Source organism: Cervus elaphus, chromosome 25 (genome assembly GCF_910594005.1).
Source record: "Cervus elaphus chromosome 25, mCerEla1.1, whole genome shotgun sequence".
Taxonomy (NCBI): Eukaryota; Metazoa; Chordata; class Mammalia; order Artiodactyla; family Cervidae; genus Cervus; species Cervus elaphus.
In genome coordinates this window covers 31155882-31444239 of record NC_057839.1, presented here as the reverse complement: position 1 = coordinate 31444239, position 288358 = coordinate 31155882, and the positions used below count along the sequence as shown (strand labels likewise).

Genomic DNA, 288358 nt, shown 5'->3' with positions numbered 1-288358 from the left:
CAATAAGAAAGCAATTATTTCAGAATCTGTGGCTTACCTGTATCTAGACATACCATGCCCATCCTCTTCACCCATATACCCACAGCAACCCTGCCTTTATCACTCCGCTCTACCTCCGTTTCTTCTGTTTGTAACACACGTTGCTGATTTCCCTGGCGGTTGTTGTTCAGTCACTCAGTTGTGTCTGACCTTTAACCCCATGCACTGCAGCACGCCAGGCTTCCCTGTTTCTTCACCATCTCCTGGAGTTTGCTCAAACTCATGTCCACTGAACTGATGATGCCATCCAACCATCTCATCCTCTGTCACCCCCTTCTCCTCCTGGTTAACATTCTATTAATCCCTCCTGTCCTTTCTTCCTGCCTTTCCCCTTCCCTGTTTCTCTTTGCTCACTTATTTCTTATACTCATTTCATCTCACTCATTTCTTATACTCACTTATTACAATACTCATTTGGCTATAACTCAGAAGAGTTGCTAAGGTCCAAAATAATAACTGAAATATAGCTTCATGGGAACATGAGTATCTACATTTATGTGAATGAGTACTTGTGACTGACAAATTGTAGTTAATAAAATCCAGTGAAAAATTAGAATTTTGGGCCAATTAGTAGTTTCCTATAAGGCCTTCTCATTAAGTTCCTGAATTTATACATAAAATATGTCACATTTGACAAAGGGGATACTCTAGAGTAGTTCATACTCACTGACTAAGAGATAAGAAATATCTCAACAGTAAATTTGCATCAAGTCCCTGAACATTTTAATCCTCAAAGGGGTAATAGCAAGCCAATAAAATAGGAATTACCCTAAAGAAACTAAACTGTAGTATGTATGATATGATCTAACAATGACTGAGACAAAAAAATGTATTTAATTTTCAAAACAACTGTTAAGGAAATGCAAAAGTGAGGCAATAATTCTGAATATAGAAAAGGTTTCATTTCTAGATATCTGTAAAAATTTTCCCCACTTCTTTTTTCTTTAATTTTTCTTATAGAAAGGTTTATTGATGGTCTCTAGATGCATAGCTTTAGAGTATGGTAACCAGGCAGAAAGGGATAAAAATTAAGGAATATATTCCTTAGAAAGAATGTTAGCTGGATGGGTCAGTGTCTCAAATCTAGTCAACCTAAGAAAGTCTCCCAAATGTCAGGAATGAGCTAGCAAGGTGCTCAAGGTCTGAAAAGTATCCGTATGGGGAAATTTCCTGAGCGCCAGTAAACTGGAAAGGAACATCAGAGGGCCAGGAGCAAATGTTATTAATTAGTTTTTCCTTGTGTGGGTCAGAAACTTTCAACAGGAAAACAAGTGAACAAACAAAGCAATCATTCTTCTCTGTTGGTGGACTGTATTGAATTCAAATTTGAGAGCCTGGATAACCGGATTTTTTTTCTGGATCCTGTCCCAAAATTTTCTACTCTATCTGCAATTGTTCTTCTATATGACCCCATGCTCCAGTTTAACTGATGTTTCCATACTTCCCAGGGACAACGTGATGAACCTTTATCCTTGCTTTATGCATATTTGTACTCTTTCCCCAGACTTTTTTCTCTACACATCACTTGTCTACCTCTCTTTCAAGATCCCTCTCATTATACCTCTTTTCTTTCAGACTCTGCAGATCCATCAGGCTTCTTCCCTTCAAATTGTCTATAAGAGTGACCGTATCTATATCACATTTCACATAAAACTATAATTCTTTCTGTTTTAATTCTATTGAGCATAATTCCTGACAATATTTAATATTTAACCAATATTAGGCCCATTCTCCTTCTTCTCAAACTGTGTTGTATCATTTATTCATTAAGAAAATAAAATATTGATCAAGAACTCAGTTATTCCTCAATTTTCTCAAAACAACTGTTTTGTATGATATGATCTAACAATGACTGAGACAGAAAAATATATTTAATTTTAAAAACAACTGTTAAGGCATATCTCTGGCGGTTTTTTCTTTCTTTCTTTCTTTTTTTTTTTTTTTTGCTGAATTGGTTAATTCTTTTAAAAATGATGCTCATAAAGCAAGCCAAATAGCATATGCTGGATGATCTCAAACACGTATTTATAGCTACATGTTTAAGGAAAGAAGACAGCTGTTAGTGCATATTGGGTGGCTTTTCTTTTTCTCGTTTAACATTTTACCGTTTTGTTCATAGTTACAAAGAAGAATGTTTTGGTGAGTTTCATCACGGAGAAATAATGTGTGCAAAAGTAAACTTAGGCTATTTTCAGCATTGTTACTATTGTTACTAAGCAATGCTAAGTTCTAGGTATTGCTGCTCATTAATGCCTCTGGAAAACACACTGAAGAGAAGGTTTGCATTATGTTGCAGATATGTCACCTATTTTTGAAACAATACTTTAGCACTTATTGTATACTATGTTCCTAAGGCCAAGATAGACTATTTTCTCTGCCTTGTAACTCCTATTTTAAATCAAATATAATGGGCTATTTGTACCTTTCAGAATTTTAACAATAGAAACTTCAACATGGTGTGACTAACCTTAAACAAAACCACCAAGTCAAACATCAAGTATTGGAGCAAAGAGAAATAGGGTGGTAAAATGTCATATTAAAGTCATCAGTAAAGCACAGGTTAGCCATATAATCAATACAAGATAAAGGGCCATTGCCATATTATTGTTGTTTGGGTTTTTTTGTTTGTTTGTTTTTGGTTTGTTCTTTTGAAGTCACATTTTATGCATATAAAAATAATAGCTTGTGAAGGAAATCATATTATTCAGGGGCCAGAGCAGGTAATGTAGAAATGGTCCTTCTGAATGGTATTCATATGGAACAGAATGTTTAGTAATCTTTGTTTGAGGTTTGATGAAGAGAGAAATAGGTTTCAGCTTCTGAGGCTTTAAAATTGAAAAGAAAGGGAGGGTCAGGATGGGGAAAACATGTACACCCATTGGTGATTCATGTGAATGTATGGCAAAAACCACCACAATATTGTAAAGTAATTAGCCTCCAACTAAAATTTTAAAAATAAAAATAAATAAAAGAAAAAAATTGAAAAGAAATCACTGTAATAATTTATCAAATATATTTTACATTTTGTATTTTTAAGTGACTAAAAATCTCAAAGTTACATAAATTGTATAAAGTAGGTGAAACCCAATCAGTGTTGTAAAAGTGAAGAACAAGGAGAAATGCTTTGATAGTCACTGACATATTATCTGCTGGTTCATCTGGAAGCTAATATCTGTACTCTTAGGACAAGCATATCCTGGTAGGTAGCCAGGATCTTAAAGTGTTATCAGGATCATAAAATGTGATGTTGATGTAATCTAATCACCTGCATAATTCTGACTTCTCCAAATTCTCACTTATCATATTCAAAGTAATAATAAGCAGTCCTGTGAGAGCAAGTTTTCATCTTTTCACAACTAGGCTGTTCCCTGTCTTAAATTAAATTTTGTCATTACTTCAGATATTTTGCTTTCTCAATCTTCTTTCTCTGGGCTTTCTGAGGACAAGCAGAACACCATGATTCCCTGTGAGGCCTCAGATCTGTTCTTTCTTTTCCAAGTTGACCACCACTGCTCCACTACTGCTATAATTAATTAACTTCTTTGCAAGGACAAGCTATTTTCTGTTCCATGTATAACACAGCACTGATACCCATTCAGATGTTATCTGATTATCATGTTTATAGTAATAACAGCCGGATTCATCATTCATAGCAAAAAGATAAATATAATTTGGGGAAGTAAAGTAGTAAGAGAATGGTCTTGGCTTGCATATAGATTTTGGTATATGGCTTCTTGAAATCTACTTTGTGGGAGAAAAATCAGAGAAAACATTACGTTGCACAGACAGATACAGCATGTTAAGAGATGGAAAAGTTGAAGTTTCTTAAAAAACTATATATATTCTCTCTTTATTGGTCTTTAGATGCAAAATAATTTCAAAAAAAAATCAAAATGGATATTTGGGTAAATTTACAAGCTGATTCTTACTTTAATGCAAAAGAGCAAAGACATAAGTATGGTCAATATGCCTTGAGGAACAAAAATAAGGCAGGTGAAATTGCCGTACGATGTATCAAGACTTACTAGAATGCCACAGCAACTGAAAGAGGTGGTTGGGGGTCTCAGAAAGAGAAAATAACTTAAACTCAAGAGAAAAAAGAATACAAAATTCAAGATAGCAACAGACTAGGGCAAAACTAGCAGGAAGATGAAAGCAGTACATACAAGTAGCTTCTGTGGTACTCATAATCTTCAAATTTTTCAGATGTGAATTATTATGCTTCATAACTCACCTATAAATGTACTATTTTGTGTTACATATTTATGTTTCAAATAAAACATATTAAATACAGTAGCAAAATAATATATCATTATTTAAATAAATACAAAAAATAAAACTATACATTTAAGTGCATAAGAAAAAATGTGGCAAGATTCACACCAAACTTGTAACAGCTTTTAGTCTCTGGAAGTGAGAATGGACTCAGAAAGAACAGTCCGTTATCTTGGTGCACTAGCTTTTCACCATAAGAAGCCACTCATACTTTTGCTTCATTAATTTGAAAACATTAATAAAAAATGGGAACTTAGCCAAAAAACTTCTTAATATAAATCTTTACAAACCATTTGCATTACAAAATATTTTTAAAAAGTACCATCTTCCCAGTTTCACTTATGCCAAATAACATGAGTATCCATAACTTTTTTTAACACAGCAAGTTAGAATTGGACTGCAGATTACACTGGTCTATTCTGGAAAGAGAGCCCAAGTATTTCAGCTAATATGACCTCAGATGATAGACTAGCATAAAAAATTAATATATTATATAACTAATATAAACAGTATATTTATATAATTAAATTATGCATATTTATATATGATATATAAAATATATAATGAAGTGGAAAATTGAATGTCATATTTTTGGGGGTATGCTTAAATATCTAGAAATAGCTGCTATGATAGTCATTGTTACTTAAAATTCCTAGGGACTATATAAATGAATGTAATAACTTGAAATACTTCACCAATTTATAACAAATGCCTCTGCATCAAGGGGTAGAAATCACCTGAGGAGGCCCCCAAATAAATTAAACTCCTTTTTCCTTCTTAAATTTCAGTTGATCAGGCTGTTCCACTTTTTGTGAGCCCATCGACTGCAACACGCCAGGCTTCCCTCATCAGCAACTTCCGGACCTTACTCAAACTCATGTCCATCCAGTCGGTAATGCCATCCAACCATCTCATCCTCTGTTATCCCCTTCTCCTCCTGTCTTCAATCTTTCCCAGCATCAGGGTCTTTTCCAATGAGTCAGTTCTTCGCATGAGGTGGTGAAAGTATTGGAGTTTCAGCTTCAGCGTCAGTCCTTCCAATGAACATTCAGGACTGATTTTCTTTAGGATTGACCAGTTGAGTCTCCTTATAGCCCAAGGGACTCTCAAGAGTCTTCTCCAACACCACAGTTCAAAAACATCAATTCTTTGGTGCTCAGCTTTCCTTATAGTCCTACTCTCACATCCATATATTACTACTGGAAAAACCATAGCTTTGACTAGATGGACCTTTGTCAGCAAAGTAATGTCTCTGCTTTTTAATATGCTGCCTATGTTGATCATGGCTCTTCTTCCAAGGAGCAAGTGTCTTTTAATTTCATGGCTGCAGTCACCATCTGCAGTGATTTTGGAGTCCAAGAAAATAATGTCTCTCACTGTTTCCATTGCTTCCCTATTTGCCGTGAAGTGATGGGACTGGATGACATAATCTTCGTTTTCTGAAAGTTGAGTTTTAAACCAGCTTTTCCACTCTCCCTTTTCACTTTCATCAAGAGGCTCTTATTTCCTCTTTGTTTTCTGCCAAATGGGTGGTGTCATCTGCATATCTGAGGCTATTGATATTTCTCCTGGCAGTGTTGATCCAGTTTGTGCTTCATCCAGACCAGCATTTCACAAGGTGTACTCTGCAGGTAAGCAGGGTGACAATATACAGCCTTGACATACTCCTTTCCTGATTTGGAACCAGTCCATTGTTCCATGTCTGGTTCTAACTGTTGCTTCTTGACATGCATACAGATTTTTCAGGAGGCAGGTTAGGTGGTCTGGCATTCCCATCTCTTGAAGAATTTTCCACAGTTTGTTGTAATTCACTCAGTCAAGGGCTTTGGCATAATCTTAAGCACAAGTAGATGTTTTTCTGGTATTCTCTTGCTTTTTCTATAATCCAACGGATGATGGCAATTTGATCTCTGCTTCCTCTGCCTCTTGTAAATCCAGCTTGCACATCTGGAAGTTCTTGGTTCACGTACTGTTGAAGCCTGGCTTGGAGAATTTTGAGCATTACTTTGCTAGCGTGTGAGATGAGTGTAATTGTGCGCTAGCTGGAACATTCTTCGGCATTGCCTTTCTTTGGGATTGGAATGAAAACTGACCTTTTCCAGTCCTGTGGCCACTGCTGAGTTTTCCAAATAAGCTGGCATATTGAGTGCAGCACTTTCACAGCATCATCTTTTAAGATTTGAAATAGTTAAACTAGAATTCCATCACCTCCACTAGCTTTGTTCATAGTGATACTTCCTAAGGCCCATTTGACTTCGGGCTCCAGAATGTCTGACTCTAGGTGAGTGATCACACCATCATGGTTATCTGGATCATGAAGATATTTTTTCTATAGTTCTTCTGTGTATTCTTGCCACATTTTCTTAATATCTTCTGCTTCTCTTAGGTCCATACCATTTCTGTCCTTTATTTTGCCCATCTTTGCATGAAATGTTCTCTTGGTATCTCTAATTTTATTTTTTTTAATGAATTAAATTATTTATTTTAATTGAAGGCTAATTACTTTACAATATTGTAGTGGTTTTTGCCATACATCGATGTGAATCAGCCATCAGTGTACACGTGTCCCCAAACCTGAACCCCTTCCTACCTCCCTCCCCATCCCATCCCTCAGGGTCATCCCAGAGCACCCGCCCTGAGCACCCTGTCTCATGCATCAAACCTGGATGGGAAATCTATTTCATGTATGGTAATGTACATGTTTCAGTGCTGTTCTCTCAAATCATCCCACCCTCGCCTTCTCCCACAGAGTCCACAAGTCTGTTCTTTACATCTGTGTCTCTTTTGCTGTCTTGCATATAACAATAACAGGGTCATTGTTAACCATCTTTCTAAATTTCACACATATGCATCAATATACTATATTGGTGTTTTACTTTCTGACTTACTTCACTCTGTATAATAGGCTCCAGTTTCACCCACCTCATTAGAACTGATTCAAATGCATTCATTTTAATAGCTGAGTAATATTCCATTGTGTATATGTACCACAGTTTTCTTATCCATTAGTCTGCTGATGGACATCTAGGTTGCTTCCATGACCTAGGTATTTTAAGTAGTGAATTAGTAGTAGTAGCAGTAGCAGTGAAAGTCACTCAGTCACGTCCGACTCTTAAGACCCCGTGGACTGTAGCCTGCAAGGTTCCTCTGTCCGTGGGATTCTCCAGGCAAGAATACTGGAGTGGGTTGCCATTTCCTTGTCCAGGGGATCTTCCCGATCCAGGAATCGAACCCATGTCTCCTGCATTGCAGGCAGATTCTTTACTGACTGAGCTAGGAGGGAAGCCCAGGTATTGTAAACAGTGCTGCAATGAACATTGTGGTACACATATCTCTTTCAGTTCTGGTTTCCTCGGTGTTATGCCCAGCAGTGGGATTGCTGGGTCATATGGCAGTTCTGTTTCCAGTTTTTAAAGGAATCTCCACACTGTTCTCCATAGTGGCTGTACTAGTTTGCATTCCCATCAACAGTGTAAGAGGGTTCCCTTTTCATCTGCACCCTCTCTAGCATTTACTGTTTGTAGACTTTTTGAGAGCAGCCATTCTGACTGGCATGAGATGGTACCTCATTGTGGTTTTGATTTGCATTTCTCTGATAATGATTGATGATGAGCATCTTTTCATGCAGTTGTTAGCCATCTGTATGTCTTCTTTGGAGATATGTCTGTTCAGTTCTTTGGCCCATTTTTTGATTGGGTCGTTTATTTTTCTGGTATTGAGCTGCATGAGCTGCTTGTATATTTTTGAGATTAATTCTTTGTCAGTTGCTTCATTTGCTATTATTTTCTCCCATTCTGAAGACTTTTTTTCACCTTGCTTATAGTTTCCTTCATTGCGCAAAAGCTTTTAAGTTTAATTCAGTCCCATTTGTTGATTTTTGCTTTTATTTCTGTTACACTGGGAGGGGGGTCATAGAGAGTCAGAGAGTGTTTTGACTATGTTTTCCTCTAAGAGTTTTATAGTTTCTGGTCTTACATTTAGATCTTTAATCCATTTTGAGTTTATTTTTGTGTATGATGTTAGAAAGTGTTCTAATTTCATTCTTTTACAAGTGGTTGACCAGTTTTCCCAGCACCACTTGTTAAAGAGTTTGTCTTTTCTCCACTGTATATTCTTGCTTCCTTTGTCAAAGATAAGGTGTCCATAGATGCATGGTTTATCTCAGGGCTTTCTATTTTGTTCCATTGATCTATGTTTCTGTCTTTGTGCCAGTACCATACTGTCTTGATGATTATAGCTTTGTAGTATAATCTGAAGTCAGGCAGGTTGATTCCTCCAGTTCCATTCTTCTTTCTCAAGATTGCTTTGGCTATTTGAGGTCTTTTGTATTTCCATACAAATTGTGAGCTTAGTTGTTCTAGTTCTCTGAAAAATACTGTTGGTAGCTTGATAGGGATTGCACTGAATCTACAGATTGCTTCAGGCATTTTCATTTTCATATTTCATATTTCATTTTCACTATTGATTCTTCTGATCCATGAACAAGGTATATTTCTCCATTTATTTGTGTCATCTTTGATTTCTTACATCAGTGTTTTATAGTTTTCTGTATATAGGCCTTCTGTTTTTTAGGTAGATTTATTCCTAAGTATTTTACTCTTTTCATTGCAATGGTTAATGGAATTGTTCCCTTAATTTCTCCTTCTGTTTTCTCATTGCTAGTGTATAGAAATGCAAGGGATTTCTGTGTGTTAATTTTATATCCTGTAACTTTACTATGTTCATTGATTAGTTCTAGTAATTTTTTGGTCTCCTCGAGGTTTTATATGTAGAGGATCATGTCATTTGCAAACAGTGAGAGTTTTACTTCTTCTTTTCCAATCTGGATTCCTTTTACTTCTTTTTCTTCTCTGATTGCTCTGGCTAAAACTTCCAAAACTATGCTGAATAGTACAGGTGAGAGTGGGAACCCTGGTCTTATTCCTGACTTTAGGGGAAATGCTTTCAATTTTTCACCATTCAGGATAATGTTTGCTGTGGGTTTATCATATATGGCTTTATTATGTTGAGGTACATTTCTTGTATGCCTGCTTTCTGGAGGATTTTTATCATAAATGGATGTTGAATTTTGTCAAAGACTTTCTCTGCATCTATTGAGATAATCATATGATTTTTATCTTTCAGTTTGTTAATGTGGTGTATCACATTGATTGACTTGTGAATATTTAAGAATCCTTGCATCCCTGAGATAAAGCCTGCTTGGTCACTATGTATGATCTTTTTAATATGTTGTGGGATTCTGTTTGCTAGAATTTTGTTAAGGATTTTTGCATCTATGTTCATCAGTGATATTGGCCTGTAGTTTTCTTTTTTTGTGGCATCTTTGTCTGGTTTTGGTGTTAGGGTGATGGTGGCCTCATAGAATGAGTTTGGCAATTCATCTTCCTCTGCAATTTTCTGGAAGAGTGAGTAGGGTAGGTGTTAGCACTTCTCTAAATTTTGGGGAGAATTCACCTGTGAAGCCATCTGGTCCTGGGGTTTTGTTTGTTGGAAGATTTTTTATTACAGTTTTGATTTCTGTGCTTGCGGTGGGTCTGTTAAGATTTTCTATTTCTTCCTGGTTCAGTTATGGAAGGTTATACTTTTCTAAGAATTCATCCATTTCTTCCAAGTTGTCCATTTTATTGTCATACAGTTGCTGATAGTAGTCTCTTATGATCTTCTGTATTTCTGTGTTGTCTATTGTGATTTCTCTATTTTCATTTCTAATTTTGTAGATTTGATTCTTCTCCTTTTTTTTATTGATGAGTCTGGCTAATGGTTTGTCTATTTTATTTATCTTCTCAAAGAACCAGCTTTTAGTATTGTTGATTTTTGCTATAGTCTCCTTTCTTTCTTTTTCAATTATTTCTGCTCTAATTTTTATAATTGCTTTCCTGCTACTAACCCTGGGGTTCTTCATTTCTTCTTTTTCTAGTTGCTTTTGATGTAAAGTTAGGTTATTTATTTGATTTTTCTCTTGTTTCTTGAGGTAAGATTATAATGTTATGAACCTTCCACTTAGCACTGCTTTTACTGAATCCCATAGTTTTGGGGTTGTCATGTTTTCATTTTCATTTGCTTCTCTGCATATTTTTATTTATTCTGTGATTTGCTGGTTATTCAGAAGCATGTTGTTTAGCCTTCATATGTTTGTATTTTTAAAAGTTTTTTTTCCTGTAGTTGACTTCTAATCTTACCTCATTGTGATCAGAAAAGATGTTTGAAATGATTTCAATTTTTTTGAATTTACCAAAGCTAGATTGATGGCCCAGGATGTGATCTATCCTGGAGAAAGTTCCGTGTGCACTTGAGAAAAAGGTGAAATTCACTGTTTTGTTGTGAAATGTCCTATAGATATCAATTAGATCTAACTGGTCCATTTTATCATTTAACATTTGTGTTTCCTTGCTAATTGTCTGTTTAGTTGATCTGTCCATAGGTGTGAGGGGGTATTAAGGCTCCCACTATTACTGTGTTACTGTTAATTTCCCCTTTCATACTTGTTAGCATTTGCCTTACATATGTGGTGCTCCTATGCTGGGAGCATATATATTTATAATTGTTATATCTTCTTCTTGGATTGAGTCTTTGATCATTATGTAGTGTCCTTCTTTTTCTCTTTTCACGTCCTTTTTTTCAAACTTTATTTTATCTGTTATGAGTATTGCTACTCCTGCTTTCTTTTGGTCTCCATTTGTGTGAAATATCTTTTCCCAGCCCTTCACTTTCAGTCTGTATGTGTCCCTTGTTTTGAGGTGGGTCTCTTGCAGACAGCATATACAGAGGTCTTGTATTTGTATCCATTTGGCCAGTCTTTGTTTTTTAGGGCATTCAACCTATTTACATTTAAGTAATTACTGATAAGTATGATCCCATTGCTATTTACTTTATTGTTTTGGGTTTGAGTGTATAAACCTTTTCTGTGTTTCCTGTCTAGAGAAGATCCTTTAGCATTTGTTGAAGAGGTGATTTGGTAGTGCTGAATTCTCTCAGCTTTTGCTTGTCTGTAAAGCTTTTGATTTCTCCTTCATATCTGAATGAGATCCTTGCTGGGTACAGTAATCTAGGTTGTAGGTTTTTCTCTTTCATCACTTTAAGTATGTCCTGCCATTCCCTTCTGGCCTGAAGAGTTTCTATTGAAAGATCAGCTGTTATCCTTATGGGAATCCCCTTGTGTGTTATTTGCTGCTTTTCCTTTGCTGCTTTTAATATTTGCTCTTTGTGTTTGATCTTCATTAACTTGATCAATATGTGTCCTGGGGTGTTTTGCCTTGGGTTTATCCTGTTTGGGACTCAGGGTTTCTTGGAGTTTCTTGAAGGCTATTTCCTTCCCCATTTTATGGAAGTTTTCAATTATTATCAAGTATTCAAGTATTTTCTCATGGCCTTTCTTTTTGTCCTCTTCTTCTGGGACTCCTATGATTCGAATGTTGGGGAGTTTAACATTGTCCCAGAGGTCTCTGACGTTGTCCTCACTTCTTTTAATTCTTTTACCCCTTCTTCTTCATTTACTTCCACTATTCTATCTTCCACCTTCACTTATCCTATCTTTTGCCTCAGTTATTCTACTGTTGGTCCCCTTCAGAGTGCTTTTGATCTCAGTTATTGCATTATTCATTATTGATTGACTCTTTTTTATTTCTTCTAGGTCCTTGTTAAACATTTCTTGCATCTTCTCAATTCTTGTCTCTAGTCTATTTATCTGTAACTCTATTTTATTTTCAAGATTTTGGATCATCTTTACTATCATTATCCTGAATTCTTTTTCAGGTAGACTCCCAATCTCCTCCTCTTTTGTTTGGTTTGGTGGGCATTTATCATGTTTCTTTACCTGCTGAACATTTATCTGCGTTTTCATTTTGTTTAACTTGTTGTGTTTTTGGTGGCCTTTCTGTAGGCTGGAAGTTTGTGGTTCCTCTTTATTGCGGAGGTTGCTGCCTGTAGGTGGGGTTGGACGAGTGGCTTGTCAAGGTTTCCTGGTTAGGGAAGCTTGTGTCAGTGTTCTGCTGGGTGGAGCTGGATCTCTTCTCTCAGGAGTGCAATGAAGTGTCCAGTAGTGAGTTTTGAGGAGTCTATGAGTTTGGTGTGACTTTGGGCAGCCTGTATTTTAATGCTCAGGGCTGGGTTCCTGCGTTACTGTAGAATTAACGTGGTATGTCTTGTTCTGGAACTTGTTGGCTCTTGGGTGGAGCTTGGTTTCAGGGTAGGTATGGAGGCTTTTGGATCAGCTCTTGTCAATTAATGTTCCCTGGAGTCAGGAGTTTTCTGGTGTATTCAGGTTTTGGATTTAAGCCTCCTGCCTCTGGCTTTCAGTCTTATTCTTACAGTAGCCTCAAGACTTCTCCATCCATACAGCACAGATAATAAATCACATAGGTTAATGGTGAAAAAATTCTCCACAGTGAGGGACACCCAGGGAGGTTCACAGAGTTACATGGAGAAGAGAAAAGGGAGGAGGGAGATAGAGGTGACCAGGAGGAGAAGAGGGGAGTCAAAAGGGGAGAGAACAATCTAACCAGTAATCAGTTCCCTAAGTGTTCTCCACAGCCTGGAACACCCAGAGAGATTCACAGAGTTAAGTAAAGAAGAGAAGGGGGAGGGAAAGATAGAGGTGACCTGGGGAAGAAAAGGGAGAGTCAAAAGGGGAGAAAGCAATCAAGCCAGTAATCATACCCCTAAGTTAAAATGAATTCTGAAGATTAGATTCTTAAAGGTACAAAATTGATAACAAATACCAAAAAGCAAAGATTAAAAATCTAGAGTAGAGGTTAGACTCTCAAAAATACAATATTATAAACACAAAACAAAATCAATCACAAAATTATAAAAAATATATATATGAAATTTGCCTTAAAATAGGCTTTTTTTTGCAAGGTAATAGTAGGTTATAAAAATGAAAATTAAAGGAGTAATAAAGAACCTAAAATAAAAAAATTAAAATTAAAAATTAAAAAGTGATAATAGTAAAAATATATCTAGGAATTTCTCTCAAGCTGTTGAGGGCAGTGTGGGGTCAGTTCGGTTTTAGATAGTTCCTTGTTCCAGCTTATACTTCTTCTCAAGGTCTAGAGGCCCCTTCCAATGCTTTTCCAATGTTAACTACAGGGTTTTAATCTGTTGTACCTGTCACTTCGAGAGCGGTTCCCTCTTTGTTTATTTTGGCTTCTTCTGTTTGCAAGTCTCTTTGGTGTCTAATTTCCGCCCTGACACAAGGGGGTGAAGGTGGTCACTTATTTAGGCTCACTTGTTCGGTTGTGCTGTGCAGAGAGAGGAATACTGCAAACAAATATCACTGGCGTGTGTGGGGAGTGCTCGCAGTGTATGGACCACGCTGGGTTTGCCCCAGCTCAAGGCAGCGTGTGCTTTCCGGGTCTACACTGCTCTGGCTCCAGGGTGCTCTGCAAGGGGACTGTCCGAAGCGGGCCCTGCAGTTTTGTGCACTTCCCAGGTCTAAACCACTCAGGTTCAGGTTCTCAGGTACTCCATAAAGGCACAGACTCGGTCGGGTGTGCATTTTGTGCTCTTCACAGGTCCGAGCAACTCAGGCGACCCGGTGATTGGAGAGTGCACTGCCCCATGTGGACTGTGTGTCTTAATCCCCCCAGGGTCCCAGCCACTCGGTTTCCCAGGTGTGCCACGAGAGTGCTGTCCCAGCTGTCTCCTCTGGGGAGCTGATCTCTGGCTGCGACGCTCCTGGCAGATGTCAACCGTCCAGGATCCCCAAAGACTTGGTTAGCAACTGGGAGCCTGCTCACACTTTGGTGGAGGATACCATCTCTGGGGCTGAGATTGCCCCTTGCTTTCCTGCTCTGGCTGTCGCTTGCCTGCCTCTTTGCCTCAGGCGGGGAAGGGGGATGGGCCGGACCACAGCCAGCTAGCTCTCCTTTGGTATTCCCTCAATCCTTTGTTCTATGAATGGGCCAGGCTACACCTTAGGTTAGAGCTTTTCGCAGGAAAGTTCTCTCTCTGTCTCTCTCTCTCTTTTTTTTTTTTCTCTTTCTGGCTATCTCAGGGTTAGCTCCCTCAGATTGTCCTCAGGGCATTCAGACCCAGTCCTTACCAGAAGCATGCAACCTGCACCTCCCCGTCCAGCCACCAATCAGTGGTGGCAGCCACGAGCATCTGGGCTACTTCTCTGCTGGGAGTTGTGGTTAGGCACCTATTCTGTGGGAATTTTTTTTTTTTCCCTCCTGGTTATGTTGCCCTCTGAGATTCCAGAACTCCCCACAGACCCACCAGTGAGAGGGTGTGGAAACTTCTCCTCCTTCACGACTTCCTCCCTGGGACGGGTCTCTGTCCCTAACTCTTTTGCCTCTCTTTTTGTCTTTTATATTTTGTCCTACCTCCTTTCAAAGAGAATGAGATGCCTTTCTGGGTGCCTGGTGTCCTCTGCCAGCATTCAGAAGTTGTTTTGTGGAAGTTGCTCAGCATTCAAATGATCTTTTGATGAATATGTGGGGGAGAAAGTGGTCTCCCTGTACTATTCCTCCACCACCTTAGGACTGCCTCTTTAATTTTCTTGAAGAGATCTCTAGTCTTTCCTATTCTATTGTTTTCATCTATTTCTTTGCATTGATCGCTGAGGAAGACTTTCTTTTCTCTCCTTGGCTAGTCTTTGGAACTCTGCATCCAAATGGATATATCTTTCCTTTTCTCCTTTGCCTTTCCCTTCTCTTCTTTCCATAGCTATTTGAAAGGCCTCCTCAGACAACCATTTTGCCTTTTTGCATTTCTTTTTCTTGGCAATGGTCTTGATCATCACCTCTTGTACAATGTCATGAACCTCTGACTATGAACAATGACTATGAACCTCCATAGTCCTTCAGAAACTCTGTCTATCAGATCTAATCCCTTGAATCTATTTGTCACTTCTACTGTATAATCATGAAGGATTTGATTTAGGTCATACCTGAATGGTCTAGTGGTTTCCCTACTTTCTTCAATTTAAGTCTGAATTCAACAATAAGGAGTTCATGACCTCCCTACTTAATTCTGTTTTACTAAAAAGTAAAACAAAGTGTCAACATAGAGATTGAAGCATCATCCTTATTCCTAGGAGGTGAAGCAGGTGGCTGTGTTCTACTTCTTTTGGCCAATATGACTTGTTAATATGTGAAAAAGCTGATGTTCCCACTCAGTTCTGTCAGTGCTAGAAGTGGATCCACCCCAGAAGGGGCTGAGACCCTAAGCACTAGAATGGCCTCATGCTCCGCATCCCAGGAGTGCTAAGGGGAAAAGGCCTGCTAAACCAACTTCTCACAGTGACCTATTAAATAAATCACTCCACACCCAGGGGGTCTTAAGAGGTTAAAAAGAAAGAAACAAGGAATGTCACACAAACAGTTCTTTTTCTGTCCAGAAGGTGATATCTTTTCCTCTCCTCTTCACCAACACAGAACAATGCTCAGGCTTGTTTCTCGAGGCATCTGCAGGATCTGAGAGTGTGGTAGAAATGCTCTGGGCTCTTTCCCAAACATAAATCAGAGTCTCTGAAGGTAGGTTCCAGCAGTTTGAGTTTGAATAAGCTTCCAGTGATTTTAATGCACCTTAAGTTTGAAAAATGTTTTATCTTATTGCATTTCATTACATACATGAACTTAGATTTTTCTGCTTCAACATGAAGACAAATAAAATAAGACACTATATCTAAAATAATAGTGCAAATACTTTGATGAGATTTGATTAAATGAAAAGATCAATACACTGGGGGAAAAAAAGAGGCCAGTGTTGAAATACTTTTCCCATTTATTTCTCTCTTAAATTCTATCAAATACTCAGATTCATCTTTTATAACTACAACAATAAGATTGGACCAAATAACTTCTCTGGTTTCTTCAAACTCAATTTTTAAAATTCTTTTTGATCTCTGAAAGTGCAAAAATCATACTGAAACATGATCTTAAACATTTTTTTAACCATTTCCTTACCCCTGTTTTGTGGACTCTGGTCCTGTCAGTCACTCATGTAGTCAACATACATATATTGGATACTACAGTTCAGGCTTTGAGGAGTGGGGTGAGAAATACAAAGATGAATAAAACCCTAACAGAATACACACACCTATAAGACAGAGGTGTATTCCCAGTAGAAATAAGGGGAGGAAAGTGACATTGTGACTTAGAGAAGAGCTACTGTAGCCATTTAATTAAAAATCAGAATGTATTTATGATAATAAAAACAAAACTTACAACTTATTTGTTGGTTATTTCATTTTTAGTGATTTAGTGAATAAGAATTATTATTTGCACTAATTAGAATGTTAGGTTTTCTTAGAACTATTATTCTTTGTGCCAAATTATTATATAGAAAACAGACTTTAAAAAAAGGAAAAAAAAAGAAAACAGACTTTCTTTTATACATTCTTACAAAAAACAAGCCTATTTTCTCCTGCTGATGCATGCTCACCTGGAGAAAATGAGCTTCTGCTCTGCCATCTCTCTTATTTTGCTAAGACTAGATTTCAGTTGGGGTTTGCCATCAAAACAAAAACAAATCTTTTTCAGCTGTCCAGTTCTGTTCCCTGAAACACTAACAAAAAACTCTTCATCCAAGGGTCATTATTTGAGGTTACTCAACTGCAAACTTCTACCCTTAAAGTCTGAAAAACAACCCAAGTTCCTCTTAGCCTCAAGGTGACTATACTGATATTCTTAGTTGCCATAAAATTATTAATGTATTTTCATGAATTGAGTTCAACTTTTAATAAAACATGGGTTCAAGGAGCACAGTTTGCTTCTCTGAATTTACCTAGATTTTTATGGAGAAAGGTGGTTCAAGAAAAAAGTGGTTGTTCCAAACATTTTTTCAATATTTTTTTGACCTACGTGCTTAGATCTCAATTGCATTTGGACTTTGAGTATTATCATTAAGAGGAGTGGCAGATCCTCATTTAAAGTCACAAATTAAATTTACTTGGAATGAATTTTGCATTTATATTCATTCCCAGGACAATAATCAGCCAAGTCCTAAAGATAGCTCAAGACTGTGATTCTTCATCACTCACAACTTCAGTCTTCCTGTATGCTACCCAGTCTATAACTACTTTTACTCTGTCAAGAGTCTCAAGCAATCCACTCATGCATTCTTTAATTTATTCTTTAACGTATATTGCAAGGGGTTTTCCCAGGTGGTGCTAGTGGTGAAGAACCTGCCTGTCAATACAGGAGACATAAGAGACGAGGGTTCAATCTCTGGGTCCAGAAGATCACCTGGAGCAGGGCATGGGGGATGAACCCCACTTCAACATCTTTGCCTGGAGAATCCCATGAGCAGAGGAGTCTGGTGGGCTACAGTCCAGAGGATCTCACAGAGTCACAGAGGCAGACATAGCACAACACACATATGCAAATCTATTGTGTGCCACACACTCTACTGAATGCTCCAGCAAATACAGCATTGCTTAGACACTCAGTTCCCTAAGATCTTGCAATCTTAAGGGAAAGATGTTTGAATGCAAGTGGTTGAAATATATGTGGTGAGTCCCCTGTACAAACTTCATTACAAATCTACTTCAAAATAAAACATTAAACATATACTAAGAAGCCAAAATAAAAAGTTTGGAGCTTTCCAAAAATATCTTTTTGATTTATATCTTTATTGTAGATATAAGAATAATTCCTTATAAAAATTTGCTCCACAAAAAATAAATGGATTGCTTAGAACATTATAAAGAGTCCGAGTTTAGTTGAGGAGTCATAAGACCCTAGTCTTATTCTCAGACTGATGACTCTCCATGCATGTGACCTTGACAAAAATAACCCCTCTGAACTTCAGTTTCTTTATCTGTACAAAAAGAGATATTAATACCTGTTTGATTACCTTTCAGGTATAATATGGATGAAAAGTAGAAGTTAATTTTAACTTGTAAACACAGTAAGTGCATTTTTTATTTATGACTAATGAGCTAAAAGATAATGGACCAATTTATTTAACTATTGAACATCATCCTTAGTAAAGGATTTCTGAAGGATTTGTGAAGCATTGTTACCTATTTTCTCTGTCTTGTGCAGTGAGTCACATCCAAATGCATAGAGGATAAGAAAGTCTTACTTTTCAAAAAAAAAGAAAAAGAAAGTCTTACTTTTCCTCCTCTTCATTTCTGATTATTATTAACAAGTAAAAACATTGTCTATCTGAAGCTTCACCCCTTTTCCTTGCTCTTTCTCTCTCTCTAGGACAGGTGCTAATGAGGAACAAAATGAGGAAAAGCAAAACATCAGGAAAGCAAGGACTTTACATTTCACACAAAAGATAATCAAACTCTAAATAATTATAACTTGATATCAAAGGAGTGAGAATGTCTATGAGTTTCCATAATTGCTTTTTCTAAAATAGAAACAGCATTTCAACTTTTGTGATATTTAACATTTCAGGTTCAGATTCTTTTTAGGGAATATTTACTGGGTATTTCTAAACTGAAGGCTTATTCAAAGGGCATCTTTTTATATAAATCAATATCCAGACATGTTGAAAATAATTTAACCATTTTGAAACCAATTCTACTTCCTTTACTCAACTAATATCAGGGCATCATATTAATTTCAATAGAACATAGTATTAGATTAATTTACATTATAAATTATGGGTAAAATTTTGGTCTCAGTTTAGTCTGAAGGGCAACAGACTGTGACACCAACCCTGCCACAAAATGCGTGACCACAAGTCAAGTAAACTCTACAGGTCGCTATTATCTTGTATATTAAAAGAGAAATTAGTTCTAGTTGATCCTTATGTTTACATCTACATTTAACTTTCTGGTTTTTATTTCTTTCCTTCGTATAATTACTAGCTACATATGTACAAGAAAATTATTATCAAAGATTAATTTGTGGAACAATTTCTCTGAAGTTAACAGCCATATTTAGGAAAAGATCTTTCTCCAGGACCTCAGAAATACAACATTCTAAAGATTGAGACTTACGGACCATGTCATTGCAATACAAAAATCATATCAGGCGGCAGGCTTTCTCAGCTTTGGCCCTATTAATACTGTGAGCCTGATGACTGTGTCAAGGGAGAGGCTGACTTGTGCACTGTAGGATTTTAACTACATTCCTGACCTCTACCCTCTAAATGCCAGGAGCGCTCCCCCAAATCTCAAAAAATTTCCATATATGGCCCCAAATGTTCCCTTGGGGAAAGGAGACAAAACCACCCCTAGCTGAGAACCACTGAGCTATAAAAATGGTCAAATTCTTGGGTTATCAAGATTTGTTACTCCAAAATCACTATTTTTTTTACATAAGTATATTTTATGGTCCTCAAATACCGAAAATTTTCCTGAAATTCTTCAATTCTATAAGCAGCATTATCAACATAATGATTATGCAATATTTCTGAATATAACAATAATTTCCTTTAGAATTAGATAGTGAAAATATACATGGTATATTAATAGACTAAGATATTTTTACTTCTACAGTTATCTTATTAGACTGTTAATTTCCAAAAGAAAATCCTGGGGCAGCAAATTGCTATGGGATTTTATTTTTAATGAGTGAGCTAGAAAGAGATTGAACAAGAAAAGGTAGTTTCTTATGATGATAGTTCAATACGGAAGAAAACAGGCTTAAGTCTGGAAAATTAGACAACTGTAATGCCACTTCCTTTAAGAATAACCTCTAATAAAGCAAAATTTTTTCTGGTGTGGTTTGAGAAGGAAGAGTAGAAAGTGGTTCAAAGATGGGGCGAGTGTACATAAGTCACGTGTTGACATTTTAAAGATCATGCAGTTGTTTTGCATATAGGGTTGTCGTTACCATCTTTCTAAATTCCATATATATGTGTTAGTATGCTGTAATGTAAGCCACAGTGGTTACTCTTAAGTTATGAAGAATTTTCTAATAGTTCATGCCCTGTAGGTTTACTACTCATTCCAAACAGGTTTGCTTGAAACATGCTGTTCATTCAACACGATTTTTGATAGTTATTTATATTTTAGCAGACTGTTTTGCATAAGATATAGGTGCTTTTAAAAAGTAATGCCTGAGGACAAGGCATGACTCATATCTTGAAATAGAAACTTTTTAAAAGTACTGCACATTGCAGGTGCTGTGAAACTAAAGACTAGAGTGGCAAGTGTTTTTAAACACACAAGTATATGTAGGCCTACACTATTTAGTCTTCTTTCCCTGTTCATATATACATTCCATGAGAAGATATTCCCGAGATTTTTCTGGAGAAGTATGTCAGGGAAAAAAGTTTGATTGCCTTCACTTCCTTATGATTCTCTGCTAAAGTTAAATTTAGTTGAATTCTAGAGTTTGATGTAACTTTATAAATACAAAATTCAGATCTACAATGTCATTAGCATCAACTGGCCCATTAATGATTTCATTGTCTTGGTTTTACAAACAGGTAACATTTTCATTCAAAAAGTGAATTGGTATTATGTGATACTGGGGACTAAGATATGTATTCATGTATCATTTAATGAGCTCATTTCTTTATGTATCTACTTTTGATCATCTGTTCATTTGATAATCTTTTCAGCTTGCATGGCACATGGTTAAACTGTGCTCAAATTTAAGTATACAGAGGTTCAAATTTTATGTTAATAACAATGTCTTTGCAATAGCAATAATCTTGTTCAACTGATCTCATTCCATTCTCAGGTTTGGACCTTATACAGGTCTATTGATACGGTTTTTTTTTAATTATTTACACACTAGTTCACAAAGCTATTGTAAGCAGTCTCTCCAATAGATTCAGAAAACAGAAAAACATTTTAGGCAGTGAAGATACACTTCACAAAGACACATTTTCCTCTAACTGTAACGTAATTAACAATTAAAAGCCATTGAGTTGCTGCTTGGGAAAATGAGGTGTAACTATAAATTAATGACATTGATTTTGCTAATGTGTCTTTAGAACTCAAGCACATTAACTAAAACTCACACCACACATGTTAATCCTAAGATTAAAGACAACCAGATCTTGGAAGGTACATTACTCTAATTAATAACCCAAGTCAAGGTCTATCCATTTCAGTTCCTTGGTTTACTTTTCTAAACTCAAGTTCCACCTTGGAGGTGTTTTCTTAGCTTTTTAGGTTTCTGATAGATCCTTGTAAAACACTCCTGTTAAAGACAAAACTAGTAAAAAGGAAATGACTTGCCTTTCATATAGAACTTAGAAGTTTTTTTGGGAGAGATTGGCCTAATCTAGAAATATTGCTTTTGATACATAATGCCCACATCTTTACGCTAAGCATCATTTTAGGGAAAACATTTCAATCTTTCATATTTTGAGTTAAGTATCACTTCCTAAAAATAATACATTAATAACACTAAAGCACTAAGCCACTAACCCCTTAGACCCATATTTTTTTTACTACTAAAGATGCTATTAATATATAGCAAGGAGCTCCAAATTTTATGAACTAGCACTTTATGTATATTCAATAAATATGTTATTTCACACATACTTGAGCACATGAGGCTAAAAGACTTGTAAGCAGATAGATTTTAATTCCAATTCCCATATAACTTGGAATGTAATTTTAGACATTTGATCTTTTGAAATGAATTTTTGTAGGTTTAATAAATAATAAGGGCTTCCCAACTGGCACTAGTTGTAAAGAACTCGCCTGCCAATTCAGAAGACATGAGACATGGGATCCATCCCTGGGTCAGAAAGATCCCCTGGAGAACTGCATGGCAACCCACTCCAGTATTCATGCCTGGAGAATTAAGGAGTAGTCTCTGACACACAAAAATACACAGAAATTATGAAATTATTAAATATTATTTATTAATTTTTATTCAGTATAGATTCTACTTTGAAAATATTTTAAAATATTTATATTGAAGAAAATATATAAGTTTTTAATTATTCAATTTCACATATTTACAATCAATTTACACTGAAAATACAATTACTATCTTATGGAGCATGCATAAATTTTGACTATAGAAAGAGCTTCTCACTATAAAATTTTGAGTATAACTGCCATGGGAGAAAAGACTGTCTTAAGACCACACAGTATATCATACAAGTAATTAGAACAGGAATCAGAGGGTATGAGTTTGAGTCCTGAATCCACATTACCCAGGTGTGTGACCGTGGGCAAGTAATTTAAAATCATAATCCCAATCTCTTAAACGAAACAATGAGAATAGCACATTTTAACATTCTTAATTAACAGAAGAGACAAATTGAACTATGTGAAATCACTTTAAAATCTTAAGTACTAAAAATATAACTTTAAATAAAACTATTTCTATCTTGAACAGGAAAGGTAGTCATAAAATGAATGGATTCCAGACAGGTGGCAAAACTGTAAAGAAGGAAAAAAGATTGCCAAAATTAAACTCAGCCTATTTATGCTGACATGGAAATGAGAACCAACTTCTAGCCAGTAGAGCAAACTTCCAGCTTCACTGTTTCCTGGATTGAGGAATGTTTGCAAAGTTACTTAAATTTTCTATGATAATTTTCTCATATAAAATGAGGTGAGAGAACTATAAATTGGCTAGTAAGTATTCCCTCTTCCTTATTAATTAAATCCACATTTGTTTAGAATAGTTGGATATCCCCAGGCAAAGAGGAAAAAAACAAAAAACAACCTCACCATTCTTTCAGCTATGAGTTACCAATGAGAAATTGGTGGCCAAACAACAGCCAGTGATATCATAAGGGTGAATCAAAATGAAAGTTCTTTAGAAGGAAGAGACCAAGCTGAGTTGGACTATAAAGAAAGCTAAGTGCTGAAGAATTGATGCTTTTGATCTGTGGTGTTGGAGAAGACTCTTGAGAGTCCCTTGGACTGCAAGGAGATCCAACCAGTCCATCCTAAAGGAGATCAGTCCTGAATATTCATTGGAAGGACTGATGCTGAAGCTGAAACTCCAATACTTTGGCCACCTGATGCAAAGAGTTGACTCACTGGAAAAGACCCTGATGCTGGGAAAGGTTGAAGGCAGGAGGAGAAGGGGACAACAGAGTACAAGATGGCTGGATGGCATCACTGACTCAATGGACATGAGTTTGAGTAAGCTCCAGGAGTTGGTGATGGACAAGGAAGCCTGGCATGCTGCAGTCCATGGGGTCGCAAAGAGTTGGACATGACTGAGTGACTGAACTGAACTGAAGGATTTAAGAGACAAACTTGGGAAAATAAGAAACCCTTGGATTGATTGGGGACAGTTGTCTGCTATCAAAATTTTAGAAATTAGATATAGTTTTATTAATACCATTCAGTTACAGAAAGGTATTAAATCATGTTTTTCTTGGTGAAAAGATCCAGAAATATAGAAATATAAATGTATATAACAAAGGAGGTCTCAAATGGAAAGACAACTACACTCATCTTAAAGTTCCCCCATGCTTGGAGGACTGGTAGATTGAATACACAAGTGTCTCACTAGGATATGCTTGAGAGATGGTGGAAATAACACCATAGTTTTGGAATTGTTCAAAAGTTTTCCTATGAAAAGGATTTCCCACAAGCATCACCTAAAATCAAAGATAAGTAATATAAGATAGTCTCAAAGACTAAAATACAAGTGGGTGGTAACCAACAGCAATAGCTACAAGACCTGTCTGGTGTTAGTGGCTATGGAGAAGAAAGTAACAGGTTGTCTTATAAGTCTGAAAACTCGAAAATATATACAATACATTCTTATTGATAACTCAACAAAGCCACTGGAAGATATCAGTTAAAATTGGGAGGGTTTTCAGAATACGATAGGAGATGAGTAAAAGATGTCCATGTAAAAGTTAAAAGATGACTCCTATGAATTTTAAAAAACTAATTAGAAAAACCTAAGACAGGGGCATGTCACAAGAACAGAAGAGCTAATTTAAAGGGATTATCACTGGCTTGGACTTCCCTTGTGGCTCAGACGGTTAAGCGTCTGCCTACAACGCGGGAGACCCAGGTTCGATCCCTGGGTTGGGAAGATCCTTTGGAGAAGGAAATGGCAACCCACTCCAGTACTCTTGCCTGGAAAATCCCATGGACAGAGGAGCATGGTAGGCTACAATCCATGGAGTTGCAAAGACTCGAAGACGACTGAGCGACTTCACTTCACTTCAAAGATAAGATAAACTGAAAATAACTAAGGATATTGATAGCAGGAGAACAAAATACATTAAATACGCTTTGATCATTGAATTCATAATAACTTAAGAAACAAAACAACTAATTGGTCAACTTTGTAGAATCTTAGAAAACTATTTAGTTTGAGAATAAATAAGTTTGAGGTAAACAAAGTTTGAGGTAAATAAAGTTACAAATCAAACACTAGCCTTCCCCTTGTATTGTATTAACCAATACAAATCTGGTTTGTATTGTCTAGTCCTTCACAAGTCTCAGGAAACAGACATGACCTCAAGTCTAAGTGGTGGCCCAATGTAGATGGGATGACGGCCATGAGGAAAAAAGGAGACATCAAATGAAATCTATGAAGATGCACAAAGTTTGGTGCTATATAGATCCAAACTTCTGTCTCCTAAATGAATTAACATTTATGTCTTGACTAACTTACTTAACCAATTAATTAGTTGCAATTCTTATATCAGAATATTGTCTAGAGTGTCTCGCAAATTATGCTAAATAAATCAGTACAGGGGCATTGAAAAAAAAGTCAATAAATATATGATAAATCACTCAAAGTTTGTAAAGGGATTTTATAAAGGGAAAACACAAATAAACAGTAAGGAGCCAGGTAGGCTACAGTCCATGGGTGTCACAAAGAGTCCCACATGATTTAGTGACTGAACAACAACAACAAACAGTAATTGAATTGTAGTTCAAAAGTAAATGAAGGAGATTCTGGGAAGATAATAATAATAGTGTCATAGTCTCTGACACTGTCCAAATTGCAACACAAAATAAGTCTAATGACATAGCCAAAAGCCCAAGGACAGCATTTCTAATGAAACTTTGAATATCCATTAAAGTCAAAATAAAAAGAGACATTTGAGTGATATCAACAGTCATAAGAACTGCATGATTTCAGTGTTGGTGCAGGATCGAGTGGAGGAAAGAAATATGTCATCTAAAAATCTGAGAATAGAAAAAGCCTGGAAATAGTCAACATATATTCATTGGAAGGCACATAAGGTCAGGTAATGGGAGAACAACAGCTGACACTGGGAGAGATCTGGCTCACCACAATAGCAGATGAGTTCCAGTGGCCTACAGCATGACCACGGTGGGGGGTACAGTCCACCTCCTTATAGACTTGACACCTGGCAAGATGTCCTCCCTGCACACAGCCTCACACATGGGAAACAACACAGAGTAGAAGCAAACTTGAATACATAAGGTGAGACAGAGATGATTTACCGTCTGAGCCACCAGAAAAGCCCAAAGGAAAGAGGACGACCGCAGAAAAGTAGAGGCAGGTAGACATAGGCAGGCAATCTCAGAGCAAACTCTCTAATTTTAACACAATAGGAAAACCACAGAAACGGGAAGTGTGAACTTAGAAAGTCTACTCTGGACTACATCTAGGTGTGTGCATACTCAGTCATGTCTGACTCTTTGTGACCCCATGGACTGGGGTCAGGCTCCTCCTAAACCCAGCAGGCTCCTCTGTCCTTGGGATTCTTCAAGCAAGAATACTGGAGTGAGCTGCCATTTCCTTCTCCAGGGGATCTTCCCGACCCAGGGATCAAACCTGAGTCTCCTGCGTTGGCAGGCAGACTCTCTACCACTGTGCCACTTGGGAAGCTTAACTATAAGGAAAACTAATTTTATGTTAAAATGAGCAAGAGAAAACTATTGAGGTCAAATCCCATACAAAGAAAAAAGAGAAAAAGGAACAGAATAATATCTGTAAAATGCCTGCTAGACATCTTGTAGAAGAGATAAAAACAATAATATTCCTCTTTAAAACAAGCTAAAATACATTAATAAAATAATTAAAAACATGAAAAAATAAAATTAATTAGAAATAGAAATACTCAAAAAATAAGAACATAGAACTCAGGAAAGTAAAAAAAATAAAAGAAAAAATAATTATTTCAGGAAAAAACTAAACTAGAAGGTACACAAGAATGTAAAACAGATTATGTCTTAAGAAAAATAAAATACTAAATAAAAAAACAAGTTCAAAAGTAAAAGGAAATGACTCAAGAAAAAACTGAACATTAAGTAGACAAAGAATAGACAGGCTCTTATGTTTGACTCAGTTTAAGACAAGTGTTTAACTTAAACCAATCAATTGCAGGGGGGGGGGGGCGGGGAACAGCATCAAATTGCAATGTATAAAAACAGTTTTCTCTGATGTTTTCTAAACGCACAGATATTCCCTCAGGCCTCAACCACCAGCACAAATCCTAATAAATTGCATATACATTTTTTTTAAGTTTATAACTTGGCTCATCTCTTCTTCGGTATTAATCTATTATCACCTATCAGTATTACTCAGGATTTACGGGCTTCCCTGGTGGCTCAGTAGTAAAGAATCCACCTGCCAATGCAAGAGACGCAGGTTCAATCCCTGGGTGGGGAAGATTCCCTGGAGAAGAAAATGCAACCCACTCCAGTATTCTTGCCTGGGAAATCCCATGGCTAGAGGAGCCTGGCAGGCTACAGTCCCTGGGGTCACAAAAGAGTCGGACATAACAACTCAAGATTTATAGGCAATATTTAGAAATAGTTCAACATTATTGTTAATATATTCATGTACACAAAAGATCTTTTTTCCAATATCTGTTTTTGTTGCATATATCAGCTTTTGCTGATTGGAGAAAATATTGTTTTGAAACACTTCTGCTTAACAGTCCCTAATATATACAAAGACAGGATCCTCTATTAAGCCAAAAAAAGCTAGATTATACACACAATAATACCTTTATTATAATACTGCACACTCAGAAGAACGAACAGTTCAGGAAAAGGCAAAAGCAGAATGGTGTATCTCCCAAGAGCACTCCCCAATAACCATGTGTGGTCATCGGTCTCAAAGCCTGTTTCCAAGAAATTCAATCTAAGACAGCAGGATCCCATTCAAAAGCTACAAAAAAAAAAACACGTTTTTTTCCTCTACAAATGGAGATCTTCCACTCCAAGAAGCTCCTTCCTGCCTTCTTGTCTCTTTTCCTTCATTCCAAACTCCTCCATTCCCTAGTCCAATCCATTGTGAAATTTGTCTTTGAGATTGTCTTTCCTCCCTAGGTCAGATTTCTCAGACACTCTGAGATAAAGACTCACAAGAGAGTGATTTTTTAAGAGAAGTTCCTCAACATAGGAGTGTGGAAAACATTCTGGGCAGGCAAGGAATCCAAGGAAGGGAGAAATCTCAGTTAAAGTTTCATGGAGCATCACTTTGGCTCAATCCCACAGAGAAGCTCTGAAGGCAATGTCAGTCTGGGGTAAGAAAGTGGAAGTATTTCTAGGCTGCAGCATCACTGGTTAAAAGATAAGCAGGGAGGATGTCAATTCCCAGGGACTTCTGTCCTCCAGACACACAACAGTTTCCATCAGCCTGAGGGCAATCCTCCACAGAGCCCCAGGGGCTGACCTGAAAGCACAGTGGGAGTCCAGGAGCACAAAATGAAAAGGATCCAAGAGGATAAGAAAGGACTGAAAGTAGGCTACAAATCTAGCTGCTTCTATGCACCTGCAGATTACTGTCCTTTCCAAAGCAAGCAAATTCAGCTCTCCAGGCACTTCTCTGTTCATCTGTCTTCTATAAACCACTTCTGCCCCCAGATTGGGAATTGAACAAACAGATTCAGAGTTCTCCTTTGTAAAAGAGATTTCTCTTTTCTTTAGTGTTAGGAAAAGGATATGACTTTTAAAATCACATTTATACAAACTTCAATCTGTTTAATAAAGTTTCAGATTATAGAAAACAATAGATATCTAAGTGAAATGGAAATGCTGTTTTCTGGTCAATTCAGGGTAAAACCAAACATAAATAATTATGTTGGCCCTGATTAGCTGCTTGGAATAGGGTAGCACATTTTGATTTGGATTATCCAAATAATTATATAGAATTTCTATTTAAATACCTTTCTACGATTTAACCTTAGTGTATGAACTTAACTACTTCTAACCATAAATAATAATAATAAATAGTAGTAATGTAAAGTAAAGATTAGCAATGAAAAGTTTCAGAAAAAACTAATTACTTCAATTTAAAGTAAAAGTCCACTTCCACAATACTAGATGACATCATTCAATTTTGTAGTATGGCTTTTCTTCTGAAAAGAGGAGAAATATAACAAAATAATACCTAAGTTTAAAATCCTGAAGTGAAAGGAGCTAAAATAAAAACTGTTTTCCTTTAATGAGAACAGCATAGTTAAAACAGCTCCTCTTTTCTATTCACTTCTCCAAAATATTCTACTACATAAAACCTGGAATCTTACTTCTATTTAAAAGATAAAGTGAAAGCATTCTTTAACAATACACAGAAAAAGAAAGTGAGAGTGTAATTCTTAACGTGATATTTCCCAGTTTATTATTGAAAACATTTCCAGTCACATGGATTCGAGTCTTATTCCTGCCACTAACTAGCTCTGTGATCTTAGACAAATCTCTTGAACTTCTCTAAGCCTCAGTATTCTCAATAATATGTTGAGTCAGGCTTAACAGTATTAAAGATCATTTTCAGGTGAGGGTGGGATGTTCTGAGAGAATAGCATTGAAACAAGTATACTATCAAGGGTGAAACAGATCACCAGCCCAGGTTGGATGCATGAGACAAGTGCTCAGGGCTGGTGCACTGGGAAGACCCAGAGGGATGGGATGGGGAGGGAGGTGGGAGGGGGGATCGGGATGGGGAACACATGTAAATCCATGGCTGATTCATGTCAGTGTATGGCAAAAACCACTACAATATCGTAAAGTAATTAGCCTCCAACTAATAAAAATAAATGAAAAAATAATAATAAAGATCATTTTCAATACTTAGAGTATGAAATAGGATATATGGCTACAACATAATGGGTCTGATTTTTAACAAGCACTGAAGAATTTTAAAAATTAAAAAGTTTCTGTTCTTTAATATTGGTATGTGGAAAACTACACTTATTCTCACTTATTCTATTGATTTTGCAATTACACCAAACACTCGTTAATTTTGGGGGGTCTTGTACTATGAGAATTTTGGTTGCTATACAAAGAAATAAGGTTGACTAATTTAAGTACATATTTGCCTTTTAAAACAAATAAGATAGCATAGCCTACTAAACCACTGTTTTTATTAAATTAACTTGGAAGGAATTTTAATTATTTCAAAAAGTAACATCCACCCTAGTGGATTCAGTTCAGTTCAGTTCAGCCGCTCAGTCATTCTGACTCTTTGCGACCCCATGAATCGCAGCATGCCAGGCCTCCCTGTCCATCACAAACTCCCGGAGTTTACTCAAACTCATGCCCATCGAGTTGGTGATGCCATCCAGCCATCTCATCCTCTGTCACCACCTTCTCCTCCTGCCCCCAATCCCTCCCAGCAACAGGGTCTTTTCCAATGAGTCAACTCTTCACATGAGGTGGCCAAAGTATTGGAGTTTCAGCTTCAGCAACAGTCCTTCCAATGAACACCCAGGACTTATCTCCTTCAGGATGGACTGGTTGGATCTCCTTGCAGTCCAAGGAACTCTCAAGAGTCTTCTCCAACACCACAGTTCAAAAGCATCAATTTTTCAGTGCTCAGCTTTCTTCACAGTCCAACTCTCACATCCATACATGACCACTGGAAAAACCATAGCCTTGACTAAACGGACCTTTGTTGCAAAGTAATGTCTCTGCTTTTTAATATGCTATCTAGGTTGGTCATAACTTTCCTTCCAAGGAGTAAGCATCTTTTAATTTCATGGCTGCAGTCACCATCTGCAGTGATTTTGGAGCCCAAAAAAATAAAGTCTGACACCGTTTCCACTGTCTCCCCATCTATTTCCCATGAGATGATGGGACCAGATGCCATGATCTTAGTTTTCTGAATGTTAAGCTTTAAGCCAACTTTTTCACTCTCCTCTTTCACTTTCATCAAGAGGCTTTTTAGTTCCTCTTCACTTTCTGCCATAAGGGTGATGTCATCTGCATATCTGAGGTTATTGATATTTCTCCTGGCAATCTTGATTCCAGCTTGTGCTTCTTCCAGCCCAGCATTTCTCATGATGTACTCAGCATATAAGTTAAATAAGCAGGGTGACAATATACAGCCTTGACGTACTCCTTTTCCTATTTGGAACCAGCCTGTTGTTCCATGTCCAGTTCTAACTATTGCTTCCTGACCTGCATACAGGTTCCTTAAGAGGTATGTAAGGTATAGTCATTGAGAAAAATGGGTGAAAAGTATAAAGGAGTTCACTGAACTACCTTTTCAACTTTGCGTGTTTTTAATCAAAATAAGAGCATTCAAAGGTATATAACAGATTCAATATCCCATTTACAGTAATACCTGTACTAGCTAGGGTTCTCCAGAGAAATAAAACTGATATGATAAAACCAACTGTCACAGCAACCTAGCCAAATATTGAGGAATTAAAAGAGTAAGGTATAAGCATAAAGTAATGTATTTGATTTAATCCCCAGTTTGGCATTTTCTTCTTTTGACATAATAGTTTAGGCCAAGGGTATTGCCAATGTTTTTTTTTAATTCTGCTCTTGGAATTATCATTCATTAGTAGTTTTTTTTTTTGTTTTTTTTTTTTTACTATTCTGAGTATAGCAAAGTTAAAAACATTGGCAATATCCTTGGCCTAAACTATTATGTCAAAAGAAGAAAATGCCAAACTGGGGACTAAATCAAATACATTACTTTATGCTTATACCTTACTCTTTTAATTCCTCAATATTTGGCTAGGTTGCTGTGACAGTTGGTTTTATCATATCAGTTTTATTTCTCTGGAGAACCCTAGCTAGTACAGGTATTACTGTAAATGGGATATTGAATCCGTTATATACTTTTGAAAGCTCTTATTTTGATTAAAAACACGAAAAGTTGGAAAGGTAGTTCAGTGAACTCCTTTGTACTTTTCACCCGTTTTTCTCAATGACTATATCTTACATAATTATAGTACAATATCAAAACCAGGATTTCCACAATGCACAATGTGTGTATGTAATTCTAGGTCTTTTGTCACACGTGTAGATTCACATAACCACTACCATTATTAAGCTATAGTACTATCTCATCATGACAAAGATTTATCTTGTGCTAGCCCTTTATAATCACACCCACCCAGCTTCCTTTCAACTCTAGCCCCTGATAACAGCTAATCTGTTTTCCTTCTCTATAATATTACCATTTCTGTATATATGATGAAATTAAAGAATATATCCTTTTGAGATTGGCTTCTTTTACACAATATAGTACTTTTGAGATTTGTCCAAGTTGTACGTTTCAGATGTTTATTGCTTTCTACTGCTGAGTAGCATCCTTGGTGCAAATATACTACAGTTTAACAAGTCACCTACGAGGGACTTTTTTGTTGTTTCTGTTTTTTTTGTTTTTTTATACTACAGATAAAGCTGCTTTGAATAACTGTGTTCAGGTCTGTGTGTGGACATAAGTTTTCTTTTTTCTGGGGCAAATGACAAATAGTGCAATTGCTGGGTTGTATGGTAAGCACTTGTATGTTTCCTTTTAAGAAACTGCCAAACAATTTTCCAAAGTGACAGCAAAGTTTTATATATGAGTGATCCAGTTTCTCCACACACTCACTGGTTGTTGGTATTGCCACTATTTTTATTTTAATTTTTCTGATAGGTATATGGGCTTCCTTGGTGGCTCAGACAGTAAAGAAGCCACCTGCAATGCAAGAGACAGATTTGATCCCTGGATTGGGAAGATTCCCTGGAGAAGGGAAAGACTATCCACTCCAATATTCTTGCCTGAAGAAGCTCATGAACAGTGGAGCCTGGCGGGCTGTAGTCCAAGGGGTTGCAAAGAGTCAGACACAACTGAGTGACCAAGCACATAGCACAATAGGTATATTGTGGTGATATTTCACAGTGATTTACATTTATATATTTCCTAGTGGATACTGAGTTCAGACATCTTTTAACATCTTTATTTACCATCTGTATATTCCCTTCAGTTAAATGAAACTTCATGTTTTTTGTCTGTGTTAAAAATGTATTGTCTTCCCTTTTATAGCCGAGTTTTGAGACCTATGCATGTATTCTAGATATGAATGAATCCTTTGTCAGATATGTGGTATACAAATGTTTTTATCAAGGAGTAGTTTTATTTTTATCCTCTTAGATCTTTCAGAGAGCACAAATTTTTGACTTTTTTTGATAAGGTCCCATTTATCTTTTATTTTTAATAGAATATGTTTTTGGTAGCATGCTTAAAAACTCTTCCACATGCCTTGGGCCCAAAGATTTTCTCATGCTATCTTCTAAAAGTTTTATAATTTTACTTCTTGCACTTAATCTAGAAGCTATTCTTTGGTAAACGGTCTGAGGTTTGGATCAAGGTTTTTTGTTTTTGTTTTTTGCCCATAGACATGCAATTAATCTAATTCCATTTAATGAATATACTAGCTATCTTCCATTTAACTGCTTTTGCAACTTTGTCAAAAGTGTGTGGGAAATAGTTTTGTGGGGTCATCTCTGGGTTTTCTATTCAGTTCCATAGATCCATGGATCTGTTCCTCCACTAATATGACATAGTCTTCAGTACTGTATCTATATTATATCTTAAAATTTCATAGAACGATAACTCCAATTTTATCCTTTTTTGAAAATGTTTTTGTTATTTTTCTTTTCATATAAATTTTACAATAATCTTGTTAACATCTACAAAAATTCATATTGAGGTTTTGATAGGAATTATGTTAAATCTGTTTACTAATTTGGGAAGAACTTGAGATCTTTACAGTGTTAAGTATTCCAAACTATTAAACAGTATGTCTCTTCAATTATTCAGATCTTTGATTTCTTTTTTATCAGCATTTAGTAGTTTTCAGCACAAAAGTCATGTTCTTTGCAAATTTCTCTTTTTGAGTAATTTAAATGGTACTGTAATTTTTATTTCAGTTTTCACATTTTCATTGCTAGAAATAAAACTATAGTTGATTTTTCTGTATATATTTTATACCCTATGGCCTTAAACTGGCTTAGTGGGTAAGATTTTTTAATTCAATATTTTGGATTTCCTATATAGAAAATTGTCATCTATAAATAGGGACAGTTGCATTTTTTTGTCTTATCCATTTTCTCAAATATTTTGTCTTCATTTTCTTTGATTCCTGCTCTATATTTATTATTTTCTTTATTCTGCTTGCTTTCGTTTGCTCCCCTTTTCCTAACTTCTTGATATGGAAACTTAGACTACTGATTAAGGATTTTTTTTTCTAATTCAAATGTAAGCAATTAGATTTGTATGTTTCCCTCTCAACACTGTTTTAGGTGCTTTACACATGTTATAATGTATTTTTATTTTTGTTCAGTCCAATTTGCTTCCCTTGAGACTTCTTTGACCCATGGATTATTTAGAAGTGTACTGTTTAGTTTTCCAGTGTTTCAAGGATTTCCTGTATGATTTCAATTTTACACTGGCTGAAAGTTGTTTTATGATCCAGGCTATGGTTTATCTTAGTATATGCTCTGTGGGCAACTGATTTTAAAAAAAGTTATTTTCAGCTAGGGTTGTGAAAATTGTTCTATAAATGTTGGTAATATCCTTTTGTTTGATAATAGTGAGAGTTCTTCAATATTCATACTGATTTTCTATCTAGTTGTTCTATGAATTATTGAGGGGTATTGAATTGGTGGCTCAGATGGTAAAGCGTCTGCCTACAATGCAGGAGACTCCGGTTCAATCCCTGGGTCGGGAAGATCTCCTAGAGAAGAAAATGGCAACCCACTCCAGTATTCTTGCCTGGAAAATCCCATGGATGGAGGAGCCTGGTAGGCTACAGTCCATGGGGTTGTAAAGAGTCAGACATGACTGAACAACTTCACTTTATTGAAGTTTCCAATTATAAATACGTTTGATATTTGATTAGGCTGATATTGTAAACAGGATATTATGGTTCATAATATTTTAAAAGAGTTTATTCCTTATATTCAAAGATGTTACTCGATTTTTTACATTTGTCTTTTACCTGCATGCTAAGCCACTTTGGTCGTGTCTGACTCTTTACAACATCAAGGACTGTAGCCTGCCAGGCTCCTCTATCTATGGGATTCTCCAGGCAGTGGGTTGCCATGCCTTCCTCCAGGGGATCTTCCTGACCCAGGGATGGAACCTGCATCTCTTACATCTTCAGCATTGGCAGGCAGGATCTTACCACTAGTGCCACCTGGGAAGCCCCTAATATCCAGTCAATTTCTATGCATTCTTAAAAGTTCTGATAATTCAATTAGTGCTCTATATTCTAAGTAAATCATCATTTCATATGCAAAGAACAAACATATTCACTTTGTTTTCAATTCCTTTATGCCCTATTTCTTTTGTTATTTACATTGGCTAAAAATTCTGGAAAATATTAAGATGGTTGTCATCACTGTACCTCATATTTACATACTCATCTTTTCCAGTAGTTAAAAATGTTAATACTTAATATGTTCTACAGCGTGGAAAATATGTAACAACATAAAAATTCCATACTGAACTCACTTTTTAAAGTGAGGGTGCAGAAAGGAGAAGGGGAGAAACTTAGTGACTGAGACAATTCTCTTATGCACCTTCAGCAACATCTGAGGGAAACTGTGGAGGTCAGGCAAAAATATTCTCCTACTGAGTAGTATATGCTTCGGTCTCCTTACTAAACTCAATAGGATTAACTGATTTCTATTGCTCCAAGACCTACTCTTTTTTTTTAACATCCTCTCTGTATTTTCTAATTTATGTTTGTCATTTGTTATAATGAATATAGATAGATATATTTTTATCAGGATCGAATATTGTAAAAGGTAGTGATTCATGTATGTCATTAACAGAAAAGTAAATACTGAAGAGTACAAAATGTTCTGAGCTTGTATAATGGAATCTAAAAGATGTTCATATGTTTAAAAAATAAATTCATCTTCTATTTTCAAACTATTTTGCAACAAGCGCAGACTGTTTTAGAAGCTGTTTTCTCTTCTACCAATATAGGATGAGGTTACAATGACCAGAAAGTCAAAGGACAGAGATAATTTGATCATTATGGTGGTTTCTCATAAAATTTTGCATTTATAACAGAGAGTACAGATCCAGGTAAATTGGAGAAAGAGAAAGAGACAGACAAAAACAGAGCTAGATAAAGGAAGAGGGAGATAGACTCTGCAAGGAAAAACTTAATTTGTGTGAGTGGCTGGCCTACTGGTGTTATAAAAGTAAACCAGTCTATAATAAATTTAACTAAAATTTTTAACCATAACTATGGTTTAAAAAAAACTTTAGATAATTTTTGACACAATGTTGATAATTGGGTGCTCTATTGTCTATAATCATGCCATCCAAAAAACACTTTTATACAAACAGAATGAAATATTTATTTGAACAAAAAGTAGAGTATTAGGAATCTTAAAAAACAATAATAATACCGGTGTACCAACCCACTGGGCTTCCCTGGTGACTCATTGGTAAAGAATTCACTTGCCAATCCAGAAGATGCAGTAGACTCGGGTTCAATCCCTGGCTGGAGAAGAGCCCCTGGAAAAGGAAATGGCAACCCATTCCAGTATTCTTATCTAGGACATCTCATGGATAGAGGAGCCTGGTGGACAACAGTCCATGAGGTCATGAAAAGTCAGACGGGACTTAGCAACTAAGTATGTGCACACACATCAACTCCTTAGTTAATCTTCTTTCAATAATATTTTTCATAGAAGAAAGTTATTATGCATTTCCTGAAAGAATGAAAGTAAATTTAATTTAAATGACCTATGGGTATATATACTTTTAACTCACCATTTTTCACTGGAATAATTATAAGTATGTATATATAAATATATTTTAAAAGAGATCAATATTTTAAACAAAATAAAAATTCTACTTAAAAGTCTGTTTTACAGAAATAGTCACCCCTCAATGCAATTATCATGTGAAACTTAGAGGAAAAATAATCAGTCCCACCAGGCTCCTCTGACTATGGGATTCTCCAGGCAAGGAGTGGGTTGCCATGCCCTTCTCCAGGTGATCTTTCCAACCCAGGGATCAAACCCAGGTTTCCCACATTGCTAACTAATCTTAAATATACACCCAGGGAGAATATGAGAATGCAAATATGGGTAAACCAGGATTTGTAATGTATTTATTTTTTATTTAAACATTTGATAAGATTTTTTCAAAAAGAAATTATGTGACAGAAATATGTAAAAGAAATTATTTCCTGGCTTAGAGGGAGGAAGCAGGAAGAGGATAATTGAAAAGTCCTCCTAAGCCTGTGTAAACAACAGATTCCCTGAGGAATACACTTGGACCAGCTTTACATGGTATATTATAAAATCGCTACTTAAAAGTCTGTTTTACAGAAATAGTTGTCCCTCAATGCCATTGTCACGTGAAACACAGAGAAAAAATAAGCAGTCCTTAGTAATAAAACAGTACTTGTTCTGTCTTCAAAACAGGTTTTATAACAGTCAAGGTTCAATGTAGCTGAAGACGCTGATACATGTAAGTAAGAAAATCATTAAGCTCATATTGTATTCATTCAAGGGTGAAAAGAACTGAGAGGAAATGTGAATCCTGTTTTTCAAAACAACCCTGGCGTTAAAGATATGCAGAATGCTTGAATTAGCTCTACACATGCAAAATCATTTGAGGAAAATACTGAATAGGAATTCATCTCGTTTTGGGCAAATTGACCAACTCTGAGGTGAAATACCAAATAAGCCAACATAAATTGTTTGTGCTTGGTGAGGGCCAAGGACTGTGGGGAGACTCACGTCTAACTAATCTTGAAGTATTCACCCAGGAAGAAAATGAGAATGCAAATATGGGTAAACCAGGATTTGTATTTATTTTTTATTTAAACATATGATAAGATTTTTCAAAAAGAAATTATGTGACAGAAATATGTAAAAGGAATTACTTCCTGGCTTAGAGAGAGGAAGTAGGAAGAGGAAAGTGGAAAGTCCTCCTAAGCTTGTGTAAACAACAGATTCCCTGAGGATGACACTTGGACCAGCTTTACATGGTATTTTATAAAGATCTCCAATCTTCCAAATAATGTTAAAGTTTCCATGGACTCAAATGTCATTCTGATGGATAGAAAGCAGCCTTAATGTAGAAAAATATGAGTGGATAGAAAAATAGTAACTGATTTTTAACCTTCTATATATGATACGTTTGTCAAATTTATTCCCAAATCTACTTATAATGAATTAGATTCCAAAGAAAGAACTAAACCAAAGAGCTACATTTTTTTTTCATTTATTTTTATTAGTTGGAGACTAATTGCTTTACAATATTGTAGTGGTTTTTGCCGTACATTGACATGAATCAGCCATGGATTTACATGTGTTCCCCATCCCGATCTCCCCTCCCGCCTCCCTCCCCATCCCATCCCTCTGGGTCTTCCCAGTGCACCAGCCCTGAGCACTTGTCTCATGCATCCAACCTGGACTGGTGATCTCTTTCACCTTTGATAGTATACTTGTTTCAATGCTATTCTCTCAGAATATCCCACCCTCACCTTCTCCCACAGAGTCTAAAAGTCTGTTCTGTACATCTGTGTCTCTTTTTCTGTTTTGCATATAGGGTTATCATTATCATCTTTTTAAATTCCATATATATGCGTTAGTATACTGTATTGGTCTTTATCTTTCTGGTCTACTTCACTCTGTATAATGGGCTTCAGTTTCATCTATCTCATTAGAAATGATTCAAATGAATTCTTTTTAATGCCTGAGTAATATTCCATTGTGTATATGTACACAAGAACTACATTTTAAAAGTCAATGTAAATTTCCAACTGTTGACCAAAACCATCAGGGTGGAATGTTGACTAAATGATTGTAAGTGAAAAATAAGTAATGCTGGCCATCATAAAAACAATTTATTAGAAGAAAAACAAATTATTCATGTACCATTGTACAAAGACAACATTTGTTTGTGCTTGGGAATCTTTGTTTTGTTTTTTCCACTGATCCTCATAAAAGCTAAATTTTTTAAAATAATAGTCCTGTTCCTTATAACGCCCTGATGCTGCATCTATTTACACATGTTGTCCCTGAAGAGAGAATGCAGTATAGTTCAGAGCCAAAACCATCACTTTATGGATGACAGAAATTTAAGAAGTTAGTTCTACTTAGAGAAGAAAGTTAAAGCCACATAGGAATGCTGTTTGCTGTTGTTTTTTCTGTTGCTCTTATTGTTCATGGTGGTAGCGGTTTTTGGTGGGGTAACTATTATTATTATTCATCTTTTTCTGGAATCTACAACCCAAGCAGGTGACCTGATAAAACAATATTTGGGCTTCCCTGGTGGTTCAACTGATAAAGAATCTGCCTGCAATACGGGAGACCTGGGTTTGATCCCTGGTTGGGAAGATCCCCTGGAGAGGGGAATGGCTACCCACTCCAGGATTCTGCCCTGGAGAATTCCATGGACTGTATAGTCCATGGGGTCACAAAGAGTCAGACACAACAATATTTACCATAGGTCAAATAATTTTTAATTAAATTTTTGCTGATGAAGAATCTTCTACCCCATTAACTGACACACTCTGTGCTCATAAGAAGATATCAGTGACAGATTAGACCAGCTCTTCACTAGACCTCAGATAAAAATAATTTTCGTTTATTTTGGTATGCTATTATTTGGCTTCATTTCAACTTGGCTGTTCTGACTTGCCATCCAAAATGAAATTAGGGTTTGATTGTAAAGAAAAGAACTATAGAGCCCTGATTCCATATTTCAGATAACATTAAGACTTAGAATAAAGAGAGAAATTAGTTTACCACAGAGGTATGACATCATATCTCTAACTAGTAATTCAGTAATTTGCCTGGCTTTGTCTTTAACTCACATCTCTCCTCTGTAATACCGTAAGAAGCTAGTTGAGGATTCCAAGAATTAGGATTTCATCCATCTCAAATACAGTTTTATCTCCTTAGAAATAAGAGACAAGTGAAAAAAAATTTTCTGCTACAAAGGACATTCTAAGATTAAATGATAGAAGACTTTATATTGATTCTGATGTGGTAAATATAAGATGCTAAGGGGAAAAATTCAACCTCTAGGAGATTTTGAAGGCCAAAACAGTTTTAAACAATAACAAATGTCGTAACAATATTAGTCAATTTCATTCAATTCAAAGGCAAGATCTGAAGGAACTGCCATAGTGAGTCAGCATCTACCTAAAGAGAGCTGTTGCTGTTTGGTAACGGTGGTTCACTTCATTGTCAGTTTTGTGGCCTGTGGCCATTTGTGATTGCGTTCTTGATTGACAGTGGTTGGACTGAAAATCAGGTTGGAAATTAATGAACAGGAAATCCACTCTTGCTTTCAAAAATCACTTAATCAATCACAATCACTCCATATTCTCATCACTCATGACTTAATCCCTGGAAACTTCCTAAATACTGATGTAAAAATAAATAACTATTTTGGAGATACTGAATATTTCTTGATAATTCCTGAGTTCAAGAAGTTATAACTCAAACGAGGAGACAAGATTAACACATCTGATATAGTAACAAATAAAATGTACAAAATTATGCTCTGAGATAGAACAAATATAAGCTGACCGGAAAATGATGCTGTGAAGATTTTTCTAGACTGAAAGTAAAAGAATAAAAAAGGGGGGAAATGTAGATTTCTTCAACTCAACGTTGATTATGGGTTTCCTTGGTGTCTCAGATGATTAAGAATCTGCCTACAATGCAGGAGACCCAGGTTCGATCCTTGGGTCAGGAAGATTTCCCTGGAGGAGGGCATGGCAACCCTCTCCAGTATTCTTGCCTGAAGAATTCCATGGACAGAGGAGCCTGGTGGGCTACAGTCCACAGGGTCGCAAAGAGCCAGCCACGACTGGGTGACTAACACTTTCACTTTCATTAGTGAGAACTCTACAATTTTCTAGGTAAAGGGGATAATTAATCATAAGTATACTCAGGTATATTATGTATGAAAGTAAAGGTCAAGTGATCGAACCATCAGAACTGCAGAGAGAGCCCATTTAAGCCTTAGGAAAAATAGAAACAGAATCAATTTTCTTTTTTTTTTTTTTTTCGTGATTGAAATAATTAAGATCTAGTCACTTAGCAGGCTTGATGATTATAATGCAATATTATCTATTTCACTATACTGTGATTAGATCTCTGGGACTTATTTGCTACTAGTTTTAAATTTCTGCCTTTAACATAAGACAGGTACATTGAACTATCACTACAATGGCTATCATATGACAATATATAAACATATCAAATCAACATACTTAAATTTACATGATGCTATTGGTGGACTATAGTCCATGAAGTCTCAAAGAGTCAGACAACAATTTAGTGACTAAACAATAACAACATATGTCAAATATTTTTCAATAAAAAAAGAAAACAGAACTCAAATGCCACTAACAGTACGTTTGCTCTCTCTCTCGCTCTTTCTTGCTCTCTCTCTCTCTCCTCAATTCCAGGCAAAGTTAGAAAAAGAAATCTAGGATCAGACTGGCCTAACTTAAGTGAAGTGCCTATCTGATCTGGCAAATAAAATGACCCCCCGCCTCCCTGCCAGGGGGTAGAGGCAAGTAAAACATTATTCTATGAAGCAGGTTTCAAAAGAAAAATAGGGCATGCAAGAAGAAGTTAAGGATTCTCAGTAAATAAATAAATACAATTGTACAACTTTGGGGGATAACAAAATCTATCAAATTAAACATTCTAGTCAATTACAGAGCATATTTTAGATGGTATAAATATTAAAATGTCAAAAGCACATATATCTAAAGTTTTAAAAATACATCCACACCAAAGTTTCAGAAGCACTAAGAATATTCAAGGAAATAATGAGGAAAGAAGACCTGAACTCTAACTCATGAAAATAGTAAACTTTACTAGTTAACCTGAAAGAGTAGGTAAATGTACACACACACAAAAGCCAACCCAACAAACAGCAACAAATATAGAAAAAAGTATATTTTGTTCAAGAGGCATTGAAAAATTATTCAGAATTTGTTGCTCCTTTATTTTTTTTAAAAATAAGTAAAAATAAAGCATTCACACTCTGGATATGTGCTGTGCTTAGTCCGTCAGATATGTCTGATGCTTTGCGACCCCATAGACTATAGCCCGCCAAGCTCCTCTGTCCATGGGATTCTCCAGGCAAGAATATTGGAGTAGGTTGCCATTTCCTTCTTCAGGGGATCTTCCCAACCCAGGGGTCAAATCCAGGTCTTCTGCATTGCAGGGGGATTCTTTACCATCTGAGCCACCAGGACCTTGATAATATCCTTCATACTGTGCTTTGCTTAGTCATTCAGTCTTGTCCAACTCTTTGACACCCTGTGGACTGGCTCATCTATCCATGGGAATTCTCCAGGCAAGAATACTGGAGTGGGTTGCCATCCCATCCTCCAGGGGATCTTCCCAACCCAGGGATCGAACTCAGGTCTCCTGCATTGCCGGCAGATTTTCTTTATCATTTGAGCCACCAGGGAAGTCTGAGAATACTGGAGTGGGTAGCCTATCCCATCCCAGGAGATCTTCTGGACCCAGGAATCGAACCAGGGTCTCCTGCACTGCAGGTGGATTCCATACCTCCAAGCTACCAGGGAAGCCCAATATACTTCATAGCTAAGAGCCATTCCCAGCGGAAAATAGAGGCAGGATATTTGTAATTAAAAGGCGGTGCTCTATTTACTTGTTTTGTATAGTAATTTTCTTGGGTTGTCAAATTTGATTACTAAAAAAAAATCACCTATTATAGAAGTGAATTGAAATAAAATTGGCACAATTATTAAAATGGATGAAGTATTATTACTGAGAGAGAAAAAATTACTAAACAGAAAGATGTCATATATTAAGCTGCCTTTTTCTCTTAAACACTAGAAATTTTAAATCTCCTCAAATGTAGCACTTTCTTAGGTGAGAATTTTCCAAGAAATATTCTGTTTTTTAGTGTAAAATCTGTGCAGATGTCAAACATCTGATGGTGAAAAGGCAAGATTATATTTAGCTTTAACTCAGACTCTTTTGGAAAAGTGGATTTATGTTTACTTTACAAAGGCATATGTTCATTTTGAGTGTTAGTGTGTTGATGAGAAGAGAAGAGAAATATTTTAAGGTAACAATTATAAAGGCAAAAGGAATTAAAAATAAATAACATTTGTTGCTGAAATCTCAAAGATTACTTAATCCAAACAAGTTAATATGCATGAATCTATATTTTCTAATAGATATGACTCTAGAAAAATTGAAAGTGTCTAACATAGATGCTTATTAGAGTGTCTATGTTAGTGTCTACATAGTATGTTCCCATTCTAATATAATGTTTCCCATTTCTACCAAGAGTCTAATAAAAATATTATAAAATTAAGCATAATCAAGTTTAACTCAGAGTATATATTTCTGCACTGTATATGCAACTAGATCATTTAAGGGTTATTCACTCTGTTATAAAAATTTTTTTCATTTCTGTTTAGTTCCTAACCAGCCAATGAGTAAACTATATTAGCATGTCAAAAGCTGACATTTAAAACCTAATTTTATTATTATTAAGACTTAGATATGTGTGCTAAGTTTCTTTCATAGTGTCTGACTCTTTGCGACCCTATGGACTGTAGTCTTCCAGGCTCCTCTGTCCACGGGATTCTCCAGGCAAGGATACTGGAGTGGGTTTTCATTTCCTACTCCAGGGGATCTTTCCCACCCAGGTATGAACCCATGTCTCTTAGTGTCTCCTGAATTGGCAGGAGAGCTCTTTACCACTAGTGCCACTTGTGAAGCCCCTAACTCAGATATAGCTGGAAACAAAAGCTACTTTCTTGCAATTCCAAGATTGCTGGAAAGACTGCCACCAGCCTAAAACAATCTCTCCATGTTTGTTAGTACCTATACTTCCTGTATAGGAGTTTACAATTCTTCTCATGGTTTTGAATCCATTAAAATTAAAATCACATGGAAAGGGTAATACTTTGAGGAAATTATCTGTTAAATATCCTTCAGAACAAGGGAGATTCAGACTAGAATGGCTATTATCAAAAAGGCAAAGAATAACAAGTATTGGGAAAGACATGGGAAACGGGAATTCATTTACTATTGGTAGGAATGCAAATTGGTGCAGGCATTATAGAACAGTGTGGAGGTTTCTCAAAAACTTTAAAATAGAATTACCATATGATCCAGTAATCCTACTTCTGGGTATATATGCAAATAAGCAAAAGCAATCTATTGAAGAGATACCTGCACTCCAATTTAACTACCACTTACTCAAAATAACAAAGATAAAACAACATAAATGTCCATCAATGCATGAATAGATGAAGACATGAATGTGATATATACACATAATGAAATTTTATTCAACCTTTATAAAAAGGAAATCCTGCCACTTGCAACACCACGGATGAACCTCCAGGACGTTACGCCAATTGAAATAATTCAGACACAGAAAGATAAATATTGCATGATGTCACTTACATGTGGAACCTAAAATAGTGTAACTTATAGCAGAGAGTTGAATGATGGTTGCCAGGGGTGGAGGGGTAGAGTACTGGAATTAGGAGATGTTGGTCAAAAGGCACAAAGTTTCAGTGATGTAAGCTGAATGAGTTCTGGAAGCATATATCAAGGGGACTACAGTTAATAGTACTGAATTCTATACTTGGAGTCTGCTAAGAAGACAGATCTTAAGTTAGGTATTTTCAGTATACACACACAATGGTAACTTTATAATGGTGACAGATAAGTTATTTAGCTTGATTGTGGATCTTTTCACAATGTATAAATATATTGAAACATCAAGTGCACCATGTTAAATCTATACAATTTTTAAATGTCAAAGATTTCTCAATAAATTTATTTTTTGAAAAATAATATAATTTGAATAGGAAACAACATCATGATTCTGGGATGTAATATGGAAAGAAGAAAAACTTGGGTAGGAATGAGAAGTAATCTGGGGAAGGATAGGCTTCCCTGGTAGCTCAGCTGGTAAAGAATCCGCCTGTAATGCAGGAAACACCAGTTCCATTCCTGGGTTGAGAAGGTCCCCTGAAGAAGGGACCAGTATTCTTGGGCTTCCTTGGTGGCTCAGATGGTAACGAATCTGCCTGCAATGTGGGAGACCTGGGTTTGATCCCTGGGTTGGAAAGATACCCTGGAGTAAGAAATGGCAACCCACTCCAGTATTCTTGCCTGGAGAATCCCATGGACAGAGGAGCCTGGCGGGCTACAGTCCGTGGGTCGCTAAGAGTCAGACACGACTGAGCAACTAAGTGCACACAGCACAGCTGAGAGGCTTACTCAACACCCACACAGGACTTTGATGAATCAGGAAACAAGTTTAAGAAACTACAGCAAGTAGCTAAAGACTCCAGGATGTATTACAAGTCCTAAAGCACTCAAAACAATCATACCCAAATAATATATCATTTAGGGCTCTACATTTGTGATAAACTGTTTTTTTTTTTTTTAATAAAGGGAATAATAAAACAAAAATTAGATTTGTGGTTACCTGAGGGAAGCTGGCAGAGCACTTAGGTAGTGTCAATGCTATTGCCAAGGTAATTAATCTTAAATTGGAAGGTGGATTCTCAGGTGTTTATTTTAATTTCATGCTTCACAGTTTTCATATGCCCTTTGATATAACTCAAATATTATTAATTTTTGAATGAAGCACAGAAGAAAATAGTTACATTCATACAGTGCTGAAGACTGGCACTAGGTTAAACAAGGCTAAGTGTGTGCAGAAGTACTGGAAAGAGGTCTTGGATTTCCATATATATATATATATATATATTTTTTTTTTTGCATTAATGATTAGCTCCCAAGCTGCATGCATGAGGACTGGAGGTACTGCCACAAGGCCAGGAAAACTCTCTGGGAGGTGTGCATGATAAGAACTCTGACAGGTCTCTGGCCCTTTGAAGACAGAGGCAGACAAAGAAATTGAAACTGGACACATGAATCTGGCTGAAAGGCAAAACTCACCCTGGTGAGCAACGTCAGAGCAAGGCAGTAGCTAAGTCAAGAAATATTTCAAGTTGCTGTGCTGTGCTTAGTCACTCAGTCATGTCGCACTCTTTGCAACCCCATGGACTGTAGCTTACCAGGCTCCTCTATCTGTGGGGATTCTACAGGCAAGAAAACTGGAGTAGGTTGCCATCCCTCCTCAAGGGGATCTTCCCAACTCAGGGATCATACTCAGGTCTCTGCATTGCAGGCAGATCCTTTACCATCTGAGCCACCCTGGTGAACAATGTCAGAGCAAGGGAGTAGTTAATTCAAGAAATATTTCAAGTTGCAAGAAGACAGAAATAACATAGGAGGTATTTCAGAGTTTAAAAAAAAATTTATTAAAAAATAAAAGGATAAGACAAGACAAAGACAGGGACAAAATATTTACAGAAGACATATCTAATAAAGGACTGTTACCAAAATATACAAAAACTTTTAAAACATAGCAATAAGAAAATGAACAGTCCAATTAAAAGATGGGCAAAATACCTGAACAGATAACTCAGCACAGAAGATATAAAGATGTCAAATAAGCATATGGGAAGATGTTCAAAGTTACATGTCATTAAGGAACTGCAAATTAAAACAATAATGAGGTACCAATAAATATCTGCAAACAGTTAACTCATTGGTAAAATCCCTGATACTGGGAAAGATTGAGGGCAGAAGGAGATGAGGGCTTCAGAGGATGAGATGGCTGGATGGACAAAAATGTGGGCAAACTGCAGGAGATGATGAGGGACAGGGAGGCCTGTCCCTGCAGGCATGCTGCAGTCCATGGGGTCGCAGTCAGACATGACTGGGCAGCTGAACAACACCACCACTAAATAACCTATTGTGTATTAGTCGCTCAATCATGTCCAAGTCTTTGCAATGCCATGGACTGTAGCCTGCTAGGCTCCTCTATCCATGGAATTCTCCAGGCAAGAATACTGGAGTACCCACTTCTGCAGGAGATCTTTCCAACTTAGGGATCGAATCTGGATCTCCTGCATTGGAGGCAGATTCTTTACCATCTGAGTCACTATAGAAGGCCACCTATTAGAATGACAAAAATCCAAAACACTAATACCACCAAATGCTGGCAAAGCTATGAACCAAAAATTACTCTCATTCATTGCTAGTGGGAATTCAAAATACTTCAGCTATTTAAAGGACAGACTGGCAGTTATCTTTTATCCTAAGATCTAGTAATCATGCTCCTTGGTGTTTACACAAGTGAGTTAAAAAGTTAAGTCCTCACAGAAACTGTACACATATTTGGACAGCAGCTTTAATCATAACTGCATAATTTGGAAACAGCCAAGAAGTCTTTAAGTAGGAGAATGGATAGACCAACTTTGATATATCCAGCCCATGGAAAATTATTCAACACTAAAAACAAATGAGCTATCAAGCCATGAAAAGAAATGGAGGAAAATTAAATGCATATCACTAAGTCACAAAAGCAAATCTGAGAAAGCTAAATAATGTAGGATCCCAACTGTAAGACATTCCAGACAAGGCAAAACTAGAGAGAGTAAAAAGGTTAGTGATTCCCATGTGTTGGGGCAAGGAGAGAAGGAGGGATGAATAGACAGAGCGCAGACAATTTTTATGTTGGTGGCATTATTCTGTATGATTCTACAATGGTAAATGCACTTATTAAAACACACGGAATGTACAACATCACAAGTAAACCCTAATATAAACTGAGGACTCCAGGTGATAATGATGTGTCAATGTAGGTTCATTAGTTATAGCAAATGTACCACTCTGGTGGGAAATATTGACAGAAGGGAGGTCTTATCTGTGTAGGGTCTGAGAATAATTGGGAATTCTTTGTACTTTCTATTCAGTTTTGCTGTGAATCTAAAACTCCTCCATTTCAAAAAATCACCTTGAAATCACTGAAGACCAGGTATAATCAGAAAGTGGATAATGAGAGTATATTGGCATCAGGAACACAGATAAGCAATCTCCACAAAAGATTCAAATAAAAGTAAATTTTAATATTAAATCAACTTTCAATCCAGCAAGAAAACACATTTCAGTCTGTAAAGAATCAAAGTTTGGAGTATCAATATGAAAGTAGGTGAGCCATGTTTTTTTAAGAAAGGATAATTGACTGAAGTAAAAAATATGAGTGCATAAGTAAATTTAGATGTGGATCCAATAAGTATATTCCCTTTAAAAAGAAGTCAGGCTTAAAACAGTAGAATAGTGCTCAGAAATGCAAAGATTTGAATAATCAAAATCAACTATCCTGTTAATATTGCCATTATAATGTGCATTCAAGAAGCAGCTTCTACTAGGTTTGAGCAAGCTTGTCAGATGAGTAGAATAAATGTCAAGCTCCATCTAGGATAGGACAATTCTTATATCCTGTTCATCTCAGAGATCTTAATTTCATCAGGTTTGCTCTGAATAAGATTTAATCTTCCAATGTGAAATTTTAGATACACCATCAGAATAATAGAATAGATTTGCTACAGTAAGACCAACAGCAGAAACTATCAGAAAAGCTCTTTTTAAATGATGATCCAATTATAAAACTATGGGATTGTATTTCCAAAACCCAGATAAGGAAACATATCCAGGTATAGGAAGCATAGGGGGGTGGGTCCCAAACAAGATGACCCCAAAGAGATATACAACAGGACATATCATAATTAAAATGGCAAAAGTTAAAGAGAGGATTCTAAAGGAAGCAAGAGAAAAACAGAGTTAGTTACAAGGGAACCCCCATAAGGCTATCAGCTGGATTTCTCTGCAGAAATTGTTCAGGCCACAAGGGAGTAGCAAGATATATTCAAAATCCTGAAAGGTAAAAACCTGCAAACTAGAATACTCTACCCAGGTTATCATTTAGAATAGAAGGAGAGATAAAAAATTTCTCAGAAAAGCACAAATTAAAAGAATATAGCAATACTAAACTTACCCCAGAAATGTTGAAGGGTCTTCTCTAAATGGGAAAGAAGCAAGAATCTATAAGAAGGAAAAAAAGTCACAATAAGAAAGGCAAATATGTAAAATGATTGAAGATCAATTAAATAATCCAGCACACAGATGAAAGAATAATCAAAAAATTCAGCAAAAGGATGAACAAGAAGATGTAAAACAGGACATCAAAATCACAAAATGTGGGGGAGGGGAGTAAGAAAACGTTGGTATTTTAGAATAAATCTACACTTACATGACTTCCAGTCTGAAGCAAGTGGATATAGTTATGGATTAATGTGCTTGAAAATCAGGTTTATCACATATCAAAGACATATGACAGATTTAAAAACAAAATAAACACAAGCATAATACAAAAGAAAACCATTAAACTACAAAAGGAAAAATGAAAAAAAGAAAGGAACAGAGAATAAATTGCACAAAATCAACTGGGGAATAAAGTTTAAAATAGCAGTAAATATACACTTTTAAATCATAACTTTAAATATCAATGAACTAAATGTTATGACTAAAGGACTAGAATAGCAGATTGGTTAATAAAACAAGAACCTACAATATGCTGCCTATAAGAGACACACTTTAGGGCAAAAGATACACACATACTGAAAGTGAGGGAGTGGAAAAAGACACTTCATGCAAATGGAAATGATGAGAAAGTAGGAGTAGCAATACTCATACCAGACAAAATAGACTCTAAAACAAAGGCCATAAAGAAAAGAAGGATACCATATAATGGTATGAGTCAATATAAGAAGAGGATATAGAATCATCAGGCAGCATCACCCCTCAGCATTTTTCATTCTGTCTCATTTTTCCCTTCTTTAATTTCCTTCTCTCTGAGTTAACTGCAATATCATCCATGTAAGAAGGTATCATTTTCTAGATGCAATCCTTTCTACTACCAAGAACTTTTGCTTGAGGGAAAGCACTGAAAGATTTTTTTTTCTAATTCATAAAAATTCTTGTTATTATGCAAAACTAGAAACAATAGAAAATTTAAGCTTAAAAAAAATCTCAAATTGCAACTGTAACACTGAGAGAAAACAGTAACTATGTTGTATATGAATTTATAAAAATCTTACTTGGGCTACCTGAAGCTTTTGTTTGTTTGATTGTTTAAATCTGAAGCTTTGTACTCCCACTTTTAAAGTAGATTTTTAAAATATTTCATTAGCTTTCATATCAGCTGATTCATGAAACCGGGGCAAAACTTTATAGTCAAGAACTAAGCATAAATGAAGGCACTATTCTATTTAGAAGTCACTATTCCTTTGACCTGGATAAAAATATGTATGGCTATGTTAGAACTCAATCTGAGTTCAGATCACATAAAACAAGTATAATGATGAATTATACAAATTTCCTACAAAAGAGTTAATTTTTGTTGCCAAAACTGAATTTCTAAAAGCCGGAATACTTCTCATGCATCAGCTTTTTTAAAAAAATACTTCAACTGAATAAGAACAAAACTTACATGAAAGTGTTCTTAAGAGTTTGGAGAGTGAGAAGTAAAGGAGACAAGCAATAGAAAATAGAACTGAACCATTTCTTGAGTCTCTTTATGCAAGTTTTGCTGATTCTTTAGTGAGTCAGAAGATTAAAAAAAGAAAAATAGTTACAGATTCCATGTTACTCTTTTTTAAAATATGTGCCCAATACAAAACTTCTTTCCCCAAACACTTCTAACTTCTTACATTGGGAAGGGTCCAAATTTGGCACCTTCTATCTCAGAGCCAGGGCTGGGGCTGCGGCAGCCTGTGGCCGGTATGGGAACAAGGCGGGGCTCTAGGAATGTGAACTCTCTCAGGTCCAATCTTTGCTCATCCGTCCCTGTTCTTCCCGACTCCTTCCTCAGCAGAATGGTGAGATGAGTGACACACTTGGATATGTTTCCCTGCAACCACCAAATGTCTCTCAGTTAATAAATGAATCCATGGAGAAGACATATTTAGACAGAGATATCAAGCATTATGTCTGAATCACCTGTTAAGCCTGAACATAGAAGAGGAGTTTGTAAGTAATGAAAACAGTCTTCTAGAATTGTCAGCAACATGGTTAAAAAAATCTAAATTCACGCAGTTTTCGGTGGTAAAATGTATTATCTGTAAATAGCTAATGGGCTTCCCTGATAGCTCAGTTGGTAAAGAATCCACCTGCAATGCAGGAGACCCCAGCTCAATTCCTGGGTCAGGAAGATCCCCTGGAGAAGGGATAGGCTACTCACTCCAGTATTCTTGGGATTCCCTTGTGGTTCAGCTGGTAAAGAATCCACCTGCAATGCAGGAGACCCCAGTTCGATTTCTGGGTTGGGAAGATCCCCTGGAGAAGGAAAAGGCTACCCACTCCAGTATTCAAACTTAGAGAATTCCATGCACTGTATAGCCCACTAGGTCACAAAGAGTCAGACATGACTGAGTGACTTTCACTTCACTAAATAGCTAAATACAGCCAGTACTGAAATTTTGAAACTTTTAAGGAAAAAAAATCAAGTAAATTATTCAAAAAATACTAAATAGTCCATAAAATATTAAATACTAAAAAAATATTTCACAAAATAAAAATAGCAACTAAACTTTTATCATGTTCAAAGAAACTCTGGTCAAAATTAAGGTCAACTTTATTCCAATCATCTCATTTTTTCTTAGCATACTAGATTCCAAAAATTAGAATATTTTTATTTTTTAATTAAAAATTATTTCTAAGAGACATAACTAAATGTCTTGGTACTTACTAGAGTTTCCCAATCTACTCTAATCCATAAACTACCTACTAATATAATGACCTACCTCTCTCCCTACCTGATGCATCTATTGTACATTTTAATGTATATCATATTGTCTAAAATCTATTTCTCTTCTCTAGAGTGATAGTGGATATTCACGACACTGGTGCTAAGATTCCTTCTAAGTAACCCCAAAGAGAGAATATTACATTTTGACTAGTTCTGATGCCCTGTGTATTTTTATCAAATAGAAAATAATTGCATTGTTGTATATTTGTCATCTTCTTGTCAGTAGGAATTAAGATTGGCATTTCTTTTTAGCCTCACTATATCAATATTACCTCACTACTAGTCAATGCCCTTCGAACACACATGAATTGTGTGTCCAAACTGTTCATGAAAAGGAAGTTAATCTGTCCACAATGGTCACTTCTCTTCTAAGCATGTTGCATGGATGACATAGAAAGAATATCATAAACAGTCTGAAGACAGCCAGAACACACAAAATAATGACAACATGTCTTTACAACACCTTAAAGTATTCCAGAGAATGTATTATGATATATATTTCATTTATTTTAAATGAGCCTGACTCTTGCTACAGAATATTCAAATCAACATAAAACTGTGTAAGGTATAATAGTTTCTTATAGGATATGGGAAACTGAATTTGAAGAGGTCACTGTCCGAGACTGAAAAAACACTCTAAACTGAGAAACGAGCCATTCTCATCCTTAGAGATGATTTGTAAGTGTATTGCTGCTGGTTGAGATGAAGTCTTCCTCAGTCTCCATCAAGAGGATCAAATTATATTCACAAGATACTGTGAACATAACATTTTAAAGAAATTAGTCATTCAGTTAAAGTGTAACTTAACTGACTTAAAGATGATCCTTGTCTCTTTAGCCCAGAAGGGACACTGCCCATGCAAAGGAGAATTTTACTTCATTTTGCCAGGCAGAAGCTTACAAGGAAAAGGGAATAAGAAGCTAATATAATCAGATGAAACTGTTCACTAATATCATCCAGCTCTCTTTCCACTGGTTCTGTATAAACCAAGCTACCTTTTTGCATTTTCATGTAAATTTTTTTCTAAGTCAATTTTTTTCTAAGAGAGAATATGCTGACCAGCTGTATTTCCTTCCTCTTGGCAGATTTATTTCTAATTATGAATTACAGAACTAGCCTTCTGCTCATCATGGGTCTCTTACAAGTTTCATTAGCATGAGTCAGTTCCCCTGAGTCAGATCAAGTCTGTGTTTAATGGTGGGATTGAATTTCTGGGCTCACAAAGCTGAAAATCTAGTCTCTAAGGACCAGCAGACCCACAAAGGTATCACATGCCTAGGGACTATAGCTGAATTTCCAACTGAACTTTTAGCATGTCTCTTTAAGTGAAAAAAAAAAAAAAAAAAAGAAGTATTTGAAAAGCAGGCAATTCCCTTTCAAAAGTTCAGAAAAAGATAAGTTACCTAAGAGGTTAGGTAGGCATATCCCAAGGGAGAGGCCCTCTCAGCACTATTTCAGTTCTCACTTGGCCAGTCTGAAAGTGCAGAGTGAAGCACAAATGTAAGCATTTATTAGCTGAATCACATCAACTCAGATAATTATATCTCAGTCAAATCAGGCCACAAAACCTGCATGTCTGCAACTCAAAGAGGGTTAGGGTGGTCAATGCTTACTTTATCAGACAACTGCAACTGTCCATCTTATCTGCCTAGATAGATAAAAACTTGCTCCCTCTTAGGTAACTACAGGCAACTGTTTAAAAAGTACAAAATAAAATTTAGAAACTCATCATCTGTTCTTTCTAATTTAGGTTAATGTGGAGATTCTTCAGTTGTCCAAGGTGAGAAATTATATAAACCAATATTTAGAATATACAGAGTCACATTACAATTTTAAAGACAGTGCATTTTATAAATGTAATTCCAGTTGAGCTATTTTAAAATCCTAAAAGATGATGCTGTTAAAGTGCTGCACTCAATGTGTCAGTAAATTTGGAAAACTCAGTAGTGGCCTAGAAAAGACCAGTTTTCTTTCCAATCCCAAAGAAACACAATGCCAAAAAATGTTCACACTACCGTACAATTGTGCTCATTTCACATGGTAGGAAGGTAATGCTCAAAATCCTTCAAGATAGACTTCAGCAGTATGTGAAGCAAGAACTTCCAGGTATACAAACAGGATTTAGAAAAGGCAGAGGAACCAGAAATCAAACTGTCAACAAACTTTGGATCATAGAAAAAGCAAGGGAATTCCAGAAAAAAAACATCTCTCTCTGTTTCCTTGACTATGCTAAAGCGTTTGGCTGTGTGGGTCACAACAAACTGTAGAAAATTTTTAAAGAGATAGGAATACCAAACCACCTTACCTACCTCCTGAGAAATCGGTATGCAGGTCAAGATGCAACAGTTAGAACTAGACATGGAACAACAGACTGGTTCCAAATTGGGAAAATAGTACTTCAAGGCTGTATATTGTCAACCTGCATATTTAACTTCTATAAAGAGTACATCATGCGAAGTGCCAGGCTACATGAAGCACAAGCTAGAATCAAGATTGCTGGGGGAAATATCAACAACCTCAGATATGCAAATGATACCACTTTAATGGCAGAAAGTGAAGAGGAACTAAAGAGGCTCTTGAAGGTGAAAGAGGACAGTGAAAAAGCTGGCTTAAAACTCAACACTCAGAACACAAAGATCATGAGTCCCATAACTTCATGGCAAATAGATGGGGAAAAAGTGGAAACCATGACAGATTTTATTATCTTGAGCTCCAAAATCACTGCGGACAGTGATTGCAACCATGAAATTAAAAGACATTGGATCCTTGGAGGCAACACTATGACAAACCTAGACAGTGTATTAAAAAGCAGAGACATAACTTTGCAAACAAATGTCCATATAGTCAAAGCTATGGTTTTTCCAGTAATCATGTATGGATGTGAGAGTTGGACCACAAAGAAAGCTCAGCAGCAACAAATCAATGCTTTCAAATTGTGGTGCTGGAGAAGACTCTTGAGAGTCCCTTGGACTGGAAGGAGATCAAAGCAGTCAATCCCAGATGAAATCAACCCTGAATATTCACTGGAAGGACTGATGCTAAAGCTGAAGCTCCAATACTTTGGCCACCTGATGCAAAGAGCTAACTCATTGGTAAAGACCCTGATGCTGGGGAAGATTGAAGGCAAAAGAAGAAGGAGCTGTCAGAGGATGAGATGGTTATATAGCATCACCTACTCAACAGACATAAATTTGAGCAAATTCTGGGAGATAATGGAGGACAGAGGAGCCTGGCAGGCTACAGTCCATAGGGTCACAAAGAAATCAGATACAACTTAGTGACTGAACAACAACAACAATGGACACCATATTTCAGCACTAAGATAAGATATGCATTATGTTCTCATCAACCCAAGAGACATGGAAACCAATCACATATACTGCAAGTAGTCCTGACTCTTCTCTACATATCAAAGAAAACGTTGTTTCATTGGCTTACTAGAATATATTTTCTGAAATGCAACTGGAAAATATGTTAAATAACCATAACCACATGAAAAATAATGCTGATACTATTTTATTGGAAGCATTTATTTACAAAATATTTTGAATAAGCTGAAAGATACTATGGTGAAACATCTTTGAAAAAAGTATTTAGAATCCCCTTTTCTCTTAAGATTGCTTTAACTATTCAGGGTATTTTGTGATTCCAAGCAAATTTTAGGATTGTTTTTCTATTTTTGCAAAATGTCACTGGAATTTTGATAGAGATTGCATTGAATTTGTAGATCACTTTGGGTATTATGGACATTTTAACCCTTTCCATCTATGAACACAGGATATATTTCCATTTATCTATGTCTTCAATTTATTTCTTCAGTGTTTTATATTTTTCAGTGTACAGAACTTTCACCTTCTTGGTTAAATTCTTTTCTAAGTATTTCATTCTTTTTGATGCTTTTATAAATGGAATAGTTTACTTAATTTCTTTTTTGGATAGATCATTGTTAATATATGGAAGCACAACTGGTTTCTGTGTTGCTTGTATCTTGAAACTTTACTGAATTTGTTTGTCAGGTTTAATAGTTTTGGGGCGTGTCTTTGGGGTTTTCTATATAAAAGATCAAATCATCTAGAAAAAGAGACAGTTTTACTTCTTCCTTTCTGATTTGAATGCTTTTGTTACTTTTTCTTGCCTTATTACTTTAGCTAGAACTTCCAGTACTACATTGAATAGAAGTGGTGAGAGTAGGCATTCTGTTTTGCTCCTGATCTTAGAAGAAAAGCTTTTAGTTTTTCACCATTGAGTATGATCTTAGCTGTGGGCTTGCCATAGATAGCCTTTATTATGTTGAGTTACATTCTATCTAATCTAATTAGTTGGGTTTTTTCACTAAAGGATATTGAATTTTGTCAAATATTTTTTCTATATCTCTTTAGATGAGCATATGACTTTTATCATTTCTTTTGTTAATGTAATCTATTAAGTTTATTGAACAAGAGAACAAACCTGGAGTCATCACACTTCCTGATTTCAAACTCTATTAAAAAGTTGTAGTAATCAAAGCACTATGGTTATGTCATAAAAAGGCATATAGATCAATGAAACAGAATAAAGACGCAGAAATAAACCCATGAATATTTGGTCAAGGAATTTTCTACAAAGGTCCCAAGAATACACAATGAAGAAATGACAGTCTCTTTAATAATTGGAAAACTTAATAAATGAATAAATGGAGTTGGGAAAACTGGATAGCCACATGCAAAAAGATGAAACTAGACACCTATCTTACATACATACACAAATGTCAACTCAAAATAGATTAACGACTTAAATGTAGGGCTGAAACCGTAAAACTCCTGGAAGTAAACATAGGGGAAAAATTCCTTGACATTAGGTTTTTTGGCAATAATTTTTTTGGGTTTGACACCAAAACAAAGACAACAAAAGAAAAATAATTAAGTGGGACTAAACCAAATTTAAAAATTTCTGCCCAGCAAAAAGCAAACAAAAATCAAAAAAATTTTTAAAAAGTATACGAAATGGAGAAAATATTTGCAAGTCATCTATGTGAAAAGGCATTAATATCTAAAATACATTAAAAATTCATGAAGTCAACAGCAAAAAAAAAAAAAAGACAACCTAATTAAATAATAGCAAAGGCTCTGAATTTAACCTAGTTAAATTAAAACATGTCAGGTTCTGACATTTTCCAAAGAAGATCTACAAATGGCCAATTGGAATATGAAAAGGTGTTCAGCATTACTAAACATCTGGGAACCACAATCAAAACCACAATGAAATACCACCTCAAACCTGTTAGAATGCCTATTATCAAAAAGACAGAGATAATAGACATTGGAAAGAATGTAGAAAAAGAGAACCCTTGTATACTATTAGTGGGAATGTACATTGGTATATCAATTATGGAAAATTGTATGGAGTTTTCTCAAAAAAATTAAAAATAGAGCTGTCAGCAATCTCACTTCTGGGTATATATCTACAGGAAATGAAATCACCGCATTGAAGAAATAGCTGTATTCCCATGTTTGCTGCAACATTATTTTTTTTTTTTTGCAACATTATTTAAAACAGTCAAGATATGGAACAACCTAAGGGTCTGCTGACAGATGAATGGGAAAATGAGATACACACACAGACAATGGAACATTATTCATCCTTAAAAAAGAAGGCAATTCTATCATTTTAGCAAATAGGTGAACCTGGAGGACATTACGCTAAGTAAAATGAGACAGGAAAAAAGACATACAGGGACTTTGTTGATGGTATAGTGGTTAAGAATCTGCCTCCCAATGCAGGGGACCCAGCTTTGATCCCTGGTCAGAGAACTAAGATCCCACATGCCTTGGGGCAACTAAGCCCTTGTGCCACAACTAGGGAAGCGCACATGCCACATCAAAGAACCCACAGGCTGCAGTGAAGACCCAGCTCAGCCGAAAGTTTTTAAAAAGAAGACAAATACTCTATGTTTTCACTTATATGTAGAATCTTAAAAAAAAAAAAAAAAAAAAGTTGAGCCAGAAAGTATAATGGTGAGAGAGGTAGAAGAAATAGAGTGAGATTCATTAAATGTACAGACTTTCACTTACAAGGTGAGTAAGTTCTAAGCATCTCTTGTATAGTATGGTGACTCCGGGGAATGGTTGTGTTAACTAATTAATACCTTGACTGTAGGAATCACTTAAAAACAGATATATCAAATTATCACATTGTATAATATAAATGTTTTATAATTTTACTTGTCAATAACACCTCAGTAAAATTGGAAAAAAATTAAATCAAATAAAATTTCCTTTTCTGATTGTCATGGTACATTTTTCCAAGTCTTAGAATAGTTCATGCCAAATCCAAATCTCTTTTCTTCATGGGGATGATGCTGAATCAGGTCAAGTGGAATAAGAGGATTATAGATGTATTTCTGCTAATGGATTTAGCAATCTGGCCTCAATCATTTTGAATCATATAAGTCAAGATAAGAAATATTGGGTAAAGGTGTGGACATGATACTTGGAACAAAGAAAACTGTCTCACAGTGGTGTTATATGATTTATTAAATAACACATGCATATAGTTCTAATATGAGTGTAAGCTATACTAGGATCATGAAAATTAATCAGTAAAGATTTCAGTTCACTAACAGTTATAAATGCCACACCCACTGTGTGAAATATCGGATAATGATGAACTGTTACTTTAACGACAAAATCATTATACAGGTAATATAGGCAATAAGAAGAGATGTCTAGACAGGGAAAAAATTAACCATTCTTTAATTTCATAGGAAACCACTACCAAAATGAAGAGGAGTTGACTATTGCTGTTGTTGTGTAAAGTGTGTGAACTGACAGTCTCTCTAAAAGAAAGATGATGGCCAGGAGTTTCTATTCTAGTCAGTCTAGAGCACATTTTTTCAATGGCAAGAAGTCATTTCTTGAATTTGAATTGTAGATAGTGAAGATGCACTGCCCCCAGGTGTCTGCACTAGGATTTATTGGATTAAGAAAAGCATTATTTTTTGCTCAAGGCAAATTGGCCTTCAAGAAAAAGAAATTTGTATTTTTTATCATCGTATTTTGTGTTTTTATTAGAGCTTTGGTTCTTTCTTCAGTTGTATCACAAAAGATAAAAATGAAAATACTGAAGTAGCAAAATCTTCTTGAAGAGAACTGAAGAAACTGAAGAAACTATTATAATTGCAGGTATATTTCAATGGAAGTTCTTTATTTGAAATTCTTTATCACAGAAGTATAATAGGGCATTTATCAACATTGCAAGCTTTTATGGCATAGGTAAAAATGTTGAATTGTGTTGAGAAACCAACTATCTTAAATCATATGCCAGAGAAATAAACAATTTCTTTTAAACAAAATAACAAAATAAATAATTTCTTTTAAAAACCTAACCCTCCTAGGACTTTCTGTTCATGCATTAAATAATATATTTGAAGCTATATATATATATATATATATATATATATATATTCAAAGTTAGATCAAAAATAATGTGTACTGCCTTTTTAATGCATGTAATATATTTTTCTAAATGCTTTCATGTGCATTATAACACCTGATTTCATCTTGGAGTCTGGAATCAGTAATCCAGCAAAATGAGTCAGATATGTTCCAAAGATGGAGTAGTATTGCAGCATTTTAAGTATATATTCAAATGCTAATACCCAAGACTATTACTTCATAACACAGACCCTTAGAAAATGAAAAATTCCACCTACATTTTATTCTCCTGAAACAGTCACTAATGTTCCTATGTCTAAGGACATGCAAGTATAAGAATAATTGCAAAATTCTGCCAACCCACTTCACTTTTCTTAAAAGGCAGTACACATTATCTCTAAGAAGTTTGCAGAAATAAAATTAATGAAGTTTAATTCTGTAAAGTTGCAAATGTACCAAAAAGTTGTTAATCCTAGATACATACACAGGTACAATAAGAAAGACCAAATAGTCCTTGCTCATTTATCTATTTAAATTTGAAATAAAACAGACCTGAACTTCTACCCCTGTTGACTGAAGTGTAGTCTTTGACCATGGTCAGTATAAGTCAAAGGTTGTCCCCACTGGGTTTATCAACTAGTTTCATTCCAGAATTCTACTTCAGTCTCTCAGACTTCAATTTTCCCAGCACCTGACAATAAAGATTCTAAAAATTCTCGCTCAAGGGAATAAGAAACACAAGTTTGCTTCGTGTGTGTGCTTAGTCGCTCAGTCATGTCTGACTCTTTGGACCCCATGGACTGCAGCCCACCAGCCTCCTCTGTTCATGGGGATTCTCCAGGCAAGAATACTGGAGTGAGTTGCCATGCTTTCCTCCAGGGGATCTTCCCAACCCAGGGATCAAACCCAGGTTTCTTGCTTTGCAGGCAGATTCTCTACCCTCTGAGCCACCAGTTCAGTTCAGTTTAATCGCTCAGTCGTGTCCGACTCTGCGACCCCATGAACTGCAGCACGCCAGGCCTCCCTGTCCATCACCAACTCCTGGATCTTGCTCAAACTCACGTCCACTGAGTTGGTGATGCTATCCTACCATCTCATCCTCTGTCGTCCCCTTCTCCTCCTGCCTTAAATCTGTCCCAGCATCAGTGTCTTTTCAAATGAGTCAGTTCTTTGCATCAGGTGGCCAAAGTATTGGAGTTTCAGGTTCAGCATCAGTCCTTCCAATGAATATTCAGGACTGATTTCCTTTAGGATTGACTGGTTGGATCTCTTTGCAGTCCAGGGGACTCTCAAGAGTCTTCTCCAATGCCACAGTTCAAAAGCATCAATTCTTTGGTGCTCAGCTTTCTTTATAGTCCAACTCTCACATCCATAAATAACTACTGGGAAAACCAAAGCTTTGACTAGATGGGCCTTAGTTGGCAAAGTGTCTCTGCCTTTGAATACGCTGTCTAGGTTTGTCATAGTTTGTCTTCCAAGCAGACAGTGTCTTTTAATTCCATGGCTGCAGTCACAGTCCACATATGTAAATTATGAATGATAATAATTTCTCATTTATCTCATAAATTAATTTGTTAGAATGAAACTGGTAAAATGCCAGGTCCTATAAGAACAAGGTTATATTCAAATTAAAATTTTTATAGAGGACTTAATCTCTCCCTTTCTGTGGATATCTCTAAATGTAATTCATAAAGCCTAAGTGGAAAATGGTTGCAATATCTGACTATTTACAATTTAAAACTATTGTAAAATAAAATAGCATATAAAATAAATGACCCAATAGAAAATACATTATGATTGTGATAGATAAGCCACCAGGGAAACCCTCACAAAAATATCCTAATAGCCAAAATTGCAAGAAATTGGTGTTGAATAAATCAAGAAAATGCAAATTGAACTACATACATTTCTGTCTCTTCCACAGCATAAGGACACATATTAGAATACTGCATAAGAGCCTCTGCTTACAGCAGATCAGGAGCTAGTAAGGCTTTTTTTTTTTTTTGTCTTTGGAGAACAATTTGATAATATTTATTACAACAAATATGCATAACCTTTGATAGAGCAATTCCACAATCAGTAATATCTCCAAAAGTATAAAAAATGATGCTTAATGTAGCATTGTTTGTTGAAGTGAAAAAAGTTGGAAACAATCTAAATATTCATTAATAGAGGATATTCTATCTAATTAATACATTAGAACCTTCTACCAAGTGATTAATGTAAAGAAAATGCTCATATAATATTTAAATATCTCTGAGAAATACAGTAAATTAAAGATAATGAAAGAAAATTATGAGGAAAACATATTAATAAAACAGAAACAACCATGCACATATACATGCTATTGTGCTAGTACTGTGTATGTGCTAGATCAAAACAGAGAGAGAGAGAATATGCAAGCTAAACCATTATCCTGAAAGTGAAATTGTGAACTGTATGATGACAAAAAGAAAAATTCTCCAATTTTACATGCATACTTACAGTGCTTACATATTGTACCAAAAAAAAAAATACATATAGATATGCATCATTTGAGACAAACTAAACCAGACAGATGGGACTGAAAAAGGCACTGGGCTCTATTTTATTCATTCGGCCAACAAGGTTGTTATTAATTAAGATCAACTGTATGTGTTTTCCAGGGGGCACAGTGGTAAAGATTCTGCCTGCCAATGCAGGAGATGCAAGGGACATGGGTTCAATCCCTGGGTCAGGAAGATCCCCTGAAGGAGGGCATGACAACCTACTCCAGTATTCTTGCCTGGAGAATCCCCGTGAACAGAGGAGTCTGGAGGGCTACAGTCCATGGAGTCATAAAGAATCGGACATGACTGAGTGACTGAGCATGCATACATAAAAAGTATACATGGGATATCAAAAATCAGGATAAATGTCATAAAACATGTGCCTTAATGATTAAAAAAAGAGAGAATACAACAAAGATTAAGTATCAGGACTATAATAAATGCTTTTCTTCCCAGGAAGAATGAGTATTTTTGTTTATCTATATTTTATTTGTTTACCCATTTATTAATCATTTTTTAAATATGTCCTAAGTACCTGGTTTCCTGCATGCCTTTGGGCACAGCCAGATAGAATAATAGCTAGTCTTTAAGGTTCCACAAGTTAGTGAAAGGAAAAGCCATGAAACTTTGCCCCGAAAGATCAGAAGAAATTTGATTGAGCTTAAAGACAATTTTGAGTTCTTCAGGAGGATCACAATAGGAATGGACATCTATATATGAAAGCAAGAGGACATGAAATAGCATGACCTACTCTGCTTTAGCCCCATGCTTTTGTCTGGGGATCTGAAGATTAACAGAACACAGGGAAGAGATAAGTAGGTTGTGTGAGAGTGGAATGTTTGTGGCAGCTGTGGATATCAGAGTGGAAAAAGGGTCAAGTCATGTCAAGATATATTAACAAATGGTCTTAGAGAACAATGAGATATTGGCTATAAGAAGGAGGAATGATGCCAAGTTTTCTAAGATTTTTTTTTTTTTTAATTTTGACACCAAGAACTAAATGGGATAAGCAAGTAGAGAAACAAGTTTTGGAGAAACATGAGTTTTGTTTTCAATATAGTAAATCAAAGCTGTCTCTTCAGAGTGAATCTTTGTAAACAGGTGGACACAAGGAAATAAAACTAAATAAAAAAGTAGCACTGAGAGTTATCAGTAAGTAAGTGGAAATTTATGCCAGAGTAAAATGGTGAGCCAAGTTAAACAAAATACAGTAAAATGGGAAGGGAGAAAAGAGTGGAGTTCTGAGCAAAACCAAACAATACACAGAGGATACATTAGAAAATATCTACAAAGGAAACAAACTGGAATAGTCTTCAAAACAAATTTCCAAATAGCTATCAAAAAAAAAAACTGTAAGATTAATTAGGAAAAGGAAGTAAGGAGTAAAAGAGAGTAGTAACTAGTTGGGGAGGTCCCACAGACCCTAAACTACAGTATCTGATTCCTAGGAAAAGAAAGCAGACATGCAATCAAAATTAAAGGAATTGGATATACATTCACTAGGAATGCCAAGTCCTAGGATTCCTACAGAAAAGAGGTTTTCCTCATGTGAGATACTCATGTGCTTAGTAATACACATGTTTTAGGTGTACAGTTTTTATTAAGCTAAGAAGAAAATGCTTAGAATAAAAATATTTGAAGTTCCTTGATTTATTCCAACAGAGATTTGTCCTTGTGCTTTTTGATATTTTCCCATTTCTCAGTTTTCAGTTATATATAAAGTAGGCATAGGTATTCTCGAAATTGAAACATGAATAAAGCAGAGTCCAGAAATCAACATCTGATTTTTTATCAAAGGTGCAAATGCAATTGAATGAATGAAGTAAGCATGATCTCTTCAATAAATGATGCTGAAACAATCGATGTCCATATGCAAAAGTAAAAAAAGGGACCTAGATGGAGATCTCATATCTTACACACACACACACACACACACACACACACACACACACACCCCACTCAGAGTGGGTAACAGACCTAATGTAAAATGTAAAATTACAAAATTTTTAGAAGAAAATGTAGGAGAAAAATTATGTAAATTTGAGTTTTGAGATGAGTTTTTAGGTATAATATCAAAAGTATGACCCATGAAATAAAAAAGGTAAGCTAGACTTAATTAAAATTAAAACTTTCTGCTCTGCAAAAGTCATTCATAAGAGAATGAAATGACAAGACAAATTATGGACTAGAAGGCAATATTTGCAAAAGATATGTGACGAAGGACTTATCCAAAACATGCAAAGAACTCTTAAAACTCAGCAATAAGAAAAAGAACAACATGGTTAAAATTAAGCAAAAGATCTAAAGAGGTATCTCACCAAAGAAGATAAACAAATGGCAAATAAGCATATGAAAAGATTCTCCACAACTTTTCTCATTAAGGAAATTCAACTTAAAGCAACAATGAGATACTATCGCACACTTATTAAAATGGCTAAATTCCAAAACCAGACAAAGCCAACTGCTGGCAAAGATACGCAGCAACAGAAACTCACTTTCATTGCTTATGGGAACACAAATGGTACAACCACTCTGGATGGCAGTTTGGAAGTTTCTTACGAAACTAAAAGTGGTCTTATCACAGGATGACAAAATTCCATTCTTAGATATTTACTCAAATGACTTACCCATGTACATCCACATAGAAATCTACAGCAAATGTTTAGAGCAGTTTTATACATGATCATTAGTTAATGATAATGTGTTCATATTGGTTCATTAATTGTATGACAAATAGACAATACTAATGGAAGATATTAATAATAGAAGATACTGCATATGGGGTATACAGCAACTCTGTACTAACTGAATCTTTTATGTAAATCTAAAGCTTTCTAAATTTAAATGTTTACTTCAAAAATTAACTTTGACATGGGATAGAACCATTTTATAAAACACTGAAATTCAAATAATAGTTATTAGTGACTAATCTAATTCGGGTAACATGATTCTTTGGGACACTAGCCCACCATCTTCTAAGTCTGCTGCTTTCCAAATAAATTTGCCATTCCTTGACCCAACAACTTGTCTCTCGATTGATTGGCCTGTAGTGTGGTAATAAGAGCTTAGACTCAATAACAAATCTACTTGGAAATCTATAGGCAGCCCTGAGAAAAATGTTCTCTGTTTGGGGTAAAGGGTATTAGAGAAAGGAGAAAGACAAAGGAAAGATTCAGAGTAAACAGCCAAATAAAGCACAGATGAGGATAGAAAAGATGCAGGCCATGAAAAAAACTGAGACCGTCCCCCCCCCTTCAGATTGGAATATCTATGTTTAACAAAGAACGTGATGGAATCTTAGATAGAGTCATTGCTGTAGTAGTGATGTCACTGGCTCAAGTATAAGTGCGGTGAGATTAAAGAATGAAGTTGTTCACACCCAAGTTAAATGAGTCTTTCTAGTCTCATTTTATTTCAAACTTTTTTCAGATTTTAATAGTGAGAAGTGAAATTCTTTGCTGAGAAGTAATTAAAACCATACAGCTAATTAAATAAAAGCAGATTGGAAAATAAGCACATTTTTAGTATACTGAGCTTGTGAGTTTACTGCAAAATGTATGCACTGGGAAAACAGCTTTGCTATGAATTAATCCCCAATGGGCTTTTAAACTAAAATCATTTACAACCAAATTTAATTTTTAAGAAGTCATTAAGCTTCTCTTGAACAAGATGTTTATTTGAATATTGCTTCTATTAAGTATTCATAAAAAAAACCCTAAGCATTTAATCTGACATAGTACCTAATTGACATAGAGGCCAGATATCAAGGTTATAGTAATCACTGACACTAACTGACTTTGCAAACTTTGGTAAATCAATTACTAGTGTGAGTCAACCCCACTCATAGTACATATAAAAAGCTATTTCTGTCCCACCAATCACAGAATTGTATTAAGGTTCTAGAAAATCCAGTGTTTCAAATATACAACATGTAAGAGCATCTTGTAAAATTTAAAAATGGCTAAGTAATATAAATTGAAAAGAATAATCCAAAATAATAAAAGATATTTAAAATATAGTAACTATCCACTATTTACTAGACAGATAACTTTTAGGAGGAGTAGTTATATAAACTGAATTAAGTTTCTAAAAGGAAGCCTAAGGAAGTGAGTCATTAAAATATCTTAGCCATTAAAATTTCCTGGTAAATCCCATGTCCTGAGAACTAATCATGTCCATTTTAAATTTCAGGTATATGTTGAAAATTTCAACTTTATAATGATACAACAATTAATTTTATTTATTGAAGCTCTTTTAAAATACACAGGCACAATTTTTCAAATTTCATAAATATCATTTGATCTAGAGAAATTAAAATAAGAATCTATTTAAACTGAAAAGATAGTTTCAACACTGAATAAAAATAAAATACATACAGTAATATAAATGGACTATAAAGATTCCATGTTACTTTGACAGTATTATTTTATTTTAGCATAAAACTACAAAATGGAAAGGTCAAGAGATAGACAATCTACCAGACTGATAATCAATGAATTTACAAAATTTGTCTAGGCAGTACTAATAAATACTGTAGATACAATAAATTAACCAAAGGGCCAAGGAATGCCAAGAGCCCAAATTCCCACCAGAGATGTTCAATCATAAATGTGCTTGTAAGCAAGCCCAGACTAGGATTCTAAAATTAGATCAATTTCTAATTATTACATTATGTATATACCAACCGGTCTGATCCCCTGAAATAAATATGGACTCTTCTTTTTTCAGAAATCCATAGTAGTTGGCATTTCTTATTACATTCTATCTTTTTTTATAGCAATTGTTTCTTCAAATTATTTGATCACAAACCTGCCTGGGTTTTCTTTTTTTATGTTTTGCTTTTTTTTCCAAGTTATCATCTTAAATAAGATGTTCTTTGGAAAACATTTGGGAAGTGGTTGTTTGTAACCACTGCTGTATTCATCAAAAGATGACTTCAAGAACACACTTGAAAAATGTGCCATGCCTTATTCATAGATGTGTACAGTGCTGGATTTACAGTGTCATGTACACAACATATGACACTTATTGAAAAGCACTCACCAGTAAATTCTGCTTCTCATTTGAAGAATTTAGTAGGCACAGCATTTTGAAATATGATAATTTAATGTCCAGAAAGACTAAAAAAATCTAAAAGATACCATGTATTAATTTAAAGTATAGTGAAAGCATTTAAGGCAAACTTAAAGAACTTAAAAATTATTAATTATTTTAGAAATGATGTAGTCTTAATGCCACCATTTAGTAAAATACATATAATAAATAAAATATTTTTATTTAAAAAAATAAAAAATAAATAAAATATTTTTATTTTTAAACTTTTATTTACATATAAACAAACTAGTTGTGAAATAGTTCTCAAACTTTACAGTAAATTTTATGTTCATTTAAAGATACAGGTATAAATTACAGAGGTTTAAATATTATTTTAATTTAAAAATATTGGATGTGAAATAAATAATAAAGTGTTCAGCATTAAAAATTGTAACATATCAACATCTCACCAAAATGGCTAAAGTTTAAAAGACTGACAATACCAAGTGCTGATGAAAATTTGAGTAACTGAAATGTTTTGATAGCAGAAAGTAAAATGGTAAAAACACTTCAGAAAACTACTTAAATACTTTTAAAAAATCAACACATATATCTCAAAAACTCAATCATAAAGACACACATCCAATTGAAATAAATACATGTCCATCAAAAGATATGTACAAAAGCTGGAATAACCAAATATCTATCAAAAGTTAAATAAATGCATTGTTACTTATTATTTATTCAAGGCATTCTAAGAAACAAAGAAAAAGAATGAACTACTGCCATGCAGAGACAAGGAGAAACCTCACAAACATAATGTCGTGATGGAATAGAACTAATAACAAACTAAAACTATAGTGGATACAGATTTTCAGATATTGGGCAACAGGTAGCAAAGAGATAAAAAGTGAAGTGAGCCCACAATGTGGTCCATGACTAGGGGTACTCTACGCTCAGTGATGGACAATAGACTGATGGTCTCACTGAGCTTTGGAGACAGAAATTGGAATCTGGGGACTGAAGAGGAAGCTGGGAAGGGTACCAGAGAGAAAGCATCTCCAAAAGAGAGAACTAGGGAGTCTAATAATATTGATCATACAATTAATCATCTAAACTATTTTAGGGAACAAAAGACCATACTATTAATAATCATGACAGGACAACACATATAAATTTGACATGTCTTTAGCAAACAGGTATAATCAACCCACATCCATTTTCCTTGTTTCCACAAAGAATTTCTGTTGAAAGTTGGTCCTAAACTTTATTCTGAAACATATTGGTTGTCTCTGTTGGAGGCTCTTTTCCTGCCAGACCCAGTTGAGAGATTCTCTCCTGCAGTCCATGTTCATAGTGCATCTGGTTTATATGCATATATGCAGTCACTGTTAACTGAAACTCCATGATGGATTAGAGATTCTGGCTTGAACAAACTTAGAGCATCGCTCATATACTTTGCCAAACTCAGCTTCCATGGATCTTTTTAAGGGGCTGTCATGGTTCGCCAATCTTAAAAATATACTAAAAAATGTGAATTGTGCACTTTAAAAGGTTAAGTTTCAGTCAGTTCAGTTCAGTCACTCAGTCGTGTCCAACTCCTTGAAACCCATGGACTGCAGCACACCAGGCCTTCCTGTCCACCACAAACTCCACTTACCCAAACTCATGTCCATCGAGTCAGTGATGCCATCCAACCACCTCATCCTCTGCCATCCCCTTTTCCTCCTGCCTTAACTCTGTGCCAGCATCAGGGTCTTTTCCAAGGAGTCAGTTCATATCAGGTGGCCAGAGTACTGGAGTTTCAGCTTCAACATCAGTCCTTCCAATGAATATTTAGGACTGATATCCTTTAGGATGGACTGGTTGCATCTCCTTGCAGTCCAAGGGACTCTCAAGAGTCTTCTCCAACACCACAGTTCAAAAGCATCAATTCTTTGGTGCTCAGCTTTCTTTATAGTCCAACTCTCACATTCATACATGACTACTGGAAAAACCATTGCTTTGACTAGATGGACCTTTGTAGGCAAAGTAATATCTCTGCATTTTAATATGCTGTCTAAGATGGTCACAACTTTTCTTCCAAGGAGCAAGCATCTTTTAATTTCATGTCTGCAGTCATCATCTAGAGTGATTCTGGAGCCCTAAAATATAAAGTCTGTCACTGTTTCAATTGTTCCCCCAACTATTTGCCAGAAAGTGATGGGACCGGATGCCATGATCTTCGTTTTTGAACGTTGAATTTTAAGACAATTTTTGCACTCTCCTCTTTCACTTTCATCAAGAGGCTCTTTAGTTCTTCTTTGCTTTCTGCCATAAGGGTTGTATCATCTGCGTATCTGAGGTTATTGATATTTCTCTCAGCAATCTTGACCCCAGCTTGTACCTCATCCAGCCAGGCATTTCGCATGATGTACTCTGCATTTAAATTAAATAAGCAGGGTGACAATATACAGCCTTGACATACTCCTTTCCCAATCTGGAACCAGTCTATTGTTTCATGTCCAGTTCTAACTCTTGCTTCTTGATCTGAATACAGATTTCTCAGGAGGCAGGTCAGGTGGTCTGGTATTCCCATTTCTTGAAGAATTTTCCACAGTTGGTTGTTATCCATGCAGTCAAAGACTTTGGCGGAATCAATAAAGCAGAAGTAGATGTTTCTCTTATATTCTATTGCTTTTTCGATGATCCAACAGATGTTGGCAATTTGATCTCTGGTTCCTGTGCCTTTATGAAATCCAGCTTGAACATCTAGAAGTTCACAGTTCACGTACTGTTGAAGCCTGGGTTGGAGAATTTTGAGCATTACTTTGCTAGTGTGTGAGGTGAGTGCAGTTGTGCAGTAGTTTGAGCATTCTTTGGCATTGCCTTTCTTTGGGATTGGAATGAAAACTGACCTTTTCCAGTCCTGTGGCCACTGCTGAGTTTTCCAAATTTGCTGGCATATTGAGTGCAGCACTTTCACAGCATCATCTTTTAGGATTTGAAATAGCTCAACTGGAATTCCATCACCTCCACTAGCTTTGTTTGTAGTGATGCTTCCTAAGGCTCACTTGATTTCTCATTCCAGGATGTCTGACTCTAGGTGAGTGATCACACTTATCAGGGTTATCTGGGTCTTGAAGATCTTTTTTGTAAGTCCTTCTGTGTATTCTTGCCATCTCCTCTTAATCTCTTCTGCTTCTGTTAGGTCCATACCATTTCTGTCCTTTATTGTCCCCATCTTTGCACAAAATGTTCCCTTGGTATCTCTGATTTTTTTGAAGAGATCTCTAGTCTTTCCCATTCTATCCCATTTTAAGTTTCACAGAGTTGAAATAAATTTCTATGTCCAAGATGGAGCCACTCCATCTTGGCACATCTTTGGTGCCATGTCAGTACCAGAACTTACATAACTTTGCCATCCCTGTAAAGCCATTTGATTAGAAATGCAGTATATCCAGTCAGTCAATCCCAAACACCAAACCAACCCTTGGCTCTATACTTGCTTCCCTGTGCTTAATCCATTTTTTATTTTTCTTATCCTTGCTTCTTATTCTTTACCCTATAAAAAAGGTTCCTGCTTTCTGCCCTATGTTGCAGTTCTCTGGATTCTTGGGAATGAATACTGCCCCCTTCATGAAATATTAAACTACTGAAATGTTACAAAGAATTTTTTTTAACTTGTGTCGGGCATAAAACACTAGTCCAAACTTTCTATCAAGTGATTTTAGTTTGGGATCCTCATGAAATCTCCACTTCAGTCACGCTGTTCTAAATTTGCATCTCAGCCGACTTCCCTGATGATCCAGTGGTTGATAATCCACCTGCCAATGCAGGGGACATGGGTTCGATACCTGGTCTGGGAAGATTCTACATGTTGCTCAGCAACTAAGCCTGTGCACCACACTCTGGAGCCCACAAGCCACAACTACTGAAGTTCAAGCACCCTAAAGCCCATATTCGGCAACAAGAGGAGCCACTGCAGTGAGAAGCCCACCCACTGCAACTAGACAGTGGCCTCCTGCTCACTCCAACTAGGGAAAGACTGCACACAGCAACAGAGACTTCATGCAGCCAAAAATTATATAAATAATAAAAATGGTAGATATGCACCCAAAATAAAATCAATATATTTAGATTTCAGAAAGTACAAATGGTGAATCTCCAAATGTCTCTCCCATAAGGTTAGCTCTAGTTCTCTTAAGTAAATTGGCACACCAATCATTTCATTGTGCCTCCACTTTATCTCCTATGCCAAAATCTAGCACAAGTGATTTGAGCATCTAGTTGGGGAAAGGAGACAGGTTTTCTCTGTATAGCATGTCTCTTCAAAACAATTGATATTAGAAGGACAGTAAGGGGAGGATCAGAGCTAGCTAAAGAGTATTCTTCTATGTAGTAAATAAAAATTTTGAGAATTCCTCCTTGCAAGGACCTGATTTAAACCATCTTTATATAGCTCTCACTATAGTTCATGTTTTACATTTATCTATTTATCTGATCTTTCCCTTCAAACTATAAACTCCCTGAGGGCAGGGTCTGTGTCTTCTCTATCTTACAGTTTTTTCATACCACCTCTCCCAATTTTCTTCCTACAGAAGGCCCTTAACTGTGTTTTGAATTAATAACATTGGGTTGTATTCAGGTTTGGAGTTTAGAATGCTGCATAATGGTTCTCTTTCTGGAACTCATGCTGCTCATAGTGGAGAGCAGTAAGTAAACAATTCATTATAGGAATGAATAAACAATCCTGCATTCTGTGAAAGCATCCAAGGAAATGATACCTATGGACACAGGATAAAAATAAAAGCAATGTTGTGGGCCCTCTCTCCCAACAGCTTCAAATATGTGCTTTGATTTGAAACAGATGGATTTTCTTTGAGCACAATCCTCTGACAGCTAAAAATAAAACAAATGCCCTTTCTGATACTTTAGAATACCCAAGGCCCATGATTCAAGAAAATATATGGAGAAATGTTATCACTTATTTATCTCCTGTAAAGAGTTTCCAAAATAAAATTGCTGATGCTGCTTAGCTTGGTTCGTGTAAATATTTTTAAAGGAAAGAATCTAGATGCCTTTTTGTGCCTCAGCACTATGATAGATAAGATGTAAAAAGACTCTTAAGACCCTAGAAATAAATCAATAATATTTTTATATATATTAGAAGCTGTTTTAGTTCACAGAATACTCAGAGAGGCCTCATTTGATTTCTTTCTTGTAAGCATTTGGGAGATACAAGTGTTTTATTTCAATTTTATAGATGAGGAAACTGAAGGGTACAGAACTGAGGTGATTTTTCCAAAGTCATCACCCCAAGGTTAATGCGTCCACATCCTGAACTCTTTTATTTTTTAAATCATGCAGTTTTGCTACTGATCTTTTGGTACTATAGTGTTCTTATTCCCCTTTATTCTACCTTGGTGCCTGTGGAAAATATTGCTAATGAGGTACTTTCCTCTAGCAGGGTTACCATGTGATAGCAATTTCCACCTTGACTCAGAGCAGTAGGAAAGATAACAAAGGAAAAATCACAAAGAGCATCTGCTGATGATAGCAAAGGCTGTAGAGGGGCTAGAATGGAAAATTCTGGGAACAAGACTAAAGCTTCCCTTAAAAGCTACACAGCACTTTATGCATGGATCTCTCAACAATTTTTCTTCAGTCATCAGTAGATGACAATGATCTAGAATGTAGGACTGCAGTAAGCAATTTTAAGTGGGCTAACCATAGAAAATGACCTGAGAATTTGCATGTACTGCCACAATTTATATACAACCAAGAAATTTTATGGTACAGCATTAAATAAGAATGACAGCTAGTTAATGTCTATAAGTGATGACCTTCCACTTCCCTCATGTCTTTGCAATAGCAGCGGATGCCTTATACCAGTATTGATTCCTGCCATTCTAAAGCTGCTTTCAAAGGCTTTTCTACTGCTGCAATAAGTGCCAATGCAGCTATATTGCTCCGCTTTAACTAAGCTCTTTCCATTATAATCTAAATCCTACATGCTTCATGCCAATTACCATAACTATCGGCTTTAATCTGACATTTCAAAAAACAGAATTTCAAATATCAAATACACATTGCATATTTCTCTTCCTACAAAAACATTCAAACTGTGCCAGTACATGGTTTCAGGATTCATTCATCTGATCAAAAATTAAGTAATAAACTGGTTGAAGAAAAACTCTCAAGTCAATTTTGGAAGAATTGAGGAAAATTTTATTATGGACTGGATGTTAAATGATATTAAGAAATTATGTTCTTTTATTAGGTGTAATATGATATTATGCTTTTTAGGGGGAAGACTATTTTTAGGAAATTACCAATTGAAGTATTTGTAGGTAAAGTGTAATGATATCTGCAACTTACTTGTTGAATTTAATCCAAAAGTAAATATACATATGTACACACAGAGAAAGTTATAGATGATAATATAGATTAAACATATGAAGCATATATAAAAATTACTGAATAGTTTGTGGATACATTTGCTAACAGAGGAACTGAGGTAAAACAAATAAAACAAAGTTCCTGACTTCATAGTCCAGTAGTCTAATTAAAGGTATGCAAATATAATAACTATTGCAATTTGTAATGAATATAGTACTAGCAGTGGAGGAGGTAATGGCAACCCACTCCAGTATTCTTGCCTGGAAAATCCCATGGACAGAGGAGACTGGCGGGCTACAGTCTACAGGGTCGCAAAGAGTCAGATATAACTAAGCACGCAAGCACACATAGTACTAGCAGTAGGTTGCAAGATACTCAAAAGCATAAAAGGGGAAGAAAATAATTCTACCTACAGATGTGAAGTAAAGATTTCCAAAGGGAGTGATGCTTATAGAGGGACTTAAAAATATATAAATGAAAAGGGAAGACATTGGCAGAGGCAAGGGATGGGCATCACCGTAGAAGCCTGAAATAGCATAAAAGGGTTAGGAAACAGCACACTCTAGGTGACTAGGCCACTGAGCATGAGCTGGAAAGAGTGAGAGATGAGTCTGGAAAGTCATGCAAACTGGGGATCTGATAAGAAGAGTACATTCTATTAAAGAGTTGCAGCATTTTCCTAGAGGCAGTATGAATCTTTAAAAAAATTTAAAATTGTTGTTAACTTGACTTATTGTGGTGATCACCCCACCATATATACAAATATGGAATCATTATTGCATATATCTGAAACTAACAATGTTACATGTCAATTATATCACAATTTTTAAAGAGATGTTAAGAAAAGGATGGGCTTCCCAGGAGGCTCAGTGGTAAAAATTCCACCTGAAAATTCAGGAGATACCCGGGGTTGGGAAGATCCCCTGGAGGAGGAAATGGCAATCCACTCCAGTATTCTTGCCTGGAAAATCCCATGGAGAGAGAAGCCTGGTGGGCTACAGTACATAGGATCACAAAGAGTTGAACACAACTGAGCAATTACACATGCACATATGCAAGAAAGGGTATGGCATGCTCATTAATCCGTGACTTATCAACTGAGTAGTTATTTGAACTCAGATCAAAACAACTTCTTGGTCAGCATCTTACAGAAATAATCCTAAATATCCCAACAATTTGAAGAAAATAATGACAATTTTTCTGATTAAGTGAGCCAAGTCTAACCAATTAGGCCCAGAGAAAGTATACCAATGGAGATTAAATACTAGAAGCTGTTAACTAAATAACACATAAATAAATATGTGCCAATTAAGAAAATATGACATGCACTTATAAGGACTAAAAACTAAACCAAAGAAAAGATAATTTAAGGAAAATGGTTCACAAATATTAGAAGATTAACTTTTAAAGGAAACCAACCCTGATGTTGGATAGCATCACCAGTTCAGTGGACATGAACTTGAGCAAACTCCAGGAGATAGTGAGGGACAGGGAGGCCTGGCATGCTGCAGTCCATGGGGTCACAAAGAGTCAGACACAACTTAGCAACTGAACAACTCTGAATATTCATTGGAAGGGCTGATGCTGAAGCTGAAGCTTCAATACCTTGGCCACCTGATGCGAAGAGCTGGCTCATTGGGAAAGACCCTGATGCTGGGAAAGATTGAGGGCAGGGGGAGAAGGGGATGACAGAGGATGAGCTGGTTGGATGACATCACTGACTCAATGGACATGAGCTTGAGCAAATTCAGAGAGACAGTGAAGGACAGGGAGGCCTGCTGTGCTGCCATTCATGGGTAAAGGGTCAGACACAAGTTAGTGACTGAATAACAACTTTGAAGAACTTTTCACCAGTGTGTTAATCCACCCATGAACACTGAATTTTTTTCATCAAAGATAATTGGCTATTCATTCAAGCCTATGAACAAACAACCCTCCTAAATTTTTAGGAGTCACTTGATACTGGATAACAAATGGCAAATGAAGATAAGGTCTCAGTGAAATGATTATCCAAAACGGAAACTATGTTTTTTTTTTTTAAGCCTATATTTACCTTTTTTTTTAAGCCTATATTTACCTTTTAAAATTTGGTTTGTTTTTTTTTAAGCCTATATTTTTTTTAAGCCTATATTTACCTTTTAAAATTTGGGTTTTTTTAAGCCTATATTTACCTTTTAAATTTTGATTTTTTTTAAGCCTATATTTACCTTTAAAAAATTTTTTTAAGCCTATATTTACCTTTTAAAATTTGGTCAGTGTAAGATTAGCTTGGTTGCATCCTCAGACTCAATTTCCCTATTTTTTTTAATTTTAACTTTTTCTTCACAAATCATATATACTGAATACTGTAAGAAAGTATATTTTAAGTAATTTTTCATTTTAGTTCTGTCAGATGCTGTGTGTATGCTGGTAATGCTGTATATTATCACCCTACATATTTAACTACTATGCAGAGTACATCATGAAAAATGCCAGGCTGAATGAAGCACAAGCTAGACTCAAGACTTCTGGGAGAAATATCAACAACTTCAGATATGCAAATGATACCACTTTGATGGCAGAAAGTGAAGAGGAACTAAAGAGCCTCTTTTTTTATTTATTTTTTTTAATTGAAGGATAATTGCTTTACAGAATTTTGTTTTCTGTCAAACCTCAACCTGAATCAGCCATAGGTATACATGGGAGCCTCCCTCCCATCTTCCTCCCCATCCCACCCTTCTAGATTGACACAGAGCCCCTGTTTGAGTTTCTTAGCCATACAGTAATTCCCGTTGGCTATCTATTTTACATATGGCAATGTAAGTTTCCATGTTACTCTTTTCATACATCTCGCGCTCTTCTCTCTCTCCCCATGTCCACAAGGCTATTCTTTATGTCTGTTCTTCCACTGCTGCCCTGTAAGTGAATTCTTCAGTACCATTTTTCTAGATTCCGTATATATGCATTAGAATATGGTACTTATCTTTCTCTTTCTGGCTTACTTCACTCTGTGTAATAGGTTCTGGGTTCATCCACCTCATTAGAACTGACTCCAAGGCATTCCTTTTTATGGCTGAGTAATATGCTATTGTGTATATGTACCACAACTTCTTTATCCATTCATCTGTCAATGGACTTCTAGGTTGCTTCCATGTTCTAGCTATTGTAAACAGTGCTGCAATGAACAATGCGATACATATGTCTTTTCAATTTTGTTTTCCTCAGGGAATATGCCTAGAAGTGGGATTGCTGGGTCATATGGTAGTTTTATTCCTAGATTTTTTAAGGAATCTCCGTACCATCTTCCATAGTGGTTGTATAGTTCCCTTTTCTCCACACCCTCTCCAGCATTTACTGTTTGTAGATTTTTTGATGATGGCCATTCTGACCAGTGTGAGGTGATATCTCATTGTAATTTTGGTTTGTGTTTCTCTAATAATAAGCGATATTGAGCATTTTTTCATGTGTTTGTTAGCCATCTGTATGTCTTCTTTGGAGAAATGTCTGTTTAGGTCTTTTTCCCACTTTTTTGGGTTGTTTGTTTTTCTGGTGTTGAGTTGTATGAGTTGCTTGTATATCTTGGAAATTAATCCTTTGTCAGTTGTTTCATTTGCTATTATTTTCTCCCATTCTGAGGGTTGTCTTGTCACCTTGCTTATAGATTCCTTTGCTGTGCAAAACTTTTTAAGTTTAATCAGATCCCACTTGTTTACTTTTGCTTTTATTTCCATTACTCTAGAAGGTGGGTCATAGAGGATCTTGCTTTGATTTATGCCATCAAGTGTTCTGCCTATGTTTTCCTCTAAGAGTTTTATAGTTTCTGGTCTTACCTCTTGATGAGGGTGAAACAGGAGAGTGAAAAAACTCATGTTTCAGAGTGAAAAAGTCACGTCTGACTCTGCAACCCCATAGACTGTAACCCAGTAGGCTCCTTTGCCCATGGGAATTTTCAAGGCAAGAATACTGGAGTGGGTTGCCATTTCCTTCTCCATGGGATATTTCCAATCTAAGGATCAACCCACGTCTCCTGCGTTGGCAGGCTGATTCTTTACCATGGTGCCACGTGGGAAGCCTGCTGTGTATACAACATACTCCTAATTACATGAGATGTTCTAACTTCACTTTTCAGACTTAAAACTTTTTCAGGGCTCAATATAACACTATTTAATTTTTTTTCTCTAATGTATAAGAATGAGGGATTAATGGCTTATAATCACATGGTTATAATCCAGTATGGAAGAAAAATAAGAATTTTAATGCAAAGATCTATTTAGAAGATAGTTTTTGAGAAATTTTAGAAATAAAGTAAATATACTTAAATATAGTTTCTTAATAGATTGCTGGAAGAGTACTCAAAGAAAAGAAAAGAGACAAGAAACTTTAAAGTAAACAACATTAAAATCCTTAGTAAGCACTTGTATACTAGATCCCTAGGAGGAATTATCACATCTGCTGGGATTTTTCCTAATGTGAATTCCTGGGCTACCAATTAGAAATGGAAAATTACTTGAGTTGTGCATGTAGCCCAAGTAACTAATCAGAGTCTAGGATTCTCCCACACTAGCCTTTGGTCATACCACTAGAAGAAAACAAAGAAAATGTTGACATTGTCAAAGAAGAAACAGGGAGGTCTTTATCTACTTAAAACTAGGATGGGTGGAGTAGAGGGAAGCAGTGAGGTTCTGAAATCTCCTTGAAGCAGCTCAGATTAAAGAAATCAAAGCCACAGTCTTTGCTACCTGGGGAATGGACAGTTTGGGTTCCTTCAGCAATGATCCCTCTGATAAGCCACCTTGCGGAGGCTGCTCCTCCTGCCTCATGGAGCTTTATCTCAAGTGCGCAGTTTCCTTTTTTCCTCTGCTTACCGTGTTTCATTCGAGGATTTGAGTACAAGAAACATCAAAGTGATCATACTTATGAAATAATGACCTCAGATTTTCCTGTTCTTGACCCTAGCTGAACTTCTCAAGAAGAAATGGCCCTTTTACAAGCTGTGATGGACTGTGGCTTTGGAGATCGGCAGGAGTAACCAATCAGATGTGCACCAAGCCCAAGGAGGAGCGTGAGAAGCACTCTATGAAGCATTTCATCAATAACCCTCTGTTCGCATTACCCTGCTAAACCTGAAGCAAGCGGAGGAGGCAAAAACTGCTGACACTGCCATTCCATCTCACTATGCAGATGACCCTCCCCGACCTACCTCTGACTCCTTGCTTTCTCAGGACGTGGCGGGATACATGCCAGCTCAAGCAGATTTCATAGAGCAGTTGGACAATTATGCGAAGTGGGACTTAAGAGATATTGATTTTGTCGAAGATGACTGGGACATTTTACACGCTCTGAAGATGGCTGTAGTAGCTATCTATCATGCCAGGTTAAAGGAGAGACAAAGATTAAAAAAAAGTTATGAGATTAATCAACCTTGGGAAGTTTCAGTTAATGGAACGACGATACCCCAAGGAAGTCCAAGACCTTTATGAAAAAATGAGGCAATTTGCAAGGATAGTGGGGCCAGTGGAGCCTGACAAGTTCATTGAAAGCCAGGCATTGGAATTTGAACTCCGAAGGGAAATCAAAAGGCTCCAGGAATACAGGACAGCAGGCATTACCAATTTTTGTAGCCCCAGAATCTACAATCACCTCAAGAAGAGGAACCCATCAAACGCAGAATGCACTCCGAGATCCCCCAGTACATCCAGGACAGCAGCGTCTGCCTGCAGTGGCTCCGCCCGCAGGCTGACATTGATTCTGGCTTGAGTCATTCTGTTGGAATGACTTCGAATTCAGGTAGACGAAGTGTACTGCCCTTGAAACTCAGTGGCCTCCCTGGCAGAGAGAAGTTGAGTGAAAAAAAAAAAAAGGAGCTCTGTCAGATGGTGAGGTTGGTCCCAGGAGCTTATTTAGAATACAAATCTATTCTACTGAACAAATGCAACAAGCCAGGGGGCTTGAAACTGGCACAGGCAAGAGCACTCATCAAGATAGACGTGAACAAAACCCAGAAAACCTGTGGTTTCCTCATCTGAGAAGGATACATCACCAAAGCCTGTGAGGCTCCCCAGGAGTGTTGTAGGCCAAAGGGCCGCAGGGCATTCTGGAGCCTCGTTTTTTAACTGACTTCTCATTGAGAAAAGAGGGAAAGCAAAAAGGAAATCTTCAGTTGTATTACAGTCTACTTTCTTCTCCACCCTGCTTTAAAATACTCCTGTTGTTGGTATTGTGCTGCAGAGTTATGTGCTAGATAAGCTATTATTAATTGTGTGTGGGCATTCATTCCTAACACCTCTTGTAACTAAAACAAGAACCATAGTACCTCACATCACAGTAGTGGTAGAAATAGAGCTAAACCAGTCTGTAGTCCCAGGAGTCCAGTTCAGATCCTTGTACCTGTTTGGGAGGTTGGTTTTCTGATTATCTGTTTTGCCTTCAAACATTACAGACAGACGTAAGATAAAGAGGCTATATAAAGAGAAAGCTTTCTCCTTCTGTCTGAGGTTTTCTTTTTAAGCTAACAACTTGTATTTATGAGCAGAAAGGAGGAAAACCTCCCCGCTGATGGTCTTGTCCCAAACTGTACCTTGAACTTGAATGTCTGGCTCTATAATCTGCAGTCTGACTCTCTCATCTGCAGAAGACTTTTCGAGTAGGTTACACCAGATATAAAATGTCTCTGTTATTTTTAGAATGAATGGATTAAAATGTTTTGCTACTTAAAAAAAAAAACTAGGATGAAGAATGCAAGATGCAAACAGCCAGATTATTATTACTTTTTAATCAAGAAGCACCTGAAATAATCCTGCTAAGTTTTCCATTGAGTTCATGGCCTAGAAAATTTAATACAGCCCTCAGAGAGCCTGTGGGCACAACACAAAGGTGCCATCTAAAATTTGAAATATTTAAAGTCCCAGTATAACCTTTAAAAATGCTTGCAAATTTTGTATTCTTCTCCTTAATATATCAATGCTTCTTTTGAAGTAAAAATGGCTTCAGCTACCTACAAGTTAAATTACTAGCCTTTTTCATAAATCTTTGAATAAAATCAATGCTTTCTAAGAGAACCATGCTTATTTCCAGCTTTATATTCCCAAAGCATACTCAGCTGGAGAAGAATGACCCAGAAAAAATCTAAAGGTTTCCATGTAAAGATCATATGCTTAGGATAACACTGAGGTCTCTAGTGCTCCAGAGAAGGACTATCTGCTCTTCAGTTAGTGACGACTTTTGGTATTTTATTCACTCATTCGTGTCTGATTCTTGCAACCTCATGGACTGTAGCCCACCAGGCTCCTCTGTCCATGGGGATTTCCCAGGCAAGAATACTGGAGTGGGTTGCCAGGGGATCTTCCCCACCCAGGGATTGAACCTGAGTTTCCTAAAATGTAGGTTCCCACCAGGGAAGTTGATATTTTAGAGATATTTTTCATTACTAGGGGAACTACTAGTACTACGATACTACTGGTCATGTCTTGAGATCAGAGAAGAAAAAGAAATTACACTTTAGGTTAAACTAAGAAAAATTCAAGGGAAAAACAATGATTTTCCCAGCTTTGGCCATGCTATGCTCATCTTTAGAGCAACAGCAAGTGAACTTAGACGTGAATGCCACGATTTTGCCAAAAGAAAACTGTAAGGTTTTAGGTCCCACAGTAGTCAGACAGCATAAGGTGAGGCAGCATGATTAGAAATCTGAACAAGAACTTTCTTTTCCTTCTTTTTTCAACTGACCATATAATTGACTATATTTGTTGCAGGTGTACAACATAGTTTTTCAACACATACACATTATGAAATGACCTCCATAAATCTAGTAACCATCTATCACCATACAAAGTTTTAAATTATCATTGACTATATTCCCTATGCTGTACATTACCTCCACAGGACTAATTTATTATATGACTAGAAGTTTGTACTGGGCTTCCCTGACAGCTCGGTTGGTAAAGAATCCACCTGCAATGCAGGAGACCCTGGTTTGATTCCTGGGTTGGGAAGATCCCCTGGAGAAGGGAAAGGCTAGCCACTCCAGTATTCTGGCCTGGAGAATTCCATGGACTGTATAGTCAATGGGGTCACAAAGTCAGACACAACTGAGTGTAAATGCTTTGCTGTGCAAAAGTTTATACTTATTAATCTCCTTTGCCAATTTATCCATTCCTCCACCTGCCTCTCCTTTGGCAACCCACTGGTTTGTTACCTGTATCTATGAGTCTGTTTCTGCTTTGTTTGTTAATTTGTTTTTATGTTCCACATACAAGTGAAATTATACAGGATTTGTCTTTCTCTGACTTTTCTCACTTTGCTTAATACATTCTCGATCCATCTATGTTGTTGTAAATGGAAAGATTTCATTCTTTTTCATGACTAATATTCCATTTCATAAATTAACAACATCTTCTTTATCCATTCACCTATCAATGGACACTTAGGTGGCCTCCAAGTTTTGGCAACTATAAACCACTGTGCTGAACAAAGGGTTGCATATATTTCTTCAAATTACTGAGTTTTGTTTTCTTTGTATAGATGGCAAAGAGTGGAATTGGTGAGTGGTATGGTAGTTCTATTTTTAATTTTTTGAAGAATCTCTATGCTGTCTACCATAGTGGCCACACAAATTTATATTCTAACCAATAGTGTAAGAGGGTTCCCTTTTGTCCACATCCTTTCTAGCATTTATTGCTTGTAGATTTTTTGATGACAACCATTCTAACTGAAGTGAGGTGATACCTCACTGTAGTTTTGATTTGCAACTCTCTAATAATTGGTGATATTGAGAATCTTTTCATGTGTTTGTGTTCCATCTGTATGTCTTCTTTGAAGAAATATCTATTTAGGTCTTCTGCCATTTTTTCACCAGGTTGTTCGTTTTATTATTGAGCTGCATGTGCTGTTTGTATATTTTTGAGATTAATCTTTCATCAGTTGCCTCATTTGCAAATATTTTCTCTCATTCTGAAGACTGTCTTTTTGTTTTGTTTATGGTTTCTTTTGCTGTGAAAAAACTTTTAGGTTTAATTAGGTCCCTTTTGTTTGTTTTTATATTCATTACTCCAGGACATGGGTTACAAAAAAATCTTGCTGCAATTTATGTCAGGGAGTGTTCTGCCTGTTTTCCTCTAAGAGTTTTAGTGTCTGGTCTTACTTTTAATAAGTCTTTAGTCCATTCTGAGGTTTGTGTGCATGTGTGTGTGTGTGTGTGTGTGTGTGTGTATGGTGTTAAGGAGTGTTCTAATTTCATTCTTTTACATGTAGCTATACAGTTTTCCCAGCACCACTTATTGGTGAGACTGTCCTTTCTCTGTCGTATACTCTTGGATCCTTTGTCACAAATTAGGTGTGTGGGTTTATCTATGGGCTCTCTACACTGCTCCATTGATCTATTTTTTTGGTAATGTGCCAGTACCATACTGTCTTGATTACTGTAGCTTTGTATTATAGTCTGAAGTCAGGGAGCCTGATTCCTCCAGCTCCGTTTTCTTTCTCAAGATTGCTTTGGCTATGTGGGGTCTTTTGTATTTCTATGTAAGTTGTAAAAAAATTTTGTTCTAATTCTATGAAAATTTCCATTGGTAATTTGATAGGGATTACACTGAATTTGTAGACTGCTTTGGGTAGTACTGTTAATTTTTTTTTTTATTATTCTTTTTGTAGTTCTCTCCTTCTTCTTCTATTGCTCTCTTCCCTTGTGACTTGATGACTATCTCTAATGTCATAACTGAATTCCTTTTCTTTTAATGCTTATGTATCTACTGTAGACTTTTGGTTTGTGATTACCATGAAGTGTATAAATAATGACATATAAACAATCTAAAACCTATATATATAGGTATATAGGTTATATATTTTAGGTTATAGGTTATATATTATATATATTATATGGTTATAGGTTATAACCATATATGTATATTGTTGTCTCTTTTAGGCTGTCTCTTAAGCTGAAATGCATTTTAAAAGCCTTATATTTTCATACCCCCAAGTTTTTATATTTTTGATGTTATATTTTTCATGTTTTTATTTTGCATATTCTGTAAGTGGTTATTATAGATTTGGATGATTTTTACTACTTTTGTCTTTCAACCTTCTTACTAGTTTTGTAATGTTACTATATGTTTGCCTCTACATGAGATTTTTTTCTTTCATAATTTTCTTATTTCCAGTTGTAGCCGTCTCTTCTCCACTTAGAATAATCCTTTTAACATTTCTTATAAGGCCAATTTAGTGGTGATGAACTCCTTCAGCTTTTGCTTGTATATAAAACTCTAAATGATAATCCTGCCAAGTCAAGTACTCTTGGTTGTCGATTTTTTTCCTATCATATCATTCTACTTCCTTCTAACCTGCAAAGTTTCTTCTGAAAAGTCAGCTTATTGTATTCTGGGAGCTCCCTTGTACATAACTAGTTGTGTCTCCATTGCCACTATTAGTTTCTTTATCTTTCCTTTTTTCATTTTAATTATAGTATGTCTTGGTGTGGACCCTAGATCCATCTTGTTGGGGACTCTCTGTGTTTCTTAGACCTAGATGTCTGTTTCCTTGCCAGGTTAAAGATGTTTTCAGCTATTATTTCTTCAAAAAGTTCTTTGCCCCTTTCTCTATCTCTTCTCCTTCCAAGACCCCTATAATGTGAGTATTCGTGCACTTGATGTTATCCCCAAGGTCCTTTAAACTGTACTAATTTTTCTCATATTTTTTTCTTTTCAGTTTGCATTATTTCCACTACTCTTGTCTTCTAGATCTCTGGTCCATTCTTCTATATCATCTAATCTACTGTTGATTCCCTCTAGTGTACTTTTTATTTCAGTTGTATTCTTCAGTTCTGGTTGATTCTTTATACATTTTTTTATCTCTTTGTTGAAATTCTCATGGTGTTCATCCATTTTTATCCCAAGTTCTGTGACCACATTTATGACCATTATCTGGAACTTTTTATTGAGTAGATCAAAACATTTCCATTTTATTTGGTCCTTTTTCTGAAGTTTTGTCTTGGTCTTTCATTTGGAACATATTCTTCTGTCTCCTCATTTTGCCTAATTCTCTGTGATTACTTCTTTGTATTTGGTAGGTAAATTACATCTCTCAACCTTGGAGAAGTGGTCTTATGTAGTAGATGTCCTCTGGGACCCAGAAGCACACCCCGCTCTGGCCACCAGAGCCAGATGTGTAACAGGTATCCCCAGTGTGAGCTGTACGCCCGTTCTGTCGTGGTGGTACTGACTGCCACAGTCACACTGGTATTCAGGGCTGGCTCCTGGCCCGGCTGGCTGCAATGCCCAGCAGTGTGTGACTGTCGGTACATTGCAAATAGGGTAGGCCCTCAGTGTGACTGGGTATAAGGTACAGTGGTATGTTACTGCTGCTAGGGGGCAGAGATCCCCAGTTCACAACCATGCAGAGGTCCTGGTAGGCAAGGCAAGCCCCTAGCACAACTGGCTATGAGACCTGGTATTGCATGACCACTGCAGGAACTGGTTGGTGGGGCAGGCCCCTGGAAGTAACAGACGAGAAGGAGTATTTCAAAAGGGCACCCCCTCTAGTACAGCTGTCTGCAAAGTAGAATAAGATCACAAAAATCACTGCTGCCAGAATCTCAGTCCCCAGGGAGTGTTACAGCTGCCTCCTATCTCTCTTCAAGTTTAGCAAGTGGCACCTTTCAAATTGCTGCCTCTACACTGGGACTCAGATTGAGTGAACTTCTGCAAGTGCCCTTTAAGAGTGGAGTCTCATTTTCCCACAGTTGTTTGTCTCTCTAAACATAAGCCCTGCTTAGTTTTCAAAACAACATTTTGGGGGCTCATATTCCTGGTACAGACTCCCAGGCTGGTGAGCCGGAGTGAGGGTCAGACTTCTTGCTCCTCAAGAAAGACCTCTGTAGTTGTGACTTTCCTTCCACTTTTCTGTTTCACATACTGGAGATACGGGTCCTGACTAGACCATATCTCCAACCCTCCTACCTATCTTGTTGTGGCCCTTTCTTTATATGTATTGTGGTGGAACATTTTTTCTGCTAATCTTCAGGTCATTCTCAGAGATGGTTGTTCTGTAAGTAGTGGCAATGCTGGTATGCCCATGGGAAGAGGTAAGCTCAGGATATTCTTACTTTATAATCTGGATTCAGACCCAGAACCAGAACTTTCTGCTGGGGTAGGGAAGAGTGCCATCGCTGATGGAGAAAGGTACTATCTCTGAATGCATATGATAAGTAAAAATGAAAGTGTTTGTTGCTCAGTCATGTCTGACTGCGACCTCAGGGACTGTAGCCTGCCAGGCTCCTCTGTCCATGGAATTCTCCAGACAAAAATACCGAGTGGGTTGACATTTCCTTTTCCAGGGGATCTTTCTGACCCAGGGACTGAACTCGGGTCTCCCACATTGCAGATTCTTTACCATCTGAGAGGTGCTAGGCATGTTCAGATGAGTCACTAAAGTTCCGTTTACCCTTCAGATCTCAGTTTAGCCATTGTTCCCTCAGAGAGGTCTCTCCTGATTCTCTGGTGTTAGTTTCATCAGTCTCTTCACATATCCTATAGACTCTTCTTAAACCAATAAATATTTGTGTTCTCAACTTAAATGTGTGAACCTTTAAGGTATACTGCAGGCAGTGTATCTTATTCTCACTGTCTTAAATATAGTGAGCCCTCACTAAATGTAAATTGGTTACTAGATTAAATAATGACCACTTTACTACCAGACATCAGTGGTAAATAAGTAATAATATTGGCTTTATGCTCCCTCTCTTTCTCTCTTTTCGTTAATACATTCCTTCCATTTATGAGAAGTGTATATATGCCTAAATAACCTTAAAACTTTTCTGTAATGGCTTATTTTCTGAATAAAATGAAAGCAGATCTATCTTATCTTTCCCAGATTAATGTATGTTGGATTAACATGCTACCCTCAGCAGCTCTGAGTGCTGCTGAACTACCCTTCATTCATATCAATATCATCATTCTGGTGAGGCTATTAAACATATAACATAATACCTGGTGAAACAGCTTAAAATTAAGATACAATACAGCCAAGATAATTGCAATAAACTGGAAAGATACATGGAGAAGGTGAGTTTCTTATTTATTGGGGCTCTTCCCAAAAATAAAGATGCAAATTTTTAAGAGAGAGAAAAACAATTTAAAACACACACAAAACAGGTCCTATTCAATGAATTATGACTTTTTGGTTATTTCTCCCAAGTAGTTGTGAATGCAGACTGTAAAATATTAATCAGGTTCAATCTCTATCATGCAGGACAGAAGGAAAACTCAGATATAAATGTTATTAGTCTTGATTCAGGTCATTTGGAAAAGTATATTCTGGAGCTAGCATGCACTGGTCAGAGATTAGAACAAATGTGATTGGACAGTAAAAGCAAAATGATGTCATTGGTTAAGTCATTTGAGACAGGTGGTCTGTAGGCTGCACCTTAATTCCCATACCATCTTCAATCTGTCAGATAAAATTAATGACTCACTCCAAACAACAAATGACTGTTGTTTGGGGCTACAGAACAAATTCTTCTGCAAGGTCACTACATATGAGCACCACACACTTTATTCATCTCTGACTGAGACAATCAAGGGAGAAATAACAAATTTGAATCTGACATTGCAGTCCTACCACTGTGACATTAGGAAAGCAAGAGAATCAGGACCTTTTATATAAAGAATATGACATGGCCAAAGTGCTACAAGGAATAAATTATTTAAGAAAAGAAATTTGATCCTCAAATATATGATTTAGAGATCAGACACATAGAAAAAAGCCCCATCTCTAAAATGTTGACATAGCAAAGGAACCTGCTATAGTATCAAAAATTTATTTTCACAAGAGTCAAGGAATTTAAGAACTACAGCATGTGGTGGCACGCAGATTTTTTTTTTCAGGCATTCTGTCATCTGTCTCAGCACTGTACTCAAATGGGTGGGGAAGTCCAAGTGAGTGAGGAAGTCCAAGTTTGCTAGGCTACAAATTGTTGATTTTTTTTAGGAACGAATGGACTAAGTAACTGACCATGGATTTCCCATCACAAGAGTTCAATCATAGGCCAAAATACCACTTAGTAGAGATTTTAGGTATAGATACAGTCTTTGACATCCCTTCTAAGTTTCATATTTCAGACTACCAAATTATCCTGTACTTCTCCATATCACATATAGCTCTTATAATTATTTCTTTAACAGCTTTCTTCCTGTAAGTACCACAAGGTCAGGAGCTAATTCTACCTTCCCCATTGTTGTGTGCTCAGAGACTAGCACAATGTCTAACAGATAGCGTTTAATATAATGCTGTTTATTAACTGACAAGTCTTATAAACCTAAAAAAGAGTGATTGTTGAATTAAATGTTTTGAAATAAAATTGGCATGTGCTGTATTGTACTTAGTCGCTCAGTCATGCCTGACTCTTTGCAACACTGTGAATTGTAACCCACCAGGCTTCTCTGTCCATGGGGATTCTCCAGGCAAGAATATTGGAGTGGGTTGCCACACCCTCCTCCGGGGGATTTTCCTGAGCCAGGAATTGAACCCAGGTCGATTTAGTATCTGAGCCACCAGGGAAGCCCAAAATTGGCATGACTTCCTCCTAAATTTAAGTGGAAGGTATTTTAAAGAAAGTTTAGACTATTGTAACTTCTGAAGTTTCAAGTTAAAAAATGTGGAGTTTCAAGCTGACTTCATGTTTCATTATTACAGGGAAATAAATATCATGTTAATAATCATAAATATCATTTCTAGTTTCCTAAACCACTCCTAGTAAATATTAGTAGGTATGTGTGTAAAAAAAAAATATATATATATATATATATGAGAGAATATATGGAGAGAATAGGGGCTTTCCAAGTGGCGCTAGTGGTAAAGAACCCACCTGCCAATACAGGAGACATAAGAGACGCAGGTTTGATCCCTGGGTGGTGAAGGTCCCCTGGAGGAGGGCGTGACAGTCCACTCCAGTATTCCTTTTTTTTTTTCACTCCAGTATTCTTGCCTGGAGAATCCCATGGATAGAGAGCCTGGCGGTCCATAGGGTCACAATCAGTCGGACACAACTGAAGAGACTTGGCATGTACATGCACACATATAGAGAATATATGTAAAAGAATCATATAAAGAGAGATAAAGCATAAATAATATAAATAGAGGCAGTTGTATTATTCCAAACTTTTATTTCCCTTGAATTATCATTGAAATGATAAAATTTAGTTAAATATTTTCTTCCAAATAGATAATGTTGCTACTTCTGTCAAAATTCTTTTGAAAGTTTTAGAAATTTTTGACAAGTGCAATAATAAAAAATAAAGATGCCACGAAATTAGGTATGATTAACATTGGGAAGAAAAATCATAAAATCCAAAAAGACTCTGTCTTCCTATTACTTCAAAACTGACTTCAATTTCCCATTTTATTTTCATGAAACTAAAAATCAGAACTGTAGAATATAGTGTGATTTATTTCAGAAAGATGACAGCCATTATTTTGCATACTCAAATGAGAGATAACTGACTTACATCAAAGGACTGACAATGAGAAGTTTATGAATTTTAACTTAAAATGTGCAAACTCTGAATATACAATTTCTATTGTTCCCTTCTTTCACTTTTTTTTTTCAAATATCACACTGATAGCATTAATTGTATAAATCAGGGATTTCCCACACCTCTCGATGTCAAGAGCTGCAAACTCAGGGCTTACAGGTGGAATGACTGCAGACAGATGTATCTGTAAAACTGAATGCCTTTACAAGGATCATGCATCCACCAGTTTGCTGTAGTTGATACCACTTTCCCTTATTCTACACTAGCCTTCTTATACATGTGCACAATCTCCCTGGCACTTTCTGAGGTCATTTGATTTTTTTGACTCCAGACTTAGACAAACCCCTAAGAAATCACAAAACCTTTTTTCATTTTATTCAATCAAACTATCATGCTTCATAGATATATGTATAATTATGTGCCTTCATGGAAATAATTCAGTGCTCCAAAGGTAGTAAAAATATTAATGCAACATAAAAAATTCAGAATAAAACATATATGAATAAATAATGAAATTTAGAAAGATTACACAGTATCTAGGCACATAGCCAGATGTTTTTTACGCAGTATATTATTCAGTGCTCAAAACTATGAGAAAAGGTAATATCATTATCACCATTTTGTAGATGAGAGTACAAATGTTCATCAAGATAAATATCTTACCCAAGGTCAGCTAGTAATGGCTAGATTGAAATTCAATCTAAGTGCATTGACTACATATTTGCACTGTAAATCACAGTAATATTTTATGTGTGTACATGCACGTGTGTGTGTGTGTGTGTGTGTGTGTGTGAAGACAGAAAGACAAAGATATTGCATATATGAAAGGGCAACTTTTCCTTTCTTCTCATGAATGGTTTCTTGAAGAATGTAGATTTTGACAAAGGTAATATCTTCCATTTACACTATGCTGAACAGATCACTGGCTGAACAAACTTCAGTGACCATGCAGCCATTTGGCAGAATAGAATCTTCAACATCATTATTATATGGGGTGTCAAATTGTATTATAATACACTAAAGCATTTATTATCTTTATTGCTTTTTTTATTGATGTGATAGATACCACAGGACATAATGCCTGAAACTGTAACAAATATAATTTAATATAATGACTTTAAAGAAATAAGTTGGAAAAGGTATGAAAAGATAGCAATAGCTTGTAATATGGCAAGAATTGACTGACATATTTTACATGTAGAGTATAACAACAATTTTTATAACATTTTCTATAAGGATGCCCTCTAGTTTTTGTTTTAGTAATATGGAAACTCCTTATTAACTGAGTAGATTTAATAAGCCAGAACCATAAATTTATCTGAATATGTACTTCAGTTTTAGCAATACATAGCTTGATTGTACTCATGGAATAGTATGAGTTTGCACTTTCCATATCAAAAATAGCATCTATTGTATGCTGTTAATAGTAAAGATCAAATTATATAAAACAAGAGAAGCACTTACATAGTAAACACCAGTCATCATAGCTGTTATTCATATTAAAACATAATGATACACATGATGATACCATTAAAGCTGTAGGAATGGGAAGAGCACAATGATTAATTTCTATAAATCAGACTTACCACCGACCTTGTCTTCTCTCTGAATATAAATTTGTGATTCCTGGTTGGTCTGATGTGATAAGCATCTGCAGGGTGATTGCCTATCAGATGACAGGTTTAATTGTTAGTTTTGAATGACTAGACTCAGAAACAGTACTAACCACAGAACATTTTTAGAAATAAAATGAAAAATAATGAGATTATTTTCTTGTTTCAGCAAGCATCCTTCATCTTGTCTCTCTTACTGAATGCATCTATAAATCCTAAACATAATAGAGGGAGCAGCTATCTGAGAACGTCAGTCTTTTCTTATCTGGTTTCAACAAAATCTCAGATCTGTAAGTGGACATCAGCACGCACAAGAAGCTATGGAGGAGAAGACATCAAGTCAGGTAGGAGGATTAGGAAAGCGGCCTCATAATGCTCAGAGAGAGAAGTGGACAGCTTTCTCTTTCTTCTCACTGTTGTCTCTTGCCCAAGCCCATGATGACTCATGAAGGCTTAACACTATGGGGGAGGATAAATATTCCCTCTGATAAATGGAACCATGAAGCCAAGATATGGGGAGTATATTGACTGCTTTTATGTCTCTCTGTGATTCCACTGTTTGGCTCCCGACATGATCACATTCAAAGGAAATGAGTGGAAGAACAGTGCAAATAAAATCCCATATTTCAAGCCAGAGGATTCCTGGGGAACCAGAAAGTATTAATGAGATTATAAAGAGGGAGAGTATTGGTAAATAATGCTTATAAATGAATTTATGAACTACTGAACTCACCACTGAGCTGTGCATATATACTTTTGACCCTAAACAATATATAATAGACTTTTTGTAAACAAGTAAGATATAGATCACTGTCTAGATCTCAGACTGACTACTGGGTAGCACACACATGTGGCAGATATAAAGAGCACTGTAAAGGCTTTGAAATAGAACTGATGTGGGTAAACACAATTAAAAGAAGGCCAAACTAGAACTTTTCGTTTGAGTGGCATTGAGTGTTTTTCCTGCTAAAACAAAAATGTAAATATTTCTAATAAAATTTTAAGAGACTCAGTGTCTCATAAAGCAAAATGTCCATGATACAATCCAAAATTACTTGGATATGAAGAATCAGGAAATCTAAATTTGCATGGAAAAATCAATAAACATATACCAACACTAAGTTGACAGAGATACCAGGACTTGTTTGACAAAGACTTTCATGAAGCTGTTTTTTTCTTTTTAAATCTTACAAAAAATAGAGACAGAAACTCTTGAAATGAATGGAAAGCTAGAAACACACTACTAAGAAACAGAAGTTACACAGAAAATAAAATTGAAATTTTCTAACTGAAACAATAACCAAAATTCTAAAATATCATTTGATGGGCTCAATAATCAGAGCTGAAAGGACAGAGCAGATAAAACTTCAAAAGAGATCAACAGAAATTATGCATTTTCTTTAACAGAGAGAAAGCATTTTTAAAAATACTTGAATGCCAATCCAGTGGAAAGCTCTTCTGATAGACAGGTTACTATCACTGGTTCTTCTGACAGTATTAGTCTGGACTGATATTTAACTAATGTCAGGCTTTCCTCTCCAAGGGCATGGGGTATAGCTGGAATAGTATAGGCTCACTCATAAGTATTTTCTGCTGTTTCCCCATAATCCAATTGTGTGATTTCTGATTCTAGGTTTTAAATAAGTTGTAAGTGTTCAGTTTCTACACAACTTCATCACCTGCTAAGAATTTAAAAATCACATTCTCTGCTCAGCTGTTAATGCTAGGATCCATATTAGTTTTATAAGCTTTTCCCTGTTTTAAACAGCTTTGTTTGAGGCTTTTGGCTTATGAATTTTATTTCTGTTTGTTGATAAGAAATGTAAGAGTGGAATGTTAATAAATGTCAGTATAGTTCTGTAATGTCAAGAATTTAAAAATTTAAAAATAGATTGGTTAAAAAATGCTTCATATTTGAAAAAACTGAGAACTACCATCTTAAAAAAAATAAAAACAGCAGAAAGTAGAAATAGGAATTAGTGAAATAGAAAACAAAAATAATAAAGGAAATCAATGAACCTAAAGACTGATTAATAAAATTGATAAAATCCTAGCAAGACACACAAAGAAAAAAATACAGAAGACATAAATTCCCAATGTGGAGAATTAGAGAAAGAATATCACTACAGAGCATGTAGACATTAAAATGGCCATTATGGAACACTATAAACAACTCTACACACATAAATTCAACAACTTAGATAAAATGGACCAATTTCTTGAAAACTGTAAACTACCAAAACTGATCTAAAATTAAATAAATAATCTGAATAGTTTTGTAACTACTAAAGAAACTGAATCAATAGTTTAAAATCTTCTTTTAAAGAAATCTACAGGTCTGCATTGTTTTGCTGATGACTTCTGCCAAACATATAAGGAAAAATTAACATCAATCCTATAAAACATCTTCCTGAAAATAGAAGAGTAGAGAACACTTTCTAACTCATTTTCTGAACTCCAGCATTAGTCTGACACCACAGCTGAGTAGACAGGATAAGAAAAAACAACTACCTACCAATATTTAAGGAAGCAAAAAAATCTTCAGCAAAATAGTCATAAATTAAACCTAGCAATATATTAAAAGCACAATAAACCACAACTAAGTGGAGAATTATAGTTAGAATGCAAAGTGAAGTTAAAGTCACTTACTCCTGTCCGACTCTTTGCGACCCCATGGACTATACAGTCCATGGAATTCTCCAGGCCAGAATACTGGAGTGGGTAGCCTTTCCCTTCTCCAGGGGATCTTCCCAGCCCAGGGATTGAACCCAGGTCTCCCGCATTGCCGGCAGATTCTTTACCAGCTTAGTGACAAGGAAAGTCCAAGAATACTGGAGTGGGTAGCCTATCCCTTCTCCAGCAGATCTTCCCTACCCAGTACTTGAACCCAGGTCTCCTGCATTGCAGGCAGATTCTTTACCAAGTGAGCTATGAGGTATGCAAAGGCTGGTTAGTATTTGAAAATCAATCTGTATAATCTCTCACATTAATAGTAAAAAAAAAAAAACTATAATTTCATGTAGAAAAAACATTTGACAAAATTCAAAATTTATTCCTAATAAAAACTCTCAGCTAACTCAGAATATAAAGGAATTTCTTCTATCTTACTTTAAAAATTATTTAGAAACCTTCAGTGAATATCTTATTTAAAGATGAAAAACTGAATGATTTGCCTCTAACACTGTGAACAAGATAAGGATGTTGGTTTTCACCACTCTTATTCAACATCTTACTAGAAGTCCTAATCAGTGAAGTAAGCCACCAAATAGAAATTAAAGGTATATGGATTGAAAAGGAAGAAATAAGATTTTTCCTATTCATTAATAACATGATTGTCTATGTAAAAAATAAGTCTATTTTTGAAACTCCTAGAACTAATTTGTGAGTAAAGTAAAATTACATAATACAAGGAAAATACACAATATATTTCTATATATCACCAATTGGAAATTGGAGCAATTATAAACCAAAATTAAAAAATAATAGTATGTACAATATCTCCAAAAAATTAAATTATTAAGTATGAATATAATAAAACATCTGAATGCTCAAAAGTGAAAACCTGATGAAAAATTAAAGATAGCATAAATAAATAAAGAGGTTTATGTCTGTTACTACATATTAAAATTACTTTCAATTATAAATTTCTGACAGTGTAAAGCACTAGTTTGGATGTGGAACAACTGAAACTCTCATTCATTATGAAAATGCAAATTGAAACAGCCATTCTTGAAAACAGCTTGACAGTTTCTTGCAAAGTGAAGTATGGATATATTTACCATATGACTCAGAACTTCCACACCCAAGTATTTGCCCTAGCATAATGAAAACATATGTTTACATAAAAACTTTTTTCACAGATGTTTTCAACAGCTCTACTTATAACCCTCCAAAACTGAGAACAACCCAATGTCCTTTAGTAGGTTAATGATTAAACAAACTGTGGTACTTTTATGCAATGAACTCAACAGTAAAAATGAACAAACTCAATACATACAGTAGTTTAAATAAATCTCGAAAACATTATGGTGAGTGAATTAAGCCAGTCTCAAAATGCTGTGTACTGTACAATTCAATTTTTATGATATTCTCAAAAAGATATCTGTAGTGACAGAGAACAAATTATTGGGTACCAAAGTTTAGAAGTAGGGGCAGGGTATTACTACAAAGGGGTAGCAAGAGTGAGATTTTGGGAGTCACAGAGCTCTTCATGTAATTTGTGTAAACACTACCTTACTGTTGTAGTGTTTACACAAATTTATAAAATTCACAGAGCTGTACCTCCCAAAAGGCAATTTTACTGCATGTTAATTTTTAGAATTAAATGAAACTAAAATATAGATCAACAGAAACTACTTGTATTCAGGATAATTCTCAGCCTAAAATAATAGGGAGCTAAACTAATATTGCCTTAACCAAAAATGCTTTATTTTTCATATCTAAAAAGTCTCCATATAAGCATAAAAATGATTAGCTGCTTGAAAATGCTGTCAATACACAGGTACTTTCTATTTGGAGGTCATTATCCTTAGCCTATTGACTTCTCATCCTCTTGCTAAGGTTGCCTCTTGACTAAAATATGGCCACACTTGCTCCAGGCATTAAGTTCTTATTAAGGCTGGAAGATGTGGTTAAGAAGAAAATCATATCTGCCTTTATCAAGAAATCAAAGCCTTTCCAGAGACCACTCACTCCAGCAGATTTCTCTTTACATTTTATTGGCCAAAATTGAATCATTCACCCACCACTGTACCCTGATTGTGTATTCAGTCACTAGTGAAGAATTCAGTTGTTGTTGCTATTTAGTCACTAAGTTGTACCTGACTCTCTGGTGACTCCATGGACTGTAGTTCACCAGGCTCCTCTGTCCTTGGGATTCTCCAGGCAAAACTATGGAGGATGTTGCCATTTCCTTCCTCAGGGGATCTTCCTGATCCTGGGATCAAACCTGCATCTCCTGCACTGGCAGGTGGGTTCTTTACTACTGAGCCACTGGGGAATTTAGGGATTACCTTAATTCTACAAATCATGATTAATCTCCAGGGACTAGAGGAGAGGCCTACTGCCTGAAAATTTAGCAAAATGTACAAGAAACTGTTTCTGCTAATTAAGAGCATGACCTAAAAATATCTCGTCTATTATTTCCATATGATACACGAAATTTTTTAAAGACTACTTCATTCTTAAAGTATATTCTTTTTCTCTAATTAAAACAATCATTTCAGATCTCACCACAGTACTCTAATATATCCAGCCTATATGATAAAAAATGCTTTTGGGATAAGATTAAATTTATTTGTCTTCAAAGACTTTTAAAAATACATTAAAAATGTATATGAATATATACACAGAGCAACTACTCCTTTGAACAAAGTAAACTGCTACAAATATCTGACAGAAATGTTAACAGCCAAAATGTTTTCATTCTATGCACAAATCTTTCAAAACATTTTCTTTCATACAGTTTTCCAACTACCTTAAGAAAGAGTATTTTCTTCAGAATTGCCTGAGTCCCAATATCATTTGCTTAAGTACTGCATGATAACAGGGCATTGTCAAGTAAAGGATATTTGAGGAAGGCAACAAAGAGGTGAGGATATATTCTCACAAAGTTCACATTTCCTTTTTATTTTAAAAGTCTGCAATGTTTTGGTGCAGCCTTTGCTCCCATCTTCATCATTTATTTGCTCTGAGCAAAACTTCCAACCAGAGAAGAAACATTTGGTACCTTGGGTTGTTTGTCCTTTTATAGCCTTGCTGATCTTTGCTTCTGGCAGCTCCTTACATTTTGTGGTTTCCCATGGAGTATGCAAAACACAAAGCAAGGTGTATTTTAGTCTAAGGTGGTGTCAAAGAACAATATCAAGTGTTCTTGTAAGCGCTTGCCAGTGCATCAGCATTTTAAAAAGCTCAGACAGAAATCCAAATGGCATTCGAGCTCTTTCTTAAGATCTTATATAAGTCATCTTGCTAACCTAATGGTACATTAAAAAAAAAATACTAAGGTCTTCTGAGCAGTGTGCAGGTAAATCAAATATAAACTGCTAACTACATGCTGTACCAGCTATAAAAGACAGGTACAGTGTCTGGTTACCTTCCCCTTAGGGAAAAAAGAGGAAGCAGTTTTTCTGTCAGGGGAGTGTATTATTTCCTTGGTTCTGTCTCGTCACAACAAAAATTTGGAGCGACGGACGTTAAAGCCCTTGGACAGACGGTGTCACAGTTATCAGACAGATCAGTGTTACAGCTCTCAAACAGATCAGTGTTACAGCTCCATTTTATTTAGAAAATAAAGGAAAATACATCCCCAAGGCGTGAGGGCATGCCAACCTAAAGGACGCGAAGAGAAGAGAGAGAGAGACCCGGCCCTTTGGCTCCTCTTTTTATATGTTTTTCTCCTCCCCCTGGGCCTGCCCTATGTAAATTGGGCTACCCTGGAGCGCTGTTTGTTCTACCTGGAGTCTTCACTCCTCGGAGCTTCCTTTGTTCTATTTTCACGGGCTTTTCCCTTCCTTGTCTTTTAGCCACCACCATTCTGGACTCCTTTTTCCTATTCTAACTACCTAACAGTTCGAAGCAATTTCTGTCCATTTCAGAAGATGACAAGTTTCTTTAAAGATGGCAACCTATTAAAAGTAAGATGGATATGACTGAAATTTCACTCATCATCTAGAAGAAGCCAAACAAAGTAAAGTATCCTTCTTCCCACTCTCAGTTCAATTTCTGGCACTTGGTTAAAGCATTCTGTGAGGAGAGAATGAGGATGATTCTCTGCATGCACACACCGAAGGAAAACAGTACTGACCACCATGTTCAATGAATAGATTTATCCAGGTAATATCATTTCAGAAATCTAATCCAATACCACAGATCAGGTTTTGTTCACAAAATATATTCTGTAAAGTTATAAAATTGTCTGTTTCTGTGAAAAGTCCAATAGTTTACTTGAATGTGTAACTCACTAAATTATAAGATAAGTTTTAAAATTCCCAGCACTTCCTTTTACTCTTAGAAAATTAATTTAAATTCAGCTTCATCAAGAAAATAGCATCTATCAGATATAAACTCCCATAAATTGATTACACTTTATTCTTACCTACAATTGCTTTCACTGAACTTTACCTCTAAGGCTTCTGCCTCAAAGGAGTTGGGGGCAGGGGGTATTAACTCGCAAGACAAAGAATCCCTCTTGTAATACTCAACTTCCCCTGGGATTTTATTTAATGTTTTGTAGAACTGATACTACCTCTCTGGTAAACTTCTTCTAGCTCCCACCAATCAACTGTTGCCCTTTCAAAACACAATATTAATTTGACATTATTACTGTCTTCTCTTTATTTCTTTTACTCCCAAATTCCTGCAATGAATAATGAATGTAAGAGAAAATACTTTTCTCATTGTATTATTCATTATAAACAATCTTCTCTATTGTTAAGTGTGTGCATGTGTGCACATGTGCACACACACGCACACACACACATACACACACACACACACACACACACACACACACGCCTCCCGTCACTCTTCAGTGCAGGTCAGCGTGCCATGTAGTAGTCATCTGGAGACCTATACTTGTGAAACAATCTTGGAGGAGAAAGAGAGATTAATACTGTGGTTTTATAATGACTTTCTCATTTTAGGGCTTCCTAAAGTGGTGCCTCCGATGGTGAAGAATCACCCTGCAATGCAGGAGACCTGGGTTTTATCCCTGGGTCAGGAAGATCCCCTGGTAAAGAGAATGGCTATCCACTCCAGTACTCTTGCCTGGAGAATCCCAGGTGGGCTATAGTCCATGGGGTCACAAAGAGTTGGACATAACTGAGTGACTAACACTTCCTCATTTTATATGTCAGCAATGCAATGTTAAGTGTGGAGAGATCGGAAACTAGTTTAAGAGGCTGTAGAATAAAGGGAAGAAGCACAAGAGCCCTGCTAGTTGTCATAACTAAACATAAGGTTCACCTCCTTTGGAAAGCATATCCAAAGCCCCAGATCTACCAGTCCCAGAGTTCAAATCCAGGCTCCACTACTTACTAGGTGTATGACCTTGAGCAAATTAGTTATCATATCTGAAAATCAATGTATTTATCTGTAATGTTAGTAAAGTAACAGCACCTACCTCAAAGGATTATCCTATAAATTAAATGGATTACTATCCATAGGGTATTTTAAAAAGCACAGATCACACAACAAGCCAACCCAAAAGGTTAGATTTTATTTTTCCATATTTTCCCCTAGATTATAAATTCCTTAAGTACTGGCACTTTGAAAACCTTAACTGTGCCTGGCAAACAGTATTTGCTTAATACAGGCACGTCAAATGTGTAGCATATATAAGTGAGTGAATGAGTGATGGTCGCTCAGTTGTGCCTGACTCTGCATCCCCAGGGACTGTAGCCTGCCAGGCTCCTCTATCTATGGAATTCTCCAGGCAAGAATACTGAAGTGGGTTGCCATATCCAAAATCTCATGTGATATACATATATACAACATATTGGAGAAGGAAATGGCAATCCACTCCAGAATTCCTGCCTGGAAAATTCCATGGACAGAGAAGCCTGGCTCACTGCAGTCCTTGGGGTTACAAACAGTCAGACATGACTTAGAGACTGAACAACAACAGTACTATATATACGTATGATGTACATATATATAAGCTCATATAATGCTTTCATGAGTTCCATAAGATAAATATTTTAATCTCCATTTTAATAGATGAGGGAAAAGAGGTTAAAAGAAATCATATAATCTACCCAAAATCAAACAACTAATCAGAATTCAAATCCAGGCCTCTCTTTCTGTAGTGTTCTTTTCCATTACTGCACACCATCTAGAAGTAGGTGAGCCAATTTACCTACTATACCACCATAGCAGCATTTATTACAAAGCTAAAATTATTTTTTGTGTGAATCTTCTCCAATTCTACCAATTATTCAATTAGCAGGCAACATGCTATATTTAATTAACAGCCAGTGTTAGCAACATGGATTAAAACGGGATCAAAGAACAAACTGAATTAGAGGGAGAGCCAATTAATTTTTAAACAACTGAATATCTTTGGTGAGGGAAGACTCATGATGACTCCAAGGTTTGTAGCTTAGCCATTAACTAAGATTTAGAGCATTGCAAAAAGAGAAAGTTGGGGAAGAAAGCTGTCTAGGCAGGGTTGTCAAGTAAGCAACAGGGCAAACAGACTCAGTGCTCAAAAGGAGAGGTCTGCCCCAGATACAGCTGTAGGATGCATCATCATATAGATAGTCTAAAAAACATAGATGAAAATGAGTTCACTCAGAGATTTAAATGAGACTTTTTTAGGTGTATGAAAGTTCAGGCAGCATACAAGCAAAGTGAACTAATAGTAACCTAATATCTCTCACTTTTTCCAATGCATCCCATAGTTCTAATGTATTCCTGGATATAATTATTTTGCCTACTCTCCAATTTATCATTTCTTCAGTTGGTTAATGATATTAAGATATTAATTAAATGAGACCATTAGACTAAGGTGGTTCTAATACCTATGTAAGAAAACCAAACTCTAACCTAGAGTCAATTCAAGTAAACATATTTGTATTTGAGGAGGTGAAATTTATGAACAACCAATCACAACCAGGAAACTAGGCTTTCCCGATTAAGGCAACAACTAGAGTTACAGTCAATCAAACAATTTTCTTGCTTTGCTACCACATAGGGGCTTTTCAAAAGCCTTTCCTCTGAGTCCTGTCAGCAAAAACTTCTAACCACTTTCTGTTTGCACGCATGCTAAGACACTTGAGTTGTGTTTGACTCTTTGTGACCCCATGAACGGTAGCCCACCAGGCTTCTCTGTCTTTGGGATTCTTCATGCAAGAATACTGGAGTAGGTTCCAGTCCCTTCTCCAGAGGATCTTCCCAACCCAGGGATTGAACCTGTGTCTCTCATATCTCCTGCATTGGCAGAGACGTTCTTTACCTCTAACACCACCTGGAAAGCTTTTGGGTTGGCGCTGCTCAATTCAAATTGATGCTTGCTAAAATTCTTGAAAAATTTAATGTGCCTGTTTATTTTTCAACAGAAGAAAAATGTACAGCACAAATGCAATACACTACATTGCATTTTAAAAACTGACCTTGATTACTGTCTTCTAAAATGAAAGATTTTAACTTGAAGAAGTTTCTAGCAACTTCTAAATGAAGAATGAATGGGAGCCAATGAAGTATCAGTGAATAGAAAACCCAATTTTGGAATAAGACACCAATGCTATTTGGACACTAATGACCACCTATCCTAAATGGAAATCATTTTGTTTTTCCAGGATCTATTCTTTCTTCTGGTAAAAGTATCACAGTTTTGATTTAAGGAAAAAACTTTTCCCTATGGAGTACAACCTTTTAAGATTGTAAACCAAGGAGTTTAATTCTCTTCTGACCAATGGGTGCATGGATGACCCCAGTTTGGTGAGTAAAATCTGGTTATCTCTCAAAACTAAATGAAATTTATTCAGAAAATACATCTATTACACTCTCCACATATCAGACTCATTCTAGAAATAAAATATTGACTTGTGCTTCCCAGAAAGCTATTTGATTTTGAATGTATGCTTTACTTTCCTATGTACTAGATTATTCTATACTAATCACAAGAAATATAAATCACAAAATGGAGTATTTGTCCTTCATTAACATTATTAAAGATGAAATTTTACTTCATTTTTACCACAAATATCTAGACAAAAATATTGAATTTAAGAAAAATAAAAAATAGCCTACAATGATTGTTTAAAAATAATATTTAAAATATTAGGTGTTATATAGGATCATAAATAGGGAAGACTTTACAAAATATATAACTAGCTCACAACCCATCTCTCTGTCTAACCTTCTATTTTGGTAGAAGTGATAATAATTATCATTAGAAACAGTTTAAGTATTCTTTCTTCAAATTCACCTGGATATGGTCTCCTGAGACAAAATGTAGATACGTTGAAGCTGTGGAGGGGATCAAGCACCCTAAGGATAATGGCACTGTGGTTATTGTTTCTGTGGTTTTGGAGAGCATACTTGGAACTGGGGCCCCAGAGCTCCACACTAGAATTCCAAGTCGCAGCTCTGAGCTATAGATTCACAGCCCTTGCAGGTACAGTTTACTTTTCTGGCCTCAGGTGTTTCCCCAACTCTTTCGCACCAGAACCTGCCCTCTGACTCCCCTGCTCCAAAAGAGCCCCAGCACTTTGGGGGCAAGGCATAAAGGAGAATTTGGGTTTACTCGGCAGGTTGTATGAGCCACACTTCCTAAGAAAGCGTATGAGACAAGAAACCTCAGGCTCCTGAAGCACCCAGGACTCCTCGGAACACCCGGCAGTCTCGCGAGATCCCAAGCAATCCCCCTTCCTCTGGGAAGAATGGTTAACAGCAGCCCCCGCCACCCGCCCCCGGGGTTGATTTTGCCTTTCTCGGAGCCTCGGAGCGTCAGCCTCTGGGCTCATCCTCACCCTGCCCTTCCACGGGACCTGCACTTACTTCTCCAACACACCAAAGCCACACAGCACACCTCGCTGGCTGCTTCTGTGGGTTCCCGTCTGCCTTCCGGGGAAGCCCCACACTCCACCCGCCCACAGGCCTCAGCTCCACCCTCAGTCATTAACGATGTTAAAAAAAGAACTTTTCCTAATGAAGCGGCTTAGCGGAAGGGGCCAACTCCACATAGCAGGGTGCTGGCAGAAGGCTGGGTTAGAGAGAAGGGGCAATGTCATGAGACAGTTCTTTAGCAGAAAGGCTTGAGGAGCAGTCTCCTGAGGCAAATTCTAGATGCCTCACAGCTGCCTGGAGGAACGACTGCCCTCGAAGATAAAGGAACTGTGAGCTCAGCTTGCTGCAGGCTGTGACCTTGCCAGACATAGACCTGGTCTCCTAGGAGCCTGTACCTGTATCCTACTGCTTCGGCCTGGTGTCCTGCACTTCCGGAAAACGGCAGACTCCGGTAGGTGCAGTGCAGGCCCCTCCGTGAGCAGGGCCTCAGTTGTTACTGCCCTTCGTCTCTGCTGGGACAAGAGTCCCACTTCTCGCTCTTTGCCAGCCCCCAGGACAAATTAGGGCCACCGTGTGACTCTCATTGTTGGGTCCGTTGGGTCCAGAGAAGTGTCTGCAAGGATGCGTCTTCGCTTGCTAGGGGCCCCGAGACAGACTTCAGAATGACGAGCCTGGGTAGAGTTACGCAAGGCCTGGTCCAGCAGGTGTTCCTTGGTTCTGTCAGTAAGTAGCTTCTTGCTTTGAGTTGCTGGGTGAGAGATCTAGTTAATGCAGTTGTACAGAATTCGCTTTGACATGATCTCGCGAGATTGACCAGGTTCAAGGAAGGGCAGGAAGACATAGAAACCTCTATCAAGGTGACACAGGCAGCCCGAATGAATGAGTGGGCATCTAACTTGCTGAGATTATTATGCGTGTGGAATGGGAGAGGTGGATGAGGGGGAAGATTCCTAAGATTTAGAGCCAAAATGATAATTAATCTAGTATTATTAAAATATTTGTTTATACATGTAAAATAGATAATATAGAAAGATACTCATGAATCACACCTCTGTATAAAAGTAGACAAACATATAAACAACCATAATTTCATCACTATTATTAATGAGTATTATAATATTACTTTTTTAAATTTTTTTTAAGGTTTCATAGTTGTAGCAGCAGCAACAAAACAGCCCTCTTTCCCAAAGTTTCTCTATCAAAAAATAAATAAAAATAAAAATTCCCTGGCTTACTATTTAGATTTAATTTAATAATCTAGTTAGCCATTTTAGATTAATTATAGGTTGGATAAAATAACCAATAGTTAAGAATGACATATTTGCACTTAGTTGAAGATCTGGGGAACGTAAAGAAAAATAGCCTAACAGTAGAAAGAGGAGTGTGCAGACATACCAGATCATCAATCCTCACTGTCAGTTCCCAGGCACAAGTCTATTTTCTGTCACTCTGAGTCCAGCTGTCAGTCACCAGTTGTTAGGAAAAGTGGAAAATTAGGATAGGAAAATTGTTACTCTCCCTACTCTTAGTAATGAACAAATTCCAAGAATAGAAGACAATCAAATGGAAATTAAACTAGTCCTCACAGAACTTACTAAATGAGGCCTCACAGAACATACTAAATGAAGATTGTTCCAAGAAATAATCTTATAATGGTTTTCTGTAAAATGTCTAAAATTAGCTTTAGACAGAAGAATTTTTCTTACATCTCTCTATTCCTGTCTTTTTTATTCCCTCTTCTTGCCTTGTTTTCCCCTTTATACCCAATATGTATATTATTGTCTCTTACAAGCAGGCAGATTCATTTCTCGGGGGAAATAAAATGATATCTAACGTTTTATAAACCTTCTTCCTATTTCTTTTAGCTTTTTAGTTCTGAATGATACTGGAGACTATTTATATCCTTAGAATTTCTTTAATTTTTAAAAACATATAGAACAGTACCTAGAAGAAAATAACAATTACCAAAAAGATATATCCATTTTTAATAATTTATGTTTTTGGATCACAGTTGTTTATTTTTAATTCACTTTCTTATTTCTCAGAGTTACATTATTATATACCTCAGGCTTTATTTTCTGGTATATATCAATTTTTAGCATGTTCCTCAGTATGAGTTATATGTTTAAGTGAGTCCAATATTTTCAGCTTCTCATTATTAGAATTCATGGCCTCTGTTTTGATGTTTGTTTTGTCAATCCTGAGATTTGGTTATTTGTTTCATACTAGGGATTCTACCTCACTAGAGTTGCCAGATATAGCAAAGAAAAATGTGGGGTGCACAGTTAAAACTGAACTTCAGATAAGTATTTTTGGGTATAAGTATGTCCCATGCAATAGTTGGGTATATGCATTATAAATAATATTGTTTATCTGATATTCAAGTTTAAGTGCACAAGCTATAGCAAATAAAAATATAAGACATTTAGTTAAATTTTAATTTCAGATAAACAATGAATAATTATTAATAAATAATTATTATAAATAAATAATTAATTAATATATAAATAAATAATAAATATATAAATAATTAATAAATAAATAAGTATTTTATCTGGCAACTCTATACTCCACCGAACTTAGAATGAGGGTAGAGTGGAAGGATAGGACAGTTCTATGTGGGATCATTTCCCCAGTTCAGAATGTAGCACTAGAACTTCAATTCCTAAGGCCAGGGTCTCCACTATGCTTCTTCAGAGGGTAGGAGCTGGGGAATGGGTGAGGATCAACATTATATTTTCCTCCAAGTTGGGGATATTAATGGATATTCGCCCCTCACTAAGAGGGATTCTGAGCTTGGGTTTAATGTGTGGAACCATACCAGGCTGTGCTTTTCTGTTCTGTTCAGAAATATGTCTCATTCTTCCCAGAGAGTCTGGGTTTTTGTTTGTTTCTTTATTGTGGTTTTTAAATTAAATTGTCCTATTTACCCTATGTGAATGGTGTTGGCAAATTTATTGTTAGTTGCTTTTTTTCTCTTTTCCATTTTTCTCTCATGTTTTCAGGGTTTGACAGGGAGAGTGGAGTCTATGAAGATCTTGCTTAGCTTAGAAATGCTGTCTTTAGAATTTCTTTTAAATCTACACACTTTATAAATAAAATTGTTTCAGGTAAAATCTTACAGTAACAGACAAGAGCATTTAGTGTGTTGATTGGTATTAGAGACTGCCTGACTCTCAGGCCTTTGAGTTAAATCGCTCAGGTTCAAAGCTCAGTTCTACACTTTACTCTCTGGAAACCCAAGCAAGGCTCAGCTTCATTAAACCTCACTGTCAGCGGGACATAATAACACTGCCTTCCTATAGATGTTTTCTGAGGATGAAATGAATAAGGCATGTTATTTAACAGTGTCTGGCACATAGAAAATGCTCAGTAAACATTGATGACTCATTATTTCAACTATTAAAATATATCTTTCTATTGTTAGAATCACAAAATATTAGAACTGGAAGAAACCTTCACACTTGCAAAATGTTAAATGCATGTGGTAATTTATTATTTCTAGGTACAATAAATAGTGAATAAGATACTGCTGTCCAAATGTCACATTTCTCAGCATTATTGCTTTCCTGGGAGTCAGTTCAGTCAAGTCAGTTCAGTCGCTCAGTCATGTCCGACTCTTTGCGACCCCATGAATCGCAGCATGCCAGGCCTCCCTGTCCATCACCAACTCCCGGAGTTTACTCAAACTCATGCCCATCGAGTCGGTGATGCCATCCAGCCATCTCATCCTCTGTCGTCCCCTCCTCCTCCTGCCCCCAATCCCTCCAAGCATCAGGGTCTTTTCCAACGAGTCAACTCTTTGCATGAGGTGGCCAAAGTATTGGAGTTTCAGCTTCAGCATCAGTCCTTCCAATGAACACCCAGGATTGATCTCCTTTAGGATGGACTTGTTGGATCTCCTTGCAGTCCAAGGGACTCTCAAGAGTCTTCTCCAACACCACAGTTCAAAAGCATCAATTTTTTGGTGCTCAGCTTTCTTTATAGTCCAACTCTCACATCCATACATGACCACTGGAAAAACCATAGCCTTGACTAGATGGACCTTTGTTGGCAAAGTAATGTCTCTGCTTTTTAATATGCTATCTAGGTTGGTCATAACTTCCCTTCCAAGGAGTAAGCGTCTTTTAATTTCATGGCTGCAATCACCATCTGCAGTGATTTTGGAGCCCAAAAAAATAAAGTCTGACACTGTTTCCACTGTCTCCCCATCTATTTCCCATGAAGTGGTGGGACCAGATGCCATGATCTTAGTTTTCTGAATGTTGAGCTTTAAGCCAACTTTTTCACTCTCCTCTTTCACTTTCATCAAGAGGCTTTTTAGTTCCTCTTCACTTTCTGCCATAAGGGTGGTATCATCTGCGTATCTGAGGTTATTGATATTTCTTCTGGCAATCTTAATTCCAGCTTGTGCTTCTTCCAGCCCAGCATTTCTCATGATGTATTCTGCATATAAGTTAAATAAGCAGGGTGACAATATACAGCCTTGATGTACTCCTTTTCCTATTTGGAACCAGTCTGTTGTTCCATGTCCAGTTCTAACTGTTGCTTCCTGACCTGCATACAGGTTTTTCAAGAGGCAGGTCAGGTGGTCTGTTATTCCCATCTGCTTCAGAATTTTCCACAGTTTATTGTGATCCACACAGTCGAAGGCTGAAGGAGGGGTTATTAAGGAAAGTCGAGATTTATCTATAGTAAAAAGAGCAATACTGTATTTAGAATGATTTTTCTAAATAACATGTTAATTTCTGATGCTAGGAACCTTCCATTTCTCAGACTGGGTTTGTTTTTTAAACTGTTGGTGGTGTTGTGAAATAGGGGTCTTTGAATGAGGTAAAGACAAGGCAATACAAACAATACAAATACAAAACAATACAAACAAATACCTTGTGGCTTAAAACCAGGAGCAAATAAACAGATTTTTTTCAGCATTTGAGTTCACTGTGATGCCTTCCTCAGTGACAAGGGATGTCCCTGTATAGTGTGACAATGTCTATGGCTGGTTTTCTCCCCAGAAGGCTGTATGCGTAAGCTGCAGTTCATGTCCTTCAACAATTTCAGGGCCCAAGAGGGCACTCGCTCTGCCAGACTTCATGCAAAGACTTGATTCAGTAGCCTGACAAGCATGGTTATTTCTCTTGTCTGAGCTCAGTTTTTATTTTAAATTTTAAAAAATTATTTTATTATTATTTTATTTGCACATTTTGATTTACTAAGTGATTAAAAAAAGAAAAAAGTTATATTTGGAAAATTCAAACTGTTGTTGCTAAAGCTTCTTTTTTTTAAATGCATAGGATCTAGACAATAACATTCAATATTGAGACATACTGATGAAACTAAGATTACAAGTTCAATTCCCTCATGAACCAATTAGCTTCTTTTGTTTCTCTTTCAGAAGATGAGATGGTCGTTCATTCAGCCGTTTATTAAGCACTTAGTATTGGCCAAGCCTGGGCCACAGTCTAAGAAGAGATCAGTGCTTAATTAGGACAAGTCTTTGCAATCAAAGAGCACATTCAATTGACTGTGCCCCTGATTCCATCTGGCCAAACTATAAAAGTAGAAAAAAAATCAAAGAAATCGAAGAAAAGGTGAAGAAAGAAATAGAAATGTAGTACAACTTCTGGAAACTAACCTATGGTGGAATCATTTTTGTATACAAATGAAAGTTTACTCATCTTAACAGATACTGCTTTCACAAGTCAATATCCAATACACGACAATAGTGAATAATATTGATATGAAGCATGGCGGTTCCATTGCAGGAAGTTTGGTGATACAAAAAAAGAGAAAAGGTAAAGTTAGACTCAAGATCACAGTCCTTGAGGAAACAGACTTATGTAGTTAAGACAACTTGTTCTTGCAACAAAGAAGTCTCCTTGACATTTCAGAAGTGGGCTCTTTTGTAGAGTCAAAGAAGATAGGGGCTGAGTCAGACAACTACAGATATGTGCAAATGAAGAGCAGAGTCTTTTAATTCATACAGTAATGTCAAGCTATTTTAGAGTCTCAAAATTCAATTATTGTTTGTCCAATTAGGAGCTACCTCTGGATGTTATAAAAAAGATTTCCATTAATCGTTTGGTTGATCATACTGTGAATTCAATAAAGATTTTTAAAAACATGAAATTATTTTAAATGTTTTAAGGGACACTTAGAGTAACACAAATCACTATTTTATTTTATGGACTTCAAGACCATTCAGACATCCTCTGATAATGTGTTATACAAAAATATTTTGAAACTTGTGAAAGTAGGAATTAAGTGGAATCAATAAGATAGCCTTCCTAGAGAAAGAATATGTCTTGCATGTTTTGAGACTACTGGCTGCTTGGTAAGTTCTTTCTCAAAACAACAAATGTTATTTCTTCTATGCCATTCCATAAGCCCTATTCCTACAAAAAAAGATGGAGGTTAAAAACAAAAAGAAAGGAAGGGAAAGAGAAGAAAATAGAGAAAGAAAGGAAAGAAGGAAGAAAATAAAAACCAATTCAGTGTAAAAACAAATTTGTGTGTATAAAAATCAACTAACAAATATAGTCAAGTAATCTAGTCTTCAAAAATAGATGAATGAGTTATTTCAAAATCTTCATTGAATCTGTCCTCCACAGATAACAATAGATAGTCCTGGTCTGTTGTTTCATAAACTTAATTTTTCCCATGGTTGATTTTGTGCTTCAGCTCTTTTCATGTGGGCCGTGGACCCTAAGGGTCCATTTGTTCTGTTTGTTTTCATGAGAAGCTTCAAACATTGGCTCAACAAGTTTGGTCAACCTTCATGAAATGTTTTTCCCCTTCCTTTCTATTCTTTTTCTTCTTCCTTCCTTCACTTCTGGAGCCCTTCCAACTCCTAGTACAATATGTTTTGGTTTTGTTTTGCTTTTAACTACTGACCATTATAGAGATTTTCTTTCCATGTAGAACTATTTCCCATCAGAAGCATTTGGACAAATTATATTGTAACCAAAAAACAATAAAGTATAACTGGTATTATAAATTTAGGTTAATTTTATTTATTTTTTAGGTTAATTTTAAATACCTGAAATAATAATTGTCACTTAAAATCCTTTTGAGTTAACTTTAGTTCAAAGCCATGCTTAAAATTTCAGAAAGGAAATTAAATCTTTACAAAAAGTAATAAAGCTTATTAAACTCCAGTAATTTTGAAAGAAAATAGAAAATGAATTCAAATATACTTCTAATATTTAATGTACTTTTTTGCATAAATGTTGCATTGACTACATGCATTCACAGGAGACAAAAATAATATGTCTAGACAGCTGATGGCTACGTGAGTAGCCTGGAAGTTTTTAGGGTTCAGAACTGAATATATTTAGTTAGAAGCCTTTCTATATAATTTCACAATTAAGATACATTTTAAATTACATTTTGGATAGTGGCCAGCTCTTTTCAGAACTTTATTTATCATGTAAAAAAATTCTAAGAACCTTTGAGTCATAGATGGCAGCAATTGTAACACTTCCTGTCAGAATTTTTATTTTAGGGGAATATGTAAATTTTCTTCTAATGGACAAAGATTTCTGAAAGTTATGAAGAATAGATAGTACTTTTGCCCATGGTTTCTCCTATAAAAAAATAATCTGCCTTGTTAATTCCAAAGTCATCATTCTTCATACATAGGGAAATGTATTCCATAATGCTGTACTATGAGTAGTACATCCTTATCTCAGCAGATATGAAAGTTGTACTCTAGCAAGAAATATTTGGGTACAAGAATCTCGCGTATCGATTTCAACAACATATTTACATTTCAGTCCGGGGTTCCTTGACCATATATTGTCCCCTCACATCAAAAAGAAAGCAAGCAAACGAATATAAACAACAATAAAACTTGACTACATATACATGTGTTGAGTTCCAGGTAAGGTACCATAATGCAATTCAACAAATAATGAAAAACCAATGACAAAGCTTCAGAATGCCTAACATTTCACAGCTGTTGTTGTTAAGTCACTCAGTTGTGTCCAGTTCTTTGAGACCCCATGGACTACAGCGCACCAGGCTTCCCTGTCCTTCACTATCTCCACAACTTCTTAAAGAGTTTAGCTAGTGTTCTGCACAACTTAGTATCCTTGAGGCAAAGCCATTCATTGGAGCTGACAGTTTATCCTTTCAATCACACAAGGTGCAATTAAATGATAATTGCACTGGAAAGACATATGCTAATGGGAAATGCAAACTGCATATCTGAGAAACTAAAATGTAAATATTGTAAAAAAAAAAAAAAAAAGCATATGAAAATTAAAAAAACAAAACCCAGTAGAGAGACCCACTGAAGTATGAAGAAATGGCTCCAAACAGTGGAGACCTAGGAAATAGCAGCAGCATGAAAAAGATTAATTTGTCCTGGATTAATCATGAGTCTCTCTCTCTCTCTCTTTCAGTCTCTGCCACTGCCTCTGATTCTCTCTCGCCTTTATGAAACAAAGAAAGAGGAATTTGAAAATTATAGTTTTTCATGTGACTACTCGTAACCAGTCCACAAATAAAATTATTCCCATACATCTTAGAAATTGTGGGAAGCTTCATCTGAGTTAATAATGCAACATGAGATCATTAAACAATTGCACTGATGTAATAGATATACATTTGACTTTTAAAATTTAATTTTCTCCTTTTAATCTATCTTGATGTACTGGAAAATACTTGTGAAATATTAATCAATCCTTTTCCTGCTATTTTCTCCCATACTGTCCTTTTTGCCTTTTGCCATGTTCAAATTACTATTAGTTTCTTTTTTTAATGCCCATTTCCTCAGGAGAGGGATACATTAGATAAAAGGAATTTGAGGGTCTGGGAAACAAGGAACAGGTGCTCAATAGCCCAGAGAGTCATAAGAAAGTACCAACATCATGGATAAATGGGTGGAATCTGAGAATAGGAAGGTCAGTATGCTACCTGGAGAATAAAACACCCCAGAAGCAGCGAGACCCCAGGCGACAAAATAGATATCTATTGTGCATGGGCTTCTCAGGTGACATGGTGGTAGAGATGCAGGTTCAATGCCTGAGTCAGAAAGATCCCCTGGAGAAGGAAATGGCAACCCAATCCAGTATTCTTGCCTGGAAAATTCCATGGGCAGAGGAGCCTGGCAGGCACAGTTCGTGGTGTTGGAAAGATCTGGACACAACTGAGCATGCACCTGTAGCAGTGCATGGGCAGACAGGGCTGTAGACCAAATTCTCAGAGTTCCCTGAGCTGGTGAGGCAAGAAGGCAGTCAGACAATTCCCATTATCACAAGAACGGCATGCAAACAGAAGTACCCGCTGATGTAAAATAGTGTTAAAGACAGAAACATAAAGTTGTATTTCTTTACATCTAATTTCCATGGACTGAGATTTGTATCCAGCTAATTTTCAAAATAATTATCACTTTAAAATGTCATCCTCCATCCATATGGCATTTCTGGGTTTAGCTGAGGAGTTAGAACATGGAATCTGACTGCTTCATTTCAAATCCTACCTCCTCTGCTTATGAGCTGAGAAAGTTATTTAGCTGCTCTGTGCTTCAGTCTCCTAATTTAATCAAAATAACACCTACTTTCTAAAGTCATTATGAGAATTAATGTCAATGTCTGTGCTACTTAAATACCTAATAATGAAACATGAAATAATATATAAAAACAGATGACATCGAGAGATGTGGCTTCCAGTTCAGGATGGTGGAGTAGAAGGATGTGGATTCATCTCCTGTGAGACCACTAAAATCGCAACTAGCTGTTGAACAACCATAGATAGGAGGAAGACAGGAGAACCCGCCAAAAAATACACCCCACATTCAAAGATAAAAAAGAAGCTGCAAGAAGATGGTAGGAGGGGTGAAAACATGATAAAATTAAATCCCTTAACTGCTGGCTGGGCGACCCACAATCTAGAAAACAATAATACCAAGGAAGTTCTCTCACTGTTTCAAAGGTTCTGAGTCTCATGTAAGGCTTCCCAGTCTGGGGATCTGGAAAAAAGACTGGAATCACCAGAGAATCTGACTTTGAAGACCAGTGGGATTTGATTATACAACATCCATGGGACTGGTTCACATACTGCTGAAGACTAGCTTCAAGGATTTTGAGCATTACCTTGCTAGCATGTGAAATGACAGCATTTGTATGGTAGTTTGAACATCCTTTGGCATTGCCTTTCCTTAGGATTAGAAAGAAAACTGACCCTTTCCAGTCCTGTGGCCAGTGCTGAGTTTTCCGAATTTGCTGGCATACTGAGTGCAGCACTTTCACAGCATCTTCTTTTAGGATTTGAAATAGCTCAGCTGAAATTACATCACCTCCACTAGCTTTATTTGTAGGAGTGCTTTGGTATGTGAACTGAGAACTTCCAGATGTACAAGTTGGATTTAGAAAAGGCAGAGGAACCAGAGATCAAAATGCTACCATCCGTTGGATCATAGAAAAACAAGAGAATTCCAGAAAAACATGTACTTCTGCTTCATTGACTACACTAGAGCCTTTGACTGTGTGGATCACAATGAACTGTGGAAAATTCTTAAAGAATTGGGAATACCAGACCACCTCACCTGTCTCCTGAGAAACCTGTATGCAGGTCAAGAAGCAACAGTTAGAACCAGACATGCATGAAACAACAGACTGGTTCTAAATTGGGAAAGGAGTATGTCATGGTTATATACTGTCACCCTGCTTTTTTAACATAAACAAAGTACATCATGTGAAACTGGCATCAAAATTGCTGCGAGAAATATGGAGGTGATATGGATATCGATATCCTCTCCTCAGATATGGAGATGATACCACTCTAATGGCAGAAGGCGAAAAGGAACTAAAGAGCCTCTTGATAAGTGTCAAAGAGGAGAGTGAAAAAGCTGGCTTAAAACTCAACATTCAAAAACCTAAGATCATGGCATCTTGTCCCATCACTTCTTGGCAAAAAGGTGGGGAAAAGTGACAGATTTTATTTGCTTGGGTTCCAAAATCACTACAGACAGTGACTGCAGCTATGAAATTAAAAGACGCTTGCTCCTTGGAAGAATAGCTATGATAAACCTAGACAGCATATTAAAAAGCATAGACATCACTTTGCTGACAATGGTCCATATAGTCAAATCTATGGTTTTTCCAGTAGTCATGTACAGATATGAAAGTTGGACCATAAAGAAGGTTGAGCACCAAAAAATTGATGCTTTCAAACTGTGGTACTGAAGAGCACTCTTGAAAGTCCCTTGGATAGCAAAGAGATCAAACCAGTCAATTCTAAAGGAACTGAACCCTGAATATTCATTGGAAGGATTGATAGTGAAGCTGAAGCTCCAGTACTTTGGCCACTTGATGTGATGATCAAACTCATTGGAAAAGACCCTGATGCTGGGAAAGATTGAGAGCAGGAGGAGAAGACATCAAAAGAGGATGAGATGGTTGGATGGCATCACTGACTCAATGGACATGAGCTTGAGTAAACTCCAGAAGATAGTGACAGTTGGGAAGCCTGGCATGCTGCAGTTCATGGGGTTGAAAATAGTCAGACACAACTGAGTAGCTGAACAACAACAACAACACAGGACTGAGGGAAACACAGACTCTACTCTCGGAGGGCACAAACAAAATCTTGTGCAAGCCAGGACCCAGGGGAAAGGAGCAGTGACCTCACAGGAGAATGTACCACACCTACTTGTTAGTGATGTAGGGTCTCCTGTGGAGGTGTGGGTTGGCAGTGACTTGCCATGGAGACAGGGGAACTGACATCATCAGTCCTGAAAGGGGCCTCTTGGCATAAATACTCTTGGAGGTTGCCATTATCCCTACCATAGAGCCTGTAGACCCCAGGTCTGGGTCACCTCAGGCCAAACAACTAACAGGGAGTGTGCATAGCCCCACCCATCAGTGGATAATTGGATTAAAGTTGCCCACCAGAGCAAGACCTAGTTTTTCCCCGCCACCAGTCCCTCCCATCAGAAAGCTTATACTAGCCTCTTCGCCTCATGCACTAAAGGGTAGACAGAAGAAACAAGAGGAACCACAATCCCTCAGCAGCTAGAACTAAAACCACATCACAGAAAGTTAACCAGGATGAAAAAAATAGAGGATTTTGTCCCAAATGAAGAGACAAGATAAAACCCCAGAAAGATAACCAAATGATGTGGAGATAGGCCAACTTTCCAGAAAAAAAATATTCAGAATAATGATAGTGAAGACGATTCAGAATCTTGGAAAATAATAGAGGCAAAGATTGAGAAGATGCAAGAAATGTTTGCCAAAGGCCTCAAAGAACTAAAGAACAAACAAACAGAGATGAACAATATACTCTGCTGTGCTTAGTCACTCAGTCATTTCCAACTCTTTGCGACCCCATAGACTATAGCCCACTGGGTTCCTCTGTCCATGGGATTCTCCAGGCAAGAATACTGGAGTGGGTTGCCATGTCCTCCTTCAAGGGATCTTCCCAATCCAGAGATTGAACCCAGATCTCCCACATTACATCCAGATTCTTTGCTATTTGAGCCACCAGGGCAGCCCAAGAATATTGGAGAGGGTAGCCTATCCCTTTTCCAGGGGATCTTCCTGACCCAGGAATCGAACCAGGGTCTCCTGCATTGCAGGCAGGTTCTTTACCAGCTGAGCTATCAGGAAGTCCAGAATCAATAGCAGAATAACTGATGCAAATGAACGGATAAGTGACCTGGAGGACAGAATGGTGAAAATCACTGTTGCAGAACAGAATATAGAAAAAAGAAAGAAAAAAAATGAAGATAGAATAAGAGACCTCTGGGACAACATTAAATGCATCAATATTCCCATTTTAGTTGTCCTGGAAGGAGAAGAGAGAGGGAAAGGATGTGAGAAAATATTTGAAGAAATAATAGCTGAAAACTTCCCTAACGTGGGAAAGGAAATAGTCAAACAAGACCAGGAAGCACAGAGAAGCCCAGGCAGGATAAACCCAAGGAGGAACACACTGAGACAGATAGTAATCATAATGATGAAAAATTAAAGACAAAATATTACAAGCAACAAGGAAAAAATTGCAAATAACATACAAGGGAACTCCCATGAGGTTATCAGGTGATTTCTCAACAGAAACTCTGCAAGCCAGGAAAGAGTGGCATGATATATTTAAAATGATAAAAGGGAAGAAACTGCAACCAAGAATACTCTACCCAGCACGACTTTCTCACAGGTTTGATGGAGAAATCAAGAATTTTCCAGACAAGCAAAAGTTAAGAGAATTCAGCACCAACAAACCAGCTTTACAGCAAATGCTAAAGGAACTTTCCTAGACAGGGAAGCACAAGAGAAGGAAAAGACCTACACAAAGTAAATCCAAAACAATTAAGAAAATGGTAATAGGGTCATGCATATTGATAATTACCTTAACTGTTAAAGGATTAAATGCACCAAATGAAAGACAGATTGGCTGGGCAGATGAGAACATGTGCATGTATGCACTTCCACTTGTCACATCACTCTACATAACCCCCCAAGTTGTATATAATTATTTTATATTGTTAGGTTAATCATGTTTCCATTATGGCTTGCAATTGTAATTATCTTTTATTTTTTATCTGGCTATTGATTGTGAAAACTGATAAACATCTTTTGCTATTGTGTTATGTAACTTAATACCATTGTATTATGATTTGTCAACAGAAAATAATAAAATTCTATGTCACTAAAACTATTATTTAATAGAAAAACTTGTAATCATTTTTTTAATCAGATGCATAACTGAATTATCTTAGAATTTTTTGAAAAATGCAAATGCCCAGGTAGTGCTATTTTTCTCCAAAGTTCCAGATGTATTTCTTGAGCATCCATGAGCAGCCATGTTAAATAATGAGCAGCCATGTTTAAAAACATATGGACTATATGATGATCTTTTACTTTTATTTAGTTTGTTTCACTTTTTCTGTTTCATATTCAGTGCTCCCATTTCATCTAGTTAATATTTTCATTTCTCTGTCTCTTTTTGTTGTTGTTGTTCTTTCTTAAGCCTTTATCAACTGTAGTAGAAAAGCTTCTGTATGCACACATATATAGTATGTATAGTATAGTATATATATATTTTAAAATATATTAATTTTTGCTTAGCTAAAAAATGCATGACATTTTGGTTCCACTTGTTTGATTTTGTATGAGTAGAATGCTAGATTTCTAATTTATAGTCACTCAAAACTTTGATATAGTTCCATGTATTTTAGCAACTTGTATTACTGCTAAAAGTCTAGGAAATTTATTATCTTAGTAGTGATTTAAGGGCTTCCCTAGTAGCTCAGCTGGTAAAAGAATCTGCTTGCAGTGCAGGAGACCTGTGTTCGATCCCTGGTTTAGGAAGATCCCCTGGAGAAGGAAATGGCAACCCACTCCAGTACTCTTGCCTGGAGAATTCCATGGACAGAGGAGACTGGTGGCCTACAGCCCATAGAATAGCAAAGAGTCGGACACGACTGTGTGACCAACTTTCACTTTCTTTCAGTGATTAAAAAAAAAGTTCTAATTCTGTTCTGAGAATATAAAGAAATGCTATCTTAAAAAAAAAAAAAAAAAAAACAGAAAATTAACAAGTGATACTCATTAACTCATTACAGATTTTTTTTCAAATTTCACAAAATTTTATGCTAGTGTCCATTATTTGTTTTCTTACTTTATTCAATACTCCACATTGTATTTAATTGCATTGAACAGCTTCAGCTGCATACAATAAATTCTGGTAAATTCTCTTTTCATTTTTATTCTATTACAAGTATTTTCTAATTTTCCTTGTTATGGCTTCTTAGATACACCCATTATTTAAAAGTGGACATTTAATTTCCAGATACATGGAATTTTGTTTAAAGTATCTTTAATATTAATCTCTCACTTTGATACTAATTTTTCATTTAAATGCTTTCTTCTCTGCAATCACCCTCTGTGTTTTTTTCAGTCTAACTTTAGTGAGGCTTTTGATGGCTAAGTTGAAGATCTCTCTTGGTAAATGTCACATGGCACTTGAAAATATGTGGGTTATTTTCAAATATCTTTTGATTTTGATTTCTAACATAATTCCACAGTAATAAGAGAACAGACTCTGTACAATTTCAATACCTTTAGACCATGACATTTTTTCACCTGGTTTTATGTCCTTGATATATTCCACCGTCTCCTACTTTACAGTCTATGAGAAGTTGAATAGAATTTGTTTCCTACTGTTATGTAAAAATTATATAAATCTTAATTATGTTGAATTGGTTCACAGAGTTTTCAGGTCTACTATATCCTTCTACTTCTCTGTACATTCATTCTGTTAATTTTTGAGAGTTTGATATTGAAACTCCAACTAAAACTTAATTTATCTACTTAAAAAGAGTGTAATATATAATGCAACTATAAATAACCTTGTTCTGTATTTTCCAAGTCTCCTGTAAATGTGTTATCTTACTTTCATAATTTAAAAAATAGGTGACATCAAAAATGAAAAAACTGAACCAGTTTGCTTGAGGATAGTACAAGCGCTAAATAAAGCACCGTGGAGAGCAGGCTAAGGGAATGCACGAACCAAATTCCAAAACCATGCCAGTCACAACTACATTTCTTCATTAAAGGTCCCCATCATGTATTAAGAAAAAGGTGCAGAGAAGTGAGACATTTAAATACAACATCACCATTCATAAACCATCATTGTTAACAATGTGATACCCTTTACGATATATACTTTTAAAAATTATCATTTTTTTAATATATATCATAATACCCATTATATTATATAGCAATATATGTGTACTTTATACTGTTTATGGTATTTTTCACCTAACACCACTATAAAATCATTTTAATATTTATACATAAATGTTTACCTCACTTTTAATTCAAACACTACAAATTTTTTACCTTGATTATGAATAAATAATGCCAAGTTACTTTCTAGATCTTAGCATTTTATAATAAGTAGATATTTATTGTCTAGAAACATGTCTTAAATGTTCTTTTCCACCAGTACAGTATTGTACATTTTCCTCCCTATATTCTAATTACGTTTTTGAATATCTCAGAGTCTCAAAACTAGCTGCTTGTCTAACAGGAATTTGTGATATTACATAAGGCAGTATGAGTCTGACACCTGCTGGCTACCTGTGAAGTTGCACAATTACCTGTTTAAATTGTAATGTCATTTTATAGAACAAGGAGAATCTGGTCTCCATGTTTTTTTGTAAAGTAAAGATCATTTGTCATTTTTGGCAGGTATTTTGGATTTTAATTTTCTTAATAAATGTTTATTACTTCATATTTTTGATTCTTGAAATGGGTCGATATTTTAAGTTGAAGTTTAAGAAAGACTTAAAACTCAATATTACTTAAATTTTATTTTAAAACCGTCATTTGACAATACTTTAACTTAATATCAAGTATAGTGTCTTAGCAATCTTTTGTAGATTAATATTACCAAATCAATTATTCTTTAAAACATTTTTTGAAACAAAGAAATATTGCTCCACCATTCAAATAAAAAATAAAACTCCCATTCAGGAATTTTTATTATTAGTTTCTAAAGCTGAAACCTATCAGCTTACCAGTATTGTAATTATAATGACAGTATATCAGTATTTTGATCTTTGCACTACTTAGAATTTTTTTCCCCCACATAATCATAAGCATCTTTGCTTTTCATGGATGCTTTGAGTACATCCTGATTTATTTAATCATCCACCTTTTTATTTAAGTCTCACTGTTACCAATTTTGCTTGACTCAAAATTAAACAAATTAATCATTTATCATAGATACTTTATTTTTAAAAATTAGACGTTCTTACACTTCAGAGATTTAAAGTAGTGTCCAAGATGAATGTTCTTTGGGCATTTAAAACTAGTATTAAATATATGTAAATTCTAAAGCCAACTAGGTATGATAGATATTTATGTTGTAATCCGAAATATTTCTAAAAGACAACTATTTATTTGATCTGCATTTGTGTGAAAAACTGACCTAAGCATAAGAAGGAATAAGACAGTTATCTCACTTCTTGCACTAAAAAATACCATTTTTTGTGGAGATTAGATGCAAATGACCATTTCTAATGCAAAGCAGAAGTGAATCACTGAATGAATGGAAAAGGTCAAAGAAAGATGTGACTTCCAGAAAGAATATTCAAGGAAGGCTTCATCTATTTAAGTAAATTTAAATTTAAAATTGAGGTATGAATTTCATGTTTCTTCTTTTACCCACTCCATTTCTGCATGTTAGCAAAATTATGATTTTTATGGTCTGAATCATATGAGAAACCTATGAGGTACTATTACTAGATATTGAAGTGGGATTAGGTGGAATTTGCTGCATAATTTCCTATGATTAATTATTTTTAAGAAATTGTGGCACATTGTGGTCAAAGGAATACTAGTAGGGCTGACTTTCTGCAGATAAGGCTATTCTTCCCAGATTTACCTGTTCCTTGCAAGATCAGCTTCAATCCACACATTACACAATCACTGCCTCTGTTATGACATATTAATAAAGACACACATATTATGACATACTTATAAAGATACAGTGTGGCTTTCAAGTAATAGAAGGAATTTTATGAAGATGCTCAAACATACAAAGTAGCTTAAATTGCAGCTCCTGTGTTAAACCATGTGGGAAGAAGCCTGTGAAAGAGCTGGTCAGACAGATGTACAGAACAGACTTTTAGACTCTGTGGGAGAAGGCAAGGGTGGGATGTTTCGAGAGAACAGCATCGAAACATGTCTATTATCAAGGGTGAAACAGATCACCAGCCCAGGTTGGATGCATGAGACAAGTGCTCAGGGCTGGTGCACTGGGAAGACCCAGAGGGATGGGATGGGGAGGGAGGTGGGAGCAGGGATCGGGATGGGGAACACATGTAAATCCATGGCTGATTCATGTCAATGTATGGCAAAACCCACTACAATATTGTAAAGTAATTAGCCTCCAACTAATAAAAATAAATGGAAAAAAAAAAAAAGAATACCAAAGCAGAAGGAAAATTTAAAAAAAAAAAAGAAAGAAAGAAAGAGCTGGTCAGATTTCCCCAATACCTACCTATACTGAAACTTGCCCTTCTTAGAGGAGCTATAGCAGAAAGAAAAAAGCAGCCCCTGACATTAGAGAACCAAGCTGACACCATAGCCACAGTGTTTTTAGAAGCTGTCTGGGTGCTCATGTTCTTGTCTTGCTGGACATAAAGACTCTCACAGAACAAGAAGGTCACTCTTCAACCATGAAGCTGTGTGACAAAATAAGACTGCTTAATAGTTTTGTCTAAGCAGAGAAAAAACAAGGTCGCCAAGCAAACAGCAAAATATCTAATAGCTTCCTCTCCAAGCTAATATGACTACATTGAGTATATTTCTTCTTTAGAATGATATACTATATAGTAATGTACTTTATGCTCACTTGGACCCTTCCTCCAATCACCTAAGTAAAACTCAAGTCTTGTAATAAGTTCTTTCCAACACACTCTTTTTGAGATCCCCATTGTTTCCTATGGTGTATGCACTTCCAATGTGTGTTACTGGTGGTCTTTGATGGAGAAGTACAATTAACTTTTGTGTTAATCTTGTATCCTGCAAACTTAATTCACGAATTAATTTTTCTAGGTGTTATATTTTATTGTTTTGCCAATTCAACAATTTTCTGTTGACTGTCATATTGCCCACAAATAGAGTTTTGCTTTTTCCTTTCCAGTCTGAGCACCTTTTATTTTTTGTATTTCACTGCCTAGCTGTTGAATAGAAGTGCTCAGAGTATAAATCTTTGCTCCTGATCTTAGAGGGAAAGTAGTTTCTCACTATAGTGTACAATATTAATTGTAGTTTTAATCGATGCCATTTATTAAGTTAAGAAAGTTCCTTTCTATTTTTACTTTCAAGAGAGTTTAAATTAGAAGCGACTGTTGGAATTTTTTGAAATGCTTTCTCCTGCATGTATTAAGATGCTCATATAATTTTCTCTTTTAGTTTGTTACTAAGGTAAATTGATTAATTTTTTAATATTAAATACACTTTGCATTTTGGGGGTAATCCAGTTTGGTCTTCCCAGGTGGCACTAATGGTAAAGAACTTGCCTGCTAATGCCAGAGACATAAGAGACACGGGTTCGATCCCTGGGTTGGGAAGATCCACTGGAGGAGGGCATGACAACCCATTCCAGTATTCTTGCCTGGAGAATCCTGGTGGAGCCTGGTGGACAGAGGACAGAGGAGCCGGGGGGATGACAGTCCATAGGGTTGCAAAGAGTCAGACACAATGAAGCAACTTTAGCACATGCATTTGATCATGATGTGTTATTCTTTTAATATATTGTTGGATTTGATTTTGGTGAAATTTTGTTAAGAATTGTTCATGCATATCATGGAGATGTTGATCTATAGTTTGTTCAGCTTTTTATTGTAACCTCCATGTCTACTTTGGATATTAGGGTGATATTTGCCTCATAAAATAGTTTAGAAGCAACCCCTCCACTCCTGTTTTCTGTAAGCACTTTTTTCTTCCTTAAATATTTGATATTTTCACTCCTTTTGTTTCCTAAGACAAATATGCTGTCATTTTTATTTTTATTTCTTCAAATGTAACTTGGTCCCCAATCTGCCTGGAAGAAGGGGAGGAATTTTAATATTTATCTCTATATCAGTGATTTTTCACAATTTTATTATGTGACCTCTTCACTCTCATCTCTGTCTGCTTCTTCTGCTCACTGTTATATAGCCACACTGATTTGTTGGCTGTTTTTCTGAGTATTCCAAGTATACTCCAACCTCAGAACATTATGCTGACTTTTCTATTTTGGGAAAAATCTTTATACGGCTCATCACCTCCTTCAAATTTTTATTCAAATAGCACTTTTCCAATGATGCCTACATAATCATCCCATGTAAATGACAAATCTCCTAGCACTTCCATACCACCTTTCTTATGAGCAGTATAATTTTCCATAACACTCATCCCCTTTTAACTTTCCATATAATTAATACATTTTTATGTTTCTCTTCTGCTTCCCCAACTGGAATGTAAGCCATAAGAGAGCAAGAAACTTTGTCTTTTTTGTTTACTGTTGTATAATTAGAATCTAGAACAATGCCTAGAATAGTCTATTGTCAGAAAATATTGTTGAAAGAGTTAATTATTGAACAAATGAAGACTAAATTAAATTTAAGCTTTGAAAATAATATTTGAAATAATTTTTTTTTGTTATGATCCATCAGTACTATGATATACCTGATTTTATCTTTGTCTAAAGTGAAAGAAATGGAGAAGAAATTGGAGAAGGAAATGGCAACCCATTCCAGTGTTCTTGCCTGGAGAATCCCAGGGACGGGAGAGCCTGATGGGCTGCCGTCTATGGCGTCGAACAGAGTCGAACATGACTGAAGCGACTTAGCAGCATCAACAGCAGAAAAACATCTATTTCTGCTTTATTGACTATCTCTAAGCCCTTGACAGTGTGGATCACCACAAACTGTGGAAAATTCTGAAATAGATGGGAGTGGCAGACCACCTGACCTGCCTCTTGAGAAATCTGTATGCAGGTCAGGAAGCAAAAGTTAGAACTGGACATGGAAAAACAGACTGGTTCCAAATAGGAAAAGGAGTACGTCAAGGCTGTATATTGTCACCCTGCTTATTTAACTTATATGCAGAGTACATCATGAGAAATGCTGGGCTGGATGAGAAATACAGGCTGGAGTCAAGATTGCCAGGAAAAATATCAATAACCTTAGATATGCAGATGACACCACCCTTATGGCAGAAAGCGAAGAAGAACTAAAGACCCTCTCGATGAAAGTGAAAGAGGAGAGTGAAAAAGTTGGCTTAAAGCTTAACATTCAGAAAATTAAGGTCATGGCATCCAGTCCCATCACTTCGTGGCAAATATATGGGGAAACAATGGAAACAGTGGCTGACTTTATTTTTGGGGGCTCCAAAATCACTGCAGATGGTGACTGCAGCCATGAATTTAAGAGACACTTATTCCTTGGAAGAAAAGTTATGAACAACCTAGACAGGATATAAAAAGCAGAGACATTACTTTGCTGACAAAGGTCTGTCTAGTGAAGGCTGTTGTTTTTCCAGTAGTCATGTATGGATGTGAGAGTTGGACTCTAAAGAAAGCTGAGCACCAAAGAATTGATGCTTTTGAAGTGTGGTGTTGGAGAAGACTCTTGAGAGTCCCTTGGATGCAAGGAAATCCAACCAGTCCATCCTAAAGGAAATCAGTCCTGAATATTAACTGAAAGGACTGATGCTGAAGCTGAAACCAATATTTTTGTCACCTGATGCGAAGAACTGACTCATTTGAAAAGACCCTAATGCTGGGAAAGATTGAAGGTGGGAGGAGAAGGGGACGACAGAGGAGGAGATTGTTGGATGGCTTCACTGACTCAATGGACATGAGTTTGAGTAAACTCTGGGAGTTGGTGATGGGCAGGGAAGCCCAGAGTGCTGCAGTCCATGGGGTTGCAAAGAGCCGGACACTACTGAGTGGCGGAACTGAATTGATACCTTTTAGGGGCTTTCCTGGTAGCTCAGTTGTTAAAGAATCCACCTGCAATGCAGGAGACCCTGGTTCGATTCCTGGGTCTGGAAAATCCCCTGGAGATGAGACAGGCTAACCACTCCAGTATGCTTGGGCTTCCCTGATGTCTGAGTTGGTAAAGAATCCACCTGCAATGCCAGAGACCTGAGTTTGATCCCTGGGTTGGGAAGGTCTCCTGGAGAAGGACGTGACAACCCACTACAGTATCCTTGCCTGGAGAATCCCCATGGACAGGGGAGCCTGACAGAGCTACTGTCCAGGGGGTCGCCAAGAGTTGCACCCGACTGAGCAACTTTCGCTTATACCTCCTGCCTTCAAACAATGGATATTCTACAAAGCTCAGTTTTGGTGTTCACGAACAGATCCAATTTATGACTTTAATTAAACCTGCCACACATTTGATTTTCAAACTTATGTATCCAATTCATTTTTCTATCTCCCCCTCCCCCTTCCTCCCCTCCCTCATGATTTAAACTAAAAGTGAGATCTGTTATCTAGAAAAGAGTAAGGACATCTTCAGGCAAGACTTGGTCCTGCTCAAACTTTTATCACCAATCACATTTTCTTTTTTTTTTTTTTTTACCTTTTTCTTCCTCTAGTCTTCTGAAGTGCTCTGTTGATCCTTAGACTTGACTTACTTGTCTCTGGAACATCTGAGCCCTTCCCTTATGGGGGGAAAGTGGTTATCAAAGATGTAGACCTCACTTTCTTTAAAAGAAAGAGATATTTCCCATTTCCCATAGTCCCAGAAACATCCCTCATATCTCACTGACTTTGCTTTTTGTGTGTAACTGAGTATTTTTATTATAATTTTTTTTTTGCACTTTTTTTTTTTAATTTTTTTTTCCAGTGGGTTTTGTCATACATTGATATGAATCAGCCATAGATTTACATGTATTCCCAATTTTTATAAGTATATAGTTGAGTTATATACTTTATATAACTTATACATACTTTATATACATAAATATGTCAGTTCAGTTCAGTCATACAAAAGTTATAATTGATGTGCAATATTATATATGACAAGTAAACTATATAATTATTCAAAAATGTTAAAGGTTGTGCTCCATTTGTGGGGCAGGGGTTGGGGGGGTGCTTCCTGGGTGGTGCAGTGGTAAAGAATCAGCCTGCCAATGAAGAGACACAGGTTCAATCCCTGGGTGGGGAAGGTCCCCTGGAAGAGGAAATGGCAACCCACTCTAGCATTCTTGCCTGGAAAATTCCATGGACAGAGGAGCCTGGTGGGCTACAGTCCATAGGGTTGCAAAGAGTCAGACATGACTGAGCGCACATCCATATACTCCATATACTCCATTTATACTTAGTGCAAAATATTGGCTATATTCTCTGTGTACAATATGTCTTTGTAGCTTATTTTATACATAATAGTTTGTACCTTTTAATCCCCTACCCCAATATTGCACCTCCCCTGTCTCCTCTACCTGCTGGTAACTACTGCTTGTTCTCTATATCTGTAAGTCTGTTTCCTGTTTGTTTTATTTTTTAGGTACCACATATAAATGACTTTAATTTGCCCAATCCTGTACTAATCACTGAGGATAGAAGTGGTACAAATTTATTAGCTTAAACAATTTAATCCCAATAGCTGAAAACAGGAAAGAATACTTTGAACATCATAAAGGTGGAATAAATGTCAGGGAAGAAATGAACAAATGTCTACTACATTCAGTTCCAGTTTTCTAATTTTTATTGCCCTCAACTCCAAGTAGGATATTCCTCAAAATGGCATCTCAAGTACCTTGCTTTTGTCTTTCACCCCAGTAACTCATTCTCTACTCATGTTTTGGGTCTTACTCACAATTGACCTTTAACCTTTCTGAGTCACATTTTCTTCCCCTTCTCAATATTCCTTTAATTTACTTTATTCCTCAGTTATCTATGTTTCTTTCAATCCAACTAGATTATACATATATTAGAAGCTCAGGATATGTTTAACATCTTTCATATCTGCCTTCAGTATCAAATAGATTATCAAGCACATAATCTGCACTCAATAAACAATTGCAGGATAATCCTATTATCATCAAATAGGCAACATTTTGAGGCAAAGAGCAATGAAGTTGAAAATAGACGTGTGCCTTTAGTATCAGCCCTATCTCTTACTCACTGGCCAATTTTGCACAAGTTATTTAACCTACAAGCCTCATTATTACTATTGTTACTCTGTCCAAGCTCATACTGCTCATCACAGGACAAGCCAATCAATCAAGAGATGAGGTGTTGGGGTAAGGAATAGCAACTTTATCTGGAAGGTCAGCAGACTGAGAAGATGGTGAACTAGTGTAGTGTCCCAAAGAACCATCTTACCCAAGTTAGAATTCAAATTACTTTTATACTAAAAGAGGAGGGGATGTGGCAGGTTATTGAAAACTTTTCGGTTCTGGAATCCTTTGTTCTCACAGCTGTCCTAGGTCTGGCTACAGTATTCCTATAAAACTCCAACAAGACAATTATTATTTTGTTTTCTGAGACTGTTCACTATGCCTTTAAAAGTTAAGCCTGGGAGGCAGTGCTTTGAAAATGGGCTGTCATTTATAATTCCGTCTATAGGCAACATTCTTTTACAGAGGGACTGAGCCAACATGAATAAGCACAGACAACAGAGCACAAAGGTTAGAGTTAGAGGAATAGATTCAATATAGACTCAGGTTTGTTCTTCTCTGTTACACTCTATAAAATAAGCAAATTTCTATATGTTGTGCCTATCTCACATTCAATTGTGGAATTAGTTAGAATGAATTATTTCCAAAAGTAAAGAGCATTCATATAGAAATTCAGAGAAGAATCTGGCAACAGATTCTGAAGTTTTTAGGGAACACTTGCAGGAGGAGACTTTAAGTGTGAATACCCTTAGAATGAGGAGCTGGAAAAAAAAAAAAAAAAAGTGTTCCAGCTGGGGGAAGGGAGGAGGGCCAGAAGTTCAAGAAGGAATGTAACATTTTCCTTGAACCACAAGAAAAACAGCCTAACCTACACTTATTCCTTTCAAATGTGATTGGAAAAAAGAAGACTTTTGTCATGACTCTTGACAGTTGGAAATGTGGAATTTTCCAGTGTTTTAAGTGATTCTCAACTCTGACTCCATGAGATGTCAGGAGTTAAAAATCACAGAAAGGGAAGGAACAGTAAGAAACTATCTGGTTCTTACCACTTTAGTTAAGAGAATATCTTAACTTTCTAAATCAGACAAGAGACCAACTTATATATGAAAAGCTTTCACAATCTCCTTTAAATGTAAATTCTTACTGTATCATTACATTCATCATAATACACATATAAATGCATTTAGTGCCAAATGCCAAAATGGCATCAATGCCCAAAAGCCTTCATTTTGAAGAATCAAACTGTCTGCCAAACAGAAAGCTACAGAAAGGCTGCCAGAGAGTTCTTTGTAAAACAGCTATAGTCCTGTGAGATCACAGAAAATGCTACTGAACCAAACTTGAATCTACTAGCCCACAAGCAGTAAAGTCAATCTACTGACACTGGGTTGTGGTGGAGGAGAAGGCAGTTTATTGTAATGTGCTAGACAAGGAGCCTGGGGCAACTAATGTTCAAGCCCAAGTTCCCCAGTGGGTTTTCAGGGAGGCATTTTTAAAGGCAAGGTGATCACAGGGTTTGTGACCAAATCAGCTCATGTATGATCCCCTGATTGGTTGATGGTAAAGTAACAGTGCAGTATCACAGAAGTTAACGTTATTAATCCTCAAGCTCCTGTAGGTCTTGGGGCTACATAGTCATGATCATCAAGTGCTTAACTTAAAATCTTCTGTTTGATGGGCATTTTAGCATCTGTAAAGCAACTCAGGAAATGTGCATGAGACACTTATCTAAATAGTCAGAAAGGCACTAGATCAGAGGACATGGGGACAGGGTCTGTTCCAGGAATACCCTATAGGGTCCTGCTCAGTTACAAAAAATATACGTGCTGTTCTTTGCCCCTAGTTCCTAGCACAGTGCTCCTAAAACCCTTGTAATTCCCTAAGTAATGAAAACACTGCTGCTGCTGCTAAGTCACTTCAGTCGTGTCCGACTCTGTGCAACCCCTTAAATGGCAGCCCACCAGGCTCCTCTGTCCCTGGGATTCTCCAGACAAGAATACTGGATTGGGTTGCCATTTCCTTCTCCGAATGAAAACACTGGGAACATCTTTTCTTCTAATGAGGTGACCTTGGGGGCACTCCTTGATAGCGGCTTGTCACCACAAAGAACAAGCCATGACTAGAAGCTTGGAATTTTCAACCTCCCCCAACCCCTACTTCTCCGGAGAATGGAAAGAGGCTGAAAATATAGTTAATAACTAATCATGCCCATTCCCTGGTGGCTCAGGCAGGAAAGAATCTACCTGAAATGCTGGAGACTTGGGCTTGATCCCTGGGTCAGGAAGATCCCCTGGAGAAGGAATGGCTGGCAACTCACTCCAGTATTCTTGCCTGGAACATCAAATTGCCAGAGGAGCCTGGCGGGCTACAGTCCAGGTCACAAAAGAATCATGAGGTCATGACTTAACAACTAAACAACAACAATATACAGAAGCCACTACAAAAATCCCAATAGCATGGGAGCTTCCAAGTGAGTGAACATCTCCACCTGCCAGGAGGGTAACACCCTCTCCCCTAAATCTATGGGACAGAAGCTCCCACACAGCCCTCCCAGTCTTTGCCCTATATATCTTTTATCTGTATCCTTTATCATTTTCTTTAATAAACTGGTAAATGTAAGTATTCCCTTGTGTTCTCTAAGCTTCTCTAGCAAATTAATCAAACCTCAGGAAAGTGTCATGGGGAATCTTTGATTTGTAGAAGTTATGGACAACCTAGGGACCTTCTACTTGCAGTTAGCATCTGAAGTAGAGTGGGAGCTATCATGTGGGACTGAGCCCTTAATCTGTGGCATCCGACACTATCTCTAGTTTCAGAGTATTAGAATTTAGCTAAGTTGTAGGATACCCAACTGGTGTTACAGAAAATTGCTTAGTGTAGGGGGGAAAATGTCACACATTTGGTGACCTGAAGTGTCAGAAATGAGGTGTTCTTTGTGAGTAAAGGAGGCACGCTAGGGATAAACAAAGGAGGAAACCTGAGTCTCTAACACAAACCTTACCTCTGCACCTGATTCTTTCCATGGCTGTAGCCTCTCATTGTTGGCCTGTGGTTAATGTAAACGTGATATTCCTGAGAGAAATATAAAATACCCAACAGGATTATTACCTAACGATAAGGACAAACAGGAAAACAAATGGAGGTCATGAGTTATGTTTCAAATCCCTGGCCATTTGACTCTAGCAAACAAATGTAAGCAATTGTAAAAATAACATCTACAGGACACCAATATATTTTCTCTAGTATTTGAGCCATCTAATTTTAGGAAGGAATTCTTAGGAATTATACTGATAAGTTTAAAATTTAATAATCACATAATATTAATTTTCCTAAATAATCAGCTGAAATCTTTCTTAAATAATGCTACTTAAGTTTCTTGAACTCAATGATACATCTTCATAAATTTCAACTTTCTAAATATTTTATAAGGAATAGATAATATCCTTATGAATAATAAATATAATATACCTAATTCATATTTATTGACTTATTCATGTCACTATTCATGTGCACTTTTTCACAAAAAAATTAATTATAACAGAGCACTATATTTCCTCAGTATTTACCTTTAAATATAAGACATTTAAAGGTGTTTCTCAAGTGAAAAGATTTTTATTGCTGGTAGGAGTACAGAGAAAGAATACCACACTCACTGTTGAGTATATAACAGCCCAGTGCTTACCCCTATGTATTTATGAATGATGATTTAATCCAACCAGTCCATCCTAAAGGAGATCAGTCCTGGGTGTTCATTGGAAGGACTGATGCTGAAGCTGAAACTCCAGTACTTTGGCCACCTCATGTGAAGAGTTGACTCATTGGAAAAGACCCTGATGCTGGGAGGGATTGGGGGCAGGAGGAGAAGCGGGCGACAGAGGATGAGATGGCTGGATGGCATCACCGACTCGATGGACATGAGTTTGAGTAAACTCCGGGAGTTGGTGATGGACAGGGAGGCCTGGCGTGCCGCGATTCATGGGGTCGCAAAGAGTCGGACACGACTGAGCGACTGAAATGAACTGAACTGAACTGAATTATATTTAAAATTTTCAGCTAGAAATCCCAGTGTCAGGATTTTGTTTTTATAGGTAAATCTACAAATTGTATCAAAATATATGATCAAGGATGTCATATTTGCAAATAACAGCAACAGCAAAACACCAAGTACAAAATCTGTTTTGTCTACAGGAGATTAATGCGTTTGGGGATACTTACTTACCAAAATGGAAAACAAAAATGACTGCTAATAGTTAAAGCTCTTCAAAGTGCATAGTCAAATGTAAAATTCAAGGTGCAAAATGTGGTGTATTATATGATCTCCTTTTTGTATGAAACAGCAACAAAAAGAATATATGTGAAGACACACCTCAATTTTCTTTTGCCTTCTTTTTGAAAAAACTGGAAGAACTCAGAAAAAAATTAAAAGTTTAATGATAACTGCCTTTGGGAGGTGGAATGAGAGAAAATAGGGGAGGAAATTTTTATATTTTAATCCTGTAACTTTCCATACTGCTTAGTTATCTATCTTTGTATGTCTATAGTTTTTACTATTGTTTCTAATTGCTTTTAATACCACTAGTGTTATGTGTAAAGTGAGATTAGAGGCTAATGTAATCTTTTCCTTTCTGGACTATTATGTGCTTTTTTAAAGAGAATCATAAGTCATAGGTACATGTTTTAACAAAGGAAATTGGAAGTCTGGCTGCTTAGGGCCTTATACATGGCTATGAGTGTGGGGACTTTGCAGGAGAGGAAGATGTGTGTAATGTTTCAAAATTATTTAACTGCATAACTTTTTTTAAAAAGAATATCCTCAGAGACCAATATTTCCCACAAGAAACGTTAGAAAATTTTGACTTCACCTATCAATAAAATATGCATTGAGTGTATTCCTTCTTGTTGTTGTTAATTATAGAAATGATAAAATATAGTTGACTTAAGTCCTATAAGTCCTTTTACCTTGATTCATATTTTATAGCAACTAAATTTATAATATCATAGTTTAGACCAGAAGTCAGCTTTTTTGGGAGAAAAACAGATAGCAAATATTTCAGGCTTTGTGAGCCATATGTCTCTGTTGCAGCTTCTCAGCTCTGAAGATACAGAAGGAAGCAACCATGGACAATGTATAAACAACTGGACATGCCTATAGCTCAGCAACATTTTAACTATAAGACATATAGTAGTCTGGATTTGGCTCATGGGTCATAGATTGCCAATCCCTGATTAACATTATTTTTCATGCACATTATTTAAAATAAGAATCAAAGAATTCTGTAAGTAGTAAGTTGTATTTTTGGATCCGACACTCCATAATTGGCTAGGCAGTTCTATTTAGCCAAGGGTAATTCTCCTGGATGGCTGACAGCTGAGAGCTGTCTGCCTGCAGCATTCCCAGCAAGTTTTGAGAAAAATTCCCTTAGTCCATAAAGGGGATTTGGGGACACACAGTTTTCACTATGATCCTCATTTTAACATATCCAAATCTGATTGCTATCAATATATATTTACTTATTTGTTCAATGCTAGAATATACAAAAAGTATTTTCAAAACTGCCAACCTATCTCACTGAGGGTTTGAAGGAGGAAAACTAGTAACTAGAGTTCAACACTGGTTTAGCTGTTTTTTCATCTTAAGGTATGTAATTCAGTCACTGTGTTCAGAGGTTACTAGTGTTCTTTATTTCTTCCCTTCAGTGTGCTCTTGGTATTTATTTGAAATATACTTAGATTGGATCGTTTCTGTTTGTATTTCATTTTAGGATTTTTTCTTCAGTCTCTGTTAGTTTTATTCATTCATTCACTCCTTCACTCTGGTTTGGGAAACATAACATGGTTCCATAAGTCAAACCCATACAAAACATACACTCAGAGAGCTATCAGTGCTCTCCACATCCCTCCCCCCATTCATAACCCTTAATTCCCCCACTGTGATCTCACCCTTTCACTGTGAGTAACCACTCTCACTCTAACAAATAATGTTGCAATTCAATTTAAGCAAACAAGGTTTTCTCTTTTTGGAGCTGTATCTTCAGAGTTAACTCATAAAAGTAGGATTGCTTGGTGTTTTATATTATTACATTTTAAAATATTGAACCCTTGAATTCCTGACTTAAATTCCATTTATGTATAATACATTATTTCATTACTGTAGTAATAGACTCTGTTCACCAATGTTTTATTTCATATTGTTGCAATAACATTTATAAGTGTCATTAGACAGTAATTTTATATTGTTGTACTGACCTCATCAGGTTTGGGCATCATTGTTACACTTTCATCTAAAAAAAGAATTAAGAAATTTCACATAGCATTGGGAAAATTTTATTTTTAAAAGTTTTGTAGAATTTTCCTGTAAAAATATATGACATTGGTGTTTTTATGTAGAGTATTTCTTAGAAAATGTTCTGTATTTCTTCTACAGAACTGGTTATGTCTTCTAGAAACAGTATCTTTTTAATCTAGGCTTTTATGTTATTTATAGGAAATGTCAGCAGTTTCCTATGTTTAAAATTTATTCTCAATATCTTATTTTACTCATTGTCATGTGTTACATTTTCTGTTTTGTTCCATTTTTCTTCCATTTTTTTGGTGTTTCTTTCCATTTTTCTAATTAAATCTGTTAGTGGTTTATTCTTTTCAAAAAAATAAGAATTTGAGTTATAAATTAGATACAATGTTTTTATGTTCCTACTTCATTTAATTTCCATTTTTATATTTATTAGTTCCTTGTGTGTGTTTGATATGTATGTGTTGCTTTATTTGGTGTTCTTTTATTAGATTTTTGAGTTGGGGATTGTATTAATTTTCATTTTTTTATTTTTATTAATACAAATGTTTAAAGTTATATATACATTTTTCATTGATTCGTCATAAATTCTGAGATGTAGTAATTATTTAACATTTTATTTTAAGATAATTGTAGATTTACATGCACTTTAAAAATGTGATACAGAGATACGGTGTATCCTTCATTCACCTTTCCCCAGTGATAACAATTTGCATATCTATGAAACTTATTCACATTTCACCAGTTTTTCATGTGTTTGTGTGTATTTGATTCTATGCAATTTTATCACTTGTATTGATTTGTATAACTACCCATCACAATCTATTGAGCAGTTTTATTACAAAGACCCCCTGTGTTGGCAGTCTGATCCCTAGCAACAAATAAATCTGGTCCTCATTTCTATAATTTTATAATTTTAAGAATCCTGTATAAATGGAAGGAAACAGTATATAGTCTTTTGAGATTGGCTTTTTTCACTTAGCCTGATACTTTAAGATCCATCCAAGTGGTGTACATATATAGCTCATTCCATTTTATTGCAGAATAGTATTCCATGACATGCATGTAGGACACTTTATTTCACCATTTGCCTATGGTTCAGTTCAGTTCAGTCACTCAGTTGTGTCCGACTCTTTGCGACACCATTTACTGCAGCACACCAGTATTCCCTGTCCATCACCAGCTCCCTGAGTTTACTCAAACTCATGTCCATCAAGTCGTTGATGCTATCCAACCAGCTCATTCTCTGTTGTCCCCTTCTCCTCCCACCTTCAATCTTTGCCAGCATCAGAGTCTTTTCAAATGAGTCAGTTCTTCGAATCAGGTGGCCAAAGTACTGGAGTTTCAGCTTCAGCATCAGTCCTTCCAGTGAATATTCAGGACTGATTTCCTTTAGGATTGACCGGTTGGCTTTCCTTGCAGTCCAAGGGACTCTCAAGAGTCTTCTCCACCACAGTTCAAAAGCATCTATTATTTAGCACTCAGCTTTCTTTATAGTCCAACTCTCACATGCATACATGACTACTGGAAGAACCATAGCTTTGACTAGACAGACTTCTGCTGGCAAAGTAATGTCTCTGCTTTTTAATGTGCTGTCTAGGTTTGTCATAGCTTTTCTTCCAAGGAGCAAGCATCTTTTAATTTCCTGGCTGCAGTCACCATCGCAGTGATTTCGGAGCCCAAAACAATAAAGTCTCTCACTGTTTCCATTATTTCCCCATCTATTTGCCATGAAGGGATGGGAATGGATGCAATGATCTTAGGATCATGATTGTAAGATGCCACTATGATAGGACATCTGAATTGTTTCCAAGGTTTAGCTGTTATGAATAAAACTTCTCACAAACATTCATGTACAGGATTTTGCATGGACATACATTTTTGTTTCCCTTGAAATCATGTCCAAGAGTTTAATTATTAGGTTGTAGAGTAAACAAGTTTAGTTTTATAAAAAAAAAACCTGCCTTATTTTTGTCCAGAGTGATTGTATCATTTTATATTCCCATTAGCAAATTATGAGTGGCCTTATTAGCCTTATTAGCATTTGGTGTTATGACTACTTTTTTATCTTAGCCATTCTGACACATGATAGGACTACCTCAATTTGGTTTGAATTTGCATTTTCTACTGGTAAATAATGTACCTCTTTTCACATGCTTATTTGCCATCTGTATATCCTCTTCAGTGAAATGTCTTGTCTTTTACCAATTTTCTAATTGGATATTTTTATTATTTTAGAGTTGAATTTGAGAGTTTTATTTTACATATTCTAGCTACAAGTTCTTTTTCACATATGCAGTTTGCAAATATTTTCTCCCAACCTCTAGCTTTGTCATTTCATCCTCTTAACAGGATAGAGCAAAGGTATTGTAGAGCAAAGATTTATAACATTGATGAGATCCATTTTATCAGTTTTTACTCCTATGGGTTATGCTTCTTGTATCAAATCTAAGAATTTTTCACCTAGTCCTTTATCTTGAAGATTTTCTTCTATATTTTTTCTAAAATCTGATAGAGTTGCACTTTACACTTAAGTTCATAATCTATTTTGGTTAATTTTTGTAAAAGGTTTGAGATTTAGATTAACGTTTATTTTTTCTCCTGTGCCCAGTTGCTCCAGCATTGTTTGTTGAAAAGTCTATCCTTCCACCATTGCATTGCTATTACATCTTTGCCCAAACTATGTTTGCAAAAATATAGCTGTTCTTCTACCAATACCACATAGTCCTGATTCCTATAGCTATATAAAAAACTTTACTATCAGGTAAACTCTTTCCTCCCATTTTATTCTTGTGTTTTTTTTTTTTTCCTAAAGTATTTTCACTATTCTAGGTCCAGTGATTTTCCATGTAAATTTTAGGATATGTTTATCTATGTCTACAAAAGAAACTTGATGAAATTTTTTTTTAAATAGACATTACATTATAGCTATAGGTCAATTTGGGGAGAACTGACTTTTTTGTTATACTGAATGTGACAAGTGAAAGTGTTAAGTTATTCAGTCATGTCCAACTCTTTGCGGCTCCATGGACTTTAACTCACCAGGCTGCTCTGTCCACGGAGTTCTCTAAGCAAGAATATTGGAGTGGGTAGCCATTCCCTTCTCCAGAGGATCTTCCGAACTCAGAGATGCAATCCAGGTCTCCTGCATTGCAGGCAGATTCTTTACCATCTGAGGCTTCAGTAAATAAACATAGTTTGCCCCTTCATTTATTTAGATCTTTCTATATTTCTTCATCAATATTTTGTAATTTTAACCATACATGCATTTTACATTTTTGCACATTTATTACTTAAGAATTTCATTTTCTCTGGAGCAACTGCGATATTGTGTTTTTTGGTTTAATTTCACTCTTCGTACATGAATTAATTTTTGTCTGTTAACCTTGTATCCTGTAACCCGAGTTCACATTTTTAGTTTGAGAAATTTCTTTTTCTGTGTGCTATGCTATGCTAAGTTGCTTTAGTCATGTCTGACTCTTTGGAACTGTAGCCTGACCCTATGAACTGTAGCCTGCCAGGCTACTCTGTCCATGGTTTTCTCTAATTAAGAATAATGGAGTGGGTTTTCATTTCCTTCTCCAGGGGATCTTCCCCACCCAGGGATCAAACACATCTCTTATACCTCCTTCATTAGCTGGCATGTTCTTTACTACTAGCACCACCTGGGAAGCCTCTTGTAATATTTTACATAAACAATAATTGCAACAGTAAATATAAGCCATTTATTTCTTTCTTTCCACCTGTAAGCATTATTATTATTTTTCTTACTTTATTGCACTGGCTATAGTTTTTATCATTATTTTTTGAAGTTCTTTCATTTTAAATTGCGTTTTCTCTTTCACCAATATGTAAATTGTCTTTTATGTATTTTTCATCCTTTGACATCTTGGAGACTTACTGACTCAGGAGAGACCGCCCTCTCAAGGCAACCTAATTCCTATAGACAGTAAACAACTTACCTGGAGCTCGTCTTTCATAAGAAAATCAAACAATTCAAAGCCCATACTCCCAACCACTTCCTTTATCAGGTTCTCACAATCTGGACCACTGTCTTCCTGTCCTAAATGCCCCAAAGCCTGGTGTCAGACAACTAGAGACAGCCCCTTTGCTCTAGAGTCTGCTAAAATTCTTTGCACTAGTCAGTGCATAGACAATGTATTAAAAAGCAGAGATATTACTTTGCCAACCAAGGTCTGTATAGTCAAAGCCATAGTTTTTCCAGTAGTCATGTATGGATGTGAGAGCTGGAACATAAAGAAGAGTGAATGCTGAAGGATCGATGCTTTTGAACTGTGGTGTTGGAGAAGATTCTTGTGAGTCCCTTGGACTGCAAGGAGATCCAACCAGTCCATCCTAAAGGAAATCAGTCCTGAATATTCATTGCAATAACTGATGCTGAAGCTGAAACTCCAATACTTTGGCCACCTGATGCACAGAGCCAACTCATTGGAAAAGACCCTGGTGCTGGGAAGGATTGCGGGCAGAAGGAGAAGGGGATGACAGAGGATGAGCTGGTTGGATAGCATCAATGACTCGATGGACATGAGTTAAAGCAATCTCCAGGAGATCGTGAAGGACAGGGAAGCCTGGTGCTGCAGTCCATGGGGTCACAAAAAATTAGACATGACTAAGCAACTGAACAACAACCAGCCAATCCAAAACCTGTTTCTCCTGGAACAGCCTTGCCTGTTCCTTCCAGCAGAAACCATAATAAAAGTTCTTGCCTGCACACACACACACACACACAGACACACACACACACACATATATATATATATATATTTTTTTACTCTGCTTTCTGACCAGCCCTGGTGCTTCTCTGTGGACCCCCAAAGCAAGGTATGCCCCTTTTTCTTGGGATCTGTGAGTATAACAAACTATCTTTTCAATGGCAGTTGTCTCCCGATCTATTGATGTTGTTATACCTAAATAATAATAAAACCCATATTTTAAAATAATCAAAGAGTTGTTTAATAGAAGTCTTTTATTTCTGATGGAATGAGTCGTTTGATTTTTGTGCCTTGTAACTGACTTCTAGATTTATTGCATTGTTAAAAAATCAGTCTATTCCGTTTTATCAGTGTGTAGAAAACAGAATCTAACTATAAGGTCTACCTAGTTAATTTCATTGTACAGATCTTTTATATACTTACTGTTTGTTCTCTTTGTGGCCCTTTGGACTATAGCCCACCAGGCACCTCTGTCCATGGGAATTCTCCAGGCAAAATACTGGAGTGGGTTGCCATGCCCTCCTCTAGGGGATTTTCCCAACCCAGGTCTGCTGCATTGCAAGCAGATTCTTTACCATCTGAGTCACCAGAGAAGATTTTAATCTTAGAAAAATATGTAAAAAGTCTCTTATTTTTAAAAGTATGTTTCTATCAGTGTCTTACTTACATTGTGTGTAATGTCCACTTTGTATAGTTATTTGGTGCATAGATATTCATAATGATTACATTTTCAATTTAAATTTTGGCTTTGAGATAAGATGTAACATTTTTTTCCATGTTTAATACATGTTGACTAAAGGTCTTCTTGTCTGATGTCAGAATTGCAACCCATGCTTTCTTAGTGTTTCCATTTGCCTGGTATACCTTTGTCCATCCTTTTGTTTTTAATCTTCATAAATCTTTTGTTTGGGTGTGCTCTTGAATGCGTTACAGAATTGAATCCCACTTTGTCAGTTAAACTGGAAATCTTTTTCCTCTCAGTAGATGAGTTATGCCCATGCATATTTTTTTAAAGTCTAATATGTTTAGTCTCTATCTGTCCCAAGTATTTATGTTACAATTACTATGTCTATTATATTTACTTTCTCTAAGAGATATGCTTACTTTACATGTTTATTTTTAAAAATAAATAATTGTGTTCTTGTCCTAACGGTTATCCTGATACCTTTTTCAAGAGTCCCTTTATTCTAGTCTTCTTATTTAATTTTTCCTATCTCATTAGTTTGTAATGGTACCCTTTAACACATATCATCTGTACAACAGTTAATGGATTTATTTTTACTCTTTTTCCCTCCCCCTTCTCCCACTCTAACTATATTATTTCTATCATCATAAGATATGCTAGTAAGTTATCCTTTAATGCTCCATTCCACAGGTTTTTCAGTCTTAGATCATCAGGTTAAAATATTAAATGCTCACTATCTGTTCTTTTTTTTTCATTTATGTTTATTAGTTGTAGGCTAATTACTTTACAATATTGTAATGGTTTTTGTCATACATTGACATGAATCAGCCATGGATTTACATGTATTCCCCATCCCGATCCGCCCTTACTATCTGTTCTTTTGCTGCAGTTTCCTCTTGGTTGAATAAAGTTTCTGCTCTCTTAGATTGCTTAAAAAGTAATCCCTAATATCTTGAACGCTTCACATTTTTCATCTGTCACCTTAACACTTGAAAGACAGTTAAATAGGTAAAAAAAAGTCCTTATTCATATGTTCTTTTCTTGAGTAGTCTGAAAATACTGCTAATTGTTTTCTTTCTTTATGATTGCTTTTGAGGAAACTGATGAAAGTCTAATTTTGATTTGTTTGTCTGGTTAGGCCTGGAGCCCATGTTAATTTCTTTCTTTCTTTTTAAAATTCAGTAGTTTACTGAAATATGCCTATGGCTTGCTTACTCTAGATCAGTTTTCACAGATAACTGGGAAGCTCTGCAGATTTATGTCTATTTTATTTCTGGAACATGTTCTTGTCTAATAAATATAGGATATTAATATTATTCCAGTGTTTTTCCTTCTTTAGTAATTTGCTATATTTATGTAGATTTTCTTTGCTTGTCTATTTCAACCATTGCCTCTCTGATAAATTTTACTCCTAACATTATTTTAATTTTTATCCTCTTTGATGTTTTCCTAGATTTATTTCTGAGGTATCTTGTAATTTAGTCTTATATTATTTTTCTCTCTTTTCTATTTCCTTTTTACAGATCAATCATCATTTTATCTCTTTATAGTTTTGGTACAGTTCTGTTCTTTTTAAAATTTCTAATTCACTATTATTGGGATTTTGTTATATTAACAAATGTTTGGGAATATTTTATTTCAGAATATTGGCTAGTTTCCTTCTGTGATGTGTGTGTGTGTGTGTATACATACGTGTGTGTGTGTACTGGAAACTTTCATTAGCTATAACAGTTTAATTCTCATTTGTGATCTGATCACTTCATGGCAAATAGATGGGGAAGCAGTGGAAACAGTGGATGACTTTATTTTTCTGGGCTCCAAAAATCACTGCAGATGGTGATTTCAGCCATGAAATTAAGAGACGCTTACTCCTTGGAAGGAAAGTTATGACCAACCTAGACAGCATATTAAAAAGCAGAGACATTACTTTGTCAACAAAGTCTGTCTAGTCAAGGCTATAGTTCTTCCAGTAGTCATGTATGGATGTGTGAGTTGGACTATAAAGAAAGATGAATGCTGAAGAATTGATGTTTTTGAACTGTGATGTTGGAGAAGACTCTTGAGAGTCCCTTGGACTGCAAGGAGATCCAGCCAGTCCATCTTAAAGGAGATCAGTCCTGGGTGTTCATTGGAAGGACTGATGCTGAAGCTGAAACTCCAATACTTTGGCCACCTGATGTGAAGAGCTGACTCATTTGAAAAGACCCTGGTGCTGGGAAAGATTGAGGGCAGGAGGGGAAGGGGATGACAGAGGATGAGATGGTTGGATGGCATCACCGATTCAATGGACATGGGTTTGGGTGGACTCTGGCAGTTGGTGATGGACAGGGAGGTCTGGCGTGCTGCGATTCATGGGGTCGCAAAGAGTCGGACATGACTGAGCGACTGAACTGAACTGAACTGTGGTCTTATAATAGCTTTGTGGAGATCAAAAAATTCATTTGCATTGCATTTTATGAACAAAGCTGCTGGTTTACGGTGGTCAGGAGTATTCTTAGTCAAAAAGTGGCTCTCCTTTACCCATTTGTCAGCATAGGATAATGCAGTATTTTTAATAATATGGCACTTTGGGGGCAATATTTGTGTTTTGAGTTTATTGTTTTTGTTGTGTCTTTCAAAATTTCTCCATACTTGCTCTTTTTTCTCTTCCTGTGTACAATTTCCAGAGTCTGCTTCTCTCTTCCTTTCTATCCTATTTTTCACAGAAGAAATAACTTTCTAAACTGCATACTTTTGAGTCCTTTATCTATAGCCAGTGCTCTGATATACAAGGGATTTTTGGCAGTATTTTAGCACTTAGTATAGACTTTCTTTTTTATGGTGGTGATTTTAGTTCAATATTAGGTCCTCTATTTCCTTCTCCTATCTTCCAGACAGTTTTTTTCAAGATGTCTACCCTTTACTGCGTACAAACATTTGGTAGGAACTCAAGAAATAGCTCATCTCAAAGTGGTATTATTTTTCTGCTTACAGGCAAGTTGAATTGTAGTGTCCTCTGTTTTCCACACACACTGAAGGCTTGGGATTTGTGTGGTTTTCTTTGTTATCCTTGTTGATTTGTGTAGTTTTGAAAGATATGTTGGCAGACATTAATTTAAGTGGCTCCCATTACTTTGACTATCCCAAATTAAGGTACATAATTTAAAGAATAGTAATTGTGTTCTATCAGTAAGCTCTTAATTAACTCCTTAAGATTTTAAGATTTTTCATATTATGGATCTAATTTACTTTTGTAGGTTCATTAACCAACACTTAACTCCCAGTCTCCTCTTTCTGTCCTTCCTTTGAGTAATTGGTGTTACAATTTCTAGCATTCCTTGATTTTGCCTTGTATTTCTTATCTCTCTACATTTATTTATGCTTTCTTCTCCTTGACAAATGTCTCCATTAATTATTCAGTAGTTAAAAATACTATTTGTCCATTGAGTTTCTACCTTTTTCTTCCTTTAGTTGTAATCAAATGCTTACTCTATGATCATATATAAAAAGAACTCAAATTAGGAGTCCTTTCCCACTCTTCACATTGGTACCTCAGCATGGGATGACTAGAAGTAACTTACAAGGGAGTATTTTTCTCCTTCTCTACAAAATGAGTAAATTCAAGTAAATCAATCATCTATGACTCACTAAAGTTGAATTCCCACTTAGCATTTTGATAACATATATATAACATATATAACATAACTTTTCCTTGATAAACATTATAATTATCAAGTTTCAGTTCCTGCAATATTTCATATTCTTCCAAAGAGACATTTTAAAGACAGAAAAATTATATTATTAAATACCTGGATTTTTATTCCTAGCATGAATATTTTCTACTCTTGTCTAACTGCTACATGAAACATAATCAGGAGCTTGAATGCCCATTTCAGTTTTTTTTTTTTTTTATAAAGCCAGGCTTTTGTAAAAACAGGCCACTTTGATGTTGTCTAATTTATAACTGTGGAGTAATTGACCTATACTGTCCCTGGATTCATGAACTTAGGTGTTCTTTGCATTATATACAAACATTTACAGCAGAATAAGAAGGAAATAAAACTTTGAGGAAGTCTAATTCTCCGACAATCCATTATGACTCTATCAAGATTCTAAAGGAATTACTGCATTTCAGTTCCTAACCATTCTTAGACTGTGGGGATTGTTCTTGTCAACTTAAATTTACCTAGTCCTTATAGCTCCAACTTTATGGCATAAGTTTGATACTGATTTTTTAAATTTTGTTTATTGAAGAGCTTCTTGATATAATTCTGGTAAACCCCAAAGTATACTAAAATGAAGTATAAAAATATTGAAGCATTATTCTTCCTGGCCTATATATAGGCAGGCACTGCATCATCTACCAAACTGCCCCTTACAAAATTGATTTTTGGTGTCTTCTTTATATGTCCCTGACTTTCTAAGTGGTGCTTTGCCAAATCAATTATTTCACTGAAGGAGTGTAGGGAATTTTTGTAATTAGTGGAATTTTCCTAATACTCCTCAAATCAGACCACTGCACAGACAGCTGGCCTTGATATCAAGACACCAAACACAGGCCTTTTCAGAAATCAAGTTTAATGCTCTTTAGCTGATGAAAAAATAATGACTTGTTTCCTGGCTAGTTTTCTTACTTTCTATTTTTCTCTCCTTCTACCTTGCTCTCAAACATGCACACGAATTGCATTTTTTCCAGCCAAGTTGGAAGATGTGTCTGCTCAGAAGCAGAGCATAATTTTTTCTCTCCTCCATCAAAAAAAAAAAAAAGACATGTTATTTTAAAAATTTGGTAAGAATTATTAATATGAAAAATAGTAGGAAAACAGTCAAAACTGTTAGTAACCTTGCCAGATTATCTTCTTTGCTGCCTTTTAGCCATGACCTTCCTTCCATAAGGGTGACTGTCATCTTTTCTTTCTCTCTCTTCCTTCCTTTCTTCCTTCCTTCTGTCTTTATCTCACTCTCAACTATTGCCTGCATTCTCACGCAGGAGAATAGATTAGAATAGGGGAACGGGAAAGAGATTTCTACTAAGTGGAAATAATATTTCAAATTCTAATCCATGTAGACTGGCAGGAGAATGATGGCAAAATGCTTTGTACCAAGATTATACTCTGCAGTGTTTCAGATTGATTTCAGTGATTTCTCTAAAGACTGCTAATACCACCAAACATATATTAATTTGTTTTATCATAATTTTTGCACTAGTTTATATGTTTAATATACAGATGGAATTTCCTGTCAATGAGATTTGATGTGCACCCCACTGGAATAGGGTTCAGAAAAAGACTTCTCTATTGTCAATTGACTTTACCTTGTTTTTGAAGCAAGTATTAGGTGAATAATTAAGGAAAGATAAACTTGGAGAATTAACACCAACAACTGGTATTTGCTTGTTCCAAAGTAAACCCTACAAAGACTGAATATATGTATCTATTAAACCATAACTAGTGAAAGTGTTAATCTCTCAGTCATGTCTCTTTGTGACCCCATGGACTGTAGCTTGCCTGGCTCCTCAGTCCATGGAATTCGAATTCTCCAGGCAAAAGTACTGGAGTGGGTTGCCATTCCCTTCTCCACGGGATCTTCCTGACCCAGGAATCGAACCCGGGTCTCCTGCATTGCAGGCAGATTCTTTACCATCTGAGCCACCAGGGAAGCCAAACCATAACTAAGGTGACCTTAAAGAATTTAGATAACTACTGTACACTTTCAGCTCGTCTCCCTGCCTCAACATTTGCAATCCTCCATTCTCCGCACAACAGTCAAAGCAATCCTTTAAGAATGTAAATCAGGTCTTGCCATGCTTCTGCTCAACAACGTCCTGTGACTCTTATGTCAGAGCCTGTGTGTTTCTGACATAAGAAAATACCTATTTAGAGTACCTATTTGTCATTCTTCTTTAAGAGTCTAACCCTTGGTATATTCACAAATGTCTAGAATGAACACTATGTGTTCTGCTTTCTCTCAGAGCTAGGTGTGGCCATAAGACAAAGTTTTATTCAACAGAATGTAATTATGCCTTGATGCCATAACACTCCTAGATGAGAACATAGGCAAACCATTCTCTGACATAAATCATAGAAATGTTTTTTACATCAGTCTCCAAGACTAGAAATAAAGGCAAACATAAATAGTAGGACTTTATCAAACTTACAAGCTTTTGCAAAGCAAAGGAAACCATATACAAAGCAAAAAGACAACCTACGGACTAGGAGAAAACATTTGCAAACCATGCGCCCTACAAAGGTTTAATTTCCAAAATATACAAACAGCTCATACAACTCAATAGCAGTAAAAACACAATCCAATCAAAACATGGGCAGAAGACCTAAATAAACATTTCTCTTAAGAAGGCCATCACTAATTATTAGAGAAATGCAGATCAAGCTACCATGAGGTACCACCACACACTAGTCAGAATGGCCATCATTAAAAAATATACAAATAACAAATGCTGGAGAGAGTGTGGAGAAAGCACCTTTCTACAGTGTTGATGGGAAAATAAATTGGTGCAGTCACTGTGGAAAACAGTATGGAAGTTCCTTAAAACAACTAAAAATAGAGTTGCCATATGATCCACCAGACCTACTCCTGGGCATATGTCTGGAAAAAAAGATATATGTGCTCCAGTGTTCATAGCGTCACTATTTATTATAGCCAAGACATGGTAGCATCCTAAATGTCCTTCTACAGATGAATGGATAAAGAAGATGTGATATAATATTCAAAGGAATACTGCTGCTGCTGCTAAGTCACTTCAGTCGTGTCCAACTCTGTGTGACCCCATAGACGGCAGCCCACCAGGCTCCCCCGTCCCTGGGATTCTCCAGGCAAGAACACTGGAGTGGGTTGCCATTTCCTTCTCCAGTGCATGAAAGTGAAAAATGAAAGTGAAGTCGCTCAGTCGTGTCGGACTCTTAGCGACCCTGTGGACTGCAGCCTACCAGGCTCCTCCGTCCATGGGATTTTCCAGGCAAGAGTACTGGAGTGGGGTGCCATTGCCTTCTCCGAAGGGATACTACTTGGCCTTAAAAAATAATTAAATAATGCACTTGCAGCAACATACAAGGACCTAGAGATTAGCATACTGAGTAACTCAGAAAGAGAAAGGCAAATATTATATGATATCACTTGTGTGTGGAATCTGAAACATGACACAAATGAACTTATTTATGACATAGAAACAGACTCACAGTCACAGAAAACAAACTCATGGTTACAAAGGGGAACAGTGCGTGGGGAAGGGATAAATTAGGATAAATTAGGTATCAGCAGATACAAGCTATTGTATATAAAATAGATAAACCATAGGACCTACTGTATAGCCCAGGAAACTATTCAATAGCCTGAAATAAACCATCATGGGGAAAAAAATGTATATGTATTTATAACTGAATGACTTTGCTGTACACTAGAAACTAAAACAGCATTTAAGTCAAGTATATTTTTAATTTAAAAATATCTTGAACATTGTTTGGGATATAACTTTATAAATAGAGTAAGTCCCTTTCATAGGAATGGGTTCCATTCCAAGAGCATTTTCGTTAAGTCCAATTTGTTCATCTAACACTTAGCCTAGGTACTCACCTAACACAATTGGCTATTTAGTACTGTACTGTAATAGGTTTACAATATTTTTACACAAATAATACATTAAAAAGTAAACAAAAGTAAAACATTTTTAATCTTACAGTACAGTACCTTGAAGAATGCAGTAGTACTGAACAGCTGCTGATGCTTCTTAGCAGTACCAGCTACATCACTGCTGCTTTTACACTTGCTTCTGGACATCCTGGGTTTGAAATAAAGATATGGTACTACTGTACTCTATACAATACTGTGTGTGAGATAGTTACTCAGTCGTGTCTGACTCTTTGCAACCCCACTGACTGTTCCCTGCCAGGGTCCTCTGTCCATGGAATTCTCCAGGCAAGAATACTGGAGTAGGTAGCCATTCCCTTCTTCCCAACCCAGGGGTTGAACCTAGATCTCCCACATTTCAGGCAGATTCTTTACCACCTAAGCCATCAGGGAATGGCTAATACAATACTGTATAGTAAAATATACAAAATACACAAGTAAAATACAAAATACAAAATAAAATACACAAAAGCGCAACTACTTGTAGAGGGTGAATGCATGTGACAGTGTACACTAGATGTGTGAACTCACTTACATGACTGGACATTTAAGCACATGTTCACGTCCTTGAACTTTTGCAACATTTGCGTGTAGGGACTTAACTGTAGAAGCATTTTCTTTGCTCCCTTGTACTTGCTGATGATTGAAATGCAGAGTTGATAGCTGGAGCCTCCTTCAGTCATCTCAATTCCTGAGGCTAAAAGCCATTCTGAGAATAACTGAAGAGCAAGATAGAAGGAGCTATGACCCTGCCAATTTTTTGAAATTTTTGGTGTCTGTATATTGATGTCTTTATACGAAAGACAAGCAATCTTCTATCTTTCAGAAGCTAGTCTAAATATAAATTTTTCATCACTTGCAGCTGTACCTAATTCTAACTTTCACGTGACTGAGAATAAAATTAAAATTCTCTCTATGCCCTACATGTTCCTTGGCTAATTTTATCCCTTATTTCATACCCTTCATCCACATTCAGTCTAGTCCAGCTGTACTGAACTTCTTGCTACTCACTGGACACATCAAGCACATAATTATCTTTGGGTCTAGGTGCTTCTTATCCTTCGGTCTGCCACGCTGTCCTGGAGCACGGGACTCCTGTGCATGTCTGGTCTCTGCCTGGACTTCCTCTAGAAAAGACGTCTAACCAGTATATCTTAAATAAAAGCACAAGTTAATCTTTCATCATCTACTTTATTTTTTATAGCATGTATTAATCCCAGTTAATGTGCTTTTTATTTGCCTCTTAGTTTATCTATCTTCCCCCTAGAAGCTAAATTCCATGAGGTACACATTGAATTGCTCCTCTGCCTCCCAGACCAAGAACCAGTCCAGGCATTTGGTCCATCCGAAGACCAAGAATATGCACATTCCAGTGTGCATTCTTGAATGTATGAGCATATGAATAGTTGATATTCTTGTACATACCCATTTATTCTTCTTATATTATTATCCTACCTGTTATACCCAGGATAGTTTAAGCTGGTAAACTAATATGATGCTCATCATTTTTTGATGATGAGTTTGTTAAAGTTCCCTTAGATCCTTCGAAGTTCCATTTCGTTTATTTTCGTGTTGTTGGTTTCATTTTTACACACAGGAAACAGGAAGAATCTTGGTGAAATAAGACCCTAAATTTAGTTTTCTTTGTTTGTTTTTGATGGGAAGAGACCAAAATGGAAATGCAGTGAATTCCACGTATCCCATCCTGATTTTGACTGTTTTTGGCAAGGTATAATCTCACATTATTACAATTCTGAATTCAGGACATACACTGATCTCACACTACTGTGGCATTGTTTGGCTATATTGATTTATGAGCAAGAGTGGAATTTTCCCTCAGTGAATTATTGTACAGTCAGTCATATGATAAGATGTTAACTCTGGGGAAGAAAATCAACCTGCAGTGGTGTGCCACAGGCAGAAAAGTTTGAAAAGCTTTCATCTTCTCTAAACATTTTGGACATGCAGCCTGGGCTCTAAGAGAGACACTGGGAGTGCTATTGGTAGAGGCAGGCTGGATTTAAACAGGAATGAAGTTGGGTAAGTACGCTGTCATATAGGGCTTATCATTGAGTAATTATAAATTATTTTCTATGTGATATTTCCCTTCCAGTATGGTCAAGCCTTCAATAACACCTGGATAAATATTTTCTATGTCATGATGAATAAAGAGAAAGGAAACTATTCCACATCTTAGAATGAATCAGAGAGAAAGCAGAAGCCTCTTCCAAGATTCACAGTGCCAGGTCTGTCCCCAAAATAGTGGCAATTAACCCAGGCAGTACAGCTGAGGCAGCATCATCATAGCCTAAAAGGAAGTTGGACGGACAAACCAGAGCCTGAACTCTGAAAAACTGTCATGAATTGTTAAAATTGAGAATTTTTAAGAAGCTATTCATTTTTGCACTAAAGCCCTTGGGAGGGTAATTCCATTTTAGTGAAGGCTACCTAGATAAGATCGCTTCTGTATTTTCTTTTCTTGTCTTGTCCAGAAAGTTTTCAGCAAAGAAGAACTCATTTTTCACATTGTACTGAAAATTGCTGCTTATTTTTCCCCCCAGCTCTAGCCTGTAAATTCTTTAGGACCTGCTTCTTTCATCTATGTATTCCCAGTGGCTAGCACCCTACTGAGCAAAGTAAATCCTCAATAATTGCTTGTGGAAGGCATAAACAAGCCTTTCTCAGAGCATTTACAGTCATCCCCATGATTTGAATGAAATAATGTACATAAAATATTTGTCATAACAATGTTAATTGAATCTTAAGTGGTGCTGAGGGCCTTTTATAATCACACTAAAAATGAGCAAAGAAAATTTCAGTAACACTTACTGCAAAAATGCTCTTGTATTGTCACAGAAGAGGATATGAAATGAAGTGAAAAGAATGCTCTGTACCACTTAAATTCAATAATTTAATTCCGACATTCTTGCCATTCCTATTCTGTCTTTCAAGACACACAAAAGTAGAATTTGGAGTGGGAGAGAGCCTGGGACTTCCCTGGTGGCTCAGCAGTAAAGAATCTGCCTTCAAAGCAGGAGATGATACTGGGTTTGATCTGTGGGTTGAGAAGATCCCCTGGAGCAGGAAATGACACCCCACTCCACTACTCTTGCCAGAATAAGTCCCATGGACAGGGGACCCCGGTGGGCTACAGTCCTTGGGGTCACAGAGTCAGACAGGACTTAGAAACTAAGCACATGCGCTTGGGGCCTGGGAAGAAACATGGGAATAAATGGATGCCTTTCTCTCAGCCCAACTGTGACCTAATTCTAAGAAAACAACCTAGCTTCAAGTGATGGTCTCTCTTAAATACTTTAATTTCCTTCCCCAAAGGTAAGTCCTTGAGGTTTCTGAGGCTAAAGTAAAGGACTGACTGATGCCCAGCTTTCTCCCTCACTAGGTAAGATAACTAGTTTGCAAGTTTTGCTAGGTGTAACTTAGTAAACTCTACCGAATTCTATGTGGTATAAAAGGAAAGCCAGATAGAAAATGAACATGTTAAGTTTTTGTTTGATTCTCAGTGGTTCAAAGCTCATAGAAGTCAACTGTTTGCCACAGATCACAGGATTTTGCAATTGGACTGTCATAGTCCATTCATTTGGCAACATTCTTTCTCAAGTCAGTCCAGATAAGGGCTTTTAATCTCAGTTGGGTTGAGAAGTTTCCAGCCTAAACTCAGTCCTATGGATACTGATTGCTCTTCTGAAACATATTATGTAATTGAGCCCATTTAGTTTAGTGCACAATGGTAGGGACACAGATACAAAATAATTAGTACTTTGGCAAATTTCTATGATTAAAAAGTAAGAAAAGTAAGAATGACAGACACATTTCACATGGTTTAAAGTCAGGTTAAGTGCCCCAAATCATAGAATGTCTGCTGCCATTTAACAAAGGAATATGATTTCTTTCTACAACTGACTTTAATGTACACATTTTTGCATCATGAACTCAGACTGTGCTTTCACCATGAATTAAGTCCAAATAATACCATAGAAAACAGCAAGGCACCACTTAATAGGTGTGAAACCAGAAATCTAATATCCATAAATAAGGATCAATTTTCTAAATTGTGGTTTTCCCCAAATAAATTTCTATCATTTCTGTCATTCCTTCGTATACTTTCGTAACATTTTAAAAGAGCACAAAACTTTGATTTATTTCTCTTTAGATAAAATATACATATTTTATAGAGCTTTAACTCTTTTTTTTTTAATTTAACCGAAGATTTTTCTTTGCACCAGCCAAGGAACCTTCAGTGCATCACTGAAACTCAGAATTTTAATGCTTTCTGAGCTACCTGACCTAGAAGAGTGTCATCAAGAGACTGGTGTATGTCTCACTTGCAAACTCATAGTGCTGAATACTGTCTTATCCACAAACTGTCTCCTGCCACTATCATCACTGTGAGCACTGGTTGATCACCCTTATCTCCTGCTCCACATGAGAGCTACTACAATGACCCCAGAACCTCTACTCAAAGAAACAAATATATGAATGAATGTAATCAGGATAGGGAGGTGACATGAATGGTAATATATATATACTCTGGTATTTTATGTGTGCAGATATATTTTTGTAAATGGGCAACATTTTGATTCAACCTTGATTATGGATTTATTTCCAAAATAAAACAACTTTTTTTCCTTGTCAGCAGAAAGCTAAAGTGGCTCTTGTAGCTCTGGCTAGGAACAGTGAGAGATTTAATAGAAATTATTTATTTATAATTTATATATGTAAATTATATTATATATATTATTTATAAATAATTTCTACCTTTTGTATAACTGCTGTCAACTGAAGAAAAAAGCACACTTAAAAGCTGTGAGTTAGGGGAAAACACAGGCAAAGCACCCTCTGACATAAACCACAGCAGGATCCTCTATGACCCACCCCAGAGTAATGGGGAAAAAAGCAAAAATAAACAAATGCGACCTAATTAAACTTAAAAGCTTTTGCACAATGAAGGAGACTATAAGCAAGGTAAAAAGACAGCCTTCAGATTGGGAGAAAATAATAGCAAATGAAGAAACGGGCAAATAATTAATCTCAAAAATATACAAGCAGCTCATGCAGCTCAATTCCAGGAAAATAAATGACCCAATCAAAAAATGGGCCAAAGAACTAAACAGACTTTTTTCCAAAGAAACATACAGATGGCTAACAAACATGAAAAGATGCTCAGCGTCACTCATCAGACAAATGAAAATCAAAACCACAATGAGGTACCATCTCACGCTGGTCAGAATGGCTGCTATCAAAAAGTCTACAAGCAATAAATCCTGGAGAGGGTGCAGAGAAAAGGGAACGCTCTTACACCGTTGGTGGGAATGCAAACTAGTAGAGCCACTATGGAGAACAGTGTGGAGACTCCTTAAAAAACGAAATAGAACTGTCACATGACCCAGCAATCCCACTGCTGGGCATATACACCAAGTAAACCAGAACTGAAAGAGACACATGTACCCCCCAGTGTTCATTGCAGCGCTGTTTACAATAGCCAGGACATGGAAGCAACCTAGATGTCCATCAGCAGACAAATGGAAAAGAAAGCTGTGGTACATATACACAATGGAATATTACTCAGATATTAAAAAGAATGCATTTGAATCAGTTCTAATGATGTGGATGAAACTGGAGCCTATTATACAGAGTGAAGTAGGTCAGAAAGAAAAACACCAGTACAGTATATTAACGCACATATATGAAACTTAGAAAGATGGTAACAATGACCCTATATGTGAGACAGCACAAGAGACACAGATGTAAAGAACAGACTTTTGGACTCTGTGGGAGAAGGCGAGGGTGGGATGATTTGAGAGAATAGCATTGAAACATGTGTATTACCACATGTGAAATAGATCGCCAGTCCAGGTTCAGTGCATGAGACAGGGTGCTCAGGGCTGGTGCACTGGGATGACCCAGAGGGAGGGGTGGAGAGGGAGACGGGAGAGGGGTTCAGGATGGAGAATACATGTACACCCATGGCTGATTCATATAAATGTATGGCAAAACCACTACAATATTGTAAAGTAATTTCACTTTAGTCACTCAGTCATGTCCAACTCTTTGGGACCCCATGAACTGCAGCATGCCAGGCCACTCTGTCCATCACCAACTCCTGGAGTCCACCCAAACCCATGTCCGTTAAGGCGGTGATACCATCCAACCATCTCATCTTCTGTCATCCCCTTCTCCTCCTGCCCTCAATCTTTCCCAGCATCAGGGTTTGTTCAAATGAGCCAGCTCTTCCATTATGTGGCCAAAGTACTGGAGTGTCAGCTTCAGTATCAGTCCTTCCAATGAACACCCAGGACTGATCTCCTTTAGGATGGACTGGTTGGATCTCCTTGCAGTCCAAGGGACCCTCAAGAGTCTTCTCCAATACCACAGTTCGAAAGCATCAATTCTTCAGTGCTCAGCTTTCTTCACAGTCCAACTCTCACATCCATACATGACCACTGGAAAAACCATAGCCTTGACTAGACGGACCTTTGTTGGCAAAGTAATGTCTCTGCTTTTTAATATGCTATCTAGGTTGGCCATAACTTTCCTTCCAAGGAGTAAGCGTCTTTTAATTTCATGGCTGCAGTCACCATCTGTAGTGATTTTGGAGCCCAGAAAAATAAAGTCTGACACTGTTTCCACTATCTCCCCATCTATTTCCCATGAAGTGGTGGGACCAGATGCCATGATCTTAGTTTTCTGAATGTTGAGCTTTAAGCCAACATTTGCACTCTCCTCTTTCACTTTCATCAAGAGACTTTTTAGTTCCTCTTCACTTTCTGCCATAAGGGTGGTGTCATCTGCATATCTGAGGTTATTGATATTTCTCCTGGCAATCTTGATTCCAGCTTGTGCTTCTTCCAGCCCAGTGTTTCTCATGATGTACTCGGCTAGTTATGTTATCACTCACCTAGAGCCAGACATACTGGAATGTGAAGTTAGGTGGGCCTTAGGAAGCACCACTACGAACAAAGCTAGTGGATGTGATGGAATCTGGTTGAGATATTTCAAACCCTGAAAGATGATGCTGTGAAAGTGCTGCACTCAATATGTCAGGAAATTTGGAAAACTCAGCAGGTGCCACAGGACTGGAAAAGGACCATTTTCATTCTGATCCCAAAGAAAGGCAATGCCAAAGAATGCTCAAACTACTGCACAATTGCACTCATCTCACACGCTAGTAAAGGAATGCTCAAAATTCTCCAAGCCAGGTTTCAGCAATACGTGAACCATGAACTTCCAGATGTTCAAGCGGGTTTTAGAAAAGGCAGAGGAACCAGAGATCAAATTGCCAACATCCAATGGATCATCGAAAAAACAAGAGAGTTCCAGAAAAACATCTATTTCTGCTTTATTGATTATACCAAAGCCTTTGACTGTGTGGATCAACATAAACTGGAAAATTCTGAAAGAGATGGGAATACCAGACCACCTGACCTACCTCTTGAGAAATTTTATGCAGGTCAGTAAGCAACAGTTAGAACTGGACATGGAACAACAGACTGGTTCCAAATAGGAAAAGGAGTACGTCAAGTCTGTATATTGTTACCCTGCTTATTTAACTTATATGCAGAGTACATCATGAGAAACGCTGGGCTGGAAGAAGCACAAGCTGGAATCAACATTGCCGGGAGAAATATAAATAACCTCAGATATGCAGAAAGTGAAGAACTAAAGAGACTCTTGATGGAATTGAAAGAGGAGAGTGAAGAAGTTGGGTTAAAGCTCAACATTCAGAAAACTAAGATCATGGCATCCGAAATAGATGGGGAAACTGTGGAAACAGTGTCAGACTTTATTTTTATGGGCTTCAAAATCACTGCAGATGGTGATTGCAGCCATGAAATTAAGACGCTTACTCTCTGGAAGGAAAGTTATGACCAACCTAGACAGCATGTTAAAAAGCAGAGACGTCACTTTGTCAACAAAGGTCTGCCTAGTCAAGACTATGGTTTTTCCAGTGGTCATGTATGGATGTGAGAGTTGGACTAAAAAGAAAGCTGAGTGCCAAATAATTGATGCTTTTGAACTTTGGTGTTGGAGAAGACTCTTGAGAGTCCCTTGGACTGCAAGGAGGTAGCCTCTGATTAAAAGAAACTAATTAATTAAAATAGAGAGAGTTGTGAGTTATGTTTATTCAAGGACCTTACTGAGGATTATAGCCTAGGTGACAGGCCATTCAGATATCTGTGAGGAACTATTCCAAATAGGTAAGGGAGGAACCAGGACTTATAGGAGTTTTTTTCTGAAACATATAGTCAAACTACAAAAATTACTGCTAATCTCTAAAATCAGACATGTCAAGTTACTGATTTTAGTGCTTTTCTATGTATGGGAAGATGCAAGAGTCTGGGATCATTGCAATTATTCCTTAGATATGCATCTTAACCATCTAGGGCTAATATCCTGCTCTTTTTCTGCATCCTGAATTCTCCTCAGGACACCTATAGTGGCTGATGGCTTAACAACTTGATGGTGGGCAACATTCCCTGTCTACTAGAACGGCATGCAGCACTTTTTTTTAATCTTCACTTCAATAATACACAATAAAAATTCTTGTGCTCAGATGATTGTTCTCAAGTTTGTGCATAAATATTGTCAATAATTCAGTGATAGGGAGGAATTTATAAACTTTATTGTCATTTGAGTGTGTGTTCAGCTGCTCAGTCACGTCTAACTCTTCATGACCCTATGGACTGTAACCCACCAGGATCTTCTGTCCATGGAATTTTCCAGGCAAGAATACAGGAACAGATTTCTATTTCCTTCTCCAGGGGATCTTCCTGACCCAGGGAAGGAACCTCTGTCTCCTGTGGTTCCTGCATTGGCTGCCAGATTCTTTGCCACTGGGAAAGCCCCTTTACCTGGGGAAGCCCTTTATTGTCATTCAAATAAGAATGAAAAGTAGATTTGTCTCTTCTTTTTGGCAAGTACTATTCTGATAATGTATTATAATATAGCACAGGGACTTGTAACTAATCCTATACATTTTGTCAATGGTTTTTTTTGTTTGTTTGCTTTTTTTTTTTTTTTCAGGGCAGTTGTTGAGGTTACATTTAATTTTTTTTTTTCATTTATTTTTATTAGTTGGAGGCTAATTACTTTACAGTATTGTAGTGGGTTTTGTCATACATTGTCAGTGGTTTTAACGGAAGTTTTAGGTTGATTTTCTACATGAACATAAAAAAGGGAGGAAATCCCTACCATATTTTCTAATTCTGATTACTTAATAATGCTCAGACTACTCAGCTGATTGAAATTTTTTTTTGAAAAAAAATTATATATTCATAGGAAATAGCCAAGATAATACAGAAAGGTTCCATTTATCTTGAATATCATTTTCCCAATGGTTGCAAACTAAATAATTATAGCACAATATCAAGAGTAGGAAGTTGACATTGGTAAAATGTGTATTATAATTCTAAGGATTTTGTCACATGTGTAGCGTCACTGACTCTTCATTTCAGTTCAGTCGCTCAGTCGTGTCTCACTCTTCGTGACCCCAGGGACTGCAGCACTCCAGGCATCCCTGCCCATCACCAACTCCCGGAATCTACTCAAACTCATCCCCATGGAGTCAGTGATGCCATCCAACCATCTCATCCTCTGTCGTCCCCTTCTCCTCCTGCCTTCAATCTTTCCCAGCATCAGGGTCTTTTTAAATGAGTCAGCTCTTTGCATCAGGTAGCCAAAGTATTGGAGTTTCAGCTTCAACATCAGTCCTTCCAATGAATACTCAGGACTGATTTCCTTTAGGATGGACTGGTTGGATCACCTTGCAGTCCAAATGACTCTCAAGAGTCTTCTCCAACACCACAGTTCAAAAGCATCAATTCTTCAGCACTCAGGTTTCTTTATAGTCCAACTCTCACATCCATACATGACTATTGGAAAAACCATAGCCTTGACAAGATGGACCTTTGTTGGTAAAGTGTCTTTTTATTTCATGGCTGCAGTCACCATTGGCAGTGATTTTGGAGCCCCCCAAAATAAAGTCAGCCACTGTTTCTACTGTTTCCCCCTCTATTTGCCATGAAGTGATGGGACCGGATGCCATGATCTTGGTTTTCTGAATGTTGAGTTTTAAGCCAACTTTTTTACTCTCCTCTTTCACTTTCATCAAGAGGCTCTTTAGTTCCTCTTCCCTTTCTGCCATAAGGGTGGTGTCATCTGCATATCTGAGGTTACTGATATTTCTCCCAGCAATCTTGATTGCAGCTTGTGCTTCTTCTAGCCCAGCATTTCTCATGATGTAGTCTGCATATAAGTTAAACAAACAGTGTAACAATATCCAGCCTTGACATACTCCTTTTCCTATTTGGAACCAGTCTGTTGTCTCATGTCCAGTTCTAACTTGCTTCCTGACCTGCATACAGGTTTCTCAAGAAGCAGGTCAGGTGGTCTGGTATTCACATCTCTTTCAGATTTTTCCAGTTTATGGTGATCCACACAGTTAAAGGCTTTGGCATAGTCAATAAAGCAGAAATACATGTTTTTCTGGAACTCTCTTGCTTTTTCTATGATGCATTGGATGTTGGCAATTTGATCTCTGGTTCCTCTGCCTTTTCTAAAACCAGCTTGAACATCTGGAAGTTCACAGTTCACATACTGTGAAGCCTGGCTTGGAGAATTTTGAGCATTCTTTACTAGCATGTGAGATGAGTACAATTGTGCAGTAGTTTGAGCATTCTTTGGCATTCCCTTTCTTTAGGATTGGGATGAAAATGGTTCTTTTCCAGTCCTGTGGCCACTGCTGAGTTTTCCAAATTTACTGACATATGAGTGCAGCACTTTCACAGCATCATCTTTTAGGATTTGAAATAGTTCAACTGGAATTCCATCACCTCCACTAGCTTTGTTCGTAGTGATGCTTCCTAAGGCCCACTTAACTGCACATTCCAGGATGTCTGGCTCTAGGTGAATGATCACACCTTTGTGATTATCTGCGTCATGAAGATCTTTTTTGTATAGTTTTTCTGTGTATTCTTGCCACCCCTTCTTAGTATCTTCTGCTTCTGTTATGTCCATACCATTTCTGTCCTTTATTGAGCCCATCTTTGCATGAAATGTTCCCTTGGTATCTCTAATTTTCTTGAAGAGATCTCTAGTCTTTTCTATTCTATTGTTGATTTTTGCTTTGCTTCCACCCTTGGCTATTGTGAATAGTGCTTATTGTATGAATATGGATGTGGAAGATTTAGGTGTAAGCTTTATAATGAAATTTGTGATCCATTTTATTTTTGCAAAACATGTGTGGTTTAAGATGAGGCTCATCATTTGGATAATCAATTCCTCCAGCAACATTTGCTGAAAGACTCTTTGGCAGTACTTGTATGGGGCTATTTCTGATTTCTTTATTCTGTTCCATTTTTCTGTATATCTGTCCTTCTGTCAGTACCACACAGTCTTGTGTAACAGTTGTGTAATAAAACTTAAAATTAAATGAAGCAATTCCTCCAACTTTATTCTGATTTTTAAATAGCATTTCAGCTTTACTTTTTCCCTTTCCAAATAAATTCTAGAAAAATTTTGCTTTATTTATTTATTGTTTAGTAAATATCTTCAGGATACAATTTTATTGTATTTTAACATATAAATCTGTATATCACTCAGAGAAATGGCACTCCTAATTTCTTTTGATTTACATGGCATGTATTTCCATTCTTTTACTTTACTGTTTTATCATTCCGTTTTCTTTTTCTCGCATTCCTGTGGGTTACTAGAACATTGCTTTACACTCCATTTTGATTTTTCCATAATGGCTTTATATATCTTTGTTAGTTGTTTCTCTAGATATCATATTATAATACATAATTTATTACAGTTTACTGATGTAGATGTTCACCAGTTTGAGTGAAGTATAGAAACTTTATCTTCTCTTACATCCCTTTATACTTCTGTTTATAATGAAGGATATTAAATATTTTCTCTACATTTGCACTACATTGACAACCAGATCAGGAAATGTTGTGACTTGTGCTTTAATAATCAAAAATAAAAGAGAAAAGTCAAAGGGAAAAGAAAGTCTACTATATTCGCTGATATTTTAACTCTTCCCATTATTCTGTTTATAATATTCCAGAATTTCTTCTTTTATAATTCCTGTCTCCTCAGAGAACTTCTTTTAATCATTCCTTTAGGGTCGGTCTGCTGGTGACAAAGTTTTTTAGTTATGCCTCATTGAGAATGTCTCGATTTCTACTTCATTATTGAAGGATCATTTCACCAGACATAGAACACTAGATTTACAGAATTTTGAGCATTTGAAAAATGCTCTGACACTTCCGTCCTTCATGGTTTTCGGTAAAAAAATCTGCTATCATTCATCTTTTTCCTCAGTAAACTGTTTCTGTATTGCTGCTTTCAAGATTATTTTTTTATTCTTAGTTTTCACAGCACTGATTAGTGTGTCTTGGCATAGATTTCTTCAGGTTTTTGGTTTGTTATTTGCACAGCTTCTGGAATCTGTTGGTTTATGTCACTTGCCACATTTGCGGAAAGTTTTAGCCATTATTTATTTCTCGGAGTACTTTTTCAGTGCTACTATTTCCCTTTTCCTTCTGGCACTCAAATGACACAAATGTTTATCTTTTGTTGTCATCCCACAGGTCCCGAAGGCTCTATGTTTTTTTAATCTACATTATCTATGTTGTTGATTGGGCAATTTCTGTTGTTGTCTTCAGTATCATTGATTTGTGCTTCTGTCACCTCCACCCTGCTGTTGAGCTTACCCATTAAGTCTTTTAAAATTTCAGATATTGCATTTTTCAGTTGTGAAATTTCTATTTGGGTTCTCCTTATATCTTCTATTTATTTTCTGATGCTTTCTGTTATTTTTACATTTGTTCATAAATGTTCACTGGACATTATCATCATATAATTCTATTTTCATCTTGATATTAGCATCTGTGGATTGTTCTTATTCAAAGAGAGATGTTGATGATTTGTGATATAACAAGTGAGGCTTTTATTGAAATTTGGATTCTTTAGGTACTGTGAGACACTTCAGTGCGGAAAGATTACTGTCAGGAAGAGTCGGAAATGTGAATTCTGTTGCCTTCACTGACATCTAAGGAAGGAGGGGTACCTTGCTCCTCTAGGATAGAAGTGGGCGTTCAGCCTTCCACCAGGAGTGAGGAGGGGGCCTTGTTATCCTTCCAGGTGTTACCCCCCCAGGTGAGGTAAAATCTCCCCGCTCAGCTTTAGGTGCTGGTTGTGCGGGTGGGGCCACAGTGGGAGTGTTTGGCTGGAGTGGAACAGTTACTATCTAAATGTTTTTCTGCCTTACTAGATTCTTTCTTTCATGGTTCTTTGGCTAAAGAGAGAGTTTCCTGTATCTGAACTCACTGATATTTCCAGGCTGTTGGCTTCTGTAGCACCTCGTCTGGGATATATGAGGCAACCAGAAAAATCAGGAATCTCATTGGTGTGTCATACCTTGTGTCCCAAAGTTCCTAGTTGGTCTGAGTTCTTCTCTCCACATTTCAGAATATTTTACTGGTTTTTTAATAAGGCAAAATGTTGTTAGCTATATTTAGGGAGCAGGATAGGGGAAAATATGTCAACTACATCTTTCCAGAAGTGGATCTCCCCAATCATTGTTTGTTTGTTTAATCTAGTCACTACCCAAATACAATTACTCACCCCCCTTTAAACTGACCTAAAATGCTTTACAACACAAACACTTATTAGCCATTTGTCATTTTAATATGTATATATAATGCAGTTGAGTCAAGTATAATATATAGTGAAATATATTATTATCCTCCTTAATGAGTTTTTCTTTTTGCCTTAACTGTTAGGATCATTAAAATGCTCTATTTGGAATATTGATTCTCTTTTGCAGCAGTAGACATTTATGTAGATTACAAATTTTGAAATATTTTGTAAACAGTTTTACTAAAATCAATTGAAAATGACATTGCAATGTTGAAAAAAAAATTTTGTGCAGGACAAATATGTCCCATACATTAATTCAATTTAAATGTCCATTAATGTCAAGGCCACTGTTGTCTTTTTTATTTCTACATATATCTTGGTATGTTTTGAAAATTCCTTTCTAACTTCCTATTTGATGTGTCAAAATACAGAATCCCAGCTGTAGGTACACTTTTTTGGTTGGACTTGGGAAAGGTGAATTGTTTTACAAGACTTGAATCTCCTGTGTGTATAATTTTTAAAAGTCAGTGTTTTCTATTATCTAGTGCCTTTAAATTCACATTTAAATAATTAAAAATTTAAAATACAGTATATAATGTTTAAATTTTTAATTCAGAATACATTTTATTGAATTTAATTACATATTAGGCATATACTTTGAGTTAACACAACAAAAAATTTAAACATTCTAATACAAACATTTTCTGTACCGTCTACATAATGCAAAATGGCATTAATGAGAATTTAGACATACATGTTAAAAAAAGAAAACCACAATTATTTGGAAATATGCCATAATAAATCCATGGTCCTTGATTTTTTTTTTAAAGTAAAATTTATGGACAAATTTCTATCTTAAAAGACACAAAAGCAGTTCATGTAATCATACTGTGTGATATTTTTATAGCATTATGTAGCATTACAGTTAATTACAAATACTATGAAATCTAATAATTTCATTTGTTTATCAAATAATCTTTAAAAAATAATTTGTGCTAATTATATTCTGAAGTAAATTACAAATTAAATAGCAGAATCAACTTTTATGAACAAAAGTGCTTAAACATAATAGATAACACACCAAATAATACAAGGACTTTAACCAATACTCTAAACAAGTTTCACTAGCTTTCTCCCATTTAGGACATGAGGAATGAAGAAATAGATGTTATAGGTCAATCACATGATTAAAAGTAATTTTGACAATATTAGTCATGAGTAAGCTTTACTGATTTCATAAATATTATAAAGGCATAATCAGGCATTCCTGACTTATTGAGAATCATACAGATATTATCATTATGACACATTAATCATGAAGATAAGCAAATCCAAAGAATTGTCCAGTTCATTTCACAGGCCATCAAAAATACAACTTTGCTTCCTAGCTTCTCTTACAACTTGTGAATCACATTTTTTAATGCTGATACATTTTAATCATAGTACTGCTGAAAAGTAATAAATCTTTAAGCTTACTAAATTGTCTCATAGACATCTCACCTAGCATTTACTAAGGACAGTTCTTTCCCTGAAGGTGAATTTCAAAGTGTTTATTATTCAGATTTACAGATGTTACTCCTGTGCCTAGGCTAGATTATCCATTCAATTCTTCGCTCCTACCTACAGGTTAAAAATGTGACTTACCATCTGTTTTCCATTTGTCCTGATAAAATTATACATAGCTCTTTCTTTCATTCTCATTGTTTGGATGATAAATTTTATGGTCACACTAGTTATTAGGAAGTAAAATTAGGGAAAAAAATTAAGACTCTCCAAACAAGCAAAAATATATTGATTCCTTAGCACCACTGCAGGGATAGCATAAATATGCCACAGCATAGGTTCTATAAGCCTTAAGAATAAAATTATGGAACTTATTATTTAACTAACCATCTAAAGAAGTCCAATTTTTTTTAATGACAGTTTATAGATAATAGCCTGATTTTTCTAAGACTCTCCTTAGTAGAAGGCCAAAGTTGTTCACCATGGTTGTTTAACCTAGACTCTTAAGGAGAACTCCTTGAATTTCAATTCCCAGTCCAAATACTTCATCTCTCAAGCTTGTTTCCTCATGTATAGCAAAGTATGTAATAGTTTCTATAGCATAAGATGATGTGGAAATTAAATGAGATAAAACATTTCAAAGTATTTAGCACAGTACCTGTCACATGCTAAGTACTCAACAAATGTGAGTCATTACCATTTAACAATATGATATACCATCAATAAAGAAATCAGTTGATAAGCTGCACATGTAATTGACCTTCCAGATATACTGCAAATACATTCCTAAATATCATGTGAAAGAAATACACATAGGATTCCAGTTTTCTTTATATCTCTGCTAGAGAAGATAAATTCAGTTAATTAATCAAATTCAAAGTAGATAACATACATATGTATAATTTAAGCATCCAAAATAATTGAGTCATTCATCTATTTTTCATTCATTCAATAAATATTAATTCAGAGAAAGCTATAATAGGTCAGTGTGCCTTTTAATTAATACTAGAACACACACTTTTGAACTTGCTCCCACCTAAAAATCTTAATAGGAAGTACCTAATTCATTGCAAAACCTGTTCCATTAGAGAAGATTCATTTTCTATAAAGAAGTAGATTCAGTAAATAATTTTGCATAAATCTGCTTAAATGCCTCAAAGATGAAAACCCAGGAAGTATGTGAGCAGAACTGACATTCTTTTTGATGTATTTGATTATCAAATACAAACTTACAGAGACCAAAGTAAAGACAAACTTACAGGGACCAAAACTAAACAATGAAAGTTTTCTAAAAAATATATTTAAGATAAATTTTTGAATTGGATTCTGAGATATTCTAAGGGACTATGAGGTATTGGCAGGGAGGAGGAATAAGAAAGGTAGTGGAGTGGACACTAATATCTACAGTGCCATGCAGAGAACTACAAATTGCTAAAATTCTTTATATATATATAAAGTCAATACATTACCTTAATGAAATAAAGGATAAAAATAAAATTAACATTTGCACTACCCATAAAAAATAAAGGACAATGGGAATTTAGATAAGTTGAAAGCCTGTATAATACCCTGTATAACAGTTTAGGAATCAGAACTCTCTTTGCTCATTATTACACATTATTAAAATTCAACAGAAGTTTTTATTATATTGCTACTATTTTTCAAAGAAGTGGAAGCAAACACTGAAGTTATAAAGGATTGGTTTATCTTTGTTAAAATATTTTGTTTCACTTCTGATGTCACAATTTAGATTGTTCTTCTAAAAATAAGTATAAATTTATAAAATTTTATTTTTACCTATACATTTATCCATTCACTACACACTTCATGACCTCTACAATGTATCTTCTCTGTGGTAGGTATAGGACAAGCAAATAAAATCAGAATCCAAGAAGGAACATATGTATATGTATAATACAGGTAAATAAGCACAAAAAATAGGGAGTTATTTGAGCACATATGATGGTACACAGTCAACTGGGAATGAGGGATCTGCCAGGAAGTCGCATCAGATTCAAGTCTTGAAGGCTAAACTTGAGTTCATCAAAGGGGAGGAGCACAGGGGCAGCATTCTGAATAGACTCTCTCTTTGTCAAGGCTAAATCAAGACAGTGGGGAAAAACTGCAGCATTAAGATATGGCAAAGGGGAGCCTATAGAGGTCTGTCATGGGAACTGGGACATTATGCTCCATAGTGAGAGTTGTGTTTTAGAAATATGGCCTGGCAGCAATGCTAAAGAGGCATCTCAGGTGGTTCCGTAAAGAACCTGCCTGCCAATGCAGGAGATGTGGGTTCAATCCCTGAGGTGGAAAGATCCTCTGGAGAAGGAAATGGCAACCCACTCCAGTATTCTTTCCTGGAAAATCCCATGGACATAGGAGCCTGGTAGGCTACAGTCCATGGCGTTGCGAAGAGTTGGACACGACCGAGCAACCAAGTGCACACACACACACAAAGCAATGCACAAAATGGATTAACAGTAGATGAGGCAGATGTAGGAAAATCAAGACCTTAGCTGTTGCAGCTGGTGAGCATGGGGGTAGGGGAGGCAATGAGTGGATTGATGAGGCCAAAGGAACAGAGATTCATGACTAATAAATATTAGTTAACAGAGGAGAAGAAAATGGCACTGTGAACTTTAGGTTTCAGCCTGGGTAACTACATGCTAAGAAAAAAGAAAAGAAAGACTACAAAGTGAAGATTTATATTAAAGCATAAACTGAATATGAAAATACCTGGGAATTTTAAGACATCATTAAATCTACTTAATATGCAGCAAAACTCTGTTAGCTGGAAAGATGAATAGAATTTCCCAAGGTGTCTAATATATAAACGTGGCGTAATTTTCCGACTTCAGCTTTTCTGCTTTCTTAGTCAATTTACAATTGGTCATTTTTAGTTAATCCATTCATTTCCATGAGGTTACTTAATGGAAGCATTCCATTTTTTAACCTAACAGTGGTGAAATAATTTTCTGGAGGTTCTCCAGAGAGACTCTGAAAAGTCAAAATTCAACTTTAATTTCCTGAGTACCTTTTCTGCTTAAAGTTCCTTTATTTTCAAGGAAAAATAGCAAACACTGACATTTAAAATTTCAATTTACTACATAAATATTTCAGATTATTTTACATTGGGACAGCAATTTTTCTGCCTGAGAATCATTTTAGTCTAAATAATGGTGGCGAAATAGAAGAATACATACTGCACATGAGCTACAAATTGTATAGGGATTTGTATATATCTAGTCACAAATGTATTTGAATTGGATTTAGTCAAAAAGCGAGTCTGACTAATTTTTCATTGAATTCAAATTGTTCAGATTAAGTGAACTGCTTGGTTGCCATCACAGAGATACCACCCAAGATCATTTTGTCAAATTAATAATTAACCAAACCAAAACAAATGCGTGGCTTGTGGCTCTGAGACAAGAATATGATGAAACCTGTCATTACTTAAATGATGTAGTCTATTCAATAAAACTTTTGTGGGTAGTTCACATGTTTTATGCAAAACAGTGCTGCAACAAACAGAAAACCTTCCAAGTCACACTTCATGTGTATTATTCATACTAGTAATATTTTAACATTAGTTAAGATGCCATATAAAGCATAATTTTTTACTATCTCAATTTTATTATAATTTTTTCAACCAGAATATCATACAAATTTCCATAAAGCATTTTTTTTCAAATAATTGAACTTCTCTTTTTCAAGCATTAATCCCCTAGGTCACCAAGACTGTGGATTCTTCACCACCATTCCAAACCGTCCCTCTTTGCCTCTAATTGTTCTGATCCCTGCTGCACTGTGAGCTGGGGGACAGTGGACTCATAAGCACCAAGGACCCCCCAGCAGGCTTCACATATTGTCTTCAACCTAACCTAGTATCCTGCTGCATGATACCAATATTCCATTCAAAGCCACTGACAACTTTTGATGTCTCTTCAGATTTCATTCGACTTGGTTACAATGAGTTTTATAAGATAGTTTGGTTATATACACAATAGAAAGCCTAAGGCACTGGCAACAATGTAGAACAACTTTAATACTTCTTGATTTCAGACAAAGGCATTAGTATTATAATCCACTAATGATGCTTTTTGAGATATTTAGCCAGCCATGGATAACACCATGAAACACAGAAGCATGCCTATAGCAGTGAGACATCATGTCTATGTGAACCTTAATCCTACATCAACAACAGCTGTAACTGAAGAAATCCAAAACCCACAGCTTAAAATAAAAAATGCTCTCTAGGAAGTCTAAGAATCACTTTAGCTTAATGTGGGGAAACAGTGGAGATGAGTGGAATGAGACTGAGAAATTTGCTTCTGTGGTGATGGAGAATCGGGGCAAGTGTACGGTTTTATTTCTTTGCCTTCAACCAATGTTTTCATAGGAAAAGTATGTTTTCCTTGTGGTGACTGCACAGTAACCATCATTAACAAAGGTAGAAAGTGCTAATTTCCCCTTGATGACACTTCTTTTCAGTATGACTGAAGAATGAACTTTACATGAAATTATTACAAATACTTCTACACCTAGTAAACATGATTGGGGAAAAAACCTTTTAAGACAAATGGCAAAGCTTTGTTTTTAATGAATTCTTTGGTTATAAACAGGTCTTGAGTGACATTCACTCTGTGTACTATTTAGTTTTGCTGGTGTCTGTTCTGCATGTCCCTTAAGGACTGGAATGAAATTAATTATCCTGGGTTATAGCTCATAGCACATACTTAATACAATTTACCTTGCTTTATTGTAAAATACAGAATGAAAATATATCTGTAGATCTGAAATTGCATATATTATTTACAAAGCTACTACTGAGCATTTTACATAAACTTTTCATCCTTTTAAAGGTAAAAAATCACACGTTCTTAACAAGAAGCAGAAATAAAGCTGAAATGCAAAGTCTCTGTACGTCTTCCTGGGACTCTTGACATGATGTTTGTCCCTCACTGGCCCATGGATTCCTGAGTTACATAAAGCATAATGAAACATAATTAGCACATCCTGGTTATTCTGTAACAACTTATTATCATTTTAGCAAAGCAAAAATTTCTGGAAGGAGGTGATACAAAATTGCTAAACCAAACAGTTCCTAAATACTCAAGAGAAACATGATGAAATAAGGAAATTTTGATCCTTATCAGTAAAGAAATAAAACTAATATTGATTCATTCACAGACTAGATGTGTAGGAATACGTGAGAATAAAATAGGAGAATCCAGAAAAACTGAAACAGAAAAAAAATAAGACTACATAAAAAGTTATAAAATAACTCGGCCTGTGGTGACAGAAGAAAAAAATGTATATCTGCAGTGCAACAGATTCACTTTTAGATTGGTTGTTACATGTTCTCTGGTGGAAAAAGGATGCCATTTATTTACTGTGTAACTAGTATATTCTCCTATAATATCCAAGCACATAGTGAATGACTAGGTCTTTAATGAAACTAAAAAAACGAGATGGATTAACAGGCTGTGCATATTGAATTTTATGTTTTATTTAGAAGGTAAGCATTTGGAAGCAACTTACATTTTTCCTGTGCCTAGGGCCACTATTTTCTATACCATTGCTATCATCCAATTTCCTGTATAGAAAACAAAAAAGGAAATTACTATATGTTTACACTGCATCAGACTAAGTCAGTACACCATCTATATCATAGCCATCAAGTTAAAATATGAGGTCAATACAGATAGGATTTATTCTTGCTAAAAATGGTGTTTAACTCATAACGTTGATTTTATTTGCATGCCATTGCTTGGAGAGGAACCATTACCACAGCTGAGTGACAAAGGCCTGTTTATTTTATGCAGAGAGAACTGCCTTTCCCCAAGCGTGAGTGAAGGCTTCAGTATATGGCCTAACATATGTTGCTTTGACCGATCAAGATAATAGCCACTCTAGAGGTCAGCCAGTATGTAGATAAAGGTGCTATAATCCAACATGTTTATACACTAAACTAGAGGTTAAGCATGGCTCTTTGTCTCCTCAAAGTGCATCAGAATAAGACCACAACGTGGGCTCCAGATTCTTAAGAAAGACTAAACCAGGTCACAAGGGTACATAATTAATACCCTTCTAGATCTTATGGGCAGGCTTGAGCGTATTAAACTAGTCTCACCAGATAATAAATTCAACCATATAATCAGTTACATCAAAATTGCGAGGAGGAGTTGTAGGTAAAATTATGTGGATTAAATATCTTGGTGGATCAATTAATTAGCTCTTAGATAAATTAGATAAATTAATGAGCTCTTCACTGAACTGTTTGAAATGAGTAGCTTATTATACTCTTCCTACTATTTTTAAAAGTCATTTTAAAAGTCATTCATTCTGTGAATGCCTGGTATCTAAACACATATATAAGCATCAAATATAAAATATATTGATAAACAATATTCTCTTTAAAGACAAATTTATCTCCTAAACTAAAAATTTTTAAAAAAGCATTGGTGAAAGGCTGCTCTAAATGAGTCCAAGTGCCCTTCATACTTGTATTAAATCTAAAGATACTAACAAAACCTAAAGATGAGAAATGTGACTGCAAGGAAATGGAGGGGAACACTGGGGAGGCTGAGCTGGGAGAACAAAAGAATCCAGGCAAGGGAATAATTGTTTCAAATATCTGAGTAGCTGTCATGTTGTTCATGATTCCAAGTGCAAGAAAGTTAATCAGTACATGCAAATCAGAAAGATAACATGTTCAAATTAATACAAACAAGTTCTCCAGAAAGAGGTTCACATCCTTTTCAATCATAAGAGTCTGATTCTAAGACTAACAGTTTTTGTTTTTTTTTTTTTTCCCTTATCTGGGGTTATGGAACTCTTGATATAATTATTGTATGCCCTGACTTTAGAAACTTGTGTCCTGTTAATTTGAGTGAAGTGAGTAAAAATAACTATTTGAATAATGTCTATGAATATACGCATGACAACTATCCACCCTGGTCTTGCTATTTAACTGTGGTTATAGCGCTCACACCTCAAAGCTCGTCTTGACTGACAAAGATAGACTCCAAGTGTCCATTTGGGCTGGTAATAGTTGCTCAGGCTTCCCTTTTCCTAGGTTTCTTTTGGCTGCTTTACTCTGGTCTCATTTTCCAGACCCTGGCTCTAATACTTGAACTTCAAACCCAATTTCGGGCAACTCCCTCAGCCCAGTGGAGCTGGGCGCCACTCTCAGTTCCCTGGCATGGTGGAACCAACAACTCCCACTGTCACCAAACCAAATGACGTCACTGGTAATTTTCTTTCTAGTTCTCCTCCTGCTCAGCTCAACTCTAAACAAGGGGGACTGTAAAAGAAATAGTGACACAATTTGTGTTCTCAGAAAAATAATAACAAATAGAATCTTAGGTCAGTGATTTTCAACATGACAGAGAATCAAACTCAGTGATGGAGACTTTAAAGAAACATAGATGCTCAGGCATAGAAGGCATTCCATAACCAAAGCTTACGCTAAGCACTTTTACACAGAGAAAGTCATTTAATCCCGAAGCCTTATGTGGTAATGTCATTAAACCCATTTTGTCAAAGAGAAAACGGAAGTACAGCGAGGTGTTGCAGACAGGTAAATGCCACTCTTCACCACAAATGGACATGTGCAGAAAATAGCACACAATATACTCCTGTACCTTTTTTTCCTCTAACTGCAAACATTTTATTTAATATCATATTTATCTGTATTTTATTCAAGGGAAAATTATTCTATAAAAAATAATACTTACAGCTCTTCACCTTGTTCAAATTCTTTCCCATCATCTGTGTAACAAAAGAAGAACTTAACTGTAAGGCTGGTTTATTATTCTTGTGGAACATATATGCTCAATTCTACTTTCCCCTGGATTCTGTATCCCTGACTGCCCATGCTGTTCTCCTGCTCTGCAGTGAGAGGCGACAGCGGCACGTCTGCCGTGTCCACTCCTCCCCCGCTCTCCTGACTTGCAGCTTTGATCAAGCAAAACACCGGCTTCCCTGATGGCTCCGTGCATAAGGAATCCACCTGCAATGCAGGAGACATGGAAGACACGGGTTCAATCCCTGGGTGGGGAAGATCCCCTGGAGAAGAACATGGCAATCTGCTCCAGCATTCTTGCCTGGAAAACCCCATCAACAGAGGAACCTGGCTGTTTACAGTCCACTAAACACAAGGTACATGCTGAGGTATAACTGACAAAAATTGATCAAGCCTAGTCTAGTGCCTGGGATCATCAAAAATAGCACTGACTGACTTGTAATTATTAAAGTTACTAAACAGCACAAAATAGGGAAAAATACAGAATGCAAGATAAATTTTCCTAGGGGGCCAATGGTTTCTCAATCTGTAATCCATCAGGAACAGGCTATGAAAACAGATCTGGCAGGCAATGTCTCTTTCATGAGAATTGAAAAATGTTTGATAAAACATTTTTAAAAATGAGTTATCTAAGTAAAAGAATAACTGCTTATCTTTGAGATCTTTTCTATTAAGTTATCACAGAATTTTCTAATATTCTAGTACCAAAGCATGTTATCACTTAAGTGGTGTGTTGGTACCGGTAACACCAAAGAAAGGGGGATAAAAGGCATATTTTAACACTAAAGCTTTTTAGGAAGTTGAAAAAAGAAGTCCATCAATATAAGCTCCTAGCTCACAGTCATCAGTGATATTAACATAAATACCACTAGAAATAACAAAAGTTAGGTTTTTTCCCCCAAAACTCTAAAGCCGCTGTAATGTAGTAAGTCATAACATGAAAATGTTATCTGAAAAAAGAAATCTTACCTGAGGGCTTCTTTTTCTTTTGAGTATACATTTCAAAAAGCAGAATAATAGTCACTAAGAGAACAACCTCAGCAACTATTGCACAAAATGCTTTAAGGGGTACCAAATAGCTGAGCACGACGAGTTCAACGTGTCCTTCACTCTCCCCTAACTCGAATATTGCATGGCACCAGTAAGTTCCCTGGTCATCCTCTGAAAGTTGCGTTATCTTCAGGCTTGTTTCATTAGCATGTTTTCTACTGATCACATGCTTATCATTCACTGGAACACCAATAGGAACCTAATATAAGGAGACATTAAAATCCATTCCTGTCATAGTACATAAAAAATGTATGTCCTGAATGATCTAGTTTTGAGTGAAAGCTACAATACAGTACCAAGAAAACAGCTTACTAGCAAAAGGGCATATTGAAATTTGTGAGAAGTTATACATAACAGCCTTGTCTAACTCAATGAAACTATGAGCCATGCTGTGTAGGGCCACCCAAGATGGACAGGTCATGGTGGAGAGTTCTAACAAAACGTGGTCCACTGGAGACGGGAATGGCAAACCACTTCAGTATTCTTGCCTTGAGAACCCCATGAACAGTATGAAAAGGCAAAAAGATAGGACACTGAAAGATGAACTCCCCAGGTTGGGAGGTGCCAAATATGCTACTGGAGATCAGTGGAGAAATAACTCCAGAAAGAATGAAGGGACGAAGCCAAAGCAAAAACAACACCCAGTTGTGGATATGACTGGTAATGGAAGTAAAGTACAAAGCTATAAAGAGCAATATTGCACAGGAAACTGGAATGTTAGGTACATGAATCAAGGCAAATTGGAAGTGGCCAAACAGGAGATGGCAAGAGTGAACATCGACATTTTAGGAATCAGTGAACTAAAATGGACTAGAATGGGTGAATTTAACTCAGAAGACCACTATATCTACTACTGTAGGCAAGAATCCCTTAGAAGAAATGGAGTAGCCATCATAGTATACAAAACAGTCTGGAATGCAGTACTTGGATGCAGTCACAAAAATTACAGAATGATCTCTGTTCATTTCCAAGGCAAACCATTCAATATCACAGTAATCCATGTCTATGCCACGAGCAGTAATGCTGAAGAAGTTGAATTGAATGGTTCTATGAAGACCTACAAGACCTTCTAGAACTAACACCCAAAAAAGAGGTCCATTTCATTATAGGTGACTGTAATGCAACAGTAGGAAGTCAAGAACTACCTGGAGTAACAGGCAAATTTGGCCTTGGAGTACAAAATGAAGCAGGTCAAAGGTTAACAGAGTTTTGCCAAAGAACGCACTGTCATAGCAAAAACCCTCTTCCAACAACACAAGAGACGACTCTATACATGGACATCACCAGATGGTCAATACTGAAATCAGATCGACTATATTATTTGCAGCCAAAGATGGGAGAAACTCTACACAATCAGCAAAAACAAGACCGGGAGCTGACTGTGACTTAGATCATGAACTCCTTATTGCCAAATTCAGACTTAAATTGAAGAAAGTAGGGAAAACCACTAAACCATTCAGGTATGACCGGAATCAAATCCCTTACAATTATACAGTGGAAGTGACAAATAGATTTAAGGGATTAGACAGACAGAGTGCCTGAGGAACTATGGATGGAGGTTCATGATACTGTACAGGAGGCAGTGGTCAAGACCATCCCCAAGAAAAAGAAATGCAAAAAGGCAAAATGGTTGTCTAAGGAGGCCTTAAAAATAACTGTAAAAAGAAGAGAATCTAAAAGCAAAGAAGAAAAGGAAAGATATACCCATTTGAATGCAGAGTTCCAAACAGAAAGGAGACATAAGAAAGCCTTCCCAAGTAATCAGTGCAAAGAAACAGAGGAAAACAACAGAATGGGAAAGACTAGAGATCTCTTCAAGAAAATTAGAGATGCCAAGAGAACATTTCATGCAAAGATGGGCACAATAAAGGACAGAAATAGTATGGACCTAACTGAAGCAGAAGACATTAAGAAGAGGTGGTAAGAATACACAGAAGAACTGTACAAAAAAGATCTTCATGACCCAGATAACTACAATGGTGTGATCACTCACTTAAAGCCAGAAATCCTGGAATGCGAAGTCAGAGGGCCTTAGGAAGCATCACTAGAACAAAGCTAGTGGAGGTGATGGCATTACAGTTGAGCTATTTCAAATCCTAAAAGATGATGCTGTTAAAAGTACTACACTCAATATGCCAGCAAATTTGGAAAACTCAGCAGTGGCCACAGGACTGGAAAAGGTCAGTTTTCATTCCAATCCCAAAGAAAGGCAATACCAAAGAATGTTCAAACTACCACACAATTGCACTCATCTCACACGCTAGTAAAGTAATGCTCAAAATTCTCCAAGCCAGGCTTCAACAATACATGAACCGTGAACTTATTGATGTTCAAGCTGGCTTTAGAAAAGGCAGAGGAACCAGAGATCAAATTACCAATATCCATTGGATCATAAAAAAAGCAAGAGAGTTCCAGAAAATCATCTACTTCTGCTTTATTGACTACGCCAAAGCCTTTGACTGTGTGGATCACAATAAACTGTGAAAAATTCTTCAAGAGATGGGAATACCAGGCAACTTTACCTGCTCTTAAGAAATATATATGCAGGTCAAGAAGAAACCGTTAGAACCAGACATGGAACAACAGACTGGTTCCAAATTGGGAAAGGAGTACGTCAAGGCTGTATATTGTTACCCTCTTTATTTAACTTATATGCAGAGTACATCATGAGAAATGCTGTACTTGATGAAGCACAAACTGGAATTAAGATTGCTGGGAGGAATATCTACAATCTCAGATATGCAGATTGTACACCACCCTTATGGCAGAAAGTAAAGAACTAAAGAGCCTCTTGATGAAAGTGAAAGAGGAGAGTGAAAAAGTTAGCTTAAAACTCAACATTCAGAAAACTAAGATCATGGCATCCAGTCCCATCACTTCATGGCAAATAAATGGGGAAACAATGGAAACAGGGAGAGACCTTATTTGGGGGGGTCTCCAAAATCACCTCCAATGCTGACTGCAGCCATGAAATTAAAAGACTCTTGCTCCTTGGAAGAAAAGCTATGAATAACCTAGATAGCATATTAAAAAGCAGAGACATTACTTTGCCAACAATGGTCCATCTAGTCAAAGCTATGGTTTTTCCAGTGGTCATGTATGGATGTGAGAGTTGGACTATAAAGAAAGCTGAGTGCAGAAGAATTGATGCTTTTGAACTGTGATGTTGGAGAAGACTCTTGAGAGTCCCTTGGACTGCAAGGAGATCCAACCAGTCCATCCTAAAGGAAATCAATCCTGAGTGTTCATTGAAAGGACTGATGCTTAAGCTGAAACTCCAATACTTTGGCCACCTGATGTGAAGAACTGACTCAACTGAAAGACCCTGATGCTGGGGAAAGATTGAAGGCAGAAGGAGAAGGGGACAACAGGATGAGATGGTTGAATGCCACCACTGACTCAATGGACATGAGTTTGAGTAAGCTCTGGGAGTTGGTGATGGACAGGGATGCCTGGGGTGCTGTAGTCCATGGGGTCGCAAAGAGTTGGGCAAGACTGAGCAACTCTACTGAACTGAACTGCTGCATAGCTCAATTCTTATCAGAGTTTGACCTTTCAGAGGTAGCAAACAAAGGAAAAGGATACTTTTCGTTAAGTGCTTAGCACTGAGTATTTGAAACTACAGCGTGCAAGTCATCATGGGTAAATATTCTATTGAAAGTAGACATACAGGAAAATTCCAGTCTTCCAGGCTTCATGTTAGAATCCCTGACTAGTTGTTCAAAGTACTTCCTCCTTCACAAGTGCAGGTATACATTCATTAAATCAACTATTAAGTTAATAAAGCTACTAAATTGATCATTCCTATTAAGGAAGCTCCCTGGTTCTTGACACTGGGAGCTCCTCAGACTGGAACGGAAATCTTCAGGCCTTTGAAGCTGATGTAGAAGGACTAGTAGACCTTCCTGTGAGTCTGGTAAAGAAGGTGGTTTGTATACTTTCTGTCTTTTCAAAGCTCAATTTCTCTGTTTTTCAGTCAATTCGGTTTCTGGAATTCACTGGGTTTTCTTCAGTCTTTTAAGATCCATACCAAGCTATTTGGGGGCTGATTTATTTAATCTATTTAAATTAACTTTTATTCTTATGCCATTTGCTGCCTTCATTGCTCTATCATTCAACTGCAGTGATCAATAAATTCTAATCAGAATACAAGTATTCTTGGAGATTATCTGATGAAGAACTGTGATTTTATTATTTGCCAAAAATTATATCAACCTGGCTCCCTGTGCACAGCATTGCCTGTGATCTCTCTACCTCAGGGCTGATAAATCAAAGCATTGCATGTTTAGTAGGCACCACAGGTAGAGTCTGATGCAGATGGTTCATGTACATTTAAAAAAACACTTGACCTAAAGTTTTGACTTGTACTCTCTTCGCTGCACTTTTCTTATATCCTAATATGATCCATGCTTGGGGCTAAATTGAGAGATACTTAGTAAGATGGAAAGAAGCACAGACTGTATTCTGAAAGTTCAATATAATTAGATTTGTCTATTTTTTGTCTAGTATGACATATGCGGGCTTCCCTGGTAGCTTAGCTGGTAAAGAATCCACCTGCAATGCAGGAGATCCCGGTTCAATTCCTAGGTCCAAAAGTTCCCCTGGAGAAGGGATAGGCTACCCACTCCAGTATTCTTGGGCTTCCCTGGTGGTTCAGACAGTAAAGAATATGCCTGCAATGCAGGAGACCTGGATTCAGTCCCTGGGTTGGGAGGATTCCTTGAAGGAGGTCATGGCAACCTACTCTAGTATTTTTGCCTGGAGAATCCCTATGGACAGAGGAATCTGGTGGGCTACAGTCCATTAGGTTGCAGAGAGTCAGACAGGACTGAAGCACTTAGCAGCAGCATGTTTTTCTTAATATCAGGTCTTTGAAAAGTCATTCATTTTTTAGTAGGAATTTAAAGTATCTGGCTTCCCTTAGGTCCCTGGAGGCCTAACAGAGGTCAATGACTCTAAAAGAACCCAAAACCTAAGTTTAAGTTACCTAATTTTCATTCTTTCCTTAAATAGTGCCACTATATTGCATTCCATCACAAATGTTTCCAGAGACAGAAGAAGGAAAAGATAACATCTTTTTTTTTCAAGTTACTTTCATGAAATGATAAGGAAAAAAGAATCATTTCTGTTGGGGTTATACTTAAGCTTATCAACTAAAAATGAATTGTAACTTTCAGTGAATTTAAATAAATTGCTAAATGTAAAAACAAAGTACCAGCTAATGAAACATTGGGAGTATCTTCAGATGTATAATGTAAAGTGCTAAAAACATGAAACAACTCCATTCATCACTGCTCTTTCTCCATGATCATGTATTTAAGAAGAAGATAAGAGAAGTAGAAATAGTCCTAATAACTTTGAGTATAATGCAATCTTATTACTTATCAAATAAGTGTGTTTATTTTGTAAGCCAAAGAAATATTATCTTACCTGTACACTCCCATTGCCACCGTACCAGGTCCAATTTAAAGGAAGACAATCTTGACATTTACACATCAAGACAACTGAATCCCCCATGTAAGTGATCAATGGTTTGGTTTTTCCATTAACTTCAGGAACTAAGGAAAATGTAGAAATATACATATTACTAAAAAAGTCTGAATGGGGGGATGTATTTAAGTTGAATAGAATTTATCCTTTCATTTTTTCATTTATATATGATTTTCTTTCTGTAGTTTTAGTTCTATCTAAAATGAATCAATGTACAGTAGTTAGGACAGACCATTGTAGTAGGTATGTAGTGTAACGTAATTGTCAGTAGTATAGAAACAGAAGAAAGGTCTTCTATTATGAGCCCAATAACAGTTATAAATATTGTAATAAACTGTTACATACTTTGGATACGAAAGAAACTTCATGTTTTTCAAGTCTATTTTTTCATCCCACCTACTAAATTACTTTAGAACAAATATTTCTCTTAAAGTTTACCCTTAGATGGCACTTAAGTAAGGAGATAAATTTTTAGGATTTAAAATTCTTAGTTCATACAAATTTATGAAAAGGGTTGGAGAAGGTGAGAAGATGAGAAACAAACAATGGAAATTTAAGAGAGAAAAGAAAGAAAGAAAATGAGATGAAAAATTCTTACATGTGGTTTTGTTTAAAAAAAAAAACAAACCAAACACCTAATAGTCACTGCGATCATCATATTTCATAAAGTTAGAAGCAGATGCCATTAGTAACAGACTAAAACTGAGTACTGAATTTAGAAAAATTAAGTTTTAACGGTATGAATAATTTGGTATATGTGTGCTAAGTCACTTCAGTCATGTCCAACTCTTTACAACTCTATGAACTCTAGCCCTCCAGGCTCCTCTGTCCATGGGATTCTCCAGGCAATACTGGAGTTGGTTGCCATTTCCTTCTCCAGAATAATCTGGTAAGAAAATTAAAACAGAACAACATAAGCAAAGCAATAAAGGTCAACCAGTAGCCTCCATGATGAAATCAATTCCTTCTGATGGGCCTCAAGGGATGTATTAGAGAATGTACACTTACACTGGAGACAGAGACTTATCAACAAAGATGACTTTTGTTGATATTTTTTCTTTTACTAATTTTAGCAGGTTTTGTGTTTTGTTTTTCCTTTTTGTTGGTTTGCTAGCAGAGAGTGTTTGAAATTATGTGTACATTTTAATAATATTATGTTGACAAATTTTATAGATATTGTTTGCTATTCATTTGTTATCCTATTTTTAGATTTTATTTTGGGGAAGGTCAGGGTGGAAAATGGAAGATCAATTTTAGTTGCTAAATTAGGTTTCCAGAATAAATACATTTTCTAAATGTTCTTGGCTTTCTACTACCCAAAGATAACTGAGCATTTTATGGATATGTGAATTATAAAGATGAGGAAGGGGAAAATAATCATAACTAGAAAATAAATTCTGACTTCTATATCCACTTGTTTGGGCTTCCCTGGTGGCTCAGACGGTAAAGAATCTGCCTGCAATGCAGGAGACCAGGGTTTGATCCCTGAATCAGGACGATCCCCTGGAGAAGGGAATGAAAACCCACTCCAGTATTCTTGCCTAGAGAATTCCATGGACAGAGAAGCATGGCGGTCTACAGTCTACGGGGTTGCAAAGAGTCAGACACAACTGAGCAACACACACACACACACACACACACACACACACCCCTCCACATAACCACATGTATAGGGGATAAAAATAGGGTTGGATTTCTTCACAGTTTGTCTTTAGGTGATTAATGTTATAGTGATGAATGTGGGAAGTCTTCCATTTTCCTTATGGTTTCACATGGGGCTAAATACAATTGCACACATCACCCTCTCCTTCATAAGTAAATCTGCCCAGCATAGTGTTGAATGAGGTACTGCTAAAAACAAAGAGATGCAAATGAGAAAGATATATCACCAGTGCAAATGTTCCAGAAATCTTAAGATGGAAGAGCAATCTGTAAGGCAATGATTACTATACCTATTATAACCAAGGAAACCTGTTTTGACAAGATGGAATGATGTACAATTTTACAAATGTGTGAACTGCTAATCATAATTTATAATCACCCCTACTAACAGTTTATAAGCACTTAGTAAGTACCACTAGGGTGCTCCTGAGGAAGGAGAGATGTGAAACATGTATGACTATTGTGACTGAGGTCATCCCAGTCACAAGAAACTGGTGAGCCGACCTTGCCAGAGAATATTCCGAGCACTCCTCCTGAGAGGCTACTAGTGTCCCATAGTCCCTTTTGGTCACCATGAGGCTGAGGGACTTTCAGGGAAATGTGGTCATTATTTGTCCATTTCAAAGACCAGATCATGAGTGTTTGAATTAGTCAGCACAATGTGACAGGGACGTGACAAACGTAAGATTTAGGTACAGGAAATATCTGAGTTAGAATTATAGTTTCAGTGTTACTAGCGTTGAGGACACAGGTAGATTATACCCTCCCCTACAGTGTTACTGTAACACAGGAACACAATATGTAACGTTGCTTGGTATAGAGCAGTTGTTGTGGTTTAGTTGCTAAGTCGTGTCCAACTCTTTTGTGACTCCATGGACTGTAGCCCACCAGGCTCCTCTGTCCATGGGATTCTCTAGGCAAGAATACTGGAGTGGGCTGTCATTTCCTTCTCCAGTGGATCTTCCTGACCCAGGATCAAATCCACGTCTCCTGCACTGGCAGGCGGATTCTTTACCACTAAGCCACCAGGAAAGCCCTTGGTGTAGAGTGAGCACCACAAAATTCAAACTTTTGTTGTGTCCATGTACTGGTACTGCTCTTCTTAATAGAGCTTTCTTATAATTTACAATGCCCATGGCCTTCCTACATTAGCCAGCTTAATGGCGTGGATTATTGGCATGTGCAGGAAAGATTTCTAGGCTATGTGGAAGACAGAAGAAATAAAACATAGAATGAAAGAACTGGAAGTTCATCTGAATTCATTTCAGAACTTTAAGAATGTATACAAACACCCCTGAATGAGGAAAAGCATCCAAACGGAGTCCTTTACAGAACACCCAGCTCATCTGAGAAAGGTGATTAAAAGGGATTAAAATGATGGAAAATAAAAAATGAATTCACAGGGGACAAGGCCCAGAAGAATGAAAAAACAGTAGCTTTGAGATGCTGGTGGTGGTACCAATTCATCCTTTAGTAATATATATATTTAAAAACTTTGCTGTGAAGCTGTAAAACAAATTCTACTGCTTGAAAAACTCATTCAAGTCCTTGGCTAAAGCAGATGAATAAGTGTTTGTTTGTATAAGAATTACAATGTAAGTATAAATTAGAACAATTTAAATCAGGGGACCTAATTACCTCTCCTTTCCATAAAAAGAAATGAAATTGGTAAAAAGTTAAAAAGAAATTATTGTTTCCAGACCTATGTAGTATATGGAGCAGAAAGAATAAATTGAATAATGACTTTACATATTATTATAAAACCTAAGAATATAAAGGAAATGGCCCATTCAACACCTACTGAATTTAATAAGGCAGAATAAAGCAAGTAATACTTTGATATACCGTGAGTTAAATTTTTAAATACTATACACATGTGTCTTTTTATAATAAAAGTAAAGAGGGTATCTCTCATGTAAGTGTTCTTACTAGATCAAGTTATTTTTGTTATCCAGTTCAATTTCCTCAGTCTGTGGCTACCCCTTCAGGGCCATTTGTAGATCCAGACAGCACTCTTAATAGAAGAACCCATATAAGAAAACCAGAAGCAAAGCTAGCACCCAAGAGAAGACTGACCATACATACTGACATGAACATAAGAACTGTATTTTAAGTTCCTAAAAAATAAGACAATAACTTTAAACGTCACAATGTTAAAAGGTTTAATTTAGATTGAACCACAGAACATCATATTTTGTTTCATTTTTCTGATGGTAGAGCCAGTTTCCTCACGAGGCACTGGAGAAGAAGACAACAGAAGTCTGGGCAGTGGCTGGACTGAATTCCCTGGTGACCTCGGTATTAAATTCCCTACTCTCATTCAGCCCTCCAGTTTTTCAGTCCTGGGTGGCAGGCAGTGAGTCCTGGATGGGTCATATTCCAGGGCACAGATTGGGCCTTGTTTTCTAGGGCTAGGAATCTGGAGGTATAAATAACTCATTCTCATACTCAGCATGGTTTTTTTCTGGTTTGGGAGGGGCTCTCCTCCTATCTGGGGAAATAAGTACCAAATTGAGCTTGGACTGGGAAAGAGTAGGTGACTGCTTTGGTTTAAGGTTAGTAAGACCTAACTGAGAAAAAAGAAGCCACCCAAGGATTTCAGCAAGGTTTGCAGCCAAGTCTGGCCGATAATGAGACGTTATTTTCTTTGGTGTCTCTCTTCTGTGTGTGTTTCCGTATTTGAGATTTTGTTGTGAAGAGGAATGACTGTACCAGGTAAGAATGGAGTTATTCTTGGATCTCCTGACAAAACACCATAAACTCAGTAGCACTTTCTAATCAGACTCCATTCCAATATTCCCAAGCGCTGATGTGGTTTTACTACTAAATGGAGTATGAGAACACAGAAGCACTTTGAGGGATAAAGTCCTACCGGGAAAGATCAACTCTACTTTTGGAGAGGCCTCAATTAAAAGACTGGCTTCCCTGGTGGCTGAGGGTAAAAGAATCTGCCTGCCAATGCAGGAGACATGGGTTCAATCCCTAGGTCGGGAAGATTCCTTGGAGAAGAAAATGGCAACCCACTCCAGTATTGTTGCCTGGAAAATCCCATGGAGAGGAACCTGGCAGGCTACAGTCCATGGAATTGCAAAGAATCAGACATGACTGAGTGAGTAAGCAACGAAAGACCTGCAGATTAAGTAGTTTTGAGCTTGGCTAAATAGGGATTCTTTTCTGAAGCCACAAGGTTCTTTACAAACCTCAGATGGAACAGAGCCACCCTTCTTGAATTCCACATGGAGAGGTACAACATGTACATATTTGGCACTGCTTTTTCATAGTGTAGCTCTGATACAGTTATTTCTAGAGCCAGGCTAGGCTCACCTTAAAACAAGCAGTGCTTTGAAGACAGACTGTGAAACTGGTTTTGTTAAGCACCAGTTAAGGGCACAGTTTCTGCTTTCCCAGCTTGTGGATCTCCCAGACACCTATCCTGCTTCTCAATTTCAGCATGATTCTTTTTGGAAATTAATCAGGCTATGCTTCAGCAGGGGAATGTGTGTTGAAATATGATCGAAATATTGAAATTCACCCACAAGCTAAGAATCAAAAGTGGAAGACAGGTAACATTTGAGACGGCAGAAGATACATTGGTCGGCAGTAAGCCTCTAAGAGGCACAGTCTTGGGAGCCACAACTGGTAGCTGAAGGGTGCTTTACAAGAAAATCCTGGGTATTTTATGAGGTTTGGATGAGGAACACATGGGTATGCCATGAAAGCATCCCAGTTAAATGTTAACTGCAGATAACTGACAGTGACTGAGGGATACTACAGGGAAACAAAACTCACATCTTGTATTCTTTGCATCTCTTCTGTTTCCTTGATGATACTCTAAACTAAAAGCCAAATGACATTAATCACTGCTCTGGTATGCTTTCTTTGGCTGAGAAGAATGATGTGCATCCAAATTGGAAAAGGCACTATACTCAGGGAACACTAATTCATTCAAACTTCTCCAGAGGTAAGTTGGTTCTGGGTTTCTGCTTATGTTTAGAAATATTTATGAATAGAAGGACAGTGTTAGAGCATTCTAATGTGTCCTGTTGACTTAATGGAACTCTGGATAAAGTAGGACACACACTCTTTGGGTTGAAAGAATTCAAGTTTTAAGACAGTAAATTTGCTGATTCAGACATGTCAGGGAAGGTAAGGTCTAGGAACTACTCGGTGGAAATGAAAGCCCTATGGAGTTGTAAGCTTAGAGATTTCTATTTGCATATTTGTGGACTAGAAAATATCAGCCTGTGTCACTTCCGGCTCAAGGATGTTTAGGTGTTATTGAATTAGAAAAAGATTCTTCCATGTAGTCAAAGCCAGCTAACTAGCATTCTATTAATACACTATACACTTCTATCAATACACTTTGAAGCTGAAGTTCCAACTGTTTCTATATTCTGTTCTTCCCTACTTTGACTTGTTGGATGCTCCCAGGTGGGACAGATGGCTGGGAGAAGAGAGATTTCATAGCACTTGGTACGTTCAAAATCTCACTATGTCTTCTAAGAAGTTCTTTGTCCTATTACTTATTCTTTACCAACAAAGTTTCTGCATCTTGGTACTAAGAGATTTTAACACTGATTGTTATTATAGAATTTTCAGTGTCCACTTTAGAATATTTCACCTTCTACTGAAAAGCATGGTAGGCCATCACTGCTCTTTCTCGGTGAAAGGTAATCACTGACATATTAGCCTTTGCAAGCTTCAGGTGTGACCTTTGCTTTCCCCTGTATTGTCACCAACAGACAAACACACAAAGTCAGCACGTTTTTTTTCCACAACATACTAATCAGGGATGTTCAGGGTTTTTTATAATCTTGTAGTACAGTCAAAGATGGAGAAGCTCTATAGAGTTAGTAAAAACAAGACCTGGAGCTGACTGTGGCTCAGATCATAAGCTCCTTCTTGCAAAATTCAGGCTTAAATTGATGAAAGTAGGGAAAACCACTATGCCATTCAGGGATGAGCTAAATCAAACCCCTATGACTATACAATAGAGGTGGCAAATAGGTTCAAGGGATTCAATCTGGTAGACAGAGAGCCTGAAGAACTATGGATGGAGGTTTGTAACACTGTACTAGAAGCAGTGACCAAAACCATCCCAAAGAAAAAGAAATGCAAAAAGGCAAAATGGCTGTCTGAGGAGGCCTGACAAATAGCTGAGGAAGGAGGAGAAATGAAAGGCAAAGGAGAAAAGTGAAAGATATATCCATCTGAATGCAGAGTTCCAAAGAACAGCAAGGAAAAATAAGAAGGCCTTCTTAAATGAACAATGCAAAGAAACAGAGGAAAACAATAGAATGGGAAAGATGGGCAATCTCTCTTGAAGAGCATCGGAGACCTCAAGGGAACATTTCATGCAAGGATGGGCTGATAAAGGACAGAAACAGTAAGAACCTAACAGAAGCAAAAGAGATTAAGAACAGGTGGCAAGAATACACAAAAGAACTATACAGATAAGGTCTTAATGACCCAGATAACCAGGATGGTATAGTCACTCACCTAGAGCCTGACATCCTGGAGTCTGAAGTTAAGTGGGCCTTAGCAGGAATTACTAATTTTAATTGGAAAAGACCTTGATGCTCAGAAAGACTGAAGGCAAAAGGAGAAGGAAGCAGCAGAGGATGAGATGGTGAGATGGCATCACCAACTCAATGTACATGAATTTGACCAAACTCCAGAAGACAGTGAAGGACAAAGGAGCCTGGTGTGCTGCAGTCTGTGGGGTCACAAAGAGTTGGACACGACTTACTGACTGAAAAACAACAGTAATAAATCAACCAATTCCCATAAAAGGAGACAGAGGGACTTTGCTGATAAACTGGAGGTCTCAGGCGCATGCAATCTAGTTGACTCATGTAGTCAATAGCAGAATTTGGGGGGGGGCATCAATTAGAGGATAAAATAGGCTCAAATAGAGGATAAAATGGGCTTTTCATCTACACTCAATTGAAAAGATAACCTTTCTTAGGAAAAGTCATATGCAATCCACATGGAAAAACAGTAATACAGGATATTTGTAAAAATATACACTAATCTAGAATTCTTACAAGATCTAAACAACTATAATATGAATTATTCTACAAATGCCATTAAATTACACTCAAATGAAATAATTCCTCCAAGTAATAGTCACCTTAAATAAACAGAATTATTTTACCAACAAGAATCTGGAAGGGCCCAAAGTATTAACTATATAAAATCTTCAAGGTATAGGACACACTTAAAAGTTACACTGTTAACTGGGCATTTAAAACTAATAAACTGAAAATAAACTGTTTCAAGAAAACTATCAAAAGCAAAAAAAGTAAATATTCAGTGGCTCTTTGTATTCCTCAAGCACTTGATTTCAAACCTTGACCTGTGTAAGTGCTTCTAACAAAAGCCAGCATCAGCCTAGTTACTCAAAATAGATATAAATCAAGAGGCCTTCTTCAAAACTGGCATTAAATTTATTAGTGTTAAAGCATTAGTCACTCAGTCGTGTCTGACTCTTTGCTACCCCATGGACTGTAGCCTACCAGGCTCCTCTGTGCGTGGAATTCTCCAGGCAAGAATACTGGAAGAGCCATTCTCTTCTCCAGGGGATCTTCCCAACCCAGGGATCAAACCAGGGTCTTCTGTAATGCAGGCACATTCTTTACTGTCTGAGCCACCAGGAAAGTCCCCAAAACATGGTACATTGAAAATCAAAATGCTTCTCTTCACATTAGAGGCCAGAATGATCAGTTCCAAGTAGTAATGTAAGTAATTTATTATGAGTTCTAATAATAATAGAACTATTTTCTAGTAATAAGAAAAAATGAATTTAATATTTAAACTTTGAACAGGTATGACAGGACATACTTCTAGAAAACAGTCCTATTTAGATGAAGAGAAAAAGCTATTTTTAAAGTTGAATCTCCTGGAGGCACTTTGAGCCTCAAGATTTGATAGGCATTTCCTCAAGACCTCTAGCCTTTCTTTATGCATTTAAAGGAGACATAATAAATTGTTTACTAGGGTTGTGTGTGTGTCCACATGTTTAGTATCTGTTAGCTCATTAGAATGGTTGCAGGGGGCAGAGAAAAAGACTAGGGGAAGAAAGGAAAAGGGAATGGAAGAAAAGAAATAAGGGAAGGAAATTTATATGACATATCTAACATTCACTAGGTTAAATTAGGCAAATGGAGGAAAGATGGTTAAAAGAGAACATCCATGATCAAAATAATCAAAAGATGATAACAGATTCAGCCTTTGCAAAGACCAAAGTGCATAAATACAGGGTTTATTATATTTATTCAGTAGGAACATACACAAAACCACCTGAAGGAAATGAGTCTGTGTGCAGAGGGACTACAGGGAGGCATGAATGAGGGAAAGATCTGAAATCATGGCAGTGATGGAGCAGGCCATCCTGCTATTGATGGGACTCTGGGGACAGTATCCATATTTTGTCAGAGCAGCTAGTCAGATTTCACAATCTTTAGGAAACATAAAAAAACAATTTCTCGTGTGCCCTGGGAAATTAACATGAAACAAAGCCCAAAACATGGCAACAGACTGCATTTTCCAATTACCATCAGAGACAGTGACATTCACTAAGCTGTTAATATCATAAAATATGATTTTTTTGTGAAGATAATTATCCAATTTGAAAAACTAGTCTATATTATGAGATTAAGACCTTTAAAGTTTTGGTTTAATGATGGTAAGAGTAAAATACTTTGACTTGTTTTTTTTTTTTTTCCCATGAGGGAGAGCTGTGGATTACATTCTAGGGTTTGACCTTATTTGATTAAAGCAAAAGCAGGCAACCTTTGTGCATCCCCTTATTATTATTATTTTTTTTTTTCAGAGCTTCCCTGATGGCTCAGACAGTAAAGCATCTGCCTACAATGCAGGAGACCCAGGTTCAATCCCTGGGTCGGGAAAATCTCCTGGAAAAGGAAATGGCAACCCACTCTACTATTCTTGCCTGGAAAATCCCATGGATGGAGGAACCTGGTAGGCTGCAGTCCATGGGGTCGCAAAAAGTCAGACACAGCTGAGCGACATCACTTTCTTTCTTTCTTATTATTTTGAAATTTTATAGGTCCCTAAAATCTCAAGTCCTAGAGTCACTGATACAGAACACCAAAAGCATAATCTCTCAAGTTAGGAGTGCAATAACTCAGACACCCAGAAGAATATTATGAAAGCTCTGAGTTTAGAGAGCTAAATAAATAAATAAATTCAAAAGACTGCTACAAGAAATGTATAAATAACCTGGCAGCCTGGTCTTTCAAACTAAAACCTGTATTTTCAACTGGGAAGACACTGGGAAACTCCATTTTCACCATCACCACTTATAATTCCATGGAAATCATATGATGACTTTCTTAGTATTGTAATAATCATTTTAAAATTTGAGGATTCAGAACTCTGTGAATATAACGCTAGATTACTTAAAATTATTACTCTATAAATGATTAGTACTGACCTTTCAAATTAAATGTGCCCTTTTGTTGCTTTTTCTTGCCAAAGAAACAAGAATAGCTTCCCATCTGTTTGCTGTCAATGACGGCGACCCTAAAGATAATTTATGTTATTATTTTTTTGTTTGGTTGGTTTTTTTTTTCCATTTATTTTTATTAGTTGGAGGCGAATTACTTTACAATATTGTAGTGGTTTTTGCCATACATTGACATGAATCAGCCATGGATTTACATGTGTTCCCCATCCCCATCCCCCCTCCCGCCTCCCTCTCCATCCCATCCCTCTGAGTCTTCCCAGTGCACCAGCCCTGAGCACCTGTCTCATGATAATTTATGTTATTAATACAGGCTTAGTTCTCAAAAATGCTTCTTAATGAAAATGAAAAGACTCAGCCATTAACCAAAAATTTAAAAAAGAAACAATTCTGTAAATGTGCAAATTAGAGTATTAGCATAACATTCAAGTGACAGCAAAGGAAAGAATGCTCAGTCAGCAAAAGTATCTAGAATTTAACTGATTTCATCTAGCCATACAGGTTAAAATTTTATATACTCACCTATATTGGGTATACAGGATACTTCCCGTTGCATTGACGAGATAATTATCCTCAAGTAATGTATCACCTTTTTTCCAAGTCACATTTACTGAATTCAAATCTCCAGATGTGAATTGGCATGTGAGTTCTACATTAGAAGGTCTTTCTAAAGTGATATTTTTTTCTACTGGCATATTGGAGTTTTCTACTTGCCACAAAATAAAACAAACAAAAAAAAGATGTAAAAGTTACATTTAGGGAAAATGCAACATATAAAAAGTTTAAATAATCAACAATAGTGCTATATCTACGGTTACCTAATGTAACATTCCTTTGAAGCATTATTCCTCTGTCAACACAGATTTGGTTCCCTTTATTATTTTCTTTCATAGGCATAGCTGAAAAAAAAAGGTTTGTTGCAACAGTAATGGAATCACAAAAGCCTAACTCTATGATCTTAATCTACTCAAACTCTTGCTAGCTGACAAGGATATAGGGGGAAGAGTTCTATTTAAAGAAGTGCCACATGCTCTTGACAGGGTAGAAACAGTATAACTGGAAAAGCAAAAACTAGTGGGGACAGAGAGATGTGACTGTTTTAACTCCTTATACTAATCATGTTATTGGTAGTTACTACAAGAATGTTTTGTGAATATACTTTGTGTGATATACTAATTCTCTCATTCCCAGTTTTCTTAAATCCTTAAGAACTTGTAGGGATGGGATAAAGATGCAGTTGTGAGACAGAAGAATTTAAATAAACATCCTGCAGTTCTGAATTTTCACTGAATTTGAAATACCAGTGCAAAGCCATTAGGTGATATATCTATATATAAATAGGAATATGTAAATATCAATATATATAGATATATCAAACTTTAGGAAGATATGTAGAGCCAACTTATTAAAATCTTGAACATAAATTTTGAATAAAAAAAAATCAAGTAGGCACACTGCTCTTTCTATAATAATTGTACCACTGGTAATCAAATAATAAAGAAGGATAACTTTCTCTTAGAATTCCAACAAATAAATGCAGAAATCATAGGAACAGGCATTTTGCATCAATCGCTGAAATCATCTCAAAAACAGAATTGTGTGTCTCCTGAAGAGGAGCACCCCATTACCTAAGTATTAAGTTTGTCCAAAAAAAAAAAAAAAAGTAAAGTGGAAGGGAGCCCTAAAACTTAAGTCTCTCAGTCCAATTACTAGTTTTTAGGAAATACAGAGAATAGGAAAACATTTTAAAACATGAATTTTTTAAAAAGTAAAATAAACTATAATATTTAGGGATGTACACCTAAGTGATAAAACAATTTTAAAAAGCAAGGAAGAGACTATATAAAAATCAGAACAGTGATGCTTACTTCAACTGGGAAGGAAAGGGGTGGGTTTGGGAGGGGACATTGCTTTATAGAAACACATTTTTCCATCTCATGTTCAATAGTATAGTATCATTGAAAGTGTAATGCAAAGCCAAAATGTAGAAAGAAAAAAACCTGAATTTAAAACAGCATAACAGCACTCTTAATTACATTTAAAACTTTACAAAAAGGCTTCTTTAAGCAATGGCTAGGTGCAGTTTTTCGAACAGTGAAGTACAGCTAGTGTGAAGTGCTTTGTGAGTGAGCACATGCTTGAAATGACTACCCATGTAATTCCAACACTGCTGAATTGAATTTTATGCCCAAAAAGCAAAACAAAACAAAACTCCTAGGTATGGAAAGACCTTAACAAAATCCAATTATACAGGAGAAAAAAATATGAGTCAGGTAAAACTGAAGAGATTTATACATTTCAGCATATGTACATGCACAAATTATACTAGATACTAATAACAGGAGAAAATGTTTCTAGATCTGCTGTATTTGGTCCTGAGCTTCTGTTTTCTGTAAATTTTCCTCGCTCTAGGACAGCCATAAATCTTAGTCCTGTCTGTCAAAGAAATCTACTTCTTCCTAAGAGTCTCTATCTTCACCCACACCCTCATTTCAATATAGAATATTCTATCTTACCACATTAGAGAAAGTGCTTTCTCTTGGGTTAAAAATGGCCTATTTAACCTGATGACTTCTTTTCCAAGCTCATGTTTTGTCTGATGTCTTCGAAATATCAGATTTTGCCAGAGACTACTCTATGTGCTGAGTCGCTCAGTCATGTCCGACTCTTTGTGACCCCATGGACTGTAGCCCACCAGGCTCCTCTGTCCATGGGATTCTCCAGGCAAGAATACTAGAATGAGTTGCCATTTCCTTCTCCACAGGATCTTCCTGACCCAGGGATCGAACCAGTGTCTCCTGTACCTCCTGCATTGGCAGGAGGATTCTTTACCACTGAGCCACCTGGGAAACCCGAAATTCCCTTAACTTTGCTCCTGTTTCACAATCCTAACATTGTGAAAATGTGTATATGAATTAATGTGTACATTAATTCTTCCAACTACCCCTAAATGTTGGTCTCCGTTGGGACTCTGCTCGCTAGTCTTTTTACTTTTCAATTTGACCTTCCCAGGTTGGACTCAACTATTATTTCTAATATCCTTTATTTGTAAAACTGTTGGCTGCATTCAAAACTTTCTTCCTGACCTCCAGGCCCACAGCTCCAGCTGTCTACTGAGCATCTAAATCTAGATATTCCAAATGTTCTTCAAACTCAAAAGGGCCAAGGGAGATGCCTTAGCCTTCTCTTCTCCTGACCCCTAAGAAAATCGCATCCAGTAGAATTCAGTTGATTTTTATCTCTGAAATGTCAGATTTGCCCAGTTGTCTCTAATCCCCCTTACTGTGGAGCTTTGATGAGATTGAGAACACGCTACCCCCAAAATATGGCACCTTGGTATACTAAATATCTTAAGCTGAAGGAGTTTGTGAAAACAGCAGAAGCAAGAAGGTCACTGACATTCCCCTTGCCCACCTCTCCTGAAACAGCTCATAAAACCCTGATGGAGAGGTGCCCTCTCGTACCTGGGGGAAAGGAGCATCTTTATCTCTAAAGACAAAGGGACACATAGAAGAATTCTAACAACAGGATTTTCTAAATTTCTCCCAGTTTATCAAATGTATCTCATACCCTCTATCATATTCTCCTACAACTGTCCACTTTTCATCAAGCCTAGCATAAAAATATGCAGATTTAACTGTTTCCTTGGGTCTTCATTTCCTTCTGAAGGATGTGTGTCACATAAAACTTACATTAAATTAATATTCATGCTTTTCTCCTATTAATCAATTTTTTCAGTTTAATTTTCAGACCCAGTCAGGGACCCCCTAAGAGGGTCCAGGAAAATCTTTTCCTCCCCTACACTTTCATTATCTTTCACCATGACCAGAAAAATGACTTCCTAACTTCTCTTGACTACAGTTCCTCTTCTACTTGTTCTCTATAACAACAACAAAGTTGTCCTTCTAAAGCAAAACTTGGATTATTTATCTGCTCTGATTAGATACCTTTCATCTGCCAAAAAAAAAGGGGGGGTATTCTTTTTCTTTTAATCATAGAAGGAACACTTACCATGAGACCTACCATCTTATCTGTAGGCACACTGTTGTATAGTAGAACTTACTCATCTTGCATAACTGAAACTTGGTACAGTTGACTAATACCTCCCCATTTCCCCCTCCCACTAGCCCCTGGCAACTACCACTATATACTTTGCTTCCATGAAAATGTCAGTCACTCACTTGTGTCTGACTTTGTGATCCCATGGATTGAAGCCCACCATGCTCCTCTGTCCATGGAATTCTCCAGGCAAGAATACTAAGGTGGGTAGCCATTCTCTTCTCCAGGGGATCTTCTCAACTTAGGGCTCAAACCTGGGTCTCGTGCATTACAGGTGGATTCTTTACCATCTGAGCCACCAGGGAAGCCCTTGCTTCTTTGAATTTGACTATTTTGGATACCTCATATCACAACAGCCAAGATATAGAAACACCCCATCCATCCATCAATGATGAACAGACAAAAACAATGGGATATATACAAACAGTGAAACATCACTCAGCCTTAAAAAAGAAGGTAATTCATTCAGCAATATACAACAACATTGATGAACTCCAAGGATACCATGCCCATGGACACCACACCATGTGAAATACGGCAGCCACAGGACAAACACTACACAATTCCACACATATGGAGGGGTCTGCGTCTCTGTAGTCTCTGCTCATAGCAGTCACAGCCTTTGCTGGTACCGCATGGCTCCTCAGAAGACTGAACTAGTTTGGTTTATTCCCCTCCTTCATTTTTGAAAGGAAAGCTTAGTTTGTAAAGAAAGTCTCAGGAAGTCAAAATGTCTAGGAGATGTGGCAGATAGATGCACCAGCACTCAAATCTCCAAAACACCCTTTCATATCTGACAAAACTCTGCTTCAGGGATAAAGTCTTTGTAGACATCTGTGAATCTCTTTCCCAAGTCGGAGTTGAGTTTATTCCTGCTGAATCCTGAATGCCGCTCAGCCCGTCTTAACTCTGGCAGGGTTCCCCTGTTCAGAGTAAGGAGAGCCGGGCCTCGCTGCAGGGCAAGAGATGCTGAAGGTCAGAGAACCCAGAAAAGGCTATTTGATTCTTGCATTATACCTCTGGCCCCTCATAGGCTGATGACAAACTTTCCTGGGGAGAACTGGCAGGGAGATGCAATGCCATTATCACTCCTAGCAGGAAGCAGTGTAGAGATATTTATGTTCCAGAAGGTGGTTCCAGGGCACCATGCTCTTCTTGGTGATGCAGTTAACTGGAGCCTCCCAACATAGCAGGAAGTTAGAATATGAATCATTCCCCCATTTCACAAGAGAGCGGCCTGATGTTAGGGGCTCTTGTAGGGGAAGGGCAAAACAAAGTATATTGGACACTTCAATTTCCCCATTTATAAAATGGGACAATACATATTTTATGAGACAATAGAAAGGATGAAATGAGCTATCATGAGAAAAGGAGTAGTCATATAACATAGTAATTGCTGAATAATTACCCACTTCTTTCCTCTCACCATTTATCTCACTGGGGAATATAACAAAGTTATCATGTATGTTGCTAAAAGTTATATATTAATTATATCATTTAATCTTCACAGCAGTTCTACAGTGTTAAGTACCATTATTCTCTCACTATTTCATGGATGAGGAAGCTAAAGCAAGCAGAGGTTGACTATCTTGCCCAAAATCAAGCATAAAGATAATAATAGCAGAGATTCTCAAACTTAGGTGTGGCTGAGTCCAGATTCTCATAACCAATAAACAGTATATCCCAGCTCTCAAAGATGTGAAATGCTCATGACAATGGAAATAACTTCATCACTTTCAAACTATTTAACCAAGATTTTAAATGAAAGAAAACACTACCAGAGATGAAACAAATTTATAACATAGCAATATACTTCTTCTGCTTGCTCCTCAGAAGAAAAGCTATGACAAACCTAGACAATGTATTAAAAAGCAGAGACATCACTTTGCCAACAAAGGTCCATATAGTCAAAGCTATGGTTTTTTTCAGTAGTCATGTACAGATGTGAGAACTGGACCATAAAGAAGGCTGAGCACCAAAGAATTGATGCTTTTGAATTGTGGTACTGGAGAAGACTCTTGAGAGTCCCTTGGACAGTAAGGATCAAACCAGTCAATCCTAAAAGAAATCAACCCTTAATATTCATTGAAAGGACAGATGCTGAAGCTGAAGCTCCAATACTTTGGCCACCTGATGGGAAGAGCCAAGTCACTGGGAAAGACCCTGCTGATGGGCAAGACTGAGGGCAGGAGGAGAAGAGGGCTACAGAGGACAAGATGGTTGGATGGTATCACTGACTCAATGGACATGAGTTTGAGCAAACTCCAGGAGATAGTGAAGGACAGGGAAGCCTGGCATGCTGCAGTCCATGGGGTAGCAAAGAGTCGGACACAGCTGAGCAACTAAACAACAAAGCAATACAGCAGTGTGTTACTAGATGAATGATGTGATTAACATTTTTAATTAAAAATTCGGTTCTCCTCCAGTTTGAGACATAATTGCCATATAACACTATAATAAGTTTACAGCATAATGTTCTGATTTATGTACACTATGAAATGACTACCATAAAGGTTTAAGGGACATCCATCACCTCATACAGATAGAAAATAAATGAAAAAGAAAATATATTTTACCTTGATCAACATATTTTAAACATTTATACTTTCAACTAAATGCTTCCACTAAAAGTGCAGTGTAGCCTTTCTTCTTGCCAAGTCACTCTCCAAGCCCTGTTATCTCACTGCTTTTTATATATGCTAGTGTTTCTGCAGCCTGATTTCCTTCCTGTGGGGAAATCACAAGCACTGAAAACATGTAAAAAGTTTTATCTCTAACATGGAAATATTTTTGGTTAGCAAAAAACTAGTCTGTCTATTTAACTCAATGGACAATGTTTCAACTTCCCCAAAACTCCACAAGTACAATGCATTTCTGCTGTTTCACTGTGTTATAAAAGCATCCATAACATCTATATTTCTCAGACCGTACTTATTTGCTCAGTTTCTGAATTATATTTTTAAAAAGAATGTTCTTTAAATCATAGAGTAATTTACCTCTTTCCTAATACAGTCTTAAAATTTTAAACGTATATGAACCTTTCTCAACATAAAAAAACTGCATAAAAAATCGGCAAAGGACCTGAATAGAAACTTTTCCAAAGAAGGCATACAGATGGTCAACATGCACATGAAGAGATGTTCAACATCACTAATCATAAAGGGAGATGCAAATCAAAAGCACAGTGAGATATCACACCTATCAAAATGGCTATTACCCAAAAGACAACAAATAGCAAGTACTGATAAGAATGTGGGAAAAAGGGAACCCTTGGGCACTACTGGCAGAAACCCATTATGGAAAACACTATGGAGGTTTCTCAAAAAATTAAATATAAAAAAAATTAAATATAGAAACACAAAACAATCCAGAAACTCCATTCCTGGGTATTTATTCAAAAAACAAAGAAGCATTAATTCTAAAAGATATATGCACCCCTATAGCCACTGCAGCATTATTTACAATAGCCAAGATATGGAAGCAACCTAAGTGCTCAATAAGAGATGACTGATAAGGAAGATGCAATGTACACACACACACACACACACACACACACACAGAGGAATATTACTCAGCCACAAAAAAAATAATGAAATCTTGCCATTTTGCAACAACATGAATGACTTAGAGGGTATTATGCAAACCAAAGTAAGTTAGAAAAAGACAGTTCCATTTGCAACATGAATGACCTAGAGGTATTATGCAAACCAAAATATGTCAGAGAAAGAAAATTACTAACTGATTTCACTTCTATATGGGATATAAAAAGCAGAACAACTGAACAAACACAACCAACCAGAAACATAGTCACAGATACAGAGAACAAACAAATGGTTGCCAGAGGAGAGGTGGGTAGAGGGTTGAGAGAACTAGGTGAGAGAGATTAAGAGGTATAAACTTTGTTACAAAATACAGAAGTCACAGATGAGAAATATGCAGTGTGGGGAATATAGCCAATGATAATGTAACATCTTTTTATGACTACAGATGGTATAGACTTACTAGACTTACAGTGTTGATCATTTTGAAATATAGAGAAATATATAATCACTGTACTATGCACCAGGAACTAAAATAGTGTTGTAGTATTATACTGTAAAAACAAACACACTCATAGAAAAAGGTATCAGACCTGTGATTACCAGAGGCGGGGGTGGGGGGAAGGGAAACAGGATGGTGGCCAAAAGGTACAAACTTCCAGTTATAAGATAGATAACTACTAGGGATGTAACTCAAAATGATCAACACCACCGCACAATTGCACTCATCTCACACGCTAGTAAAGTAATGCTCAAAATTCTCCAAGCCAGGCTTCAGCAATATGTGAACCGTGAACTTCCAGAAGTTCAAGCTGGTTTTAGAAAAGGCAGAGGAACCAGATATCAAATTGCCAACATCCGCTGGATCATCGAAAAAGCAAGAGTTCCAGAAAAACATGTATTTCTGCTTTATTGACTACGCCAAGGCCTTTGACTGTGTGGATCACAATAAACTGTGGAAAATTCTGAGAGAAATGGGAATACCAGACCACCTGACCTACCTCTTGAGAAGCCTATACGCAGGTCAGTAAGCAACAGTTAGAACTGGACATGGAACAACAGACTGGTTCCAAATAGGAAAAGGAGTACATCAACGCTGTATATTGTCACCCTGCTTATTTAACTTATATGCAGAATACATCATGAGAAATGCTGAGCTGGAAGAAACACAAGCTGGAATCAAGATTGCCGGGAGAAAGAGCAATAACCTCAGATATGCAGATGACACCGCCCTTATGGCAGAAAGTGAGGAGAAACTAAAAAGCCTCTTGATGAAAGTGAAAGAGGAGAGTAAAAAAAGTTGGCTTAAAGCTCAACATTCAGAAAACTAAGATCATGGCATCTGGTCCCATCACTTCATGGGAAATAGATGGGAAAACAGTGGAAACAGTGTCAGACTTTATTTTGGGGGGCTCCAAAATCACTGCAGATGATGATTGCAGCCATGAAATTAAAAGATGCTTACTCCTTGGAAGGAAAGTTATGACCAACCTAGATAGCATGTTAAAAAGCAGAGATGTTACTTTGCCAACAAAGGTCCGTCTGGTCAAGGCTATGGTTTTTCCAGTGGTCATGTATGGATGTGAGAGTTAGACTGTGAAGAAAGCTGAGCGCCTAAGAATTGATGCTTTTGAACTGTGGTGTTGGAGAAGACTCTTGAGAGTCCCTTGGACTGCAAGGAGATCCAACCAGTCCATCCTAAAGGAGATCAGTCCTGGGTGTTCAATGAAAGGACTGATGCTAAAGCTGAAACTCCAGTACTTGGGCCACCTCACGCGAAGAGTTGACCATTGGAAAAGACCCTGATGCCGGCAGGGGTTGGGGGCAGGAGGAGAAAGGGACAACAGAGGCTGAGATGGCTGGATGGCATCACCGACTCGATGGACATGAGTTTGAGTGAACTCCGGGAGTTGGTGATGGACAGGGAGGCCTGCCGTGCTGCGATTCATGGGGTCGCAAAGAGTGGGACACGACTGAGCGACTGAACTGAACTGAACTGAGGGATGTAATGTACTTCTTGCTTCTTCTGTCTCCCTTCTGTTGGATGAGGATAAGAGGCTTGTGCAAGCTTCATGATGGGAGGGACTGCCTGTGGGGAAAACCGGGTCTTGCTCCAATGGGCATAGCCATGCTCAGTAAATCTTTAATCCAATTGTATGCTGATAGGTAGAGCAGTGCTCCCTCCCTGTTAGTTGTTTGGCTTGAGGCGACCCAGTCCTGGAGTCTACAGGCTCTATGGTAGAGCTAATGCTGACCACCAAGAGGACTTATGCCAACACGTGCCTTCCAGGATTGGTGCTGCCAGTGTCCCGGTCCCCACAGCAGGCCACTGCTAACCCATGACTCCACAAGAGACCCTAAAACACACACAGGCAGGTCTAGTTCAGTCTCCCGTGGGGTCACTGCTCCTTTCCCCTGGGCCCCCTGCACAAGGTCTTGTTTGTGGCCTCCAAGAGTTTCTGCTTCCCTGAATCCCATGGAAGTTCTATGATCAAATTTAGCTGGCCTTCAGAGTCAGATTCCTTGGGGACTCCCAGTCCCTTTGCTGTATCCCCAGGTTGGGAAGTCTAATGTGGAGCCCAGAACCTTCATAACATTGTGAGAAATGCTTTGGCATTACTGTTCTCCAGTTTGTGGATCGCCTACCCAGCAGGTATGGGAATTGATTTTAACATGACTGTGCCCCCTCTACTGTCCTGCAAATCAAAAAACAACAGATAGAACCAGATATGGAACAATGAACTGGGTTCAAAATTGGGAAAGGAGTATGTCAAGGCTATATATCATCACCCAGCTTATTTAACTTAAATGCAGAGTACATCATGCAAAATGCCGGGTTGGATGAATCACAAGCTAGAATCAAGATTGCCAGGAGAATTATCAACAACCTCAGATAGGCAGATGATACCATTCTAATAGCAGAAAGTGAAGAAGAACTAAAGAGCCTCTTGATGAGGGTGAAAGAGGAGACTGAAAAAGCAGGTTTGAAATTCAACATTCAAAAAACTAAGATCACAGAAACTGGTCCCGTCACATCACAGCAAATAGATGGGGGAAAAGTGGAAATAGTGACAGATTTCATTTTCTTGGGTTCCAAAATCACTGCAAACAGTGACTGAAGCCATAAAATTAAAAGACACTTGTCCTTGGAAAAGAAAGTTATGGCAAACATTGACAGCATATTAAAAAGCAGAGACATTACTTTGCCAACAAAGTCCATAGAGTTAAAACTATGACTTTTCCAATTCATGTACAGATGTGAGAGTTGGACCATAAAAAATGCTGAGCACCGAACAATTGATGCTTTTGAATTGTGGTGCTAGAGAAGACTCTTGAAAGTCCCTGGGACAGCAAGGAGATCAAACCATTCAATCCTGAAGAAAATCAACCCTGAATATTCATTGGAAGTACTAATGCTAGAGCTGAAGCTCCAATACTCTGGCCATTTGATGCGAAGAGCATACTCATTGAAAAAGACTCTCATGCGAGGAAAGATCGAGGGCAAGAGGAGAAGGGGATGACAGAAGATGAGGTGGTTGGATGGCATCACCGACTCAATGGACATGAGTTTGAGCAAACTCTGGGAGATACTGAACAACAGAGAAGCCTGGTGTGCTGCAGTCCATGGGGTGGCAAAGAGTTGGACACAACTTAGCAACTCAACAACAAAATGGGATGCTATCCTGTACAACAGGATAAATATGATTAACACCTGCTGTTTGTTATATATGAAAGTTGTTAAGAGAGTAAAGCCTAACAGTTCTTATCATAATGAAACTTTTTCTTTTTTTGCTCATACCACATGGCTTGCAGGATCTCAGTTCTCTAACCTGGGATTGAATCTGGGTCACAGAAGTGAAAGCCTGGATTTCTAACCACTAGGCTACCAGGGAACTCTCTTTTAATTTTTTTATCTACATAGGATGGTGGATATTCACTAAACTTATATGGTAATAATTTCATGATGTATACAAGTCATATTATGATGTACACCTTAAACAGTGCAATATGTCAATGATACCTCAATAAAACTGGAAGGGGAAAAAAAGCATGTGGACCTTTAAGCCATTTGCAACCTTCAGAGAAATGACAACAGTTAGACCTTAATGGGTTCATTTAGGAATCATATCATGTGAAATAAAAATCTACTTTGTTCTTGCATTAAAAAAAAAGAAACAAATGGAAAAAGCCAATGAAAATTTTGCACATAGGACAGTGTTTTCAAACATGCTTTAAAAATAGATACTCTTATTAAAAAGAGGTAAGTACATTAAGGACATTTTGCTAAGTGAAATAACCCAGAAAGAGAAAGAAAAATACTATATGATTTCACTAATATGAAAGTGAAAGTCGCTCAGTCATCTCCGACTCTTTGTGACCCCATGGACTCTATAGTCCATGGAATTCTCCAGGCCACAATACTAGAGTGGGTAGCCTTTCCCTTCTCCAAGGAATCTTCCCAACACAGGGATCAAACCCAGGTCTCCCACATTGCAAGCAGATTCTTTACCTGCCGAGCCACAAGAGAAGCCCAAGAATACTGGAGTAGGTAGCCTGTCCCTTCTCCAGCAGATCTTCCCAACCCAGGAATCGAACCAGGGTCTCCTGCATTGCAGGCAAATTCTTTACCAACTGAACTATTAGGGAAGCCCCTTCACTAATATGTGGAATCTAAAAAGAAAGTTGAATTCAAACAAGCAGAGAGCAGAACGTTGGTGTTATGAGGGACAGAAGACGGGTGGGGATGGGGCGATCAAAGGGTATGTATGAGGTTGCAGTTACATATAATGAGTAAGACTAGAGAGTCTAAGACTTTATGCCTAACTAAATAGATACTCCAAGTCAAATGAGATCTAAATCACAGCTGACAACAGAGTATTATAAAAATACTAATTCTCCCCCCAAAATAATCCATAGATTCAGTTAAAAATCAGTCAGATCCAAAAAGTATTTTTTATGGAACTTGGTTCCAAACAAAAAATCCACTTGAAAGAGTAAAAGTACAGGAATTAGGAAAAGCTATTTTTTGGAAAAAACTAACAAAAGTATAATGTTTCAAGAAGTAATATTAATTTGTTAGTGATGCTGGAAAATACCAAGAAAATCAATGATATAAAATAAGCAGAATTTTTCAGATTGCAAGTTGGAAACAATTAGTGAACCAGGAAATCAACTTAGTTACCACCAGATGTTTTTTTAATGGGTTGTAAAAGAGAAATCATTAAAGTGTAACACATCTATTACGTGTGGGTGTTGCTTGACATGTGCATGCATGCGTGGTAGTACATCAGTTCACAAGGTAAATCATTGATTACTTTGTAGAGCACTACTAAAAGTTTGAAAAACATTGAAACGGTAGAGAAACAAAATAGCATAGGGGAATTTGTAATATGACTAGGGTGGTATTTCAAAATAGTAAGGAAAAAAAGAACTATTCAGGCAAGGATTTGGGGACATTAACTACATATATAAAATATCTATATAAAATAATATGTCTATATAAAATAATACATCGATGTAATAAAGTTAGTGTTCTATCACACACAATACAAAAAAACCATGTTTTAAATGGTTTAAAAATGGAAAGTTAAAAAACGCCTATGAAAAGATTAACAGAGGTGCATAAATAAAATTTAATACACAATAAAAAACCATGTAAAATTTTAAAGAAAGAATATTTGCAATTTTTATAAAAAGTAAAAATTGCTACTCAAAATTTATAGCTGTCTCATTTGTGTAAACTGAAGACTATATGAGCCCAATGGTTTCCCTGGTAACTCAGACAGTAAAGAATCTTCCCACAATGCAGGAGACCTGGGTTCCACCCCTGGGTCTGGAAGATCCCCTGGAGAAGGGAATGGCTATCCACTTTAGTATTCTTGCCTGGAGAATTCCACAGACAGAGGAGCCTGGCAGGCTACCATCTCTTGGGTCGCAAAGAGCCAGACATGACTGAGCAACTAACACTTTCACTTTTTTCATAAGCCCAATAGACAAGTGAATAAATGATATTAACATATAAATGCACACATATATATGTATGTCTAACTCCAGAATGCAAATTAAAACAACGGATAGACCTTTTCATGCTCATAATAGCAAAGAGTTTAATATCAAGTCTGGTCAGGATCTAGAGAAAACTATACTCAAATATGCAAACGGGGGAGAGGAGTAAATTATCAAGATACTTTGGAGGGTAGTTTGCAAGTAGGGATTAAAATGTGCATAGTTTCTAATTCAGCAATTCTATTTTGTGGTATTTATCCTAGAAGAACACAAACAACCATGCCCAGAAAGAGATATGTAGAAGTGTCTGTTGCTCTGTGGTTTACATTAGAAAAAAATTTAGGCAAACTAAGGTCTCTTAAGAGAAAAATACCCAAGCCTGTGTATCTATACTGTGCACACAGGTAAAGAACATGCTACATGCATAGATGATATGGCTAGAACCCCCAGAATTAATGTTGAATGATGACCAAAAAAAAGCAATTTTCAGATGGATACATATGGGTTTATACTATTAATATTAAAGAGTAGCCAAAAACACTATAAAGTTTCTATGGTTACTACATACATAAACACATACATTGAACAGAGGTTACCACTGGAAAAGAGAGAGATCTGAGAATGGAGGCAGTGAATAGTCAAGTCTGACAAGTTTTGTTTTTATCCCGAGAAGTTCTATTCGGCTATTTTTCAAAAGTGATTTTTTTCCCCTTTCAGTTTTACTGAGATATGCTTGACATACAGCCCTGTGTAAGTTCAGTGCGTACATCATAATGACTAGACCTACATATATTGAAAAATGATTATCTATCACCTTATACAGATACCCTCCAACAAATTTTTTTTTAATAGCATAATGTTCTTTTCTCATGTTTCAAGTATTTCTTCCTTCACGTTCTTCCCTATTCTAGAGTCTGAAGTTCTGGAAGGTGTAATCCTACTGCTCCTTAGTGGACGTTCAGTGTTAGAACTGCTTCATTGCACTTCACATTTCTGTCTTGCAAGCAGGTGCAAATATGAATTGCAGAGCCAAGGAGAATGACTCCTTCTTCCACAGATGTTTTTCATTTGCTTTCCTGCAGAAGTATCACCTGTCAGGGGTCATTTTTGTGTTATTTCTCAGTTTGGAAGCTCCTGTATTGTGCAAGTAATGTAAATCTGAATTCCAGCCTCAGGGAGAGCAGGTTCTTGTCTTAGAAAACTCATGGAAGTCTTTTGTTTCAGTGCAGAACAAGGCTAAAACCAAGAAGCCAGCTGAGCATCTCCTTGTGCTAACCAGCTGTTTTTTACACTATGTGAATCCTTTCTCTGTGTTTATAGAATTCTGAGGGTTTTCAGCTCCAGCTTTCTGGGGCTTTTCAGTTCCAACTCCGCTCCTTGCCTAACTTCAAGGCCTTGTTCTAAGTCTGTGGCTAAGAGAACTCAAGTGCCTTGGCAACAAACACAAGGAAACCTAATATGATATCAATCCACAATTGGATCCCTGGTCTAATTATAATTCTTGACAAACAAGTTAATTTTACGGTCTTTGCCTTTATAAACTTCCCCATTTTGTAGTCCAGAGGAACACAATTCAAGTGCTTCCTGAATCTGTCTCCTGGGCTATAGTCTTCCATTTGGCTCAAATAACACTCTTTTCCATTTCTATTATAGACTGGTTTATTGATTATATCTTTTGGCAGTACTTAGCTATATACTTAAAAGATTTTATATTTAAAAGAATGAATGTTTGCTATATTTTAGATTTTCTAGATGTGTCAAGAGAACTGTCAGAGTCTCTAATTTATTGTGGGCTAGAAATAACATTTTAGTATTTCTTAAAATGAATTCATTTTTATTTATGTAATTTAAAATTAATTTTAAAAATACTGGATACATATCAGAGAAACAGAAACAGTACTTCTCTATTTGTGCTTTATGGGGGACATAGCTTTTAACTTAATTCTCAAAGATGGGGAGGATTTGAAATCGGCAAAAGGGCAGGGAAAAGGCTTTTAATTGATCAGGTTCCCTGTCCCACTTATGTTCAGCACCATCATCTAAATTTTAGGTGAAATTTTTTATTAAATGTTAACAACCATGTGATTATTAAATCATCTGTCTCCCCACGCTGAGGGGACAGGGAACAATAATATAGCTATTCGTTTTTATGTGCCAAGCAGTGGTTTACAATTGAGGATGTTTTTGTCTACCAGGGGACATGTGACAATATCTGGAGACATTTTTGGTTGTCACAACTTGGTAGGTGCTACTCAGATCTAGTGGAGAGAGGCCAAGGATGATGCTAAACATCCTACAGTGCCCCCAAACATGCATGCCCCCGACCCCAGCAACAGAGAATTATCTAGCCCAAAATGTCAGTGTTTATGATAATGAGACACTCTAGTGCAAAAAAAGCTGCTGACAGCTATTATCAATTGTGTTACTATGACGGATCCCTCTTCCACCTTCTCTTTCACTCTCTGTGTATATTAGGATTCACAGTCCTTTTCCTCTGTACATCAACAGTCTACTTAAGATTTGATAGCTGGTGATCTGCTTCTGAGAAACATCCTAAACAAGTACGCCTCACTGGAATCAATCTCAGATCTTCTCTGCAACAAAGCGTCTGAGCAGCCAAATGTAAGGGACACTCATTTCTTTCAGTTCAGTTCAGTTCAGTCACTCAGTCATGTCTGACTCTTTGGGACCCCATGAACTGCAGCACATCAGGCCTCCCTGTCCATCACCGACTCCCAGAGTCCACCCAAACCCATGTTCATTGCGTCAGTGATGCCATCCAACCATCTCATCCTCCGTCGTCCCCTTCTCCTCCTGCCCTCAATCTGTCCCAGCATCAGGGTCTTTTCAAATGAGTCAGCTCTTCGCATAAGGTGGCCAAAATATTGGAGTTTCAGCTTCAACATCAGTTCTTTACATTTTCTCCAACTCACTGACCAGTCACTTGAACCTGGAATCTGAGTCCTAACCCAGACTTCCTGCCTAGCTGGTCTAAACAACATGGCTGCCTTTCCCTACCTGGACTAATCTTCCCAAATTTTACTCTGTGCTTTAATATACTCATCTGTACCTCCAATGCCTGCTTTGTCTACCTCCCTGTCTCATCAGGTCCTTGCCAGGACAGCTAATCACATCTTAAAATGGTAAATAAAATGTGCCAGTGGGGACAGACTACGCCAACATTACCGGGGTAGTCAAGAAAACTGCCAGCAGATGTTTTGATTGTAACCTCTTTGGTTAAACTGTAACACACGGATGGAGACACCAATCACCATAACATACACAGAGAAAGAAAAAAATAAAACAATAAACACTCTGATTGCTGAAATGCAAACAATGACTTCCGAATATTGACACTGGGAAACCTAGCGGAGTGATATAAAAATAGTCCATTGTTAAAAGATCAATTTTGAAACCCAGTGGTATCAGACAACTGGAAAAAAAGCATACCTTATTCTTAGTCAAGTCAGTTATACTTTTACAAATATATCCAGTATCTTAGCAAGCGCGATTTCCAAGACAAACCTATTGAGCAAGGAGCAATTAAAATACCTCGTTTTCATTGGTTTTGAAACTTTTTCCATAGTCTCAAAAACAAAGCTATGTTTCCTTAAAATAGGTATAATTATATTAGGAACTCTGTTGAAAGAAATGAGTAACTGGGCATTAAGAAAGACTGCGTAGAAAAAAAAAAGAAAAGAAAGGCTGCGTACATAGTATAATGGTTAAGAGTAGAGCCCCTGGTGCCAGAGAGTCTGGTTTGAAAATCAAACTCCCAACTTACACCTGTGACTGTGGCCGGCTCACTGGGTCTCTCAGTGCTTCATTTTCCTCATGAGCAAGTTGCAAATAGTAGCAATATCTACTGCTTAGGGTTCTTATGAGGTTTAAGCTCAGTTATGTGTAAAAATACACACCTGGCACCTAGACATTACCTTGTATCTGTTAGGTAAATTACTAGCAATATTTTTAAAACATAAAACCAGTAGACAATTTGCTATCATGACTCAAAGGTCATGCTGTTCACTCTCCAAGGCACAGGACCTGTTTCTCAGTCTCAAGCATCTGTGAGTCAGTATGCTATGAACTGGGGTCCACTCTGCAACCAGTGTCCACATTTAGATCTCTCTACAAGAGACATTCTGTCCCAAAAGAGATGTTAAAAAGGCCAGAGGAAAAGAAAAAATAATAAGCAACAAAACAGAAATGTTGTTAAGCACAATTCAAATAAACAAGGTGAAAATACATGAAAACATTCTCTTTATGAAGTACCTTAAAAATCCTAGTGATAACAATAAGAAGAAAACCGGCTGCTGCTGCTGAGTCACTTCAATTGTGTCCGGCCCTGTGTGACCCCCTAGACGGCAGCCCACCAGGCTCCCCCGTCCCTGGGATTCTCCAGGCAAGAACACTGGAGTGGGTTGCCATTGCCTTCTCCAATGCATGCAAGTGAAAAGTGAAAGTGAAGTCGCTCAGTCATGTCCGACTCTTAGTGACCCCATGGACTGCAGCCCACCAGGCTCCTCCGTCCATGGGATTTTCCAGGCAAGAATACTGGAGTGGGGTGCCTTCTCCGAGAAGAAAGCCTATGGTTCCTAATAAACTTAAGTACACCTTCAGATTTAAATTCTATATTTCAATAAAAGCAGTTCCTAAAACCAAACTTTTAGATGGAAAGGCAACCAGAACAACAGCCTATGATGAAAACGGTCACAGCTCAGAGACGCTGTGTTTCAAAGAAAAGTGAAAGTGAAGGTAGGTCAGTGAAGTGAAGGTCGGTCAGTTGTGTCCGACTCTTTGCGACCCCATGGACTATAATACAGTCCGTGGAATTCTCTAGGCCAGAATACTGAGTGGGCAGCCTTTCCCTTCTCCAGGGGATCTTCCCGGCCCAGGAATCAAACCCAGGTCTGCATTGCAGGCAGATTCTTTACCAGCTGAGCCACAAGAGAAACCCAAAGTTAAGGTCAATTTTTTTTTTTTTTTTTGAGTAAAATCAAATCCAGACTTAAATAAGCAACAACTATATTCCAAATGTCTACTGCAATAGGGGAAATGCTGCAAGCTTTGGATCTACAGGCATCTCAATGTCAAATAGAAAAAAAAACACTTTTATAAGACAGGATAAGAGGGCTGGAAGGAACTGTTGAGAAGAAATGAAGCTTCTACCCAGTGGTAAAAGCAGACAGCACCATTGGAATGGTGTAATGCATTTACTGCTTGCACAGACTGGGGGCAAGCCAAAGTCCAGGTGTCTGAGAGGAAGAAAAAAGCATGACTCAAGTTTGATCAGGCCAAGGTAGACAGGGTGTTGTATTAGCTGCTCAGTCATGTCCGACTCTTTTGTGACCTCATGGACTGTAGACCACCAGGCTCCTCTGTCCATGGAAAACTCAGGCAAGAATATTGGAGTGGGACGCCAGTCCTTCTCCAGGGGATCTTCCTAACCCAGAGATCGAACCTGGGTCTCCTGCATTGCAGGCAGATTCTTTACCATCTGAGCCACCAGGGAAGCCCCAAAGCAGACAGAGAGTGATGGACAGTTGTGAACACCTGCTCTCTTGGATACTGTAGGAACACTGGTTTTAATAGCAGTTATCAGAACAAAAGAGTGGTTAGGAGCGAAACCCTCCAAACAGGTTAAGTAAGTAAATAATCAGCCTGACATCAACTAAAAGTCCCATTTTCACTCCTTCACTGGGCACCTGATCCTTTTTTCACTGAGCTCCAGCTATACAGGATACATGAGGAGCGTCTCCTGCCAGCATTACCAGGTTAATGAATAGATTTGCAAACTTATGTCCTTACCTAAATCTCTCTTAAAGAAACACTCCGCCCTCACAAAGGAAACCAACCACCAGAACCTGTGAAAGGTAAACAACAAGCAGCAACACAGGAGTGTGGTGAGTCCTTTTTACAAGAAGGAACACACTCCAGATACTAGAATGGGGACATCCGGAAACAAACAGGAGTGGCACCAAGTCATAGAGATGTTCTTCTGTCAGAAAACTCACTGCGAACATTCCAATGGTATGAGATTCCAGGGAGGGCACACCTTTTACTCATATTAAAGAGAGACAGAGAAACCGTTCTTAAGACTAGAGGACAGTTAAAGACTGGACATATACTTGGATAAAACTTATCAGTGACTTAATAAACAGGTTTTCGAATTCTAATTATACTTTTAATATTGTTACTAAAACAGGTAACTACTCTTAGTCATTTAAAGGGCTCTGAGATTACTTTTAAAACACTGGAATCCAAAACTGTGAAAAGAGAAAGCCAATCTGGATTTCAGGATTCTTTACTTGTTTTCCCCACAGCACTGTCCCTGACTCATAGATAACATCTTTAATTTCTTTGCCTGAAATTCTTCCAGTAGATGCATGAATTCTCCTCTCAAGGCAGAGTGGCTTGATTGGCTGTACCAGTAAGGTGTGAGGACAACAGAAGAGTATCTGCAAATTAAAATGAACCCTCCCCTCTCCTCCCGTGTCTGTCTTCTAGAGAGCCTTCCTTAACCCTCCCAGCTGGACTGGTCCTCCTCCCTGCACTGGAGCCCCTCACAGTATTTTATCTGTATGAGATACTGGTGTGCTTCTCCCACCAGACTGTGAGCAGAGATTAGTACTTCATAAGGCAAAATACAATGGCTTAATTAGAAATAAAAATTATCTGGGTATTATATTATTTGAAACATGAAACATGATACATTTACCAGTCATTGAGATGCTGTGACTCTCCAAGGAAAGGTTAGAGTACTTTGTCATCATTTCTTCCTGGACAGGTAGACTTGTATAAGGTGCAGCTGTAAGAAAAAGAACATGTGATTACATATTATTATCAAGGTTAAATGACTGCATAAAAGTTACTTCACAGCAGCTAAAATACTATATTGTATGCTAGTAATGAAAAATGTTTTTAGGAATCTCTGATTCACTATGTTTTATATGCTCCATAGACATTCAGAAATACACTGAGCTAATGAAGGTAACAAAATTTCCAGTCTTTCTATTTTTTTTTCCTGAAAAATCCCTACTGACTTGTATCAATTGGCTTAAAAAAAAACTTTCCTTATCCTACAATTTGTAATTTCTTTCTAAAACACGAATGAAGACATTGAGAAATTAGATAAAGAGTGCCAGAAAATAAAAGACATTGAAAGGCAGAGAGAAGATGGAAGGACAAAAAAGGACAGACAGATCATAATAAAGGACATAAAAAGTGAAGACAGAGAGAATGTACTGGGTGCTGGAGGACAGAGAACACACAATACATGCACAGGAAAGTCTGTGCTGTTGTTTTCCAGCTATGGGACAGTACAGCCTTGTTTGTTTTTATTTTTAGTTGCTAAGTCATGTCCAGCTCTTTGGTGACCCCACAACTGCAGCATGCCAGGATACTCTGTCCATGGGATTTCCCAGGCAAGAATACTAGAGTGGGTGGCCATTTCCTTCTCCAGGGGATCTTCCTGACCCAGGGATAGAACCCGTATCTCCTGCATTGGCAGGAAGGTTCTTTACCACTGAGCCACCATGGAAGCCCAAATAAGGACAGTCTTTATTCCAAAAATTCTACTGTAATCAGGGAAATGCTACAAGCTTTGGATCTACAGGCATCTCAGTGTCAAATAGAAAAAAACACCTTTCTTTTATACAGAGGGATAAGGCTGGAAAGAACTTTTAAGAAGAAATGGGGCAACCGAGTGGGGAAAAGCAGACAGCACCACTGGACTGTGGTCATGCATTATTGCTTGCTCAGACTGGGGGCAAGCCGAAGTTCAGGGGTCTGAGAGGAAAAGGAAAGCCTGATTCCAATTTGATCAGGCCAAGGCAGACAGTGAGTGATGGACAGTTGTGAACACCTGCTCTCTTGGATACTGTAGGAACACTGGTTTTAATAGCAGTTATCAGAACAAAAGAGTGGTTAGGAGCGAAACCCTCCAAACAGGTTAAGTAAGTAAATAATCAGCCTGACATCAACTAAAAGTCCCATTTTTACTCTTCCAGTGGGCACCTGATCCTTTTTCCACTGAGCTCCAGCTATACAGGATACATGAGGGGCGTCTCCTGCCAGCATTACCAGGTTAATGAATAGATTTGCAAACTTATGTCCTTACCTAAATCTCTCTTAAAGAAACACTCCGCCCTCACAAAGGAAACCAACCACTAGAACCTGTGAAAGGTAAACAACAAGCAGCAACACAGGAGTGTGGTGAGTCCTTTTTACAAGAAGGAACACACTCCAGATACTAGAATGGGGACATCCGGAAACAAACAGGAGTGGCACCAAGTCATAGAGATGTTCTTCTGTCAGAAAACTCACTGTGAACATTCCAATGGTATGAGATTCCAGGGAGGGCACACCTTTTACTCATATTAAAGAGAGACAGAGAAACCGTTCTTAAGACTAGAGGACAGTTAAAGACTGGACATATACTTGGATAAAACTTATCAGTGACTTAATAAACAGGTTTAGAATTCTAATTACATTTCTAATATTGTTACTAAAACAGATAACTACTCTTAGTCATTTAACTAAAAGTCCTAGATGTTAAGTCTTAGATTACTTAAAGTCTTAGATTACTTTTAAAACACTGGAATCCAAAACTGTGAGGAAAAGCAGACCTGCATTTTGTTTCAGGATTCTTTACTTGTTTTCCCCACAGCACTGTCCCTGACTCATAGATAACATCTTTGATCTTTCTGACTAAAGTTTTTCCAGTAGATACATAAATTCCCCTCTCAAGGCAGAGTGACTTGAATGGCTGTACCAGCAAGGTGTGAAGACAACAGAAGCGTATCTGCAAATTAAAATGAACCCTCCCCTCTCCCCAGGTGTCCTTCTTCTAGAGAGCCTTCCTTAACCCTCCCAGCTGGACTGCCTGCCTCCTCCTCGCACTGGGGCACAATGCTCTATTCACATTCAACTCTCATCACACTATATTATAACTGTTTTAGGTACTGGTGTGTTTCTTCCTCCAGACTGTGAGTAGAGATTAGTACTCCATAAGGAAAATACAGTGGCTTAATTAAATATAAAAAATTATCTGGTTATTAAATTATTAGAAACATGATGCATTTACCAGTCACTGATATGTTATGACTCTCCAAAGAAAGATTAGAGTACTTTGTCGTCGTAATTTCTTCCTGGACAGGTAGACTTGTAAAAGGTGCAGCTGTAAGAAAAAGAACATGTGATTACATATTATTATCAAGGTTAAATGACTGCCTAAAAGCTACTTCACACAACAGCTAAAATGCTGTACTGCATACTATTAATGAAAAATAATGTTTTCAGGAAACTCATTCACTAGGTCTTCTATGGTCCACAGACATTCAGAAATACACTGAGCTACTAAATGTACCAACATTTCCCATCTTTCTATATTATTCTTTTTTTTTACTGAAAAATCCCTATTGCTTTACATCAAGGGGCTTAAAAAACAAAGCTTTTCTCATCCTACAATTTGTAATTTCTTTATAAAATATAAATGAAGACATTGAGGAATTAGACAAAAGTACCGGGGGAGGGGGGGGGTGGAACAAAGGCATAGAAAGGCAGAGAGATGAGAGGACAAAAAGGGACAGAGACCATAATAAAGAACATTAAAAAAGGAAGAAGAGAGTGTGGCAGCTGCCAGAGGACAGGGCACACACAACAGATCGACAGGAGAGTCTGTGCCGCTCTCTCTTTTCCAGCTATGGTGGCAGTCCAGTCTGCCCTCGGCCAAACTGACTTTCAGTCTTGCTCTGTCACTCATCTCTTCTTTCGAAAACTTTCATCAAAAAAGCAAGATTTCTGTTTCCACCTGTCATACTCTCCTTAAAAATTCCTTTTTTTTGTTTTTTTTAAACACCAGCTATTCTCTCTTTGACTTTAGGACAGAGACATTACGTCCCAGGAAGACCACCCCAACTCTACCAAACAAGGCAGAGAAGCAGAAAGGCTCATTATTGTAAACTTGACTGAATTCTGAAAACTTTAAATTAAACTTGGGCCTCTTTTATACCACATTTTTTAATTCTCTGCTTTAAAAGTTATTCCATTTGCAAGATTAGATTTCTAGTTGTTTCTTTTTCTAACATGTATGAAAAATCTTACCAAAGCAAGTTATCACTTTTGTTGCTTCAGCTACACACCACTTTTACAATATTGCCTAATTTTTTTTTAAAAAGTACTTTGCAGAATCTAACTCTCCAATATACCATGTTCCAAAGATTTGGTCACTTCTAATACAACCTTGGAAGGTAGGATGCAGTTTCTCATAAAATAATCCTTTAACAAGTAACATACCTAAATCACACTGCTCTTTGGGGCTTCCCTGGTGGTTCAGCTGGTAAAGAACCCGCCTGCAATGTGGGAAACCTGGGTTCGATCCCTGGGTTGGGAAGATCCCCTGGAGAAAGGAACAGCTACCCACTCCAGTATTCTGGCCGACAGAATTCCACAGACTGTACAATATATGCATGCTTTATATTTATGGTGGCTTCCCCAGTGGCTCAGATGGTAAACAATCCACCCGTAATGCAGGAGACCTGGGTTCGATCCCTGGGTTGGGAAGATCCCCTGGAGGAGGGCATAGAACCCACTCCAGTATTCTTGCCTAGAGAATCCTCAAGGACAGAGAAGCCTAACTCTCCAGTAAGTCATGGAACAAAGATTTGATCACTTCTAATACAATCTTAGAAGGTGGAATGCAGTTTCTCATATCCTTTAACAAATAACATTCCTAAATCACACTGCTCTCTGACAGGGATTATTTAGGAAAATATGCCCTGAGTTTCTCACTAGGCTGTCAGGAATACAAACTTCTCCTTCATCCACACCTAATATTCATTCATTCATATTCTCTGTCACTCTCTCTCTCAAACACACAGACATTGCCAAACAGTTTATCAACACTAAAGTTCCTTTTTTTTTTTTTGTTATTGGGCATAGCTCACTTAGAGGTTGCATTAAAGAGAGAGCATCTCAAGGAGATCAAGACAGATCCTCCACTCTATCATCTGTTCTGTGAAGCCTGCAGACACAAGCTTGGATATTTGTACTTCCTTTGCTTGGGAGGTCTTTCCACTTGGCCTAGCCTACTGTACAGTGAAATACCATCATGAAGGTCTTCATCACACTCTATTCCTAAAACAAGCTCATATCCCTTTTGAGATGGTCTGACATTTATTATCATTACTATTATCCACACTATCAACAACAATATGAGTGACATAAGCTGGAAGAAACACTGTCATTCTCATTTCATGTAAATAAGTGAACATATAGAGCATACATGCAGGATGTCAATATGGAATATAAAGCTATACGGATCATAATGATATTGACTGAGGCCCACCATTTGTGACTGAGAGTCATTAAAATTTCAGAGTAGCACCCATTCATAATATTGACTATAACTAGCCTGTGTGTTATACACAAGCTTGCATGTGATCTACAGAATATGAAGCATGATCTACATCTTTGAACAACTCTTGTGGTGGAAGAGAACTGGAGGTAACACTAGGGAGATGAGAGCTGAGGCTGGGTTATCTTCACATTGTGCATCATCAGGACGTGGGTGGATGGGTCCACCTAGGGCCTACATTAGAGCAAGAAGGAAAAAAGGGGTCTAGGCTTGGCTTGGGCAAAAATCTGAATTTACAAAAGTTGAAGGAACAGGAGAAAAAGGAAAAACCAAGCTTAAAGAGTAGGAAAACTGGGATAATTCCAGTTATTCTAGCTGTTGTGACTACTTCCAATTGCCAGCTCCTATATTAAAAACACAATCAGACATCCATAAACCAGCCACCACCCGTATCCTAACTTCATACTGCCTTTAAAGCATTCATGATCAGGCTCTGGATTCCACTGAAGAAGTCCCAAGTGCAAAAGGGCATGTCTAACTGTTGTGAATTTTGCCTTGGGAAGACCTTTAAGAGTCTTCAGTACAAGAGCAGGGCAGTCTGCACAAGGTGTCAGAATAGCAAAGTGAGAAGTTCTTTGTGTAGCCAAGATATGTTTTAATCAAAAAAGTGAGAATGTAAACCTTATTGCTTTCAGTAGGACGACAGGAGGCTGACTCAGCCAACGATGGTGTTTGAAGGAAACTGGCAGGAGAGTCAGGCAGATGTGGTTTGAATACTTCCCTGAAAGGATTAGGCTGAGTCACAAAAGAGAAGTACACAAAATGGAGAAGCAGAAATTTGTATCCTGATCCAAATACTGCCACCAACGTGTTCTCTGGGGCTTCATTTCACAGAGGAAAGAAAGGAGGATCGGAAAAGCTGCAAAATATTGAGTGATGCCACTGAGATCAGAACACACATTCCCCAAGTGACCATGCTCACTCGTTTCTTAGTCATTGCTGCAGGCTTTCCACTCAGTATTCTTTTACAGGTAGTGGCCAAAATGCCAACATAAGAGAGTAGCTAGCTTCTAGTAGTTGTGCCAGAGATTAAAACATTCTCTTTCTCTCCTCAAGGAATCGGGTTTCCCAGGCGGCACAATGGTAAAGGATCCATCAGCCAATGCAGAAGATGCAAGAAACGTGGGTTCGATCCCTGAGTGGGGAAGATCCTCTAGAGAAGGAAATGGCAATCCACTCCAGTATTCTTGCCTGAGAATCCCATGGACAGAGGAGTCTTGAGGGTTACATTCTGGGGATAACAAAGAGTCACACATCACTGAGTGACTGAGCATGCACACCACACTTGGCAAATGGGGCATGAGGGTATTGTGTCAAAGAACTGAGTAACATCTTGTTTTCACCCGTTATTATTGTTTCATGGGAAATTGCAAAATGGTCTCTACTTAGATATCTTTAACATGTTATCTTTTAAAATAGGCATTGCTGGAAGGGTTTATAATTTATGCTATTAACATTTTTTTAAATGAAATAAGCATGCCATGCTTTCTACCTAATATTAAGGAAACATTTTCACATATTTAAATGGGGCCCTATTCAATTGAAGTAAATTCTGAAGAAAAAAAAGAGGATGAGTTCAGTTCGGTTGCTCAGCTGTGTAGGACTCTTTGTGACCCTCTGGACTGCAGCACGCCAGGCCTCCCTATCTATCACCAACTCCTAGAGTTTACCCAAACTAATGTCCATTGAGTTGGTGATACCATCCAACCATTTCATCCTCTGTCATCCCCTTCTCCTCCCACCTTCAATCTTTCCCAGCATCAGGGTCTTTTCAAATGAGCCAGTTCTTTGCATCAGGTGGCCAAAGTATTGGAGTTTCAGCTTCAACATCAGTCATTCCAATGAATATTCAGGACTGATTTCCTTTAGGATGGACTGGTTGGATGTCCTTGCAGTCCAAGGGACTCTCAAGAGTCTTCTCCAACACTAACGTTCAAAAGCAACAATTCTTTGGTGCTCAGCTTTCTTTATAGTCCAACTCTCACATTCATAGATGACTACTGGAAATCCCATAGCTTTGACTAGATGGACCTTTGAAGGCAAAGTAATGTCTCTGCTTTTTAATATGCTGTCTAGGTTGGTCATAGCTTTTCTTCCAAACAACAAGCATCTTTTAATTTCATGGTTGCAGTCACCATCTGCAGTGATTTTGGAGCCCCCCAAAATAAAGTCTGTCACTCTTTCCACTGTTTCCCCATCTCTTTGCTTTGAAGTGACAGGACCAGATGCCATGATCTTAGTTTCCTGAATGTTGAGCTTTAAGCCAACTTTTTCACTCTCCTCTTTCACTTTCATCAAGAAGCTCTTTAGTTCTTCTTCACTTTCTGCCATAAGGGTGGTGTCATCTGTATATCTGAGGCTATCGATATTTCTGTCAATCTTGATTACAGCTTGTGATAAGTAACACTAGAAAATTGCATTGGGTTTTAACATTTGCTTTTACTTAAGTCAGAAAATAAGTTTAAGAATAAGCATTTTCTCTAATCCCTCCTGAAAATCTCTTAAATTTTATAATCTCCAAAGGATCTGAACTCCATTTAGAAAAAAGTGTAAGTAAAAGCTATTGGTAGGATAAACACCATTCCTTGCCTCTCTCTTATTCACATAATGTGCTGTACTGTGCTTAGTTGCTCAGTCCTGTCTGACTCTTTGTGACCTCATGGACTGTAGCCCACCAGGCTCTTCTGTCCACGGGGATTCTCCAGGCAATAATACTGGAGTGGGTTGCCATGCCCTCTCCAAGGAATCTTCCCAACCCAGGGATGGAACCCAGGTCTCCCGCACTGCAGGTGGATTCTTTATTGTCTGAGTCACCAGGGAAGCCTTTATTGATTGCTATCAAGATATTGTAAAATTTAAATTATTTTAATAAGTCTTAGTTTTAGCATTCTGATACATAGCATTATGGGCTTCCCAGATGGTGCCAGTAGTCAAGAAGCTGCCTGCCAATGCAGGTGGATGTAGCCATGTGGGTTCAATCCCTGGGTTGGGAAGATCCCCTGGAGGAGGGCATGACATCCCACTCTAGTATTCCTGCCTGGATCCCATGAACAGAGGAGCCTCTCAGGCTACTGTCCATAGGGCTGCAAAGAGTCAGACATGACTAAGCAACTTAGCACACATATAGCATTATAAACGTGAAACTCAGTTACAGAAACAAAATAACCTAGGAATATATAATGTATACTATTTATGAAACAAAGGTTTGGAACTCAGAATATATTTCCCCATGGAAGGAATGCTGTATATAACCATGAAATCCCAGGACAAATTCTAAAAGCCATTTAAGTCATGATACAGCTGAACTACAGCATTAAAATATCTAATTACCAATACTGCTTGTAAGCAATACATTTAGAGTTCTACCTCTGGGTTCTAGAAATATAGTATTTCTATCCACTGTCTACAGCTGCAGTACAAAAATGAAGAAGAATAAGGCTACCTGATTCCTACAGACCCTACAGATTCCTACAGGAGAGAGTGTGTCAAGAAAAGATGTTTGGTAAGAAAATAAATTCCTGTTGGGAACATTTATAAGTAAGACTTTCTAAGTCATGGACAGATAACAGTCTAGATAGGGAATGCATATATTTTTTACATAGTATGGGGACTATTAGACAAGAAGGTCATTTTTAGATTCATTTTTAAAAAATTAAAAAACAATTAAAAAGCCTAATGACAAAAGCAATGTAGACTTTTACACAGCCTTATAAACCTGTTTTTAAAACTTGGTCACACAGAAATGCAAACAAATTGAACTTCTCTTTAAATATGATGTTTGCAATAAAATATATTTTGAAGGGCAGTGTGGAAACCCATATTTTAAACTACCTTTACATAGGTCATGAAGATATTTTTAACAGTGAACTTATGCTAAATAAAACTAGCATTTCTGCTCTTTCTAGAGACTGGGTTTTTTAAGTGTTTCACTGACTAGGTTATTCTTTGGAGACTGAGATATTGTTCCATAGTTTTCAACTAGGGATGATTGTGCCCCCCACCATCACCATGCCCAGGGACTACTTAGCAATGTCTGGAGACATTCAAGTTGTCACAATTTGTAGGGTACTACTTGTATCTAGTAGGTTATGTTAGTTTCATAGGGTTGCTATACCAAATTACCACAAATACAGTGCCGTAAAACAACAGAGGTTTATTTTCTCATTGTTCTAGAGGCTAGAAGCCTGAAATCAAGGTGCAGGGCCTTGTTCCTTCTGAAGGCGCTAAGTAAGCACTCTTCTGGGCTCCAAAATCACTGCAGATGGTGATTGCAGCCATGAAATAAAAAGACGCTTACTCCTTGGAAGAAAAGTTATGGCCAACCTAGACAGCATATTAAAAAGCAGAGACATTACTTTGCCAACAAAAAGTCCGTCTAGTCAAGGCTATGGTTTTTCCAGTGGTCATGTATGGATGTGAGAATTGGACTATAAAGAAGGCTGAGCACTGAAGAATTGATGCTTTTGAACTGTGGTGTTGGAGAAGACTCTTGAGAGTCCCTTGGACTGCAAGGAGATCCAACCAGTCCATCCTAAAGGAGATCAGTCCTGGGTGTTCATTGGAAGGATTGATGTTGAAGTTGAAACTCCAATACTTTGGCCACCTGATGTGAAGAGCTGACTCACTGGAAAAGATTCTGATGCTGGGAGGGATTGGGGGCAGAAGAAGAAGGGGACGACAGAGGATGAGATGGCTAGATGGCATCATCGACTCGATGGACATGAGTTTGGGTGAACTCCAGGAATTGGTGATGGACAGGGAGGCCTAGCGTGCTGCGGATCATGGGGTCGCAAAGAGTCAGACATGACTGAGCGACTGAACTGAACTGAACTGAAAAATTCTTTCTTGCTTCTGCTAGCTTCTGGGGTGGGTGGGTCAGGGGGTGGGTGAGAGGGTAAGAGAGAGAGAGACAGAAAGAGAGAGAAAGTATGTGCATGTTCAGTCACTAAGTTGTGTCCGATTCTTTGCAACCTCAAAGGTTTTACAATGTAAAACCCAACTAGCAGAGATGTTAGCTGAGGACACATGGTCATAGATAGCAGTAATGACCTGGTGACCATCCACAGAAAGAAGGGCCTTAACTTCCACTCACGTTTTTTTTTTTTTTTTTTAACGTTTTCTTTCTTGTATTGTCTTGTATATATTTATGTATCTTCACAATTTTCCCCTCTTCTTTTCATCTCTCCCTTTATTTATATAGGGTATGGTGGTTGAGTCACTAAGCTGTGTCCTCCTTTTGCCACCCTATGGACAGTAGCTCACCAGGCTCCTCTGCCCATGGGATTTCCAGGTAAGAATACTGGAGTAGGTTGCCATTTCCTTCTCCAGGGACTCTTCCCAAACCAGGGATTAAACCCCCCTGCGTTTCCTGCATGGACAGGCGGATTCTCTACCATGAGCAACCTGGGCAGCCCCTGCTAGCTTCTGGCAGTTGCCAGCATTCCTTGGGATTCCCTGGCTTGTAGCTGCATCTTTCCAATCTCTGGCTCCATCTTTATCTGGCCATCTTTCCTCTGTGTGTCTGTATCTCTTTATCCCAATCTCCCTTTCCCTTCTATCATAAAAACCAGTCACTGGGTTAAGGGTCCACCCTAATCTAACATGACCTCATTTTACCGTGATTACATCTACAAAGACCCTACTCTCAAGTTCACTTTCATAGGTACCAATGGTGAAGACTTGAACATTTGAGGGGGTGGGGACACAACACACCCACTCACAGGTAGAGACCAGTGATACTGCCAAGCATTCGAAAGGATGCCCCCCCGCCCTGCCCCGCTCCACCCCTGCACCGCCCCAGCAAAGAATTTTCCAGCCCCAAAGGTCAATACTGCCAAGGTTGAGAAACCCTGATTTCAAAACAGGTACATCTTCAACCCTGATTCCTCAATGCAGTATTTGAAAATCTTCATATGACCCTGTGGCTCTGAGTTCCTATTTCACAGGTTTAGGTGCAGCTATTTTAAAGTGTGAACTTTTCTTGCAACCTTCATGGCTGGGGCCTGTTTTGAGAACTTGTTACAAAGATGCACAAAGTGCTACATGAAGTTTTTTTAAAATGCAAACCAAGAAACCACTTAGAGTCATTAGCTAGCTCCAGGCTCTTGGCTACCTCATAAAAGCACTCTAGGCTTCAAGATCAATCAGATGAGACATTCAAGTTCCCTTTCAGGATCTCAGAACTATGTAATTATGAGGCTGTAATAAAAAAAGATTCTATCTTGAGAGTAGGGATACATTAGTAATGATAAAACCACAATAACCTTACAGATACCAGAAAAATATTTTTTCCAAGTATAAGAGAAACACCATTTTTAAACATAATATCTATTATTTCTACACTAAAATATATTGAGATGTGCCTGAATAGTGACGTTTTATTGGGAGTAGAGAGCTTATTTTTAGTAAAATACTGTGAGGTTTTTTTTTCTTCTACGTCAATGCATGTGTCTAAAGTTGTTTATCTCTAAGGTTCACCTAGTATTGTGAAATATGTGAGGCCAGCTATACAAAAGTAACTTGAAACGATTACAGTCCAGGACAAAGAGTCTCAACACTTATAATCTGTCTCTGAGGACAAATATTCCTTTGGAAAATAGTACCTAATTATATAAACCAATGACTGTTTCTCAACTATACTTGTGGTGCCTCAGTCAACTCAAGATTTCTCAGAGGTAACTTTTTTTTCTTTCTTTGCTTCTTTTCAAGCCATCTCAAACTAACAGAAAAGTTTTAAGTTCAGAATAAAGAATGTTTCCCCCACTGGAGAATAAGTTGCTGACCTAAAGACCCACTTGACCTTGGGAAAAATAGAGTATGTTTCCTACAAAGGACACACCTCACAACACCCCAGTACTGCTGCGAAAATCAGGAAATTAGTATTTTATGCCCTCTGATCTCATCCCACACCTTACTGGAGTTTCAACAAAAGTCTTTATAATGTACTTTTTATTCAAAGGTTTCAGCTCAGGATCACATGAGCTGCCTTGAGCCACCATGTCTCTCTATTCTCTTCACTCTCACAGCTTTGGTCTCTCCTGACTTTTATGACCTTGATGCTTATGAAAGTTCCAGGATAGTTATGTTGTAATACAATTAGATTCAGAGTAGACATCTTCGGCAGGAATATCACAGAGGAGACACTGCCTTCCTCTCATTGCATCCTACCAGATGACACACAATTTTTATTTCTCTCCTTAATGATTTACACTTTGATCATCTGACTCAAGTGATGTCAGCCAGGATTCTCCACCTTATTCTTTTTCTCTTTTCATTAATACTTTGTGGCAAGTTACTTCCCAAAACGTTGTGGGAAGATACTTTGAAACTGGATAAAAAAATAACAACCCACTCCAGTATTCTTGCCTAGAGAATTCCATGGACAGAGAAGCCTGACTGGCTACAGCCCATGAGGTCACAAAGAGTCAGACACAACTGTATGACTATCACTCACTCACTCACTTTGAAACTATATAATTTTGTGCCTCATCAAACTTTCAATTAACTCAATTAATTCAGTTAAATGTGTACTCGTGAATACCTATATAAGTCAATGGACATTTTTCAGTGGCTATGGATACTAGTCCATCAGTATTATTATTTACTTTGACGCTCTGTTTATCAAGTGGGAGCCCTTTCCCTCTGGCTTCTGCATCCTTTTCCATTACTCATCATTCTTTGAACACTTCATTGCTTTCTGGCACAAGAGGGTCCAAGCTTATCACATCCTCTCTCGACTCCAGTCCTAAAATCAGCCATTTCTATATAAAGTTCTAGTGATTATTAGGAAAAAATGTATTCAGAATCAAGATTTGGGTGCTAAGTATGCTCATCACTATGGGAAAATCTTTGCTCCATTTCACTGAACAGAGCTAAGAATACATTGTGCATATTCATACACACAGATGCATAACACATATTTATATACACCTATATGTAATGGGCATAATATATATACAGTTGGCCATGAACAGTGAAGATTCAAACTTTAAGGATCCATGTCTGCACATATCTTTTCAGTAGTAAAAAATAGATTACTATGTGGTCCACGGTTGATTCAATCCTCGGATGCAAAGGAACCACACTGATACAGAAGGCTGACTGTAAATTATACACAGATTAAGCTGTGTTGTTCAGTGGTCACCTGTAAATATATATGACATATATATGCATTATATGGGCTTCCCAGGTGGTGCTAGTAGTAAAGAACCTGCCTGCCAGTACAGGAGATGCAGGTTTGATCCCTGGGTTGGGAAGATCCCACGGAGGAGGGCATGGCAATCCACTCCAGTATTCTTGCCTGGAGAATCCCAGGGACAGAGGAGCCTGGCGGGCTACAGTCCATAGGGTCACAAAGGGCTGGACACAACTGAAGCGACTTAGCATGCACGCATACATATGCATTATACATATATTTATAAATACACGTTCATATCGATGCAACCATTTATAGAGATAGAGAGACATAAGAGATACAGATAGATATTTAAAGTCACAGCTTCACACGAATGCTGCCACTTGCAGTCTAACACTGCAAGATTCATGTTAGTTTTCCCTGTTTATTTCCTTCTTCTCTAGAGGAGAACCTGGGTTCTATTATCCTTGCCAACTTCACTCAATCTAGTCTCCCACTGCCGCTGCTGCTCATAGCTCCAAGAAGTGTCTTCCTCACCCACTCAGGCTCCAGCGTCCTGCCCTGGCTGCTCCTGCATACCTGACCTCCATCCCATGATCAGGATCAGACCCCAAGTCATGGCCGTTTAGAAGCCCTTGCTTCTAAGGCCTGAGGTCTGGCGCCAGCTTTCTGCACCAACAGCCACCTCCTGCGCTGAGGCTCTAACACTTCACACGGGGGGCTCTTCTACCTGGAGGCCATTCTGACTGGCTTAGCTTCTAATGCCCTCACCTGAATCCTCAGGTTCTCTTCACCAAAGGGGATGATTCCTGCCTTTCCCCACCTAATGGTTAGTAGGCCGGCTTCCCGGAAGGGAGGGAAGAAGGTGGGGACAAAAGACCGGGAAGAGGAAGAGCGAGTTGAACAGTGTGTATATAATATAATTGTAAATGTAACAATTTAGGGTCAAAATTTTGATCCATCAGATACAACCCTATTAAAGACAGGCTTATAGCTAATCTGTTCCTTTAAAGTTTAAACACTATGAAAAGTAAAAACAGCTAAGGTTTTATACTCAGATACAGACCAGCAATGTCAGGCATATGTAGGTGCTTGAATAATATCTATGGCAATGAGCATTTATTACTGGGCAGTTGCTCTGTGTGTCTCTTGAAAAGAAGGGAGCATTGATCAAGGAGGCATGTAAGCAACATCATCTAGAGGTTAAAAATGATCATTTCAAATGATTCCCCGGCAACATTTTTCACTAGATAAGCATGGCTCATTCCTTCAATTTGTACCCCCCCCCAAAGAGTATAGTGGCATTTAAATATTCCCAATTATGTAATATTTCTCCTTCAATAAAGCTATTTTACATTTCTTAATTAAGAAATAGCCTAAAAGAGTTAAGGTGAGTCCTTGTGCCAAACTATTCTAGGACTCTAGACTGAGTCAGCATGCCCTTCAGTCCATATGTAAATAAAGTATTTATATCTACACACTCTGCTGTCAGTGATTCCAAACTTTCATACACATACACACCCACTTCAGAGAGACAAGTGAGTATTGTGTATAAGAAAACAGTATTGGGAGTCAGATTGAACAATGCTAAACTTCCTGCTCTACTACTTAACTAATTATGTGTACTTGGGCAACTATTTAGCTCTTTAAATTGCAATTTCCTCACCTGAAAGTCAGGAATAATAAAAAACTAACCCATAGAGCTATAAACTACATAGCGCAATGCCTGGCATACAGTTGTTACATAGTAAATATGATACATTTATGATAAAAAAATACAATAACCATTTTTATTTTCAAATTTGGCCCCAAATCTTAGGTTTATAGAACATCTCTTTTCAAGTAGTTCAAAGCACCTAGGTTTAAAAAAAAAAGGGGGGGGGAGTAAACTTCACAATGGTCTTTAGCAAAGAGGAAACTGAATCTCATCAAGTTCGATACAGCATCTATAAAGTGAGATGAGGCTGCCTCACAATTTTTAATTCTCCCTTGAAATGAGATGCTAACCTCATGTTTTTTTATATGTCACATTCTTCCATAATTTTAGCTTTAAGCGGCAGTTAAAAGTTCAGGACTTACACTACATATATACACAGACATTCAACATAACATACATAGCATACATCATTCTACTTAAGATTCATTTGTTAATTTATTCCACCTTCATGTGTTTCCTACTTTTTTTCTCTTTAGAAGTCTACTCAAGCGTCAATTTAAACCTGACTCCCTGATACCAATGGAATACCTATCTAACAGTGTACTCTCTAGGTTGTATCATTTTATTTTTATTTTTTTTCATTTATTTTTATTAGTTGGAGGCTAATTACTTTACAATATTGAAGTGGGTTTTGTCATACATTGACATGAATCAGCCATGAAAGCAGTGGTTTTCAACCTGCTTAGGATCATATGATAAAAATCACATGGGAGCTTTTAAACCTCCTCACATCTAGACTGAATCCCAGGACAACTGAATCAGAATTTTTAAGGCAGGATTCACCATATCAGTATTTTTAATGCTCACTAGTAATTCGAACATACAGTCAAGTTGAGAAACCAAGTTCTAGCACACACCTAAGATGCATTGGTCCTCAGAAGTGCAATCCTCTCAGGTGAATGATACGTGAATGCATGATAGCCCCAGGGTGGAAAAAAAACTGTCCTTGACCATTCTTTATAAGTGGTATGAATGAGAAAGTGGAGCAAGGAAATTTGGAAACTGAGGCAACCCAAAATGTTTTGTCCAAGTAGTTAACAGCTAGACCCCTTAAAGTGCATTTATTTAAAAATGAACAATCTTATTATTTGATTATCTCTCCATTTTTAAAATATGTTACAAGTCTACATGTGATAAGCTCATAAAAATGAATTCCTATGAAACGTTCAAAACCTTGTGTAGAGTAAGATCCTGACTTGAGTCACTGGTGGGCAATATTTGCCAAGCTAGAGGTGATCTACTATCCTAATTAGCAGGTAATACTCTGAAATTTATAACACAGAAACTTACATTAGAAAGTACGTGAGATGAAATACCTTCATCATAAAAATTATAAACAGGTGAAGCGAAAATGGGCAAATCTGGTGTTGCTTTGCACCAAAAATCCCTCTTTCAAAGTGTCTTACACAACCAGAAAAACAAAAATAAACAAACGAAAAACCTACAGTCTTTCGTTTTCAAAGACCAAGGTGTAAAAGCAGACACACACTCACATTATCCTCCTGTCGTGGGGCTTTGTTTGGTTAGTTGGATGGTTGGCTGTGTTGTGTTGTTATTTAAACTCAGCTCTAAAAAACATCCTCAAAGCCAACCCGCCTGCCAGGAAGGAGGAGGTGATATTTAAGCCTCACTATCGCGACTGAGCACACACGCATCGATTCAAGTGAAGGGAGGTGGCCTTGGAAAACGTGTCTTTCAGAAATCCTGCCACTTTAGACAGGCCAAGTCGCTGCCTTGCTCCCACCCGCACCCTCACGCCCTCTCCTAGAAACACACAAACACTGCCCTACTACCCACGTCCCCGTCCCGCGGGGCGCCCCAGTCTCCCGGCAGGTTTCCATAACCCACGCGTGGCCCATAGGCGGAGGCGGCCGTGGCCCCCACCCGCGGCCGCCAGCATCCCGGGACTTCTGCCTCCCGACGCCCGCGCGCGCTCCGCCCGCCCCTTGGCCCTGCAACCATCACACCTGTGGAAAGGCCGTCCTCCAGGCTCCGGCGCACGGCGGCGAGGAAGCACAGCAGGAGCAGCCGCAGGGACGGCGCCCGGGGCCCCCGCAGACCCGGGCGGGCGCGCATGACGCCAACAGGTCAGCCGCGGTCCTCGTACACCCGACCGCCTTCGGTGTCGCCGCGCACACTCGCCCGCAGCCCGGCGCCGGCTGCCAGGCCCCGGTGTGGACACTCGAGAAAAGGCGGGGTGGGAGGGGCCGGCCGCCCTGCCCTCCTACGCCGAGACACTCGCACCGCGCCCGCAGCCGACCCGCAGGACCGTCCGGCTCTCCATCAATTAGGCAGCGCGCTGCCGCCTACAGGCGCGCCCGGATGTGCGGTGGTCACCCCCGCCTCCGTCCTCTCCGCCGGGCAGGTCAGGGAGGGAGGTTGCTAAAGACGCTGGCAGGCGACGCCTAGCCCATCTCCTGGGGGAGAGAGCGAAACCCTTAATATCTATAGATTCACCAGCACACTATATGCGCAGAGGTGCACACATCTCTGCAGCTCATATAAACCAAGGTTCACTTATTTACTTTAGTGGGACTGAGAATGGAAAACATTTCTTCCTCCCGGCCATCCTGTGTTATTAAAGAGGCTTCTGTACGCGCTGGTGGAAGGCAGTGTCCCTCCGCCCTGCATCCTGGGCTAATCAGTCTTTGCTCTGCCTACCAATCGTACCCAGCCTCTGCTCTGGTCTCTGAAGGCTTAACCGGTTCGCTCTAGATTAAGCTTTCAGAGTCTCAGGGTGTCCCAGTGTATGTTTTCCTTTCGTTTGCTTAGCCTAGCAGTTTCTGAGAAGCCACCTAGAGCTCCAGAAACAAAACTGTCGAAAGTAGACAGCTGTGTAAAATGCACAAGCCTGTTGACCTTTGTCAAACTCTGACACTAATGTTATCCCTTGCTTATATAGCTTGGAATTTTTCAGTGCTCCCAATGAAATAAAACAACTAAAAGCTACTGCTTTATCTGAGGAGGAGGATGAAGCCTATGGATCTTTGAAAAAAAAAATATAGACTGGGGATAAGGCTAAAAATTATTAAATATATAAAGAGTAGTTTTCACAACATAAAAAAGCAATAAGATGTGATAATTCTCCAAGATGTTATAATATGTTAAAAGATACATTTTAAAGTGTTTTTCATGAGCTTTGTTCCCTCTCCCTTTGTCTTTCCAATGTTAAGTTTGATAGTCATGAATTCAAAATTTATCAATGCCAAAAAAAAAATTGAAAGAAAATGTTAGATCCACGTTTTGAAAATTGAAGTGCTAAACAAGAGCTATGCTCCCCTCCTACAGGAATGACTAATTTTTAGTTGGTATATATTGTAAAAATATTCCTCTGTTTCCAGCTTATTACATAGACAAAACTTTGAGGGGAAAGGTAGGTATCTAAATTTGAAGACAGAGAAGATGAGTAATACAATTTGTTAAGCAGTGTTAAACATCTACCAAGTACCAGGCACTGTGTTCAGTACATGTACTGCACGCACATTAATCTAGAGAGCTATTTGTCTGTGAACTACAAACCTAAGGAATCCCTCTTCTCAGTCAGAAAATTATGCCTATAATGATTAAACCTTTCTGAAGGAAACCTTATGAGAGACCCTGAAGGACTAAACAGTTTTCCCCATTACCCTCTTAGGACCTTGAGCAGACTTGCTAAATCCAAACTGCCAGATCACTGTTTGCTAAATAACACCCTTGTCTTGCTGCCCTGCATCCTGTCTCAGGACTATCTACAAATGTTTCCCTAGGCCTTTGGAGAGTTCTAACAGAAAACACTTCTCAAAACAAAATGTACTCTGACCTACCTTCCCCAATTAACTCTATCATATCCTTAAGCTCAAATTCACCTTTTTTCAAATAAGCTGACCACATTTAAAGAAAAATTATCTTCACAGGCAAATCAATGTGTCTATGACCAGGAAAAAGTAACTTGCCACGTTGAAGCTAATTCCCACTTGGCTTTTGTTGTTAGAGCAAAATAAATTGATGAAGAAATATAATTCTTGTTTTGCTAAGTATTTTGAAAGTTTTCCCCATTACTCCTGTCTTATTTACACACAATATTTTTTAGCCTTATTTCCATTCCTTTTTTTTCAAATGATCCATATCCTTTAAAACCAGTTTATATACTACCTTCCATATACAGCTTTTTCTGATCTTTCTGGTCCAAACTAACCTTTCCCTCCATGGTGAATTAAATAAGGCCACACCTGCTTTGACACGGTCCTTGTGGAGGTATGCTTCATGTCCTACACTTCCTGTCCTCGGGCTGAGCGGTCCCTGTGGCTCCTGTTGACGTACTGAACGTTGCTGAAGTAACACTCTGTGAGTTTCCGTAGCTAGACCACAGGAGCCTGCATTTCCTTCCTCCCTTCTCTTACAAGACAGTTGTCAGGCCAGAAGCGTGACAGCCTTGAGACCACCATGCTGTGAGAAGCCCAGACTACGTGGAGTACCTGGAAGGATGAGATGCCATTTAGAAAGAAGGCATGAGGGTCAATAGGTACTAGATTTTTGCAGGACCCTTCTTGAAGCCTAAAACAAGACCCAATGAGTGCCACATGATGCTCCTTGAAGCAGAATAATTGCTCTGCTGAGCCCTGCCTGAATGCCTGTTCCACACAATTGTGAGATACAAGAACACGATTGCTTTAAGCCACTAAATTAAGAGTAGCTTGTCCTCCACAATAAATTATCCAAATGCTTTTCTCTAAACTCCTGCTATCCCTGGGATTAATTTGACAATTAATAATTTGCATCCTTGTCTGTGGCCTTCATTGTTGCAGTCTCCATTTAAATATCTGTTGTTATTCAGTTGTTAAGTCATGTCCGACGCTTTGCCACCCCATGGTCTGCAGTACACCAGGCTTCCCTGTCCTTCACTGTCTCCCAGAGCTCACTTAAACTCATGTCCATTGAATTGATGAAGCTATGCAACCATCTCATCCTCTGTCACCCCCTTGTCCATCTGTATTCGTTCCTTCCCAGCATCTGGGTCTTTTCTAATGAGTCAGCTCATCATATCAGGTAGCCAAAGTATTGGAGCTTCAGCTTCAGCTTCAGCATCAGCCCTTCCAATGAATACTCAGGGTTGATTTCTTTAGGATTGACTGGTTTGATCTTGAAGTCCAAAGGACTCTTAAGAGTCTTCTCCAGCACCACAATTCAAAGATGTCTATTCTTCAGTGCACAGCCTTCTTTATGGTCCAACTCTCACATCCGTACAGGACAAACGGGAAAAACCATAGCTTTGATTATATGGACCTTTGTTGGAAAAATAATGTCTCAGCTTTTTAATATGCTATCTAGGTTTGTATACCTTTCCTTCCAAGGAGCAAGCATCTGTTAATTTCATGGCTGCAGTCACCATCCACAGTGATTTAGAAGCACAAGAAAATAAAATCTGCTACTTTTTATATTTTTTCCCTATCTATTTGCATGAAGTGATGGGATCAGATACCATGAGCTTAGTTTTTTGAATGTTGTGTTTTAAGCCAGCTTTTTCACTGTCATTTTTCACCTTCATCAGGAGGCTCTTTAGTTCCTCTTCACTTTCTACCATTAGGATATATCACTTGCATATCTAAGGTTGTTGATATTTCTCCCAGCAATCTTGATTCCAGGTTGGCAGTCATCCAGCCTTGCATGTTGCATGATATACTCTGCATATGAGTTAAATAAGCAGGGTGACAATATACAGCCTTGACGTACACCTTTCCCAATTTTGAATCAGTCCATTATTTCATGTCTGGTTCAAATTGTTGCTTCTTGACCTGCATACATGTTTCTCAAGAGACAAGTAAGGTGGTCTGGTATTCCCATCTCTTTAAGAATTTTCCACAGTTCGTTATGATTCATACAGTCAAAGGCTTTAATGTAGTCAATGAAGCAGAAGTAGATTTTTTTCTGAAATCCTCTTGCTTTTTCTATGATCCAACAAATGATGGTAATTTGATCTCTGGTACCTCTACCTTTTCTAAATATTGTACATCTGGAATTTCTTGGTTCACATACTGTTGAAGACTAACTTGAAGGATTTTAAGCATAATCTTGCTAGCGTGTGAAATGACCATGAAAGTGCAGTAGTTTGAACTTTATTTAGCATTGCTCATCCTTGGGATTGGAATGAAAACTGACCTTTTCCAGTCATTTGGCCACTGCTGAGTTTTCCAAATTTGCTGGCATATTGAGTGCAGCCCTGTAACAGCATCAGCTTTTAGGATTTTAAATAGACCAGCTGGAATTCCATTACCTCCACTAGGTTCATTCTTAGTGATGCTTTCTAAGGCCCACTTGAATTCAGACTTCAGGATGTCTGGCTCTAAGTGAATGAAGACAGCATCATGGTTATTTGGTTCTTTAAGAACTTTTTTTGTACAGGTCTTCTGTGTATTCTTGCCATCTCTTCTTAATATCTTCTGCTTCTGTTAGGTCCATACTGTTTCTGTACTTTATTGCATCATCTTTCCATGAAATGTTCCCTTGGTATCTCCCATTTTCTTGAAGAGATCTCTAGTCTTTCCTATTCTACTGTTTTCTTCTACTTCATTTTATTGTTCACTGAGGAAGTCTTTCTCATCTCTCCTTGCTATTCTTTGGAATTCTGTGTTCAATTGGGTATATCTTTCCCTTTCTTCTTTGCCTTTTGCTTCTTTTCTTTCTTCAACTATTTGTAAGGCCTCCTCAGACAACCACTTTGCCTCTTGCATTTCTTTTTATTTGGGATTGTTTTGGTCACTGCCTCCTGTACAATCTTATGAACCTCTGTCCATAATTCTTCAGGCACTCTGTCTACCAGATCTGACCCCTTGAATCTGTTTGTCACTTCCACTGTATAATCATAAGGGATTTGATTTAGGTCATGCCTGAATCGGCTAGTGATTTTCCCTACTTTCTCTAGTTTATGTCTGAATTTTGCAATAAGGAGCTCATAATCTGTGCCACAGTCAGCCTCAGGTCTAGTTTTTGCTGACCTTATAGAGCTTCTCCATCTTTGGCTGCAAATAATATAGTCAGTCTGATTTCGGTATCAACCATCTGGTGATGTCCATGTGTAGAGTTATCTCTCATGTTGTGGGAAGTGGGTGTTTGCGATGACCATTGTGCTCTCTTGGCAAAACTCTGTTAGCCTTTGCCCTGCTTCATTTTGTACTGCAAGGCCAAACTTGCCTGTTACTCCAGGTATCTCTTGACTTCCTACTTTTGCATTCCAGTCCCTTATGATGAAAAGGAATTTTTTGTTTGTTTGGTTTTGGTGTAAGTTCTAGAAGGTCTTGTAGAACTCTTCAGCTTTGGCATTAGAGGTTGGGGCATAGACTTGGATTACCATGGTATTGAATGGTTTGACTTGGAAATGAACCAAGATAATTCTGTCATTTTTGAGACTGTACAGAAGTACTTCATGTCAGATTCTTTTGTTGACTATGAGGGCTACTCCATTTCTTCTAAGGGATTCTTGCCCACAGTAGTAGTAGCTAGAATAGTAATCTGAATTAAATTCACCCATTCCCATCCATTTTAGTTCACTGATTCTGGAAATGTCATTATTCATTCTTGCCATCTCCTGCTTGACCACGTCCATTGTACCTTGATTCATGGGCCTAACATACCAGGTTCCTATGCAGTATTGTTCTTTACAACATTGGACTTTACTTTCACCACCAGACACATCCATGACTGGGAGTCATTTCCTCTTTGGCCCAGCCTCTTCATTCCTTCTGGAGCTATTTATCCGCTTTTCCCCAGTAACATATTGGACACCTACCGATCTGGAGAAGCTCATCTTCCAGTGTCATATATTTTTGCCTTTTATACTGTTCATGGGGTTCTCAAGGAAAGAACACTGAAGTTGTTTGCCATTCCCTTCTCCAGTGGACCACGTTTAGTTGTTATGTGATTATATCTTCTTTCCCAACTACATTACAACTCTTTTCAACCTGGAAGTAGTTCTTTTTATGTCCTGCCATGTCTTAAAAAAATAGTACTTTTAGTGTGCTCTGTTTTTCACTTGTTAAAGGCTCACTATAGGCAAAATATATTCTGTTTTCTATGTTTTCCATTTTTTTGTAGTAAAATAATGCTATAAAATGTTCAGTTTTTTTTTTTTTCCCTTAAGCCATCATTGAGTGGAAAGGGTGTCACAAGATCCTCAGTTCAGTCACTCAGTCATGTCTGACTTTTTGCAACCCCATGGATTGCAGCATGCCAGGCTTCCCTGTCCATCTCCCAGAGCTTATTCAAACTCATGTCCATAGATCCATGATGCCATCAAACCATCTCATCCTCTGTCACCACCTTTTCCTCCCACCTTCAATCTTTCCCAGCATCAGGGTCTTTTCAAATGAGTCAGTTCTTCACATCAGGTGGCAAAAGCATTGGAGTTTCAGCTTCAGCAACAGTCTTTCCAATGAATATTCAGGACTGATTCCCTTTAGGATGGACTGGTTTGATCTTGCATTCCTAGGGACTCTCAAGAGTCTTCTCCAATGCCACAATTGTAGAAGCATGTGAGATCTAGTTCCCCGATCAGGGATTGAACCTGGGTTCCCTTCATTGGAAGCTCAGAGTCTTAGTCACTGGACCACCAGGGACACTCCTTGAGGTTTTTTCTTTAGTTCAACTCTCTGACAACTGTGTGTTGCACATTGTGGCACATGGGACACAAAGGTAAACCACACACTGTTTCCAAATTTAGGGAGCTAAATAACATAAGCAGGTGATTGCTGCTGTTGTTCAGTCATTCAGTTGTATCCAACTCTTTGTGTCCCATGGACTGAAGCACACCGGGTTTCCCTGTCCTTCAACACAGCCTGGAGTGTGCTCAAACTCATGTCCATTGAGTCAGGGATGCCATCCAACCATCTCATCCCCAGAGACTGTAACCTGCCAGACTCCTTTGTCTATGGAATTTTTCAGGCAAGAGTACTGGAGTGTGTTGCTGTTTCCTACTCCAAGGGATCTTCCCGACTGAGGAGTTGAACCCACATTTCTTGAGTGGCCTGCATTTGTTCTTTACAACTGAGCCACCTGGGAAGCCCTAATATAACTTCTACTCGTATCAAATACAGACACTCCATCCAATCTTAGTAATAGGCAAGTCTGGTTAGAAGGGGAAGTCAGATCCCTAACTCATACAGATGCATTCTAAGGCTCTGGGACTGGGACATAGTATTATGTTCATTTTCTGTATGATTCTTTTGTGAAATCTGCTGAAGTAAGTTTTTTAACTGAAACTACTTAATAGGGCCATCTATTTCTACTCTAATTTCTCGTGCATCATACTTTCTCACAGATCAAATGGCATGCTGTGACTGGTTTGGAGATCCTGCTAGAAGGGAATTAAAGATACACTTGGTGCAGGGGTTAATAGTTAGCCATCTGTTGCTCTGGCTAAGACATGAGAAACTCACCATGAGAAAAAAATAAAAGCAAAATGTAGCAATACAGCAGAACCCAGATAAAAGTATGTCAGGTAGATCAGTTGCGGTTCTCACTGCTAAACTAACGAAAAACAGTGTGGACCTTGAAATGCCGGGTCACCTCAAGTTCAGAACGCTGCTTGTGCACAAACCAAAATGTTTTCCCAAGGCATATGCAGGTCTATGACCTCCAGCTAGGTGATACCCCTTGTACAAGAAAATAACAAAGATCACTTCAATTCAGTCAGTTCAGTTGCTCAGTCGTGTCTGACTCTTTGTGACCCCATGGACTGCAGCACGCCAGGCCTCCCTTTCCATCACCAACTCCCGGAGTTTACTCAAACTCAGGCCCATCAAGTCGGTGGTGCCATCCAACCATCTCATCCACTGTTGTCCCCTGCTCTTCCTGCCTTCAATCTTTCCCAGCATCAGGGTCTTTTCCAATGAGTCAGCTCTTCACATCAGGTGGCCAAAGTATTGGAGTTTCAGCTTCAGCATCAGTCCTTCCAATGAACACCCAGGACTGATCTCCTTTAGGATGGACTGGTTGGATCTCCTTGCAGTCCAAGGGACTCTCAAGAGTTTTCTCCAACACCACGGTTCAAAAGCATCAATTCTTCAGCACTCAGCTCTCTTTATAGTCCAACTCTCACATCTATACATGATTACTGGAAAAACCGTAGCCTTGACTAGACAGACCTTTGTTGGCAAAGTAATATCTCTTCTTTTTAATATGCTGTCTAGGTTGGTCATAACTTTCCTTCCAAGGAGTAAGTGTCTCTTAATTTCATGGCTGAAATCACCATCTGCAGTGGTTTTGGAGCCCCCAAAAATAAAGTCAGCCACTGTTTCACCATCTATATGCCATGAAGTGATGGGACTGGATGCCATGATCTTAGTTTTCTGAATGTTGCGCTTTAAGCCAACTTTTTCACTCTCCTCTTTCGCCTTTCATCAAGAGGCTCTTTAGTTCTTCACTTTCTGCCATAAGGGTGGTGTCATCTGCATATCTGAGGTTATTGATATTTCTCCTGGCAATCTTGATTCCAGCTTGTGCTTCATCCAGCCCAGCATTTCTCCTGATGTACTCTGCATATAAGTTAAATAAACAGGGTGACAATATACAGCCTTGATGTATTCCTTTTCCTATTTGGAGCCAGTCTGTTCCATATCTGGCTCTAACTGTTGCTTCTTGACCTGCATACAGATTTCTCAAGAGGTAGGTCAGGTGGTCTGGTATTCTCATCTCTTTCAGAATTCTCCACACATAGTTAAAGCCTTTGGCATAGTCAATAAAGCAGAAATAGATGTTTTTCTGGAATGCTCTTGCTTTTCCAATGATCCAGCAGATGTTGGCAATTTGATCTCTGGTTCCTCTGCCTTTTCTAAAGCCAGCTTGAACATCTGGAAGTTCACAGTTCATGTATTGTTGAAGCCTGGCTGGGAGAATTTTGAGCATTACTTTACTAGCGTGTGAGATGAGTGTAATTGTTTGAGCAAAAAAAAGTGGTAGTTTGAACATTCTATACCATTGCCTTTCTTAGGTATTGGAATGAAAAGTGACCTTTTCCAGTCCTGTGGCCACTGCTGAGTTTTCCAAGTTTGCTGGCATATTGAGTGCAGCGCTTTCACAGCATTGTCTTTTAGGATTTGAAATAACTCAGCTGGAATTCCATCACCTCCAATAGCTTTGTTCTAGTGATGCTTCCTAAGGCCCACTTGACTTCACATTCCAGGATATCTGGCTCTAGGTGAGTGATCACAGCATCGTGATTATCTGGGTCATGAAGATCTTTTTTTGTACAGTGCTTCTGTGTATTCTTGTCACCTCTTCTTAATGTCTTCTGCTTCTGTTAGGTCCATACCATTTCTGTCCTTTATTGTGCCCATCTTTGCATGAAATATTCCCTTGGTATCTCTTAAGTATCTTGAAGAGATCTCTAGTCTTTCCCGTTCTATTGTTTTCCCCTATTTATTTGCATTAGTTATTGAGGAAGACTTTCTTATCTCTCCTTGCTATTCTTTGGAACTCTGCATTCAAATGGATATATCTTTCCTTTTCTCCTTTGCTTTTGGCTTCTCTTCTTTTCACAGCTGTTTGTAAGGCCTCCTCAGACAGCCATTTTGCTTTTTTGCATTTTTTTTTCTTGGGGATGGTCTTGCTCCCTGTCTCCTACAATGTCATGAACCTCCATCCATAGTTCATCAGGCACTCTATCAGATCTAGTCCCTTAAATCTAGTTCTAACTTCCACTGTTTATTCATTAGGGATTTAATCTAGGTCTTACCTGAATGGTCTATCAGTTTTCCCCACTTTCTTCAATTTATGTCTGAACTGGCAATAAGGAGTTCAAGATCTGAGCCACAGTCAGCTCCCATCTTGTTTTTGCTGACTGTGTAGAGCTTCTCCATCTTTGGCTGCAAAGAATATAATCAGTCTGATTTCAGTGTTGACCATCTGGTATGTCCAAGTGTAGTGTCTTCTCTTGTGTTGTTGGAAGAGGGTGTTTGCTATGACCAGTGCATTCTCTCGGCAGAACTCTATTAGCCTTTGCTCTGCTTTATTCTGTACTCCAAGGCCAAATGTGCCTGTTACTCCAGATGTTTCTTGACTTCCTGTCTTTGCATTCCAGTCCCCTATAATTAAAAGGACATCTTTTTTGGCTTTTAGTTCTAGAAGGTCTTATAGGTCTTCATAGAACCGTTCAACTTCAGCTTCTTCAGCATTACTGATCGAGGCATAGACTTGGATTACTGTGATATTTTGAACTATTCAAAGATAGTTTTTTGAACTATTCAAAGATAGTTTGAAGTAATCAATAAAATGGGAGATGTGACTGGAGACACAGGAGGCAGACTTCATCATAGCACAACAGATACTTTCTGCTTACGAAGACACTAAATAAAAGGGATGTGGCTCCGAGGAATGGGACTCCTGATCCAAGAGGGCTTGAGTCCCCCAGTCCCATCTTTAAGACTTTAATTCTGTCTCTAGTTTGTTTTCCCCAAACTGTGCATCGACCACTTTTGATCCCTACCTGCTGCACTGGCTCCAGCAAGTGGCACCCAATGTTGGGCTGGAAACTGAAGGATTGCAGAGTGCAAAACTACAGCTGAAATATCAATATTGGCTCACGGTCCTGAAGAAGAGTGGGGTGAAGCCTCAGAAAACCCCTTTTTGCAGTAAGTATTACTCTCTTAGGTATTGAAACTGGGGTTAAGCATGGGAAATTCAGAAAGCTTGGAACAGTACCGGCCATATATATGCCTCTTAGAGCAGGTTCTAAAAGCAGAAGGAACAAAAATAAGTGAGGGCCGGCTACTGGATCTTTTACAAACCATTGAGAAACATTGCTTATAGTTCCCTTCTCTGGGTATTTTAGATTTAGGACCATGGAAGAAGGTAGGTAGTGAATTAGAGAAACTTCTTTGCAAGGGCGTGCCCTTGCCTGTATCTATCTGGTCAACTTGGACACTGATTAAAATCTATTTTAGAAACTTTTCAGACCCCAGAAGGCTCAGAAGGGAGTGAGGATGAATGTGAATCCCCATCAGAGGGAGGACCTGAATATGCAAGCCAGCGGGGATAGAACAAAAAACACAGGAGGATCTTAAAAGTATAGTTCCTTCTGTGCCTTAGCGGAGGATGAATTTCCTCTACCCCCACTTCCTCCCCCTCCTGTCTTAACCAGTGGAGTGACTTAAGCTTTTCCTTCCTTGCCACTAACAGTAGTTCTGTCACCCCTCCAGAAAGGTATTTGATGGGCTCGACAGGAGGGTGACTTGGAGGCTATGACTATGACATTTCCAATGACAATACATGAATGAGTAACTCCTGGGACAGATCCTAATAATCCTAATGGGGTGTATGAGGCTGCTATTCCCTTCAAAATACTAAAGGAACTTAAGCAAACTGTTCAAAATTATGAAGTAAATTCTCCTTTTACCTTGGAAATAGTGCAGGGACTAGCTGAGGGTTCCCATTTGATTATGGTGTCTCATGACCAAGCCAGACAGATCCCCATCTCTTTAGATCAGTTGGCAGGCAGTGGAAATTGGGGGACAACTCAAGATTAAGTGCTTATGGAAGATCAGGCTATAGGATAGGTGAGGTGATACTGAATAAAAGCCTGGGAGAAAATAGAAGTTAAAGGACAGGCTTTCCTTACTTTAAGAGAAGACCTCACCTCATCAGAGAGACAACCCTGCTGGGACAACATCTTATTAGTCAGGCTACCCCTGTCATCAGAGCCAATTTGAACATTCTCTGGTTCAATGTTTAACTATGAAACTATGACCACAAAAAGAGAGAGATGGCATTTTTGACACTGAATGGCCATGACGTTATTTAGACTCCAGAGAAAACTGGTTAAAATAAAATCTTTTTTGAAATTGCAGAACCGGTTCTCCTTGCACGTGCAATTAGAAAAAAGTTGGCTTGTTAAAATACTTTGTTGGAGCTCCAGTTCTTCCAGAGGAACAAAAACAGGCCTGGGAAAAAACCTAAAGTTAACTCTTATGTCCTTGGGATACACAGCCCACTCTGTCTGGGACTCCAGCCATGAACAAATTGGTAGAACTCAAACCAAGAAAAAAGGAAGGGACAAAGACATTTTAAATATCAAGCAGAAAACTATGAGATCTCTGTCTATCTGTCTATATTTATGTGTGGCTCAGTGTGTGTCTGTCCTTGGACAAAATTACTAAAGGCTGATTGGTCAGTGCTGCTAAGTCGCTTCAGTTGTGTCTGACTCCGTTCGACCCCATCGACAGCAACCCACGAGGCTCCCCCGTCTCTGGGATTCTCCAGGCAAGAACACAAGTGGGTTGCCATTTCCTTCTCCAATGCATGAAAGTGAAAAGTGAAAGTGAAGTCTCTCAGTCATGTCCGACTCCTAGTGACCCCATGGACTGCAGCCTACAAGGTTTTTCCGTCCATGAGCTCTATTTAATTGGCCTAAAGAGAAGTAAGTGCTTACCAATCAAACAGTTCTAAATTCAAAAATATTAAACTAAAATGAATTTCAGGCTTGTGTGAACTAGTAAATATTCACTATTGAATTGATACCTGGTATTAATGTTTGTTTACTAATCTAATTCACATAGACATTGTAAAGATACTTTTGCAAATGATATAGCTTTGGGTGATTTATATTTACCAATCTACAGAATGATGATATAAAGTACAGTTCATGGTTGCTGAAGGAAAGTAGGATATGTACTTTCAATAAAAAGATATAAGGATGGAATTACATTCTGTTAAGGAAAAAGAAAGTAAATCTGAACTTACAGGTGGCTGTTCTCTGAATGGGCAAATAAAGTGATGAATACAGATGTGTAAAAAATGTCTACAGCAAGTGGAAGAGAGTTTTGTGCATGATGCAACTTTATTAAGACATTACACTGCCTTTGAAATCTTTTATTGTCACTTTGACTAAGTGAATAACTATTGTTTCACAATGAATATAAGTTGGTACCAATCTGGAATTTGGTTTTCCTGTTAAAAAAACAAAGTCTTCTTGGAGTATAGCTTTTGATAACAGACTATGTAAATTTATTTGTCTTTAAGTGATTCACACTTGCTTTTAAAATCTTTTGTTACTCTGATAAAAAGAATGAGTGTTATTTCTCAATGATCTATGGAGACCAAGACACACATAGACAAAGCTCATTCTGCCTCTACAAAATTAACCCCTCATCAGGAAATTTAAAATGGATAAATAATGGCTATAAACCAAAGAGTCAGGGCTAGGGGAGGTCCAAGATGACCGCTTGGCTTTTCCTGCTCCCCGACAAACCTCACTTTTATTTGATAGGATAAAGCCTTTCCTGGCTGTAGGGTTAATATCTCACAATGGACAAAAAAAATGATTAAAATACATTTTCTGCAATATCCAGTGATCAGGGCACCCACTTTGCTGGACAAGTCATACAGACACTGCAAAAACTTCATGAGCTTCTTGGAGACTATTACTTTCACTGACTTCTTGCCGTCAGGCAAGAACCACAAAACAAAAGGATTGGTTACATGAGACTGAACAGACTGCTAAATATGACTACAACTTTCATGATTTTTTGTCTGACATGTTACTGGCTTCTAATCTTTGTTTTCAGATATAAAGAAACTCTTCTCCTCAAGTCACTGATGGTTTAAAACAGTTTAGTGATTTACACCTGTGAGAAAAATTAAAACATTTTTCTTTTCTCTCTGCCTCATCCCTCCAGAAATTGGAGACATTTGGGTCCTGAACAGCCTCATCAAGGTACAAAAAAGACTGTCTCTAGACATATACAAAAATCTCAGAGTATACTGGGGAGCTCTAAAAAAAAAAAATCCATCTAACTGATGTCAAGTCTATGACATCTAATATGTTTCACTGAATCTTAAGTTCTAGTTTTGATAATTAATGTCCATATTTACTAAGACTCACTTCTTAAATAGTTCCTTGTGGTTATGTTACATTGCTAAAAGGCTTCATTAAATTAAATTTTAAAACACATTCATTAGTTAAATTAAAAAGATCCTTCACTAAAAAGGACACTCTAAGTTTGTTTCTAAAGCTTATCTTAGTAAGTCTTTAAATAAAGATCAGATGCTCTACAACCAGAAAATTAACAACAAGGTATGCTGCTGCTGCTGCTAAGTCACTTCAATCGTGTCCAACTCTGTGCAACCCCATAGACGGCAGCCCACCAGGCTCCGCCATCCCTGGGATTCTCCAGGCAAGAACACTGGAGTGGGTTGCCATTACCTTCCCCAATGCATGAAAGTGAAAAGTGAAAGTGAAGTCGCTCAGTCGTGTCTGACTCTTAGCGACCCCATGGACTGCAGCCTACCAGGCTCCTCCATCCATGGGATTCTCCAGGCAAGAGTACTGGAGTGGGGTGCCATTGCCTTCTCCGAACAACAAGTTATAGTCATTTAATAAACTAACTCAGATGACTTAAAGATGTCACTGGGCTATACTTAATAAAAGTTCTTGACTTAAGTCCTTACTTATAATTTTACTGTTACTGCTAACTAAGTTGTTTTCTAAATTACCTGTTTCAAGAATTGTTGTCCCTTACATTAACAAATGTGTTACTGAGCCACTGATATAATGATGGTATACAATTCCATATGAAATCCATAGTTATAATGGACGTAACTCATAGATCTTCCTTTAGTAAGCTCTCTTATGTACATATGAAAATTGATACATTCTCTCAATTTATATGGACCACTACTCAATCCGGTGAGACTACAAAACATGTACAAAGACATTTATATGCTTGTTTTGCTGTTATAAAACTACCAAAAACTATAAAAACTGATAATGGCCCTGCTTATACCAGTAGAACATTCCAACAATTTCTTAAAATTTGGTCTATAAAACATTCTACTTGAATAAAGCTTTATTTACTCCAAATTTTTTAAATATTTTGACACAAACTATGGAAACTTCAGCTGAGCAACATTTTCAGGCTACATGCACAAATACAAGTAAGCCTGTGATTTGGTGGAAGGCCCACTAACAAATGCTTGGTCACCAGGGAAGTTAATTACATGGGGAAGAGGGTTTGCTTGTGTCTCCCCAGGAGAAAGCCTAGAACCTGTGTAGATCCAAGGTCGTAGAGTAAAACTGAGCAGAAACAACGAATGACTCCAGGAAACCTCATCATGATTATGCTTGTCCTGATAACCATCGCAGTGAGTATACTCTGAGTATATTCATCACAGTGAGTATATTCACCAGAAGCAAAGAATTATACCTATTAGGCCTGTGTACCTAATCCCCTGTTGCTAAGGCCTGTCAATTGAGGTGAAGGATCTATCCCTGTTTATGTTAATGACTCTTCCTGGTCCAGAAGACAAGCATTTGCCCATTCATCAAAAGGAAGAGGGGACCCCCTTTAATAGTACTTTGGGTTATGACACTTGGCCTGTTTGCCTGGGTGCTGACCAGGGCTGTCTTAATCTATCAATGCAGACTTGGCTTTCTGTAAATTCTTTGAATAGAATTTACACTAAGGCTCAACTGTATTTACTAGATTGAGCTTTGGATATCAAGAGACTGATCAAAATAATCTAACTAAGCCAGATAGACCCTTATGTGAGAACAGACACATATGGGCCAACTGACAAGATCAAATACACTGGGATAATTGTCACGGAATTAAGGGGTGATCTTACTTAATGGTCCCCATGGAATTGTCTGGGACTAGTCACCTAAGGGGTATGCAGTCTCTAATTGCTCACACCATAACTCATCCTGCAATCCTTATAAGAAGGTGCATTGACGTATGTCTGTACACAAGCACACTAATGTTACTGCACGTTCGGAATATCCCATTATCTGCCATGGCAGTGGCGTGTCTCTGCCATAGCTACAGCTCAAATTGCTGCTGCTGCGGCTAGGTCACTTCAGTCGTGTCCGACTCTGTGCGACCCCATAGACGGCAGCCCACCAGGCTCCTCCGTCCCTGGGATTATCTAGGCAAGAACACTGGAGTGGGTTTCCATTTCCTTCTCCAATGCATGAAAGTGAAAAGTGAAAGTGAAGTCGTTCAGTCGTGTCTGACTCTTAGCGACCCCATGGACTGCAGTCTACCAGGCTCCTCCATCCATGGGATTTTCCGGGCAAGAGTATTGGAGTGGGGTGCCATTGCCTTCTCCACAGCTTGAATTAGGTAGGGCTCAAACAGAAATATGAAAGTTGGCCACAAGCCTGAAAAAATATCAGATTTGGTATGGAAATCATTCTCATTCCACAAATTAAACTTTGACAGTCAACACATCAGCAAATTGGACATTTTATACTCAAGTTTGTGTTGATGAAAATGAAAGAGGAGAGTGAAAAAGTTGGCTTAAAATTCAACATTCAGAAAACGAAGATCATGGCATCTGGTCCCATCACTTCAAGGCAAAAAGATGGGGAAACAGTGGAAAGAGTGACAGACTTTATTTTGGGGGGCTCCAAATCACTAAGGATGGTGACTGCAGCCATGAAATTAAAAGATGCCTGCTGCTTGGAAGAAAAGTTATGACCAACCTAGACAGCATATTAAAAGCAGAGACATTACTTTGCCAACAAAGGTCCATCTAGTCAAAGCTATGGGTTTTCCAGTAGTCATATTTGAATGTGAGAATTGGACTATAAAGAAAGCTGAGCACCAAAGAATTGATGCTTTTGAACTATGGTATTGGAGAAGACTCTTAAGAGTCCCTTGGACTGCAAGGAGATCCAATCAGTCTATCCTAAAGGAAATCAGTCATTGGAAGGACTGATGTTGAAGCTGAAACTCCAATACTTTGACACGAAGAACTGACTCATTTGAAAAGACCCTGATGCTGGGAAAGATTGAAGGTGGAAGAAGGGGATGACAGAGGATGAGATGGTTGGATGGCGTCACCAACTCAATGGACATGAGTTTGAGTAAGCTCGGGGAGTTGGTGATGGACAGGGAGGTCTGGAGTGCTGCAGTCCATGGGGTTGCAAAGAGTCAGACACGACAGAGCAACTGAATTGAACTGAACTGTGTTAGGGATCCATATGTGATTGTGATTGGCTCTATTAAGTATTAATCAGACATAAAGGAACCTGTCCTACCAGGATTGCAAACTGTATACCTGCTTGAACAGTTCTTTATTTAATCATTCCTATGTGTGGAGAAGGAAATGGCAACCCTCTCCAGTAATCTTGCCTGGAGAATCCATGGATAGAGGAGCTTGGCAGGCTACAGTCCATAGGGCTGCAAAGAGTCAGGCATGACTGAGCAACTATCACTCACTCATTCCTATGTGATTTTGCATAGATGTTTAGGAGTTTGGCTCCCAGTAACTCAAAATAGGCCTCAGGAACTCTCCCCTGACGTGCATACTTTGCTCACAGTACTAAATACTATTTTGAAAAGAGCCAAGCATTTTATTGGGCTCCTTATTGCTACCATAATGGGATTATTGCCATCACCACCACAGCAGCAATGGCAGGAATAGCTCTCCATCAGTCGGTACAAACCACCACCTTTGTGCAGGAGTGGCACAGAAAATGTCAGTTCTGCTTGGGGAGCCAAACTCATACAAGTGAGGAGATTAACAACTGGTTGGTGGATTTAGAAAATGCAGTGCTACTCTTAGGAGAAGTACAAAATCTTAAATTACAAATACATTTAAAGAGTGACTGGAACATTACTACTTTTTGTGTGACCCCTCAGGAATATAACCAATCTGAACACTCCTGGGAAAAAGGTAAATGGCACTTGCAGGGCCATACAGCTGACAACCTTACTCTAAATATTAAAAAGCTACAAGCAAAAGTCATTGGCATGCAGCATGCTTCTCTTAGGCTATTACCAGGTACAGATACACTTCAAGGAATAGCAGAGGGCCTGAACTCAAGTCCTCTCAAGTGGATCAAAGGCATCAGAGGTGGTCTCATTGGAACACTAGCTATGTTTTGCTGTTTCACTATAATCTTCTGTTTAGTCCTCAGATGCATGCGAAAAACCTTCCAAGCACGAATAAAGAAAGAAGTTGCGAGATCAACATATCTTCTGCTACAAAAACAAAAACGGGGATACGCAGGGGTTAATAGTCAGCCACCTGTTGCTCTGATTAAGCCATGAGAAAATCACCATGGGAAAAAAGTAAAAGCAAAATATAGCGATACAGCATAACCCAAATAAAAGTACATCGGGTTGATCAGTTGGGGTTGTTTTGCCCTGCTAAGCTAAGGAAAAACATAGGGTGAACCTTGGAATGCCAGGTCAGAGCAAGAATGCTGCCTGTTCACACACCAAGATGTTTTCCCAAGGCATATGCAGACATCCAGCTAGGTAATATCCCTTGTACAAGAAAACAACACAGATAGTTTGAAGTAATCGATAAAATGGGAGACGTGACAGGGGACACAGGAGGCTGACTTCATCATAGCACAGCAGATACTTTCTGCTTACGAAGACACTAAATAAACGTGATATGGCTCCGAGGAACAGGTCTCTTGATCCAAGAGGTCTTGAGTCCCCCAGTCCCATCTTTAAAACTTTAATTCTGTCTCTGGTTTCTTTTTCCCAAACTGTGTGTCGACCACTTTCAATCCCTACCTGCTGCGCTGGCCACAGCAACTTGGTAGAGATTTATTCAATTAAAATTTTGTGTTTTGCGATCCCTTTGGCATAGAAACAAGTTATTGCTAGCCACCCAGTCTAGAAATGACTTAAAGACATACAGACCTTTTACTGTGGGACTCACTCTGTACTTACTGAGGCAACTCTGGGCATCCCAGCATAAAGGTGAAGAGGGAGAGACTGAGTCCTGATATGCCATTATCACTTGGCACCAGAAGTAAGTTGATAGGGAAAAGGATATCTTTGCCAGATCAAAGTGTTATGGACTGCACTGTGTTCCCCCAAAATTTGTATGTCAAAATTCTAGCCTGCCAGCATCCTTGAGTGTGAGTGTATTTGGAGATGATTACTGACTTACTGGACATGAACCTGAGCAAACTCCGGGAGTTAGTGGAGGACAGAGGGGTCTGGTGTGCTACAGTCCGTGAGGTCGCAAAGAGTCAGGCATGGCTTAGCAACTGAACAGCAAGGTTAAACGAGGTCATGTGGGCGGGCTCAGAATCTAATATGTCTAATCTTGGACATAATCCAAGATTATGGAAGAGACAAGGATGTACAAAGAGAGAAAAGGCCATGTGAGGACACGGAGCAAAGATGGCCATCTACAGGGTCAAGGAATGAAGCCTCAGGAGAAATCAAACCTGCTCGGGTCACTTGTCACTGTCAATTTTGTTTTGGTGATAACTTTTCCCAGTATACCTTTTGTCTTATGACTTTATCACCAGCAATTATGTGTTATGCAGTGAAATTAATTAATCTTTCAAAAAATGGCTTTTGCTTCTGCCACATATAGAAAAGCCTCCCTTATTTTAAGAAAAATATAAAAGTGTGATTTCTTCTAGTATTGTTTTGCTTTCTCTCTTTATACTTGAATTTTGATGCATTTATAAACTGAACAGTTATGACTCGTCTTCCTGTCATATCCAATCATCTTTTATTTTAGAATTTCATTTTGCTTCTGTGTTTAGGGCAATAAAGTTATCCACTCATTTAAATGAATTATTCATTTATTATCTGTTTAATATTCTTGTTTCTCATATTTCAAGCAAGCTCAAACAAGTGACAATGTTTAATTAAAACTATTGGTAAGAGGGCTAACCACACATATGAATGAGAAAAGAAAATTAAATAACCTGAATGTATCCAATAATCTGATTATTTAGCCTAATGGAAGTAAAGATTTCACAGCTGGACTGATTCTCAAAGAGATCTCGTTCAAGTTCACATTTTAGAGATAAAGCAATTTACAGAAGGCAAAATCAAAGATGTCAAAGCCAGATGCATAAAATTTCATTTCAGCCTTTGTAATAGAAGTGAGAGGTAAAGCAGGGGATGGTGAGGGAGGACATTTTGCACTATAAATGATTTAAACATCTCAATTTTTATCCAAACATTTGATTTTATTCAGAGAGTTTTATTTCAAAATAGAGCCAATATATTATTTCCCGTGACATTTTAACTGTTTTGATAAATTAAAAAAAAATAAGATTGACAAGTTAAATAAAGCTGCTTGATCTCAACAGTTAGGTATTTGGCCATTTGTGGTGCTGTCCACAGGCTACCCCAATGGCTCAGTGGTAAAGAATCCGCCTGCAATGCAGGAGACAGGTTGGAAAGATCTCTTGGAGGAGGAAATAACAATCCACTCCAGTCAGTATTCTTGCCTGAAAAAATCCCCTGGACAGAGAAGCCTGGCATGTTCATGAGGTCATAGAGAAGCTACAGTCCACGGGATCACAGAGGCAGACATGACTGAGCACCCATGTACATTTTAACTTTAGTGTTGCCCTCACTTTTGCATTAAACTGTTGCCGAAAAAGCATATTGTATCTTAGTTTTTACAACCTGTTAGGTGCTCTATAAATGTGTTTTTGATGACATGGTATGAGAAATAAATAAATAAATCATTACCCTGATTTTTGTTCTGATACAAAGCAGCTTTGTAGTTCTGGAAGATTAATGGTTGCTAAGGAAAGTGTTTAGTTAATAAACTTAGGTATTATTTAAGGAGCTCTTGACAAAGAGGGAAAGACAGGAGGATTAGCTTTCCTCAATGAATAACTTAGCAAAAATGGATTTAATATTTTTAAAATATTAAAAAAGAGCAAACTCAGCCTGTGGATAAGACAATCTTGCATGTTCACACTGGTTAAGAGGCTGTTTAGAGGCAGCAATTTTGAGTCTGAGCATTACCACTTGAACTTTTTGTAAATTTGGGTACATCACTTAACTGCCCCAAGCTTCAGTTTCTTTTCCTATAAAATAGGGAGATAATGCATGTCTGCCAGTGTTGTAAAGGTAAAAATAACAGTCTTGGCAGCACTGCAAATGACAAAACAAAATATATGAATGTTTGTTGCTATTACTATTATTATTATAGGTTTCAAAAAAGTGATTTTTTTCTAGTTTTGTGCTATAAGAAAGGAAAAACATTTTTTTTTTCTGCCTTTCTAGTTTTTCTGGCTGATCTAAGAATTAAATTAACTTGAGATAGATTAACAGGAGAAAATCAAAAGCTTCATAACATGTATAGAAAGGAGAGACCCAGGAAAGCTAAATAGCTAGCCAAAATGGCCAAAACCCTTGCCTTGGGACTTCAAAGGGAAGGAAGGCAACTGACGGAAATGGGAAAGCAAACGTTTGGTAAATAAATACTGTCTAGACCAGACACAATAGTAAATTAAGACGGCTCTGTTCTCCCAGCCTTGCTGAGTCTGCAACACACCTAGCCCAGATTCTTTGCAGATAGGCCTAATGATAGCTCTATTCTGGGAACAGACACTCTATATAAAGTCTGCTAGGTAGTTAAGGGGAAGGTAAAAAGAACAACGTTTTAAGTCTTCTGTTTCTTAAAAATAGCTAGCCTATGGTCTTCCCTGGCGGTCCAGTGGTTAAGAGTCTAGGCTTCTACTGGAGGGGGTGTGGGTTTCATCCCTGATCAGGGAATTAAGATCCCACATGCTGCATGGTCAAATAAAATTTTAAAGCAGGTAATGGTCAATAGTAGGAAATAAGAATTTAAAAAAAAGAAAACAGCCTAAATCAATCCTTATTCCAAAGAGCCACATTTTGAGGTGGCAAATTTTGTTCCCTCACAGTATTGAATGCATCCATTTGGGGCTGTGCCTTGTTGAAGCTGCTACCAAGTCAGTCTAGTGGCAAAGCACAAAGTATGTGATGAGCAGAAAGACAGGCACAGGTCCTCCAATACCTCCCCTTATCACACAGAGAGGTATTCTAGAGCCAGGGTTCTCCACTGGTCACACAATGTAGGGCTGGCAGTCAGAGGAAGGACCCTACCTCACTGTTGATAAAGAGTACTTATCAACAGACATTCTGAATTTGGATTGCTGGCCACATATAGGAGTGGCAGAGAAAAATCAGCTTCCGGTAGGCTTGGCCTTGGTGCCAGTGGAAAGCTATATTTAGGCACAGCTACTTTATGAGGAAGGGGGATGGAGGATAAAAGGCAGGGCTAGTGAATTCTGTGAGGTCCAACTTAGAAACAGTTAGATCCCTAGATGCCCAGTTGTATTATATGTTGTTAGGCAAATGCCCTTTTTCTACCCTCTGAGAGAATTGGAGAGGATAAAACTGAGGGTCTTTGGCCTTGGATCTGCAGACTTGAGGGTATAGATACCCAGGGCTGGATACATAACTTCTGGGGTCTATGATTCAAAAATTACAATTTCAAGATGATCATAGTAGACGACGAAATCAAGTACAGGGCTCTTCTTGAGGCTCAGTGTGACTGTACAACTTGATTCTGCCTCCATAGAGTTGGTCACATAGTATTTTACTGAAAATAAGAGGTCAATATCCACACACACACTGAATACTGAACTCTGGAAACCATTAACTAATGAGCCATTACATTTACTTTACAGATAGGAGACGGAAAGAATATTTTCAAGAATATATGACCAGCCCAAGGATCCCTCAAAACATATTATTTAAGACCATCATCAAGTAAAGTTTAAAGTCAAAGAAGTCCCATACACTCTCAGTGATTAAAATAAATGTATATTCCCACAATTTTAAACAAAAATAAACAACTACCAGGCTGCCAAACACTCAGGGAAGTATTTAATATGGAAGAGAAGCCAAAATAGAAAGAGCATGGTTTATAAGCAATATATATATACATATATAAATTTTAATAGAAAAATATCATAAAACCCCTCATATTGAGACAATATTACAGCTATGAAAAAAATGAACAAATGCACATGAACATTTAGAAAAGCAAAAGGTGATCAGATTTTAAAACATGATAGAAAAAATGAAAGACATTTTGGAAAATAAAGTTAAGAGAGATCTTGTGGAAAGTGGAGCAGAAGGACAAAGATTATTGTAAGAAAGGAAAAAGAATATTAAATGATTAGTCCAAGTGGCTCAACAGCCAAATAAAGATTAAACAGAGACAACAGAGGGGAGATGATCAACAATGGGATATTAATAGTTCAAAAACGAAAACAGAAGGAAATGCAGGCTGAAGAGTTCCTTTAGTCGGATGAATGAAAATAGACCCATTCCAAAGGCACATCATTGTGAAATTTCAGAACACTGTGGTCAAGGAGAAAATCCTATACTTTCCATAGAAGGAGAAAGGGATATTAGAAGTGGGCAGAAAATAGAATAGCTTTGATGTTTCTTAGCAAAAGAGAAATGCCTCCAAAATTCTGAAGGAAAATATTTCCAACTTAGAATTCAAAGCCCTGTTGAAAGGTCAAATATGAGAATGAAATAAACCATATTAATGTATGAACTGTTTCAAAAATTTTATGTCCTATGCATACGTTTTCTCAGCAAGCTACTGAAGAAAGTCCTTCTCAAAATCAAGAAAGTAAATCAAAGTGAAGGGGGAAATACAGGAACAGAAATCATCAGGATGACACTGAAGGGATATGACAAATGCACGCAGCACAAAGCACCATGAACTCAGACTGGAGCAGTGTAACTTATTGAGGGCTCTCATTCCTGTCTCTGCAACAAATCAAGGAAGAGGGAGATGCGAGCCACAAGCAATAGTTCCGGAAGAGAAGATGAAAAATTCGAAGTATGAAGGAAAAGGAGAGTCCTAGAATGACCATTGTGCTTCAGAAAAAGAGTCCAACCAGCTCACACAGGAAAAAGAGTGTCTCCAGGAGGGTTGTTTCCAGGAAAATAATTGAAATGTCTGAATTTACCAGATGTGATTGACCTTGTTGAAAATTATACTGTACTTAGAGTTACTAATGATAAGTGGTGGAGGGAAATAGCAATTCTCACAAACATGCACACAAACACACACAAGAGAGAAACAAAAGGAAGGAAAACAAGTATTCATAATATGCTAAAATTATCAGCTGTGAAATATACTTACATAGGCTTAATAATGTAAACATTGAATATTTAGCAATACCACCAATAACACCATAATAGAAATTTAGCAATAATACCACAAGGTCAAAAGGGGTATATTTTGAAAGAATAATTCAACATTAGGAAACTATAGAATCTGTCTTCCAATGCAAGAGACGTGGGTTCAATCCCTGGGTTGGGAAGATCCCCTGGAGTAGGAAATGGTAACACACTCGAGTATTCTTGCCTGGAAAATTCAATGGACAGAGGAGCCTGGCAGGGTACAGTCCATGGGGTTGCAAAGAGTCAGACATGACTGAGTACACACCCAAGCAGGTGATTTACTATTTTATATTAGTGGAGAAAATATCCAATTATCTCTATACCTACTCAAAATGCATTTGGTAAGAAGTCAACATTGATTTTTCTATTAAAACAATAACCCAAAACTTGAGTAAACAAGGAATGGAAGAAAACTTTCTTTGTATTATGTAATTATGGGTATCTAGCAAAAACAAATATATACACTTAACAACAGAATACTATAAGAATTCCAATCAAAGTAAGAACAAAATAAATCACAAATTTTAACTATGTAAAATTTTAAATAAAATATATACACGGTCACTCAGTCATGTCTGATTCTTTGTGACCCCGTGGACTGTAGCCTGCCAGTCTCCTCTGTCCATGGAATTCTCCAGGTCAGAATACTGGAGTGGGTAGCCATTCCCTTCTCAGGGGGTTCTTCCCAACCCAGGGATCAAACCCAGGTCTCCCACATTGCAGGCAGATTCTTTACCTTCTGAGCCACCAGGGAAGGCCATACATGATGAAAGCCATGACAAAACAGAAATGAAATAAAGATGGGGAGAAAATATGTGCAGTGAGTCATCTACAAAGCTTTAATATTCTTAATATTAAAAGAATACTGATAAATCAGTGCAAAAGTGAAAGACTGCTTTTGAAAAGAGTGGAATGGGATGCATTTGAGACAACACATATGTAGATTTAGATTAGGCTTAGTCTTAAAAGTCTGGGTGGAAAGTGGAGTCTGTTGCAGTTTCTTAGCTTTCTTCACTTAGCCCCAAACACCAGTCTCAGTTGATGGTTTCTATAATGAGTTTCTACATGGAGGAGAAATAAAAAGGACAGGTAGAGTCATCAGCAAAGTCATTGGCACAGAGCCAACCTGAAAAGTAACCACCAAGTTCATTCACATCATGGGATTCACAGAGGAGCCAGGTGCAAAGTGAGTACTGCAGGTTCTCTGTATCTTTCAGACCTGTGAGGGGATGAATTACATTCTTTGTTTGTGGCTCAGCCAGACTCCTTAGGCAAAGGAAAAGAGCTCTAATGTTTAGGCAATACTGTGGGAAAAAAAAACACATTTTAGAAATGCCAGCCCCATGGTTGGCAAAGCAAGTAAACAGTCCAGGCCAGGGCAGTGGTGTGCGTCTGAGTGAGTTGGCCGGAGCAAGCTGGCTTAGAGAATCTGGAGAGGTTTGCCACAGTGGTGGAGCCAGGAAGGATGGTCAAAGTATCTGTTACAGCACCTGGGAGACAGAATCACCAACCTGTAAGCCACTGTAGTATCCTCTCCAGAGCCTCTACAAGTTGGGCAGAGATAACTCGATAATTTGCAGAACTCAGTGCAATATGCAAATGCAGGACCCTTATTCAAAAAGCAGGAAGAAGTTCCATTACCAGTACTTAACTATACAGTTTTTTTTACTTTCTCCTGTGGTCTCTCCCTTGAATTATCATGTCTTTTTAACTTCCCATGTAATGGTGTTCTGAGTAAAGAAGTTTGTTTTTAATTATTAGAAAGAATTTTATCATTCATCTTTATCACGACCCTACGCTCTTCCCCAGTAGTATATTGAACAACTTCTGACCAGTGGGGCTCCTCTTCCAGTGTCATATCTTTTTGCCTTTTCATACTGTTCATGGAGTTCTTGTGGAAAGAATACTGGAGTGGCAAGAATACTAGAGTGTTGAGCCATTCCCTCCTCCAGTGGACCACGTTTTGTCAGAACTCTCCACCATGACCGGCTGTGATCCACTATGACCCCACTCTGTCTTGGGTGACCCTGCACTGCCTGCCTCATAGCTTCACTGAGTTACACAAACGCCTTCATCATGACAAGCCTGGGGTCCCAGATTAGGTACAAATATAACAGCACTGAACTCATTTGCACAATCACTGAAATCACCCAATTCATATTTCATAGCTTATATGTGTGAGTATTTGGTTCTTGCCAAGTACTGCACAAAAGTGACTCAACTGTTTTTATTTTGCTTTCTGACACATGCACGTATATCTTCAACTTACTACTAAGTAAAGAAGGACTGACATGTGATAGAACCAAGAGTTGCCTTAGCTTTCCTTCTATGTCATTTTCAGTGTAAGATGAGGACTCATACCTTCCATATATTGATTTCAAAAGTGATCCAACTTTTGCACATCAGCATTTATTAGTGATGAATACTTGGTACATTAACCTTTATAAGATTATAATGTATAAACAAAAATGTATCTTATATTTCGATATTTACTTTCCTGAATAGATATGTCTACTATATACCAACTATACCTCAATAAAAAGATTATATAATAAAACAAAACTTTAGAATCTACAGAGAAAATGTTTTATATTTAATCAAAAATTACTATATCAGAAATGACCATGAATACATAGCAAAATTTTTTTAAATTCAGAATTATTGTTTATTTTGACAGCAATTGCCAAGTTTTTGTCTTAAATGTGAATTTCCCAAAGTTCCAGTCAAATAGAATCTGGTCCTAATATGTCTAGTTGTCTGTGTGTGTGCATGTGTGTATAATGTATGGAGGTACTCATCACTGTATATTAAGTAGGATCTGTACCTTATTTATAGACTACCAGTTTCAGTTTGGGCTTCCCTCATGGCTCAACTGGTAAATCATCTGCCTGCAATGCAGGAGACTTGGGTTTGATCCCTGGGTCAAGAAGATTCCCTGGAGAAGGAAATGGCAACCCACTCCAGTATTCTTTCCTGGAGAATCCCATGGACAGAGGAGCCTGACAGTCTACAGTCCACAAGATCACAAGAGTAGGACACAACTTAACAACTAAATCACCACCACCACCAATTTCAGTTAAAGTAAATGCAAAGCTGCTTTTATGAAAGTATAATACTTAACTTTAACTATTACATATATTCATCAGATAACTACTGATGCATTCTGCATTGCATATAAATAGACTTGGACTATAAAATGATATCTTTCTCTATATTATCTTCTAATGAGGAATTTCATCATTATATGTATGCTATAAAAATTTCATACCATTAGACATACAATTAGACTTAAAGTATAACTAGAAATAGTTATCTATTTAATACCTTTTATTAACCTGAATTATAATTAATCATCTAAAACACTTGTTAGTCTAGAGTATTTTCCTTAATTCTATTTTGTCTGCAGAAAAAAAATATTCAGAAACTCTCAGATTACAAAAGTGGTACTCTCAGGTAATGGAAGTAATTGAGATGGCCTTAAAATACTTAAATTCAGTGCAAATTATACATAAAAAGACACACACATTTTTATATAGAACTATATATATTCATATATATTATTTAAAATCCATACATATGACAAATTTTTCAGTTTAATAAATCTGTATCCTCAAAATATGTGATTAAAGAAGTCAGAATATTTAACTGAAGGCCAAATATTTCACAAAAAAACAAATTTCAGTGTTTATTATCCTTTAAAATATAAGTATATATACAACTTAAAAATAATCAGAACATTTTTGTATACTTGATTAGTAGTACTAAAATAGCAACACAATTCTGTCAAATAGCAATAGCTGTTACATCTAAACTTCAACCTTAAAAAAAATAAAAAATAAAAAAATAAACTTCAACCTTCTCTAGGATCAAACCTAAGCTACTTTCAATCACTATCTTTCTCAAATTAAACTATGTAGTAAAAATAGACAAACCAGAAATGCACTGCAGTTTGAAAACTGCACATCACTGAAGCTCTGATACTGTGATCTTTTTTAATCCAATACTGTTTGATTTTTAAAGATATTTGACTAGAACATACTTTTAAACATCTAAAAATCAAGGTGTCTCAAAATGTAACTACTACAGCAAAGTCCAACTTTAACATTGTAATCAATTGAAGTTATTTTGGTTAAAAAATCTGGACTCTGAATAGATAATGTTCTCTTTAATACTTCTTTTTATTGTTGTTGTTAGGAAAGAAGATTTTAATCATATTTTAATAATTTGAGATAGCATGGTAGGCTGTTCAGGGGTGCATGCTTCTTTATGGATCATGTTTTTCTCTGGTTATATGCCCAGGAGTGGGATTGCAGGGTCATATCGTAAACTCTACTTTTAGTTTTTTAAGGAGCCTCCATACTGTTCTCCAGAGTGGCTGGACCAATTTACACTCTCCATACCCTCTCCAGCATTTATTGTTTTGGTTTTTTTTTTCAGGGTTTTTTTTCCCCATTTATTTTTATTAGATGGAGGGTAATTACTTTACAATATTGTAGTGGTTTTTGCCATACACTGCCATGAATCGCCATGGATTTACATGTGTTCCCCTTCCTGATTCCCCCCTCCCGCCTCCCTCTCCATCCCATCCCTCTGGGTCTTCCCAGTGCACCAGCCCTAAGCACTTGTCTCATGCATCCAACCTGGGCTGGTGATCTGTTTCATCCTTGATAGTATACTTGTTTCAATGCTATTCTCTCAGAACATCCCACCCTCACCTTCTCCCAGAGTCTAAAAGTCTGTTCTGTATATCTGTGTCTCTTTTTCTGTTTTGTATATAGGGTTATTGTTACCATCTTTTAAAATTCCATATATATGCGTTAGTATGCTGTATTGGACTTTATCTTTCTGGCTTACTTCACTCTGTATAATGGGCTCCAGTTTCATCCATCTCATTAGAGCTGACTCAAATGAATTCTTTTTAATGGCTGAGTAATATTCCATAGTGTATATGTACCACAGCTTCCTTATCCATTCATCTACTGATGGGCATCTAGGTTCCTTCCATATCCTGGCTATTATAAACATGCTGCGATGAACATTGGGGTACATGTGTCTCTTTCAGATCTGGTTTCCTTGGTGTGTATGCCCAGGAGTGGGATTGCTGAGTCATATGGTAGTTCTATTTCCAGTTTTTTAAAGAATCTCCACACTGTTCTCCATAGTGGCTGTACTAGTTTGCATTCCCAGCAACAGTGTAAGAGGGTTCCCTTTTCTCCACACCCTTTCCAGCATTTATTGCTTGTACACTTTTGGATAGGAGCCATCCTGACTGGCATGTAATGGTACCTCATTGAGGTTTTGATTTGCATTTCTCTGATAATGAGTGATGTTGAGCATCTTTTCATGTGTTTGTTAGCCATCTGTATGTCTTCTTTGGAGAAATGTCTGTTTAGATCTTTGGCCCATTTTTTGATTGGGTCATTTATTTTTCTGGAATTGAGCTGCAGGAGTTGCTTGTATATTTTTGAGATTAATCCTTTGTCTGTTTCTTCATTTGCTATTATTTTCTCCCATTCTGAAGGCTGTCTTTTCACCTTGCTTATAATTTCCTTCATTGTGCAAAAGCTTTTAAGTTTCACTAGGTCCCATTTGTTTATGTTTGCTTTTATTTCCAATATTCTGGGAGGTGGGTCATAGAGGATCCTGCTGTGATTTATGTCGGAGAGTGTTTTGCCTATGTTCTCCTCTAGGAATTTTATGGTTTCTGGTCTTACATTTAGATCTTTAATCCATGTTGAGTTTATTTTTGTTTATGGTGTTAGAAAGTGTTCTAGTTCCATTCTTTTACAAGTGGTTGATCAGTTTTCCCAGTACCACTTGTTAAAGAGGTTGTCTTTTTTTCATTGTATATCCTTGCCTCCTTTGTCAAAGATAAGGTGTCCATAGGCACGTGTACTTATCTCTGGGCTTTCTATTCTGTTCCATTGATCTATATTTCTGTCTTTGTGCCAGTACCATACTGTCTTGATGACTGTGGCTTTGTAGTATAGTCTGAAGTCAGGCAGGTTGATTCCTCCAGTTCCATTCTTCTTTCTCAAGATTGCTTTGGCTATTCGAGGTTTTTTGTATTTCCATACAAATTGTGAAATTATTTGTTCTAGTTCTGTGAACAATACTGTTGGTAGCTTGATAGGGATTGCATTGAATCTATAGATTGCTTTGGGTCATATACTCATTTTCACAATATTGATTCTTCCAATCCATGAACACGGTATATTTCTCCATCTATTTGTGTCCTCTTTGATTTCTTTCATCAGTGTTTTATAGTTTTCTATGTATAGATCTTTTGTTTCTTTAGGTAGGTATGCTCCTAAGTATTTTATTCTTTCTGTTGCGATGGTGAATGGTATTGTTTCCTTAATTTCTCTTTCTGTTTTCTCATTGTTAGTGTATAGGAATGCAAGGGATTTCTGTGTGTTAATTTTATATCCTGCAACATTACTGTATTCATTGATTAGCTCTAGTAATTTTCTGGTAGATTCTTAGGATTTTATTTGTAGAGAATCATGTCGTCTGCAAATAGTGAGAGTTTCATTTCTTCTTTTCCTATCTGGATTCCTTTTATTTCTTTTTCTGCTCTGATTGCTGTGGCCAAAACTTCCAAAACTATGTTGAATAGTAGTGGTGAGAGTGGGCACCCTTGTCTTGTTCCTGATTTTAGGGGAAATGCTTTCAATTTTTCACCATTGAGGGTAATGCTTGCTGTGGGTTTGTCATATATAGCTTTTATTATGTTGAGGTATGTTCCTTCTATTCCTGCTTTCTGGGGAGTTTTTAATCATAAATGGATGTTGAATTTTGTCAAAGGCTTTTTCTGCATCTATTGAGATAATCATATGGTTTTTATCTTTCAATTTGTTAATGTGGTGTATTACATTGATTGATTTGTGGATATTAAAGAATCCTTGCATTCCTGGGATAAAGCCCACTTGGTCATGATGTATCATCTTTCTAATATGTTGTTGGATTCTGTTTGCTAGAATCTTGTTAAGGATTTTTGCATCTATGTTCATCAGTGATATTGGCCTGTAGTTTTCTTTTTTTTGTGGCATCTTTGTCTGGTTTTGGAATTAGGGTGATGGGGGCCTCATAGAATGAGTTTGGAAGTTTACCTTCTGCAATTTTCTGGAAGAGTTTGAGTAAGATAGGTGTTAGCTCTTCTCTAAATTTTTGGTAGAATTCAGCTGTGAAGCCATCTGGTCCTGGGCTTTTGTTTGCTGGAAGATTTCTGATTACAGTTTTGATTTCCATGCTTGTGATGGGTCTGTTAAGATCTTCTATTTCTTCCTGGTTCAGTTTTGGAAAGTTATACTTTTCTAGGAATTTGTCCATTTCTTTCAAGTTGTCCATTTTATTGGCATAGAGCTGCTGGTAGTAGTCTCTTATGATCCTTTGTATTTCAGTGTTGTCTGTTGTGATCTCTCCATTTTCATTTCTAATTTTGTTGATTTGGTTCTTCCTCCTTTGCTTCTTAATGAGTCTTGCTAATGGTTTGTCAATTTTGTTTATCTTTTCAAAAAACCAGCTTTTAGCTTTGTTGATTTTTGCTATGGTCTCTTTTGTTTCTTTTGCATTTATTTCTGCCCTAATATTTAAGATTTCTTTCCTTCTACTAACCCTGGGGTTCTTCATTTCTTCCTTCTCTAGTTGCTTTAGGTGTAGAGCTAACTTATTTATTTGACTTTTTTCTTGTTTCTTGAGGTAAACCTGTAATGCTATGAACCTTCCCTTTAGCATTGCTTTTGCAGTGTCCCATAGGTTTGGGGTTGTTGTGTTTTCATTTTCATTCATTTCTATGCATATTTTGATTTCTTTTTTGATTTCCTCTATGATTTGTTGGTTATTCAGAAGCATGTTATTTAGCCTCCATATGTTTAATATTTTTTTTTCCTACAATTGAGATCTAGTCTTACTGCATTGTGGTCAGAAAAGATGACTGGAATGACTTCAATTTTTTTGAATTTGTCAAGGCTAGATTTATGGCCCAGGATGTGATCTATTCTGGAGAAGGTTCCGTGTGCACTTGAGAAAAAGGTGAATTGATCATTTTGGGGTGAAATGTCCTATAGATATCAATTAGGTCTAGCTGGTCCGTTGTGTCATTTAAAGTTTGTGTTTCCTTGTTAATTTTCTGTTTAGTTGATCTATCCATAGGTGTGAGTGGGGTATTAAAGTCTCCCACAATTATTGTGTTATTGTTAATTTCCCCTTTCATACTCATTAGCATTTGCCTTACATATTGTGGTGCTCCTATGTTGGGTGCATATATATTTATAATTGGTATATCTTCTTCTTGGATTGATCCTTTGATCATTATGTAGTGTCCTTCTTTTTCTCTTTTCACAGTCTTTATTTTAAAGTCTATTTTCTCTGATATGAGTATTGCAACTCTTGCTTTCTTTTGGTCTCCGTTTGCATGAAATATTTTTTTCCAGCCCTTCACTTTCAGTCTGTATGTGTCCCTTGTTTTGAGGTGGGTCTCTTGCAGACAGCATATATAGGGGTCTTGTTTTTGTATCCATTCAGCCAATCTTTGTCTTTTGGTTGGGGCATTCAACCCATTTACATTTAAGGTAATTATTGATAGGTATGGTCCCGTTGCCATTTACTTTGTTGTTTTGGGTTCACGTTTATACAACATTTCTGTGTTTCCTGTCTAAAGAAGCTCCTTTAGCATTCGTTGGAGAGCTGGTTTGGTGGTGCTGAATTCTCTCAGCTTTTGCTTGTCTGTAAAGCTTTTGAATTCTCCTTCATATCTGAATGAGATACTTGCTGGGTACAGTAATCTAGGTTGTAGGTTATTCTCTTTCATTACTTTAAGTATGTCCTGCCATCCCCTTCTGGCCTGAAGAGTTTCTATTGATAGATCAGCTTTTATCCTTATGGTAATCCCTTTGTGTGTTATTTGTTCTTTCTCCCTTGCTGCTTTTAATATTTGTTCTTTGTGTTTGATCTTTGTTAATTTGATTAATATGTGTCTTGGGGTGTTTTGCCTTGCGTTTATCCTGTTTGGGACTCTCTGGGTTTCTTGGACTTGGGTGGCTATTTCCTTCCCCATTTTAGGGAAGTTTTCAGCTATTATCTCCTCAAGTATCTTCTCGTGGCCTTTCTTTTTGTCTTCTTCTTCTGGGACTCCTATGATTTGAATGTCAGAGCGTTTCACATTGTCCCAGAGGTCCCTGAGGTTATCCTCATTTCTTTTGATTCTTTTTTCTTTTTTCCTCTCTGCTTCATTTATTTCCACCATTTTATCTTCTACCTCACTTATCCTATCTTCTGCCTCCATTATTCTACTGTTGGTTCCCTCCAGACTGTTTTTTATCTCATTTTTTGCATTATTCATTTTTAACTGACTCTTTTTTATTTCTTCTAGGTCCTTGTTAAATATTTCTTGTATCTTCTCAATCCTTGTCTCTGGGCTATTTATCTGTAACTCCATTTTGTTTTCAAGATTTTATTATCATTATTCTAAATTCTTTTTCAGGTATATTCCCTATCTCCTTCTCTTTGGCTTGGCTTGGTGGGCATTTTTCATGTTCCTTAATACTTCTATGTTATATTCATGACAGCATTGACTTTGAAATTTATTATGACTTCAGATTCTGTGTAGTTGTTTTCTTAGACTTTTCAATATTTTGTTATGGAATAATTTGGAATCATATTCCAGGTAATTTTGATATGAGAATGAGCTTAATGGAGTTGAAATGACAATTTTGAGTCATCTTTTTTTTCTTTAGAGAGCTCCTTCTTGCCATAATCACCCTATACCTACCCAGTCTCTATAATTTGCATTTTCTTACAGGCAATCCTTATTGCTATATTTCTTTCATATATATTATTGAATTTACAAACCTGTATCTAATTATTACAGAAGAGAAATGGATCAATAGAAATATAATTGAAAATCTCTTACTGCCTCAAAATTATTCTAATTACAAAAAATATTGAGAATTTTGAAAATAATATATCAGCATCTTTTTAAGGAAATGGTCAGTTTTCTGCATGTGGATCAAGTCAGAAAATTTACTGGTGTTTGGCTTATAGGTGATCTATGTAGAGAGCAAAAGAATGTGACCTAGAACCTTCATAACTCAGTTGGTAAAGAAACCGCCTGCACTGCAGCAGACACCGGTTGGATTCCTGGGTCAGAAAGATCCGCTGGAGAAGGGGTAAGTGACCCACTCCAGTATTCTTGGGCTTCCCTTGTGGCTCAGTTGGCAAAGAATCTGCCTGCAATGCAGGAGACCTGGGTTCGATTCCTGGGTTGGGAAGATCCCCTGGAGAAGGGAAAGGCTACCCACTCCAGTATTCTGGCCTGGAGAATTCCATGGACTGTATAGTCCATGGGGATGCAGAGAGTCGGACACAACTGAACGAATTTCACTTTCACTAGAACCAGGATAGTTATTCATTGATCCAATCCTGACTGTAGGTGTCACTAATATTCTAATGGTGAATCAGTAGCTTACACTGGATTCATATTATAGATGAGCTTTTGTGATTCTGCTCATTTTTCTTTCAATTTGTTACCAAACCCTTTAGATGATGGTTCTTAACCTGAGTTACACATCACCATCAATTCTGAAAATGTCTAAAAACACGGTTTCACAGTACAATCTGATTCAGATCTATTGATTCAGAATCTTTCAGAAGAAAATCTATAAACCTAACCCTAGCCTCCATCCCTCTTGCCCTACCTTCCTTCATCTTTTTCCTTCCTCCCCTCCCTTTTTCTCCCTTCATTTTATTAGGATGAAAGTCATTAGTGTAAGATGAAAGAGAGAAACAAAGAAATAATGAAGAAATCAGTATCAAAAAAAATCCTTGCTTAAAAGAACAAAAGCAAATGCTCAAATATCTTAGCTCTGAATTTCTTTTTTTAAGTGAAACACACAATGGTTTATCCAGCTCATTTAAAAGTCACACTAAACTGTCTGAAAACATATATAAGACCAAAAAAAGACAGCCTCCACTTTATGCTCTTTAAGATATGAGCTTTTCAGGACTTCCCTGGTTGTCCAGTGGTTGGTACGTTGCCTTCCAATGCAAGGGGTGTGGGTTCGATCCTTGGTCAGGGAGCTAAGATCCAACCTACCTCAGGGCCAAAAATCCAAAACATAAAACAGAAGCAATATTGTAACAAATTCAATGAAGACTTTTAAAGTGGCCCACACCCAAAAAGTTTTAAAAATAAAACATGAACACTACTTTCAGTAGTTCCCACTGTTATTTTCATGTAGTATTTTATTGAAACTTCTGGAGAAGCTTCTCTGAAGGCCCAGTCTGATGGTTGGTTTATTTGCCTACCTGTATTTCAATAGTATGAATTCCTTAAAGGAAATTTAACAGTACTGAACTTGTCCTCAATTTTTCCTATGTGCCCTGATATTCATGGCTTCCACTGGCTAAAACACCCTTCCCCACTTTATTCACCTCTTGAATTTCTTCTTTATCCTTCTAAATGAAGCTTGAACATTCAGTAAATAATTATTGAGTGCCTCTCTAATGCCAAGAATTGTGATTGCACAGAAAATACAGAATTGAATTAGGCTTTGTCCCTTCACCAAGGATATTACTGTCTGGCTGTTGAAAGTGATAAGTAAATAAACAATTACAGCAATGTGTGATAAGGATGATGTTGAGAACACTTCGCTAACACTGCAAAGCAACATATCAGTTGAACTAGAAGGCCATGATAAGGTGAAGCTACCAGTAGCATGTGTCTGTACACTGTCCTTGAAACTTTCCTCTTAATATTAGTATTTTTATCATTTGAAAGAAAACATTAAAAAAAATACTTTTAGTAAGACTTGAGGGAAAGCAAAGCTTCAGATGGGAAATCTAATATACTAGAGAGATGAACTAAGATCCAACCTAATATCAACAGTCTAGTTTGAGGGTTTGAACTCAAAGTAATCACATTTAATAAGGGGAAACTCTAGCATGAAGTCCTAGGCAGGCAGTCAGAAAGGGAAGATGCTCATAAAATAAAGGAGACCAAGGGAAAGTAGGAACCCATAAGCACAAATTGAAAACACAAGAGGGCAGATGGAAACCTATGTCAACTTTTGCTGCCTGGGACCTTGGTGACAAGGATATCCTGCAGAATTTCCAGGGTCCTTTGTCACAGAGGTAACGCACACCCCTGACCCAGGATTCAGGGTCAGGTGAAACTGAAATGAAGCTGACCGCAGATTCGGGGCAAGCTAGAAACAGTTACAGGCCCAGCTAGCTGCTCCTCCACCCAAGGAAGTGAGTCAGCAGATCAGAAGCGTGTGTGAGCTCAAACAGAGCTGTTGGTTCCCTTGACCCTCCAGTCTCCTAAGGATCTCCCTTGTGGTCCACTCTAGAACAGAAAAAAGAGAGTTATGAAAAATGTAGTTCCGCATCTCCAAAATGACACATTATGAAGTGTCATGGTCTGCACCATGGGTTGAAAAAGAATTTCCAGACACGAGGCAGAAGCAGAGGGGAATAGAGCTTGTGAGAGCAGGAGACTGTGTCAGAACAGACGACTGGCTCAAGGGAGAGCCAACGACCAACATGGGTCATCTGCCTGTTTTTATAGCCCGGAAAAAAGGAAGGAGGTAGAGATCTTGCCTTATGGGGGAGGAACATATACTTTCCTTATATGGAGAAGGAGAAGAACAGGACAAATGCCTTTCCTTACATAAGACAAAAGGAGACAAGCCAGGCTGCCCAGGAGAGCTAAGAAATTTAGCAACAGTTGCAACGTTGTGAGAAGGAAGATAAGCATCTGGTGCTTTCTGTTCCTGTGTTCTGAGGCTCTGCAAACTTATTTTGTTCTTTAGTCCTCTGGGCACCACTTGAAGCCTAAACAGTAATGACATCATGTGGACATGCCGGTTACTTAAAAATACTTTCGTATATTCGTATGAAGTATTTTTAAGAAACTGGTATGTCCACATCATGTCATTATTGTTTAGGCTTCAAGTGGTGCCCAGAGGACTAAAGAACAAAATAAGTTCGAGGAGCCTCTGAATAACTGAACTGTTTGGGTAAACAGTACCTACAATCAATTCTGGGTATTGCAGTTTAAGAGGGTCTTGGTGGATCTGAGGATGCACATTATAATTCCCAGGTGGCACTAATGGTAAAGAACCTGCCTGCCAATGAAAGAGACATAAGAGATGCAGGTTTGATCCCTGGGTTGGGGAGATGCCCTGAAGGGGGACATGGCAACCCACTCCGGTATTCATACCTGGAGAATCCCATAAACAGAGGAGCCTGGTGGGCTACGGTCCATGGGGTGGGTCTCAAAGAGTCAAACTTGACTGAAGTGACTTAGCATATATTTATATACATATATATATACATAAAGATCCTGGTGATTCTTGAAATGTTTAAAGAGCTCTCGTGTAGAAGAGGTAATATGTTTATTTGGTTTGCTGCAGAGAATGAGCAGTTAAAATGTCACAGAGAGGTAAATTCTGGGAAATTTTTGGTTCAATTTAAAGTCTAAAACCCAATATGGAATGCACATTCTACAAAGGCAGGGAATGTGTGTGTGTGTGTGTGTGTGTGTGTGTGTGTGTGTGCACGTGTGCTTTTAATTTCCAATGTTTAGTACATATCAGCTTGTGTGTAAAATGATTTTCAAAAGTTTGTTGGATTAATCAACTAACTAATGGACAACCAGGGAAATTTTCTAACAAATGAAACTGAACTAGCTAACTGAAATGAACTATGTATGTATTCCATAATTCCATTATATCACAGTATAGTAAGCTCACCATCTCTTCACAAACCTGTGCTATTAATATTACAAGGTGGTAAAATTCAGGAAACAGGAAACTGAAAACATTAGCAAGCTTCATAAAAGATTCATAGAAATCTCAGATCTTAGAGAAATTAGTTCAATAAAATCATAGGGTCCAGTTATAGGATCCAGCCAATGAACCTAAGAAGGGTACAGGGAAAATAATTTTTTCTTCCCCTATACTCTGAAAATTGTATTTTATTTAGGGAGTGTAAGTGTTTTGAATTTCACTGATTGATTGTATTCTATTGGCCTGGTTGGTTTTCATTTTTTTTCAGTTTAACATTATTTAAAAATCTATCCACGCTCTTTAAATAGCTCATCAAGCTCAGTGTTTCTCCCTGCCACACTGTTATTCCTAGTATGCTTTGATATTTTTTAAATTAATTTTCCTGGTTAAAAACAGCAAGAACAATCCCTTATGATTATACAGTGGAAGTAACAAATATATTCAAGGGATTAGCTCTGATATATAGAGTGCTGAAGAAAATGGATGAATTTCATGACATTGTACAGGAGGTGGTGATCAAAATCATCCCCAAGAAAAAGAAACGCAAAAAGGCAAATGGCTGTCTGAGGAGGCCTTACAAATAGCTGAGAAAGGAAGAGAAGTGAAAGGCAAAGGAGAAGAGGAAAGATATACCCATCTGAATGCAGAATTTCAAAGAATAGCAAAGAGAGATTAGAAAGCTTTCTTAAGTGAACAGTGCAAAGAAATAGAGGAAATCAATATAATGGGAAAGACTAGAGATCTCTTCAAGAAAATTAGAAATACCAAGGGAATATTTCATGCAAAGATGGGCACAATAAAGGACAGAAACGGTGTGTACCTAACAGAAGCAGAAGGTATTAAGAAAAGATGGCAAGAATACACAGAAGAACTATACAAAAAAGATCTTAACGCCCCAGATAATGATGATGGTGTGATCACTCACCTAGAGCCAGACATCTTGAAATGTGAAGTCAAGTGGTCCTTAGAAAGTGTCACTTAAACAAAGCAAGTGGAGGTGATGGAATTCCAGTTGAGCTATTTCAAATCCTGAAAGATGATGCAGCTAAATTGCTGCACTCAGTATGTGAGCAAATTTGGAAAACTCAGCAGTGGCCACGGGACTGCTCAGAAAAGATCAGTTTTCATTCCAATCCCAAAGGGCAATGACAAAGAATGTTCAAACTACCACACAATGGCACTCATCTCACATGCTAGCAAAGTAATGCTCAAAATTCTCCAAGCCAGGCTTCAACAGTATATGAACCAAGAACTTCCAGATGTTCAAGCTGGATTTAGAAAAGGCAGCAGACCCAGAGATCAAATTGTCAACATCCGTTGGATCATAGGAAAAGCAAGAGAATTCAAAAAAAAAAAAAAAAAAAAAACCCATCCACTTCTGCTTTATTGACTATGCTAAAGCCTTTGACTGTGTAGATCACAACAAACTGTGGAAAATTCTTCAAGACATGGAAGTACCAGAACACCTTACCTACCTCCTGCAAAAGCTATATGCAGGTCAAGAAGCAACAGGTAGAACCAGACATGGAACAACAGACTAGTTCCAGATTGGGAAATGAGTATGTCAAGGCTGTATATTGTCACTCTACCTATTTAACTTCCATGCAGAGTACATCATGGGAAATGCCAGGCTGGATGAAGCACAAGCTGGAATCAAGATTGCTGGGAGAAATATCAATAACCTCAGATATGTAGATGACACCACCCTTATGGCAGAAAGCAAAGAGGAACTAAAGAGCTTCTTGATGAAGGTAAAAGAGAGTGAAAATTTTGACTTAAAACTCAACATTCAGAAAATGAAGGTCATGGCATCTGGTCCAATCACTTCATGGCAAATAGATGGGGAGACAATAGAAACAGTGACAGACTTTATTTCTTGGGCTCCAAAATCACTGCAGATGCTGACTGCAGCCACAAAATTAAAAGACCCCTGATCCTTGGAAGAAAAGCTACAACAAACCTATTCAGCATATTAAAAAGCAGAGACATTATTTTGCCAATGAAGGTCCATCTAGTAAAAGCTATGGTTTTTCCAGTAGTCATGTGTGGATGTGAAAGTTGGACTGTAAAGAAGGCTGAGCACTGAAGAATTGATGCTTTTGAACTGTGGTGTTGGAGAAGCCTCTTGAGAGTCCCTTGGACAGCAAGGAGATCAAACCTGTCAATCCTAAAGGAAATCAGTCCTGAATATTCATTGAAAGGACTGATGCTGAAGCTGAAACTCCAATACTTTGGCCACATGATGCAAAGTTCATTAGAAAAGACCTTGATGCTAGGAAAGATTGATGTCAAGAGGAGAAGGCAATGACAGAGAATGAGATGTTGGATGGCATCACTGACTCAATGGACATGAGTTTGAGCAAGCTCCAGGAGTTGGTGATAGAAGGGGAATCTTGGCGTGCTGCAGTTCATATGGTTACAAAGAGTTGGACACGACTGAATGACTGAACTGAACTAAACACCTGGGATAACTTGTGATGTGACGTATGACTCCAAATTAATTTTCTTGAATTATATCAGTTTCCTAATGCCATCTACCAAAAAAATCTATTGTTTTTGCCCTCACTTATAGTGCAGCATTATCATATAGAAAATTCACATGTGTTTGTACATGTGTGTATATATATTCCTGAGCTTGCCATTATGTTCTGAGGTCTTTCTATCTGTGATGAATTCCACATTGGTTTCATTATTATCATATCATTATTATGGCTTTGTACTATGCCTTGTATCTAGCAGGATGTGTTCCCATTCTTTGCTTTTTTTTAGATAAAAATAACTAAATTATTCAAAGACCTTTATTCTCCCATGTATAATTTTTAATATAATTCCTGCTGCTGCTGCTAAGTCACTTCAGTCATGTCCGACTCTATGCAACCCCATAGACGGCAGCCCACCAGGCTCCCCCATCCCTGGGATTCTCCAGGCAAGAACACTGGAGTGGGTTGCCATTGCCTTCTCCAGTGCATGAAAGTGAAAAGTGAAAGTGAAGTCGCTCAGTAGTGTCCGACACTTCGTGACCCCATGAACTGCAGCCTACCAGGCTCCTCCATCCATGGGATTTTCCAGGCGAGAGTACTGGAGTGGGGTGCCATTGCCTTCTCCAAATATAATTCCTAAGTTCCCCTAAACATGCCTGATTGAACTTTGATTGAAAATAGGATAGCATCTCCTGAAAATATTGACCGGGCATATTTTAGACCCTTATTCTGTCTGGTCCATTAATCCTACTGACTTTTAGTTTTCAGTGTATTGCCTCTCTTTTATAACACTGCCATGACAGTTCCCTAATTTTTTTCCTGTGTGTTGGTATTGGAGAATTAACTACATTGACAAGTCATATGTGCCCATGGCAGGTTTGAAATTCAGGCCCTAAATTACAATAAACTGGAAAGTGTAGAAATGGGATGGGTCCAGAGAGCATGAGGTTTAACAATCAAGGCTCAACCATTCTATTTTAAAATGTACCTTTCTCCATACAGCACCAGTAAGACCGAAGGACAACCTGGGGTCTCCGGTCTTCCCACCCCTGGTATCATCCTGCGTTTACCAGGAGAGCTCCAGCACAGCCCTGTATCCACCTTCTGTGTTTGCTTTATGCAGCTACTCTTCCATTCTAGGGTCGGCCTCCCCTGACACTGTTAATGTCACCATCACAGGTCCTGCTTATTAGTTCAGATTATCCAGAAAACTTATTAGAGTTGGCAGTTTGCAACATTAACAAAACACATTTTTAGACTTTTATTCCCCAAGTTAGTACATGAGGGAACTTCCCAAGTGGCATGAACGGTAAAGAATCTGCCTGCTAATGCAGGAGACATAAGAGATGCAGGTTCAATCCCTGAGTCAGGAAGATAGCCTGGAGTAGGAAGTGGCAATCCACTCCAGTATTTTTGCCTGTAAAATTCTATGGACAGAGGAGCCTGGAAGGCTACAGTCTATGGGGCTGCAAAGGATCGGACATGGCTGAGAGACCCAGCACACATATACTTATATGAGACCAGTCACAAAATTTCCAGCTTGCCAGGTAATGCAGTAGAAATTTATCAAGCTAGAAAAACTAACAAACAAACACCACTTTCTCTCTATCACAGTTCAGAGCATGACTGTACATACTTTTCCATGTAATAAAGTACACACACACACACACAGAGAAGGGACATAATCATTCATGGGGAAAGGGAGTGAGTATATGTACAGATTTGACAGTAAAATTGCCTGGATTGGAACCCAGTGATGCTTTTAAGTTACTACATGACCTTGCACTAATTATTCAACCTCAGTTTCCCCAACCTACCAGCTACCTACCTCACAGGGTTGTTGTGAAGTTAAAATGAATTACTATATATATATATGTGCATATAAAATTGGGCCCAGTACATGGTAAGTACCTTATAAATGTTGACTGTCGTTATTATCACTGCCCTCAGAGATTTCAGGAGCCTGAAATTTTTCAGTCTAGGAACTCACTGTTATTTATCCTTTTCCCCATTTTATGCCCTCTAGTGGTAATTTTAAACATAGCTTGTTTGATTTTACATGGATTCTTTTCCTTTTTGTTTTTTTAAATTTGTTTATTTTTTAAATAAAGGATAATTGCTTTACAGAATTTTGGTGTTTTCTGCCAAATATCAACATGAATATAAACATACTTTGTTTCTCTGATTTTATAAAACCCAAATTATTTTAAGTGCAATCTTATATGTGTATCATTGCAGGCAATTTGCAACCATCTTTTATGGATTTGGTAAGGAATGAAATTAAAAGATGCTTACTTCTTGGAAGGAAAGTTATGACCAACCTGGACAGCATATTAAAAAGTAGACACATTACTTTCTCAACAAAGGTCCGTCTAGCCAAGGCTATGGTTTTTCCAGTGGTCATGTATGGATGTGAGAGTTGGACTATAAAGAAAGCTGAGCACCAAAGAATTGATGTTTTTGAACTGTGGTGTTGGAGAAGACTCTTGAGAGTCCCTTGGACTGCAAGGAGATCCAACCAGTCCATCTTAAAGGAGATCAGTCCTGGGTGTTCATTGGAAGGACTGATGTTGAAGTTGAAACTCCAATACTTTGACCACCTGATGTGAAGAGCTGACTCATTGGAAAAGATTCTGATGTTAGGAAAGATTGAGGGCAGGAGGAGAAGGGGATGACAGAGGCTGAGATGGTTGGATGGCATCACCAACTTGATAGACATGGGTTTGGGTGAACTCCGGGAGTTGCTGATGGACAGGGAAGCCTGGTGTGCTGCGGTTCATGGGGTCACAAAGAGTCGGACATGACTAAGCGACTGAACTGAACTGAAGGAATAGTTTGAGGATTGTCTTGCAAAAGAAATTTTCTTCTCTTCAGTGCTTGTTTGGATTCATTTCTCAAGGAGAGCTTTGTCCAAAAGCAATCCCTTTCTCTAGAAACTAGAACTCTGCTTTACCTTGCATTCCCTACAATCTCCATTTTAAGCCTTGTAAAAGTAATAAGGCATTTTTACATTAGCAGTATTACTTCCCTGCCTCCTGAAAAGTAAGCATTAATCTACAAAGAAAACAATGTTCCAAAAATAAAATGGTAGCATCCAGAAGCTATTGGAAGCTTAACCAAATAATGATAAAACACTTACCTGAAGCTATTGGTTGCCTTGAAAAATCAGTCAGCTTCCTTCCTTTCCCTCCCTTTCCTTATTAAAACCTTTACTTATTCTCATTCTGAATTTAGACATAGAGCAGATTATTCTTTTTTTCTAGATCCCCTGAGATATAACTTCATGTAAGTTTAAAGTATACATGTGGTGATTTGATACACATATATATTGTGAAACAGTTGCCATAATAGCATTAATTAACACCTCCATCACCTCACATAATTCCCATTGTGTTTGTGTGGTGAGAACATTTACAACCTACTCTCCCAGCAACCTTCAAGTGTATAATAAAATATTGTTGACTATAGTCACCATGCTGTACTCCTAGAACTTACTCATCTTCTACCTGGAAGTTTGTACATTTGATCAGCATCTCTCCATTCCCCCTATATCCCAGTCCCTGTCAACCACTATTCTACTCTTTAAAACAGATTATTCTTAACTGTTTTGTGGTGAAGGAGATTACTGTCAATTGGTATGAGCAACGGTTGCCCAGTCCCTTCCTTATTTTCTTTTCCCCTACTATTGCTGTTGTTGTTCAGTCGCCCAGTCCTATCCGACTGTTCACAACCCCATGGACTGCAGCACTCCAGGCCTCCCTGTCCCTCACCATCTCCCGGAGTTTGCCCAAGTTCATGTTCATTGCATCAGTGATGCCATCCCCTGACGCCCTCTTCTCCTTCTGCCCTCAATCCTTCCCAGCATCAGGGACTTTTCCAGTGAGTTGTCTGCTCACATCAGATGACCAAAATACTGGAGCTTCAGCATCAGTTCTTCCAGTGAATATTCAGGGTTGACCTCCCTTAAGATTGACTGGTTTGATCTCTTTATTGTCCAAGGGAATTTCAGGAGTCTTCTCCAGCACCACAGTTCAAAGGCATCAATTCTTTGGCATTCTGCCTTCTTTACGGTCCAGCTCCCACAACCACATGTGATCACTGGGAAGGCCATAGCCTTAACTATACAGACCTTTGTCAGCAGAGTAATGTCTCTGCTTTTCAACACACTGTCTAGGTTTGTCATCGCTTTCCTGCCAAGAAGCAATCACCTTCTGATTTCATGGCTGCAGTCACCGTCCACAGTGATGTTGGAGTCCAGGAAGAGGAAATCTGTCACTACTTCCACCTTTTTCCCTTCTATTTGCCTTGCAGTAATGGGGCCAGGTCTTAGTTTTGTCACGATTTTAGTTTTTTTAATATTTAGTCTTAAGCCGGCTCTTTCACTCTCCTCCTTCACCCTCATCAAGAGGCTCTTTAGTTCCTCTCGGCTTTCTGCAGAAAAAAAAACTTCGGTTTCCCCCCACACTATCAGAAAAAAAAAGCAAAGACCTAATTGAAATTTTTCTTTTTCTATTTTACAGACTTAATTTTTTAGGGTGGTTTTAGGTACACAGCAAAATTGAGAGAAAATTAGGACATTTCTCATATGCTCCTCACAGGGATAACCTTCCCTATAACCAGCATTCTTAATAACAGATCTTAGATGTTTTTACAACACAGCTCTTTATATACATTTTTAAAATATCAACTTGGACCACACAAACAGCAAATAGACATATAAAGTGGGCTATATTAAACTGTAAGAAATTAATCAAGTTATTTGAAAGACCTTTTATTTTTATTTATATCCCAAAAAATTAAGTCAGAAAGGAGAATTGGAATAATAAACTATACGATTTAGTGAGTGCATCAAATATTCAAAAAATGCTCTTGAGCTACTTAATTTGTTCATACATTATTTTGTCCTTGATCATAATAGGAACATAAATATAAGAGAAGGAAAGAACCTCCTTCATGGCTTAATGAGTCTGTTTGGTTTGACTGATAGCATTTATTTCATGATCCCTAAAACTTCCTTCTTTGAGCTTGGAGTGGAAAAAAGCTTACTATAAAGAAAATTTTATTACCTCCCCTTTCTGAGTTAGTGAAAGAAGACATGTCTTTCTGATGCAGATTGCAAATCATTACCATTGAGTAAGAAAGATAAGAGCAGAAAAAGATGGAAAGTCTGACTACTTGCTTCAGAAAAGAAGTATGAGTCACTCTAGGAATGGCCAACGAGGACTTTTCAGGAAAAGACATAAACCAGATCCATAAGCCGTGACTGGCAAACAGCACAGGTATTAGAAATCAATTTTTGCTACCAGTTCTTATCAACTTTCAGTTCTAAATTCTACAAGCATAAACCGTGTAAGCCAATATACCTATGATACATTTAGATTATATGCTAAGATTTATTTAATACACTTCATTTAATTCCATTGGATGGAAGAGTTAGCAAAAGCAAAATAATATTAAAAAGAGATTTTTTAAAGTATTCAAAGAAGAGACAAAGATTGTCTCTTCTGACCAAATTCTCGTCAGGCTCCTCCAAGTCCTACTCTCTACCAGACCTAAAGCTTGGTCTTTAAAGACTTAAACAGGGATTCCCAAGTAGTACTAGTGCTAACAAACCTGCCTGCCAATGCAGGAGACATAAGAGACTTGGGTTCCATCCCTGGATTAGGAAGATCCACTTGAGAAGCGCATGGCAACCCACTCCAGTATTCTCGCCTGGAGAATCCCATGGACAGAGCAACCTGGAGGGTGACAGCCATGGAGTCACAAAGTGTCAGACATGACCGAAGCAACTTAGCACAAACACATAGCTTCTAATCACTCAAAACCAGAGAAAACTCACAGCTGCCTCCAAAATTTACTATGTGTTCCAGCCAAAACCTGAAGAGGGAGCCCTTGTCTCCAGCCTTGATGGAGGATAGGAGCTTAATTTCATTAAACTATAAATGCCAGTTAGCAAACCCAGATGGCTTTCACATGGACCAATTCTCCTACCTGCTCTTTGTAAGTTTTCACTTTCTTGATTTTATGAGTCCTCAACCACTCCCTTCCCCAGTCACGCCTTCTCCTTTTAAAATGCCCAGTCACTTCCGTACAAATCAAAGCCGAGTTCAGTTCACACCAGACTCTTTTCTCTATGTGATATTATATTACTGATTATCTGTGCAATATTATGTTACTATCCTTATCACTTTCATGTCCAGCTTTATCTCTGACAGAGGAAGTGAAAGAAACAGAAAAAATAAGATGTTCCTTCTCAAAAGAAAAATGCCCAGTCCAGTAATATTGAACTAAAGGGAAATATATGAACTCACTGATTAAAAATGTTTTATTCGTGCTTTTTGTGGAGTCCTATCCCAATAATCTACAGGTGGGAGGTACAACTGAATAAAAAAAGCACCAGGCTAAACTGTTGGTCACTCAGTCAAGTCTGACTCTTTGCGACCCCAAGGACTGTAGGCCATCAGGCTCCTCTGTCCATGGAATTCTCCAAGCAAGAATACTGGTGTGGATTGCCATTCCATTCTCCAGGGGATCTTTTCAACCCAGGGACTGAACCAGGGTCTCCTGCGTTGTAGGCAGATTCTTTACCTTCTGAGCCACCAGAACTTACTCTATTCAAATCTTTAGGCAATGAATATACCAGAGGACAGAATGTACTGTGTAAATCAAAATACACAATACAATTACTACATTTCTTTGGTACAACACACAGACAGTGAATGGGAACAAAGAACAAAGACAAGTGAATTTCAATCTATGAAATAATAAAGCAGACAAAAAAGATCCAAGAAGTTGGAAATCAAGAAATTAAAATATGTAAATAGGTAAGAAGTGGACAGTTGGAATTTCTCCATTATTCTTCAGGAGCTACATTTAAAAAGATTAGGAAAATAACCATTAAGAAACACCACACCTTAAAAATCCAACCACCAGAAATATTCATGCAATTTTTACTTGAATTTTTAAATTATTGTACTTCTTCTCTCTGCCTGCAATCCAGGAGATACAGGAGATATGGGTTTGATTCCTGGGTCAGGAAGATCCCCTGGAGAAGGGCATAGCAACCCACTCCTATATTCTCGCCTAGAGAATCTCATGGACAAAGGAGCCTAGTGGGCCGCAGTCTGTGGGGCCACAAAGAATAGGACAAGACTGAAGTACTGGACATGCGTTTATTCTCTGTACTTTAACTGAATTTTTTAGTCATTTACATTTTTACATATTTTATTTGTCTGATAATTATGAAATGGGAAAAATCTTCGCTATTTTCCACTCAGATAAGAAATGCTGCTATGAAACCTGCAAATTTATACCAGAGATAGGCAATGAAGAACTTCTGGAGTTTGTTTGCTTTCTTCCTCTCTGCTCCAAAAACACACAATTTCAGAAACTTTTTTTGTTGGTTTTACCACACAAAGGCATAGTTCTCTTTAAAAATGGCATTGGACCCATTGGAAATTCTCTTAAACTACCAGTGCTAAGTATAACATGTTTTATATTTAACAGTAACAAGAGTTATTCTGTTCTTAGTGAGATTCTACATTACAAAATAAAGAGAATAGTTTCACTTAAATAAGGTAACTGATTCCATTAATTTCTTTCTGATAATTAATATATGTATATATTGCTTTAGGTGTATTTAGAAACTACTTTTATCTTATTCTTAACAGTACCTGTAAAATTTAGGTACTGTAGCAAAATTTTACAAGCTAGAATTTTACTCAAATCCTATCTTCTAATGGAAACCTGCCTGTGAATTCTTTTGGCAGTCTATTTTGCCATTTATCCATCTGTAAAATTTTTTGATCTTTTACAATGGACTGGACACTATTTTAGGTGCTGAAAATATAAGGCAAGCAAAACCAAAAAGGGCTCTGGCTCTACAGAACATGTGTTCAGTACAATGACCTAAGGCAAAGTGCAAAATACAATGCAAAGGACTTGGGAAGTTCTAAAAATCAAGAGCTCAGTGCAATAGAGAGAAGAAGTAAAATAGCAATAATAATACTGTAATCTATTGTTTTGCTCAAAAAGTGAGCCTCTGCTTCAAATTTTATTACAATTAAAGTACAAAAATGCCACTACAAAGACAACACTTGGGATCAAGGTGGAAATGTATATGAAACTGCTCAAGCTAATGGAATGGAAATAATCATATTTTAAGATTTCTAGTGTGTGATATTTCATTTTTTAAAAACAATTTAAATGTGTACATTATGTGCATACTCCCAAAGTATCTGCAGAGAGAATAGACTAGTATACAGTACAGACTCCTATCTTACTATGCTCACTGTAGCTGAATCTTTATTCCTTGGGCTTTGTGAATGAAACTAAATGTTTACTCCTTGGGCTGTGTGAAAAAGTGTCCTAAGCATTTCTTTCTCACAAATTTAAGTTAGGTAGAATATTGTTACTCATGCTTATAGCTAATTTTCTGGTAATTTTTTTAACAGTTTTTATACACATCCTTGCTAGAGTGTAGCTTAATTGTAGAGGTTTTAATCATTTGATTTTTCTTTCCTGTTCAATTGGCTTCGTTTTATGTTGTTTATTTGTTTTGTTTTATCTTGTTTTGTTTGCATGGAGATTTAAGAGTAAACAGTTTATATATGAAAAAAGACACAAGAAGCATCCTAAAGGGCTCAACTCTCATAAATATTTACATATGTGCATGTGTGCTAAGTCATTTCAGTTGTGTCCAACTTTTTGCAACCCTAAGGCTCCTCTGTCCATGGGATTCTCCAGGCAAGAATACTGGAGTGGGTTGCCATGCTCTCCTCCAAGGGATATTCCCAACCCAGGGATTGAACCCACATCTCCTGGGTGTCCTGCATTGGCAAGCAGATTCTTTACCACTGAGCCACAGGGAAAGCTCAATAGACTTATATTATATAAATATATGGGCTTCCCAGGTGGTGCTGAGCTTCCGAGGCAGCTCAAACTGTAAAGAATCTGCCTGCAGTGTGGGAGACCTGGGTCAGGAAGATACCCTAGAGAAGGAAAGACAACCCACTCCAGTATTCTTGCCTGGAGAATCCCATGGGCAGAGGAACCTGGCGGGCTACAGTCGATGAGGTCCCGAAGAGTCAGACACGGCTGAGCGACTTCATATAATATATACTGCAGGTGGCGCTAGTGGTAAAGAATCTGCCTGCCAGTGCAGGAGACCCAGGAGATGCAGGTTCAGTCCTGGGCCGGGAAGATCCCCTGGAGAAGGAAATTACAACCGACTCCAGTATTCTTGCCTGGAGAATCCCATGGACAGAGGAGCCCGTCCATGGTGAGACAATCCATGCGGTTGCCAAGAGTCAGACAGGACACAGCAACTATGCAGACATGCATATCCATTTAGTCCTATAAGGAATTTGCTCATGCAGTCATGGAGACTGAAAAGTCCCAAGATCTGCAGGGTGAGTAAGCAAGCTAGAGACTCAAGAAAACTGAAAGCATGGTTCCAGTCCTTAGGCCAGTAGGCTTGAGACCCAGGAAGAGCTAGTGATTCGGTTCAAGTCTGAAAGCAGGAAGAACTATTATCTCAGTTCAAAGCCAGTCAGGCAGAAGGAGTTTCCTCTTACTCAGCTTTTCTGTTCTATTTGGTCTACTGATCCAAATATGAAATCTCATCCAAACACCTTCATCAAAATATCCAAAATAATGTTTCACCAAATACATGGGTCCAGTCAAATTGACACATAAAATTAACCATCATACGTGACTTTAATTAGCATCCTTTGTCTTCTCAAGCTTACAAATAATTCCATAGCATTCAGAGGAAAGAGAGAGAGAGTTGACACAATAACAACCCACAGACAACTATTTACTGCATACCTACTGTTTGTTCATAGACTGCCTTCTATGTTTTGGTCATCTGGCTGTGAATCTAATCCATGCAATCAGACCTAATCCATTTAGGTATATGCAGCAGGAGGTTAAGATGAGATGAGAATTTTCCTGGGAATTTAGGTAATATTAAAGGGGGAAAGGTGAGCACACAGATTGAACAAGCAGGAGTAAAGATAGGGATAGATATGACACGTTAGGATAGAGAATTCAGTTTACTTGGAGCGGAGTATGCCCACAGATCAGTGATGGGAAATAAGGTTAGACAGGTAGGGACGCAGTAGTCCATTTATGAGAAATTTGAAACTTACATAGTGCATCTGTATAGTGATCTACAATTTTAAAACTGCTTTGAGATATTTATCGTTTTTTAATCCTTAAAACCACTTTTAACAACTTTGTAAGGTATATATTGTCATTATTCATTTTTATAGTGGAGAAGGCTTATTATTATATAGACATTGGAGCACTCATCTGATTCCTACATCCGTGGTCTTTTCCCACTGAAGTGCCAGTCAAGGACCATTTATGATTCTTGAGCAAGGAGTGTTACTATAAAAACAGTGTTTTAGAAGGTGTGATCTTAGTTTATGAGATGCATTGAAGAGTGGCACCTGGGAAGTCAGGAGGCAGCAATAATGCTTTGTGTTTATCCAGGCATTAAGTGTTACCACAGAATAAAGAAATGTAGGAATATTGATATGGGTGCAGTCATTTTTAAAGGAAGAAATGAAAAATTCATATGTGTGATCTATTAACATGTATGTAGTTAGATATACAGTAAAGACATAGAGATAAGAGAAATAGATCCCCACTTAAAAATTTTAGAGAGATATATTTTATCTAAGTTTAAATTCACGTTAGTTTTAAAGCTGTGCAAATGTTCAATGTCATTTTTGTCTTACATCATCTTGTGATACCCCTCACATTTAAGGGGAAAAAACTCTCACAAGAAGTTCATTCTCATAAATTTAAAATCATCTCATGGAACACCTAACAGATTCAAACAACTTGAAAAAAAGATAATTGTTGAAAGTACTTCTATGTTTAAGCTACTTTTTTTTTCAGGTCTTTCTTTTCTCATGATAATGACCTTCATTATAATACTGCTAAATATATCTCACAAACACTTTTGGACAATGCTCATATATAGTTTTTTTTTTTTTCTTTTATTGGATACACAGAAAATTGAAAAATAGGCCCTCAGCGAGAGAGGATAGAGAGAGAGAGGAGGCTATTCTTAGAATTTAAAAATCAGAACAAAATGAATCATTAAATTTCCACTTATTTTTAAGATACACATTGAAAACAAATAAAATAAATGTAGTTCTTGTAGACTCAGAGCAAATCCAGTCATTTAAAAGACTCTGTCATCATATTTAAAGTAACAGTCAAAGAAAAATTGGCTTTTATAGGTAGAGTTTATGCTGACCAATTCTCTGTTTTGTTTGGTTTTGGACACTTACTCATTTAGAATTTAGATAAGAAATAAAATATTTTTTAATATTTTTTAAAGATTTTTTAATATGGATTACTTTAAAAGTCCTTATTGAATGTGTTACAATATTGCTTCTATTTTATATTTGGGGGGGTTTTGACTATAAGTCGTGTGGGACCTTAGCTCCCTGACCAGGAATCAAACCCATACTGCCTGCATTGGAAGGCAAAGTCTTAATTACTGGACTGCCAGGGAAGTCCCAAAACACTTGTTCTTTATCTTACATAAAGATTCAAAGACTGGAAAAGAAAACACAAATAAATATGACATAGTTTCTACTATTTAAGAGTTTAGAAAAAGATTTATGAGTGCCAGAAAAATTTAGCAATTGTTGTTTTAGTCAAACTCACTACATATGAGGAAGAAATAAGTCCAAATTGAGTTTATCTAAATCAGTGGTACAGTTACTGTGGTCAATGAGAGTGGTCACGATGGGTATCAGGTATAAGAGGGAATGTACATAATAAAGCTTCATCTAGATCTGTCCTGCAGGAGGGAGCATATCTGCGATGCAGTGAGGAAGGACAGACAAGCTGGGTGAGTGTGAGAAACAGCTTGACTATTGGGAAGTGTGTGGCCAAGGGCCTTGCATGTTAATAAAGATTCTCTAACTCAGTGGAGGGGAAATTTTTTTAAAGCAGCATGGAAATATATCATGAGACTTCTATAGACTCAAGATACTTCAAAATGAAACTGGCCAAAATGCCAAACCTTACATACTTTCCACCAGAATACAGAAATGGAGATTCTCTCTAAAAGTATGATGTTTTGATTTCTTGTAAAAAGAGAAAGCAAGGGAAAAAGGAAAGAACATTTTGTTAGGCTGAATTAAGTACTTTCTTACAAAAATAAAGTTCAAGATTAATAGTAATTAGAAGGGAAGGCAGGCTGAGGGAGAGCAAAATGGCTTAAGGGATCAAGTGTATGGTGACGAATAGAAACTAAACTTTGTGACGAATGAAAACTAAACCATTGCTGGTGAGCACGCTGTAATGTATACAGAAGTCGGAATATAATCTGAAATTTATATAATGTTATCAGCAATGTTGCCTCAATTTTTTAAACCATCAGCAAAAAAAATGTAGTTCTGCCTCAGACTTTTTGTTTCCTATTGGCAGAAAAAATAATCAATACAATTCAAACAAACCTTAATATAAACTTTATTTTCTTCCTCATTACCTTATGCATAGTTGAGCTACCTATGGATCATTTATTCCACCTACAGAATTGCAGAAAAATTTTTTAAACCTTTTCCAAACATTTTACATAAATAATAACCTATTTGTGCTTCATATTTGATTGGCTTCATGTAAGTTCATTTTTCTTTAAAAAAAATCACATATCAAAATGTGAGAAACATTCCTTCCTCCATCTCAAGCTATGTTTAAAATTGCTCAGGTGGTGCTATCATCAGCATTTTACCTATTCTTTGTGCATATACGATAATCATCATTTGTGTTTCTTACAAGTCTTGTAATTTTTACTAAAATACTGATTTCCTGCTGAGATACTTCCAGTGCATACACACCATATTTTTGTATTCTTTCATCCATCTGCTAGTTGTGAACATCAAACTATAACTCATATCTAAATAATCAGAATCAATGTTAGTAGACGGTCAGAACTCAGTAACTGAAGACTAAAGAAACAAATGACTGGATGAATGACAAATGAATGGATGTTAAATACAGCCATGTGGGAGAAGGGATATATTGATTATATCTGTAATTGATCTGGAAAAAAAAAAGATAAAATAAATATCCTGGCAAGATAAAACTTGTATTTCAGCATTAAACTAAAATTACAAGTAGAGAGTAGAAATAATTGTAAAATTGTATCTTGCATAAGTAATACATACAATTATTCTCTGTGTAAAAGCTTTATGATATTGTATATAAGATTAAGGTCACTTTGAATATAATACCATGGATGATACATATAATACTGATTTGTGGATATGTGGAGTTCTTTTCCCCAAGTGAACTTTGAACAGATGGTTTGTAATAGAAATGAGGGACAAAACCAAGGCAGACTATCTACATAGCAATAATAGAAATAGTTAAGAGCTCCTAAATTCCAGTCACTTTTTAAAATACTTGTGTGCACGTTAACACACTTAAGCCTTACAAAGACCTGAGGTAGTTACTAGATTCTTCCCATTGTGCAGATGAGTAAACTGAGGCATTTAGAGGTTAAGTGACTTCTCCACAGAAAATGTACAGAGAAAGGGGAGACTATGATTGAGTACTGATCACACAACTGTCATTGACATGCAGCAGGCATCTGTGTTGGTACAAAACAGGCTCCCACCCAAGTTAACTCACATTTCTCATGTGTCTGTGGAATACTCTAGCAAATTCTAGGATTTATATTCTGTTTAGCAATTGGTTGTTCTTCTCATATATGGGGAATCTGCTTCCGTTCTCAAGCGTGTTTCTTTTTGATGAACAATTGAATCAGATTCACAAGTGGGGACTCAGATATCCCAAGGTCTTCTGGGCATCAATATTAATATACTCTTGTTCAACATAGATGATACCAACTAAGCATCATGCCCATAAGCTACACATGAGGCATTTTTAGTGTGCCTGAATTGTCCTACCCTTGTGTTAGCTTTCACATTAAATTCTATTTATCTCTCAAATTCTTGCTAGGCTGCCATCTCCTCAGTGAAGTCTTGCTTCCCTGTATTTCTTCTGTCTCTTACATGCTGTTAGTATGGCACTGTTATTCTAGATTTTGAATTTTTTTTACATGCTATTCTCACACTAGGCAGTAAGACCCTTGAGATTATGCTATTAGGGTTGCCCAGGTCTGATGGTGGATGCATTGCAAATGCCTGTGAAATAAAATTGAAATCTGACTACTATATCAGCATCGTTGCAGTCTGATTTACACGACTACCTTTGCAGCTCAGTTTTTAGCTAGGACATGAATTAACTCCTATCTGTGGTGAACAATTTGTTTCATAATTTCACCAAATAGTCCACAAAGCTATATTCTTCCCATATGCTTTATTCTTTCTATTTTCTTGATATTCTTAGTAGTATTTTTGCATGTGGAGGGAGCTTTTTATATGTCTATTAAATTTAAGAAGAATTCTACCAATTCAAAGTCCCCACATGTATTGATAGTGGCAAATTTAACACACTGCCCATTTTTACAAAAATATATTGTCCTTAGAATTAGAAAAAACAATGTCTAATTCTACCAAAATGCGCTTACTAGCAATTGTTATTCCCACTCAAAAATGAATTCACTTTTCAAATAAATTTTCCTGACTGTAAGTTCTGTAAAAAGCAACTCCTATTTCTAGCAGGAAAGCCAATTAAGAAACCCTGCCATCACTATAAATACCTAGACACAGCAGGTGAAATATAACAAAACTTATTTTAAATGCCTAAGTAAGTTTTCAACGAAGAGGCGAATTGGTCAGTACCAGAAATAAACTGGAAACTGAAAACAAATGGTAAGCATGTGAATGGAACCTGAAACTGTCCTGTGATGTGTTTTTCCTCCCAGAACTTTAGGGACTCAAGCTGTACATCCCCCGAGAGACGGGGAAGAAGGGGTGTGCTCTCCAGTCTATGCAAGACAGAGAATTGGAACTGAGAGAACAGAGTTGGGACCCTCACATTTGGTGGATGATTCAATTTTTTAAACTGCCCAATGTCACGGGCAGAAAATAAGAGAGCTTATCCTGTCTCTTCCTCTGCTCTATGTGGAAAAAAATATATATTGGGGAATATATAAATGTATACAGATATATTCCCAAATAAAGTGAAATTCTAGTCTTATGGCTACAGTGGGTTTGAGGGTAAAATTAACTTGTACTATTAATGCATCATAGTGTCCCGAAGGCAGTGATTACCACCAGGCGACCCGGTACAGCTAACGCAAAGCTGTTCCTTAAAGCTAGGCCACATGTATAATCTCACAAGAAAGGGAGGACAAAAGTGCAAGAATAAACTGACAATTAAGAACTAACAACACATATGGAAATCACAGAAAAAATTAGCCATGAAAGAGACTGATCAGACACAACAGGGAAATTAGAGAGACTCAAGAACTTGAGCTGCAGAGAGATAATCTAAACAGGAGTATAAAAATATGACATATCAGTTTTTAAAACTTTTATAAATGCCCAGAGGAATAAACATGGTTGTGTTGACAGGTAACACAAGTAATGAACAGACAGTGAGTGTGGAGGTCTACAGGAAGTAGAGATCAGACAGTCAAGATGAGAAAAACAGACCCATTTAAGGGAAACAGTTTGAAGGAGAAGAATTTAGTAAAAATAACCTAATTTTGGTGCATATTACAAAACCATGAGGAGTAAGGTTAACCACATAGAGTGAGTCCATTTCAGGGCTTCTCAGGTGGCCCAGTGGTAAAGAATCTGCCGGCCAATGCAGGAGCCACAGCAGATGCAGATTCCATCCTTTGGTTGGGAAGATTCCCCTGGAGGAGGAATTAGCATTCCATTCCAGTATTCTTGCCTGGAAAATTCCACGGACAGAGGAACATGGTGGGCTACAGTCCATGGGGTCGCAAAGTGTCTAACACAACTGAACGGACATAGCATGCATGCAAGCCAAGCTGAAGTAGACAGTGTGGGTAGTTTCCAACATCCACCCCCTCACTTCCCCAACAAGAGGCAGTATAATTGGGGAATGAAACTCAGCTTTGGATGGGTCTGCTTTATCCTCCCTGCCCAAACCATGTGTGACCTAGAATGTAGTACTTTAATAGTGAAGGACAGGGAAGCCTGGTGTGCTGCAGTCTATGGGATCTCAAAGAGTCAGACACAACAACGACAACTTTAACTGTAGAACTCTGCCTGCAAACAGCCCCTTGACACTCCATGCCTCTAGTAAATTCTATTCCCTTGCCTACTTCTCCCCCACGTTGTTTTCTGAAATTTTAGTGTCGAACAAGATAAAAACAAAACAAAACACGCCAAAAAAATGAAGCACTTTTAAATATCCCTGCTGCCTTCAAAGCAGTACCTACGTAGTAGCCTAACAGATATTTAGAATTCAGGTTGGGGTAACGAAGGAGAAAGTACAAGTAGTACAAATACAAGTACTTGTGAGTACAAGTGATGAGTTGATAAATGTCCATAGCCGGCTGGGGGGTTAAGGGCTGATGTGTAGACTTTGGTGATTTCTATGATATAAGTCTTCCCACCATGACTGACTGCAAGCTTCCCTTTAACAACCAGCTTCAAAATGTCTGGTTATTTAGCACTTGATTATCTCAAACCACTACAAGTTGGCTCCAGCACACTGCTGTCCGCCGACATTCAGAAGACAGTATTGTACCATCTCAGATACACCCTCCCATGAGAGTTGTCCGTTGTATTTTCCTAACAGGTTGTATCAACCCATGGATAGTAAATATTCTTCTCAGATTCTATAAGTAGTGTTACTGCCATCTTAGGTGTTGGATGGTAATGTGGACTTTGTCTTTGTCTTTAGATAAATAGAAAATTTATACTAATGGAAAATTGGGAAACAATAAACCAGAGTCTATTTTAAATTGGACTCCCAAGCTATAAAATATTATAATATTTCTACATTTGTTGATCATTTACTCAGCAAAATGTATTAAACACTTTCTAGGCACCAACCAACCAAACAATTAAACCAACCAAACAATTCCAACCAAACAATTCCAACCAAACAATTCCATCTCCCCTGCTCCCAGAAATGTTCTCTAATTTGGTTTTTAAATATTCCATTTCTTTCTTCTATGTAAACAGGATAACAAGGCAATATCTGTACACAATAATCATATTTTTAAAGTATAAATTCTGGAAGGAAAGAAACATACTTAAATGTTTAAAATATGACAGATCATGGTAAAACATCTGCAAGCATAACTTTTTTTTAAACAAGCCACCTGAATTTTGGCAAGTCACAAGATCAATAATCCACCTTTGATAGTAATTAAAATAATTGACTATAGTACTTTTTGTGATAGAAAAAATCTGAAATGTCCATTAATTGGAAAATAAATTTGTGATAAATACATACAATGAAATGTTACATAGCAGAGAGGATGAATAAATCCAACCTATACAAATCCATATGGGTGAACCTTACAAATTTAATACTGAAAAAAACTGCTGGCTTATACATATAATATGAGGCTTTTTAAATAAAAACTTTAAAACCTTTGTATATCTGTATTATACATAGACATATATATATATAGTCTGCCATTCATGGTGGTAAAACAGAATTCTCATGAAAGTATTTCAGTAACCTCAGAAGTTGAAAGAAACTTGATGGTATTAAAAAGAGATTCATAATTAGCTTTATCTATATCAGAATGTTTTATTTCTAAGTTGGTGATTTGTGTACAGATTTTTGTTTACTTTTTGTCCTTTTGGAATGTATGAAAATTTCCATAATATATTTTAATAATTAAAAATGTAAAATCCATTGACTAAACATTTATAGCTTCACAATATTTTGTGATTTAAGTATTTAGTCAACAGAGTGTTATCCTGTGCATAAAAATCCTCATTAGTCTTTCCCACTTTCAAGTTTGGAAATTAATTTCTTCAATATTTAATTAACAATATGTCACTAATGTTATTAAGGATATTCTACTCAATTTCAAATCATAACTTGCAGAGTAATACATTTATAAAATATCAGAATTAATAACTAGGAATGAGAGATTAGTGTCATCTTACCTAGAATAAATATAATGATGACACAAATTCAATCTCTCTTTGTTATTCATCATCCACATTTCATGCCAGGAAGATCTAGTAGATTTTTCATGATCAAGATTTGTGATGTCATGTGAATGTATATGCTAGGACATGTGTGCACAGAAATATGTGTTCCTATGTATGTGTATCCAGAGAACAGTGTCTGTGATAAAATTTTTAATTATGGAAATTGATCCAAGGAATAGAACACAAATTGTAATCAAACAGGAATATTTAGTTTTTCTGAAACTAGAACATTGATTAAAGAGACTCAAAGAGATTAATTCTCTGACCTAGAAACCCCAGCTTTGCCAAATTCAGTATTGAAATTATATATTGGATATAAACACTGTTGAGAAAACTGAATAGGCTACAGAGAATATTTCTTCTCCTTCCATTGAATTTTAAGGTCAGATTCAGGGAAAAATTGCCTTGCAATGGGTTAGGTTTGGGAAAACAAAAGTCCAATTAACCATAGATTTTCAAAATTCTATCCCCAGTGGTCTAGTGGTTAGAATTCTGCACTGTAGAAATTCTAGGCCTCCTTTGATCTCTGACCAGTTTTGTGACCTTACTTCTCTGATGTTATTTTTCTATTTCATTTTTCTCTCACTTGTGTAAATTATCTGATGTTCTCTGTGTACATAATCCATACTGATTACATTTATGTTATAAAATATTTAGTAGAATTTCTTTCCCCAAGACAACCCATGACTTACATGTGCCTCAGAATTTTCCCCTGAGATACAAGAAAGTTTCCTAGCACTACAAAAAATGAAACAAGATATTTCTCTGGTTCATCCTTGGTAGGAAAATATTAGATTGCTTGGCACCTAAAAGAACAAATAATGTACATGTAGATGTATTTTCCCCAAAATGAGGAGAAATAGGATGATTTACTAGTGCTTGAACTTTTCTAGTAAGCAAGGGCCATGCAATTTATTTTTTTGTATAACTAATTTAGCTTTATCAAATTCTAGCACAAATTTATTTTTAAAAAATAAAATATTTATCACCCTATATGGAATACTTTTATGCCCCAAATTACAATTTAAGTAGGATTTATTTACTTTCAAATGGATTTGTCTAACGTTTTAAATATTTAATTTTTAAAAATTAGATCTTAATTCAAATTTTAAGGTAAACATTTATTGTATAAGGTGGTATTCAGCTTTATTTGAATTAAAATGTTATATTAATTGACATCTTGCATACATAAAAATGAACTTATGATGATTCTTTTTATTCTGTTTTGTTTCATTTTTAAGTAAGTGTTGAGTTGCAGGTGTGACCAAATCAGAACCTCGATAATAATCCTCGTAGATGAATAAATATTCTGAAATGTACAACTGTAGTTTGATAAAGTAGTGAAGATGAGCTCATGGTGGAAATAAAATGTAATGATAATGAGACAAAGGGGTTCCCTAGTGTCTCAGTGGTAAAGAATCCACCTGCCAATGCAGGAGATGCAGGTTCAATCCCCGGGTCAGAAAGATCCCCTCTAGAAGGAAATGGCTACCCACCGCAGTATTCTCACTTGGAGAATCCCATGGACAGAGGAACCTGGTGGGCTATACTCCATGCGGTCACAAAGAGTCAGATATAACTGAGGAACAACAACAATACCATCAAAAGAAATTTAATCTGTACCTTCATAAGAAATGTTGGTTTTTTTAGGATGAAAGTAAAATTAATTGCCAAATATCATTATTTGTTTGAAGTAATCAACTCCTTTGCCAAAAATAGTCCAAGAGGGAAAATTTCCCTTTCTTTCCTTACCACCACCAGCAAATTTCCCCAAAACTTAAAGGACAAGTTATCTTACACTTACAAATGCTCACCTGGCTTCTTGAGTCTTCTGACGCCAAGTATAGAACTTCTGTCAGGTGACTGCCAGGTTCCCATGCTCACATCTGCCCCCCGGACTTCAACAGGTTGTGGGTCATTGGGATGTCCTGCCGTCACCACTGGTGCTTCATCTGCCAAAACCGCCGGTGTCTCCGCTCTCCCAGGGGTCAGCTGGCCCAGCACCACCTTCATGCACCAGCCACCAGAGGAACTGCAGCAGCCCATGTGCCCGGGCCCAACTTCATAGAATTACCAACAGCTGTTTCCTCCCATCACGTCTAGATCCAGGTAAAGTATTCCGCCCTGAGACCTGAAACAGGGCTCTGCCAGCACCTGATAACACAGTTTAGAAGTGTGCAGGTTTAATGCCGCATGGACTAACTTCGGTTAAATAGAGTCAAGAAAATGGGAAAAGCTAGCAGATAAATTCCTGTACTTTCCTTGTCTTTCAGACTGTTCTGAGTTAACAAAGATTCCTTAAGACCTTCCTCGAAGACTTCTGAACTGATTGTGAGAGATATGTTGTTTTTCCTTCTGAAGCTGTGGTTGCAGGGTCATGGACCACCTTCCTTCCTGGACTCACCTCTTTGACCCACACTCTTTTTGCCCTGGCATTGACCCTCCCCATAAAGTCTTAGGATGCAGGCTCTATCTTTCAGGGAGCTTTAAGACATCAAACTTTGGGGGCATACCTAATCTTAAAGTTGTAAGAAATCTAAAGTACTATGGAAATAATTAGAAATCTTTCTGCAAAACTCCACTTGAATATCCATAGTTATCACTCCTTAACAACATGGCCCCAGATTTAAAAATAAATAAAAAAGACAAAGTTCTCCTTAATCCAGGAAATTAATCTAGTTCAGGAGATTTTGTTTTTCATACAGTTCTATACTATGTGATGTAAAATTCTTACCATTTTTTTAAACCTCAGTATGGACTGGTAAATGATAACCAAATAATTTAAAAATGAATGTTTTTAAAGAAATATAGGAAACATATGATTAGTTTACTATGGAAAATAGATCTTATGAACAGTAACTATGAACATTAACAAAAACAAATTCATTCAGTTCTTTTTTCTTATGATCTTTTTTGAGGTGTAATGTATATATACAGTAAAGTGTATGCATTTAAAGTATACAGTTGAGTGAGTTGTGACAAATATCTATACGCATTACCATCATCACAATCAAGATTTAGGATATTTGCATCATCCTAAATAGTTCTCTCATGACCCTTTCCCACTCATAGCCCCAGGCAATCTCTGGTCTCATCCACTTTTCATCTGCTTTCATTTTCTGTCACCATAGAGTAATTTTGTCCATTCTAGAATTTCATAGAAATAGAATTATTACACACACACATTTGAGTTTATATGTGTGTCTAGGTTCTTTCTCTCAGCATAATGTTTTTGAGGTTCATCTATGTATTAATAGTTGTGTCTGTTAGTGAAGAAGTGAAGTGAAGTCTCTCAGTCATGTCCAACTCTTTGTGACCCCATGGACTGTAGCCCGCCAGGCTCCTCCATCCATGGGATCTTCCAGGCAAGAATACTGGAGTGGGTTGCCATTTCCTTCTCCCGGGGATCTTCCCAACCCAGGGATCAAGCTGTGGTCTCCTGCATTGCAGGCAGACTCTTTACCATCTGAACCACCAGAAAATCAGTAATTTGCCTTTTTCTTGCGGGGTAATATGCCATTGATCACATGTGAATGGACCTTTTCATTGTTTCTCATTTCTGCCTACTACCTACCCAGCTGCTACAAGCATTTATGTGCAAGCTTTTGTGGAGGTATATATTCACATTTATTTGGAGTGAATATCTTAGTAGTAGAATTACTGTATCATATGGTAACTATATGTTCAACCTTACCACCTAATTGTTTTCTAAAGTAGTTGGACTCACAAGAAATGCAGAAGAGTTTCAGTTGTTCTGTATCCTTCCCAGTGTTTGACGTCATTAGTCTTTATGATTGTAACCATTTTAGAAGGGAGTGTTATCTCTTGGCAAATTTCAGTTTGTGTTTCTCTGCTGAGTAATGGTGCTGAACATCTTTTCTTGTGCTTATTAACCATGTCCTATCTTTTTGGAAAGTGTCTGTTCACAACTTTTGTTCATTTTTATTGATTTTTATCTTCTAACTCACTGTTAAACAACAGAAACCTTCAGTATCTACTGAAGGGTCTTGTGGTTTGCAAATATGCCAGAACATTTTAATTAAATTCATGAAATAAAAACAATTAATTACCTCATTTTCTGCTTTTAGCATCCTTCCTCAGGAAACTCCAGCTCTTCTCACTTTCTGTCTGTTCTTAGAACAGGCCTGGTTTTATTCTCCACCTCACATTGCTCTTGCAATTAGCTCTGTTTGAAATTCTGCTTCCTTTTCCCCTCATGAAATAGAACCCTTCTCATCCTTCACATCTCAGCTCAAAAGTCATAACCTCAGAGATACCTTCCCTGACCACCCAATCCAAAATAAAGCCTTTTATGTCATTTCCTGTCACATCACCCTGTTTCCAGCACTCCTCATAACCTGCAATTACATTTTTCCATTTATATGCTTAGTTCTTAGTTGTTTCCATTCCCCTATACCTCTGCTCCCTGAGAACAGGCACCGCGCCCAACCTGCTTTACAGAGACCCCCAGCACGTTGCACACTGCAAGGCCCACAGTGGGAGTGGAATAAATATTTGCTGCTCAATGAATGAATACCTCAGTTCTCCATGAGTCATTAATTAGAGGGTCAGTATTTATTTAGAAAAATCACCCCCTAGAGTCCTGTTGAAGTTTTAGGCAGCTATCAGTAACTCACAACGGGATGTCCCTGAACTCTCTTTCTACTCAGGAGAGTCTAGGATAAAAGAGGCTTCAGGAGTTTTCCTACATGACTGTGTGCACCTCCAAGAATTCCAAGCAGCTACAGTATAGTTTTGGCTTTTTGAGGCTTCCCTGGTGGTTCAGAGGTTAAAGCATCTGCCTACAATGCGGGAGACCTGGGTTCAATCCCTGGGTCGGGAAGATCCCCTGGAGAAGGAAATGGCAACCCACTCCAGTATTCTTGCCTGGAGAATCCCGTGGACGGAGAAGCCTGGTGGGCTACAGTCCACAGGGTCACGAAGAGTCGGACAGGACTGAGCGACTTCACTTCACTTTCACTTTTCATCAATGTTGAAACTTTTCAGAATGAGTTTCTCAAAATAAACAGGATTATCCAAAGTCTATTGAGCTATTTCTGGCTCACTGAGAAACTAGGCAAATCACACAATGAGTAAGCCCAGTAGAAGACGACAGGGAGTGGTGAGTAGCTTGAAAGTGAAAATGTTAGTCACTGAGTCGTGTCCGACACTTTGTCAATGCATGGACTATCCAGTCGGCCAGGCTCCTCTGTCCATGGAATTTTCTAGGCAAGAATGGGTAGCCATTTGCTTCTCCAGAGGATCTTCTGGACTCAGGGATGGAACCCAGGCCTCTCTCATTGCAGGCAGATTCTTTACCATCTGAGCTGCCAAGGAAGTCTGGTGGGCAGCTTGGTGAGTGCCAAGTGTTGTCACACTAAAATGCAGGATCAGTTTTACCCAATATCCTGGTTTATGAATGATTAAGTGAGTGAAGACAGATTTACTCATAGGCTCTATCTCTTAGTAATTATGTTAATGTTGGCAAGCAACTTAATCTCTTTTTTAGTTTTGTTTTTTTTTTTTTTTAATGTGTGTTAGTTGTTCAGTTGTGTCCCACTCTTTGCACCGGTTGTGATGCACCAGTTTCTCATTGCGGTGGCCTCTCTTGTTGCAGAGCATGGGCTCTAGGGCACGCGGGTTTCAGTAGTTACAGCTCCCAGGCCCTAGAGCACAGGCTCGCCAGCTGTGGTACACTGGCTTAGTTGCTCTGCGGCATGTGGGGTCTTCCTGCACCAGGGATCACACCTGTGTCTCCTGCATTGGCAGGTGGATTCTTTAGCACTGAGCCAGTACCGGAAGCCTCTCTTTATCTTTAAAGTAGGGACAATAAGACCTAGTATGTAAGCTATTTTCTGGATCAAGTGGAAAGCTAGTAGTGAAGTGAAAGTTGCTCAGACGTTTCCAAATCTTTGGGATCCAATGGACTATGGAGCCCACCAAGCTCCTCTGTCCCAGGCAAGAATACTGGAGTGGGTTGTATTCCCTTCTCCAGGGAATCTTCCCGATCCAGGGATCGAACCTGGATCTCCAGCATCGCAGGCAGATTCTTGACCGTCTGAGCCACTGGGGATTAAGTGGAATGCTAGTAGAGTGCCTGGCATATGGTAGAAGTTTTTTATTTTGGTTGTTTATTTCCCAATGTAAATCATTTATGTTTACATGTATAAGAAAACAAACATTTCCCAAACACATACTGTATTTTTCTATTCAAATTGGCCCTAATAAATATTCACTAATAGCATTAAAAACGTAATGTGTCTTGGAGCTAATAGGTAGCAATTATATAACCTAGAGATTGCAGCAATAAATGAAATAAAAGTCCATGTTTTTAAAAAGAAAGACCCTAAATTCACATTACACAGTGAAAAGTCAATGTGAAAAGGCAGCATACTGCATGATTCCAACTGTATGACATTCTGGAAAAGGCAAAACTACGGAGGCAATAAAAAGGTCAGTAGCTGTGAAGTGTGGCGTGAGGGGAGGAGAGATGAACAGGCAGAACACAGGGGACTTTTTAGAGCAGTAAAAATACTCTGATATAATGATGATGGATATAGTGTATATGTCATTATACATTTGTCCAGACCCATGGAGCATATAAAGGGCTTCCCTGGTGGCTCAGACAGTAAAGCGTCTGCCTGCAGTACGGGAGAACTGGGTTCGATCCCTGGGTTGGGAAGATCCCCTGGAGAAGGCAATGGCACCCCACTCCAGTACTCTTGCCTGGAAAATCCCATGGGCAGAGGAGCCTGGTGGGCTGCATTACATGGGGTCGCGAAGAGTCGGACACCGCTGAGCGACTTCGCTTTCACTTTCACTATGGAGCATATAACATCAAGTGTGAGCCCCAGGGTGCACTATAGGGTTTTGGTTAATTGTGGTGTCCTTGGTTTAAAAAAGAAAAAGCATCATTCTGGTGAGTGATATCAACAATGAGAGGGATTATTCATGTGTGGGGTTAGACAGTGTATGGGAAATTTCTGTATTTCCCTCTAAATTTTGTTGTAAACCTAAATTTGTTCTTAAAAATTGTCAAAATAAAGATAATAATTCAAAGAAAAAATTCTTTTTATAATAAGTTTAATACAGCAGAGATTCAGGCAAACTCAAAAATAATTTTTCTATATATTCTTATTAAACATTCTCTAAGGAATAAGTCATATAATTTGTGCTTAACTTTAAAAAATTGTTGTAGTGCCTTTATTTGGCAATATTATGGAATTGTATATTGTATTCTGCATACCTTTTCCAAAGAATCAAATCTTACTCTGTGAAATTTCCTTTTTAAAAAAATTATTTTTTTAATTTCAATTGGAGAATAATTATAATACTGTGATGGTTTTGGCCATACATCAACATGAATCAGCCACAGGTATACATGTGTCCTTCCATCCTGAAATTTCTATAAAAAGAACTTTGTCTAAATATATGCTGTCACTTATATGTGAAATCTAAAAAATCGATTTATTTATAAAAACAGATGCAGGTTCACAGACATAGAAAGCAGACTTATAGTTACAAAGGGAAAAGGAGAGGTAGAGGGGAAAATTCAGGGCATGGGATTAATGGATACACAACATAGATAAACAAGGGATTTACTGTACAGTGCAGGTCAGGAAGCAACAGTTAGAACTGGACATGGAACAAAAGACTGGTTCCAAATTGGGAAAGGAGTACATCAAGGCTGTATATTGTCATCCTGCTTATTTAACTTATATGCAGAGTACGTCATGAGAAACGCTGGGCTGGATGAAGCATAAGCTGGAGTGAAGATTGCCAGGAGAAATATCAATAACCTCAGATATGCAGATGACATCACCCTTATGGCAGAAAGTGAAGAACTAAAGAGCCTGTTGATGAAAGTGAAAGAGGAGAGTGAAAAAAATTGGCTTAAAACTCTACATTCAAAACACAAATATCATGGCATCTGCTCCTATCACTTCATGGCAAATAGATGGGGAAACAATGGAAATAGTGACAGACTTTGTTTTCTCGGGCTCCGAAATCACTGCAGATGGTGACTACAATCATGAAATTAAAAGATGCTTGTTCCTTGAAAGAAAAGCTATGACCAACCTAGACAGCATATTAAAAAGCAGAGACATTACTTTGCTGACAAAGATCTGTAGTCAAAGCTATGATTTTTCCAGTAGTCATGAATGGATGTGAGAGTTCCATACATGTTCCATCCATACATGTATGGATGCATGGACTATAAAGAAAACTGAGTGCCAAAGAATTGATGCTTGAACTGTCATGTTGGAGAAGACTCTTGAGAGTCCCTTGGACTGCAAGGAGATTAAACCAGTCAGTCCTCAAGGAAATCAACCCTGAATATTTATTGGAAGGACTGATGCTGAAGCTGAAACTCCAATACTTGGGCCACTTGATGCAAAGAACTGACTTCTGGGAAAAGACCCTAATGCTAGGAAAGATTGAATGGAGGCAGGAGGAGAAGTGGATGACAGAGGATAAGATGGTTGGATGGCATCACCAACTCTATGGACATGAGTTTGAGCAAGCTCTGGAGTTGGTGATGGACAGGGAAGTCTGGTGTGCTGCAGTCCATGGGGTCACAAAGAGTTGGACACGACTGAAGGACTGAACTGAACTGAACTGAGCAGGGAGCTATATTCTGTATCTTATAATAACCTATAATGTAAAATAATCTAAAGTTGTATACCTGAAACTAACACTAATCTACTCTAGTTAAATAAAAATAACTTTATCTAACTATAAATTATAAATGTGATGCAGGTATTATTATATAGCAACTGGACATCAGAAATTAGTCAAATTATACAAAGTTAAACAAAGAAGTCCCTATTCAATGTCATCTTTGACATCTTGAAAGATGTCATCTTTCAGAATAGAGAAGAAGAGAAATTTGATGAAATAAAATGACTTCAAAAATCACACCTGAAATCAATAGATATATAAGTAAAGTCAGCACCTGTATACAGATGAGTCTCAAATCTACCTGACTACATACTCCACTTCATGCTGACCACACATACTTTTATATTCTGTTGTCACTTAAACTCAGCGAGCCTAGAAGAAATATCTTTGTCTCTGTAAAAATAGTTTCACTTTCTCAATTAAAAAGAATCTCCTCAATCATTAAAGGCTTCAAAGTAATCACTTGTCTTTCAGTCTTTGATTTCAAACCTCATGCCTAACCAGTTACCAAGTTCTAAACATTTTCTAGTGAGATAAGAAAAAAGATTGTTGGTTATTTCTTACTTCCTTTCTTAGGCCTCAAACCAGAAAGGGGAAAGGAAATTCTAAATGTAGCAAGCAGAGTTCAATCATTTGCTTACCATGGGAAGAAGGAGCCTGTGAATTTAAAAATAGCCCTTGCCTAGAGTCCAGTGATCAAAATCTATTCTTGTCTCAGCTACTAACTAGCCTTGTGAAATCAGATAAGACACTTCCCCTCTCTGCTTCAGTTACCTGATCTTCAAAATGGTGGGGAAGTGGGTGGTATTTTAAAATAGATTATAAAATTCTGTGTGATCCTCCCTCTTGTCATATATG

The 288358-nt window shown here is 37.4% G+C and overlaps 1 protein-coding gene and 1 pseudogene across 3 annotated transcripts; one reads left to right on the top strand and one right to left on the bottom strand.

Moving 5' to 3' along the window:
• The first annotated feature begins 77130 nt into the window (after positions 1 to 77130).
• Positions 77131 to 78497, top strand: LOC122683641 (annotated as a pseudogene).
• A 79773-nt stretch (positions 78498 to 158270) lies between these two features.
• EMB (embigin) lies at positions 158271 to 280892 on the bottom strand. 3 transcript variants are annotated; one of them, XM_043887640.1, is made up of 11 exons: positions 280633 to 280892; positions 206347 to 206439; positions 203980 to 204069; positions 184476 to 184556; positions 184180 to 184363; positions 183628 to 183716; positions 173448 to 173575; positions 167937 to 168216; positions 166900 to 166933; positions 164702 to 164756; positions 158271 to 164136 (listed from the first exon to the last, which is right to left on the bottom strand). In XM_043887640.1, the coding sequence occupies exons 1-11, from the start codon at positions 280862 to 280864 to the stop codon at positions 164119 to 164121; spliced, it is 1284 nt and encodes a 427-aa protein (XP_043743575.1). In that variant the 5' UTR covers positions 280865 to 280892; the 3' UTR covers positions 158271 to 164118. The 3 variants fall into 3 exon arrangements, with proteins under 3 accessions (XP_043743575.1, XP_043743577.1, XP_043743576.1); XM_043887642.1 differs by lacking the exon at positions 280633 to 280892 and adding an exon at positions 220496 to 220958; XM_043887641.1 differs by lacking the exon at positions 184476 to 184556.
• Between the last annotated feature and the right edge of the window lie 7466 nt (positions 280893 to 288358).

Coding starts and splice junctions, on each gene's coding strand:
- EMB (XM_043887640.1), bottom strand. CDS start 280,864: ATGGGCTGCTGCAGTTCCTCTGGTGGCTGGTGCATGAAGGTGGTGCTG. Junction 206,440..280,632: donor CAGAAGACTCAAGAAGCCAG/GTGAGCATTTGT, acceptor TTTTTCTTACAG/CTGCACCTTTTACAAGTCTA. Junction 184,364..184,475: donor TCAAAGGAATGTTACATTAG/GTAACCGTAGAT, acceptor TGTGGCAAGTAG/AAAACTCCAATATGCCAGTA.